Source organism: Schistocerca gregaria, chromosome 2 (genome assembly GCF_023897955.1).
Source record: "Schistocerca gregaria isolate iqSchGreg1 chromosome 2, iqSchGreg1.2, whole genome shotgun sequence".
NCBI lineage: Eukaryota > Metazoa > Arthropoda > Insecta > Orthoptera > Acrididae > Schistocerca > Schistocerca gregaria.
The window spans coordinates 933734510-934022867 of record NC_064921.1 but is presented as its reverse complement, the minus strand read 5'-3'; the positions used below and the strand labels follow the sequence as shown (position 1 = coordinate 934022867).

General features: G+C 43.6%; 1 protein-coding gene across 1 annotated transcript; it reads right to left on the bottom strand.

The window, feature by feature from the left end:
• Window positions 1-92127: 92127 nt before the first annotated feature.
• Window positions 92128-192949, bottom strand: LOC126335378 (mucin-7-like). The gene is made up of 2 exons (XM_049998596.1): window positions 192902-192949; window positions 92128-93000 (listed from the first exon to the last, which is right to left on the bottom strand). The coding sequence occupies exons 1-2, from the start codon at window positions 192924-192926 to the stop codon at window positions 92717-92719; spliced, it is 309 nt and encodes a 102-aa protein (XP_049854553.1). The 5' UTR covers window positions 192927-192949; the 3' UTR covers window positions 92128-92716.
• Between the last annotated feature and the right edge of the window lie 95409 nt (window positions 192950-288358).

Sequence of the window (288358 nt, the reverse complement as noted above, 5' to 3'; positions counted from 1 at the left end):
AGGACGGTCATGCACCGCATGGGTTTAGCCGAGCGGTCTCAGGCGCTGCTGTCATGGACTGTGCGGTTGGTCCCGGCGGAGGTTCGAGTCCTCCCTCGGGCATGGGTGTGTATGTTTGTCTTTAGGATAATTTAGGTCAAGTAGTGTGTAAGCTTAGGGACTGATGGCCTTAGCAGTTAAGTCCCATAAGATTTCACACACATTTGAACATTTTTTTCGGACGGTAATACGCCAGGAGGGCCATTGGGTTCGGCGCATGGCTCTGGCGCATCGCACATCATCTGCAGTAGCAATTTGAGCAGCAGTTGGTACCACGGTGACACAACGACCTGTTGCAGATCGGTTACTTCAAGGATAGCTCCGAGCCAGACGCTCTGTAGCGTGCATTCTACCGATAGCAAACCCCGCCGACTTCAGTGGTGTTAAGGGAGAGCTCATTGGGGGTAAGGTGGAGGTCTGTCGTGTCGTCTAATGAAAGCTGGCGCTACCACGGTGCCAGTGACGGCACTGCGTTGCTTAGAAGGAAGCAGCTGGTGACCGAGGACATGCAACCAACGTGTTTGAAAGCTAGACTCACTGGACGTACATCTGGAGTTACACGTCTGGGGTGTGATTTCGTATGACATCAGGTCGCGGTTATCGCAAGCACCCCAACTACAAAACTCTACATCAGTCTGATGATTCCACGTGTTGTCCTGCCATCCACGAACAGCATTCCTGGAGGTGTTTTCCAACAGAATAACGCTCGTCCACATACCGCTGTTGTAACTCAACGTGATCTACACTGTGTCGACGTGATGCCTTGGTCTGCTCGATCACCAGATCTGTTTCCAATCGAGCATATAAGGGACATCATCGGGCGGCAACTCCAGCTTCATCTACAAACAGCATTAACCGTAGCTGTTTTGACAGAACAAGTGCAACAGGCATGGAACTCCATCTCACAAACTGACATGCGGCATCTGTACAGCAACGCATACACGTTTGCTTGCGTGCCTTCAGCGTTCTCTCGGTGACACCGACTATTAACGTGACAGCATATCCCATTTGCAGTGCCTTATCTTGCGCTTACATTAACCTGTGACTTTGCGATGTTAATCACTTACATGTTTTACCTGTACAAATAGATTCCAGACATTTTCTTGGTCTACATTAATTATTTTTTGGTGTTGGGAGATTTTTCCATCCGTGTATTAGAGTGAATCGGGGGGAGGATGACAAATGGGGTATGGCACCTACTTGCTCGTCTTACATCACTGTGTCAAAAGTACGCAGCATCAGCGTTCCACTGCTTTGTTGAGTTCAAGTATCGAGCGGCAAGCGATAGCTGCAGTTGTAACTGATATTTTTCGTTCTTTTAAGCCAAAACTCTGTGGTAAATATTAAAATTTACGTTGTAAAATGATCCTTGATGTATTGTAAAACAATAATAATGATAACTACATATTTTGTTCCTATTTTGACTGTGCGTTTATCATGTAATCTACAATCTGAAGTATGGGTGGCTGTTATTAAACTGCTGCTATTCACAGACTTTCATTGTGTACTGTAATTACCGTCTGGCAGCAGAACTTCGTAGATACCCTAACGGGTTAGTGTAGAACCGATTTACTCTGAAAAGAAATACGAGGTGCGACAATAAAGTAATGAGACATATTTTCTTTGCAAGATGTGGCAACCCTGCCGGCTTGTGTAGGCACAATGTGTTTGACCTTGATGTATAAGCTGCTTCTAGTCCAAGCGGCACATCGATGCAACTGCTTAGTCGTCAATTATGCTCTAATAAGTTAACACGTGTTTGTGTCTCTCGTCACGTAAATGGAACCGCATAATTTTGCGCAGTGGTATGCCATTTCGTTTTGCGTTAAATTGGGTTAAAACGCGACGACAACTCACGATAAGCTTCAGAAGGCTTTTGGAGAGTAGATTATGTCAAGAGCTTCAAGAGCTCAAGTTTTTCGTTTGCATAAAATGTTTAGTGAAGGCAGAACGAATGTTGAAAATGAAGACCGCAGTGGACGACCATCAACCTCACAGACAGAAGTCAACTAGGCCAGAGTGCGTGAACTTGGACGATCTGATCGAATATTATCTGTGAAAATAATTGCAGAAGAACTGAACATCAATCGAGAAGCGGTTAGTCTAATAATAACTGAAGATTGAATTGGATTCTGCATCACGATAATGCGCCATCCCATACTGATCTGTCGGTACAGCAATTTTTAACCCCAAAACAAATTTCAGTACTACCACAGCCACCTTATTCAACAGATATCGCTCTGTGCGACTTTTTTCTATTGCCAAGAGACAAAACGGCGGTCAAGGTACACCCTTTTCAAACAACACAATATGTCCAAAAAGCTGTGACGAGGGTCTTGGAGGATATTACAGAAGATGAGTTCCAGAAATGTTACCATCAATGGCAAAAGCGCTAGAAAAAGTGTGTGCACTAAACTTGACTAAAACGGTAAGCAACATTATTTTTTCTCATCAGTCTCATTACTTTCTTGTCGCACCTCGTAGTTCCAACGTTGCCCACTAGGTTGCAAATAAGTCGCCTCGAACGTAAAAAAGAAGTATAGAAATGATTTCATGTGTAATGGACTATGGACAGGAAAGGTCCAACAGGTAAGAAAGTCATAATGTTGATTTTATTACAGTTCCACAATTTGTTCAATGTGAGCACCGGAGACGTCCATTCTAAAAACCACGTGATCAACAGTTGCTTGCTGGAATCAGAGCAACATGTTCCCGTGTACTGGCCTCCAGATCGGACAGAGACCGAACGTGTCCCTGATAAACGCATTCTTTTAGATATCCCAAGAGCCAAAAGTTACATGGCTTCAGATCAGATGACCTTGCGGGCAACGCATCTGGTTTCGATAATATGCAGACGTTACGGTACCTCTGATAGGTCCTCTGAGTGTATTCTCTTTAAAGAGGAACGGACTGGGATTAGAGGTGTCTGTGAATCCACACCATACAGTCACGTACTGAGGGTGCGATGGCTCTCCATGCATACACGCGGTTTACCAGTACCCAAAATTCGGCAGATCCGTGTTTTCACTTCACCCTGTAGTGTAAAATGTGCCTCGACTCTGTGTAGAATATTTCCCTACCACATGTCATAACTGGAGAGCAAACACAGAACGTTGCTACGAATCATGAGGTTTCAGTTACTGTACCAGTGTAAAACAGACCGCAAAGTTTTCCGTACTGTTGATTACAGGATGGGCGATTCTACTGATACTGCACGAACACTAACACTACCCGACGCATGTGTTTCATGGACACTTACAGCGTTCACATGGAACAGTTTCATTAGCAGCGCACGGTCTCTCTTGTCGATAGCTATACTGTTCTCTCACCTTATGGCTTCTCAAATGAGAGCGTGGATGTCATGGCTTCAACACAAGTTGAAGGACATGAAAAGGAAGTGATAGTTGTGAAAGGAGTGAGACTGGGTTCTAGTCTGACCACACGTTATTCAGTCTATAATGTGAATAAACAGTTTTGGGACCAAAGAGAAATTAGGAAAGGGAATTGAGGTTTAGAAATGAGAAATAAAAAATTCGAGGTTTGCTGATAACATGGTAATTCTCTCAGGGCCGACAAAAGACTAGGTAAAATAATAGAACGGAATGGATAGCGCCTTTAAAAGAGCTTTTATGATGAGCATCGGCAAAAGTAAACAATTAGAAAAGGTAACGCCAAGGGATTTAGATTACAAAATGACACACGAAAAGCAGTATATCAGTTTTGCTATTTGATCATCAAAGAAAGTGGTGATTACTGAACTAGAGATGATGTAAAATACGGACTGGTAACATCCTGAAAAGAATTTCTGAAAAAGAGGAATCTGTTAACATTTAATACAAATTTAAGTTTTTCTGAAGGTATTTCCCTGGAGTGCAGCCTTGTACGAAAGTGAAACGTGGAGGAGAAACAGCTTAGACAAGAAGAAAATAGAAGCTTCTGAAACTTGATCTGCGGAAGAATGCTGAAGATTAGATAAAGGTACTGAAAATTGGAAAAACTAGATAACTGTGGCATAGCTTGGCTAAAAGTAGTGAATGATCGATGCGAAACGTCCTGAGGCGTCCAGAAATTGTTTGGTAATGAGGGGCAGTGTAGACGGTAAGATCTCTAGAGTAAGACCAGGACTTCGTGACATTCAGCAGGTACTAACGTCTACAGGTTGCAGCAGTTACACAGTGTTGAGGAGGCGACACTGGGAGATTCCATTGTTCCTTACTCGCGAAATTTATTATGGACATCTTCGTAGTGTATAAGGTCCATATCTACGAGAAACTTCAATAGGTGAAAAAATTAATGAAATTGTATTGAAAATTAATGACAGATTTTCTGCATAGGGACAGTCACTGAACTCAGATAGTCACAGTATATGTCATTCTGTTCTGCGCAAAGCATGAGGGTAAATAAATAAATGTAACAGAATATTTTAAACTTTTAGGTGATTATATTTATAAGAATCTGATCTGGATGTAACATGTTACAGATCTTAAACTTTTAAGCTATTGAACTTTTGCGTTACGGATGATATCAGATTTTGGAGATTAAAATGGCAATAAGGTTACTTATTTTTTTCTATTTTCGTTCACTAACGTCTTACGGCGTCATATTCAGGGGTAGCTCTAGAACCTCTTCTTCACATCTGTTGGACATACTGACAACAGCTTCACAGTATATTTACTCCCATGTGAAGTTTGTTATTAACAATAAACCACAGTTAGAAAACAACTGCAACATTCATAGGTGTAACACCAGAAAAAGAAATGACGCACTTTAATCACTCAACCCGGTGTGGCACAGAAAGGGGTGAGATATTCACCGGTAAAAATGTGGAGTTTCTAGTGCGGTTTCAGGCTGTCGTCGATGCATGTGTTCGTCCAACTAAGTAACGTTTGGAAGCTGGAACGCTAATATCGTATGGAGTTAACAAATATTACCCTCTCATGTGGAAATGAGAAAGTATTTCTTTCCATGGTTAGAAAGTTAAATTATAACCACCCTGTACTTTTGAAAACACACACACACACTAACAAACGCCAAACAGAACTTCGCACAGCCGCCAAAATACAATCATCAACAGAAGAACACACTGCGGGTGTTGGCAACAATAAAGACAGTGAACACGCAGATACACAGAGGAAACAAACCGTGAAAAACGGCCTAGTATACGTCATGAAACGTGGGTAGAAATGAAAGAGAATAAGACATCGTGGACAGTACCGAACAGCGAAACAGAGTCACGCAGCGTCATATATGAGAAGAAAGAACCGTACAAAATCGTCAGTGGAACGAAAATTTTATAAAAATCATTGTGCACCAATAAGTTGTCCTTAAACTGAAAACGGCGAAAAATTGTAACGTGGAAACATGTTCAAAACTATTGCATCACATATCTAACAAATAAATATAGTAATAATCAACCTATGTTTTATAGGCCACTGAAGGTGCTTCGCCAAAAAGAAGAGAAACGCGTCTGACAACTATACAAACAATACTTTATGTCGTCATAGAGACGGAATTTATACCCTAAGATGACTTTTGTATGGATGAAAGGCGGGGTTCATATGTCTGCTTGGCAAGTTCTGTCAAGAGGAATTCCTAGATGGAGGCTCTGAAAAAGAATACAATCTATTTGCTACCACATGCTTGTCGGATTCGTAATTTTCCTCGCCTTTTGTGTCTGTCTCAAGTCGTCGTGTGAAGGAGCCTTTCTGTCGATATTTAATCGATAGTACAAAATTACAGATCACTTGAAAAGGAGCTGACAGACCTTGATGGACCCAGTGCGTCAATTCTGAGAAGAGTCGCCTTCTTCGCCACTGATAGCTTTCATTGTAGTAAGAGAACCACGTGCATTTGGTCTAGAAAGATGTGAGATATCATCGTCAGCACTGTAAGAGACTGATATGTACTGCTTCACATGTCCCGTAATTTGACTTTCTGCAAGTTTAATTCTTTTTTAAACAAAACCAGATAGTAATAACAATCAAATAATCCATACTATTGAGCCATGGTCGAATGATTTTATTGGTAAATCACAACGCTTCGTCTCCATTTGCGGAGGATACCTCCAAGGGCGGAGGGGGCGGTGGGAGGGAAAGTTGTAATAGCTTCTATAAAGGTCGGACCAGTTCACACCGTGACTCGTTTCTCAGTCAGAAAACCGAGTAGCATTGTGTGAAACCTCCCATTCAAGACGTCTTCCGGAAGTAGGGACCAAACACTGTTCACCAGGAAGTTCATTTCACCCTTGAACAGTAGCCCGGAATATTTTGATAACTGTCACATGTCCATCAGTGAAAGTTAAAATTTTACCGTCAATGCCCTGCACACCTCCGCTTTCATGACTGATATCTCGTCTCGCTTTGTATCACTTTGCCTAAAACACTATTGTGTCGAAAGGTTTACGTCGAAATATGTTGTAGGGACAGCGATTTCGATAATATGAGCCTTAGAAAAAAATCACTGTATTTTACCTCGTCCGTAATAAGCAATCACACAGCAAATAGTCTGTCGAAAATTCTGCGGCCTATGGACTTAATAAAGGATTGAAAATTTAGGCCCACAACCACTTATCGGTTCATTTCCCTGTTGTTGTTTTTGTCGTTGTTGTTACAGTTTCCAGTCTGGAGACTGGTTTGACGCAGTTCTCCATGCTACTCGATCCTGTGAAAACCTCTTCATCTCCAAATAACTACTGCGACTTATATCCTTCTGAATCTGGTTACCGTGTTCATCTCTCGGTCTACCTCTACAATTTTTATCCCTCGTCCTATCCCCATACTTCCCTTCTATACTAAATTGGTGATCCCTTGACGTCTCAGAACGCGTCCTATCAACCGATTCCTTCTTTTAGTGCCACATACCTTTTTCTCCACAATTCTGTTCAGTACCTCGTCATTACTTAAGTGATATACGCATCTAATGTTCGGCACTCTCTACAGCACCACATTTCAAAAGCTTTTATTCTGTTCTTGTCTGAACTTTGTGTCGTCCTCTTTTCATTTCCACACAATGCTACTTTCCAGACAAATACCTTCAGATAAAAATACCTTCAGATAAAAATACCTTCAGATAAAAACGCTTAAATCTACATTCGTTGTCAACAAATGTCTCTTCTTCAGAAACGCTTTTTTTGCAATTGCCGGACTACATTTTATATCCTCTCTACTTCGGCCATCGCCACTTACTTCACCGTCCAAATAGCAAAAACTCATTTACTACTTTCTGTGTTCCGTTTCCTAGCCTAATTCCCACAACACCGCCTTGTTTTGCTTTTGTTGATTTTGGTCTTATATACTCCTCTCAAGACAGTTTCCATTCCATTCAACTGCTTTTCCTTATCCTTTACAAATCCTAGCTTGCGTTCCATTTCTAATGACCTGAAAGTCGGCGGAACATTAGACCCTAACCTTCCTTCCTTCCTCACAGTAAAAGAAAATGAAGAAAATTTACGACTATCGCGCTGCGTTGGAAACATCGAAACCAAAAGCAGCACGAATATGGCTGAAAAGTCTTATACCACGTCAATTCGGACATTAGCCCGCCAGGGTTTGACTGAATTCCAGAATTGAAATGACCTACGCTTGAATGTTACAACTTCTCTCTGGAAAAGATTTCTGCCATCAGAATCGCAGACACTTGACAGGTGAACAGAGAATGTGTCTTGATTGGAATGGAACACTGTCACTGACAGACAGGGAGATTTTATCGAAGGATTATAAAGAAATTTCGTAAAATAAACTTATATCCAAACAAAATACTGTGTACATTATTTATAAATGACACTGCACGTAGTAATTAGATACGTGTAATGGATACATTTTGATAGCACACAATGACGCATACCAAAAAAAGAAGTCATCTAGGACGAACGCTCAGAGGATGCTCGACGGGGGCAGTTTAAGGTAAAGTTTGTAAATGCCGCATGACAGGCAAGGCTGGGATTGTGAGTAGGTACAGTCGCCTTTTGTAGTACACAATAGCTTAATAATCTGAGATACGAGTTAATACAGCCTCCACGATAATTACATTCCATAAAAAGGGAAGTCGGTATTTACCCTTTTTCTGAAGCTTGACAGCAATTTTAAGCCATTCCTATGCTGTTTACGTTATTAGTTTCTCACGGAGAAAAGAAAATTCGACAGCTCTTTTCATGAGACGGCGCAAACAATCTGCTTCCTGCATCAGACGCGTACATAAGAGTCACAGCAGAGCTTACTACGTTGTCGAGACTTAGAATTACTCAGGACAGGGGCCCTATGAGAACTTGTTTCACCAAATCCACGACAGGTGTTCAGAGTCGCACGGTCTATAGTTCCAGTAAATAAATACCGCAAAGAGGCGTTGATTAACCGTAAGAGGTCGGTTATAGATGTGATGGTCCGATTTCGTTCACTTTGATCATCCAGTGATTTTAATGTGGCACTGAGAGGCCCGAACTAGTAAATTTTCTGTAACGAACCAATTATCCACCTTGGGCCATTTCTTTTATTTTTATTTTGTAGATACTAGATGTATACATGTAGACTTTGTTATCTTGTGAGCTATTCCTGGCTGCCGTCTTTCGTTGACTATAAGACGAGACTAGACTTCCAGAATTCGTCATTCATAGCGCTGCAGAGTCGTCTTACATTCGCAAAAGAAGCTTTGGTAGTTGAGGTCAATGATAGTACTTTGTGAAATAGTTTGTAGAGGGTGCTAAAAATACTAGTCATTATCGTTTAGTTTTAGATTTAGGTACATGTTTTGTCAATATTAAGTAGGCGCCTGACATTGTGACTGTAAAATTCTTGAATGGAATTGCTGTATTCTGTTAGCTTTCGATGTCAAAGCTGTCAGGAGGGAATATAATAGTAACATAAGCAAATCATGACTTTGACACAGTTGACATACATGTATCTGCAGTTTTAGGTTTACAACGGTGTCACGCAAAAGTACGAAGCCGTGTGGCCGGAAAATGGAGAGTGAATTATTCAACGTAACGAGAAAATTGAAAGACTCAGTAATATTAATGGGGACCACATACAACACCGAAAAAAGGACGAGGAAAGATAGCCTAATAAAATTCTACACAATAATCACAATTACATCTATACTATTTGGCAGTGAGACTTGAACAATGACAGCCCGAAATGAAAGAATACAATTTGCGGCTATGAGGTTTTGAAGGCAAGCAGCTATTTGTGTATTACCCGATATGATAAAGGATACAAGATTTATACAAGAACTAGAGCTTGAAAGCATAACTGAATAACTCTTAGAGTGTGCAAACAAACTGAGAGATCATGCCTCAAGAATCAATGAAAACAATAATAATGATTTACGGAAAGCGCTGTTAGATATACCAAGACAGCGGTGGTGAGATCAAGTAAAAACTAACCACACACGTCGGAGGAAATGAAGAAGAGAACGTGGAAGGAAAATGCCTGAAGAAAAAGAGGAAGATGAAGATCAAAAAAAATAATTCTCCAAAAGTTCCTCAAAATGAAGGGTTGTCCCACTTTCTAAATTTCTGTGACGTCTGTAAGAGTTGAAAAGCTAGTTCCGGAAATCGACAACCCAACTCAGACACTCTTCATAGTGTAACTATGTGTTCAGTGTTGTTTGTCTGTTTAATTATTTATTTATTCTTACAATATTGTAATCTTCAATCGGTCTCACTTTTGTAAATAAATCATATCCGCAAATAATTACGTCTTGTATTTTTTTGTAGTGAATTCGACCCTCCTCTATTAAGAAATAATTAAGAAATAGTAAATAACTATACAAGGAACTAACAAACATCTTGGGAGTTCCTGTCGTATATACGGTTATCTTTTGTACTTGATGGATCGTTGCTTACAGTGTAGGACAAACAGAGACCTTGAGCTTGACAGCAAAGCTGACTGTGCAGTCAAACAAGTTAGTATTCTGTAATGTGAGTAGCGCGTAACGGCAAGTTCCATACCGGAATGACATAAACAAAAATTTTATATTTTACTACCCAAGATGGATTTAGCATGCTATGTTTTATTCAAACAGCCTGTCACCACCGGGGTACACACTATTTAAGACAGATGCCGTTACGTCAACTGCAAAAAATCCTAGTGAAGAAAGAGGATCAGAGATAACTGTAGTGATGTTGTCCTGACGGATATACGACTAAGGTTATGGACAACATAGGTTAATGCAGCTAATTGATCCTGTTGATTAGTTCCTAGGGACGAAGAAGTTTTTTCAGAGACAATGGCTGTTTTCTAATACTAATTCTGTTTCAGTCGTGGCAAGAGGAAAAGACGAACTAATAATGTATTTTTAAAGAACTGTAAAATAATACTGAGTGTTGGCCAACATCACTTGCAGAAGATAAAGAGCAGGTGTAAGATTGAAAATAGCAACTAAGTTTTAGCGACGACATCCCAGACTGACACATGTTCGTAGTTGGAAAAGTATTAGATATCACTAACGTAAAAAATACTAAATCAAGAAAGCATTATACGAAACAACTGTTGAAGTGTATGAGCCATGAATCATTTCTGACGCCCATATCTAACGCCCGCTGCAAAATGGTCGGTCAGAACTTGGCCCGCAGGTGGCGAGACAAGTAGTTCACGGGGCGGCCGCCTGTCGGAGCCAGCTGCCGCTGCGCCGGCGGCTGGCCGGGTTTTTGGTGCGGTGCACTTAGCACTCAATCAGGCGCGAGGCGAGGGCGCTATGCACGACCGCCGCTAAATTGATAATCTACACTGGAACCGGGCCGCTGAAATAAAAGAGTCGCCCGGCAGGAAATTATATTTTCAATCAGAAATGTAATTTTGTGTGTCGCTTTTTTCCTGCCCTTATTTCGCTCCTTCAATACCTACGTTAATAACAGTCGTGTCACTCGGCAGCAGGGGTGAACAAACTCGGAACACTGAGGACGAGAAGAAATTGCGTGTTCGTAGACAGTTTCCACCGAACATAACGGTATTATTACTACTATCATCATCAGATGACCTTCCTTCGTATCCAAACGATCAGCGCATCCGGGTCTTAGGCAGAGGACGCGAGTTCGATTCCCGGTATCCCCAGGAAGTTTTCTTGGCGGAAGCTTGGAATGGGGTGCACTCAGCCTTGTGACGCCAACTGAGGAGCCACGTGAATGAGAAGTAGCGGGTCCAAGATCTGAAACTTCGACAATGGCCGGGAAAGCGATGTGCTGACCACATGCTGTTGCATTATTATGCTTCCATATGACGCCATATGGATATATTGTACCACTGCTAGTAATTCCCTTTCCTGTTCCACTTCCAAAGGGAACGATGGAAAAATGACAAATAGTTGACTACACTATATGCTTCCGTACGAGCAGTGATTTCCCTTATCTACCCTTCGCGATCTATGCGCGCGATGTATGTTAATTGCAGTAAAATCGCTCTGCCGTCTCATAATCGATCCGCCTCCTTAGCTAATGCCGGCACGGTAGCTCACCGTGTTCGGTCGGAGGGTTAGCTGCCCTCTGCAATAAAATAATAATAACAATCTGCGTCTTATCCAGAACTACTCAACATTCAAGAGGGAACTCAAAACTTACATATTAGGGACGGTATAGCCACCATTGTTGTGCCCCTCCCATCTCTTTCTTTCTCCTCTCCATCACAGCTTCGAATTTTACCATTCTTTTTCTCTTCCTCTAACCTATCTACCTCTTATATATCTCTTTCACCCCATTCTATCGTCTTATGTCTCTGCTCGATGAGAATAACTCACAAGCTGCAAGAATATAACGAGAAAATTCCCAACTAACTGACATTCACAAAAGAAATGTATGTTTACTTTCATATACTTAGTCACTATTATTATTATTATTATTATTACTATTATCATTATTATTATCATTATTATTCTTGATTGTTATAATTATTTTTATTGTTATAACTATCATTGTACTACTGTTATAATTTCATTTTTTTTTGTTTAACATCAATACTGCATAATACGTTAAATGTCCTTAATGTTATTTAGAAACTGTAACTCGTTCAATCTGAGTATGCCTGGTTAGGTATAAGAGAGGGCCTGAAGGCCCTAATCTTGTCAGGTAAAATAAATGCATAAATAAATAAATAAAATAATAAACAGCTCAACAGTGATGCCAATCCTGTAGCAGTTATTTACAGAGATAGTACATTAATCTTTTATACTCTGAAAGCAACTTCATAAATAGAACTTAAAAATCGAATAATCCCAAAATGACGAAAATCTGACTCGATTCCCTAGTGGTCCGAACGCCTCATATGTTATTTTACTTTGTGAGTGTCGTAACGAGCAATGTTGTCCATCAGTTCACATTTTTTGTTTTATGACGTTTTCTTCTCGCAGGATGTGGTCAGACTTGTTTTCCTTTGGTTCACCCTTTGTTTATGTGAGTACTTCTCTTCGGTAGTATAGAGAGAGACTATTGACTTTGGACCGAGTGAATGAATCATCGATGAACTTGAACATGTGTCTTGCACGTCCGCCCCGAACAGATGGGACGAAAAATATCGAAAAAAATGAGAGCGAAAAAAAAAAGTCAGCGCGTCTGACTACCATGCATCGGACCCAGGTTCGATTACCGACCAGCTCGGAAATTTTTTCCGCTCGGGGACTGCGTGTTGTATTGTCCTCAGTGTAATTTCACCACCATCGACACGCATGTAGCCCAGTGTGGCGTCGACTGAAAAGACCTGCAATTTGGCGACCGGACTTCCCCGCGTAGCGAATTCAGTCCTTCAGTGCCAAACAGTCATTTCATTTCATTCTAATTCGCTAGATTTTTCTAATGTTACCACTTGTATATATACAACAGCAGCGTCAGCAAACGAACCCACGCAACTTTGGACGTTATCCAGCAGCTCATTAAAACATATTGTGAGCCGGAGTCTTGTAGCTCCTTCGGGTTCAGAGAGGGTAAAATACACTCCTGGAAATGGAAAAAAGAACACATTGACACCGGTGTGTCAGACCCACCATACTTGCTCCGAACACTGCGAGAGGGCTGTACAAGCAATGATCACACGCACGGCACAGCGGACACACCAGGAACCGCGGTGTTGGCCGTCGAATGGCGCTAGCTGCGCAGCATTTGTGCACCGCCGCCGTCAGGATCAGCCAGTTTGCCGTGGCATACGGAGCTCCATCGCAGTCTTTATCACTGGTAGCATGCCGCGACAGCGTGGACGTGAACCGTATGTGCAGTTGAAGGACTTTGAGCGAGGGCGTATAGTGGGCATGCGGGAGGCCGGGTGGACGTACCGCCGAATTGCTCAACACGTGGGGCGTGAGGTCTCCACAGTACATCGATGTTGTCGCCAGTGGTCGGCGGAAAGTGCACTTGCCCGTCGACCTGGGACCGGACCGCAGCGACGCACGGATGCACGCCAAGACCGTAGGATCCTACGCAGTGCCGTAGGGGACCGCACCGCCACTTCCCAGCAAATTAGGGACACTGTTGCTCCTGGGGTATCGGCGAGGACCATTCGCAACCGTCTCCATGAAGCTGGGCTACGGTCCCGCACACCGTTAGGACGTCTTTCGCTCACGCCCCAACATCGTGCAGCCCGCCTCCAGTGGTGTCGCGACAGGCGTGAATGGAGACGTGTCGTCTTCAGCGATGAGAGTCGCTTCTGTCTTGGTGCCAATGATGGTCGTATGCGTGTTTGGCGCCGTGCAGGTGAGCGCCACAATCAGGACTGCATACGACCGAGGCACACAGGGCCAACACCCGGCATCATGGTGTGGGGAGCGATCTCCTACACTGGCCGTACACCTCTGGTGATCGTCGAGGGGACACTGAATAGTGCACGGTACATCCAAACCGTCATCGAACCCATCGTTCTACCATTCCTAGACCGGCAAGGGAACTTGCTGTTCCAACAGGACAATGCACGTCCGCATGTATCCCGTGCCACCCAACGTACTCTAGAAGGTGTAAGTCAACTACCCTGGCCAGCAAGATCTCCGGATCTGTCCCCCATTGGGCATGTTTGGAACTGGATGAAGCGTCGTCTCACACGGTCTGCACGTCCAGCACGAACGCTGGTCCAACTGAGGCGCCAGGTGGAAATGGCATGGCAAGCCGTTCCTCAGGACTACATCCTCATCTCTACGATCGTCTCCATGGGAGAATAGCAGCCTGCATTGCTGCGAAAGGTGGATATACACTGTACTAGTGCCGACATTGTGCATGCTCTGTTGCCTGTGTCTATGTGCCTGTGGTTCTGTCAGTGTGATCATGTGATGTATCTAACCCCAGGAATGTGTCAATAAAGTTTCCCCTTCCTGGGACAATGAATTCACGGTGTTCTTATTTCAATTTTCAGGAGTGTAAAAAGAGATCCGGTAGGTTGTCTGGAGAAAGAATGGTAGGAATGAACAAGGAGGTGTTTTAGCGTCTGGGATATGACTTGCGACAGAATCGACTGGAATATATTGTTGAGGATTTTAAAAGATGTTGATTTGGATTGTAAGGACAGAAGGTTAATAAAGGAGATGCAAACAAAGCAAAAAGTGACATAGTAGGGCATGAGAAGACGGACGAGATAAGCATTACAATGGGTGTAAAGCAAGGATGCACACTGTTACCGAAGCTATTCATCATGTATCGAGAGGAAAGGATACGCAGGGCTGTAGAGGATGCAAGACGCATTGTAGTTGCAGGAGAAAGGATGAAGACTATAAAACACGTGGATCAACAAGCGGTGCTGGTGGAGGAGCAGCTACAGACGATGTTGAAGAGCACTGTAAAAAGAGGCGAAGAGTACGGAATCACGATAAATATGGGAAACGCAAAGAAGATACAGATACAGAAGAAGGAAGCTCCAGTTAACATATTCTTAGACAGAGAAAAAATAGAACAAGTAAAATCGTTTCTGTACTTGAGGTGTTTAACTAATAATAAATAAATAAATAAATAAATAATAGAACCTGTAGGAAGGTACAGCTGCAATACATTCAGTGCACAAAAGAATCAAATCCAAAACTTGGTTTTTCTCTTCAAGGTTGCGTATAATGACACTCAAATTTACCCTCATTCAGTAGGTGAATACTATACACAAAATACCTTCTAGCATTCAAATACCTTAAAACGGTGCAAATTTTTTCCTGTAATTAATTATTCAGCAAAAGCTTTACGCCCATTTTTTACAAAACTTTTTTATTGTGACTTCATTTCCTTGTGTACAGAGCACTCCAAATGTCGGGGGAGATTATGTGTCAGTCCCCTTATAACCTGCTCAGCAGTTTTACCTGAAAAAAATATTGTTCTCCTCCTACCACGTCTTTCCAAAGTATTGAAATACTTGTAGATATGTTTCCCCCTTCTTCCATTTTAATGAGCGATTAGGACAGCCTAGCAGACTCTGTAACTTTCTCAAGTACAACATTTAATGAGATTTTTGCTTACGCTGCTGACAAAAATTCAATGAAATTACATACATTCAAACACATATGATAAGCACATGATAAGGAGGAACCAGCCTTGCACCTATGGTGCGCAGAGCTACGATATCACTCTATGCAGTAAAAAGATAGCAATGGAAATGGAAGTGCTGTGTGTATAGGGCGTCCCGTCCGGTAGACCGTTCCCCTGGTGAAAGTCTTTCGAGTCGACGCCACTTCGGTGACTTGTATGTCGATGGCGATGAAATGATGATGATAAGGACAACACAACACCCAGTTCCTGAACGGAGAAAATCTCCGACCCAGCCGGGAATCGAGTCCGGGCCGCAGGCCTGGGTGGCCGAGCGGTTCTAGGCGCTACAGTCTGGAACCGCGCGACCGCTACGGTCGCAGGTTCGAATCGTGCCTCGGGCATGGATGTGTGTGACGTCCTTAGGTTAGTTAGGTTTAAGTAGTTCTAAGTCCAGGGGACTGATGACCTCAGAAGTTAAGTCCCATAGTGCTCAGAGCCATTTGAACCATTTTTGAGCTCGTCCACAATTGAAACAGTTCTTCGAGGTACAATTTAAACATATACAAACGTGTTTTAGTTTAACAAAAATATTGGAAAAACATTAAATTCAACAAAGTATAACACATTCTGTCTTCTTCTCTCTCTCTCTCTTTTTCGATGCATGAGAACGTGGATAAGGGAGTTGCATCATGGGACGGGTTCGCATCGCACATCCCAGCTTTGAGGGGCGTCAAGGAAGACGCTGCGGAGATAACCGGCAAAAGTTTGTCGGTAAGATGGTTTTCGGGTGAGGGTGCTATCCGCGGTCACAACTTTGTACCAGAAGTCGAGGACTGTGTGCGGATCACTTTCAAAGAGGTATTCTAAAGCCTGTCCTCGAAACCAGATCAGTGTATGGTGCTTAGCAAGAGAGTAGTGAAATGTCTGGGGCAACGACAAGAAATCTGGGGTTACCGTCGTGGACGGGGTACGGAGGTAAAACCCCACAATTCGTTGGATGAGGAGCCAAAGGTTTCGTTTTAGGGGGCACGTAAGACGGTGCTCGTCGGTGTCTTCGAGCTGACAGTCAGAGCAGAGTGGGGAGGTGGCCTGTCTTATGCGATAGAGTCAACTATTAGTCGGGAATTTGCCATAGACTAAAACATACCAGAGTGCAGACACAGAAGACGGTAAGAAGGGTGTATGCACACACCCCCAAACCGTTCGCCAGTTAATGTCAGGGTGCTGTAGCACCATGGGGTCGCAAAGGCTGGACAGCATAAACAAACGATAGTAGTCTTTTGTACGGAGAGGACAGGTGACTGGAAGATCTGCCCGAAGTAGCTGAGTTCTATGAAACAATTGGCGACTTGGTACAATAATGGAGAATAGGTGCCACATTGATTGGGGGATCGAGAAAGCTGGTCGGAGAATATCTCAGAGACTGCGTGTTAAGGACGGGAGCGGCCCCTCCACTCAGCTACCAGGGGCGGACAAGATAGCAATGAGAACGCCACAGTGTGCAGGATGGCAGGCGGCTGTCAAGCGAGGCGGCCACTCCTGCAGAGCAACTGGATGGACTCGTCCATCGCTTGTAATTTTTCCTCCTATCTACGTAATTATGTAGTTATGTAGTTCTCAATTCGTTCGAGCAATCAATCATTCATAATAGGAAACACAATCATAGCTCACTCACTCAAAATGATTCAGAAATTTTACTTGTTAGAATGAAATCTGGCGATGATTCTTCTTCTCTGCAGGCTCGTGCTTTGCGCCAGTCTGCTAATCTGTACAAATAAAATGCCTCGTATTTTTGGGAGCGTTGTATAATCAGTCGGGAAACCTCAGATCAAGCGGATGTTTGGCTTTGATGAAGTTTAACCTTCCGAAGAAGTAATGGAGCTCTTGGATTATTAAATGCAGGTTCGTATCCGGTCTTTCGGAAGTTCCCTTCTGATTAACAACTAAGCAATATATCGATGAATATCATTAATTCTCATCTGTCAAATAATGTAAATTATTACAGACCTTTTGTATGAAGGAGCAATATACCTTTTGTCATAAATCTCAATATTCAGATTACAATTCTTCAAACAATGCTCAGGCTAATCGGCACGAAGACCATATTGGAAGTTTTTGTTTTAACAACCACCAGAGAAAGTACTACAATGAATAATTATGAGCTCGTGGCATAGCTATTGTATGAAACTACTTTGCGCATGGATTCTGCGAGTATGAAGGTAGAAAATTAGTAAACGTCATTCAAGGGTAGAATTGTATCAGAAAAATTCATCGAATATAAAGAGATATTACACGGTCACATTGAGAATATGTTCCCGCGCCGGTGATAAGTATTTTGTGCGAGCCCTGCCTACTAAGAAACTCTAAAGAGAGTAGCGGTATGTGATAACGGACCATTCGAAAACAGAGAAGAAACGGGTTCATTCCGTTTGGTCCAGCGTTGTCTCATTTATTTTTGTAATCAAGGCTTCGGATGGAGGTTGATACTTTGAACAAACTGACAGATGCACTAGCGAATTACGACCGACTTTTTCAGGAGTTCCGAATGCTGTTGCACGTTACGGCACCGCTGAAGCGTTAAATTCCAAGCCGAGCAGATGAAAAAAAAGGGGAGGATATCGATTTGCTTCGAAAATGCATTCGCTCACCGAATAAATTCTAATGGCGCGGAAGTTCCTAGACTGTGAATTATGGGCGGAGAGAGAAAGCGAAGCGGCCGGCGAGCGATGCGCGGAGCGATCGCGCCTGACATACGTAATCGGACTGCGGAAGTGAAGGCACGGGGCGGACGGCGTAGTGTATGGCGACGCCGCCGGCTGCAGGGGCAGACACGCATCTGTCACGCATTGCAGCGTCACGGACGACGCGTGGAAAGCGCCGCGGAAAATAAATCAGGTATTGAGGAAACGAGCCCCGTCTCCATAACAAACCAGTGGCCGATCACTAGAGATCCGGTGCCTGGATGCAGCTGTACGTACAAAAAAAATAGCTGGGATGTATTACGTTCTACGATTTGCTCTTTCCCCTTGGGCACCTCTTGTACCATCATTTTTTTCTCTCTGTCTCGAGCCCTTCCTCATATATCGAGATGGCGCACTTCTTGTGTCTCACTGCAGCTGCGAGTGTTAGGTCTCCGCAGAAATAAAATAACATAACGTATCATCTATCTACTGGAAACGAATGAAAATGCGAGAGAATGTTGCCAGAAGTCTCCCAGTCCTGCTCAGAAAGACGAAAGTCACATGTCATGCGGTCAGCGTGACTATAGCTCCAACTTGCGCTGGCCACGTGACACGGTGCAGTACGTGTGAAGGCAGTTCGTTTCAGTTAGCGAGCAGTTACGCTCTACTGTGGTGGCGTTCTTCATCACAACATCGCCCGGAAACTACATTTGGATGACCACACGCGGGGAATAATCACCGGGAAACTCGGAGAAAGACGAGATGTGACCAATGTATCACAGGAGTTGGCAATTCTTCACATCATTGTTTCTCATGCACGGGGAGCGTTCCGAACCACAAGCTCTGCTCCGCGAAAGAGAGGAGGCGATTAGCCTCGGTCAGATGCAGCAGAGATGACCGATGCATTGTTCAGCAGGCAACAAGAGAACCATGTGAAACTGCGGTTGTATTTGCAACCACATTTAATACGACTCCTACGCATGGAACCTCACGCACCACTTTCCACGTGGCGACTGCATGATGTTGGTCTCTTTGCCCGACGACCTCAACGTTGTGTTCCGTTCAGCGACACCAGCCCGAGTACTGATTCTGCACGTACCCTCACATGGCTAGAGATGAGAATACGTTACACACCCAGGGATGTGGTCGAACATGATCATTTTTGTGGTCTAGGCGTTATGGTGTGGGTAGCCATGCTGCTGCATGGGCATGCTGACCTCCAAATCTTTTAGACGATAAACTCTCTGGTTAGCTTTATGGTGACACTGTACACTTTCCCAATGAGCATCTTTCCAGAAGTGCATTCGGCTTTGACATCATTTTTATGGATGACAATGCGCGACCGCATCGAACATTGCAGCTGGAGGAACTCCTGGAACGAGAGGAAGAAAATGGTTCAAATGGCTCTGAGCACCATGGGACTTAACATCTATTATCAGTCCCCTAGAACTTACAACTACTTAAACCTAACTAACCTAAGGGCATCACACACATCTACGCTCGAGGCAGGATTCGAACCTGCTACCGTAGTAGTCGCGCGGTTCCCGACTAAAGCGCCTTGAATCGCTCGGCCACCGCGGCCGGCGAACGAGAGGATATTCTGCAAATGGACTAGCCTGGCCGTTCCCTGACTGAAATCTCATCCGAGAACGTGGGGGCTGTGTTGGGGACCGTATTGCAGGACGTGAACGTGCACCACCAACAACCCAGCAGCTGCAAAGCGCGGTGGTGAAGGAAGGAAACGGCCAAACCGCAGCAACTGCATATAAACCTTGCGGGTAGCATCTGAGCACGTTTTAGGGTATGCATTCCTGTCCTTAGTGATCACAAAGCTATTAAGAAATATGTCCCTCCTTTAGGGATAATCATGGGGCCATCATAAATCGCGGTGACTTGAGGGTACCTATGTTTTTGAATAAAAGTGTATTTCTGTTTGTCTCATTGCGTATTTCTTTCAGTTACTTTCCTTGCTATGGTAATGTAATAGTTTTTTTTCATATGGTCCAACTTTCATCGAGTTATGATACTTGGCAGTGACGCATCGTGCGTAAGCTACTGTCGACCTTAAGTTTATATATATGAAGATAGTATCTGTTCTTTCGGACATCTCCGAAAGAACAGACACCATCTTCTAACTCAGCATGTTCGGTCAGAGGGTTAGCTGCCCTCTGTAAAAAAAATAACTGAATTAATGGATCAACGATGAACTGAGACGGGTGTCTTGTGACGTCCGCCTCGAGCAGATACAACGAAGGAAAACGAACAAAATTAGATTAAAAAGATGGGTAGAGCGCCTGTCAAGTAAGCAGGAGATCCCCGGTTCGAGCCTCGGTAGGGGCACACATTTTCAACTCTCTTCGTTGACTTACATCAACGCCTGTATGCAGCTAGGGGTATTCATTTCATCGTAACTTCGTTCTTAAGTTTTGCACACCAGTATAGTTTGCAGATAGTGCAGGATATGCGGAGGCGTTCACTGCGAGTGAGGAGGGATGAGAATTTGATGTGATGGTAGAGAATCCAACTGGGGGAAGTAGGGTGGAGATGCATGAGGTAGTATATCATCGGCTTATGACCATTATGTTCACCCGTTTTTAACAGACAGAAAGAGAGTTTCTTTCGTCTGAGATTGTTCAATGCCCGACTCGACAGGGGAAGAGCAAGGCTCCTTAGGAATCTCTGTCTTTATAAGGAAGCACGCATTACACTGACGTGACAAAAATCATGGGGCGGCATATGCACTTACCAGTATACATATAGGGGTAGTAACGCGTACACAAGGTATAAAAGGACAGTGCACCGACGGAGATGTCACTTGTAATCAGTTGATTAATGTGAACAGGTATCCGATGTGATTATGGCCGCATGGCGGGTATTAACACACTTTGAAACGGAATGGGAGTTGGAGGTAGACGCATGGAACATTCTACTTCGGACATTGTCAGGGAATTCAGTATTCTGAATCCGCGGCGTCAAGAGTGCGCCGAAAATACCAAATTTCGGGCATTGCCTCACAACAGGGACAACGCAGTGGTGGATGCCCTTCACTTAATGAAAATTGGAAATTGGTGGTAAGGATTGTTGGACCAAACTGCTGAGGTCATCAGTCCCTAGGCTTACACACTAATGAAACTAACTTACGCTAAAGACGACACACACACACCCATGCCCAAGGGAGGACTCGAACCTCCGATGGGGAGGAACCGCGCGAACCGTGACAAGACGCCTTAGACCGCCCGTCACTTAACGATCGAGAGCAGCGCGCAGAGTTGTCAGTGCTGACAGACAAGCAACACTGCTTGACACAACCACAGAAATCAATGTGGGACTTGCGATGAACGTATCCGTTGGGATAGAGCGGCGAAATTTTGCGCTAATGGGCTATGGCTGCAGACGATCTACGCGATTTGCCTTGCTAACGGAAGGACATGGCACGCAGCGCCTTGCCTGGGCTCGTGGCCATATCGGCTGAACACCAGATGACTGGAAAACAGTGACCTAGTCAAATGAGTTCCAATTTCAGTTCGTAGGTGCTGATGGTAGGGTTCGAGTGTGGCGCAGACCCCTCGAATCCATGGACCCAAGTTTTTATCGAGGCACTGTGTAAGCTGGTGATTGCTCTGTAATTGTCCGGGCTCTGATTGCATGGAATGGACGTGGTCCTGTGCTCCAACTGAAACGATAATTGACTGGAAATGGTTCTGTTCCGATACTTGGTGACAATTTGCAACCATTCACGGACTTCAAGTTCCCACAGAACGACGGAATTTTTATGGATGACAGTGCGTCATGCCATCGGACCACAGCTGTTCGCGAGTGGTTTGAAGAACATTCTTGAACAGTTCCGGAAAATGTTTCGGCCACCCAGATCGCCCGACAAGAATCCCATAGAACATTAATGGGACATAATCGAGAGCTCAGTTAGTGCACAAAACCCAGCACCGGCAACACATATACAATTATGGACAGCTGTAGAGGCGCGTCCCGAGGCCCACGAGAGAGACAGGCCCTGGCGCGTACGTCAAAGCACGTGACACCGAGGGCTCTTACGAGTGGCAGCAGCCGTCTCCGACGGGGAGCGCGTAGCTACACTCATGCTCATAAATTAAGGATAATGCTGAAAAATGGCGAAACAACGTTCTGGTGGGCGGTCTGCGGGTTTAAATCACTTCGGGGTATGACCATGTCGTGCATTTGACCTGCGGTCGTAGCACGGTGGCGCTGGCAGCAGTCCACATACGCAGAGGTGTGTTCGTGCATGTCAGAGTATGGTGCAGCGAGTAAGTGTGCAGACGTTTTCAGACGTGCTAATGATGACTGTGTGTTGAAAATGTCTCACAGAACCCAGACTGATGACGTTATGAGGGGTAGAATACTAGGGCGACTGGAGGCTGGCCAAACACAGCAGGTCGTAGCACGGACCCTCCGTGCGCCACAAAGTGTGATCTCAAGATTATGGCAACGATTCCAGCAGACAGGAAACGAGTCCAGGCGCTACATTACGGGACGTCCACAGTGTAAAACACCATAAAAAGACCGATATCTCACCATCAGAGCCCACAGACTGCCACGGAGTATTGCAGGTAGCCTTGCTCGGGTCCTTACCGCAGCCACTAAAACAGTTGTCTCCAGACACACAGTCTACATACGACTGAACAGACGTGGTTTATTCACCCGGAGAGCTGAAAGGTGCATTCCGCTGACCCTCGTCACAGGAGAGCCCGTAAAGCCTGGTGTCAAGAACGCAGTACATGGTCATTGGAAGAGTGGTCCCAGGTTATGTTCACGGACGAGTCCAGGTATAGTTTGAACAGTGATTCTCGCCAGGTTTCCATCTGAGGTGAGCCAGGAACCAGATACCAACCCCTTAATGTCCTTGAAGGGACGTGTATGGAGGTCGGGGTTTGATGGTGCGGGGTAAAATTATAATTGGTGACGTACACCCCTGCATGTCTTTGACAGAGGAACTGTAACAGGTCAGGCGTATCGGGACGTCATTTTGCACCAGTATGTCCGCCTTCTCAGGAGTGTAGTGGGTCGCACCTTCCTCCTGATGGATGATAACGCATGGCCCCACTGAGCTGCCATCGTGGAGGAGTACCTTGCAACAGAAGATATCAGGCGATAGAGTGGCCTGCCTGTTCTCCAGACCTAATCCCCATCGAACACGTCTGGGATGCTCTCGGTCGACGAGTCGCTGCACGTCTTCAAACCACTACGACACTTCAGGAGGTCCGACAGGCACTGTTTCAAGAATGGGCGGCTATAGCCCAGCAGCTGCTCGACCACCTGATCCAGAGCATGCCAACCCGTTGTGCGGCCTGCGTACGTGTGCATGGTGATATCTCATATTGATGTCGAGGTACATGCGCAGGAAACAGTGGCGTTTTGTAGCACATGTGTTTCGGGACGGTTTTCATAACTTATCACCAACACCGTGGAGTTACATATCTATGCCGTATGTGTTCCCTATGCGCCTATGCTATTAGCGCAAGTTTTGTGTAGTGCCACGTTCTGTGACACCACATTCTGCAATTATCCTTAATTTATGAGCATCAGTGTATTTCAGACGAGTTTAATAATTCTGGACTGCACGTTTAAACGCATGCAAGCTCTCGATAGCACATGATAAATTTAAGACCTTTCGTCGGTACCATTTCAGTTAAATGTTGATTTCCCGTGAGCCCTGCGTGGAGGCGAGCGTTCCCGAAGCACAGGTTCGTCGCAGGGCCCGTATATCTCACTGGCCCCGGCTTCACCCAAGCAAAAGCTTCAAGTGTAGGCTTCCAATAGCGCTGCTCCACATTAACTATTCCCCCACACGTCCTTAGCAGGTTTCTGGGAATATGTCACATCAGATGCCTCCGCACAAATCACGAAATTCCCGAAAATTACAGGCAGACATGTAGTACGCGGGGAGCTAGCATGCGATAGCATCCCGGATGTGCTCCATCAGGATCAGACCAAGCAGATTTGGTGGCCAGCGTGTGTTGAGTATCACGCACATCAAATCACTGTGGCGCAAATCTGGCCATGCGAGACTTTCCGGTGGCAAGTGTCATCGCCGCTGGGGAGTCATTAAGCATGAAGGAATGCAGGTGCTTCGCAACAATGTTCACATAAATTTTTATTTGCGGACACCCACAACTGCTCTACAAGTTGTTCATCGTAAACAAATCAACTACGTATTAACTGAATATATCCGACGACGTATGCGGTTGGATAGAAAGTTTTCTAACAGACAGGGAGCAGTATGTCATCCTGAACGGGGTGACTTCAACAGAAACAAGCGAGTCTTCAGGTGTGCCCCAGGGCAGCGTAATAGGTCCGCTGCTTTTTACGATTTACATAAACGATCTGGTTGATGATATTGACAGCGGCATTTGACTGTTTGCCGATGATGCTTTAGACTACAGGAAAGTAGTATCACAGAAAAGTTGTGAACAAATCAATGAGGATTTGCAGAAAATACATGCGTGGTGTAATGACTGGCAGTTATCTCTCAGTATTAGTAAGTGTAACCTACTTCGTATAACAAGGTGAAAATCCCCATTAATGTACGAGTACAAAATAAATGCCCAGTCTTTGGAAGCGGTAACATCCGTCAAGTATCCGGGTGTGACTATTGGAAATAATCTCAAATGGAATCATGAGGTAACACAAGGATAAGGCAAACTCTACATTCCGGTTTATTGGTAGAATCCTGAAGCGATGCAGTCCTTCAACAAAGGAAATAGCTTATAATACGTTAGTTCGTCCAGTCTTAGAATATTGTTCATCTGTATGGGATCCGTACCTGATTCAAGAGTTTGAGAAGGTCCAAAGAAGAGCGGCAAAATTTGTGAATGGCACATTTAGCCACGGCGAGAGCGTTACAACTCTCATAGAAAGTTTGAAGTGGGACACACTTGCAGATAGACGGCACGGTAAATGGAAGGGGCTGCTCACTAAATTCCGAAATCCGATCTTCACCGAGTATGTAGAGCATATATTATAACCACCAACTTTCAATTCGCTCAATGATCACCATTTAAAGATAAGGGAAATTAGAGACCGTACTGAGGCGTTCAGGCAGTCGTTTTTCCCTCGCGCGATCCGCGAGTGGAACAGAAGGGGGGAAATATGACTTTGGCGCGAATTGTGCCCTGTGCCTCACACCGCTTGGTGGCTAGTGGAATATATATGTAGATGTAGATGTAGAATCTTCCGTCAAAGCCACGCGGGATAGCAGCGCGGACTGAGGCGTCTTGTCCCGGTCCGTGCTCCCTGCGTCGGAGGTTCGTGTCCTTCCACGGGCATGGGTGTGTGTGTTGTCCTTAGCGTAAGTTAGTTTAAGTAGTGGGTAAACTTAACGACCTATGACCTCAACAGTTGGTCCCGTAAGACCTTGCCACATATTCCCAATTTTTCTTTCGTCGGTTCTTGGAAGAACAACATCATAATAAATGAAAAGCGCTAGTTTGCTATTGTTCTAAAGTATTCTAGCGCTCTTCATTTATTGTAAATAAACTGCAGCTGTGAAATATTTCTGCTGATCGAGGTCTCGCACGACAGAAGTCGCTATACTGTACCACGGTTTCGGAGACTTAGTCCCGTCATAGGTGTATCTGAAACTAGCAGTATTAAGACGTCATATCAGTACCCAAACAACTAGTAGGCAAACACCTACCGTAGGTGTTTGCAGCTGCAAACATTCCCAAGCCGCGTTTGGAAGTAGGGGTTGTTTGCGAAGTCAGCACTCAGTTGTGCTAGTCCATCTCGTATCTGATGGAGCAGTGTCCAAATCTCCCATGGAAGTTAAGTACCAACTAGCTCATCCTCTTGAGGTAGATTTCAGCTCATCCTCTTGAAGTAGATTTCAGCTTGCAAGTTCTGTGCTAAACTGTAAGATATGAGATTTCCTTGACATGTTGTGGTATACTGAATGCATCCTCTCCTCTGTACATGTAATACTTTTCATCAAAGGTCTGCTTGAATTTCTCATTGTATTCGCCAGGGAAATGCTGGTTTCCTTAAAAAATGTTACACTCTGAAGCGGAGTGTGGCTTGGTTTGAAACTCCTTGCCAGATTAAAACTCTGTGCCTGACCGGAAATCGAGCCAAAAGCTATCCTTTCGCGGGCAACGTTTCAGCAACTGAGCTAATCAGGACCAGTCAGGACGCGTCCTCACAGCTGGATAGAAGAGAGGTACTGGCAGGCGTAAACCTATGACAGGGGATGGTATAATTCATGCCTGGATAACTGAATTGATAGACCATTGCCCGGTAAAGGCGAAGTTTTTAATTCCAGTCGCAGTCAGACAAACGTTACTAATTTGCCAGGAGCTTTGTTTCTTTTTCATATGGAATGCAGTCACTTTAATACACTTAAAAGCTTTTTATTGTTTTACACGAACTATAAAATCCTGTCTCTGTGTAACCACAGTGATCAGTGCCTTTGTAAGTAGGCTGTTTAAGTTTTTATGTTGATAATGCCACGTAGTGCTGTGTATGAAAATCGCTGACTGTGCTGTGTGCAATCTGTGGTTGGTTGGACTCATTGCTGGAATATTCGCTAGTGTAGTGTTGGGCAGTTGGATGTGAACAGCGCGTAGCGTTGGGCAGTTAGAGGTGAACCGCCATCAGTGGTGGATGTGGGGGGAGAAATGCCAGAGTTTTGAGCGGACGATCTGGAAGTGTGTCCATCAGAAAAAGGAAATTTGTTTAATTGGATGTCACAAAATTATATATATTACGACTTTTGAACACTAGAAATTTGATGGGCTACGCAAATCCCGTATATCTAATAGTATACCCAAAACCAGCAAATAAGAAAAAAAAGGACGCTTCAAAAAGAAATCACCCGAATGGGACCATAATCGTTAGATGTGAATGAACATGTAAAGACAAATCATTTACACATGATTATAGTTTCAGAAAAATTGGATGATTATCCAGGAGAAAGAGCTGCACAAATTGAGGTATTCAATGACGCGTTGGTCCACCTATGGCCCTTATGCAAGCAGTTGTTCGGTTTTGCATTGATAGAGTTGTTCGATGTACGCCTGAGGGATACTGTGTCACATCCTGTCCAACTGGCGCCTTAGTTCGTCAGATCCTGAGCAGCTTGGAGGGCCCTCCCCAAAATGCTCCAAACGTTCTCAGTTGGGAAGAGATACGACGACCTCGCTGGCCAAAGTAGGGTTTGGCAATCACGAAGACAGGCAGCAGAAACTCTCGCGCTGAGCGGGCGGGCATTATCTTCCTGAAATATAAACTCAGGTTGGCTTGTCAAACCGGGCCGTAGAGTATCGTCGACGCACCGCTGTGGTGAGCTGTAAGCGTGCCGCCGATGGCAACCAAAGCGGTCATGCTGTAAAAAGGACCGGCATCGCAGACCGTCATTCCTGGTTGTCAGGCCGTATGGTGGACAACACTCAGGTTCGTAACCACCGTTGTCTGGGGCGTCTCCAGACACGTCTTCGCTGGTTCAAATGGCTCTGAACACTATGGGACTTAATATATCTGAGGTCAGCAGTCCCCTAGACTTAGAACTACTTAAACCTAACTAACCTAAGGACATCACACACATCCATGCCCGAGGCAGGATTCGAACCTGCGACTGTAGCAGTCTAGCGGTTCCGGACTGAGGAACCTAGAACCGCTCGACCACAGCGGCCGGATATTCGTTGGTCATCGGGACTCGATTCGGAATAGGACTCATCACTAAAGACAATTCTACTCCAGTCAATGAGATTCTCCTGTAATATCTAGCTTACATTATATTCAAAATGTCGTTCTCTGATTTGGCCTATCAAGTTGTGATAGTTCTTATGCAAATTTCATAATCGAGTTAAGGAAATAGTGCCCGGTTTCCCTTTACGCGTCAGATACCCAATATGCTAATAGTTACAGTAAGACAACACTCAGTACGGAGATTACACGACAGACGCAGCGACTACGGAGCCGAAGCTCTCTTCCCTTCCTTACACGCTTTTAGATTAAGGTAGCACTGCGCTTTCTGTAAGGAAGAAAATTAATCCGCGATGATCAAATGGTCACTACGTTCGGATTCCGAAGCGACAATAACGGTGTTACTTCCTGGCCATCTAAAACCTGGTCTGGAACTCCGGACCTTGCCTTTAACCTCAGTATGCTACTTAGGGACCACTTCAACATTACTCTAATTTTGTCAGTACTCCGGTAAGGCTCCGAGTTCGAGGTCTGGTCCAGCACGCAATTTAATTTGTCAGGAAATTTTAAACAAATCGCAGACTGCGCTAAAATGTGAATGTTTCATTCTGAAAGCGGCGAAATTGTTTAAATTTCGCGGGTGCATCAATGTACATTAATACTCATCTTTCTTCTAGAGAGACGTGGCGGAATGCTTAAGACATCTGATTTGTATTCTTGTTGATCGTGGACCGAGCTCCCTGTCTGCATACTGTAACGTAACAAATTTTTCCGAATCTTTACACCTTACAGTGAAGTCAGCGATCTTAGCGTGTGGCTTGGCGTGTAGCCTCAAGAGAGGAAGCAGTTTTCTGTGTATGTGTTTTCTCACATCAGCACAACCTGTCGCTGACCGCTGAGGCAACATGAGCTGACTTCACGTTCATACAATCCGTTATGCATACTCCCTGTGACTCTAAAGACGTACCATTAAATTTTATTTAAACTTTTTCATACTGCATATACAGGGTTGTACTGATTCTACAGAGGTATTGTAAACCTCTCAGTTCAGTATCTTCAACAGTTTCGGAGATACAAAATTTTAAATAAAAAGCACAATACCTTTTCTGGTACTACAAAACAGCTTGTAAGGTATTCACTTCTAATGTCACCTGAAACCATAAGCAAAAGATCAGTTCATACAACTTTTTGATTTTTTTTTTGCTTTCCTTGCAATATCTTGCCAACGTAATAATAACCATTTCCAGAATTATTATCTAAGTGTGTTTTGTTCTGTTAGTGTTATGGGGAGATTGAGAGACAGTCTGAAGGACATATATAAAGTGTTGATGTAAAATGTATGTTTGGGATAGTTTTGTGCAACCATGAATCGTGATGTACGTCCAAGTGTGCATGCTTTTGTGTAAAAAACAGCCTGAAATTTTTTTGGCAATTCTACTGAATGACTTAGGAATTACCACGAGAGTTTGAGGGCTGGACATTTTGTGATTGGCTGCCTAAACCACAGCCGATAGGAAATATGCATTTCTCACGCTTTGTATAGTGCTTAAAACTACAGTTCTGTCGCTCTAGAAGTTGCTCAACAAACGTTTTACTTTAAAGACAAATGTGGAACTGCACCACATAAATTTTTGCTCAGCAATCTCCTACGTATTATCGTTTGTTTTATCATGATTTTAAAGTAGCTACAGAATTAATCATTTTAGTGAAAGTTTCGATTTTTCAAGTAACTTAGTTTGGAAGTGGTTGGCGTGTGTGAACTTCCTGGTCGTACTTGAAACTCCATCCGCCATGTTTCGTGAACATCTAGAGACATTATGGCGAACACTTCTGTCTAAGAAACCCACTGAACGACTTGATATAGTAACTTTCGAGCAGCTGTGGGTGAGTGACTGTGTAAGACGTGAAAATCATTCGGTTTGGGATAGTGCAATTCTGGCTGCTTTCGTGCGAAAACGTGAAGTAAAAACAGTAAATAATTTGTACCACTGACAGTTTTGATAGTAAATACGGACCAGATAGCCATTTACAACTTGTTTTTGGTGACAATAAACCTTAATTAACGGAGCTTTAAATCTTGTTGTGCAAATTACTTAGAGTTCCGAATTTTCTGCAATGCTGCTTTTATATCAATATTTACCAAAGCAGACTGGAAAGGGCAGACATCAAGAAGCGCATGGAGCAAAGAATGAACCCACCCCGCCGCCACACGTAGACGAATATTTACGCTGCTATCACAGAACCATCTTAGATATCGTCATGAAGATCTCAGCAGAAGAGCAGTAGCCGATTTTCCTCCAGATAGTCGTCGAACTGGGATCGTACCTGGCGCTTATCACCACGACCTCGGCGGTAAGTATAGCTCGAACAGCCTTGTTCTCTTTTTAGATTAAACTGTACGAAATATTTGATAAATCTCAGTGTCGGTTAAGTCTCTGCATACAATGAAATTGTAACTGGCCTATGTCTGTACATAGGAGCTATGTAAGAAAATTTAATGTGAGGGGTCTTTATGACATCAATAGAAGCCGAAACAATTATTTTTAGAATTTTTGTTTGTATGTTTGTATGTGTGTATGCGCATCGCGCATGAACTACTGCACTGTATTGGTTGCGATTTTTACAGTTGTATTGTTGGAGGTGTAACTTGAAATGTTGTACATCTTGATACGTCACCTAGAAGCAGACTTACCTACACATACAAATCGTTTCCCTCAACTGCGTGACAGGGGGAATCGGAATCCATAGGAGCTACGGGGAAACTGTCTTAGGAATCTTTCGGTGCTTTTTTGTGAAAATAATTTTGCCATAACCAAATTCTTACTCAAGCTTGGGTTTCCACGAAAATGAGTAAAATTGGCATTATTTATGTGGATCGAATCACTTTCGCTTAACGATCGTTTCATTGTATAGGAAGGAAAAAATCGGGACAGCAGACGTTTTATAATACTAAACTTAATAAACGCAGAATAGAAATTATTGAGTCCGAAAAACGAGTAATTTGTAACGTTTTATCGTCATAATAATTATGTTAACAGTTTAATCCCGTTGTCCATAGACATTCATGAATTTATTCGTAAATCAATATAGCTACTATCGTTGATAAGTTTGTCAAGTTGTCACTACTACTACTGTTGACAATTTTGTCAGACTGACATTATAAATATATTATGGTTGATAAGTTTGCGGATTTGACACGAAAAATCACGTTCGTACTTTTCTGCAGAGGTTTTCATCGTATGTTATCGAAAGAATTTAAGTGATACAACTGTTGTGATTTCGTGTTAGGGTCTTCTTTCATTTAACTACTTTCTTGAATTCATTCTTTATTGGTTAACTATACGATTTATAAGTTTGTCGAGTTGTAATAACACATTCCGGAAAACGGCATAATCTTTTTTCTGTTTCTGTTCAATCCAAGAGACAACCATTAAGAAGATTCACAGTTTCATAGTTCTTTTAAATACAATAATAGGTTGTTCCTCTATCCAGATGTACTGGTACTTCATCTAAATCTACATACGTACTCCGCAATCCACCATACGGTGCGTGGCGGAGGGTACCTTGTACCACAACTAGCATGTTCTCTCCCTGTTTCACTCCCAAACAGAACGAGGGAAAAATGACTGCCTATTTGCCTCTGTACGAGTCCTAATCTCGGTTATCTTATCTTTGGGGTCTTTCTGCGAAATATAAGTTAGCGGCAGTAAAATTTTACTGCAGTCAGCCTCAAATGCTGGTTCTCTAAATTTCCTCAGTAGCGATTCACGAAAAGAACGCTTCCTTTCCTCCAGAGACTCCCACCCGAGTTCCTGAAGCATTTCCTTAAGGCTCGCGTGATGATCAAACCTGCCAGTAACAAATCTAGCAGTCCGCCTCTGAATTGCTTCTATGTCCTCCCTCAATCCTACCTGATAGGAATCCCAAACGCTCGAGCAGTACTCAAGAATAGGTCGTATTAGTGTTTTATAAGCGGTCTCCTTTACAGATGAACCACATCCTCCCAAAATTCTACCAACGAACCGAAGACGACTATCCGCCTTCCCCAGAACTGCCGTTATATGCTTGTCCCACTTCATATGGATCTGCAGTGTTACGCCCAAATATTTAATCGACGTGACTGTGTCAAACGCTATACTGGTAATGGAGTATTCAAACATTACAGGAGTCTTTTTCCTATTGATCTGCATTAATTTACATTTATCTATACTTAGAGTTACCTGCCATTCTTTACATGGTAGTTCATGGTGTTCCTGTGCTTAAACATCAATTCTTCACCGTTGCGCCTTTCTGACAGCTTCACCTTCAGATTTTTATATCCGTTTTTCACACCGACAATGAAGTTCAGTAATTTTCAAACTTCTTGCAGATTCGAGATCCACGCGGACAAAGTCGCGGGCAAGGGGTAGCAGTAGAATAAATCTACACCGTAATACTCTGAAACGATACTTCACATTTTCGAGGTCGTAACAGAGGACTTCGTTCATTGTGGAAAAGGTGGTAGGGGAGGGGGATTGTCTTTTCTGGTCGCGCCTCATTACGGAACGAGCGCGAGGAAAGCAGGAAGGTGTGGATGTAGCATTCAGACAGCAGCGGAGGCAGAGGCGGCAGCTGCTGCCTGCCTATGGAGGGCAGGCGGGGTGTGAGGTGTCGGGCTAAATGGGTGCTGGCAAAGCGCAGCGCGGCGCTCACAAATATGGATCTCGTTAGCGCCAGTGAAGCGTGCAAGACGGATTTACGCCCGCGGGACACGCAATTAGTGGCGCCAACATGTTCCGCTCCCTATATCAGCGGCTGCGCTGTTCCGCGCTGCGTTTAGTCTCATTTGCGGCTCTGTTTTTACCGCCGGGTCATCACCAGCTGCTGAGGGCCATCACTCCGCCCGCCCCTAACTGCCACATAATTATGGAAATCATATGCCCCGTCTACTTCACCGTAACAATAGGCCGATTTCACCAAACTGAAGGCATTACAATTACCAATATCTTTGTGCACGTACAGACACGTCTACATAAAATATGCTACTGGCCATTAAAATTGCTACACCACGAAGATAACGTGCTACAGACGCGAAATTTAACCGACAGGAATAAGATGCTGTGATATGCAAATGATTAGCTTTTCAGAGCATTCACTCAAGGTTGGCGCCGGTGGCGACAAGTACAAAGTGCTGACATGAGGGAAGTTTCCAACCGATTTCTCATACTGAAACAGAAGTTGACCGACGTTGCCTGGTGAAACGTTATTGTGATGCCTCGTGTAAGGAGGAGAATTGCGTACCGTTTCCGTCTTCGATAAAAGTATGATTGTAGCCTATCGCGATTGCGGTTTTCGTATAGCGACATCGCTGCTCGCGTTGGTCGAGATCCAATGACTGTTAGTAGAATATGGAATCGGTGGCTTCAGGAGGGTAACACGGAACTCCGTGCTGGATCCCAACGGCCTCGTATCACTAGCAGTCGAGATAACAGACATCTCATCCGCATGGCTGTAACGGATCGTGCAGCCACGACTCGATCCCTGAGTCAACAGATGGGGACGTTAGCAACACAACAACCATCTTCACGAATAGTTCGACGACGTTTGCAGCAGCATGGACTACCAGATCGGAGATCATGGCTGCGGTTACCCTTGACGCTGCATCATCGACAGGAGCACCTGTGATGGTGTACTCAACGACGAACCTGGGTGCACGAATGGCAAAACGTCATTTTTTCGGATGAATCCAGGTTCTGCTTACAGCATCATGATGGTCGCATCCGTGTTTGGCGACATCGCGGTGAACGCACATTGGAAGCGTGTATTCGTCTTCGTCATACTGGCGTATCACCTGGCCTGATGGTATGGGGTGCCATTAGCTACACGTGTCGGTCACCTCTTGTTCGCATTGACGGCACTTTGAACAGTGGACGTTACATTTCAGATGTGTTACGACGCGTGGCTCTACCCTTCATTCGATTCCTGCGAAATCCTACATGTTGCAGGTCCTGTACGGGCCTTTCTGGATACAGAAAATGTTCGACTGCTGCCCTGGACAGCACATTCTCCAAATCTCTCACCAATTGAAAACGTCTGGTCAATGGTGGCCGAGCAACTGGCTCGTCACAGTACGCCAGTCACTACTCTTGATGAACTGTGGTATCGTATTGAAGCTGCATGGGCAGCTGTACCTGTACACGCCATCCAAGCTCTGTTTGACTCAATGCCCAGGCGTATCAAGGCCGTTGTTACCGCCTACGTGGTTGTTTCTGGGTACTGATTTCTCAGGATCTATCTATCCAAATTGTGTGAAAATGTAATCACATGTCAGTTCTAGCATAACACATTTGCCCAATGAATACACGTTTATCATCTTCAGTTGTTCTTGGTGTAGCAATTTAATGGCCAGTAGTGTAGATACTCCGCAAGTCGCTGTACAGCGCATGCCGGAAAGTTCATCGTTCCAATGCTACAGATTTCATTTCCTATCCTATTTCCGTATTGAACAAGGGAATAATAACTGAGCATATCTCTTCTACCTTATTTTCTTCATATACAGATGGGTTTTCCAGAACGTTGTAGTGGCTATCAGTGGAGCCTAGCGGCCTTGCGATAGGGGAGTTGCGATTGTTTCAGAAAAATAAAAATTGACTTGTTTGCTTTCAGAGTAAAGGAACAACATGTGCACTAGTTGCGATATCTTCTGTGATTTGTATTTTTCTCTCAGTATGGACAAATTTTTAAACGTGAGGAGAAAACGTGATACTTCAAATGTATCGTACAATTCTAAGGACACGAATAGCGGTAAAACATGGGGTATTAGGATGGTGCATAAGTTCGTATCCTTCTCTCTTTTTGCATGTTGATATTCCGGTTGTTATGTGTTTACTTATCTACTGTCATTTTGTGTTTATAGTTTGCTGTTCCTATTTGAGTTTAAGCTGTGGGCACTAGAAAATGGACTCAAGTGAAGAATCCTGAACATTTACTACACATTATTCTGTTTGATTTCAGTAGAGGGCTGTCAGCAGCGGAGGCAGCCACAAACATTTGTTCCGTGTGTTGGTATAATGCCATTGAACAGAGCATCAAAGAAAATTGTTTTCTCGTTTTAATGAGGAAGAGCTTCGGGGTTTGATGAAGATAGTTTAAACGCATTAATCCACAATGACCCACGTCATTGTACTAGAGAAGTGGCACATATGGAGAACAGTGATCATTCCACCATCGTAAGACTTCGGTATGCTATGGGGAAGGGTCAAAATAACAAAAATCTGTACGTGGTCATATTGTAACACCATAGCTTAGACACTACGTACCTTTTGCTGATTCATTTTGCTTTCTGTTTTGTTCAACATTCCATCGTTGAATCTCAGTAATTATTCTATGATTAATTCGGCACTGTATAAAAATGTGTATTTTTTTCTTCGTAGAAACTTTGGTCTCGTGGTTTAATCATATGTAATGTGTTGTCTTTATTATTTAAATTCTTCGCCTCATTTGGAAGGGACAAAACTTACTACATATAATTGTAATTTCTGTGTGAATAATTACTTTGTAGAAATACCGATATGTGTAACTGGTCTATTTTATTTAATATATTTGGTTGCTGTTATGTAATTGCTGGTCTTCACTTATGGTTCTTAGTTATTTTGTATGTAAAAGGTGGTGTGGTTCCCCTCGGGAACGGAACTGTGTAGCGCGCGCAAAATGTGGTTGGCATGGATAGAAAGGTGGAAGAAAGATTCAGTCGGCGACGAGCTACTGAACCGCTGACAGCTCATGTAAAGGTCGTGATTTGTGCTGGTGCTGAGAGGGGCTTTTAGTGCCGTTTTAATGAGCATCAAAGCCTCGGTTAATGGAGTAATATGCTGGCAATACTCTGAAATTAATATCTATCTTCGCCACCAAGAAATGACAGAGTTGAGCTTGTGTATCTTCAACTCCATCCAACAACATGCGCTCGCCACCACATTTCGCAATTACTGAAAAGGGACCAGGAAATAGTAGAATTGTACAGTGAAGAATCAGCTCATTGGATTTTTCAGTGTGCTCAAATATAAGGTAAATTATACCTGAACTCTTATTCCTATCGTGATTTTTTTACCTTTAGTCACTTATCCAATCAGGGTCCTTCCCATGTTAGAGTGCTTACCGAGTATACTAATTGAAAGAATATCAAAGGCCAGTGTGTTATATTAAAAGGCCTCTTTAAAACATTAAAAGTTTCGGTTAAAATTAATGTGGATAAATAATTTGCCATGGTAACTGTTGGCTGAAGTAAATTTTGCTGTCAAGGTTGTTGCTTACAAATCTATGGGTTTTCAAAGAATTATCGAAAATATAGAAGCAGATAATTCAGTTAGGTCTTAAAACAATTTGCTATTATTTCAAAGCTAATAGAATACTTACTCATACTAAGGATACAAAATTTTGTTCAGTAAATGAATAATACAGCTTGTTGTTCACTGTACCAGGTGAGTAATTGCCTGATGTTTTATGTTAACTTGTGTCTTATTGTAATAACAGGTCATGGTTATGTTTGCTAAAATAAGGTGGTGGTGGTGGTGGTTGTCGACAACGAGATCATTAGAGACGGAGCGCAAGTTAGGGTTAGGGAAGGATTGGGAAGGAAATCGGCCGTGCCCTTTCAAAGGAACCATCCCGGCATTTGCCTGAAACGATTTAGGGAAATCACGGAAAACCTAAATCAGCATGGCTGGAGACGGGATTGAACCGTCGTCCTCCCGAATGCGAGTCCAGTGACTAAAATAAGGATCCCATGTGTACAGGAAAGTGCATATCATTAGTGTAATAGGACCTATAATTTGTTTATTGTGCTCACTAGTAGGAAACATCTGATAGATAAACCATTTGTTATGATTACAGTAACTGCTTTCAGTCATAGATCAGTGAGAAAGTGTTGGTCAGTGCATTTCATTTAAATTTTACTCTAAGTAGAAAGGTATTTAGCTGAGAGAGACTTAATCTATGCCCAATTCATAATTTTTTAGGGAACTATGTTTACTTTTTTTGTTAGATAGGAAAATGTTAGAAAAATTGGTCAACATAACAAAATTCCCTCCACAGGGTAACACTGCTCTGCTTCTTTATACTACAATTGCTTTGACTAATAATTACGTGATAAAATTTGCCTCCAGCTTTGAGGTTACGGTATAACAGTAGCGGACGAAGGTGTTATAATAAGAGACATCTCTGCTTCCTCTTCATCATGTGGCTCGTGTACAACACCGACCATTCCTATTCCGTACTTGTGATGAAAAATGGCGTCGTTAAACTAACATACGAAAAAAAAGAATGGTTGAGCCCAAACAAACGAGCAACTGCCCGTGCAAAGACCTGCGCTCATCCGTAAAAGATAATGTTATACATCTGACGATGCGGTGTACAACGAATTGCTTCCCGAGGTGTAACCATCGCTGCTGTCATTTATTGTCAACAACTGAGACGTCTCGCAGACGCAGTCCAAGAACAACGACCAGGAAGACGGCGTGAAGTGATGCTGTTCCACGATAACGCCCGCCCGCGTTCTGATAGACTCACAAGAAGCACTATAGGGGATTTAGGCTGGGAAGTCATTCCATATCCACCTTATTCACCTGATCTTGTGCCCTCAGATTTTCACCTTTCCCGCTCACTGTCGAACAACCTCAACGAACGTATCTTCTGGATGAAACAGTGCACCGAACATGGCTCGACGATTACTTCGCCTCAAAACCACGCGACTCCTACAGTAACGGAATCTAAAATTTACCCCAGCCCAGCGTTGGCAGACTGTTGTAAATAGCGAATTATGATGTATTTTTGACTACTAAAGTCTGTGTTAAGTGTGTCTGTTGTGTTTATTAAACTTGAGGAAAACCCTACGAACTTATGCACCAACTCAATATGACGGCAACTGAATTTTGATTTTACGAGTACTGTCGACGGAAATGAAGAACGATCGTAGTGCGTCATTTGCTTCGAAGTACTAGCTTCTGAAAGCATGCTTCCTAATATAATGAAACGATATTCGGAGTCAAATCACAGTAGTCTTGTGAAAAATATCCGTCCCACAAGTTAAAGGCAATGATAGTACAAAGAAAAACTTTCACTTCAAAATGCTGTTCTTTTACCTTACAAAGTTACCTAGTTTGTAGTAAACAGAAAGAAACTTCACACCCCTTGTTTCACCAATTGCTGTGGACACAGTATATATTATGAAAGGTGAGTCAGTTGCCAAGTGTGCATTTGTTAGACAACACTATTAGTCGACGAATACTCGATATGGCTGACGACATTACACATTGTTAGATTAAAAAAATTCGAAGGTAGTCGTAATTTAGCTATTTCCTTGGATGAAACTAATAACACCCACAATCTAATTTTTTATTTGCTGTTCATTCACTATAACAAATTTCAAGAAGACTTTTTTTCCGCAGGACGCCTTTGAAGTACTACATCCTTTTGCAGAAGACAGCAACATTAATTGGGAAAACTGTTAGGGCGTGTGCACAAATGGAGGTCGTGGTATGGCTGGCTGGTACGCCGGACTGCAAGATCTGATACTCATGCTACTTCGAAAATACTGGTGTGTTCATCGAGTAGAACTGGCATCAAAAAGCGTGTGACCTGTCCTCCATGAGGTTCTTCGGTCAGTGATCGAAGTGGTAAATTCGTTAGAAGTCGGCCACTTAAGTTTTGGTGCGTTCAACAGATGGGCATCGACACGGCGGCTGAACGCATTTCCGCAATTTGTGACAGTAACTCTCACTGGTCTCCACATGCGGATGCCTCGAAAAAACTGTATGAACTCTTACCTTATTCATGAGTAACATTTAAGTATTATGTCAACAGTTAATAAATAAATAACTATACTTGGTCATTTTCTTACCTGCCCTACAACAGGAACCGGATTTAATATGCGAAGGAACCGTTGGTGTTTGTGTTCAGTTCAAGAGAGCCGCGGAGAAAGCATGAAAACCATTGAAGTACAGGGTGGGCAAAATAACGTTGGCCCAGAAAAAAAAAATCTCATGCACCTTGAGACAGGCAACCCCACCTATGTCATCCAAAGCGCAGGGGGATGATGTAACTTGGCTTGCCTACATCATGGTGCATGAGATACTTTCCGGAGTCAACTTTATTCTGTCGATTCTGTACGATGTATGCATCATAATGGATCGCACAGTCGCACAGTTTGCTTCCAGTACAGGTCACTAAAGTCACGCAACAACGTCAAGCGCGAACTGCGCCGTCCTTCTCACAAGCATTCCCATTTAAGTTTCACTATCGTTTCTGCTACAGTTTCGTAAGCCCTTCACCTCTCTGTTGCGATCATAACAGCGTCTCTTGGAATTCGCGCGACGTCTACTCTCATGCTTACTTGATAAGGGTGCGAGACACTGCAACGGTACTCTAGAAGTTGTCGCACCTTGTCTGTGATTTCCTTTACAGGTGGAGTGTGCTTTCACAGACCCCTGAAACAACTTTAAGTCATACTTATCAGGACTCGATTCATGCTCTGATTCAGTTGGGAAGGGGACCATGAAGATGCTGTACCCTCTCCTGAGAGAAGCTGGCCCACAACTACTGTAACTGGTCCTTGATATCTTGGTCACGAGCACTAGGGTGGAGTTGACATCTGAGCTAGTCGTACATCCTCTCTATTGGGAACATATCTTGGAATCTTACTGGCCACTGGAGTACCTCAGCATCACGCAGGCAGGTCGTAGATACACGATCCACGTTCGGACGAGCACTGTCATGTTGAAAATTACCACCAAAATACCGTTGCATAAGAGGTGACACATGAGTCTGCACGATGTCCGTGACATACCTCTGTGCCGTCATAGTTCCCATAATCACTATCAGTCGTGACCAGAGGTCATACCCGTTGGCTCTCCACACCATGACGTCACCAGTAATATCGATGTGCCTTTTCAAAACATTGGGAAAATTGGTCCGGGCCGCCTCCATACTCACCATATACATCTACATCTACATTTATACTCCGCAAGCCACCCAACGGTGTGTGGCGGAGGGCACTTTACGGGCCACTATCATTACCTCCCTTTCCTGTTCCAGTCTCGTATGGTTCGCGGGAAGAACGACTGTCTGAAAGCCTCCGTGCGCGCTCGAATCTCTCTAATTTTACATTCGTGATCTCCTCGGGAGATATAAGTAGGGGGAAGCAATATATTCGATACCTCATCCAGAAACGCACCCTCTCGAAACCTGGCGAGCAAGCCAGCCGTCTGCATACTACACTATGCAGAGCGCCCCTCTTGCATAGTCTGCCACTTGAGTTTGTTAAACATCTCCGTAACGCTATCACGGTTACCAAATAACCCTCTGACGAAACGGGCCGCTCTTCTTTGCATCTTCTCTGTCTCCTCCGTCAACCCGAACTGGTACGGATCCCACACTGATGAGCAATACTGAAGTATAGGTCGAACGAGTGTTTTGTAAGCCACCTCCTTTGTTGATGGACTACATTTTCTAAGGACTCTCCCAATGAATCTCAACCTGGTACCAGCCTTACCAACAATTAATTTTATATGATCATTCCACTTCAAATCGTTCCGCACGCATACTCCCAGATATTTTACAGAAGTAACTGCTACCAGTGTTTGTTCCGCTATCATATAATAAATCAGTAAAGGATCCTTCTTTCTCTGTATTCGCAACACATTACATTAGTCTATGTTAAGGGTCAGTTGCCATTCCCGGCACCAAGTGCCTATCCGCTGCAGATCTTCCTGCATTTCGCTACAATTTTCTAATGCTGCAACTTCTCTGTATACTAGAGCATCATCCGCGAAAAGCCGTATGGAACTTCCGACACTATCTACTAGGTCATTTATATATATTGTGAAAAGCAATGGTCCCATAACACTCCTCTGTGGCATGCCAGAGGTTACTTTAACGTCTGTAGACATCTCTTCATTGATAACAACATGCTGTGTTCTGTTTGCTAAAAACTCTTCAATCCAGCCACACAGCTGGTCTGATATTCCGTAGCCTCTTACTTTGTTTATCAGGCGACAGTGCGGAACTGTGTCGAACGCCTTCCGGAAGTCAAGGAAAATAGCGTCTACCTGGGAGCCTGTATCTAATATTTTCTGGGTCTCATGAACAAATAAAGCGAGTTGGATCTCACACGATCGCTGTTTCCGGAATCCACGTTGATTCCTACAGAGTAGATTCTGGGTTTCCAAAAACGACATGATACTCGAGGAAGAAACATGTTCTAAAATTCTACAACAGATCGACGTCAGAGATATAAACTCCTGGAAATGGAAAAAAGAACACATTGACACCGGTGTGTCAGACCCACCATACTTGCTCCGGACACTGCGAGAGGGCTGTACAAGCAATGATCACACGCACGGCACAGCAGACACACCAGGAACCGCGGTGTTGGCCGTCGAATGGCGCTAGCTGCGCAGCATTTATGCACCGCCGCCGTCAGTGTCAGCCAGTTTGCCGTGGCATACGGAGCTCCATCGCAGTCTTTAACACTGGTAGCATGCCGCGACAGCGTGGACGTGAACCGTATGTGCAGTTGACGGACTTTGAGCGAGTGCGTATAGTGGGCATGCGGGTGGCCGGGTGGACGCACCGCCGAATTGCTCAACACGTGGGGCGTGAGGTCTTCACAGTACATCGATGTCGTCGCCAGTGGTCGGCGGAAGGTGCACGTGCCCGTCGACCTGGGACCGGACCGCAGCGACGCACGGATGCACGCCAAGACCGTAGGATCCCACGCAGTGCCGTAGGGGACCGCACCGCCACTTCCCAGCAAATTAGGGACACTGTTGCTCCTGGGGTATCGGCGAGGACCATTCGCAACCGTCTCCATGAAGCTGGGCTACGGTCCCGCTCACCGTTAGGCCGTCTTCCGCTCACGCCCCAACATCGTGCAGCCCGCCTCCAGTGGAGCCGCGACAGGCGTGAATGGAGGGACGAATGGAGACGTGTCGTCTTCAGCGATGAGAGTCGCTTCTGCCTTGGTGCCAATGATGGTCGTATGCGTGTTTGGCGCCGTGCAGGTGAGCGCCACAATCAGGACTGCATACGACCGAGGCACACAGGGCCAACACCCGGCATCATGGTGTGGGGAGCGATCTCCTACACTGGCCGTACACCTCTGGTGATCGTCGAGGGACACTGAATAGTGCGCGGTACATCCAAACCGTCATCGAACCCATCGTTCTACCATTCCTAGACCGGCAAGGGAACTTGCTGTTCCAACAGGACAATGCACGCCCGCATGTATCCCGTGCCACCCAACGTGCTCTAGAAGGTGTAAGTCAACTACCCTGGCCAGCAAGATCTCCGGATTTGTCCCCCATTGAGCATGTTTGGGACTGGATGAAGCGTCGTCTCATGCGGTCTGCACGTCCAGCTCGAACGCTGGTCCAACTGAGGCGCCAGGTGGAAATGGCATGGCAAGCCGTTCCACAGGACTACATCCAGCATCTCTACGATCGTCTCCATGGGAGAATAGCAGCCTGCATTGCTGCGAAAGGTGGATATACACTGTACTAGTGCCGACATTGTGCATGCTCTGTTGCCTGTGTCTATGTGCCTGTGGTTCTGTCAGTGTGATCATGTGATGTATCTGACCCCAGGAATGTGTCAATAAAGTTTCCCCTTCCTGGGACAATGAATTCACGGTGTTCTTATTTCAATTTCCAGGAGTGTAGGTCTATAGTTTTGCACATCAGCTCGACGACCCTTCTTGAAGACTGGGACTACCTGCGCTCTTTTCCAATCATTTGGAAACTTCCGTTCCTCTAGAGACTTGCGGTACACGGCTGTTAGAAGGGGGGCAAGTTCTTTCGCGTACTCTGTAGAATCGAATTGGTATCCCGTCAGGTCCAGTGGACTTTCCTCTGTTGAGTGATTCCAGTTGCTTTTCTATTCCTTGGACACTTATTTCGATGTCAGCCATTTTTTCGTTTGTGCGAGGATTTAGAGAAGGAACTGCAGTGTGGTTTGCCTCTGTGAAACAGCTTTGGAAAAAGGTGTTTAGTATTTCAGCTTTACACGTGTCATCCTCTGTTTCAATGCCATCATCATCCCGGAGTGTCTGGATATGCTGTTTCGAGCAACTTACTGATTTAACGTAAGACCAGAACTTCCTAGGATTTTCTGTTAAGTCGGTACATAGAATTTTACTTTCGAATTCACTGAACGCTTCACGTATAGCCCTCCTGACGGTAACTTTGACATCGTTTAGCTTCTGTTTGCCTGAGAGGCTTTGGCTGCGTTTAAACTTGGAGTGAAGCTCTCTTTGTTTTCGCAGTAGTTTCCTAACTTTGTTGTTGTACCACGTTGGGTTTTTCCCGTCCCTCACAGTTTTACTCGGCACATACCTGTTTAAAACGCATTTTACGATTGCCTCGAAATTTTTCCATAAACACTCAACATTGTCAGTGTCGGAACAGAAATTTTCGTTTTGATCTGTTAGGTAGTCTAAAATCTGCCTTCTATTACTCTTGCTAAACAGATAATCCTTCCTCCCTTTTTTTATATTCCTATTAACTTCCATATTCAGGGATGCTGCAACGGCCTTATGATCACTTATTTCCTCTTCTGCAGATACAGAGTCGAAAAGTTCGGGTCTGTTTGTTATCAGTAGGTCCAAGATGTTATCTCCACGAGTCGGTTCTCTGTTTAATTGCTCGAGGTAATTTCCGGATAGTGCACTCAGTATAATGTCACTCGATGCTCTGTCCCTAACACCCGTCCTAAACATCTGAGTGTCCCAGTCTATATCAGGTAAATTGAAATCTCCACCGAAGACTATAACATGCTGAGAAAATTTATGAGAAATGTATTCCAAATTTTCTCTCAGTTGTTCTGCCACTATGCTCCCCTGTGTTGGTGCAGAACCGCGATTCGTCACTGAATACAGTTCGAAGCCATTCATCAACAGTCCGTGTTTACCGGTCACGGCCCCACTCCACAGACAGCCGTTCGTGATGTGGTGCTAATGGCAGCCTGCACAAGCTGCTGCTGGTCTCCGACCAATGGTGCGGGGTGACACGTAATGTTGCTGGGAGGCCATTACTTCGTCTCGGATGGTAGGCGAAGATGTGCTTGGTGCACAATATATATTGTGATGGTCGCACGTAATCGCCTTGAAACTTGACGACAGGTATGCTTGGCCTGACGTACCCATACAGTCCAGCATAGGGCCACCGTTCTTCCGAATGCCCTATTAGTCTTGACATTGCTCAGTCCTACCAGATGGGCAAATGGAGACGAACAATGTGGTCCGTTCAAATTTGTCACATGCTGATAACACTGTCTGACACGAGTACACCGCATTTCCGTGTCTTTCTCAGCGATACCCAATAATGGTGTGTAAGCGTAGGAAGACCATAGACATCCGATCATGTATTCTGGAAGCGTAACCTTTTCTGCCATACACTGTATCTACTGCCGCTTGCAGAAAACACTATTTCAGTATTTCAAATCGTAATTGGTGGACTGGGTGTAGCGAGGTGATCATAAACGAATTACTGTTGTTTATTAATTTTATTTTATACGAATATGTTCTTTAGACGATTGTTAGTAGTATTAATATGTTTGCTGAGATGCATGATGAACAAAATGCTTTCCTGTAACTCAATTTATTCAAGATTGATTTCAGTCATAGGACCATTTTCTCTGTACTGTACACCTAAAGCGAAACCAACAGAAAATAGTGAACTTCGTAAACGAAATACAATTTACACATGAAATCCGAAACGGAAAGGTTAAATATTTACGAAAAATATCTTATCTTTTACAAAGGCAACATCACATCGCATTCATGCTTTTCAAACACGGCAAACCCAACAATGAATGACTTGCAAAACGTAAGAACCATAAATACTCTGCGTTATAGCACAGACTCAATCAACCATAAGTAGTCCAGGTTAAAAGTGCGATCTAAGAGGTCACAACGCTAAGTCAAAGATAATACGGCCGAAGATACACTAAGAATAATGTAAAGTACAACATGATATTATCACATAGAGGTATACAGTCGTTGGAAAATGAGCTGTTAATGGAACAAGGACTGCAATTCTAGACAGCGTTTACTAATTTTTTAAGACGAAGTAAAAGAAGAAGAATAAAAATACAGGTTTCTTGTTGCAACGACAATATGTCTTACCCAGTAAAGCACCTGGAAAGTAGCATCAGCCATAATAGAAAAAGCTCGATTCTGATTCCACATCTATGCACAGGTCTATTGGAAAGAAAAATTCTGGGTCATGTAAGCCAGCATCAAATTACATCGTATTAAAATCTTATCAAACATGTAATAAATATTAAAACCATTTAATAAATACAACCTTACATTATCGTTAAAGATACCTTTAATGAAGACTGGTGAACTTGTAAGTATATTTACAAGTTTCATAGTACAAGGAAATTAGCACTAATCGGACTGAGAAGTAATTAAAAATTTCGAGTTCTTCATGTACTGTTTTCGACCTTCGGTTGTTTTACACTCTCCAGTAAAGTAAGGCTGGATTTAATCTTCAACGCCAAAGTAAGCGCAGTTCGGAGAGGATCTTAACATTGACACGTATTTCGTTTTATTCATGGGGCTGAAACACTCGTCTTAAGCGTAAACAGAAAAGGAAGTAGTCAGAAAATTTTAAGGTCTAAATTATACTGAAGAAGGAACATGCAGTGGGCAAATAAGAATATTGAAAAGTATACCAAAATTTACTGGAATATTAAAGAGCGCAAGCTAAAATTCCGTGGGCATATTAAGAGAATGGAACTGACCAGATTGGCCACACAAGATGTGGATTTCTACGAAAGTCGCAGTGAAATTAACATTCAAACAATAAAACAATTATTATTATTATCATTATTATTCTTGATTGTTATAATTATTTTTATTGTTATAATTATCATTGTACTACTGTTATAATATCTATTTTTTCTTTAACATCAATACCGCATAATACGTTATACGTCCTTAATGTTATGTAGAAACTGTAACTCGTTCAATCGGAGTATGCCTAGTTAGGTGTAAGAGAGGGCCTGAAGGCCCTAATCTTGCCAGGTAAAATAAATGCATAAATAAATAAATAAAACCAATCGATCCAGCAAAAGAACTGAAGAAAGCAGGAATAACACAATTCGATATACCATATAGAAAATTTTTAGACAGAAATGTCTCGACTGTACAGTTGGCCAGACAGAAAAACCGTAGCAACTTGGTCTGACGACAGGAAAAGAGTCTATTCAGAGAGGACGTAGAAATATGTAAACAAGGAAAGGTTAAAACAAAACTCTGCAAACGGCCTTTGACGTGCATAGCGTAGTCCAGCCCAACCCAAACGTGAATCGTAATAACGACACAGAATATTTGTGTGACTGTTTTTCACTATCGTATCGAAGATTAAGTGCACCCCTATTTATCAACAGCCGTTCAAGTAAGTCAACAAACGAGTCACCCAGTGTCCTGAAAGTTTCGTGGGGCCCTTAAGGGCACGAAACGCCGTAGGGGCGAAACAGCGGCGCTGCAGATGCCACTTACACGTATTTCCGCGGCTCAGCGGCATTTATAAACCGAGTTTACATTGGGCTGTCGAGGCGGAACGGAGAAATGAAAGACTAATAGCGGCAGTAAGCAGGCGACAAAATGACCGTTATTGTAGCCGGCGGCAGGCCGCGATCAGCGCGATAGCAGACAAAGGAGTCTCCGGCAGACTTGGGAACGACTTCCTGATGGGCCATTTGCGCCGGCCCTCTTGGAGCAGCATTGGCGTCAGTAATGACCCGAAAATGTCTGTGTAAACATCGCAAAGGCTCGCTGTAAAACACTGCGCTGCCATGAAAGCGGGCGGCAGAAACATCCCGCTGGTAGTAGCCCCTTTCTCGAGCGTCATTTCTTTTTCTCTCCTCTGCAAGGGGGATTTATTCTTGCTTCTGCGTAACGTGAAGCAACTCTTAAGCTCTTTCGCTGTCTCATATTTTCGACAGATAGTCGTCGAATATCTGCCTCCACTTCAGCTACGTACGGGGTGAACTGAAACGCGGCCGACACAATTTACATAGTTGTTCAAGGATATTTTCTGAGGACTTTGACACAACGGAGCTCGTTACAGAGTAATAACGTAAATTTGGTTGATGATAAAATCTTCTTCTTCAAACTCCTTCAGTGCTCGACGGTTCGATCCCTCTGCTGGGATCCTCTTCAGGATTACACTGGTGTCCACGGACTGCTGAACAGTGTCACGTTCACTTATAAAATCTGTTTTTCTGCACTTTTATGGAGAATTGGAGTTACTGGATTAAAATCTTCTGACTGCTATCGGTAGGTCACCGCCATTGGGTAAATACTGAAAGCATATACTGAAAGAGGGGAGGAGTCCAAAATGTTAAACTTCCTGGCAGATTAAAACTGTATGCCCTACCGAGACTCGAACTGGGGATCTTCCAGTCTAAAATATTGTTGAGGCTGTGGTGCCTCCGTTGTTTCCCAGTAGTTTTCAAGTTCTGCGCTGAGTATTTATTTCCGCGACAGCGGGCAGCCACAAATACGGAGGCCTTTAGTCGTCTACTGAAATTGTATCTATTCTTCGATATTTCGACTGCTACATCGACTTTCCTCCTGTAAACAATAATATTTAGTTCAAATGGTTCAAATGGCTCTGAGCACTATGGGACTTAACATCTGAGGTCATCAGTCCCCTAGAATTAGAACTACTTAAACCTAACTAACCTAAGTACATCACACATCCATGCCCGAGGCAGGATTCGAACCTGCTACCGTAGCGATCTTGCGGTTCCAGACTGAAGCGCCTAGAGCCGCACGGCCACCACGACCGGCTAATATTTAGTATTCCCCCACTCTTTCAGTATCTGCTGTCAGTAGTTTTCCAATCCTTTTATAAGTGAAGGGAATACTGTCTTTTCACAATTTGACAATTCTTAGCCGTCCACGGACTCCAGTAAGTACTGAAGTAGATTCCACTACAGTGATCTAAATGTCGATAACTGAAGAAGTTTAAAGAAGAACAGCACACGGCATAACGACTAAGAAGATTTTACCAGCAAGAACAACCGACACGTGAGCCTGCAGGGCTATATAATGTAACTAGCCGAGTACATGGCATTGCTACAGTAAGTGTTTACTGCAGTCTCCTGTTAGTCCACATCCTCCTTCCCCCTTCTCTCTGTACATCTCCTCCTCCCCCCTCTCTATCCATCTCCACCTCAGTCCCCCATCCAGTCTCTGCCCATTATGCATCCCCAGTTACCCATCAGTGCCTTCTCTAAGACAATCTCCTCATCCCCCTCTATCTCCTCCTCAGCCCCTTAAGTCCATCTCTCCTCCGTCCTCCAGTTCTCTATCTCCTCCTATCTCCATTTCTCTGCCCATTTCCTCCTCCACTTCCACTATCCTATCTCCATTTCTCTGCCCATTTCCTCCTCCACTTCCACTATCCTACAACCCCCCCCCCCCCCAACCCTCCCACTTTCTGCCCATCTGTTACCCTTCCTTCTCTCTGTCGATTTCCTCCTCTTTCCTTTCCCTGTCCATCTTCTTCTCTCTCCTCTCTCTGTCCATATCCTCCTCTTCCCTTTCAGTTCATTTCCTCTTCCTCTTTTCTCTGTCCATCTCCTCTCTCTCTGCATTAGTGTCCAAATCCTCCTACCCCCTTCCCTCTCCACATTATCACCTGTACCCCAATGCAAGGTTGTTAGTTCTTACCCCCACGGTATTTCTATCCAGATAGTAAGTAGTACAATGATAAGCCAAAACATTATGACCACTGCCCACCGCGAGTTTGATGCCGCCTGGTGGCACTGCAGGCAAGTGATGCAATAACATGAAAAGCAGACACTGATGGGGGATCACCCTAGCGAAGATATGGGCTACGAATGAAGAAAGCCATTGATATAAGCGACTCCGACAAAGGGCTGATTATTATTACGCAGAGTCTGTGAACGAGTATCTCGAAAAAGGAGAGGCAAGTCGAATGTTCACGTGCTACTATCGTGAGCATGAACAGAACGAGGAAGAAAGACAGTGGATCTACCACTAGGCGCTAAATGGTTGGTCGTCTACGACTCCTCACAAGATGTGGTTTTCGGAGGCTTGTCTGCTCTGTAAAGTAGAATAGATGGCGATCTGTGGCATCTCTGCCGAAACAGCAATGTGTTTCGAAGCACGTTCATAGTACATGTTGAACATGGAGCTAGGAAGGATACCACCCCTATGTGTTCACATGTTGATCCAGTGGCCGTGCGTTTCTAGGCGCTACAGTGTGGAGCCTAGCGACCGCTCCGGTCGCAGGTTCGAATCCTGCCTCGGGATTGGATGTGTGTGATGTCCTTAGGTTAGTTAGGTGTAATTAGTTCTAAGTTCTAGGCGACTGGTGACCTCAGAAGTTAATTCCCATAGCGCTCAGAGCCATTTGAACCATTTGACCCAGTGACATCGTCAATTACGACTGCAGTGGGCGCGGAACCATCGGGATTCGACCTCCGATCGATGGAAACATGTCGGCTCTTCGGGTGAATCACACGTTTGCTACACTAAATCGACGGTCGTTTCCACAAACGCCGTCATCGAGGTAAACGGTGGCTCGAAACGTGCAGCGCACCATAGACGCAGGGCGGCGCGATCAGTATTGTGCTATGGAAGACATTCTCTTGTGCTTGCATGAGATTTGTGGTGGTAATCGAAGACACGCTAACAGCTGTAAACAACCTGCATCCCTTAATGCTTGATGTCTTCCTCGGCGGCGATGTCATCTTTCAACAGTATAACTGTCCGTGTCTCGGAGCCAGAACCGTACTACAGTTGTATGAGAGCATTATAGAGCTGATGTCTCGGTGACCAAATCGCCCAATGAAAACCCTATAGAAGTCATCTGGGTCTTTATCGCGCGCCGTCACCGCGTACGAAAACCATCGGCCCGTTATGTACGTGAATTACACGACCTGTGCCTAGACATCTAATGCCACATACGTCCATAAATTTACCGACAAACCGTCGGATCCCTGATACTCAGAACCAGTGATGAATTTCGTTCCAAAGAGAGACAAACAAGCTATTATGCAGGTGGTCATAATGTTTCGGCTCATCAGTATATGTGTAACAAGCCTTTGCTGAAATCGTTGCAGGAATTTAGGCAGAGCCTTTTACACGTGTCTTTTCCAGTGTACGCTATTGTCACATATATTTCACTTGTATTTAACATATTTCACACATATCTGTAAACATAGGTTGAGCTGTATCTCTAGCGAATTTCGCCGTGCCCGTTCGTTTTCACGCTCCTCGACGTTTATGATGACTTATTTCCTGAACTATGTGTCGCACAATGATACAATTTTGTAGGAACAATCAGCGGAATATCTGGATACTGTCTCCAAACTGTGTTGCGAATAGAATTACTAGCTACGAATAAATAAATTTAAACGTCATGCACGTTGTGGCAGTTTTTGATGCATCTCAGTTATTATGACGTCATTTCTCATGAACTGTGTTTCATACAATTATGTAATTTTGTAGGTACATTCAGCAGCATATGTGGTTACTGTTACAAAACGTGTTGCAAATAGAATTACTAGTTAAGAAAAAATAAATTTAAATGTAATGCATGATGCGGCAGTTTTTCACGCACCTGTGTTTTTATGATGTCATATCTTCCGCAATATGTATTGTAAAATGATATAATTTTGGTGGTAGATTTAATGGTATGTGTGTATACTGTTTCGAAATGTGTTGCGAATACATTGTGTGGTAAAGAAGTAATAAATTAAAACGACATGCCCGATGCGGCAGTTCTACTGGATGAACAGCGATAATATAGTCCGCGATAAACTTTTTTCATTACATCATTTTTTTGGTGCGTGTGGTTCCTGAAGAGGGGCAGCAGCCTTTTCAGTAGTTGCAGGGGCAACAGTCTGGATGATTGACTGATCTGGCCTTGCAGCATTAACCAAAACGGCCTTGCTGTGCTGGTACTGCGAACGGCTGAAACCAAGGGGAAACTACAGCCGTAATTTTTCCCGAGGACATGCAGCTTTACTGTATGATTAAATGATGATGGCATCCTCTTGGGTAAAATATTCCGGAGGTAAAATAGTCCCCCATTCGGATCTCCGGGCGGGGACTACTCAGGAGGATGTCGTTACCAGGAGAAAGAAAAATGGCGTTCTACGGATCGGAGCGTGGAACGTCAGATCCCTTAATCGGGCAGGTAGGTTAGAAAATTTAAAAAGGGAAATGGATAGGTTAAAGTTAGATATAGTGGGAATTAGTGAAGTTCGGTGGCAGGAGGAACAAGACTTCTGGTCAGGTGACTACAGGGTTATAAACACAAAATCAAATAGGGGTAATGCAGGAGTAGGTTTAATAATGAATAGGAAAATAGGAACGCGGGTAAGCTACTACAAACAGCATAGTGAACGCATTATTGTGGCCAAGATAGATACGAAGCCCACACCTACTACAGTAGTACAAGTTTATATGCCAACTAGCTCTGCAGATGATGAAGAAATTGAAGAAATGTACGATGAAATAAAAGAAATTATTCAGATAGTGAAGGGAGACGAAAATTTAATAGTAATGGGTGACTGGAATTCGAGTGTAGGAAAAGGGAGAGAAGGAAACATAGTAGGTGAATATGGATTGGGGCTAAGAAATGAAAGAGGAAGCCGCCTAGTAGAATTTTGCACAGAGCACAACTTAATCATAGCTAACACTTGGTTTAAGAATCATGAAAGAAGGTTGTATACGTGGAAGAACCCTGGAGATACTAAAAGGTATCAGATAGATTATATAATGGTAAGACAGAGATTTAGGAACCAGGTTTTAAGTTGTAAGACATTTCCAGGGGCAGATGTGGACTCTGACCACAATCTATTGGTTATGACCTGTAGATTAAAACTGAAGAAACTGCAAAAATGTGGGAAATTAAGGAGATGGGACCTGGATAAACTGAAAGAACCAGAGGTTGTACAGAGTTTCAGAGAGAGCATAAGGGAACAATTGACAGGAATAGGGGAAAGAAATACAGTAGAAGAAGAATGGTTAGCTCTGAGGGATGTAGTAGTGAAGGCAGCAGAGGATAAAGTAGGTACAAAGACGAGGGCTGCTAGAAGTCCTTGGGTAACAGAAGAAATATTGAATTTAATTGATGAAAGGAGAAAATATAAAAATGCAGTAAATGAAGCAGGCAAAAAGGAATACAAACGTCTCAAAAATGAGATTGACAGGAAGTGCAAAATGGCTAAACAGGGATGGCTAGAGGACAAATGTAAGGATGTAGAAGCTTATCTCACTAGGGGTAAGATAGATACTGCCTACAGGAAAATTAAAGAGACCTTTGGAGAGAAGAGAACCACGTGTATGAATATCAAGAGCTCAGATGGCATCCCAGTTCTAAGCAAAGAAGGGAGGGCAGAAAGGTGGAAGGAGTATATAGAAGGTTTATATAAGGGCGATGTACTTGAGGACAATATTATGGAAATAGAAGAGGCTGTAGATGAAGATGAAATGGGAGATACGATACTGCGTGAAGAGTTTGACAGAGCACTGAAAGACCTGAGTCGAAACAAGGCCCCGGGAGTAGACAACATTCCATTAGAACTACTAACGGCCTTGGGAGAGCCAGTCATGACAAAACTCTACCATCTGGTGAGCAAGATGTATGAGACAGGCGAAATACCCTCAGACTTCAAGAAGAATATAATAATTCCAATCCCAAAGAAAGCAGGTGCTGACAGATGTGAAAATTACCGAACTATCAGTTTAATAAGCCACGGCTGCAAAATACTAACGCGAATTCTTTACAGACGAATGGAAAAACTGGTAGATGCAGACCTCGGGGAGGATCAGTTTGGATTCCGTCGAAATGTTGGAACACGTGAGGCAATACTGACCTTACGACTTATCTTAGAAGAAAGATTAAGAAAAGACAAACCTACGTTTCTAGCATTTGTAGACTTAGAGAAAGCTTTTGACAATGTTGACTGGAATACTCTTTTTCAAATTCTAAAGGTGGCAGGGGTAAAATACAGGGAGCGAAAGGCTATTTAAAATTTGTACAGAAACCAGATGGCAGTCATAAGAGTCGAGGGGCATGAAAGGGAAGCAGTGGTTGGGAAAGGAGTGAGACAGGGTTGTAGCCTCTCCCCGATGTTATTCAATCTGTATATTGAGCAAGCAGTAAAGGAAACAAAACAAAAATTTGGAGTAGGTATTAAAATTCATGGAGACGAAGTAAAAACTTTGAGGTTCGCCGATGACATTGTAATTCTGTCAGAGACGGCAAAGGACTTGGAAGAGCAGTTGAACGGAATGGACAGTGTCTTGAAAGGAGGATATAAGATGAACATTAACAAAAGCAAAACGAGGATAATGGAATGTAGTCAAATTAAATCGGGTGATGCTGAGGAAATTAGATTAGGAAATGAGACACTAAAAGTAGTAAAGGAGTTTTGCTATTTAGGAAGTAAAATAACTGATGATGGTCGAAGTAGAGAGGATATAAAATGTAGACTGGCAATGGCAAGGAAAGCATTTCTGAAGAAGAGAAATTTGTTAACATCGAATATAGATTTATGTATCAGGAAGTCGTTTCTGAAAGTATTTGTTTGGAGTGTAGCCATGTATGGAAGTGAAACATGGACGATAACTAGTTTGGACAAGAAGAGAATAGAAGCTTTCGAAATGTGGTGCTACAGAAGAATACTGAAGATAAGGTGGATAGATCACGTAACTAATGAGGAGGTATTGAATAGGATTGGGGAGAAGAGAAGTTTGTGGCACAACTTGACTAGAAGAAGGGATCGGTTGGTAGGACATGTTTTGAGGCATCAAGGGATCACAAATTTAGCATTGGAGGGCAGCGTGGAGGGTAAAAATCGTAGAGGGAGACCGAGAGATGAGTACACTAAGCAGATTCAGAAGGATGTAGGTTGCAGTAGGTACTGGGAGATGAAGCAGCTTGCACAGGATAGAGTAGCATGGAGAGCTGCATCAAACCAGTCTCAGGACTGAAGACAACAACAACAACAATGAGAAAAAGTTTAGTAAAAGTTTGAAATTATGTTCAAAGTTTGTTGCAAATCACTACGTACTCTCAGTCTCAAATACTGGATGAATAAAATCTGGGTATTAGCACGTCGCGGGCTACACTTCTTTCCCAACCTCACCTCCACACCTCTCACAGATATTTGGTTATTACCCCAACAGCGATTCTTCCCAGGCTGCAACTGATATGTGTACCAAATGTAGTTCAAGTCGGGCCAGTTGTTTAGGAAGTGATGTGGAACATACATACATACCTAAAGACATTTTTATAATTTGTATACAGGTTTGTTACCTCAGTTTTGTTTCTGAGAAATTTGTTGCACAGCAGTGCAAAAGCCTGTCTTATGTCATCACCAAAACATAAAACACAAAAGGCAGAGTGTAGAGCCTGTCTTAAACAATCAAGAAACCCAATCAGTTTGGCGTAATGCTTCCGCCGCTGCGACAGTACTAACAACCAAGTTCGTGTGAGCATCGTCCGAAGTCTCGTATAGTAGGTTCTTCACTCGCCCCCGAACAAGAAGCCCTTTGGTGTCGGTGACCGAGCTGGCCGTGGAAAACGACCACCGCTATGAATTCATTTTTGTCCAAACTATTAATCAGTAAGGTTATAAAAGCGAGTGCGAACTAGGCCACTGCTCCGTCATGCTGAAACTACACTACTGGCCATTAAAATTGCTACACCACGAAGATGACGTGCTACAGACGCGAAATTTAACCGACATGTCGAAGATGCTGTGATATGCAAACGATTAGCTTTTCAGAGCATTCACACAAAGTCGGCGACGGTGGCGACACCTACAACGAGCTCACATGAGGGAAAAAATGGTTTCAAATGGCTCTGAGCACTATGGGACATAACATCTGTGGTCATCAGTCCCCTAGAACTACTTTAGCCTAACTAACCTAAGGACATCACACACATCCATGTCCGAGGCAGGATTCGAACCTGCGACCGTAGCGGTCATGTGGTTCCAAACTGAGACATGAGGAAAGTTTCCAACCGATTTGTCATACATAAACAGCAGTAGACCGGCGTTGCCTGGTGAAACGTTGTTGTGATGCCTCGCGTAAGGAGGAGAAATGGGTACCACCACGTTTCCGACTTTGATAAAGGTCACATTTAGCCTATCGCGATTGCGGTTTATCGTAATGCATGCATTACGAAATTTAACAGTTCGACGACGACGCTTGCAGTAGCATGGACTATCAGCTCGGAGACCATGGCTGCGGTTGCACCTGACGCTGCATCACAGACAGGAGCGCCTGTGATGATGTGCTCAGCGACGAACCTGCGGGCACGAACGGCAAAACGTCATTTTTTCGGATGAATCCAGGTTCTGTTTACACCATCATGATGGTCGCATCCGTGTTTGGCGACATCGCGGTGAACGCACAATGGAAGCGTGTATTCGTCATACTGGCGTATCACCCGGCGTGATGGTATGGGGTGCTATTGGTTACACGCCTCGGTCACCTCTTGTTCGCATTGACGGCACTTTCTCAACAGTGGACGTTATATTTCAGATGTGTTACGACCCGTGGCTATACCCTTCATTCGATCACTGCGAAACACTACATTTCAGCTGGATAATGCACCGCCGGCCGCGGTGGTCTCGCGGTTCTAGGCGCGCAGTCCGGAACCGTGCGACTGCTACGGTCGCAGGTTCGAATCCTGCCTCGGGCATGGATGTGTGTGATGTCCTTAGGTTAGTTAGGTTTAAGTAGTTCTAAGTTCTAGGGGTCTGATGACCACAGAAGTTGAGTCCCATAGTGCTCAGAGCCATTTGAACCATTTGATAATGCACGACCGCATGTTGCAGGTCCTGTACGGGCCTTTCTGAATACAGAAATTGTTCGACTGCTGCCCTGACCAGCACATTCTCCACATCTCTCACCAACTGAAAACGTCTGGTCAATGGTGGCCGAGCAACTCACTCGTCACAATACGCCAGTCACTACTCTTGATGAACTGTGGTATTGTGTTGAAGCTGTACCTGTACACGCCATCCAAGCTCTGTTTGACTTATTGCCCAGGCGTATCAAGGCCATTATTACGGCCAGAGGTGGTTGTTCTGAGTACTGGTTTCTCAGGATCTATGCACCCAAATTGCGTGAAAATATAATCACATGTCAGTTCTAGTATAATATATTTGTCCATTGAATACCCGTTTATCATCTGCATTGTTTTTTGGTGTAACAATTTTAATGGCCAGTAGTGTACATATTCGGACAAATTATCGGCGGCGTTTCTTCAAGGAACTGTGGGACGACATGATGAATGAGCATTTAGTACACGACTCCGTTCTGTTTATCAGAAAATGCAGTTTCTCCGTAACGAGCCACGAAATACAATGCCACCTTAAATCAAAGTACTCCGAAAAATTGCAGAATTATCTTCGAACGTCTGTTGATGGAGATGGGCTTCCCCCTCTGCAGTGTTTCAAACAGTTTTCTTTTAATAACCGCAGACACATAGAAGTGCGCGTAGAAAATTAAGTAGCAATTTCAAGCCATAAAGGGCAGACAAAACGGAACACAGTGCATAGAGCTTTCGGTGCTACTATTTAGTCCTGCTTAAACGTGACACAGAGCATGAGTCCAGTAATGGAGGCACATGAGTAGTCAAACAAACAAATAACTGAAACATGAAAGAAAGTGGAAGCTTCAACCAGATTATTGAAAATATTAGACATGGAATACACTGCTCCGCAAACTCAAGGACGAGATAGGTACAGTATCATAACATATTAACACATCGATGAAAATGAATTAAAGTGCGCAAGCATGTCGCCGGAGGTCTCCTAGTAGTGCACAGAAAGCTGGACGTCGCATGGCACGAGATCAGAGTGATTATAGCTCCAAATGAGCCAATTGAAGATCTACATCTACATCTACATCTACATGACTACTCTGCAATTCACATTTAAGTGCTTGGCAGAGGGTTCATCGAACCACAATCATACTATCTCTCTACTATTCCACTCCCGAACAGCGAGCGGGAAAAGCGAACACCTAAACCTTTCTGTTCGAGCTCTGATTTCTCTTATTTTATTTTGATGATCATTCCTACCTATGTAGGTTGGGCTCAACAAAATATTTTCGCATTCGGAAGAGAAAGTTGGTGACTGAAATTTCGTAAAAAGGTCTCGCCGCGACGAAAAACGTCTATGCTGCAATGACTTCCATCCCAACTCGTGTATCATATCTGCCACACTCTCTCCCCTATAACGCGATAATACAAAACGAGCTGCCCTTTTTTGCACCCTTTCGATGTCCTCCGTCAATCCCACCTGGTAAGGATCCCACACCGCGCAGCAATATTCTAACAGAGGACGAACGAGTGTAGTGTAAGCTGTCTCTTTAGTGGACTTGTTGCATCTTCTAAGTGTCCTGCCAATGAAACGCAACCTTTGGCTCGCCTTCCCGACAATATTATCTATGTGGTCCTTCCAACTGAAGTTGTTCGTAATTTTAACACCCAGGTACTTAGTTGAATTGACAGCCTTGAGAATTGTACTATTTATCGAGTAATCGAATTCCAACGGATTTCTTTTGGAACTCATGTGGATCATCTCACACTTTTCGTTATTTAGCGTCAACTGCCACCTGACACACCATACAGCAATCTTTTCTAAATCGCTTTGCAGCTGATACTGGTCTTCGGATGACCTTACTAGACGGTAAATTACAGCATCATCTGCGAACAGTCTAAGAGAACTGCTCAGATTGTCACCCAGGTCATTTATATAGATCAGGAACAGTAGAGGTCCCAGGACGCTTCCCTGGGGAACACCTGATATCACTTCAGTTTACGTGAAAAGACAATGTGTGTGACTCAGCAAGCAATTATGATGCGCTTTTGGGGTGTTCTTCAACTCTACATGGCCGGCAAATAACATATGGATGCTTCACGAGGGAAATGACCGTCGGAAAATTGAAAGAAGGACGAAGTGTGACGAGTGTAGATCATGAATTGGTACTGCTCACAGTATTGGTTCACTGGCGTAGGAAGCGTTCTTAACCAGAGGCACTGTTGCCTGAAGGAGAGGAGATATCGACCACTGCCATCTGTTTTCCGGTCGATAATAATTACGAAACATGGGATGTGCTGGCACGGAAATGTGTGTTTTCTGAATGGGCCTGGCCTAGAGTTTCAGAAAACCGCCGTTAGATGACAGTTAATGCTTCTTCTCAGTTTGCAGCCAGTCAGAAGTAAGATGGCGTCCGCCGTGCTGTTTTGCAAAGATTGAGTCAATGATTTCGGTCTAGCGCGCTTTTCGTGGGCATTTTGGCATTGATCCGCCTGGTATCGCCAATTTGAAGAGACGGGATGCTTGTGCAGGGGTAAGAGTACAGGTCGACCTCGTGTGTCTGATGACTTGGTGACTGGAATGAGCTGTCTTCAAATGCTGCAGAGCTGGCTTTTCCCACAACTTCAGGAGGACTCCGATGACTTCATTTTCCAACAGGATGGAGCTCCACCACACTGGCACAACAATGTACATCAGTTTGTCAATGACACACTGACTCAACGCTGGACAGGGCGCACGGTGTCTCGAGACACCGCCCTGCATTCTTGGCCTCCAAGATCACCATCATGACCCCATGTGATTTTGCTGATGGGGATACGTGAAAGATAGTATGTTCATCTGACTTTTAGCTCGTGGCGTAGAAGAAAGAACAGAATAACAGCTGTCATATCTTTTGTAAAAGCAGATATTCTACATTGTGTAAAGTTTGCACGAATTTAACTATCGTCTAAATGTTGTTCGTGCTTTTACTGGTGGACAGATAGAGAGTTTGTAAGCCTAGCTAAAATTTTAAGATTTTATGAGTATTTTGAAATTCATCACATTTTTGTACATGTTTTTATCACTAAATGTGAACATTTGAAATGGGACCATTAATTTTGAAACACGCTGTATTTGTCGTCCTTTGATGCTAGCATGCCAAAGGGACTAATCTGTATGCCCTCATGTTTCTGTTGCACATAATTGCCATGTAAATTTAATTTGTACCCTGTGTGTATGTCTTAGAATTTGTCAAGGAGATGGCCGAAATCGAGCCGTTACTGTTCAAATGGTTCAAATGGCTCAGAGCACTATGGAACTTAGCATCTGAGGTCATCAGTCCCCTAGAACTTAGAATTACCTAAACCTAACTAACCTAAGGACTTCACACACATCCATGCCCGAGGCAGGATTCGAACCTGCGACCGTAGCACTCGCGCGGTTCCGCCCTGAAGGGCCTAGAACCGCTTTGTTTCTTTCTTTACATTTTGTTCTATACAGTTCGTTGCGTTTGGTCTGGGCGGACGTCACAAGACATCCGTCCAAGATGATCGTTGATTCCTTCACTCAGTTTTTTTATTACAGAGAACACGCAGCCCTCTGACCGAACACGCTTAACTACCGTGCCGGCTTTCAGGCCCTTCGCATAACTAAGATTTGGTTGCTCTTAAAAGTACTTAGTAAATCTCTCAGTCTGCTTCCCAGATACGTACATGTTAAATTTTTCGCTTACTATGATTATGCATGTAGGGGAAATAGGCTGAATCACAGCCATGTGTGTAAAGTCAAAAATAAAAGTATGCTTCGCTGACATACACGTTATCCGGTTCTTTCACCGCTGAGTATGTAGTTATAATTATTGTCTGTTTGAGTTTTCTTAAATTCGGTTTTTTTATTGATGTTCGTTGGTGATAAAGTCTGCTTCACAGACGTGTACGTTATTTTATATGAATATCAGCGAAACATCATTTCCTCTGGGTTATTTCACAGCCGAATATGAAGAGTTTTAGGATTGAAATATTAATTTTTCTATCTGGGCATTGATTTTATTAGGTGCAAGAGTATGATTCTGATAATCTGATTTTCCTGATTGCCCAAACTAGTTAAATTTTATGCTTGCTTTTCCTGCTGTCAGTGTAATTTTTTTGAAATTTCTGCTATGTATTTATGCTTCCGTCTATTTTGTATCCTGCCTGCTTCACAGACGTATATACGAGTGTCATTTCATAAGTCGTGGCGTTTATGGTATATCGTGCGAACATTTGGTATCACTAAAATCGCAGTAAATACACTCGAAAGCCCGCAGAGAACAGGACCGAAATCAGCTGGCAGATTGAGACAGCACCGAGGATGGCTCGATACCAGCGTCTTAAACACTAAGCGTGAGCTTATCCGTCCTACAAGATGGACGTAAGTAGAGTGAAACAGCGAGCTCGCAGAAATGCTATTTAGTGTCACGGGGAACTACGAGCAGCTGTAGGTGATGGTTGAAACGTCCGGCTCTGCTGGGTAACGCAGCCCAACTCCACGATAGCGCAGCAGCCCACACTGCAGACGTAATCAAGGAGGGTGTGGCTGAGAAATTCTCCACCACCAATCCTGATTACCAGACCCCAATCCATTTGATTTTGACATCATTCCATAACCGAAGAAACCATTGCGTCGGAGGCGCTTTGCAAACAGGGCGAATATCCCCACGTTGAAGGGAATGCCAATGGCATTCAAAGCCTTCCCCTTCATTGGAAACATAGTCTGGGTCCACTGAGGGAATCTTTTGAAGGACACTAATTGATTTTGATTCATTTTAGTTTAATTTGTCCTCGTGTACAATAAATTTACAAAGAGTTCTAATGTGTGTGTTTCATTTCACCATCTACTGCGACCTCCTGTACTGGAATCCTAGTTTACGTTGGCATTAAGATACAGACTACCTTACCAAATCAACGCACACCCTGGAGTTCCCATGTCGTCGCATTATCGTAAGATATACTATAGTTGTCATGACTTGGGGAATGACTCTCGCATATGCATTATTTCCTGTGTCAGCTAATTTTGTTAATACCTACGATTTCTTTTCAAAGTTTTTGTGGCCAACTGATATCACTTGGTTTTCTACATGAAAAATCACTCACTGGGACAAAAAAATAAATAGTTTTACTTCTAATATTATTTTATTTTCGCTCAACACCTTACTACTACCAGATTCTAGCTCCCTACCACAATTAAAATATTGTTCTTTGACAAAATTGACTTACAGATTTACATAACTGAGTAACAGAACTACTTTTTTTAATTTCTGATGTAATCATTATTAACTTTCCAACTAAACGTTTTGTTTCATAAAGTGAAGTAATTTTTTAAATTACCGAAAATTTGGAATATGACTAAAAGATGTAAATTGTTTCACCGCTGATTTAGATATGATAGAGCCGCACATATTTGTCAGTTTTCAAAACTTGTTTGTTGATGATTGAAACCCCACGTCACGAAAATCGCAGAATGTACTAAGCGTTACGACGACGCGACAGTAGGAGGAAAGATCGATATGCACAGTGAAACTTGATTCCATGCGCCTGAGAACAATAGTCTCAGAAACAGAAACAGTCGTGGACTGTTTGATTTCAGTATAGAGTTCCGTGGTCTCGGTGTGGTGTCCCTGCCCCCTAAGAAAGAGCTCGAGCGTCTGAGTTCTGCATTTTAATGTCGTGAAACTGTGTACGTACTGTAAACACAGTAAAATGTAATTTATACAGCGAATTGCTCGAACTGTATGACTGCATCCCGTCAATATAGTGACAAAAAATAAAAACACCTACAGCTGTCCTTATGATTTGATTTTATCACTACCAGTTTCGAAGCTTCATTGCGTCGTCTTCAGGCTGTTTTGATGCGGTACAGGTTTATACGGTCCCCATGCATAAACCATCAGTTGCCAGCGTTACTGGATTCGCAGATAATGTGTCAGCACTCCAACTATCAACTCTCATGTTGACAGTTGATGGTTGGCCCCTCTACCCAATCCGTTCCCCCCGTCACCCTATTCGCACATACCCCGTGGGAAAATTGAGTTTGAAGTGTTACGTAAGAGGGGAATATCAACGACAGTGACAGGTTGTTTCAATCGTGAGGCGTTTTCAGGTTGCTTTGTTGGTTACTGGGACTGCCGCTATTTCGAAACCACATCTGGCACAAAATTTATCTCTGGAAACAGACGAACGATGAATGAAATCGACGCAGTTAAACGGAGCGCTAGCCCAGTTAAGCAACGATAGGACACGAAATAGGACGCGACTTTGTACGAGAATCCAAAATGGCTCAGAGAGTCGCCGCAACAACTAAGTCTTGTGCCAAGGAGGTGGTTGAAACACTGTCTTGCCAAACAGCAGAGACTTAACCACTGAACTGTAACGCCCGGACGGCAGAGTTCCCAGACTCACTTTCGAGAACAACCTTCAAAGTTGGCGCCTAACCATCCACCTCACGGTATCCGTAAATCATTTTAGTGGAATGCCGAGATGGTTCCTGTGGAAAAGGGATGGGCACAAACGCTGCTTTCTAATCGTGCCGTATGCCAAGGTGTTAAATGCCACTGAATGTGTGCCCTGTTTCTTTCCTTGCAAGTAACCACCAACGAAATCCAGGGCTGTTAAATGTTAGACAAGTCAGATTTATTCTTTGATCTGTTTAGGTTTAGCTGCAGTTTCTTAGTAGTCCTTCGTGTTACTTATGAACTGCATCATTAGGTAAGCTGAAGCAAGAAAAGTGCCATCGGGTGCTAGAACGGTACGATGTCCGTAGATTGTAAACGTCATTCTGTTTAAGTTGTGACGTCTGTTTAAGTGTGTAACTCTCGCTAGTTGGAGGCGGTTACTTGCTGCTTTTATTGAGGAAGAGACACAACATAAAGGTCCTAATTATAGTCCTTCGATAGTTTTCATTTCCCTTCCATTCCTTCCAATATTGCGTCAACCCTTTATTTATAAATATCTACACCACTCAACATCCTCGCGAGCACGTTTTACATACACCAGTCTTTGTCTGTTCTTCTGTTTGTCTCAGTTCTTCTGTGTATATTTGTACACAGTGTTAAAAATGTTTCGAATATTCTAAGAGCTAGTAGTACTCACCTAAACAAAGAAAACAACTTTCTGATATCGAAGCAGTTGTTCATAGGACTGAACAAGATGACTGTCCACGGCGTCATAGTACTCAAAGACAGGTCCGTCTATGGTAACGTATCATTCTGGCCCTTAAGCGTGAGGAACAGTGCACTTTTTTGAGCACAGCAATTATTCACGAACTGCCACTCAGAAAAGAGGATGACTCACGCTTGCCGCTGTTGCTATTCGTCGCACATCAGTTTCAGGATTTTCATCCACTAAATAGAGTGCATATTTCTCTATTTCAGGAATGTGGAGTGGGCGACTTCTGGTGTGTTAGAGAACTTGTGACCATAAGGCGCTAGAAATGTCGGCCAAATACCTCATCAGCTGATATTCTAGCACATGGGTACTTCTGAGTGTAGACCACAGAAAGGGTGTTAATTCATTCGCATACTAGCCGTCGGTATTTGTAGGTGTGTTAGTGGGGACATTGACATCTCGGACGCTAAAGTGCCGCAACACGACGTGGTATGGACTCGACTAGTGTCTGAAGTAGTGCTACAGAGAGCTGACACCATGAATCCTGTAGGGCTGGCCATAAATCCGAGTGGAAGAGATCTCTTCCGAACAGCGCCTTGCAAGGCACCCCAGATATGCTCAATAATGTTCATATCTAGGGAGTTTGATGGCCAGAGGAAGTGTTTAAACTCAGAAGAGTGTTCCTGGAGCCACTCTGTAACAATTCTGGACGATTGGATTGTAGCACTGTCCTGCTGGAATCGCCCAAGGACGTCGGAATGGTCAATGAACATGAATGGATGCAGGTGATCAGACAGGATGCTTACGTGTGTGTCACCCTTCAGAGTCGTATCTAGACGTATCAGCGGTCCCATATCATTCCAACTGATCTCTCCCCGCACCATTACAAATTCTCCACCAGCCTGAACGGTCCCGTGTTGTCATGCAGGGTCCACGGATTCATGAGGTTGTCTTCATACCCGTACACCTCCATCCGCTCAAAACAATCTGAAAGAGACTCGTCCGACCAGGCAACATGTTTCCTATCATCAACAGTCCAATGACGGTGTTGACGGCCCCAGACGAGGTGTAAGGCTTTGTATCGTGCACTCATCAAGGGCAAACAGGTGGGCCTTCGGCTTCAAAAGTCTGTATCGATGAAGTTTCGTTGAATGGTTCGCACGCTGACATTTGTTGACGATACAGCATAGAAATCCGCAGCAATTTGCGGAAGGATTGCACTTCTATCACGTTGAATGAATGTCTTTAGTCGTCGTTGGTCTCATTCTTGCAGAATCTTTTTCCGGCCACAGTGATGTCGGATAACTGATGTTTTACCAGATTCCTGATATTCACATTACACTCGTGAAATGATCTTAGTGGAAAATCCCCACTTCATCGCTACCTCGGAGGTGGCGTGTCCCATCGCGAACTATAACACCACGTTCGAACTCATTTAATCTTGATAATCTGCCACTGCAGCAGCAGTAATCGATTTAACAAATGCGTCAGACAGTTGTAGTCTTATGTAGGCGTTGCCTACTGCAGCCCCGAATTCTGCCTATTTTCATATCTCTGTATTTGAACACGCATACCTATATCTGTTTCCTGGCGCTTCAGTGTACAGTAAACCTATATTGTTGAGAACAGCGCCTGTACTACTGAAGGAACATTGTCACCAAAGGTGGTGTCGTGATATCCAAAGACATCAGTTACTTAGCATTCCAGAGTGGCAACAGCAGCTACCGAATACCGACATTCAACTTCCCGCATTGTTTTCAAGAATATGGTCTTAATTGTAGGCAGGTCCTGGTGGCATTCATTCCAAACAGGTGAGAAAGCACACTTTGTCGAAGCTCATTACATGGTGGCATTCCTCAATAGTCTTAATTTTATGGTCCTTCTACCGCTGCATCCTTCTTCGTGCACTGTTTTCGTTTATTGGATTTCGGACAGTAACATTTCTACAATAACCTCAATAGCATCTCTCCGTAGTTCCGTCACAATGTTTTCATTAAGACTGAGATACACATTATTATTTTATTTATTTGTTATTGGTAACTGGTGTACATACTGTGCAGTCAGTATTTTATTATATAAGCTGTACATATGATAATAAAAAATATATGGGTCACACAGAGCACAAGAAAGTTCATAAACAATCACCACAACACGTCATAGTAAGTGGCATCAAATACAGTTCTTTTACATGACTGAAGAAAAAAGATGAAGTATACTGTAACTGTTCTAATTTGTCCTGAAATGATACTGCAACATAGCTTTCTACTTACGTCATGGCTTCAATAAGGTGAAGTTTAAACGAAATTTAAATAAAGGTTACAATCACTTGAAACGTCCATGGTAAGTCTTGAGTTGCATTTTCTGATGAGATGATAATGTTGATCCCTATCTCTAAATTATTCCTACTTGCTTGATCTCCTGCAGAAAGTGAGTTGTTTCTGCCACGAAAGGAATAGGTGATTTATTTCACATTTTGATGTTGAATTGTCCAAAAAAGGTGGAGAGACCCATCCTGTGGACGTGATTACCGGATTTCCATGGTAAAATCGGGTCCCTACAGTGGAAACAAATTTAGCAGCCACTGTCGAAGTAATGTCCGCCTTAATAGAGATAACGATACTACCGACTGCGCTCGTCTCTATCGATTAATTTTTTTCGTCAACTGTTGTGTGTAGTAGATTAAGTTTTCCGATAGGCTCTGCATGTTGCCACGACACCAGAGTCACGAGTACAGTTGCTGAGGGGGGGGGGGGGGGGGGGGCACTGAAGATTTGTATCGGCGGACATGGCAGCAGGTTAATATATAAACACAGTGACTGTAGATGCAATTATGGCTCAGAATGCTTCCGGAAAAGCAAGATCAGAGTTTAATTCTCGTAGACTTTGGAGATGGGCAGTATCTGTGTCATAGGATCTATCATAGTATTTGCCTTAATAGATTTAGTGACACCTCGGAAACTCTACAGCGAGTGATCGGATGAGGTACCGAATGCGAGTCCTGTATTTTGCCACCCGTGCTACCTCACTTGCCATAACCCTTTCAGGAACCTACGTCTACATGACTAATCTGTAATTCACACTTAAGTGCCTGGCAGAGGGCTCATTGAAGCCCTTACACGCTGTTTCTCTACAGTTCCACTCTCGAACAGCGAGCTGCAGAAACGAACGCTTAAGTCTTTCCGTGAGAGCTCTCATTTCTCTTATTTTATTATTACGATCGTTTATCCCTCTGGCCTCCCAGAGTGGCCGAGCGGTTCTAGGCGCTACAGTCTGGAACTGCGCGACCGCTACGGTCGCGGGTTCGAATCCTGCCGTGGGCGTGGATGTGTGTGATGTCCTTAAGTTAGTTAGGTTTAAGTAGTTCTAAGTTCTAGGGGACTGATGACCTAAGCAGTTAAGCCCCATAGTGTTCAGAGCCATTTGAACCATTTGTTTATCCCTATGTATGTGCACGTCAACAAAATTTTTTCGTGTTCGCGGGAAGAAGTTTCAAATTTCATAAAAATATCTCGACGCAACGAAGAACGCCTTTGTTTTATTGATTGCCACCCCAACTCGCATACCACATCCGTAACTCCCTCACCCCTATCTCTCGACAATACAGAACGAGCTGCCCTTCTTTGAATTTTGTCGATTTCCTTCGTCAATCCTGTCTTGTAGGGAACCCATAACGCACAGCATTACTCTGGCAGAGGACGAACAAGCACAATCTAGGCAGTGTGTTTAGTACATTTCTAGCGTCTTCTTAGTGTTCTGAACATAAAACACAGTATTTGCTTTCCCTTCCCCACAACATTATCTATGTGATCGTTAGAGTTTAAGTTGTTCGTAATTGCTACCCCTAGGTATTTAGCTGAACTGTCAGGCTGAGTGATTTCTTGTGCAACCGAAATTTAAAGGATTTCTTTTCGTACTCATGTGGATGACCGCATACTTCTCCTTAGTCAGAGACAACTGCCACTTTTCGCACATACAGATATTTTGTCTAAATACTTTTGCACTTCGTTTTGATCTTGTAATAACTTTACTAGACGTTAAATGACAGCATCATCTGCAAACTATCTAAGATGTTGCTCAGGCTGTCTCTTAAATCACTGATATAGATCAGGGACATCAGAAGACCTAAAACACTTCCTTGGGGACCTGCAGATATCACTTTCGCTTTTCTCAATGATTCTCCCTCAATTATTAAGAACTGTGACCTTTGTGATAGAAAATCACAAATTTATTCGTACACATGGACTGATACTCCAAATGTATGCAATATGATTAGACGACACTTGTGAGCAACGGTATCAAAAGTCTTCTGAAATTCTAGAAATACGGAATGAATTTGAGGCCCTCTATGGATAGTACTCACTACTTCACGAGAATAAAGAGGTGGTTATGTTTTACAAGGACGATTATTATGAACACAAGATGATTGTGTGCCAATAGGTCGTTTTCTTGGAATTAATATTTGAATACATTATATACTGCAAAATCCTACTGCAAGTCGACATAAATAATATGGGTCTCTAAGTCAGCGGATTGCTCCTATGTCATTTCTTGAGTATTGGTGTGACCTGTGCAACTTTTCAGTCTTTAAGTAAGAAAATTTGGTCGAGCGAGCAATTGTATATGATTGCTAAATATGGAGCTATTGCATCAATATATTCTGAAAGGAACCTAATTGGTTTTCAATCTGGACCGGAATCCTTGCCTTTATTACGTGATTTAAGCTGCTACGCTACACCGAGAATATCTAAGTTTCTCATATCGGCTGTTGTTCTTGATTCGAATTATGGAATTTTTATTCCATCTTCTTTGGTGAAGGAATTCCGGGAAACCGCACCTGCATTAGTGACAGTCTCATCGGTAACACTATCTTGCTATCACACAATGGAGGTATTTAGTGTGTCTTGCATCGGTGTTCTTCACATACTACCAAAATGTCTTCGGACTTCCTGCCAGATTTCGAGAGAGAGTTTCGTTGTTGCAGCTATTAAAAGCATCTCGCACTGAAATGTGCGCTAAATTTCGAGCTTCTGTAAAACTTCGCCAATCTGGATGATTCTGCGTTCTTTTAAATTTGGCTGAAAATAAGATCCAGAGATGGGATGCTTACAGTTTTGAGTTCACATTATTTTCATCCATTACCAAAATGGATTTTTATCAACGATAAAATTTTTGTAAAACCGTTATCTGTCTCAATGAAGCTGACTAACAGAATAAAGCGAGGCGCGGTGCAATGAAACAGTTCTGCTCCGCCGCTTTGTAGACACAATTCGTGTATCATGAACATTTGAACAGAATGCTACTGACTTGAAGGCTATCTAGCAAACAATAACCACTGAGTAGCTCTTACAGATGTGGCATGGTCAGAAGTTAAGGTAGCATCCGGCGAACCTGGAGGCACAGTGACAGGTAATTTTAAAATTGGGGCAGCCACACGATTGCTTGATAATCCATACAGTACAACAAGTTTTTAAAAACAAATGTTAAAACTACTTATAAATTGCACCTTCTGGTGTATATGAATGCTATATGATAAGGTATAGGGAGTAATTGCAGAATGCTGTAGAGTAACAGTGTGGTTAGGCAAAGTTCTCACCCCTCCTCAACTGATAAAAACTGTCATCAATGTTGGATGTCATGCCTGTGTTAAATTCACAAACTGTCATCTATTTACCAATTAAAATACGTTCCTGTCGGCCTGTCTCAAGCAGCAGATCGCGCCCCTCGCAAATGTTATCCTAGGAAGAATTGGGTCCGAAAGCCGGCACGCTTATGTGTGTTGTCACCAACATAATAGTATCGTGGCAGCTGACAACACAAGCTGCTAGCGTGCGTTGTGTTGTCGGGGCGGGTGCAGTGGCTGTCGTTCGGGTGCCCATGCCGGCAGATAACACATTCACCAAACAGAAATCCTACAATCGGATAGCCACGGAGTACAGTGCTACTCATCACTCCAAATCACCTTCTTCCAGCCATCCATTGTAGAGTGGCGTCACTACGCGTCGCTTAACATTGACTACAGAATTATTATTATTTTTTTTAATTTGTGGTAAGGTGTTATGGGACCAAACTGCTGAGGTCATCCATCCCTAAGCCTACACGCTACTTAATCTAACTTAAACTAACTTATGCTATGGACAACACACATAACCATGCTCGAGGGAGGACGCGAAACTCCGAAGGGGCCAGCCCCGTGAACTGTGACAAAACGCATCAGACCGCGCAGCTACCCGCGCGGCTTTGAATGCATGAATGTGCGGTTTAGGAAGAGCCGATCGGCCAATTGTACCCCTTCTTTTTAACTGCCTGCTCACAGTCATTGTGTATGCTGGACTCCATGTAACACTTCGGCGCTCACGAGTGATTCGTTCTGATGATTTCATGCAATTTTTCACGACCACTCTCCGCAGTGCTCTACGGTTCCCGTCCATTCGTAAATGAGGTTTCACGGGTCCTTAGTTTAAGTGTAGTTCTTCCTTTGTGTTTCTGCTTCATATTCACATAACGAAGAGTCGAGAAGTTTTAGAAAGGTTCAAATGCCCCTGATTAACTTGATGCATTCGACGTCACAGGGCTGTTCTGACCAATTCATCTGGTTGTTATCGCTTCTCTACTGACAACAGGTCGCAGCAGCTGGAGTTTGAAGGAGTATTGGGGTTAGGTTGATTGGGGGAAGAGACCAAACAGAGAGGTCACCGGTCTCGGGTAGGATGGGGAAGTCGGCCGTGCCCTTTCAAAGGAACCATCCCGGAATTTCCCTGGAGCGATTTAGGCAAATGACGGAAAACCTAAATCAGGATGGCCGGATCGCGAGTGAAGCGTCGTCCTCCCGAATGGAAGCCCAGTGTGCTAACCACTGCGCCACCTCGCTCGGTCCTCAAGGAGTGTAAAACGTTTTCGATGGTGCTGGGCCACAGTCTTACAGTATTTTTTGAGACAATACACCGCCATCTGACTGTATTTTTACAATGTATTCGATAATGGCGTGGAAACCGAAATGTAGATTGCAGAAAAATACAGCAATATACAGTCAAATGGCGGTGTATTCTTTCAAAAAATCCTCGGAGGATCTTAACTCACCGAAGCTGGTGGAATTCGCAACGCTAAGTGTTTTACTTCAAATACACGTGATGAATGTGGTCTTCTGACTTGGATTGCCTTCACTATATTTTTTTTTTTTTTTTGTCAGGTGCGTGGTTCACTCTATCGAGGCTGCTTACGCAGCGAGAAGATGTCGGCCATGTTGTTGTGACGCTGCGGTCCATCTTTCAGCTTAGCGTCCATATCTTCATGCCCCTAGACAGTCCTGTCTTCGAACAAAAGGTACGAGCAATCGTTTGGAAACGGTGTTGCAGGTGTGGTGCTTCCGCGATATCGTGGAGGGTTGCGGATGGGAAGTATCTTGGTAAGTGTAGAGCTAGGCGGAGAGCGCGATTCTAGACAGACTGGTGTTCTTCACGCGTTCCTTGGTTGCCTTCCCCAAACGACGGTGGCGTACTCAGTGACAGGGCGGAGCAGCGCCTTGCACAATGTAATAGCCAAACGTATAGGAACACAGTACTCCCCTCTTGCTTTTATGCTGGCGGGTCGGCTCTCGTGACATGTGTCAGTCACTTCCGCATAACAGGGGCGACCAGGTACTTGTGAAGAGACACTGTATCTCATGTAATGATCACGGAACGAATGTTACAGAAATTCGGAAGTTTCTTGAGTATGTTTCTGTCATACCCTTCTCCGTATACCTTCCGCCAATGTAATAAGAAAGTGTGTGTTTATTCGTGTCTCCTGACCTAGCAGTCCCAGAAGAAGGCCACTGTAACGGATTATGCCATGGAATTATCTTTCTTCCATGCTATTTTCGATTTGAGACTCATCATGTTACACGTTTCAGTCAAGTACACTACTCGCCATTAAAATTACTACACCACGAAGATGACGTGCTACAGACGCGAAATTTAACCGACAGGAAGAAGATGCTGTGATATGCAATTGATTAGCTTTTCAGAGCATTCACACAAGGTTGGCGCCGGTGGCGACACCTACAACGTGCTGAAATGAGGAAACTTTCCAACCGATTTCTCATACGCAAACAGCAGTTGACCGGCGTTGCCTGGCAATGCGTTGTTGTGATGCCACGTGTAAGGAGGAAAAATGCATAACATCACGTTCCCGACTTTGGTAAAGGTCGTATTATAGCCTATCGCGATTGCGGCTTATAGTATCGCGTATCACTAGCAGTCGAGATGACAGGCATCTTATCCGCACGGCTGTAACGGATCGTGCAGCCACGTCTCGATCCCTGAGTCAACAAATGGGGACGTTTGCAAGAGAACAACCATCTGCACGAACAGTTCGACGACGTTTGCAGCAGCATGGACTATCAGCTCGGAGACCATGGCTGCGGTTACCCTTGACGCTGCATCACGGACTGGAGTCCCTGCGATGGTGTACTCAACGACGAACCTGGATACACGAATGGCAAAACATCATTTTTTCCGATGAATTCAGGTTCTGTTTACAGCATCATGATGGTCGCATCCGTGTTTGGCGACGTCGCGGTGAACGCACATTGTAGGCGTGTATTCATCATCGCCATACTGGCGTATCACCCGGCATGATGGTATGGGATGCGATTGGTTACACGTCTCGGCCACCTCTTGTTCGCATTGACGGCACTTTGAACAGTGGACGTCACATTTCTGATGTGTTACGACCCGTGGCTTTACCCTTCATTTGATCCCTGCGAAACCCTAGACTTCAGCAGGATAATGCACGACCGCATGTTGCAGGTCCTGTACGGGCCTTTTTGGATACGGAAAATGTTCGACTGCTGCCCTGGCCAGCACATTCTCCAGATCTCTCACCAATTGAAAACGTCTGGTCAATGGTGGCCGAGCAACTGACTCGTCACAATACGCCAGTTACTTCTCTTGATGAACTGTGGTATCGTGTTGAAGCTGCATGGGCAGCTGTATTTGTACACGCCACCCAAGATGTGTTTGACTCAATGCCCAGGCGTATCAAGGCCGTTATTACGGCCAGAGGTGGTTGTTCTGGGTATTGATTTCTCAGGATCTATGCACCCAAATAGCACGAAAATGTAATCACATGTCAGTTCTAGTATAATATATTTGTCCACTGAATACCCGTTTATCATCTGCATTTCTGCTTGGTGTAGCAATTTTAATGGCCAGTAGTGTATTATGCGTTAATTATCAGTAACTATAATGATCCATTCTTTCTTCTGTGACTTCACTTTTGTACATGTTCACTGCAATTACAACAAAATTTACACAGATTTCATTTTTCTTTCTGAATGAGGCTGCAGTCCTGTCTTTCCAGCTGACATTCTAGACCTGACCTTGCATGAAGGAAGTAGAATTAATTGTCGGGTGGCACTTGGGCCTGTGGATCACCCTGGTGGCATCGGCTGCGCGGCGGCCAGGTATTCCAGGGCCAGATATGAGGAATGCGGCTGAAATATTCAGCGGCGCACCATTCCATTCCATTGCAGTCCGCCCCATTCCAGCGCGGCGCGGCGGGGCCCGCGCTCCTTGGGCGAGCGAGCGAGCGGGCTGGCGAGGGACGGCGTCCGCCATTCGCGTGCTCGCCGCTCCCCCGCTGTATTGACTTTCTCGCACCACGCTGGTTGGTTATTGATTTGAGTAAATTCATCAGCGGTGACACGCCGCCATGGCGGCCGCCCGCCGCCGCCGCCTACAACCGGCACTCCGCGTCTCCACAGGCGCTGTGGCGCTCGACCGCCAGTAGCGACTCGCTCTACACGGCCTTAACATCGCGGCCCAGAGACTTCAGCGCCCAGTGTCGTGGTCCCCGTCTACCAGCGACAAAAGGCACGGAGCAGAAATGTGCAAACGTCTTGCCACTCAGTCACGGAGTACATCTCTGTATTCGTCTCTCTGGGCTATACCTACATCTGCATCTGTACTCAGAAAGCCAGCTCACGGTGTGTGACGGAGAGTATTTCACGTTCCACCGTCACTTCTCCCCTTTCCCGTTCTATTCGTGAATGGTTCGCAGAAAGAACGAATGCTGGTCAGCCTCCTTGCGAGCTCGATTCTCTCTAATCTTAGGAGGGGCGTTCGCTAACTAATGCAACACATTTTTTTCTCGGCCACTTTCGGCTGAAAAAATGCAAAATTTATTGTGGGACATAGTGTATGTAATATTCCCACTTCAGTCCCTATAGTTCCGATAGGTCGTGGCGCGAAACAAACCTTTCAAAATGGCGTCTGTAACGAATGTGTGTTCCGTGCAGAGTGAGGCCATCAAGTTTCTTTTGGTGAAAAACGAGAGCATCGCAGATATTCATAAGCGCTTGCAGAATGGCTACGGAGACCTGGCACTGAACAAAAGCACGGTGAGTCGTTGGGCGAGACGTCTGTTGTCATCGCAACAAGGTCGCGCACATAGCTGTGACACCTGCAGCGTTGAGCGATATGGACTCTCTGGCTCGAGGTGACCTACGGATCACCACCAGACACCTCGCTGCCCAACAGGACGTCTCTATTGATATACTGCACATTCGTCCACCAGTTCGGTACTCAAAGGTGTTTGCACACTTCCTCGCCGCCTAACAAAAGAGCATAAAGACCAACGGAGAACCTTCTGTGCTTCATTTCTTTTGCGTTAAGAGGATGATCGTGACCATTTTCTATCGAATATCGCCACAGACGATGGAACATGGGTTCATCAGAGTGAGATTTTCACTCTGCATTAGAGTGTGCGCTGATATGAAACTTCCTGGCAGATTAAAACTGTGTGCCAGACCTAGACTCCAACTCGGGACTTTCGCCTTTCGCGGACAATTGCTCTACCAAATGAGATACCAAACCACGACTCACAGCCCGTCCTCACAGCTTTAATTCCTCCAGTACCTCGTCTCCCATCTTCCAAACTTCACAGAAGCTCTCCTGCAAACCTTTCAGAATTAACACTCCTGTAAGAAAGGATATTGCAGAGATATGGCTTAGCTACAGCCTGGGGGACGTTTCCAGAATGATATTTTCACTCCGCAGCGTTGTGTGCGCTGATATGAAAGTTCCTGGCAGATTAAAACTGTGTGCCGGACCGTGACTCGAACTCGGGACCTTTGCCTTTCGCGGGCAAGTGCTGTACCGATTGAGCTACGACTCACGGCGGTCTTCACAGCTTTAATTCCGCCAGTACCTCGTCTCCTACCTTCCAAAATTTACAGAAGCTCTCTTGCGAACCTTGCAGCGCACACTCCGCTGCAGACTGAAAATCTCACTCTGGAAACGTCCCTCAGGCTGTGACTAAGCCACGTCTCCGCAGTATCCTTTCTTCCAGGAGTGCTAGATCTGCAAGGTTCGCAGGAGAGCTTCTGTAAAGTTTGGATGGTGGGAGACGAGGTACTGGCGGAATTAAAGCTGTGAGGACGGGTCGTGAGTAGTGCTTGGGTAGCTCAGTTGGTAGAGCAATTGCCCGCGAAATGCAAAGGTCCCGAGTTCCAGTCTCGGCCCGGCACACAGTTTTAATCTGCCAGGAAGTTTCGTGGGTTCATCACTTCGAACCGGAAACCAAATTGCAATCCGTGGAGTGGTGCCAGTTAAGTCACGGCGACCGTCTTCTAGGATTATGAAGGGGGGGGGGGGGGGGGGGAGTATTCTGTGTGATGCGCTCCATCAATGTGCAACGATAAATTCTGAAGCGTACAGTGCTACTCTGAGGAAATCGAAGAAACGATTGCAGCGTGTTCGTCGCCACAAAAGTGCAAACGAACTTCTCCATGACAATCCAAGGCCTCACAAAAGCCCGCTCATCCGGAAGGAGCTCACAGAACTTCACTGAATTGCTTCTCCTCATACATACTACAGCCTGAATCTCCCACTTCTGTCTGCCTGGCCCAATGAAGCAGTACTTGGATGACGGTTAGGTTACTGATGCAGCAAGCCACTGGCTCCGACGTCAACCAGCATATTGTCACCATGCGTGCTTTAGGCCCTCCCAGTAGATGTAAGACTGTTGCGTCGAACAGAGATTATGTTGAAAAACGGGATTTTGTAGCCAAAAGAGGGGAAATAATCTTGTCTGTTGCAATCTTGAATAAAAACAAAACAGCTTTCAGAAAAAAATATGATGCGTAGCTTATTAAACGGCCTTCGTATCTTCACCGTCTTTTCACGAGGCATACGTAGCAGGAAGCAATACGGTTGAGACTTGGCAGTAATTTCAACAGTTAACTACACAGTGATGCAGAACGTGTCTCTCACAGTGCCTGCCAATGGAATTTGTTGAAAAACCCTGTGAGTTCTAGCCCTTGCTGAGGTAATCTGTCACGAAATGCGCTCCTCTTCTTTGTATATTGTGTAATTCCTCCATCAATCCTTTCTGGTGTTGATCCCAGAGTGAGAAGCAACATTCAAATACTGGTGGAATGAGACTTTTGTAAGTTACCTGTAGAGGACATCGTTTTTCCTGCTTTATTAATCGCGATCTCCGGCTTACCCAGATATTTCATTTAGTACTTTTTAAAGCAGTTATAAACATTGCAAGATGGCTTTGAGGTTAATAACTTATATAACTGGCTGTAAAGTTTTAATGACGCTGACTACGGTATTATATATGATAACATCATTATGGACTTCATCCTCCGCAAACAATGACGGCAGTGATGATGGATTACCTGTGAAAGTTGGTGCTTAGTATGAATGCATTTTGACACGTATAGTGGCAATAAAACAGCAGCACAAAGTAATGGATTACTTGGAACTCGAGACAGAAATAACGGTTTCGAAGTAATGCTCGCCGGCCGGTGTGGCCGAGCGGTTCTAGGCGCTTCAGTCTGGAACCGCGCGACCGTTACGGTTGCAGGTTCGAATCCTGCCTCGGGCATGGATGTGTGTGATGTCCTTAGGTTAGTTAGGTTTAAGCAGTTTTATGTTCTAGGGGACTGATGACCTCAGATGTTAGGTCCCATAGTGCTCAGAGCCATTTGAACCATTTTAACTGATGCTCGCAAAACAGCTGCGAGATTATTCTGCGCATAAACGACGCACGAATCTGACTCAAAAGAAACCCACTGATTACTTCAGTGTATAAAACTCACTCTGTGTTTATATTCAGTGTCTGATCATGAATAATCTGAAAATAGTGCATGATTAGCTTGTTTACATGAAAATATAACACCCATATTTTTCACCCATTTTGTCCCAATTTTTTCGAATTTTCCGGTTATCTAGATTTTCGATAATCCAGGTTTACATCATACGCCGCAAGCCATCTAATTGTGTGTGAAGCAGTGTGCTTCTGGTGCCACTATCGCATCCCGGTCTACCTCTACATACATACTCCGCAAGCCACCAAACGGTACGTGGCGAACGGTACGCTGTACCACTGCTAGTATTTCCATCCCTGTTCCATTCGTATCAGACTAAGAGGAAAACGACTGTCTATATGCCTCCGCATGAGCCGTAATTTCTCGTACCTTACCTTCGTGGTCGTTACCCAAAATATATGTTGATGCTGTAATGTATGTTCTGCAACCAGGTTCAAATGTCGGTTCTCTAAATTTTCTCAGTAGCGTTTCTCGAAAAGGCCAACGGCCTTGGTGCAGTGATAACACCGGTTCCCACCAGATCAGTGAAGCTAAGCGATTCGGGCTTGGCTGACACTTGGATTGGTGATCGTCCGGTCTTCCAAACGCTGTGGGCAAGCGGGGTGCACTAAGCCCTTGTGACCCAATTGAGGAGCTACTTGATTGGGAAGTAGCGGCTCCGGTCACGAAAACTGACAACGGCCTGGAGAACGGTATGCTGACCACATGCCCCTCCATATCCGCATCCAGTGACGCCTGTGGACTGAGGATGATACGGAGGTCGGTCGGTACCATTTGACTTTCAAGGCCTGATCGGGAACTCAAATGGGACTCCCCACAGAAGAGGTGACGTTCTTTTAGAGGTGCAATATTGAGAAAATTTAGAGAACCAGAATTTGAGACTGACTGCAGAACGAGTCTACTGCCGCAATGTGCAATTCCCGAATGGATCACGAAGAGAAGATTAAAGAGATTAGGGATATAGACAGTCCTTTCTCCCTCGCTCTGGTTTCTAGTGTAACAGAAAAGAAAATGACTACTGGAGGTACAGGCTACCCTCCACCATGCACCATACAGTGGCTTGCGGAGTATGTATGTAGATGTAGATGTAGCAGGAATGATTTGCTACTTGGGCAGTAAAATATCGTGAAGATGACCGAAATAGCGAGAACATCAAATGCGGACTGGCAATAGAGAACATAATTTCTGAGAACGAGGAATTTGTTAGCAACGAATATAAATTTAAGTGGTAGAAAGTCTCTTCAGAAGGGATTGTCTACATTGCAGCCTTGTACGGAAATGAAACTTCTTCGTTAAGCACTTCAGGCATTATAGAGAAGAGAAACTTTCGAAATGTGTTGTTGCAGGAGAATGGGTAGATCGAATAATATTAATGGTGAGGTACTGAATGGAACTGGGCAGGAAAGAAATATGTGCCACAACGTGACTAAAAAAGAAATCGGTTGAGAGGGTATATCATGCGACATTAAGAAATCATTAGTTTGATGGAGGAGGGGAGTGTGTGAGTGGGGCGGGAAGGAGAGGGGGAGAGACGGGGTAACAGTTGTAGAGGGACACCTAGGCATGAGTATAGTACGCAGGTTGATACAGATGTAGAATTGCAGAGTAGTCATGTAGATGTAGATGTAGATGTAGATTGCAGTGGCTACTCAGAGATGAAGAGGCTTGCACAGTATGCAGAAGAGTGGATATCTGCATGAAATCAGGCTTCAGACTGAAGACCACAACAACAGCAACAGAACTGCAGCGTTGGCTCAGTTGAAGTAAAGAGAGTAGCACGAGTTATCAGCCGCGAACAAGACACAAGCATCTCCGTACCACAAACATGTAGGCCCAGGGCTCGTATTCGCGTGTCAAAACGAAGTCGCGCGGCAGCAGGCTGCTCCTTCCAAACTCCAGACAGACGTACTCGAACACCTCGCAGTACCAGCACCACTGAAAGAAATCATGGGTCGGAGAAAACGTTACCACGGCTTAAGAGTGGAGAACATAATTATTTTTTCACATGACATTATTCTTTATACTGTAACATTCTACGACAGAAATACTTCCCAGGCACACTGAATCTCCTAGTCAGACCTCGCTCATTAACTGGATTGCTCAGCGGATGAAAGAATTTTTCGTGAAGCCCAAGGGTCCAGGTTCCAGTTCCAGTTAGATACAGTATTTGAATCCGCCAAGAATTTTGGGCCATGCGGCTTTTCAACTGATTAGGCAGCAGAACATAAGGTCCGTTGCTAACATTCACACAAAAAAAGAAACTACTCTTTCAGCGCAACATCTCATCAATTACATTACAATGATGATTCTATTATGTTGTACTTCCTAAGGCTTTTTGCAATGTGCAGAAAATGACATTTCGAAAGCAATATTTTATTAAAAGATACATTTCTGAAAAACTGTACTTAGCAATACTGAAAACGCATTTCGTAGACTTTCCTTTCGAATCCAATTCAAAACAGATAAGATTCTTGAAATCTCAAGCACAGCTTCCCACAGAAGGAACTACACAAGGAATAGAATTAGACAAATAGGAAACAAAGTAAAGGAATAAATGAATACTGGAAGCAAAATTGAAACTAAGATTAACAATCTTTTGTGTCTGTGAAAAAATAAAAAGAACGAACTAGAGTGAAATGTGATCATTGAAGGAACTAAACTGAAATCTAGATAACAAAAAGAAAATTAATGTAATAATGCGAAACAATAGCTTCATTTTACAGGTATTTTATTACTGGAATGAAAATCCCAACCGGCCACAAGTACTCATTCAGATTATTTTGAGGAAACAGTAGCCTTGGCATTTCCGAACCTCAAAGTTTGAACCTCAAATAGTAGTACAAAATTTAAACTTGTTAAAGTTTATTTGAATGACGATTGGTTTCCATTGATTATCCTTTCACCATCAGTTAATGTATTGCTCGAAGACTGTAAATTTTATTGTCGAAGTGAATAACGTTCTGCTTCGGTATGTATCGTTTGCTCTGAAAAATTATCATGTCAGCAAAATATTACTCCAAAAGTGTCTTGTTTTTAATCATGAGAGTATTTCGTTCCGACAATACTCAGGAACTATGGATTTCTTTTTTCTTCTTTTTTTTTCAGGGTGTATTCTGCAGCTTATTCATTAACAGAAACATTTTTTTTTCTCTTTGTAGTGCTTACTTGTACCTTAAGCGGCATTCTGTGCCGTGCAGTCACTTCTCATCTATCTCATTTCGGTAGATGTAAAGCTAACACTGTCGGTGACTGTGAGCATACTGTGCTTGTTTATTACATTGAGGAGGAGGGGAGGGGATGAAGTATGGTAACGACCTTTTCCTATCAACGTTCTGAAAGAAGTTACCATTATAGGTCAATACCGTCTTACAATGTCATACGAGTTTCGCTTTATTTTAAAGGCTATTCAGTGGTCACTATAAGAAAACGATTTTTCTTACAGTTGTATGTGATATGACCATGAACAGTTAACTTACTGTCATTATTCACGATTTTTTTCTTACAATACTCTTAATGTTTTTCTACACAAGTATGTTACACAACACTTTCAATGACACGACATATATTTAAATATTATGTAGTGTAGGTCCATTGTCATCTCGCCATTTCGTATACTTTGTTTTGACATTGCGGGATTCGTTTCTCTTTCCGTGCGTGCACACGCGCGCCTTTGTTTGCGTGCGCGTGTTTGCAAGGCGGGTAATTTGTCCTATCTTCTGCGTGTATAAATCATTATTTCACTGCGGTACACTGATGTGATCTAGTGTGGTTACATTGCCTAATTTACGTGATAGTATTTTTGTAGTTCCTAGGGGCGTTATTATTTGTCTAGGTTTAGGAGATTTTTCTTGTTACTGAATTTGTTTTCATGTTCTATTGTGGTGTGGTAGTGGTTTTGCTATCAGATCTGTTCTGCAAATGTTGAATAGATGTTGCCATATTTTCATGCTCTTTCACATTTTTGTATTTTATTTCAAATGTTCTGCCCTAAGAATAGGGCATCAGAATATTATAATGACGTTGGTAAACGCCAGATTTTTTAAAATGTATGTCAGTGTGTTCGTCCTTCTACAGACATCACTGCATTGAGTTCATTGCTGTGGTAAGCTACCTTTTCTTCTTGTTTCTTAAGAACGTTACCAATTCTGTGTGTCAGTTTGTTTCTGGATGTGAGTGTGTACCAACTTGTCTGTTGAGACCCGGTGTTGTGTTCTTATTGTATAATGCTGGTTTCGTTTGTTGTTGGTGTTATGGGTACCTGAATATGTGCCGGCCGCGGTGGCCGTGCAGTTCTACGCGCTCAGTCCGGAACCGCGTGATTGCTACGGTCGCAGGTTCGAATCCTGCCTCTGGCATGGATGTGTGTGATGTCTTTAGGTTAGTTAGGTTTTAGTAGTTCTAAGTTCTAGGGGACTGATGACACAGATGTTAAGTCCCATAGTGCTCAGAGCCATTTGAACCTGAATATGTGCGGTGTTTCTTTTTTTTTATTTTTATGTCTTTCTGGATTTTCTTATTAAATTTTGTAACTGGAAACTATTGGTATCCATTATTTTTCGCTACTTGAATTATTATGTCTATCCCCGTATTGTAGTTGTGTTTCTCAAGCGGGAGTGTGTTTAGTCCGTGGATCACGGAGCTGAGAGATGATTGTTTTTGAGACTGTGGGTGGTTAGATGACAGGTACAGTATAGTACCTGTCGCGGTGATTTTTCTGCAAATGCTGAATGAGTCTTGGAAATTTTTCTGTTCGATGGACATATCTAGGAAGTTTATTTGTCCTGATAGTTCTTCCTCCAAAGTGTACTTTATGTTTTGTGTCGTGTGTTTATCTCTGCCCATAGTTATTCTGTCTCAGTCACTGATTCGTCTATCAAGCATAGGACGTCATCGATGTATCATCACCAGTATAATTTACAGCATTTTCCTGATACTTGTTTCTGGAATATGCTTTATTCTACTGTGTTCGTATACATACCTGCTAACTTTCCTGAAACAGGAGATCCGATTCGTAAACCTTCTTCTTATAAGAAAACTTTAAGGAATTCAAAGTAGTTTGGTTTGTAATGATGTGTGGCTGCGTGCTTATCTCTGCTATATGCTCATGTGGTAATCGTTTGTAAGTACCTAGATCATGTTCTATTATCTCGATTGTTTCTTTGGCTGGGATTGTGGAATACAGTTCTTCTGCCTCACAAGAGACCAACAAAAAATAGCTTTTCCTGGATTAAGTGTGCTCTTTTTTGGTTTATTGGTTCTACTGCATTTTTCGCTGTCCTCTCATTTTGTGCTGTGAACAAAAATCTGAAATGTATGTAAGTGCAGAAAAACGTTAAGAATGACGTAAAAACAAACAAGACGTGATTAACAATAATAAATTAATACTCTTTATAGTAGGAAGTTAAAGTACGTTCTTCATAACAGGAAACATAACTGTAACAAAAACCATGCTGTTACAGTTACCACTGAAGATGCTTTAAAATAAACAGAAACTTATGTGGTCTAAAAAATATTTTTATTACAGTCGCAACCTGTATAGCTTGTATAACTGGGAGTGCAGAAAAAGAGGCTGTAAAATAATGAAAACAGCGTGTTTGCAACAATTCACTTCCTAATTAGTACGCAACAGTCCTAGCTGTTGGTGGGGTCTACAATTCTATGAAATAGCTGAAATTTTAAAATTTAATCGGTGTCTTCTCCTTTGCAATCGGAGTGGAAAGTTTTTATTTCGGAAGAAGTTCTCTGCCAGGCACTTAACTGTGAATTGCAGAGTATCATGTAGATGTTGATAAAATAAATATCACTCCTACAGCTTTTTTAATACTTCTAAGATAACTTTGTTTATTTAACTGAGGAGATGGTGTTCAGCGAATAAAAGTTGCTGCAATTTCAGTAACGACTTACTTCATTCCAAGTGGCATTAACACTGGTCTATCAGCAACCTCATGAATGATAAACATTTTTTCATTTTCAGCAGCGGACGCTTCAGGTCAGACTGCCGTAAGAAATTTTTATTAGGTTCACTTCAGATCGGAAACGTGGCTATTACAAATGTTTTGCTTATTTTGATTCTAATTATCATTTAGAATGTGAAGCCGTAGCCTCAATCGCGATGAAAATGTGTAATTTGTTTTGATATATAAGTTATATTGCACTTTTCCGTCATATGACGGACGAGGTACCAGCTGAAAAGTGATACCTTATTTTACTTTCTGAGTTTGGATAATAACATAATACTCCTATTCGGGGTGTCGTTTCATCATCGACATAGTTTGTGACCACCTGACCGCTTTGATCACCCCTCCTGCCTTAACAAGAACTGAATGATAGTAGTATGTCAGAGGGTATCTTCTAATTGTTGAATTTAATAAGTAACAGTTGCGCATTCTTTGTACGTAGAACTGATCTGCATTTCATTTAGTCGTTTCTTTACAGATTTAATTTTTTACTCAATACCAGAATCTGCGCTGCTTTGGAACTGCCTAGAAGATTAACACAATGTGTCGCCCGGAATTCGAAACCAGAATCTTGCCTTATGCGGATGACGTCCTTACCATCTGAACTATCCAGGAACAGCTCACGATTCTCCCTTACAGCATAAGTTCTGCCAATACCTTTCTCTTGCTTTCCAAAATTCTGACCTGTTCCTCACATCTTGATGAACCAGCACTTCGGGAAGAAAATATATCGAGCTGAAGTGACCTAGCCAACGTCTAGACTATTTCCGGATTGCATCTTTCATTCAACAAACTATAGGTAAAGTCTGTGTCGCAAGCGTGTATCCGGATTATCGGTCTGTCTGCAGGCAGGAGCTGATTAAAACTTTGGTGGAGTTAAAAGGTTTACTTTTACTGGTAATGTTTGCATAGGAAATAGATATACAGTTCTAAATCTTTTTGCATCAGAAATAGTATGTGTGACAGAAAGCGTTAACTGTTGTGAAAACATCTTTGTTGACATTCACCTTTTGTTACACGACTTAGAGCTTTTTGCTTTCGTATTTTCCGTCTGACAGCGGCTAAATTTTTTCTTTTTGTAGCGAGGCCGTCGGGGTGTTCTGCTTCATTGATTCACAGTCAATTTACTGTTCAGCGGAGGATCGCTCGGTTTATTACCTCAAAGAAAAAAGTCGATTCCGAAGGACTTCCGAAATCCATTGTTTGTGATTGGCATAAAATCACACTCACTTTCTTCCCGTAACTAATGAAAAGCACGATAAAAAATAAACATGTGCTTACAGCAGATACTAAGGTGAAACATTTATTTAAACTATTCGGATGTTATGTCGATTTCTGGACGGCTTTTCTCTGTTGCGGATAGCAGTCTATGTAGTCGATATTACTCAGAGATGGGCATTCTACAACTGGTAGAACATACATGAATTTATAACCGTAAAAATATAGCAACAAGGCAAAGATGCCACTTTTTGTGTATCTTGAAACTTTTAATTTAAAAGCCACAGTTCAGCGGTTGTCCCTTTTTTCCCCAGTTGGGAATATTCAAAACAATTGGATTCATTACATCGCACACCAGGCCCAAGACATTAAACAAATCAAAGTTATTAAGTATGTCAAACCCATTTGATCGATTTTCCCTTCAAAAGATCATCAGATCGGAAACAATTTCCCATTTCGCATGTGTTTTTCAGGATATAGAATTTAATCCATTTCCTTGAAAAACCAGTTTCCTCAACAGAGTTCAGTCACTGTATCACTTCAACAAACCACTATGTCGAAAGTTTGATGAACGAGGAAAGTGGACTACCGGAAGTATTTTCTTCTGTCGTACCCAGTGACACAAGATCAAAGATTAAAAAGCTGTTGAAAACGTTTATTCTTTCTTCTCTTCATTGGAGTGATCAGAAACGGTGATTACTGGCAAACAATATAACAGTTCACAGTTAAATTCTTATTGTTGAAGGTGTCAGAATGGCATAAGTAATGTGTGTAGTCTCAATCCGTCAGTAAGAAATCAGTTTCTAAGCATTCTCCCATCATTAATTTACAAATAGACTTAAAAAAATTAAATAAACCTGAATGTGTTACATACATTAAAAATATAACTCATAGATTTAAGCTATTGCCAGATTTACATTACAGAAATAAAAGAGTCACATACACATCTAAAAGCATTCAGTAAATGACTTTTCTTTTCACGATGACAACTCGAAGAAAGCAGAGCAGCTGCTTTGATGTACTAGGGGAAGAAAATAAAGTATTTGTTATCTCTCAATGCTACGATAATCCTGTTAATTCAGATCGATATAGATTCTACACGACTGACCACTATTCCAGTCAGAAAGTATCTAAACCTTACTTCTAATATTATTTAAAATTTTCTACCGTCTATGCAGTGTCTACTGCATAATAAATAAGTAAAGGAGAGTTTAGGAACGTATAAGCGATTTGTAAGGACTCGTTCCATCTCTCACAGTGTAGTAAATATTTATGCCTTTTAAATTAAAGATATTCTCTTATTTGCTACTATCTACCGTTCTGTCTGTGCAGAAACCATATATTACGACAAAACATGTACAATCTAACAAAGCGAATGTGAATTAAAAATCGCTTATACGTTCCTAAACTCTCCTTTACTTATTTATTATGCAGTAGACACTGCATAGACGGTAGAAAATTTAAAATAATATTACAAGTAAGGTTTAGATACTTTCTGACCGGAATAGTGGTCAGTCGTGTAGAATCTAAAAAATGGCTCTGAGCACTATGGGACTCAACTGCTGTGGTCATCAGTCGCCTAGAACTTAGAACTACTTAAACCTAACTAACCTAAGGACATCACACACATCCATGCCCGAGGCAGGATTCGAACCTGCGACCGTAGCAGTCGCACGATTCCGGACTGTGCTCCTAGAACCGCGAGACCACCGCGGCCGGCCGTGTAGAATCTATATCGATCTGAATTAACAGGATTCATGTTCAGTGCATAACGGTTAGCATGAAAGAAGAAATCAAGTGTCTCACGAAAACCTGCTCACAAAATTCTGGGTATTTTTTTCTGCAGAATTTAATAATATCCTTCAGGTGTCTTTGCACTGTCGTCGTACTGACCACAATTAAAAATAAAATAGGCTGACAAACATCCGAACTGAATCCTACAAGCAATCATTCTTTCACGCTTCATTCGTATATCAGCGAAAAAACTTATACTTGTTAAAATAAAGAGCACACTTTGACCCGTACTTGACAATGAGCACTTGTACGACGATACAGTGTCAGATGCCCGTTTGTCCGTCAAATTTCGGATACAATACAGCAGGATAATGGTTTTCAAAAGAGGCGGTATTTCTTAACATATTTCTCCTCCGCGTATTTATTACGCACGAAGATTTGAATTCATCACAACATTTCTGTACAAATAGGTTCAAAACTTGTTCAGTGACGAAAAAGACTGCCACTGTCGGCATGATGTAATTTCAAAACCAAGTGTTGTATCTCCACCAATTAGTGTGTTGTAATGAACCATGTATACAGGTTTAAGTAATATATAATATAAATGTAGCCACGTTATATTGAACAGGTTGAGATCAGTGACTGTCTTAGAAATTTTATAAACAAGGCAGTCAGGTTTAATGGCAATTTTTAGTTTAGGACGACGCGTTTCGGCACCATTCTGCCATCTTCTTGTACACATCTGTTAATTATACAACATTTTATGTGACTAGTTTCGCCACAAGTTCGACGTTATTGTTGTAGTTTGCACCAATGATGCTAGGCGGCGCATTTCTGCCGAAATATTTACAATGGGTTATGATTCAATAATCTAATATAAGTAAACAAGGTATACAGGGTGTCCCATTTACAACATTTTGTCCAGAAGCAAATAAAAACATATATATCTCACAAATGTTGTTTATCTACCTGTGAGGCATTGATCAAGATAACTGCCTTTCTTGCAACATTGTTCGTTACGAAGATCTAAACAGCAATACTTTTTTTTTTAAATAGCATCCTATATTTTTTACTCTGTAAACAACTTCCTCTCCTCCAGCCAGATTTGAAACATATTGCACTGCACCACGTAAAAAGGACGTTATTAGAAACGTAACACAAAACTGACTTTGACTTTTCTACAATAGAATAATTACGGTGCAGGTAGCCGTGTTAATAAGGCTAGTCCACTTTATAGATTTGACGGTCAAGAAATGACAACACAAGGAATATGCAGGCCGGTCACACAGTCGACTGTCTCCAGTTGAAGGTTTGTGGAAGTACAATGTACATCACCAAAATGAAAGTGAAAATGCGAGTTATTGCGGGTGGCTGACAACTGATTTTGACCGACATACATTTTCCTCATGGTCCCATTTGTTTCAAGTCACCTCCAGCAAATGCACAGGTCTATCTGGTAGATAAGTAACATTTGCTTGATACATTTTTTTAAAATTTTGTTTCCGGTCGTAAAGTTATCTGGGAATGATATGATAAATGAGACACCAAGTGTTGACTGAAATAATCTATTACTTAATTAAAGTGTAATCTGTTACTATTTCCCAAAAACTGGAAATTTAAGCTATAATCCCTTCAATCAACATATGCTCTGTTTATGAAGGAGGATTGATCGTGCTCTACTGAAAATTTTTCAGCTGAAATGCGCCGCTTAATTTTACTGAACACAAAACAAACAAAAACATTGTACCTGTGGTATATGTAACCAAACAAAAAAATGCGTAATTAATAGATGTTCACATGAAGATGGCAGTGTGTTGCCGAGACGCCATGGGCAAAAGTAAATATTGCCGGTCAGTGAAACTGAATCAGGAAATTGCGTTGTTTTAATACACTTATGTGCCATGCTGGAATTCGGTCCCTTACTTTTCGCTTTCGCTGTATGCTACAGCTGTGGAAATAAAATCAGAGGAATACGAACTAAATAGAAATACGGAGTTGTTGAATATAAAATCGTTACTTGAGAGCGGCAAGCAAAATGCGTGGAGGAGTTGTCGAATGGTAGCAGACCCCGGCGGAGTCCGCGGGACGCGGGAGTTGCTTCCCGGCAGCCGACTGTCCGTTGCCCGGCAACGCGTCGCGGCTAAAGCCGCACTCCAGCGCCGCGCGCCTACAGCTTGCACAACCGTTTGTCCCGCTAAGTCAACAAACAGTAGCCAAATGTTTCTTCCGGAAGCGCGCTTAATTCAGAAAAGGTATGCTAAAAAAAACTGATCAGGGTAGCTGCAGCCTGCACTGTAGCGCACATGACAAAGGTTGGCGGCACTGAAAGCATTGTCGCTTACACCGGTCTCACCTTCCGGAATAAATATTACGATAACTTAAATACCAATAATCTTTCTACATGATAAAAGTTTTTAACAAGAGTTAAAACCTGAACTATGTAAAACAGGATGTGTAACTTATCAAACTTTTTACTGACATGTTATTAAAAAATTGTCATCTTGTGCCAAGACTATTGCAAACCTTTTCTTTTTCTCTATGTTAGGCTGCATTCGAGCCAACTTCGTTGCTTGTTTTGTGAATCAGCCTCACGTTTGGCCTTGACATTAACAAACTTCGTGGTAATACGTGAAAACATGAGATAAGAGCAAAAAAAAAAAAGTGTTATACACTGCAATTAATCCGGAAGTGGCAAGAACTATTTCTGTCCACACTGGTACATTTTACCACGCGCACGCTGTAAGTAAGCAACAATTTTTTTTAATTTACTCTACATAGTTTTCTTCTTTTTTCGTTCCCGAAAATAGTCACGTGAAAATTTTGAATTTTTTCGTTTCCGCTGGTGTCACACTGCAAGAACGTCGCTTTACTATTCCTACCTGTACTTCCACAACAACTTGGTTCTCATAAAGTAATACGTGCTTGAAATAAATAAGTAAATGAGTAATACAAACAGAGAATAATTTTAATTATTTTAAAAATGTTTTTCAATTGATGTACCTTAGACTCCGTTTTAAAACTGCTTGCACAGTACTTTGGAAATAAGCAAAAACTCAAATAAGCAACATTCACGAATGTGTATCACTGAATATTTTATTCAGCAGTTGAATGGTTTGCTCCACAATGATATAAATAATGAAATAGCTGTGTGATGCTAGAAAAAAAGTCCTGTCATTCTTTGCGTAGCGTCAAACAAATTATTCGGTACACAATTGTACATGGGTATATTCCTGCATTTTTGTGTAATGACTCCCGCCTCTTGATTCATTCGCATCTATAAGCAAAGTACGCTGCAGTTGGTAGGATAAAAAAGAGGAAATGGAAGAGACAGGGACAGAGCTAAATAAATGCGAAAAATAAATGGAACAATTATGAGTGGAAAGTCTGTCGCTACGTAAAAGGGCAATTGGTATTAAAACGTTAATTGAATATGCAAGCCGTCGCTGTTGTACTAACTCTCCAAACTGATGGTAACAGTCGCTTCCTGGGTACCAACTTTGCTTTTCTATAACAGAAAAGTTTCAGCTACAGGTATCTCACTGAGACCAGGAAATTTCTAACAACTCGAAAACTAACACCAACTTCTCTAAAGAATCACTCAACAGCAACTCAATACTGATAGCAAGATCATCTTCAATTTTCACAGACATCAGGAAACTTTTAGCCACATAAACTCTAACAGCAGTTTCTCTGTATATATAAAAAAAAAAACAACAGCAAAGCAATACAGACAGCAAGATCACCTTCAGTTTTGACAGACACACAAAGAACATTACACAAGTGAACGAGGAATACATATCGAACCAGAGGAGCATATTTTCGCGCACAATTTTAGATTCACCGGCCTTCAGTCGTAATATGTATTTAGACCGAAAAGCAAACGATAATAAATAAAGTCATAGTGTCACTGAAAGTAAAAAGTCACTACACAGAAATTTCTAACACGTAAACAATAGAAGAAAGATAGGAAGAAAAGAAGTTATCTGTTATTTTAAATTTTCAGTGTTCCTGTAGCATCATAATTCGAATGCAATATTATTATTCCATGGCAGGTCACCAACATAGGAATACGCAAACCTGATACTGACATACGGAAATAACTGTTTACAATATCATTCGCTGTTGCGAAAACGTTTACTTGCAACGTCGTGCAATTTCATATTAGTCTTGAAAGTACAAATGTAGAAAAGATATCGCGCGAAAGGTAGGCGACATTCTTTATTGAGGGTATTTCACTGAAATGTACTCCTTATCGAACACTATTTTGTCTCCAGCACAAAGAGTCAGCGGAAAGAATTTTCGCTCGCCATCTTCCGATAACGCTGCAGACAGCGGCAATGGAGACGCGCGACAGATCTGAGATGGCGCTGACAGCCCATTACCCCTGCAGGTCGTCTGCTTTTCAGTGGCTCGTACTCAACACCGACTATCGCGCCAAACACTTCGCATTCGAAATGCTGCCTGGAAGAAAGTTGCGGACATGCCGATAAACTAAAGTTCTGTTGCAACGGATCGTACCATTCCGCCTGCACGAGACGTAGTTCTTTTTCATACAGATTTTAGTGTAACATGTTACAAGTCAGATCGTTTTGCAAAGTATCTATTGTAGTATTAAGGTTTTTCACTGGATTGCCCGTAGAGAAGACAGCGAAATGCTGCAAGGTTTCAAAGTTGCTTGGTTGCACGATCATCGAGCCAAATGTCTGAACAAAAACGACAGAGCGAAAAGAAGGCGATGAGACAATCACAAGAAACACTGTGTCTGCATATTAAGAATGACCGAAACTTTTCATCTAATCCTTGTTATTGTTATAGTGGCGGAAAAAGCTATTATTTATTGAATTACGAGCACAGAACGGAGCCAGAAACCAAGGAATATAGTACCATTCCCATACTCCCTGACATTTATCGTTGGTCTTGTCCACAATGTCGAAGACGGAAGCTCGACATCAGCATCACCGTAAAAGAGAAAAGCCATATCAAAGACCTGGTGTTACATGAAAATATACAGTGAGTATTAACTCTGGTCTGTTGTTCACTAGAACACAGCAGTCTCATTACGCATTTGTGACTCTGCTGCCGACAATGTCTGATGAGCGCAGTAGGAAAAAGGTTTCGACCATCGCTGTAGCTGTATGTCTTGGAACATACTTTCTGAATAACAGAGCAGCGATTACGCTGATGACGCAGTACAACAACTGTAAGTACATAGTAAATCTCCAGAAACAATTTTATTTACCGTGTTTTTAGCTAACAATAACGTAAATGGCTTAGCACTATGCAAAACAACTGCTATGTCACGTTGGCGTTTGTTTGTACCTTACAAGTAGTAAACAGATTCACTAAGACGTGCCTGTACATAGCATCGTCCTCAAGCTCATGCACTTTATATTTTATTTTCTGTCCTGCAGGCTGCAAAACGTTTCTATCACATGATACGATAGAATTATTTTCGATTTTGTATCGCACATATTAACGCAGGCTTAATGACGAAGGTCAACTTTAACTTTCCACTACTTTATTGGGCATAGTTCGATGGAAGGCCATATTCCGTTTCGCTCTAGTGAACTGAAAGCCAGGCCAAACAGGAGAAACTACAGTCAATGCGGAATACACTCTACAGTGCAACTAGATTTACACACACACACACACACACACACACACACACACACACACACACACACACACAAAATACACATAATCGCTCAAATGCTGTTCGAAACCACTAGCGTTGGCTTTCCAATTTGAGATTAATGTGAAGTACACACTCTATTTGCTGGTACACATTACGGTAATCAAAATGCTGCGGAAACCTTCTGTAGGAAAACAGAGTGATCCGTATTATATCATAAGAAAATCTGTTTTAGAAGTGTGTGTGTGTGTGTGTGTGTGTGTGTGTGTGTGTGAAGTATGCCGAACCCTATCGGCGAGAAAGATATAAACAATGCGAAGCTTAACAGAGAACGAGTTCCATCCCAACTAACCCAAGCTTGCCAGTGGCTTACGCCTGCTTGGCATGCAACCAGCCATACTTCACCACTGTAGCAGATCCGCTAGTTTGCAATTCAGACTGCAGTTTTGGCCGCATTCACTGATGCAACTTACGTGATGCTACAGCTCGTGGCACTCTGAAATGGCACCTTGATTTACCATTCACACAGGACACCACGAGTTATACACTTTTCAGTATGGTGTCAGCTGGGAGGATTCCTGCATGAATTGCTACGAATAATGGTAGTTACGACATTAGAGGTGAGACACGCGTGGAGTACGAGAAAAAGAAAAATGGAAATTGCGAAAATGATATTTCCTGCACGAACCAAATGGGATCAGCAACCTCTCTTACAATCTAAATAACACTCGAACACGAAAAAGCTTTCTGCTGCGTCAAATCAAGCAATAGTTTCGCTGTTTTGAGGTTGAAGGCCAACCGAATGCTCCTAAGTTTTGCTTTCACAATTGTCGCATTATACTCGCTGGTTATTTTCAGTATGTCATACAAAATTTGTATTACTGCTTGCTCCACTAATTCACGATCTTTATAACGATCCGCTGTTTTGGTTACATAATCAAGGTCATTCTTCATATAGTTCCATAATCTGTTAAGTAGTACCTGCAGACTACATTTTTAGACATTTTACTCAGTAAGACAACGGATTAAAATCGAACGGACCGCGGCAGCAATTATTCCACAAAAACTGAGACAGAATTCTGGTGATTCGAAATACGGCCACCAGGTAGCAGTCGAATAGTGCTATAGGGAGAGAGAGGTTGGGGGGGGGGGGGTGCGCTATGACGTCACGGAATACAACCGACTGTAGCTTTCAGAAGCATAGTAAAAAGTAGCATTGCTGCCGTGACGTCGCCCAAAACAGTGTGTTCACACATGCAGCAGCAATGTCTCTACCGAATACCAACAGCAGTGACTTTTTGGTTGCGTGCGTGACCTCCCAGCGGCCAAGTAATGCAGCGATATCCTACTAGTCAGACAGCTAAGACACAGATGCACGTTTCTCTGCGTCAACGTGGTACCGCATCCATCAATAAATCTACAAGCAATGCTTGGCTTCCCAAAGCGCGATTTTATATGATTCGCTTTTTGACCTGTAACCAAGATTGCTCTTTATAAAGTTCCTGGTCTTCCTAACTTGTACGTCTAGACCACTTTCCTGGCGGTATTTTCAGTAAGAAATAGAAAATATGTTGAAGTCAAACGAACCGCTGCAGGAATTATTCCGCGGAAAAATGGGAAAGAATGCCGCTGTTTCGAGAAACAGCGACCAGGTAGCAGTCAAAAGGTGCTATTTAGTGGCAAGGAAAGGCTAGTGACGTCCACAGGTACAAGTGATCACTACTTTTTACTTTTTTTCGTAAGAAAAGGACAACTGTCACATTCGTGAAGAGAACACATAGTCTTGAAGTCTGGATATCTACGGAACCAGTTACGACTATTGGTGCCTTGTCTTTAGATGCACGAGTAGTACTTAGTGTTCTTCATGTGACAGGCCTGAAGATGACTTGATTGGAACGTCGACACTGGTTGCCTAATAAAACGATATCAAAATAACGGTTGTTGGTGCAGTGTTATTACACTTCACATTGAAATGCAACGGATCACAGCAGCAGTACTGCCACGAAAACTGGTAGAGAATGCTGGTGTTTCGAAACAGCAGGCAGCAATCTGAATGGTGCTGTCCAGTGGTGGAGGAAGCAAACTTCCGTAACAAAATACAGCCGCCTTTAACTTTTAGTGGCACGGCAGAAAATGGCAGCACTGCAGAGACGCCACGGAGAACTGGATGTTCACACAAGCAACTGCAACGTTCCTCGAGCGGAAATGTGACCCTGGTTGGGCGTCTGAACGCCGGTTAATGGCCAGGGAAACCTACTAGACAGGTAGCTAAGACACTGATGCACATTTCTCTTCGTCAGCGTGACACCGCATCGATCAACAAAGCAGGCTTCGTCGGTGGCGCGGAGACTCCCCGGGCGGTGACGTCACGGACCACGTGACGCGGCGCTGGAAAGCAGGTAAAACGCGGTGGCGGCGGTGTCGGTGTCGGGTCCAGGGGCGGCGGCGTCGCCCACGTGGCCGGCGGCAGGCGACTGCGGGCAGCGGAGCCGTGGGGCGGCGACAGCGCGGCGGAAGTCGGCGTGCGCGGGCCCGCATGTCCCCAGTGCGACTGAGAGCTAGACGCCGGGCGCCGCTCGCCTATATAGAAAAGACCTATAGAGACTCTCCTTTTACTGTAGTAATGGGTTATATCTCCGCATTTTTGTGTGTGTCAAGTACAAAAGCAGCAGGGGATAAAGGCGGCGCGGGAGAGAGGAGAGAGCGCTGCGATCCCCTCGCCCGTCGCTCCCCGCAAGCCTCATTCTTGCTCTCCTTCAATGCTATCTTCTCAATATAATCACGGCGCCATTGAGAGCTGACTGAATACCCCCGGGCCAGCCATCTCTCTCTCTCTCGCTCGCGCGCGCTCTATATATCTCTGGCTCTGTCCCTCTCGCTCCCGGACGCGCTCTCTCTGTCTGCAGCGGGAGAGAGAACTCTCTCTCTCTCTCTCTCCGTCGCTCCCTCTCCCGCGGGGGGGAGAGGGAGAGAGTAGCCGGGACGCCACGACGGTCTCGGAGTTGGTATAATAAGTGCGCCATAATGCGTCGTACGCTCGTAAACAGTCATTGACCACGGAGAAAAGCCCGCAGAGAAAGGAGGACGTGCTGAATGCGCCCGGGCGGTCCCCCCTCCGCGCAGGGCGGCTGCCGCGCAGACCTCCGAATACCCCTTCCCCTCCCCCCCCTCTCCCCACATCGATGCGCTGTCGGTGGGAGGGGGGGAGGGAATCTGAAGGGGGTGGGAAAGTGATCAACTCTCAATACTACTACAGCCGGCGCTAACATTCTGGGCGCCTGCGACGCATTGCCGTCTCGCGTTTTCGCATCACACACACACACACACACACACACACACATACATACACGCGCATACACTCTCAAGGTGGCTTCCTAGAATGCTCGGAATGCTTGCTTTATTCACAAATGATGACGAAGCACGAAATGCAACTTGCTTGCACCTCGTGGAGAGCGGTGTATTCTGGTAAGGGAAGTCTCTCGACTCGTACAGGAATTCGGTGTTCCAACTGTCTTCAGAAGCTTCAGGTACCACTATGATTAGGATGGTGAAGGAATTAGATTGTGTTAATCTTAGTCTGCCCCGCTGTCCGTCTTTACAATTGTAGATCAGGTTTCTCAACAAAACGAATGAAACAATGTGGAGAAACACAATAGGCACATCTGGCGAAAGCAATATCTGGGAAATCATCAGAATCACATTCTTCAGCTGCGATATCAAATTTCACGCGAATCGCACTCTTGAATTCAGCAGCACATGTGGGAGTATTGTACCCAGCCGCTTGCCAGAAATACTGAAGTTCACATGGTTCAAATGGCTCTGAGCACAATGGGACTTAACTTCTGAGGTCATCAGTCCCCTAGAACTTAGAACTACTTAAACCTAACTAACCTAAGGACATCACACACACCCGTGCCCGAGGCAGGATTTGAACCTGAGACCGTAGCGGTGGCGCGGTTCCAGACTGTAGCGACTAGAACCTCTCGGTCACTTCGGCTGGCAAATACTGAAGTAATCGCTGATATACTGGAGCAGACAGTTGGTTTCAATAACAGAATGCATTTTCATTATGAAAGTTCTATTCCCTAATTTAGTGTCAAAGTCACTGTGCAGAGTCTTTCTAGAGTCTGTTATCCTTCTTGCGTATATTTTATATTGTCAGATGAAATACACAGATGGCTCTAAACACTATGGGACTTAACATCTGAGGTCATCAGTCCCCTAGACTTAGATCTACTTAAACTGGACTAACCTAAGGACATCACACACACATCCATGCCCGAAGCAGGATTCGAACCCGCCACCATAGCAGCAGCGTGGTTCCGGACTGAAGCGCCTAGAACCGCTCGATCACAGCGGCCGGCTGAAATATACATCCGAAGGCTGTACATATTTATCGTTTTTGGAGGTATGATGATTCATTCAGTGTCTTTACCCTTTGTGAATCATTTACTATTGCTGTGTCCTTGTGAGCACTCCACAATCACAAAATATTATACACTTCTCGTTATTTGCTACATTTTCATTAACAACTTAAATGAAAGAAAAACTTTAATTTGTCTTCCCATATGTACGTTTAGTGAGAGAACGTCTTCAAGTAGCCCCTTTAACTTTCAAGCCGGAAGTTGTTTTGTTAGTTGTCCACTCATTGAAAGCCCAACATCTATTGCATGACTATGAGTCATATTGTGTGCAGACTGCACCAAGGCAACTGTTGATTTTCTTCTTTCTTAGACAGTGTCGCACTAGAAGTTTGCTCATGTTTAAAATTCACTTGGATCAGCGTTCCACATGCACTGTGGCACTATCTGGAAACTTAGAGTTTTCTGGTTTATTTCTTCGACACAAAAGAGCCTAGACTGTCGAATTTCTTGGTATTTCCATACATATGCAGCTGTCATGAAAGCAGTGATGTATCTCCAACACATTGTGTATTCTTTCTTGAGATGTACTATGAAAGCCACAGATCATTTAAATTGCGCGTGCCCAATTCTCTTCCTTTTTGTAGAGTTCAGAATTTCAGGTGCCAGTAATAGACACATTTTCCTTCATTCTTTGCTACGTCAGATTGGGTTGGAACGTATTGTTTCATACCCAGTTCTTTGGAAGCTTTGTTTTCTCGAAAAGGGTGTTTATTACATCTACCTTTCTATACATACCTTTATAGATGGACAGCTCTTTAGTACAGAGCTGGAGGTCGCAACTTTACTCGGAGGTATATGATAAATTCGTTCAAGACGTTCTCCCGAAAATTTTGTTGAAACATTGAAAGTACTAGATTTTGTTTCTGGTGAAGGTTCATAGCCACCGGAACTTTTACCTTTTCTTTGAGGTGTACTGTTTCCGCCTTCGCCATTAGCACTGCGATATTGAGCACGAGTTATCGCGTTATCGTCTAAAAATTCGTTTTCTTCATCCAGTATCCTATCCAGTGTAACTGCAGTTGGGCAGTCAAACGAATATTCATGGTTTTGAATAATCAGATCCACCGAAACATTGTGAAAGTGTTATCATTCTGTTCTATGCCGTCTTCCATTGGTTAGCGCCCTCTTAACTTGGATGCCACAATATTTAAAACGTTCCGAAAATTAATGGTTTCGCTCATTTTTATATGTATGTATGACTATACTGACATTCGTATGCTGAACACGTCAACTACTTGCTGAGGTAACTGATTAACTGGTGTGTTAACCCACATCCTCCAAGACTGCAAGTACTGTTGTGTACAAGCCAAGAGCAATACTATCACACGCCATCGCACGCGTCACTATAAATGTGAGATGAATCTGTGTATAAATTTTTTAATACAAATTCCTGATCGAGTCGAGGGATGTCCCTTGTGACCAGAGCTGTAAAACTACAGTATGCTACTGTAGACTACAGTAAGTAAGAGTAGAATACTGTAGTTTTCTAGCAGATATTGTCAGTTACCATCGTAACGTTACCTGTATGTTAAGTGTGAGCATACCTATCAGGCGTTACCTAATTTCTATCGCTTTGCATGTATACGTGATCAGTGTCCTTTTGGATTCCCCTAAAAACCGGAAGTGGCGAACCATCTAGAAACAGAGTGTCGATATATATATGGTTGGAACATTTTTGTTCTTCATAGTTATTCTTCTGTCTGTTGCTTAAAAATAAACAGTATTTACAGCAGAATTGAAACTGTCATTGTTTAAATCGGTTTTTATCCGAAAATTATTGATTTGTAACTTAAAACAGTGAGATTTTGTAGTAAAGACAAAAAAAAGAAACCAAAAACAAAGCAGATTTATCACATAGCGCAAGAAAACGCAATTTTACCAAAAAAGATTAAATTTTAAGGAATTAAATCAAAGAAATATCAAACATTGCTTCAGTACTTTGTCGAGCTTATTTAAAACGTGTTTCATTTATTGCTAAACAAATTCGCACTTATCAATTATAGCAAGAAACAGTAAGCGCAGAAGATACGCGAGCAGTTAATTGTTTTTTACTTATGAAAAGCAAGTTACATTTTGCAAGGAAATAACATACACAATGGACTAACACTGAACAACGTATGGTTCTACTTACGTGCAAAACAAACAAATTCCTCTCTCACACATTCATTTATGTTTCTCTCGTCACCAGTACTACCAATATTGCCAGTAATCCTACCATTTACTACGTCATTTATGTGCTGTAACAAAACTACCGAACCGTAGAGAGCTCAACAGTGTATCACAAAACTACCCGTATTCCCAGTGTATTGCACAGTGTAGTGTCTGAGAGTAAAATGCAGTTCAGGAGATCTTTCTTCTGACATTGTGTTTATTCCAGACAAGGTACTGACTACGAGTATATCTAATAGGAAGGTTCTCGCAACTTACCATGAAGGTAGAGGTAACACTAGTCATCGGTGATTTTAACGCAGATATACGGACTGGTGGTGAAAATAATACTGCAGACTATTATGGTCTTGGTAAAAGAAATCCGAGAGGAAAAAGGCTGGCACTGTTCTCTGTGGAGCAAGATTTGATGCTTTCTTCATACTCTGTCGTAGGTGGCCGCTACCCGCCGACAGTGGTAAAAGTATTGTGAAGAACCAGAATGATTTCTATCTCGTTCGTCAACATCCGAAAAGACATCTGACATCCGTGAAAATGTACCCTGGTGCCAACGTTAATTGTATTTATAATCCAGTCTTTTTGTCTTTTAGGTGCCTCTCTTTAGTAAACTGGGAAGAGTACTTTACCATTCAGACAAATAGTTATTTAAAGACTACCGTATCCAGAGGTAAGAACTGTAGTGAAAAATGCTCTTGAAGAAGACATGAAAATAACAGAAACCCTACGGACCAGCAGAAGTAGAGCCCATCCCGAACACCAACAAAGACAGTATGATTGAAATTCGGGAAATTTATATCGAATGCAGCACCAACAAAAGCCACTACTGGATGACAGATGAAATTTTGGAACCTGTAAATGAAAGAAGGAAATGTAAAACAAAAGATTACACTGTCTATAAAGTATTGCACAAGAGCGTACGAATAAAATGCAAACAAGCACGAGTGGCTATTGGAAAAATGAAAAGAAATTGAGCTCTTTCAAGAGAAACACGATTTTTTTGAATGTGCTTAAAATTGTAAAATATTACAGTCGTCAAAAACGAGATGGTCAAATTCTGAGAAATGACAATAACGTTATCGTCTTAGTGGAGAACACAAGCTCATACGATACAAATAACATATTAAAATGCTCTTTAAAGATGGATAAGTGTTTCTACTTCTCCTGATGAGATGATGGATATACTGTGAAAATTCGAAAGAATGATAAAGCGACGTGTCTACGAGTTTATGCTGAAGTTCTTAAAATAATGATAGTACGGGTATCTACTGGCCTCCGAATCTGAATCTACATCGACATACCTACTCCGGAAGGTACTATATGGTACACGACAGAGAGTACGCTGTGTCACTGTTAGTTATTGCCTTTTTCACTCTACTTGAAAACACAGCGACACAATAAAGGTCCTTACTCGAGATATATTTTGGTTGGCAGTAGCATTTTTTTACGGTCTGTCGCAAACACCATTTCTCTAAGCTTTCTCAACAGTGTTTCGTAAAAAGAATGTCTTCTTCCCTCCAGGGATTCCAATTTGAATTCAGGGAGTATTTGTGGAACACTCTCGTGTTGATCGAACCTACCGGTGTCAAATCTACAGCCATCACGCCTCTGAATTGCTTCGACGTCTTCCTTCAATCTTAAAATAATGATAGTACGGGTATCTACTGGCCTCTGAATCTGAAACTACATCGACATACCTACTCCGGAAGGTTCTATATGGTACACGACAGAGAGTACGCTGTGTCACTGTTAGTCATTGCCTTTTCCAATCTACTCGAAAACACAGCGACAGAATAAAGGTCCTTACTCGAGATATATGTTGGTTGGCAGTAGCATTTTTTTACGGTCTGTCGCAAACACCATTTCTCTAAGCTTTCTCAACAGTGTTTCGTAAAAAGAATGTCTTCTTCCCTCCAGGGATTCCAATTTGAATTCACGGAGTATTTGTGGAACACTCTCGTGTTGATCGAACCTACCAGTGTCAAATCTACAGCCATCACGCCTCTGAATTGCTTCGACGTCTTCCTTCAATCCACCCTGGTGTGGACACTCGAGTAGTATTCAACAACGGGTCGCACAAGTGTTATACAAGCGGTCTCTAGCTACACTTTAGTATATTTCCCTCAATAAAACGAGGTCGACCTCTCGCCTTCCCTCCAACCGCATTTACGTGCTCATTACATTTACCTAAAGATGACGAGTAGGCAACTTGACGAAACGCTGCCGCATCAAGACGGCTTGGCTCGGCTGGCAATCCGATAAAACCGCATTATTACAAGATTGTTGTTCGTACTCACTCGCGTCATCTTACATTTTTCCATAATTACAGTAAACTGCGATTCATCATACAACAGCAATTCTAGTCAACACATCCAGCACCTTTCTGCGGTCACTGAATGACAAGACTGTCCCGTACACTAAAGCAGCATCGGCAAACACTCGCAGATTCTGCTTATCCTATCCGTTAGATCTTTTATGTATTTGTAGAACAAGAGCGTACTGGCTTCAAGCCACTCACATATCTGAGAACCTACTCCGTATAATCAGTGTGACACCGTGTCAAACGATTTCGGGAAATCTCGGGAACAGAATCTGCCCGTTGTCCTCCATCCATGATTCGTAGGATAACATGCAAGAAAAGAGCAAGCTGAATTTCATACGAGTGATGCTTTCTAAATTCGTGTTTATTGTAAACAGAAACTTTTCTCCCACAAGGACTTTTATTATATTCGAACTCAGAATATGCTCACAACTTCTGCAAAAATAAATAAATAAATAAAAGTAAAGAGCGAGAGAGAGAGAGAAAGAAAAAACTTTAAGGATATTGGCGTGTAATTTTGCAAGTTCGTTCTTTTACTCTAATTATATACTGTAAAGATTATTACTTGGAGGTGCATTTAAATGAACTCTCCTTTGAGTGGTTGCTATATAGCTTAACAGTTGTTTCCTTCATAAGATAACAGGTACGGAACAACAGACTGCCAACAGAGTGAACAACAAGCACAGGGCGCAAAAGTGCACTACTGCACATACAATAGGAAATCAATAGATGAAACGTATTCGCATTTACAAATATGGACAACTTTCATTTGTATGATGGAATGACGACACTGAAAATTTGTACCGGAATACGACTGGAACCCGAAATTCCCGCTTATCGCGAGCGGTTGTCGTACCATTTTTTGTTGTTTTTGTTTTTTGTTTTTCCGACATGTTTTTTTTAATGTGAAGCAGGAAGCCAGGTTAAACAAAATATATTTATTCGTACAGCTGTGCCCTTCTAGCGATAAAGCAACTAAACAACAGAAACAAAATTGTGCATTTGCAACTTCTCGCGGCTTTTCACAGAGCCGAGTAAAGCTGCACTCTTCGTGGGGGTGGGGGGGGGGGGGGGGCGGAAGATCACCTAGACAGTGCGTTTCTCAAGAATACGGCCTATCTTCGAGGAAAAACGCACTAGAGCTGAAGGAATTACTATCTTCTTCCCCATTACATACCTGCATTCTAGGTTTTGAATTTAGTACTCTACGAATTTGTTGCAGGGAATATCCATTCAATTTATACGGCCTTAATATGCCTGGGCATTGAGTCAAACAGAGCTTGGATGGCGTGTACAGGTACTGCTGTCCATGCAGCTTCAACACGATACCACAGTTCATCAAGAGTAGTGACTGGCGTATTGTGACGAGACAGTTGCTCGGCCACCATGGACCAGACGTTTTCAGTTCGTGAGAGATCTGGGGAATGTGCTGGCTAGGGCAGCATTCGAACATTTTCGGTATCCAGAAAGGCCCGTACAGGACCTGCAACATGCGGTCGTGCATTATCCTGCTGAAATGTAGGGTTTCGCAGGGTTCGAATGAAGGGTAGAGCCACGGGTCGTAACACATCTGAAATGTAACGTCCACTGTTCAAAGTGCCGTCAATGCGAACAAGAGCTGACCGAGACGTGTAACTGATTGCACCCCATACCACCACGCCGGGTGATACGCCAGTATGGCGATGACGAATACACGCTTCCAATGTGCGTTCACCGCGATGTTGCCAAACATGATGCTGTAAACAGAACCTGGATTCATCCGAACGTTTTGCCATTCGCGCACCCAGGTTCGCGTTGAGTAAACCATCGCAGGCGCTCCTGTCTGTGATGCAGCGTCAAGGCTAAACGCAGCTACGGTCTGCGAGCTGATAGTCCATGCTGCTGCAAACGTCGTCGAACTGTTCGTGCAGATGGTTGTTGTCTTGCAAACGTCCCCATTTGTTGACTCAGGGATCGAGAAGTGGCTGCACGATCCGTTACAGCCATGCGGATAAGATGCCTGTCATCTAGACTGCTAGTGATACGAGGACGTTGGGATCCATCACGGCGTTCCGTATTAGCCTCCTGAACCCACCGATCCCATATTCTGCTAACAATCATTGGATCTCGACCAACGCGAGCAGCAGTGTCGCGATATGATAAACCGCAATTGCAATAGGCTACAATCCGACCTTTATCGAAGTCGGAAACGTGATGGTACGGATTTCTCCTCCTTACACGACGCATCAAAACAACGTTTCACCAGGCAACGCCGGTCAACTGCTGTATGTGTAAACTTTCGCCATGTCAGCACGTTGTAGGTGTCGCCACCGGCGCCACCCTTGTGTGAATGCTCTGAAAAGCTAATAATTTGCATATCACAGCATCTTCGTCCTGTCGGTAAAATTTCGCGTTTGTAGCACGTCATCTTCGTGGTGTAGCAATTTTAATAGCCAGTAGTATATAATGAGCATGCACGTAAGGTTAACTTCTGATACCCAGCACACCCTAGCTGCGGGGAGGTCCAAGAAGACACTACCCACATAAGTAGCGAAGTATCGGCGGTAGCGTAGGTTGCGTCTGAAACGGGTGAATCGTTCCGATAGGAAGCTTCAAAAATAGAGAAACTATTTGTCACCATCCTGGTAAAGATACTATATGGTCAAACCCTCATTACATATTATTGCATGCATATTAGTAGGTGGATAAAACGTCATATTCCGAATCAGAAGGGAAGGCGGAGGCGCGGCTATTAGGGTCGTTCGCCGAATGAGGGCCGACAACCATAAGGCTATCCGACTGCGACTCACAGACACAGACTTCCATATGTCGTCAACCGGTATGGCGATCGCTGGCGATAAGCGGGAAATCCGGGTTCGATCCGGTCCGGCACAAATTTTCATTGTTTTAATTCCATTATTCAGCTAATGGCTGTCCATATTCGCTTCTGTAACTTACTTCAAAATGACACCCTCTGACTGACTGAAATCTACATTCATACCACAGATGTCATCTCAATGTTATGACTAAGGTATTCTCAAAATTTTTCCTTGGATCGAACACACCGAATACATGACAAATATGTTAGGTTGGTGCATAAGTTCGTAGCGTATTTGTTTTGCATGTTGGTATCAAGTTGCTATGGGTTTATTTATCGACTGTCACTTTCTTTATAGTTTTCTGTTGCTATTTAAGTTTACATGTGGTTGTTTTGTCATTTGGAGGTAGTGAGAGGAGCAGCGGAGGCTAGAAAATGGATTAGCAAGTGGACAAACCGGCACATTTCCGACGTATTCTTGTGTTTGAGTTCAGTAGAGGGGTGACAGCAGCGGAGACAGGCAGAAATATTTGCGCCGTGTATGGGGATAATCCCACTGGACAGAGCCCGGCAAGAAAATGGTTTTCCTGTTGTAAGGAGGATCGTTATGACGTTAATGATTCTCCACATTGAGGAAGAACTTCGGGGTTTGATGAAGATCGTTTAAACTCATTAATCCACGGTGATCCACCTCAGTGTATTCGAGAATTGGCAAATGTGATGACCTGTCGCCATTCCACCATCGCGCGACTTCTGCACGCAATAGGGAAGGTTCACAACTCGGGTGTATTGGTACCCCATGTTCTAAACCAAAATAGCAAAAATCAGTGGGTGGTCACATGGGCATCCCTGCTTGTACGTCATCAATTGGTTCGTGAACAGCTCTGATCATTCCTATTCTTTATCGTTACTGGTGACGAGAAATTGTTCAAATCGTTCAAATGGCTGTGAGCACTATGGGACTTAACATCTGAGGTCATCAGTGCCCTAGACTTAGAACTAATTAAACCTAACGAAATCACACACATCCATGCTCGAGGCAGGATTCGACCCTACGACCGTAGCAGCAGCGCGGTACCGGTCTGAAGTGCCTAGAACCGCTCGGCCACACCGGCCGACGAGAAATTGTGCCTTTATGCTAATATAAGGGAGAGAAAGTATTTGCTGAGCCCAGACAACGCAGCAACTCTCAGTACAAAAACGTGCGCGCATCTGCAAAAGAAAATGCTACGCATCTGGTGGAACAGCGACGGTATGATGCACTGGTGTAACCATCACTAGCGACCCTTATTTGCAAGAACTGAGACCTCTTGCAGACGCAATCCAAGAACAAAGACCAGGAAGTCTGCGTGAAGTGATGATAACCCACGATAACACCAGCCCGCATTTTATTTGGCTGACAAAAAACACTCTAGAGGAGTTGCCTCGCAATATATATATTCACTTATGAAATTTGTTATTAACAATCCGAACGAATTCAAAAGTAATAGCACTCTACATGGCTACAACACTAGCAGAAAGGATGATCTTCAATACTCAAGGTTAAATCTAACTCTGGCTCTGAAGGGGGTAAATTATGCTGCTATAAAAGTCTTTGGTCACGTACCTAATAGCATCAAAAGTCTGACAGATATAACATTTAAAAGTAAATTTAAAAAAAATTCTTAATGGCAACTCCTTCTACTCATTAGATGAAATTTTGGATATAGTAAGTGGGTAATTTCCCCAACCCCCCCCCCCAAAAAAAAAAATTAAAAATATCAAGTGTCATGTAATATTTTGTGTAATGTAATATCTTGTATAAACACCTTTTATTAACCTGACACGTTCCACTTCATTGCGAGGTGTCGTATTCATGATATCATTGATCAAGTACTAATCTAATCTAAGTGTTTCCGCCCCCACATCATTACCACATCCTGCGCCCTCGGATTTTCACCTTTCCCTCTCATGACGAACAACATTTGAGAAAATACCTTTCCGTATGAGAAGGCGCTGCGAACGTGGCCCGACGAGTTCTTCGCCTCAAAACCATGTGATTTCTACTGTCGCAGAATCCGAAAGCCTTGGCAGACTGTTGTAAATAGTGAACGAGAATGTATTATTGACGCCTAAATTCTCTGTACATGTTTCTTTTGAAACTTACGGAAAAACTCCAGGAGCTTACCCACAACCTAATAAATCTAACATGAGAAGGGCCCTTTCGGTTTCAAAATGGTATTGGTGCACTTGAAACTTTTTATTTTTGAATGTGGACCTACATGTACAGTGGCGCAAAGATATGTGTGAATATCTTTGCCTGTTTTACAGTTTACCAAAAGAAAACTGTGTCTCGGGCATAAAACCTGATAGACACTGACACTGACACTACACTGACTGATGGAAAAAATCGCAACTCTTAAAAATAATTATTGTAGAGTAATAAAAATTTCGGGAACACACTTCTCTAGGTAACAAATGTAAGTGATTAACACTGCAAGATCACAGGTTAATGTAAGCGCGAGATAACCCACTGCAAATGTGAAACGATGGTATATTAATAGCCGCCAGAATGTTGAATGCCAGTATGCAAACATGCATGCGTTGTGTTATGCAGGTGCCGTTGTCCGTTTGTGGGATAAAGTTTCATGCCTGTTGCACTTGGTCGGTCCATATAGGCACGGTTGATGCTGTTTATGGATGACACTGGAGTTGTCTAATGATGTCCCAGAAGTGCTACACTGGTGATAGATCTGGCGATTGAGAAGGTCAAGGCAACATGTCGACACCCAGTAGAGCACGTCTTGTTACAGCAGTAGTATGTGGGCGAGAGTCATCCTGTTGGAAAACACACCATAGAAATCTGTTCATGAATTGGAGCACAACAATTCGAATTAGCAGACTGAATTACGTTTTCGGAGCCAGGGTGATTGGGAAAAGCACGAGAATGTTCCTACTGCCTTACGAAAATAGATCCCAGACACAACTCCAGGTGTAGGTGGAGTGTCTCTAGCTCCCAGGCGGATTGGTTGCAGGTCTTCGGCTAGTCTCCTTCTAACGAAAACACAGTCGTTATTGGCACGAACGCAGAACCAGCTTTCTTTAGGAAACACAACAGACTTCCACCCTGCCCTCCAATGATCCCTCGCTTAACACCACTGAAGTCAAAAACGGTGCTGGTTTGCGGTCAATTCAATGCACGATAGAAGGCGTCTGGCTCGGAGCTGAGCTTCAAGTAACCGATGTATAGCAGTTTTTTGTTGTGCCTCTGCGGTGCCAACTGCTGTTCAAATTGCTGTCGGAGATGCGTTACGATGTAACGGAACCACACAACATTCACCATGGCCTTTCCTCTTAGTTAATGCCATGCGGCTGTCCGGAGCGCAGTCTTCTCGCGACCGCGCATTTTCTTGCCAACCGCTGCCAGCAGTCATGCGGAGTAGCTAAATTCCTGCCAAGTCTTTCTGCAGTATCACAGAAGGAACGCCCGACTTCTCGTAGCGCAATCACATTACCTCGTTCAAACAAAATGAGGTGTCGATAATGGCGTCTTTGTCGTCTTAAAACATTCTTGACTAACATCAACTCGACACGGCCAATTTCAAACGTATCTAATGCTCACGATAGTTAGATCATGTATTTAAAGCAAACCTGATTTGCATCCTCATACAGGCGCTACTAACACCACTCTTATGCGACAGGCGCGAAATTTGAACAGACATGACTTTTAGCTGTAGGAACAGCCCTACCATCTTTCACGTATCATACGAGGTACCTGGCATTCAATTCACGACATACCGCACAGTTCAGCGCTGTGGAGAGTTCTACCAGTCTGACGGCACTTCGGAGACGAAAATAGCGCTATTTCCTAATAGGGAAATCCGAACACATATCACAATAAAATACCGTTGAACAAGTGTCCTCCTTCAAATACTTCGGCAGCATTTTAGACCACTAAAGAAACTCCAAACGAGGAATAAAATCTGAAACTGAAGAGGCTAGGAAATGTTTATAAACATGAGAAAATCTTTCGTGGGTTAAGACCTTAGTTTATGAATCTGATTTCGAGTCCCAGTCTGGCACAGATTTTCAACTTTCGCGATTGCATTATTAAAATGTCCTGTGTGGCTGGAGGTCGTGAATTCCCACCTAACCGTTCCCTTTCTTTCCTCGTTCTCTGTTTCAAATAAATGTGTGCACCAGCCGCGTCATCATGTCCGACAGAACAGTTGTTGTTGTTGTGGTCTTCACTTCTGAGACTGGTTTGATGCAGCTCTCCATGCTACTCTATCCTGTGCAAGTTTCTTCCTCCCAGTAGTTACTGCAACCTACATCCTTCTGAATCAGCTTAGTGTATTCATCTCGTGGTCTCCCTCTACTATTTTTACCCTCCACGCTGCCCTCCAATGCTAAATTTGTGATCCCCTGATGCCTCAGACCATGTCCTACCAACCGGTCTCTTCTTCTTGTCAAGTTGTACCACAAACTCCTCTTCTCCCCAATTCTAATCAATACCTCCTCATTAGTTATATGATCTACCCATCTAACATTCAGCATTCTTCTGTAGCACAAACGGTTCTGGGCGCTTCAGTCCGGAACCGCGCTGCTGCTACGGTCGCAGGTTCGAATCCTGCTTCGGGCATGGATGTGTGTGATGTCCTTAGGTTAGTTAGGTTTAAGTAGTTTCTAAGTCTAGGGGACTGATGACCTCAGATGTTAAGTCCCATAGTGCTTAGAGCCATTTTTTTGTAGCACAAAATTTCGAAAGCTTCTATTCTCTTCTTGTCCAAACTATTTATCGTCCATGTTTCACTTCCATACATGGCTACACTCCATATAAATACTTTCAGAAACGACTTCCTGACATTTAAATCTATACTCAATGTTAACAAATTTCTCTTCTTCAAAAATGCTTTCCTTGCCATTGCCAGTCTACATTTTATATCCTCTCTACTTCGACCATCATCAGTTATTTTGCTCCCCAAATAGCAAAACTCCTTTAGTACTTAAAGTGTCTCATTTCCCAATCTAATTCCCTCAGCATGCCCTGACTTAATTCGACTACATACCATTATAATCGTTTTACTTTTGTTGATGTTCATCTTATATCCTCCTTTCAAGACACTGTCCATTCCGTTCAACTGCTCTTCCAAATGCTTTGCTGTCTCTGACAGAATTACAATGTCATCGGCCAACCTCAAAGTTTTTATTTCCTCTTCATGGATTTTTATACCTCCGCCGAATTTTTCTTTTGTTTCCTTTACTGCTTGCTCAATATACAGATTGAATAACGTCGGGGAGAGGCTACAACCCTGTCTCACTCCTTTCCCAACCACTGCTTCCCTTTCGTGCCCCTCGACTCGTATAACTGCCATCTGGTTCCTGTACAAATTGTAAATAGCCTTTCGCTCCCTGTATTTTACCCCTGCCACCTTCAGAATAAACACCATTCAAATAGACAAATTCCTGTAAAAACGCGACGGTCCTTGGCGCTTGTTTCAGTGCTGATGCACAAATATTATCCGAACTCCTACGAGATCAATAATGTGCAGGTAGCGTGCTAATGGACGAGCGATAAGTTGGAAATTTCAGTCGGTCAGTGACCGTGTCCGGGTGGCCGAAGCAGTTAAGGTAACCGCTCATGAGAAACGGTAAATCAGGGTCCGGCACAGACATTCAACTTTCGCCACTGCATTGCCACAATGCCCTGTGCGGCTGGAAGTCACGAATTCCCATCTACCCCTTCCCTTTGTTTCCTCTTTCTCTATTTCACACAGGTCTTATTTTGTAATTGAAGAGCACCATGATTTGGTGTTTGATATTATTTGTTCTCCATTACGGATGTCAAAGTTAGATGTTGGGGCCAAATACTGAAAACGTATTGAAATGTATTTGCATCGTAGTCTGGACGGTGAAAACAGTCAATGTCGAGGTCCTTCATAAGATGAGAAAACAGAAAGAGCTATTACATGCTATTGAACGAAGAAAAACACAATATGTGGGACATACCATAAGAGGCGAAAGATTACAGTTATTAAAACTTATTATTGAAGAAAGGATACGTTGCAGAAGATCTGCGAGTGGGTTTCGTTGGGTATCGGTGTTGTTTTGTAAGAATTTCCTACCGCGTTAACGCGTTGCGAAATTAAAATATGCGTGGTTCTGCTGTACGTTCATTAATGCCCAAACAGAGCACGACGCAGTTTATATCAGTCATGCACTTTTCGATAGTACATGGGCTGCAATCATTCACTGTAAATGCAGCCATATGTTGTATTAGAAAGTGTAAACTGGGTGGGTAGCAACGCGAGTTTCGAATTACGTTGTACAATCTCAGAAATACCTTCGCCTACATATTGAAAAACCTTCGATGAAATAACGAAATGCATTGCCCTTTTGAAAACGGTTAACTACACGTGTGTAGTAAGGAATAATTCATCATCGTTCGTTACTGGACGAGAAAATTTAGGATACACTCTGAGAAAAGAAAAAAAAAAGCGGGAAACAACGCACCACGAAGGAATTAATTGTATGCGACGGAAATCAGCAGATGTAATGTACATGTACAGCCAAACAGATGTTTACAGTTTCAGAAAGGCTGAATGATTTGCTCAAGAGACAGAGCTTCACAAACTGAGCAAGCCGATAATGCGTTGGTCCACCGCTGGCCCTTATGCAAGCAGTTATTCGGCTTGTAAGCGTAGTGTCATATCGCTGGCTTGGTTGCGTATAATCTTTGAGCCCAGCTGCGTCTGCAGAGTCGAGCACGGGACGCGGAACTCGTATGTTGTGTTGTAGATGGCTCTGCATGTAAGAGGCATTGTTAGTAAGGAAGTTGAAGTGTTGCTACATGTGCTATTACAGTAAAGTGATGAAATATAGAAGTGACTCAGAGGAAAGCGCGTCAAGATGTAATTAAAAATTAGCAGAGCCGCCGATAACGTTTTTGTGTATCCTCTCGTTGCGTGTCGTACCGTACAGTATCAATCTTCCGCACAGTGTTCGGTCTCCCAGAATGAACTAATGTAATCAGTAAAAATTAGTTACTACAAAAGAGTGCAATCATGTACCAGTGTCTTGTAGCGAGCTTGAGAAAGTGCTTTCGGTGATCGAATTTCCGCATCATCAACAATCAACCGCGTCGCGACGGTTGTGCGCACGCTCTTACAAGTGAGAACTGAATAATTAACTCTATAAACAGTGTTATATCATCACTGGTGTCAAGGAGGAGTGGTACCAAAAGAAATCGTGTGTATGCGTGGCGAACGTGAGAGCTCTCGTTCGATTATTCGGCTTCTGCATCATCAACAATCATCCGCGCCGTGTTCGGTTGCACGTACGCTCGTCGGAGTGATAGTGTGGACTGGTAAACATCCATCAATAAACACTTATGAATTAAAGTGTAAACAGTGCGACCTGCGATTTTCTTTTATCGTCTTAGAATATAGTTGTTCATACCAGGCGTAGGACAGTGTTGTGTTTCAACGTTGAGTAGCACCCCTAAACTCGCTTGCGTATTTTGATAGACAATTTCGGGTAAGCCAGCAGCAATGTGGAGCAGAACAGTACGACCGCGACGGGATTATCAGGTACGTGGTGTGGACAGCGCGCACAGTAAAGAAACGTGAATCGCGAACCAATTAAGGGACCCCTCCTGCCATTTGTACCCCCGGGCGTGTTACAGGCTTGGCATTGTGTGATAGAGTTGTTGGATATTTTCCTGAGAGATGACGTGCCAAATTCTGTCCAAATGGCGAGTTACATCGTCAAAATCCCACGCTCATTGGAGGACCCGGCCCATAATGCTCCAAATGCTCTCAGTTGTTTAGACATCTGGCGACCATGCCGAGCAAGGTAGGGTTTGGCAAGCACGAAGGCAAGTATTAGTAATTCTCTCTAAGGATGTCAGATCATTCTGGTCTGACATTTCAGCGAGGTAATGTCCGCCCGCACACGGCGGGAGTTTCTACTGCTTATGTTCGCGCTTGCCAAACCCTACCTTTGCCAGAAAGTTCGCCAGATCTCTCCCCAGCGGAGAACATTTAAAGCATTATGGGCAAGACCAACCAGCGTAGATTTTTGATTATCTAACTCGCCAATTTGATAGAATTTGTCACGATATCCCTCAGGAGGACACCCAACAACTGTACTAGTCAACGTCAAACCAAAAAATTGCTTGCATAAGCGCCAGACGTGAATCAATGCGTTACTGACTTGCTCAGTTTGTAAAGCTCACTCTCTTGAACAAATCATCCAGTTTTTCTGAAACTGTAATCATTTCTTAGTCTATAAAGTACATCACAGCTACTGATTTTGTCCCTTTATGATAATTTCTTGGTCCGTAATTTCTTTTGTTAGTGTAGTACCACCACGAGATTTGCTATCAGGTAAACATCCTAGTTTGTCCTCAGTGGCGAGCTACGTTGCATTGTAGAAAGTGCTTGGTGTAGAGTGAAACGCACGGCTATCCGTGATGAGGGCGCCCGCAGAGCGAGCGACTGTGCTGGAGGTGTAGTGGGTGCCCCCCTCCCTGCCACACGGACACGCCTGGTCTGCGCCACGGCGCGCCGAATCGATGCTGTGACCGCGCCTCGCCACGCCAGCCCACACTTTTCTTGCACTCATCCGTCTACTGTTAAGGTTGCCCGGCGGCTAAAGCCAAGGAACTCCGCGTGGCCGTGTGGACAGCGACACTCGTCCGTAACGAGAGGCTGCTCCACCATAGCTCGATATGGCAAGATCGGTGTTCTTACCTGGGGTGATATCCAAGAGGTTATGGCTGTGATTTATAAGGATGGCATACACTGTCTGATAAAAAGGTGAAGCACCCAGAAGAGGACGTGGAACGAAATGAACCTTCATAATTTGAGAGTGTATTTCATGATACTTCATTGATGACAAAATCTGTTGAAATTTACAAAGGGCTTGGAAATATGAACCTACTTACTAGTACGACGTTCCCTCCATCTGGCCTGGATGCATGCATTGATTCAGTTGGGAAGAGTGTAATAAAACCTGAGACTAGAGACACGACCAAGTGTGAACATCCATTCTCCTGCTCAAAAGTGGCACCACAGTGTTGTCACATGGGACGTAATACATGAAGAAGCAGTCAGCGTTCTCCCAATGACTACCACCCTTGACCTCAAGTCGTACTCAATGGTTTTCCAATGGGATTTTTCCCCCTGTACTCACTGACGATGTTCATCTGGACATTAGAGGACCATGTTTCAGAGCTGAATGCAGTGTGACTTGATACCTCAGCAGCTTCCCAGTCACGACACCACTCCAAATGCAGACATCTGTCTTGTGTTGTTAACGGCAGCCTGTTAATGGAACAGTAGTTGCCTACTCCGTTTGGTGGCGCTCTCGACCCACATGTCCAGGATAATAAAGCATGTTACAAGGAGTCCATTACTTGTTCTGAGATGGCAGGCACAGACGTGAATGGGTGACACTGTGCTTGGTGACAACACAGCGATCCCTTATGGTGATGTGACGTGATCTACTAAAGACTTGACAATGAGTATGCCTGCCCTCCCATTCTCATGCAGTCCAACACTGGGCCACTCTCACATCCGAATGTCCCACAAATCTCGATACCATACTATTCGACCAGTAAACCAATTGAAGACCCACAATGAGGTCCATTTTAAAGTCGTCAGTTACTGACAAAGCAGTCTCAAACCAGTATGTGGCATCTCTAAGTCCTTCACAGTGATCAGATCGCTCAGAATCTCACGCTGTTCGTGCCCATTATATCGCTACCGGTCCTGCTACAGACGAAAAACGCTAATTCACTCTGGTAGCCGCTCTGCCTGTCACAGAGAATTGCAGTTCCAGTTTTTTAAATACCCACATATGACGTACATGTACTAAGCTACAACGACATCCAAAGACTTCAGCGTGCATCACTTTTTCTGTCAGGCAATGTACTTCAGACATACGTAAACCTTCACTACGGTGCCTATAGACTTCAGCTTCATCTAATGAACGCTGATACCTCGTTCATATGAATGGATAGGTAAACAAAAACCTGCAGCCGTGTAGGGTGGCCATTTCGCTGCCCAGACTTAAATGCGACTGGACAGGAATGAGTCGATGGACTGAAGGCGCATCATCGGCGCCACACTTCTTCATTGACCTCTAGTTAGCGCTAGTCCAGCAATGGCAGGCGTCACTGCAAGTCGCGCTTGGTAGTCTGTACCATATAATGGGAAGCAGTTGCGCCATGCAAGAGCATAGCAGCAATGACAGAAGGACGTTAATTCACTTACCCCTTTTTGGTATATTAAATATTCCCAGCTTATGATCCGTCATCTACATCTATACACTAGAAGGAGACTCCAACAGACCGCTCAGCCTCACACTGGTGCTTAGTTAGGCATATGAATCAATTCTCTCCCAACAGACCCATTGACATTAAACCTACACACGCCTCCAACCATGAGCCAGAGTGATTTAATTGCCATCTTTGGAGACCAACTCCTTTACCTCACTCACTTCAGTTTAATAATAAAAAGTCTGCCATTTTCGTGTCCTCTGAAATCGATCAAGTCTATCTGTGTATGGTATTACGGTTTACAAACTCCTGGTAAACGCATTACCATTTAATTACGTCTACCTTATTTCACAAGTTCTATTGAGTCACTCATACTTTGTCACCATCACCAACACTAATTACCGAATCTTCTACCCCTGCTTGATGTCCTCTCTGCTTTCTTGAATGTCTCCTACTTCACCACTGCTGATATGCCTAAAGCGTACCCTCCTGTTCATCTCCTACAGTACGTCGAGGACATCACTTCCTCGTCCTTCGCCGTACGCTTCAGCAAGCCAAGCAGTCCCTCGACTTTAGCAGTTTACGTCTTGGTCCCAATAGTGGCTACTCAAGGCAAACCCTTCCAAAAGCTCAGGCAATAATTATGGAGCGAACAACGTGCAGCTCCCTTTACTATGACTTCTACGTAACCACTGATGACTGCGCCACGTAATTAACTAGAGAACTAAAATACCTTGACCAACTGACTCTAACCCAACACAGAAACATCATCTATTAACCATCCAACGGAAAAACCATAAAAGACAAAAACTACCAACTGTCTGCATATACGAACTAAATCCCTCCACCAAAGTTCACATCTACAAAGGGTTAAACTAAATCCTCCTCTCCCATGCCAATATTGATTGTATATTCGTTACAAACACGTTGTATACGTTCCTACAAATTGTTGAATGCCTTACATGCTGTTCTGTCCGCTACATCCAGTTACTTTTCCCTACTCGAAAGTTTATCACCTTGAAAAGTTTTCCTTGCAGCTTTCCCACATCGAATATCTCCATATACCCTATACATCCAAAACAAAAAAAACTCCCCATAGTTCCCTCTCTAGTCATCAACTCTGACATACTGCCAAGCGAACACTAATACCTCCGACCGGTCCTATCTCCAAACCTTCCGTGTCACCTTCCAATGGTGGTGGTGGTGGTTAGTGTTTAACGTCCCGTCGACAACGAGGTCATTAGAGACGGAGCACAAGCTCAGGTTAGGGAAGGATTGGGAAGGAAATCGGCCGTGCCCTTTCAAAGGAACCATCCCGGCATTTGCCACAAGCGATTTAGGGAAATCACGGAAAACCTAAATCAGGATGGCCGGAGACGGGATTGAACCGTCGTCCTCCCGAATGCGAGTAAAGTGTGTTAACCACTGAGCCACCTCGTCACCTTCCAATGCTCCGTATCATCTCTCAATGCCACTTAAACAGTCTCCCGCTCTCGTACAATGATGTCCGCCTGTCTCATATCCTACATATCAGATCTAACCCATTTTTTCTCCACATCTTTTCAATACCAACCCACACCAAACTACCAACCTCATTGTCAGAAGACTTCTCACAACACCACGTAGCTCTTCCATTCCAAATTTATTATCTCTCACCGTACATTCTATGGATTTTAGTGAAAAGCACTGGCGTGCATCATTCTCTTTGTAAGGTCTTCTATCAACGTATGATTCCAAAGTAGGAGTCTTATGCCAGCATCAGATGGCAGTAGGAAAAGAATTACTAAGAAGGATACTTTTTTATATATACATTTAATTATTACAATTTATCTACGAAATGTGTTCGGCACGAGGTTTAATTTTCGGTACCATTATTTAGGACACCATTCATCACAAACTGTGGGAGGCTCTCTAAATATCAATATAAATATTTTATGCCTCACGTTTCCTAGTTGGGAGTATATCTGGGTAAGTAAGAAACAGTGGTTAATTTAATCAGTTTGTTTAAGACGTACTACCAGTATTATGTGTAGTACGATCACATCAGCACGTTACTAGGACGTATTAGACATAATACAAAGATACCATCATATTTTTCTTTAGGGAAAAAAGCAGGTGATTAGAACTGAAACCATGAGTTATTTGTCGTCAGTACTACAAGATAGTTTCGAGAAAATGAGGAAAGAAAAGATCTGTGGATTTTACACAACACGTGGCTATTTTAGTACATTCCACCCCGCGTGTTCTTGTTCACTAGTTGCTTATTTATTATCTGCATTCTTTTTAAAGAGTGTCTTTTTTCTTGCGAACTCCTTGGTAGTGGCTGCAGCAGCTCTGTCTGTTTTGGCCATGTATTAACATTCCATAACGGTCAAGGCAATAGCCACGGTAATCCCGGGGTGGAAGCCTAAATTATAAGTTACTTTGGCCTTGCTAATCCTGAAACTTATAATATTGCATCCATCGCAGTTATTTTCAGAACCTTGCAACAAAAACTGTTTTCCGTACTCGATGCCATACGCAGCTGTCGAAACTTTCGTAACAATCTTATACACGGGCATATAGATATTCAGCAAGCAGTTATGGATCTGCAAGATCCCTGTATAGTGGCCTTATTGCTACCATAACAGTGGCACACAACAAATGTGTATAGTTACATTCCTTGCTTTTAACACCACACACCCAATAGCTACACGAAGCAACCCTTGTCGGTCTCAGTCCATGCTGTGTGTTCTGTCTGTAAAACTTTAAAGGTACCGATCTGCCTACACTGCTTTTCTAATGTTCTGTTAATCCCGCAAACACCATTTTTCTATTGCTGGCCCATAACACTGAGTCAAGATGGTTATTTCTCTCCTTTTTAAACGACTACTGTCACCTGTAACCTTCTCTTCTGTAATTTCTGTATAGGTACTCAGCAAGCCACTGTGCCGCGCTTGGCGGAGGATACCCTGCACCTCTACCAGTTGTAAGTAGGCTGTCTAGTTTTTTATATTGGTAACGCCACATAGCGCTCTGAAAATCACTGGCTGTGCTGTGTGCAGTCTGTGGCTAGTTTGCATTGTTGTCTGCCATTGTAGTGTTGGGCAGTTGGCTATTAACAGCGCGTAGCGTTGCGCAGTTGGAGGTGAGCCGCCAGCAGTGGTGGATGTGGGGAGAGAGATGGCGGAGTTTTGAAATTTGTAAGACTGGATGTCATGAACTGCTATATACATTATGACTTTTGAACACTAGTGAAGTAAATACATTGTTTGTTCTCTATCAAAATCTTTCATTTGCTAACTATGCCTATCAGTAATTAGTGCCTTCAGTAGTTGGAATATTTTATTTAGCTGGCAGTAGTGGCGCTCGCTGTATTGCAGTAGTTCAAGTAACGAAGATTTTTGTGAGGTAAGTGATTTGTAAAAGGTATAGGTTAATGTTAGTCAGGGCTATTCTTTTGTAGGGATTATTGAAAGTCAGATTGCGTTGTGTTAAAAATATTGTGTGTCAGTTTAAGAACAGTCATGTATAATCTTTCTAAGGGGACGTTTCACAGTCATTTCCTTTCCTATTCACTCGCAAATAAATCGAGGGAAAAACGACTGTTTATATGCCGTCGTATAAGCCTTAAGTTCTCATATCTTATCTTGATACTCCTTACGGGTAATGTATGCAGAAGGCAGTAAAATCGTTCCGCAATTAACTTCAAATGCCGGTTCGTAGGACAATGCAACATCCTAAACGTCCACAATTGCTACAGACTGGCTCCAGGAACACTCTTCTGAGTTTAAACACTTCCGTTGGCCACCAAACTCCTCAGACATGAACGTTATTGAGCATGTCTGGGATGGCTTGCAACGCGCTGTTCAGAAGAGATCTCCACTCCCTCGTACTCTTATGGACTTATGGACAGCACTGCAGGATTCATAGAATTAGTTTCTTCCAGCGCTACTTGAGACATTAGTCGAGTCCATGCCACATCTTGTTCCGGCACTCCAGGGCGGCGCCAGGGGCCCTACACGATATTACGCAGGTGTACCAGTTTCTTTGGCCCCCTCAGTGTATATCGCAATATACGTTTTTCGCGGTACACAGTGAACGAAAACGCACATCATATTAAGACACGAACCTCGAATTTTCAAATAATCAGTACAAAAATTAAGTTTAAAGTTTACTTTATGTTTTTGCTTTCGGGACGAATCGATCTGACACACCCGATTTTATTCGAGTACAATGGAAGTAGCAGAAGTTGGCTTACATGTAAAAATATAAGTAAATAATCGTGTGATCTGCTTGGTCTTAGCTGGTTTTGTGACAGCTTTTATACCAGAGTGTCAAAACTTAATATTAAAGATTGGGGCTACTGACAATGCATACGGTCTGTCATTAAGTACGCTTACATGGCCGTTTTAGTCTGCATATATAGAATGAAGTTTGTGTTTGGAAACACTAGCAACGATTTTCTTTTGCTGTATACACAAGTTTTCTGTTAAGTCACTAGTAACTGCAGCAGTTCTCAAATGTTGATATGAAAATCAGGTTTAGTATTAAGGTTCTTAACTCTTGCCATTCTGAACATCACAAACAGAAAAATAAAACTGCAAAAGTGAAATCACACTCGCCAGATAAATACAACAAAATCTTAAACAGCGAGAACAAAGAATAAAGTGCTACATTGTGTATTGTGTGTGTGTGTGTGTGTGTGTGTGTGTGTGTGTGTGTGTGTGTGTGTGTGTGTGTGTGGACCTAGAAACGACGGAGAGGCTTCGTTCCACCGTAGACCTCAGTGGTTCACAATCCCAAACAGCCCACACACCGCATCGCCGTGCGGTACGGTACGGCCCCCAGTGTAACCGCAAAGTTTGCGTGGCAGAGTAATTATGGTGTACGCGTACGCGGATACAGTGTTTACGCAACAATCGCCGACATCCACAGGCTGACCGGCACACCAGACGTCAACACGAATCCGCCAGGCGGATTACTGGCGAGGATCGGCCCGCCTTCCCGCTCGAGAAGCAGCGCGTTAGACGACGCGGCTAGCCGGGCGCGCTAAGTGTCACATACGTAAGTTGTGTCACTGTTTACCGCCGTCTTGAACTCGTCTGTGGAAACGTTGTAACTATGTAACGGGCACAAATAAAGAGAAATATTTATTCCCGCTTTCCGTTCACCGTCGCTGAAATGAAAGAGGGTTTCGGCCAATGCACATTGCTTGATTCAAATCTCTTTCAACAAATAAATATTGCAAATGTTAGAAAAGTATAGAATTTTAAATCGGAAAAATACCTCTTCTCAGGGTACATGAACAAAAAATTCGATATTGTTATCACTTTCATGCGCAGATCTAAGACCATTAACAGTTTTAACGTCATGGATGTACAGAGTCAATTTTAATAATCAAAAAATGTAAATATATCCATAAATATTACAAAAAAGTGTGTGTTTTTTTGCATGTTCCACGTCTTCTAGCAGACCACTGGAGCATTTCAACCAAACTTGGTCCACATATTCTTTACTGTCAGGCAGCAATCGCTGTGAGAGTAAGAACCACGTACCTGTAAAAGTTCAGGAGAAATGAGATCATAAACGGCGCGATTCGTGAAAAACTGCTGCATAATGCATGCAGTTTAAATGTATTACTTCTGTGCTACTAATTGTATTCGCAATAAATTTCGCCGACTGTATTCACATACGCCGCTAAACGCAGCTACACAAACAGATCACTGTACAACACGTAGTCCTAGACACATGACGCCATAAACTCTGGCACGCATAAAACATTGGCGCATCATGCCCGGAGTTTTAATACATTTACTCCTCACTATTAAGAGACTCGTACTCTCGAGTAAAATTACGGGAATCCCTGACACCGCGCTGCACTGTTGACAGCTTTCAAGTGCGAAGCACGAACGGCTGTAGGCGGAAACAGTAGCCGTCTATAGAGGTACGAAGAGACGTTACCACAGAGATGATTACAAAATCGCGTTGTAGACACGCGAAGATGCTGCGCCCAGCGTACATCAACTGTCCGGAATACTGTACTTACACATGTGTTCAGTATGCATATTTCTTTGTACGACTAAACCATAATTTCGAAGGTGTTTTCGTGAATACATGGGAATTAAATTTTTTCAGTATTACACTGCAAACACAGTCAATTTCTTTAGTTTCCAATAGAAAACTGTCTAAATATGTATCCGAGAAATGCCGGGTTTGTCAGCTAGTTGTCAATAAAATATTTTAAGGCTGGCTTTAATACATTTAGTCCGCCCCTATAACTGTGTGACCAGCGCGGCAGTCTGTCACGCCAGGACCCCAAGTTCGATTCCCGGCTTGGTCGGAAATTTTCTCCGCTCAGAGACTGGGTGTTGTGTTGTCCTCATTATCATTTCATCATCATCAGTGGAAGGCAACGGGAAACCACCACTGGAATCACTTCCCTAGACGCTCATACGGTGGACCTCTCTGAAGAGGCTTCTCCCACGACCAGACCTGCCGTAAGGCAGAACACAAAGTTAAGTAATACCTTTAAATCTTCTTGAGGAGAAAATGAAATCAGAATAATAGTACAAACCGAAGAAGACGTTGGTGTTATCTCCACACAGTACACTGATAGATCATTAGCCGCGTTGCGTTTGGCTTTAGCTATCTCACTTGTCTAATTGCTACTTCGTCCGTCTCCGTGGCTGAACGCCCAGCATACACGGCTGTTACGCGGAGGACCACGTTTGCCTCAGCTCAATGAAGGCCACTGCAGAGCTACTTGAACGCGAAGTAGCTGCTCGACGCTCTGGAAAGCCGGCAAACGGCCGGGCAGCGGTGTGACGACCACATCGCCCTCCACAGCGCATTCGCAGGACGCCGCCAGGCACAAGATGACATGGCGGCCGGCCCGCGTCAAAAATGGTTCAAATGGCTCTGAGCAATATGGGACTTAACATCTGAGGTCATCAGTCCCCTAGAACTGAGAACTTCTTAAACCTAACTAACCTAAAGACATCACACGCATCCATGCCCGAAGCAGGATTCCAACCTGCGACCGTAGCGATGGCGCGGTTCCAGACTGAAGCGCCTAGAACCTCACGGTCACTCCGGTCGGCCGGCCCGCGTCCCTCGGACCTTCAGGCCTCGACGAGGTGCCCCTTTCTCTCTTTCTTTTTGGTTTTTTAAATTGCTACTCTAAATTCCTAAAGAGTGTGTTCAAAGTTATTTTCGTATTGCTTTAAACACATTAATCAGCGCATTCTTCCGGACAACTGCCACTTATTTTGTTAATATTCCACTTACCTACTACTTTAATAACATCAGATCACCACTATCATATTTCTGACATTGTGCCTGGAGACATTACAACATAAAACTACACTAACTTACAATTTTCTGCATACGTCATCAATGTAGCTAAAGTACTAGACTACATCAGATCAGGGGGTTCCATTACACATAAAAATGAAATTATGTAAGAGTAGTAAAATTTCCTAATGTTGGTAAGCGAACCATCTCAAGACATTTTTAATCAGCCACTAGCATCCACGGACAGCGGCATGAACAGTGAGATGACCATATAATGACGACAGCTCAGGACAAGGAAATCAGCGACCGCTCAGCAATGGTATATGTTATTAAAAAAAACTTTTTAAATAATAACTCTACAGTGTTTCATTTTGTACAAAATAAAAAATTGCGAGTGTATAACATCGTGACTGTGCTTCTATCACATCACTCGGCCTCATCGGTTGATATTAGCACGTTCTGATTATGTGCTTTTTATTTGCACTGCGACATACACTGAAGGGCAAAAGAAACTGGTACACCTGCCGAATATCGTGTAGTATCCCTGCGAGCGCGCAGAAGTGCCGAAAACCGACGTGGCAAAGATTAGGCTAACGTCTCAAGTAGTGCTGGAGGGAACTGACTCTACGAATCCTTCAAGGCTGTAAGAGTACGAGGGAGAGTGGAGATCTCTTCTGAACAGCGCGTTGCAAGCCATTCCAGATATGCCCACTGATCTTCATGTCTGGAGAGTCTGTTGGCCTGCAGAAGTGTTTAAGCTCAGAAAAGTGCTATTGGAGTCACTCCGTAGCAATTCTGGAAGTGTAGTGTGCCGCACTGTCCTTCTGGAATTGCCCAAGTCCGTCGCATTGCACAATGGACATGACTCGATGCAGACGATCAGACAGGATGCTTATGTACGTGTCACTTGTAAGAGTCGTATCTAGGCGTCTCAGGGGTCCCATATCACTCCAACGGCACACGCCCCACACTATTAAAGAGCCTCCACCAGCTTGAACAGTCCTCTGCTGAAATGCAGCGTCCATGGATTCGTGAGGTTGTCTCCATACCCGTACACGTCCATCCGTTCGATACTATTTGAAACGAGACTCGTCCAACCAGGCAACATGTTTCCTGTCATCAACAGTCCAATGTCGCTGTTGACGAGTCCAGGCGAAGCCTAAAGCTTTGTGTCGTGCAGTCATCAAGGGTAGACTAGTCGGCTTTCGGCTCCGAAAAACCACATCTATGATATTTCGTTGCATGGTTCGCACGCTGACACTTGCTGATGGCCCAGCATTGAAATGTGCACCAATTTGCGGAAGCGTTGCACTTCTGTCGCTTTGAACAATTCTCTTCAGTCGTCGTTGGCCCCGTGCTTGCAGGATCTTTTCCCAGCCGCAGCGATGTCCGAAATTTGATGTCTTTACCGGGTTCCTGATATTCACTGTACACTTGGGACATGGTCGTACAGGAAAATCACCACTTTACTGCTACCTCGAAGATACTGTGTCCCATCGCTCGTGCGCAGACTATAACACCTCGTTTAAACTCACTCACATCTTGATAACCTGCCATTGTAGCACCAGTAACCGATCTAACAACTGCACCAGACACTTGTCTTATATAGGCGTTTTCGACTACAGCGCCATATTCTGCCTGTTTACATACCTCTGTATTTCAAAAATGGTTGTAATGGCTCTGAGCACTAAGGGATTTAACTTCTGAGGTCATCAGTCCCGTAGAACTTAGAAGTACTTAAACCTAACTAACCTAAGGACATGACACACATCCATGCCCGAGGCAGGATTCGAACCTGCGACCGTAGCGGTCGCGCGGTTCCAGACTATAGCGCCTAGAACCGCTAGGCCACTCCGGCCGGCCTCTGTATTTCAAATGTGTGTGAATTCCTAAGGGACCAAACTGCTTAGGTCATCGGTCCCTAGACTTACACACTACTTAAAATAACCAACACTAAGAACAACTCACGCATCGATGACCGAGGGAAGACTCGAACCTCCGGCGGGAGGGGCCGCGCAATCCGTGACAAGACGCCTGAAACCACACGCCTATTCCGCGCGGCCTCTGTATTTCAATACGCATGCCTATACCACTTTCTTTGGTGGTTCACTGTATGTCAGTTTTATTGACTACTTTTTTTGTATTTGACTGTTTTATTCAAGTATACCGCTGTAGTGCTGTAGGTATGCTGTTATTATTTTATATTGTTATTTTCATCATCCCTTTATTTCTGGACGAATATTTTCTGTTTATATATCCATCAGTTTATTCTAGATCTGAAGCTATATCCTCACTGATGACAGAAACGGTTTTTCTTTTCCGGAATGCAAAATGGAACAAATCACATTTGTCTGCTTTCCAGACTTAAATATCAAAGTATTCTACCAAGAACTGATGGAAGAACCTATTAATACAGAACGGATCCGTCTACGTATCAGTCCATGAACCCTAAACCGAACTCATTTCAAGAAACTTATAGTACGCTGTAGCGATATCTTTTACTGGTACTGTAAGTAGGCTGTTTAGGTTTTCACATTGGTAACGCCACGTAGCGCTCTGTATGAAAATCACTGGCTGTGCTGTGTGCAGTCTGTGGCTAGTTTGCATTGTTGTCTGCCATTGTAGTGTTGGGCAGCTGTATGTTAACAGCGAGTAGCGTTGCGCAGTTTGAGGTGAGCCACCAGCAGTGGTGGATGTGGGGAGAGAGATGGCGGAATTTTGAAACTTGTAAGACTGGATGTCATGAACTGCTATATACATTATGACTTTTGAACACTAGTGAGGTAAATACATTGTTTGTTCTCTATCAAAAACTTTCATTTGCTAACTATGCCTATCAGTAGTTAGTGCCTTCAGTAGTTGGAATCTTTTATTTAGCTGGCAGTAGTGGCGCTCGCTGTATTGCAGTAGTTCGAGTAACGAAGATTTTTGTGAGGTAAGTGATTTGTAAAAGGTATAGGTTAATGTTAGTCAGGGCCATTCTTTTGTAGGGATTATTGAAAGTCAGATTGCGTTGCGCTAAAAATTATTGTGTGTCAGTTTAAACACACTCCTGTATAGTTTTTATAAGGGAACGTTTCACTACAACAGCACAGTCGTGTAAAGGTATTTGTTGCATCACTTCGTTTGTAAATGAAGTAGGAAGAAAATGGTGCGGAGCACCTTACACGAAGAGCGCTGTATTGGCTTCTGTACTACGTATGTGCATGCAGGTGTACTAAAATCCTTGACAGTAGCAAAAACCTGTGTGACAAATTGCGCGACTCTGTACTAAATTTCGAATCAGCTCACCTCCGAAGGATTGTTAACCTCTGTAAGTTTTACTGTCCTCTTGGTAAACAACAGGTACTTCACACTTTTCCATGCAAATAAATCAGAGTTCATCCAGGCTGTCAGCTTATTTCACGAGATTACTGAAATTCACAATTGGAAAATCTGTCATTGCTTCTAGCGACAATTTAAATCCGGCTGAAAATGGCAAACGCCTTTAAGAGAGTTTTACCTAGACACCAATTTACTAGTCCCGCGATCGTGCGTCGGCGGGGGAGGGTGGAAAGCCCGAATCTCTCTGCACCCAGAGGGCCGGACTTTTTTGCACTCGTCCCGAGAAGAAAAAGCCTCCCACTTTGTGCTCCGCTGAACATCTTCCCGTATAATGAGTAGTAATTATAATACTTGGCGGCGATTCCCTACTTTGCGGAACGCCGGCTAATTACGGCGAACTGGCGCCGCATGACGTAATTAGCGACAAAGCCGGCGAGTGGAATGTCTCCTGGGGCAAAGAGCGTAATGTGCCCGATGCCTGCCAAGTAACATTAACTTCTTTCAGCGACTCGACTAATAATTAATTAGACCCATATCGTCGTAAAAGCTTTTCTTTCCGTGAATAGACTTTGCTTAAGACTCTGCGGTTGGCCTGGTACCAAAGAAAATATTCCTACACTTCCGCTCGAGATGGCACCCTGTCATACACTGTATTCGGGAAACTTATTTTTTTCTTATTTCCTTTCTCCGTCGTCATCAACTCCTTCTCCTTCTTCGCCGCCTCATCTTGGTCCTCTTCTCCCTCCTCCTGCCCACTTTTTCGGCCAGTAAGGAATTAATTATCGCGTCGCGTTGGGACACGAAATTGTATGGCTGCTGGCCGAAACCTGTGCCAATAAAGTCTGCGGCAGTGGTGCCCCCCCCCCCCCCTCCCTCTGGGCGAAGAGATGGGGGTGGGGGGAGGAGGAGAGGGAGGGGAGTGTCGAGGAGGCGGGGCTCGCTTATCGCGAAACTTCCTCTCATCAGTAGCAGAAAAGTTGGCCTCCTCACGGAGTTACTTTACATCACCGACAAAGTGAGAAGAACGAGTTAGCTAAAAAAGAAATGAAACTACGCGATACTGCTAAAATTTGCTGATACAAGGCGGTGATACTGGAGTACGATAGTACGTCGCAAGTTGCACATCGCGTTGCATTCGCCTCTGCTTCCGCTGCAAGCGACGACAACTTGCAGGTGTTTCAACGAGTGTAATGTCCCTCTACACCATAAAAGTGTGTGCGTTTGGCCAGGTTATGCACTTGCAGTAGACGTTACATCACAGCTACTGAGGTCGTTGGGAGAAATAACTGTGACAAAAATATTCCACCTCGTATGTAAGTATATGGGACAGGCGAAATACCTTAATAGTTCAAGAAGAATGCAATAATTCCAGTTGCAAAGAAGGTAAATGCTGACGTGAATGCTACCGAAGCTTCACTTTAATAAGTTATGGGTCCTAAATAGCAAGACGATTTATATAAAGAAGAATGGAAGTCTGGTAGAAGCCGACTTCGGGGAATACCAGTTCTAGTGTCCAGAGGTATGTGAGTATCAGAACACGGGAAGCAATAGAATTCCCTTACAAGATAGACTGAAGAAACGCACACCTACGTTGAACAGCATTTGTAGATTCAGACAAAGTTGTTGGTATGTTGAATGGAATACAGTCTTCGAAATTCTTAAGTCTCCATGCTGAAGGTTCGAACAGTAATCTCGAAAGATGCAAAAAAAAAAAAAAAGTAATGTTCGATAAGATGGCTCAGTCTGCAAATAACCTTTAAAGAATTACGAGCAAAAATAGTATCCGCCAGCCAGCGGAAGTTCACAACGTCTCCCCCACCAACCAATCCTGGACATGTTAGGCGAAGTTTAGTGCCGCTAAGTACAAAGTCAGTGTTTCATACATCATGTGTACAAGATGCACTTAAATCGAAGCTAAATATGACGTAATCTCCGTTTTAATACTAGTAACAAGTATGGATGGGAAAAACGGCCTGGTTAAAACTGATACCTGTGTTTTAGTTCTGAATAATCGATATTTTTCTGTATTGGTTTGGCCTCGCTTATAACAGGTGTTTTTATTGTTTACTAATAACAGAGTAAAAAAATCAAAGTTTTAATTAGCCATAGTAGCAGTGCTAAAATTTTTGGCTTTTGGAATATTGCATCATAATAGAAAATGGGATAAGCGATCAGTGCTATTTTAGTAATAATGCCGACAGAAGTGAACAACGAACACATGGCATGAGCATTGGTATAGGGTTGCTGAGACAGTACTGTGGACTAACTGTTCCCACGTGGCGTGTCCTATTAGGTGGTAGGGGGGCTTATGAGTGTACTTGCAGTGTGCAAGGCCTACCCCATCTGGGCTATATGGCAGTTTTTCGCTGTCATTACCGGATATCAGTTGTACTACAGAGTGACACCATCCCTTCTGGAGCTATTTTACGGAGTGAAAATCAGTGATGTACAGTGCGCCTTTTACTTTAAAAGAAGTGGATCATCAGATGAGAAGCAAACCTAAAACCTAAAGATTCATTCATAGTTGACGATAAAAACAAAACGTAGCTTATCTGCTACCTGTGTCTGCATAATATGCCTTTATTTCCTTCCGGCCCTTGAAACCAGACAAATTAACACGGTAAATAGAGTTCTTCAACCTTATTTTTCACCGCTTTCGCACTGAGTTTTCGTAATGCCCAAATAGAGGTATTTATCCCAATGCAACATGATTTTGAACAGAATTTCAAACAATGAGAATCAATGATGATTTTTTTCTAGTATTCAACCACCTATCACTTTTCCAGTAAAGCACCAAACGGTAGAGGGACCAAGTTATCTTTTATTTGCCTTTTTACTGTAATATTTTGGGACTATGTGTCTCGAAACTGAAGAAGACAAATTTTTCAATCTTTGTCCGATTTCTGCATTTATTACAGGAAATAAAGGGGAAAAGTACCGAATATCGTTTATTTCGAAAACTAGATATTTTGACTAGTTTTAAAACTGAGGTTAAACTAACTTTGAAAAAAAAAAAAAAAACACGATATAACCGATAACCAATTGCTTCAGTGATAACCGTCATCACAAGTAACAATTACACCCCTCCTCCCTCCCCCCCCCCCCCCCACCCCCACCCCTCAATCCGATTCTTTAAAGAATCGAATTTCTGTGTATAAAATGTCATCTCTCCTGAAGTACTTGTCGGCAACGATGTAATTTTGCAGGTACCTGCAGTGGTATATATGGATACTGTCTGCAAAATTGCGATTAGAGCTATTAGCAAAGGAATAATAAATTAAAACGTCATGCGAGATGCTGAAGTTTTACTAAACGAACAAGGAAATTTAGTAACCAACCTTTCCCCTTTCAATATTTCGTGAGAGGAGTCAAGGAGAAAAAGTTAAGAAAAGGTCTGGAATTATGTGTACATTTTATTGGAAGCCAATAAGTGGTCTCATTCTCAAATACTAGATGAATATAGTCTGCGTAATTTATGCGCTGCTAGTTAAGGTGCCTCAAACTTGCACACAGTTTTTAAATTTAAAGCTTGACCTATCCTTTTAAAGCCTTAACACTACACTTCTCAATTGGTAGATTATGATAGTATTTCAAATCATCAAATTTGGTCATTAATTATGTGAAATACTGAAAATCAAATCGTAGCTCCTGTATCCGCTCGGACAGCCACGTGTGTTAGTACTCCACTCTCGCGATTGAGACGGACGGATTGATGACAAGGACCAATGCGCAAACAGATGGGGTACACAGCGCCCCGTCCCGTATTGGGCGCCAGGGTAGGGGTGGGGGTAAAGGGTGACAGGAAGGCCATCCGGCCACCCTGTACCACTAATGCTCCCTAATACAGATTATCATGGCGACCCCGTGAAGATACTGGATAAGGGCGAGTAAAAGAATAAAAGAATTTATTTTACCCTGGAAGCCTTAGACAGGCAACCTGCACTGGCAATGTGATCCGTTTTTGTTTATGGAAATATACAGAATGTTCCAGGAGAAGTGACCAGCATTCATTTATACGACAGGAACGGTCATTTGAAACAAAAACGTCTAGTAATAATTGGTTGTAAAATGTATACTGTATATTAAGAGTTGTGAGCACTTCTTCGTCTTCGATACAGTGAAGTGAATTTCTTCTGCTGCATGCCGGAGGTGGTAGTTCATACTACCACATGCAGTGCTTGCTGTTAGCTATGAAGAGCTGCGCCCTTCATAGTTCGACCACCACAATTCCGTCTATGTTTACCGAGCCAGATACGGCGCATGCATCACTTATGAAATGGACGAGGCAAGGCATTGTATACAGTTGAGTGGTCAGTAGCCGACGCAGCAGCGTCCTGGGACGTCAGCTTCCTCACTAAGTGGCATGTGAGTCGCAGCACGCAGCACTGCGATCGGTGGACACATTTTACATCCGCGCGGTCACGCGCTGACGTGATACCGTGCAGTATCCTTCTGCAGGCGGCTACATAGGTCAGCGCTCCGCCCAAAGGAGACAACACACGTACCGGACTCCGACGGAAAAATAACCGCTTCAGGTCTCCGCAACGTACCCCGACAGCTGTGACCGCTGCCACCGAGTTGCAGTGCCGTCTTCCCCGTGAGCCACATCTGCTGCTGAGTTTCCAACAGCCCCTCATGAGGCACCGCTTGATCGTCGTTAACAGTGGCTGCCTATGAGTGCCTCGCCTCGTAGGATCTTGCGGAAATCTCTTCTCTGTCCCTTGAGATATTGGACAATTTTCTGTTATCAAGTTTTGATGATATACTCTCTCAAAAAAAAAAAAAAAAAAAAAAAAAATCAAATGGCTCTGAGCACTATGGGACTTAACACCTGAGGTCATCAGTCCCCTAGACCTTAGAACTACTTAAACCTAACTAACCTAAGGAAATCACACACATCCATGCCCGAGGCAGGATTCGAACCTGCGACCGTAGCGGTCGCGCGTTTCCAAACTGAAGCGCCTAGAACCGCTCGGTCACACCGGCCGGCTATTCTCTCTCAGAAATAAACTTTATTTAGTTATGGTAATAAACAGTTGTGTTGTGGAAGTGTGTTTTATCACTTCTGAGCAGAGGACAGTGCACTTTCTCTCCAAATTAGTTGCTTTCGAATCACAGATAATCGTATTCAGTACTCAGTGGCACCCTTTATCATCACACGTTGTACTCAGCCCGCGTGAGGATGGAGAATGCAATTCAGCCCCCACACGGATTAAGTCCATCATGACCTTGTACGTTGAACTGGGACTGTTTTAGGCGCTGCAGTCTGGAACGGCGCTGCTGCTACGGTCGCATTTCTGCGCATTATTCATTATGAACCAAAGCAAGAAAAAATGTCCGGTAAACATGAGCTTAGATACTGTGAAACACAATTCTCCTGCTGAACAAGTGCTCATAGCTCTTAAGGCATGCACTGTACAGCACGTGTTTACTGGCCATTTCTTTCTAGTTTTAGTGCACACTCCTACCTCGCAAATTACAGAAAGCGAAGAGCTTGCAGTATAAGAGATTTGTTTCACAGTATCGAAGATGAAGAAGTTGGTTCAAATGGCTCTGAGCACTATGCGACTTAACTTCTGAGGTCATCAGTCGCCTAGATCTTAGAATGAATTAAACGTAACTAACCTACGGACATCACACACATCCATGCCCAAGGTAGGATTCGAACCTGCGGCCGTAGCGGTCGCTCGGCTCCAGACTGTAGCGCCTAGAACCGCACGGCCACTCCGGCCGGCGATGAAGAACTGCTCGTACCTCTGAAGATACCGTATGCATTTTAGTAGCCATGTTGACAACACATTTTTGCTTCAAATGATCGTTCCTGCCATATAACTGAATACTGACCGTTCCTCCTGGGTCACCCTGCAGATTATGTGTGAAGCGAAATATGTCCCTTAGTCTCGATACGTATCAGACGGCCGGCCGCTGTGGCCGAGCGGTTCTAAGCGCTTTTGTCCGGAACCGCGTTACTGCTACGGTGACAGGTTCGAGTCCTTCCTCGGGCATGGGTGTGTGTGATGTCCTTAGGTTAGTTAGGTTTAAGTAGTTCTAAGTTCTAAGGGGACTAATGACCTTAACTCTGACACAGAGGAAAACTAGCGAGGAAAGTTGTACTGTATCTGGCCTACGAGCTTAGCCCAGATAGGTTAGAGCCACTTTTTACTGCTAAAGCTGTATGCACTACATTTTACATCTTGTAAACCATCCACTTCACCTACAAATTTAATCATAAATATTTTTTCTAGTACGCGGTGGTACTAATAATACTGGTCCAGAAATATTTCGTACGCCTTAAGATGGACATCCTGAACTGCGTCCACGTTACTTGGGGCAGCTGGTTAAGTTGGGTGCCTATCTTAAGGTGCATGAAACATTTTCCAGGACAGTTTTATTTTCCCAGCGCTGTATATTTGATACACACTTTGTTATCAAATATTGATACAACCCCACAGGTGTCATGGCAACAGAATTGCAAGCTTCCATCTTACGTCAACAGCAGTTTACAGGATCTGGCAGCCCCAATGGTTTATTCCCATTGAACCATGCCTACAGTGGCTCCGTACCACAAGCGCTCTCTCTCTGTCGTCACGACATGGGATTGCCGGCTGTAGCTACTCAGCCCACTTGCACTTGGAACTCCATTACTAGAACACCATCGTTGACACTTAGTACAGCGAGCGTCATCCTAGTTGCTACTGTATAAGCTGAACGCTATCTCTTAATACATTATTTGTAATGAATCTTTGTATGCTCGGAGAAATACAAATTAAATAAATTTTCTGTTTGTTGTGTCAACTTGTTTGCTAATCATATACGAGGTGCGACAATAAAGTAAAGAGACTGATTTTCTTTTCAATATGTGGTAACCCTGTAGGCTTGCGTAAGCACAATATCTTTGACCTTGGTCTATAAGCTGCTTCTAGTCCAAGCGGCACATCGATGCAACTGCTCAGTCATGAGCTATGCCGTAATAAGTTAACACGTGTTTGTGTCTCTCGTCACGGAAATGGAACCGCGTAATATTGCGAACTGTATGCCATTTCTTTTTTCGTTAAATTGGGTGCAAATGCGACGACAACTTACGGTAAACTTCAGAAGGCTTTAGGAGGTTATGTCAAGAGCACATAGTTTTCGTTGGCATAAAATGTTTAGTGAAGGCAGAACGAATGTTGAAGATGAAGACCGCAGTGGACGACCATCAACCTAACGGACGGATGTCAGCTTGGCCAGGGTGCATGAACTCGTACGATCTGATCAAAGATTATCTGTGAAAATGATTGCAGAAGAACTCAGCATCAATCGAGAAACGGTTCATCTAATAATAACAGAAGTTCTTGGTATGAGAAAGATTTGTGCAAAAATGGTCCAAAAAAATCTCACACCTCAACAGCGAGAAACACGGACAAATGTGGCAGCCCATATGTTAGAGCAAACGGAAATCAATCCAGAATTGTCGACCCGTGTTATCACTGATGATGAAAGTTGTTTTTCCAGTACGATCCAGAGACAAAACGCTAAAGTTCGCAATGGTGCTCAAAGGGATCACCGAGACCCAACAAAGTTCGCATGTCGAAGTCAAAAGTGAAATGCGTGCTAGTCTGCTTCTTTGATTCCAAGGGAATTGTTCATAAAGAGTAGGCGCCTCCTAGACAAACAGTTAACCAACATTACTGCAAAGAAATTTTTTGACTTCGTAAAAGAGTTCTTCGTGTCCGTGCCAACAATGCTGATAATTGGATTCTGCATCACGACAATGCTCCATCCCATACTCTTCTATCAGCATAGCAATTTTTAAGCTCAAAACAAATTTCAGTACTATCACAGCCACCTTACTCACCAGATATCGCTGCGTGCGATTTTTTTCTATTCCCAAGAGTCAAAACGGCGGTCAAAGGACACCATTTTCAAACAACACAGTATGTCCAAAAAGCTATGACGAGGGTATTGGAGGATATTACAGAAGATGAGTTCCTGAAATGTTACCACCAATGGCAGAAGCACTGGAAAAAGTGTGTGCAATCAGAAGGGAACTTCTTTGAAGGAGACAACACTAAACTTGACTGAAACGGTAAACAACATTTTTTTTCCACATCAGTCTCATTACTTCATTGTCGCACCTCGTATACTCCTGTCCACCTATCCTACGACGACAGTTTCTGCACCACTCTGTAGCCCACCTCTCCATACCATTGTGTACAAATTCGTACACAACATGCACAAAAAGTAAATAACAATTTGTCCATTTTATTTGGACAATTGAGCTCCGTGGCCGTGGATAATGATATTTCACTGTAAAAATAAAGCAACTAGCCACTTTTTAATGCGTTTTATTTATGCCAATATGCATTTCGGGTTTGCACCCATCTTCAGCTGGCAAATTACATGTATCTTCAGTTTATACAGTGGTACAATCTCGACAGCAGTTTGGATGCTGCAGCTGGCCTGTGCAAAAGCAACGATTCCAATCATGTATTTCAATTTCGCGAGTTTAAAGTTACGCACTATCAGTTATTCATTTTTACTTACATTCTCCTCTCCTTGTTTTTTCTTGGCTTTTCTTCTTTTTTGCAACAACACAAACAATTTTTGTCACGTATTTTACACAGGCTTACTGCGTTATCCGCCATGTTGTCGACTGACAGTCTTTTTTTTTCATACAAGCGGTTTATCTATGAACAGAGTTATATTTTACGAAAGTTTTGAGGTTCTAAGATAAGCTACTGTTTTCTAAACATTGACTTGGGTGATAGAAGTATACTAAGTACGATGTACATAATTTCTTTTTTGGCCGTATTCAAGATAATAAACTAACATAACACATTTACACAAAGCAGTAATTCATAGAATTACAATATAACAAAGATAGAATTAAGTTTTTTTATGTTGTAAATTATTACATGCATTTACTGGGTTTACACTCTACTTACCAAACCACTTACTAACCACAATCAAGAAATAACATAATCTAATATAAACCCAACAAATGCATGTAATAATATACAACATAAAAATCTTAATTCTAAAATCTTAATTCTATCTTTGATATATTGTAAATCTATGAATTACTGCTTTGTGTAAATGTGTGATGTTAGTTTATTATCTTGAATACGGCCAAAAAAGAAATTGTATACATCGTACTTAGTATACTTCTATCACCAAAGTCAATGTTTAGAAAACAGTAGCTTATCTTAGAACCTCAAAACTTTCGTAAAATATAACTCTGTCCATAGATAAACCGCTTGTATGGAAAAAAAACTGTCAGTCGACAACATGGCGGATAACGCAGTAAGCCTGTGTAAAATACGTGACAAAAAGTGTTAGTGTTGTTGCAAAAAAGAAGAAAAGCGAAGAAAAAACAAGGAGAGGAGAATGTAAGTAAAATGAACAACTGATAGTGCGTAACTTTAAACTCGCGAGAAGTAAATGATTGGAATCGTTGCTTTTGCACAGGCCATCTGCAGCATCCAAACTGCTGTCGCGATTGTACCACTGTATAAACTGAAGATACATGTAATTTGCCAGCTGAAGATGGGTGTAAACCCGAAATGCATATTGGCATAAATAAAACGCATTAAAAAGTGGCTGGTTGCTGTATTTTTATAGTGAAATATCATTAACAAAAAGTAAAATTTCGTAATTGGCCATCTTTCTGAGATTGCTATTTCAGTGACCACTAGTGCAGAATTGAGTTTCATTTCGTGTCCTATTCGAGTTCAGACGTGTTTTAAGCGGCAGATTGGGAACAACCTCCGATGATGTGTGCAGTGGAGGTCTGCTGCGATGAGTGTGGCCTGGGGCGCTGTTGGTCGGTGGTCCTCCGCTGACATACCTGGGGAACAATGGCGTCGCGTCCGACAAAAACGCGAGAGGCGCCGTGGGAGGGAGTGCGCCAGCGGTGTGTGTCGCCGGTGTGCTTACCAGAATTCAATTAACTTCTTAGCGGCGGTCGCCCGCTTCTTCTGCGCCGGGGCGCCACGCCGGCCGTGCGTCGAATCGGCGCCCACTGCTCCACAAAAATCGCGGCCCTAAAGTCAGCAGCTAAAGTGTGCCGAATTACCTCAAAGCTGCTGTTAGACACGCGCTTTAACACAGAAGCCACCTAAAAAAACTCGTCCAAATTAAGAACACAACCGATGGCCTGTTGTGACAAATACTTGACATCTGAGTAAGCAACAAGAGTCGAGGCAAAACATCTCAGCTAAATCTTGCACGATGCTAAAGATCAATGAAAGATTAAAATCATTAATAAAAGATTTCCACCTCAGTTTTATTAATTTGATTTGAATTAGGTGTTGTAGCGGTCTTCGGTCCTGAGACTGGTCTGTTGCAACTCTCCATGCTACCCTATCCTGTGCAAGCCTCTTCATCTCCCAGTAGTTACTGCAACCTACATCTTTCTGAATCTGCTTAGTATATTCATCTCTTGGTCTCCCTCTACGATTTTTACCCTCCACGCTGCCCTCCAATGCTAAATTTGTGACACCTTGATGCCTCAGAACATGTCCTCCCAACCGGTCCCTTCTTCTTGTCAAGTTGTGCCACAAACTCCTCTTCTCCTCAATTCTATTCAATACCTCCTCATTAGTTATGTGATCTACCCATCTAATCTTCAGCATTCTTCTGTAGCACCACGTTTCGAAAGCTTCTATTCTCTTCTTGTCCAAACTATTTATCGTCCATGTTTCACTTCCATTCATGGCTACACTACATACAAATACTTTCATAAACGACTTCCTGACACTTAAATATATACTCGAGGTTAACAAATTTCTCTTCTTCTGAAACGCTTTCCTTGTCATTGCCAGTCTATATTTGATATCCTCTCTACTTCGACCATCATCAGTTATTTTGCTCCCCAAATAGCAAAACCTCAATTCGACTGCATTCCATTACCCTCGTTTTGTTTTTGTTCATGTTCATCTTATATACTCCTTTCAAGACACTGTGCATTCCGTTCAACTGCTCTTCCAAGTCCATTGCTGTCTCTCAGAGAATTACAATGTGATCGGTGATTCTCAAAGTTTTTATTTCTTCTCCATGGATTTTAATACCTACTCCGAATTTTTCCTTTGTTTCCTTTAGCGCTTGCTCATTATACAGGTTGAATAACATTGGGGAGAGGCTACAGCCCTCTCTCACTCCCTTCCCAACCACCGCTTCCCTTTCATGCCCCTCGACTCTTATAACTGCCATGTGGTTTCTGTAAAAATTGTAAATAGCCTTTCGCTTCCTGTATTTTACCCCTGGTTTGAATTAGATACCACTGGCAAAAAAAATGAAACACCCCGAAGAATAGGAGAAACCAAATGAAACCTCACGGTTTGGAAGAATACGTGATGTGGATTTTAACTTCTCGTGGCTTAATGAATAATCCATTAAATTTCGAGCATGCAGCCGCGCAGTTACTGCATGTTCAACTGATATTTCGTCGTAAAAGGAAGAGGTGGACATTAAAAGGGTGCATACAGGTGGCGCTAGATGGACGAGTGGATCAACCGTGAGGCGCGTAGAGATAGTCCGTGCAGTTGCGATGACGGTGTGTCCCGGATAGCGCAGTGGTTGTCGCTACTGCCTACAGGAGGTCCCGGGTTCGAATCCCTGTCCGGTACACATTTTAGCTCGTCGCCGCCGATTCTGCGTATTGTCCCGATGCAGCTGACAGCATTGATCGATCACCTTTCCTTTCCTTTATACTGCTCTACACCTTCAATTTACGTAAAATCTTCATGTCGCTGTAGGTCATCGAATGTTATGTCACAGACAGCTTCTCTCGCTGTAGTAAGCATGTCTACTTCGACGTTTCATGTATCTCTCATGAGCGGTGGTTGTTGTCTGACCAATATTGAATTATCACAATTTCCACAAGGAATCTGATACATACCTGCCTTACGAAGCAATAAATCATCCTTCAAAGTACGGAGTAAGGTTCCAATCTTCGTAGAAGGCCCAAAGATCGCCTAAACACGGTGTTTCTCGAGAACAGTGCTTATCTTCGAGGACAGAGCACTCACATATGGCAAAAACGCTGTTGATCTGGAGGTATTACTTTCTTCTTCCAGATCACGTCGTTGCATTCTGGGATTCACATTGAATGCTCTGCCAGTTTATTTCTGGGAATCTATTCGCTTTGAAAGTGCTCTTGAGGCGTGTATGGCTTCTTCTTGCAAATTACCGTTATCGGATATACAGTGTGCTCCGTGCACTACTATCTAGAGGACACCTGCAGTTTGTGAAGGGTGGTGGCAGCTACTAGCAAGTAACTATAGACTCGGATGCGTTGGCTCTTTGCCGCAACCAGCATCTGCCACCAGCATGCGCAGTACCACCGCGGTGAGCACTTAGGGTCGTGTTAGTGTAGAAACTCGCTCTGAGGACGGCCGAACGATACGCGGCTGAAATACCAGTGAAGAAGTAGTATTTGTGCGACTGCATGCCCGAAATTTAATGGATTGGCATGTGATGTTTTTTCAGTGACTGCAATAATGAGAAAAGTTTACAAAGTACTTGTCAGGAAGGTGCACTTCTCAGTATGAGGTTGTCCTTTAACGCAGATGCAAGTAAGTTTTGAAGTGACTGGTTCTCTGTTTTCCTGAAAAGCATCAAATACAGTAGTCAACTCGCGTGTATCACTGGTTCCTCAACAGACATACAGTATAATGCTGCCTCACCGGAAAAAATTGACTCCCTTCATGATTCCCTTCGTTTCGATGTCGACGTTTTCTCGGATTCCTCTTGTTGCCACATACTTGTTCCCATGTATAAATTGTTCGGAGAGAACCAGAAGACACGCAAGTACTTCCTCAATTTCCCCGCATTTCGGTGTATATCTGGTCAATTTATACCTAGTCCCTCTTCATCCATTTTATGTCAGATCTATCCATGCGATCATGACATAACCTCTCGTTCTACGTTCTAAAATTGCTTATAAATGTAGCACAGCTGCCAACACCTAGCCCAAATGCACTGATCGGCCGGCCGGGGTGGCCGAGCGGTTCTAGGCGCTACAGTCCGGAACCACGCAACCGCTACGGTTGCAAAATGGTTCAAATGGCTCTGAGCACTATAGGACTTAACTGCTGTGGTCATTAGTCCCCTAGAACTTAGAACTACTTAAACCTAACTAACCTAAGGACATCACACACAGCCATGCCCGAGGCAGGATTCGAACCTGCGACCATAGCAGTCTCACGGTTCCGGACTGCGCGCCTAGAACCGCGAGACCACCGCGGCCGGCGCTACGGTCGCAGGTTCGAATCCTGCCTCACGCATGGATGTGTGTGGTGTCCTTAGGTTAGTTAGGTTTAACTGGTTCTAAGTTCTAGGGGACTAATGACCTCAGAAGTTGAGTCCCATAGTGCTCAGAGCCATTTTTTTGTACTAATCGGGAGGCGTAATGTAGCACTGTACTCGACTGTATCCAGTCATCTCCACATTTGGAGAGCGTTTGCTCTCTGTTTTCTGTATGTCTGTGTATATGCATGCCGCGCAGACGGCTCCCAGGACCCAGTCCCCTCCGCTGGTGTACCAAACTTTAAACATAGAATACGTATCTGAATGTAATGCATGGATGGTCCACCAGCAAACCCTATCGCCTCCAAACATAGGTCCTGATATACAGTCCGCAGCAGATCCACACACTTACACTAACTCGGATGTGGTATATTGTGGATCTGCAACCCAACACTGCTCCATACATCGCGCGTTGCGGATCCAACTTAAAACCCTATCCCGAGTGTGGCATATTGTGGATCCATACCTCGACATCGCTCCGGATATAATGTGTGGCAGATCCACATTTGAACACTAACTTGGGCCTACTGCAGTTCCTGCTGGACAGGGGGCAGCGGATGGTGTCTGTGTACGTTGTTTGCGTGTCTGTTGCATTATTTTGCAAGCACGTGTGTAGAAAGCGCTGTGCGTTATTTGAACATTTGACGAGTACTGAAGTGTCTACACATATGTGTACTGCAATATTAGAAGATGTCTCCATATCTGTACTGAAATTATTTCGGTAAATTAGGAGTTGTCTGCAGAGTGTTATTTAGGAGGAATTTACAGGTCTGTGGGCTGTGTGGCGTGACCCAAGCAGGTGTTTTGTATCAGTGTGATAAATATTCTCCATCCCTAAATAAATTGTTCCAAAATAAATAAAGTAGACTCCTTCCTTACTCTCACCAGAAGCCCAGCGCAGGCTGAGTCATTTCGCACCATTTCCCCCCCTCCAGACTATCATCTTGGATTACATCACAGGAGGGATGACAGCACCATCTGGTGGCAGTATTGTGTACTAGGTCAATTGGAGTCTAGATCTTGTGGTAGGGACACTGCATGCAAAATAAAAACTTGTGGTTTGCTTGTCTGTAGGTGGTACATTGCGTTATTTTGACAGTTTACAATTAGCAGGGGCATGTGTAGAGCATTGTACATGCGTTATTTAGGAGTAGTTTGCAGGTCTGTATGCTGTGTGGCATGTCAGAGAGTGCGTTCTGTATCACTTTCATAAATATACTCCATACCTAAATAAATTGTTCCAAAATAAATAAAGTACAGTCAACACGCCGCCATCTTCGATGACGTCATCGCTGCCATCTTGGATACATCTGGCAACAATGTTGAGTGGGGTGATGCCCCCCTTGCTGCAATAGTGACGGCAACTGAGAGATATATGCACCACAGTAACTAATAAGAGGTGGGACTGATCCACCATGGTACACAAATGGATCAAAACGTTTCAGAACCAATGAGAAAAGTGTGCCAAATTTAAAACAACGCAAAATCCCCAAGATTGGCGAAGTTTTACAGAAGCTCGACATTTTGCACACATTTCAATGCAAACTGCTTTTAACAGTTTCCATGAGGAAACTCTATCTCGAAATCAGGTCTAAAAGCCAAAGAGGTTCTGGCCTTATGTAAAGTACACCAGCGCAAAGACACAACCAATACCTTTACTGTGCGATAACTAAGGTAACGTTATTTATGACATTGCCACTGAAGCAGAGTTACTACACACGGTTTCCAGAAATTCCTTCACGAATGAAGACCAAGTAAATATTCCAGAATTCGAATCAAGAATAAATGCCAACTTGAATAACTTGGAAGTAGATATCTTCAGCGTAGCGAAGCAGCTTGAAACAATTAAGAAAGGCAAGGCCCCCGGTCCAGGCTGTATACCAGTCAGGTCCCTTTCAGAGTATGCTGGTGAAATAGATCTGCGCTTAGCAATCATATACAGCCACTCACTCGTCGAAAGATCAGTACCTAAAGATTGGAAAGTTGTACAAGTCACACCAATATCCAAGCAAGGGAATAGGAGTAATCCGGCGAATTACAGACATATGTCATTGATGTCGGTCTGCATTAGGATTTTGAACATGTACTGTGTTCGAACATTATGAGTTACTTGGAAGAAAACGATTTATTGACAAATAGTCAGTACGGCTTCAGAAAATATCGTTCTTGTGACACACAACTAGCTCTTTATTCTCACGAAGTATTCGACAGGGGATGTCAAATTGATTCCAAATTTTTAGATCTCGAGACGGTTTTCGACATCTTTCCTCACAAGCGTCATCTAATCAAATTGCGTGCGTATGGAATATCGCCTCAGTTATGCGACTGGAGTCGTCAGTCCCTGTTAGAAAGGTCACAGTTCGTAGTCATTGACGGAAAGTTATCGAGTAAAACGGAAGTAATATCTGGCGTTCCCCAAGGAAGTGTTATACGCTCTCTGCTGTGCCTGATCTACATAATCGTCATAGGAAACAATCTGAGTAGTGCTGTTAGATTCTTTGCAGATTATGCAGTAATTTACCGTCTTGTGAGGTTATCAGATGATCAGAACCAACTGCAAAGTGATTTAGACAAGGTATCTGTATGGTGAGAAATGTGGCAACTGACTCCAAATAATGAAAAGTGCAAAGTCACCGGCCCGAGTACTAAAAGAAATCCGCTAAATCTCGGTTACGCGAATGTAAACTCAATTAAATACTTAGGGAGTAAAATTACAAATAACGTAATTTGGAACTATCACATACGTCGTGAATAAACCAAACTAAAGAATGCGATTTATTATCAGAACACTTATAAAATGCAACAGGTCTATTAAAGAGACAGGTTACACCACGCTTATCCGCTCTCTTCTCGAGTACTGCTGTGCGGTGTGGGATTCGCATCAGGTGGGACTGACGTATGACATCCAAAAAGTACAAAGAAGGACGGCGCGTTTTGTATTATCGCGAAATAGGGGAAATAGTGCCACAACATGACTTGTGAACTGGAGTGGCAGTCATTAGAACAAAGGTAGTTTTAATTGCGGCAGGATCTTCTCGGGACATTTCAGTCACTAAATTTCTCATCCTATTGCGAAAATATTATGTAGGCGCCCACCCATATAGAGAGAAATGACCATCATGATAAAATAAGAGAAATCACAGCTCGTACAGAAAGATTTAAGTGCTCGTTTTTCCCGCGCACCCTTAGATAGTGCAACAGTAGAGAAAAAGCTTGAAGGTGGTTCGATGAACTCTCTGCCGGGCACTTAATTATGAATTGCAGAGTAATCATGTAGGAGTAGGTGTAGATGTGATATGTTTTACTCCATGTGTGACTCTGTAGGCCTACGTTTATTACAACTTCTGTAATGAATTCATGGCTTTCTCTGATGTACGTACTATTAAAAAACCATTATCGTTCCAGTAAACTGTAGATTTTTCACTTAGTAGGTCAGTGAGTTTTAACCATTTCGTTAGGAACAGTCTCACAGTTTCAACTCAAGAACTGGGGCTAGGTGCTACTTCCGCGTAGGGACTAAAACATCAATTGAAGACGACAGTTTGGTGGACACATTCAGAAACTTAGAGCTCTGCTTTGATGCGGTAGAGCACAAACAGGCCCCTCACAAGTGCTGGTACTCCAGTACGAAAAAATTGTACAAATCTGTTTGAATTACTAAGGGAACAAACTGCTGAGGTCATCGGTCCCTACACTTACACACTATTTAAACTAAATTATGCTAAGAAGAACACGCACACACCCGTGCGCTAGGGAGGACTCGAGCCTCCGACGGAAGAGGGGGTGAAATCCGTGACATGGCGCCCCAGACCGCGCGGCCACTCCAAACGGCTCAGTACGCAAGGAGACAATTAAGTGCACTCTGTGGTAACACCGAGGAGGTACCTGTAGAGCGAATTTGCGCAGGAAACTGACTGACGTCACATTCAGTAACGAGCATTGCGGTGTGTTGAGCGATAAGATCGCCGTAATCGTTACAGAAATAATATGATAAATCGTCAAGAGGTAATAGCTTCGACATGAAATTGCACCGGGTACGGACGTAGTTACATGATAGGGGATGCTGATGTGTAGGATACATTGTGGCTATTCCGCTCTTTTCGAGTGTGAGTCCTATATAACATGCCATGAAACATTTTTAAAAAAACCATCAATGTGATACAGTACTCGTTTGTTACTTGTGAATACGTTCCAGTCATGCAAAAGGTCGGCATTCCTTTGCACGATCGAAGTTTAAACAAAGATCTGAAGAAGGCAGAAATCACAATATATATATATATATATATATATATATATATATATATATATATATATATATATATATATATAAAAGTGGGGCTCTTCCACCCAGTCAAGAGGCTATTCCACCCAATTTATTTCAGTGTCAAAATCACAAGCATATACCGCAAGTTAACATTTTTGCTCTTTTGCACACAAACACACTCACACACACACACACACACACACACACATACGCTTCGTAAAACCATACAGTAAACTGCTGCTACTTCATTCAGAGGAGCTGCTTATAACACGTGTTCCTGCTTGTTTCATATCTTCCTCGAACCATGAAGTACTTGACTGTTTCCTTTTGAATTTACAGACCATCTGAAAGGAAACCAAGAAAACATGTTCTCTAGATCTGCGCACTAAATCATCAATTAAACTGATAATTTGACTGAACGGAACAGCTTTACGCGCAGGGGCGAAATAGTCCCATGTGCAGACATTTCGGAAGACGCGGCAGATCAGACCTTTGTAGAAAAAGCCAACAATATTTGTTGATACACTCACTACACAACCTGTGTTCTTATCCAGTAAGAATTTAAAACAACACGTTATTGTGCCTTAATTTGTTAGGACGAATTCTCCAGCTATGCTTATAATCCATCACAATACGCTTTCCTCTAGCCGTTTGTTCTTGTGTCCTGTCGATAACCGAACAGAAACACCCTTACTACAACCACACACGGTGACACACAGCAGGGCCAGGAGATATATGGGCTGTGCAACAACCTTGTGACGTCGCGCTAGTCAGCTTGTCCGCCACACTTCGTGAACTCTCGGCTCTGCGGTGGGCCGCAAGGAAAAACAAAATTTCATTGAAAAGGTACGCACGAAAGGTATTAATTTTGTCGTGCGCTATCGAAAGCTTGCATGCATTTAAACACGCAGTCAAGAATTATTAAACTCGTGTGAAATACGAGTAGTTACTCTCTCCCCGTCGGAGACGTCTGCTGGCAATCATGGTTGTGGCACAGTTTTTTGCGCCGCGCGAGCACTTCGGAAGAGCTGAGGCGGGGGATGGTAAAGCACTCCTACCGTATGCTCACTTCGGCATGGCACATATGGGCTTTGGAAGTATTGACTTTCGGAAAAGCATCATCCACACAATTCCGAAGACGGCAAGAGCTGACAAGTGCGAGAATTATCGCACAATCAGCTTAACAGCTCATGCATCGAAGCTGCTTACAAGAGTAATATACAGAAGAATGGAAAAGAAAATTGAGAATGCGCTAGGTGACGATCAGTTTGGCTTTAGGAAAAGTAAAGGCACGAGAGAGGCAATTCTGACGTTACGGTTGATAATGGAAGCAAGGCTCAAGAAAAATCAAGACACGTTCATAGGATTTGTCGACCTGGGAAAAGCGTTCGACAATATAAAATGGTGCAAGCTGTTCGAGATTCTGAAAAAAGTAGGGGTAAGCTATAGGGAGAGACGGGTCATATGCAATATGTACAACAACCAAGAGGGAATAATAAGAGTGGACGATCAAGAACGAAGTGCTCGTATTAAGAAGGGTGTAAGACAAGGCTGTAGCCTTTCGTCCCTACTCTTCAATCTGTACATCGAGGAAGCAATGATGGAAATAAAAGAAAGGTTCAGGAGTGGAATTAAAATACAAGGTGAAAGGATATCAATGATACGATTCGCTGATGGCATTCCTATCCTGAGTGAAAGTGAAGAAGAATTAAATGATCTGCTGAACGGAATGAACAGTCTAATGAGTACACAGTATGGTTTGAGAGTAAATCGGAGAAAGACGAAGGTAATGAGAAGTAGTAGAAATGAGAACAGCTAGAAACTTAACATCAGGATTGATGTTCACGAAGTCAATGAAGTTAAGGAATTCTGCTACCTCGGCAGTAAAATAACCAATGACGGACGGAGCAAGGAGGACATCAAAAGCAGACTCGCTATGGAAAAAAAGGCATTTATGGCCAAGAGAAGTGTACTAATATCAAATACCGGCCTTAATTTGAGGAAGAAATTTCTGAGGATGTACGTCTGGAGTACAGCATTGTATGGTAGTGAAACATGGACTGTGGGAAAAACGGAACAGAAGAGAATAGAAGCATTTGAGATGTGGTGCTATAGACGAATGTTGAAAATTAGATGGACTGAGAAGATAAGGAATGAGGAGGTTCTACACAGAATCGGAGAGGAAAGAAATGCGTGGAAAACACTGATAAGGAGAAGGGACAGGATGATAGGACATCTGCTAAGACATGAGGGAATGACTACCATGGTACTAGAGGGAGCTGTAGAGGGCAAAAACTGTAGAGGAGGACAGAGATTGGAATACGTCAAGCAAATAATTGAGGACGTAGGTTGCAAGTGCTACTCTGAGATGAAGAGGTGAGCACAGGAAACGAATTCGTGGCGGGCCGCATCAAACCAGTCAGTAGACTGATGAAAAAAAAAAATAAAAAAATAAAAAAAATAAAAAAAGTATTGCCCATCCCGAAAAATATAGCCTTACAGGATACTGAGTTTTATTGTCACCGAGCAGTGTTTCGTTTCACGCCGCTTAAGCGCTCCATCTCTTTCTGTTAGTACATTACAGTTTTCAGTTAATTATATCTGTACAGTTTTTTCTTTTGTTCGTTCTTTTGTCAAGAACAATGCACAGTTCAGCAACTGATGTGCCACCAGCCATTGGGGTTATATCTCCTGCCTCCACAATAATCGTAAGAAGGGACTGAGATTCATTGTGAGGGTAGAGAATAAGGAGGTACGGAATATCATAAAATTATTTGATCAAAAAGCAAGGCAGGAAGTAAACCGAGGTTATCTACTTGTTGCCTATTGTGCTCGGGTATGTGTGAGGAATATTACAAAAAGTCGAAAAGGGGTAATTTCCAGAGGTGTGACCCCTTCGTGCACCCAGCAAAAAGCGTCCAAGATTTGAAGTACATAAGTTTCACTCTCATTACTTGGATATGGATGTAATAAGACACATTATCCTACGTACATGTGAACGTCATATTTCCACTGCAGGCTAGAAACAGTCAAGAAACCCTCATGAATGACGACAATGTTTTAATTTTCCCGTCGTGACGAGAGAAACCAGTTCAGTGGTTACATACACACTAGTAGCATTAATATACTAATTACACAAGAAGCTACACTAATGAAGAAGTGGTCGGTATTATTCCGAGAGTATGAGTATCCTGAAAGTGTTTGCTGATTTGATATATTCAGTTTGTTGAAATGTATTGCTAACACAGAAAGATCTATTTTCATGACAATGTTTCTCGAATGACCTGAACTCTTCCACTTACAAGGCACACCTGCCTAGCTTCCTGATTCTCGTCGCACGCATTATTCTCAGATGCTGACGATACACTGATCATTGTGTTGCGCGACGGATCAATTGTTTAATTTTCTCAGTACCAGCTATTTTATTGGCGAATCACACGCTGCCAGTTTGTCGAGCTGTAGGTGAGTAACCAGCATCTGGAGTGCGCACCTCATTCCGCCTGAAGGGTACGGTCGACATTATTTTATTACTGCTCAGAGGAAGAAAAGGAGTAAAATCCTTTGTTAAGTTTCCAGTCCAGTTGTTCACTGTTAATACTACTGTGGGACACTGGGATTCCACCAAAATTACAACAGAATTGGAGATTTATTTTGTCTGAATTGTCTACTTTTCCTCATTGCAAGAAGTATCATCATTCATAACGGCGACATTTCTCTTATTGGCAGGTTTAATTTTGCCTCTTTTGTCAAAACACAGTATAATTTGCACAAACGCATCGTGTAGCAGCTATTGCGATATAATTCTGAAACAGAGTGTGTCATAAAACAAGTAACTGGCGACCAGAGAGGTCAATAGATTATGCAAAACCTCATTGTGTCGGTTTGCGATAATTTAGGAAAAGAAACTTCATGTTTATTTTCATACTAGGAAATGATCGTTTCACTAGCTGTCAAAGACTCTTAAAAAATTACAGTCACTGGAGTGAAAAAATAAAATAGAAAATGTAGCTTGTGATACATCTCCAGAGGTAAAAAAAGTTGCATATGTTCACGAATTGGCAAAATACTCTCATCCTTGTGCGCTATCATTCGCCAGAATCTCAAATAGTTCAAATGGCTCTAAGCCCTAAGGGACTTAACATCTGAGGTCATCAGTCCCCTAGACTTACAACTATTAAAATTAACTAACCTAAGGACATGACACTCAACCATGCCAGAGGCAGGATTCGAACCTGCGACCGTTGTAGCATCTCGGTTCCGGACTTAAGTGCCTAGAACCACTCGGCCACAGCGGCCGGCTGCCAAAATGTCGTTTCGATGTCGGCAGCATTTAGGAGATATGAAGGTTGTTGTGAATATTTCATTCCCGCGGATGTGAGGTCGGGAGTGAACGCGCTACATGCGATCCATCTTCTCGATACCGGAGACAAATAGAGACCTCCTCCCAAGTCTAAAGAAAAATTCAATATGTTAGATAAATTTCATACACAGAATCATCTGGTGTTATGTGCACCAAACGCAAAATCATGGCGATCCCTACTTTTCATTGCAAACTTTGAATTTTGAGCAGTGTCTTAGTAAAATGTGTATATCACAGTAAATATGACAATTAGAGAGATGGTGGGCTCTTCACCACGAAGCTGACATAAAACGCCACAAGTATCGTAAAAATCAAATATTTCTACCAAATAGTTTCTCGAAAATCGTTTGAAGATGCGCGCTACGACTCTGTCGGTACAGTGCGTCGCCTACCGGCGCGAGCAAGGGATGTGTACGCCTCTCATTTTGCGCAGCACCTGCGCGGCACGTGCGGATGTGCGCTCCTCGCCGTATTGTCGTGTCACTTCACACGTGCTATACGCGTGTCAATTTGCGCTCAGCCTTGACCTGCAGTGTCACGTCTTGCGACGCACGCGCCACCGCCTGTCGTTCTCATGAGCCTCGACACGCAGATACTGACACGCACTGAAGGCAAAACGACCTCGTCTCTCTGAGGAACTAGCACACCGTTGCAACATTTCTTACTTCAGGCGGATTAGCACACTGTTGCAACATTTCTTACTTCAGGCGGATTAGCCCCGTGAGCGGAATAGCCCCGCTGTGCCCTATGTTGTTCTGCGGAGACGGCGTGCGCACGCAGAATACAGACCTGCAGGACCCATGCCCAGACAGCAATCTGGGGCGGCTGACAGGCCAGTTTTAATCCGCAGAGGGACTCGCGGGTTAATTAGCCGCTCCACGGAAGCCCGCCTGTTCCCGCCCCCGGACCACTGAGAGCTGTCCTCTCACATGCGAGGGGTATGCGCCTTTTTCTCAGCACGAATAACATTTCCTGTACTCTGCCGCAATACAGTGGCAGTTTCAAAACGCTGACACGACAGCGGTATATCAACTACAAATTATCATTTACCGTTTTGATGAGTTTTAGACTGTTAGTGATATTCCTACGCATGTCTCTTTAAGCATTTTCCTGTCCTGATTTCATTCGTCCCAGCTGCCACCGCCGGCCAAGGTGGCCGAGCGGTTCTAGGCGCTTGAGTCTGGAACCGCGCGACCGATACGGTCGCAGGTTCAAATCCTGCCTCGGACATGGGTGTGTGTGATGTCCTTAGGTTAGTTAGGTTTAAATAGTTCTAAGTTCTAGGGGACCGATGAACTCAGAAGTTAAGTCCCATAGTGCTCAGAGCCATTTGAATCATTTGAACCAGCTGCCTCGTGTCGTACCACGTACTATCATGTTCACAACCATTGCTCGTTTCCCAGAACCCTTCCAACAAATCTAAGTCTTCCATTCGCCTTCTCTGTTGCTGACATCACTTAATCACTCAGTTTCATATCCCTTCTTAGATGCTGATGATGCTGTGGTGTACCGATAGGTGTCGTCGTTGAGTGACTGTAGGAGGATACAAGATGACTTGGACAGGATCTGTGATTTGTGTAAGGAATGGCAGCTAACTCTAAATACAGATAAATGTAAATTAATGCAGATGAATAGGAAAAAGAATCCCGTAATGTTGTATACTTCATTAGTACTGTAGCCCTTGACACAAGTTAGTCGATTAAATATTTGGGCTTAACACGGCAGAGCGATATGAAGTGGGACAAGCATGTAATGGCAGTTGTGGGGAAGGCGGATTCTCGTCTTCCGTACATTGGTAGAATTTTGGGGAGATGTGGTTCATCTGCAAAGGAGACCGCTTATAAAACACTAATACGACCTATTCTTGAGTACTGCTCAAGCGTTTGGGACCCATTTCAGGTCGGATTGAGGGAGGACATAGAAGCAATTCAAAGGCGGGCTGCTGAATTTGTTACTGGTTGGTTTGATCATCACGTGAGTGTTATGGAAATGCGCTAGGAACTCTGGTGGGAGTCTCCGGAGGAAAGGAGGCGTTCTTTTCGTGAATCGCTACTGAGGAAACTTAGAGAACTAGTATTTGAGGCTGACTGCAGTACAATTTTACTGCCGCCAACTTATATTTCGCGGAAAGACCACAAAGATAAGAGAGATTAGGGCTCGAACAGAGGCATATAGGCAGTCAGTTTTCCCTCGTTCTGTTTGGGAGTGGAACAGGGAGAGAAGATACTAGTTGTGGTACGAGGTACCCTCCCCCATGCACCGTATGGTGCATTGCGGGGTATGTATGTAGATGTGGATGTAGATGTATTAGCACTGCAAAATTACACGATGTGATGTGCTCAAGACGCTCAAGTTGGTCTGTAAGTTGCTAGTATTTTGTTTTGTAAGTTGGTATTCCTGTTGCTATGGGTTTATTTATCGATTGTCACTTTCATTTGTAGCTCACTGTTACTATGTGAGTTTACGTACTGCCGTTTCGCCATTTGGAGATAGTGAGTGGAGCTGGAGTATCAAAAGGAGAAATCAGAACATTTCTGACATCTATTTGAGTTCAGTAGAGGGGTGGCAGCAGCAGAGACAGCCATAAACATTTACTCCTGTATGGGGATAATGCCGTTGGACAGAGCACGGCGAGAAAATGGTTTTCTCGTTTTAAGGAGGATGGTTTTGACATTAATGACTCTCCACACTCAGGAAGACGTTCAGAGTTTGACGAAGGCCGTTTAAACGCATTAACCCACAATAATCCACGTCAGTATACTCGAGAACTGGCAAATGTGATGAACTGCGATCACTTCACAATCGTGCGACGCTCGCATGCAGTGTTGAAGGTTAAGAAATAGTGTGTACTGGTACCGCTTCCTCCATGCTAATATTACAGAAATCAGCGGATGGTCATACGTGCATCCCTGCTCATCACCGACCTTTCCTAACCTGTATCGTTACTGGTGACAGTAAATGGTGTCTTTATGTTAACATATGGAAAAGAAAGGATTGGTCAACCCCAAATAATGCAGCAATTCCCTGTACAAAGATTTGCGAGCATCAACAAAAAATAATGTTTCACATGTGGTGGAACAGCGCAGGTACGGTGTACAGCGAATTCCTTCCCCAGAGTGTAACTATCATTGCTAACATTCATTGTCAACAAGTGACACGTCTTACAGACGTAATTCAGGAACAACGGCCAGGAAGACAGCGTCAAATGACGTTACTCCACGAAAATGACCGCTTGCATTCTACTAGTCTTACAAAAAACTTTGCAAAGGAGTTCGGTTGGGAAGTCATTCCGCAATCATCTTATTCACTTCATCTTATGCCCTCAGAATTTCATTTTTCCCTTTGTCTATCGAACAACCTTCAAGGAACTTCCTCTCCGGATGAAAATGCACCCAGAACATGGATCAAGTTCTTCGCTCCAAAACCACATGATTTCTACAGTCGTGGAATCGGGAAGTCACCCCCTCGTTGGCACACTGTTAAAAATAGAGAAGATGATATTGATGACTGAAGACTGTTATGTGTACCGGTTATGTTTATTAAATATATGTAAAACTTTTGGCCATTAAAATTGCTACACCACGAAGATGACGTGCTACAGACGCGAAATTTAACCGACAGGAAGACGATGCTGATATGCAAATTATTAGCTTTTCAGAAGATTCACACATGAGGAAAGTTTCCAACCGATTTCTCATACACAAACAGCAGTTGACCGGCGTTGCCTGGTGAAACGTTGTTGTGTATGGAGGAGAAATGCTACCATCACGTTTCCGACTTCGATAAAGGTCGGATTGTAGCCTACCGCGACTGCGGTTTATCGTGTCGCGACATTGCTGTTCACGTTGGTCGAGATCCAATGACTGTTAGCATAATATACAATCGGTGGGTGTAGGAGTGTAATACGGAACGCCGTGCTGGATCCCAACGGCCTCCTATCACTAGCAGTCGGATGACAGGCATCGTATCCTCATGGCTGTAACGGACCGTGCAGCCACGTCTCGATCCCTGAGTAACCAGATGAGGACGTTTGCAAGAGAACAACCATCTGCGCGAACAGTTCGACGACGTTTGCAGCATCATGCACTATAAGCTCGTAGACCATGGCTGCGGTTACCCTTGACGCTGCATCACAGACAGGAGCGCCTGCGATGGTGTACTCAATGACTAACGTGGGTGCATGAATGGCAAAACGTCATTTTTTCGGGTGAATCCTGGTTCTGTTTTCAGCATCATGATAGTCGCTTCCGTGTTTGGCGACATCCCGGTGAACGCACATTGGAAGCGTGTATTCGTCATCGCCATACTGGCGTATCACCCGGCGTGATGGTATGGGGTGCCATTTGTTACACGTTTCCGTCACCTCTTGTTCCCACTGACGGCACTTTGAACACAGAACGTTACATTTCAGATGTGTTACGACCCGTGGCTCTACCCTTCATTCGATCCCTGTGAAACCGTACATTTCAGCAGGATAATGCACGACCACATGTTCCAGCTCCTGTACGGGCCTTTCTGGATACAGAAAATGTTCTAGTGCTGCCCTAGCCAGCAGATTCTTCAGATCTCTCACCAATTGAAAACGTCTGGTCAATGGTGGTCGAGCAAGTGGCTCGTCACAATACACCAGTCACTACTCTTGATGAACTGTGGTATGGTGTTGAAGCTGCATGGGCAGCTAGCTGTATCTGTACACGCCATCCAAGTTCTGTTTGAGTCAAGGGCCAGGCGTATCAAGGCTGTTATTACGGTCAGAGGTGGTTGTTCTGGGTAGTGATTTCTCAGGATCTATGCCCCCAAATTGTGTGAAAATGTAATCACTTGACAGTTCTAGTATAATAAATTTTTCCAATGAATACTCGTTTATCATCTGCATTTCTTCTTGGTGTAGCAATTTTAATGGCCAGTAGTATATATCTACATGGATATTCCGCTAGCCAGCATACAGTGCATGATGCAGGCTGTCTCGTACCAATGCTAGCTGTTCCTCTCCTGAGCTATCCCTTTCCTGTTATTATCAAAAATGGTGATAGGGAAATGAGTTTTCTGAACATTTGTGTACGAATCTTTGTTTTCGCCATCCTTACTATAAATATGTCCTGGCCGCAGTAGGGTCGTTCTCTAGTATGTCGAAGTTTCCAGTTCTCTAAGGTGTCTCGCAAAAAGAAAGTCTTTGTTCCTTCAGGGATTCCTAATTGAGTTCGCAAAGCGTTTCTATAATACTCCCTTGTTGATCGAACCTGCCACGGCAAAAATTACGTCGCTGTCTTCCTTTAATCCAACAAGCTGGGCGTCCCAGACACTCGAGCAGTATGCAAGAATGGGTGGCACTAGTGTTCCATTCGCGACTCCTTTATAAATGATCTGTACTTTTCTAAAATTCTCCAAATAAACTTAAGTCGACTATTCGCCTTCCCCACAACTGACCTCATGTGCTCTTTCTATTTCATACCGCTTCGTAAAAGTTCGTCTACATATCTAACTGCCGTGACTGTGTCTGCTAATACTGTTCTCGAATACTAAGAGATTTTTTTTTCTGCTAATCTCGATTATCTTACATTTTTCCACATTTAGAGCATCATCATTCCAAATAGAAAGTCATCGTGCAACATCCTAAAACCATCCATGCGATGTCACCTTCCCGAGTACTAGATCCTCATCAGTAAACAGTCGCATAATGCTCCTCACATTATTCGTCATTTCATTTGTGTATAATGGCGTCCCAGAAATATTGCGAAAAACGTCGAGGGGCTGTACAGGATGTCATGAGGAACAATACGAGGATAGCAACCATTGTCATCCAACGAAGCTTCAGAGCGTCGAACTTAGAGGCGCCGGCCGCTACCACTAGGTCACGCCTTCGGCACCAAACGTGACTTTATGCGCAGACAGACTGCAGGCGGAACGGATCGCAATGTTGTTTTTTATTCCGTGATCGCAGCTGATCACCGCGTTCTCCAGTGGAGAAGATGCATCTAGCTTTTGCAAAGACAGGCCATGTCTCCTACAAATATAATGCTCTGTTGCCTTCGTGGATGACCGCTTCAGACACGGGTTTCAATCTCCATTTTATTGTTCTCCTGTATACCGAAAAACATTGAAGATTTTAGAGGGTTCTAGGAGAAAAAGAAACTGCAGATGGAAAACTATGTCTGAAATCTTCATCCGCCAAGGCAACAGAGCACCGCATTCATATGGGATAAGGCCCGTCTACGCAGCATGTAGCTCCACCTTCTCTACAGCCCATCGTGGTGGTCAGTCGCTATCACTAAATAACGAACACCATTGTGAGACACTCTGCCTACCGTCCGTCAGCGAACAGCCACGTTCGCTGCCGAAGTGGTGAGCTATAGTCTGTCTGTAAACAGCGAGCAGCGCTTTTGGTGGGGGAAGCGACCTTTCCCGGAAGAACGCTGCCACCGACCTGCAGGGGCACCCAGAATGTGTTGCCCGTTACCTGTCTAGCGGTGCAGATCGGCGTGCAGTGATGTACGTCGTTTCTGTTCGTGGGATCTTAGTTGCCATTTTCAGTGAACTTTGTATACTTACTAATATATTTCTATTCTGGAAGTGTTGGGTAATCGTCTAGCATTGCAAGAAAATGTGCAGAATACTAGGGAGAGGAGGTATTTGCGGAGTAACGAGCGTTAGATCGTCTCTAATGTTATTACAGCGTGTATTAAAGAGGCGGCCCAAAAGGAACTGTTGGCTATTATTACCAGTCCAAACCAGACGGCTGCAATTTATGGAAACGTCAGCCTCGTCCAATAGGACGCATAAGGAACGAACGCGAAAATAAGCCGCATGATTTAGTGGAATCGCCACGAAGGAAAACTAATAATCTTGGGAGGAAACCGATCGTTATAGACAGTTTGAAAATCACGTAAAATCTTTGATGCTAATGGAACAATAAATCTCTATCTCTCTATCTCTGTAATCTGCTTTTATACAAAACAAGTAATCATTGATGCTACCAAAATACATGTACCCTTTTTGACAGCTGGCAATATGCATAACATTGTACACATACTTTTGAGACATGTTTACGAAGGCAGTGACAAAAAAATAGTGCAAATCGAACTAATACAGCACACAAAATTATAAATTTCTGCTTACCTTTTAAAACTCTTCGTGTTGCAAGACCTTCAAAGAAAACTTGTACCTTTTAGTAGAAACACAAAGTAAGAACAAGCCTTAAATTCTACAGGCTGATTGCATTATATGGGGTTCGTATAACGAACAGCAATAGAGGAACATACAATACATTCACATAAACAGGCATTCGGTTCTATGTTTGTAGTATAATACGGACTTCCATTCTTATCCTAAGATTATTTATTCTATAATGTTGTGTTTCGGAAGAAGCTATAGTTTTTTGTATTCCTTATGGTCTTAATGCATTTGCCTAAAAATGAACGCAGCCGAGACGTATCTGTAGACGGCGTCGCCACAGATTCAAAGCGCGCGCCGCAGCAGGGCCGGTACTATGTCGTGAAATAGCCTGTAGAAGTGCCTTGTGGCGTAGCTGGGTAGGCAGAGGGAGGACTCGCTCTCTCGCTCTTCAATCTACCGACAGACTATAGTGGCAGCCGCCGGTACCTATAACGCTGACGCTCTGTAGCATAGTTGGGTGACACAGGTTCCTATTCTCGATTTGTTCCTCAGGACACCCTCTACAACTTTTCGAAATCTGTAGCATCATTTCTTGGACACCCTGTACAGATAGAAAGAGCGGCACTACCCCAAATCAGAAACAATAGTGTTCTTCCTCCTTCTTATATAGGTTGTCCTAATTTATCCAAATTTAAAGACACCTCCCATGGACTACACGAAGCGGAAATTTCGTCCAAGACTTTCTGCAGTTACTGCGGTTGTCCACCGAGGACCGGCCTATGTGGCCGAAAGGTTCTAGGCTACGGTCGCAGGTTCGAATCCTGCCTCGGGCATGGATGTGTGCGTTGTCCTTAGGTTAGTTGGGTTTAAGTAGTTGTAAGTCTACGGGACTGATGACCTCAGACGTTAAGTCCCATAGTGCTTAGAGCCATTTGAACCATTTTGTCCACCGAAGACACTAGCGTGTAGACAACAGTATTGTCACCGAAGAATGTCATAACTCTGCTATTCCTGTCTGATAAATCATTTATGTATACTGAGGACCTTAGTCATATTACAAGTCTTTCGGACACAGCCGATGTTGTTTTCGTTTCTGTCCAGTATAATGCACTGGGTTCTTTTAGTCAAATGTTCAGAGAGTCAATCACATATCTGTAAAGATACTCCGTAAGACCGTATCTTGGTTAGGGTGGTGTCGGGCAGTGTCGAGGTACTTACTACGAAGACGTGGACAGCGGTAGTGCATGCTCTCTGCGGCGAGGTGTGACGGCGCCAGTGACCTCGTAATTAGCAGGTGGAGAGCGTCTGACGGAGACCTGGTCCGCGGAAGTCGAGAGTCCAATTAGAGGCCACATTCCTCACAATTAGCCCGTCACCAGCACACGCGGCTGCGGCCGGCTGTTTAGCACAGCCGTCTCGCCCCCCCCCCCCCCCCCCCCCCCCCCAGGCGACACAACGACACCGAGAATTGTCTGTCAGTCTCCTAAGAATGGAGTGGAACGTTCTGATTATTGATGCACAGGATGCGTAACCGTAACTGCCAGTAAAATTCTCGGACCCAGACGCTAACAACACTGTAACGTCGCTCACAGGCAAATATCATACACTTTCACGAAATTCTTGTGCTCTATATGAACCAAAAAAATGTAAAAGACGTGACCATTTGATTCATAATCTATTCTGGGACTCTGTTATCAAGCGTCTTTCTTGTGGTCTTCAGTTCGAAGACTGGTTTCATGCAGTTCTTCAACTTAGTGTACCCTCTGCAAACCCCTTCATCTCTGCAGTAGCTCTACAACTTCACCAATTTCAGTTTGCTTACTATATTCAGTTCTTGGTCCCCCTCTACAATTTTTATCCGTTGCATTATTACCAAACTGACTACTCCTTGGTGCCTCAGCATGTGTCCTATACTGATTTCGTCTTTTAGTCACGTTGTGCCACACATTTCTTTTGTCGCCAATTCATTCAATACCTCTCCATTTGTTACGTGAACTTCCTAAGTAATCCTAACAATTCTTCTGTAGCATCAAATTTCAAAAGCGTTTATTCTTCTTGTTTCTAATGTTCACCCCATGATTCGAGTCCTTCCTCGGACACGGATGTGTGTGTTGTCCTTAGCGTAAGTTAGTTTAAGGTAGGTTAAGTGGTGTGTTAGCCTATGGACCGATGACCTCAGCAGTTTGCTCCTATAGGAACTTACGACAAATTTCCAATTTCACCGCCTGCGTCAGTGGAAAGACAACTTGTTGGGCTATGACTTTGTGAACGAATCAGTCGGCCCTAAAGAGAGCAAAGACTACCTTGGTTTTGCTTATGAGGACACTTGAAGGGATTAATCTACGCCACCCCAATCAAAGACGTGCGGACACTAAAGGGTCGCGTCTTCAGTGCGCATCAGCAGATACAACAGCAGCCGGTCATACTTCAAAGGGTGCGTCATTCCTCACGCCGAGGCGCTGAGGGGTATATTGTCACGAATGGACGCCTCGTTGAACACCTCCTGTAAACTCGTATTTATCACGAGAAGTATGTATTTCCAGACCCATGTCTACTGGACTTATCTCAGAAAGTATTCATTTATGGACCCATGTTTATTGGACTTATTTTTCTTGTTTCGATGAGTACTACCACCTCTCAGAGTATTCGACAGATTTCTTAACAACCTGCATATGCGTAAAAGCGAGGGTAAGGCTGTCAGTATTCTGTTCTACATTTCGCAAACCACTGTATGATGAACACCGGAGAGTGCACAGGGCACTGGAATCATGTTCCTCCTTACTGTTCCATTCGCAGATGGTTCGTAGTAAGAATGATTGTCGGTATCAGTTCGTATAAGTCCGAATTTCTCGAGTGTTAGCATCGTACACAGTATTTCAGTTCATTGCACTGCGCGGAAATTATGACGAGCTACAGAAGTCGTTTCACCAGATGAATCAAATCTGAAGAGAGATCTGCGAGATGTAGATCAAGAGAAGCAAAACAAAAATTATGAAGAAAGTGAGAGATGGGATACAGACTGCGATCTTGCACCTTGAAGGTGAAAAGCTGGCTCAAGTGTCTAGCTTCTGGTACCTTGGAAGTTGTGACACGGCAAATTGTCTGTTTATTGCTCCAACATAAATCAAAACATATATGGATTTCCACCATGCTGGATTAATTGCAGGACAGCAACTTGTGTTAATCAGTTAGATATAGAAATAGCCAAAATTGCATGATTTGCTTTTTCATTTAATTGACGAGAAGTGTCGGATAATCTGAACCCCGTTTCTGATCACCCAGAAAGAAAAAAAAACAGTATTTTCAGAAACGGCATATAAACCACGTCAGTATTATACATACACGTAAAACGAATGAAGTTTTACATGAACAGTGACAGACAAAAGATGATTGTGTAACATATATGTATAATCTTGACATGGCTTATGTGCTATTTCGGAAAATACTGTCTGTTTGGATGATTTGAAAATGTGTTCACGTGTCCCAAAACTAGTCACTAGTTAAGTAAAGAAGTGAATCTTGCAATTTTGTTTATTTCCATATCGAACGCAAAACACGTATGTACTGCACTCGAATATGGCCATCATGATTGTTAGCATTACACTATTAGTTACGAGTGAATGTACAGTACCATTTTAAGTGGGGTACAGCTACCATCACTTTGTTAGTAACACCTTCAACTGAGCCAGGTTCCTTTATTACGGTGCTTGTGACTTAATTGTTGTGGCGTTAATGAAACCATATATCTGACTTATAAAATGTCTTTTGTACCGAATTATCCCTCATACAATTACTAAATACGCTGAAGACACTTTCTAAGGAAAATTTAGTGCATCAAAATAAAACTGGCGACCCTCAAAGACTGGCAGGTCTGTTCGCATGGTATTTATAATATATCAAATGAACGGGGCTGATATGGGGTTAGGAGAGTTAAAAACATACAAAAACTGCCAAAATAAAATTTAATGCAGTGTGGTTTATATGTATATCAAAATATTGCATTTGATTTGTAAAGTACAAAATTGGAATTGGACATTGTCAAGGAAAAATGTGTTGAAAGTTATCGATATTTTAATTAACTGGTATCAATTAAAACATAGTTATTAAGATGAAACCATCTAACTGGTCGAGTTACTTTCACCTTTCACTGAGATACCTCATATGCTGCAAAATGCATTTTAAAGAGAGTGTCCTATATTTTGGGAGTTCTGTCGTATATGGTGGGATTAGTTGATGAAAACTGCTCCCCCCCCCCTCCCCCAAACAAAAAGAACAGCTGTTAAGTCACAGTAAATAAGAGGAGGTGTGCTGGCTTGTAGTGTCGGTAATGGTGGGCATAATTTATAAAAAGAAAGCTGAACGTAGGAACTTGAATTGCACGACGTGAGCCGGCGAAAAAAATACGACTAAAGGGCCTAAAGTGAAAAGCGGCTGATCGTTTCAACCAATTTTATGCTCTATCTGCTAGGTCTCTAACTTTACATCAAAACCAACTTTTATTACGTGACCCTTTAGATGATGGTGAATAAAAGCCGTCCGCCCGAAGTAATCGATTAAGTACAGCCTCAGTAGCTGCAGCTGGACCTAGATCAGAACACAAGAAGAAAATTTAGTAAAACTGTATCACAACAACTCTAGTTCAACTTCAGAACGTTTGGACAAGCAGTGCGCGGTGGGGTTCCGAGACAAACCATCCTACATCCTCCTGAAGTGACACAGACCACCATCCCCAAGGGGATTTTAAGCCTCTTCCTCTCTGGCTACAGTGTCTTAAGCCCCTCTCTCGCTTGGTGCTGTAACATGAAGTAGCAGGGCTCCTTGGTAAGTCAAAAGAGTGAACACAGTTTGTACGAATAAGATGTGGTACTTTCGGAATCCCAGGGTTGAAATAACACAAAACTTTTACAAGATATTTGATCAAGTGAACATCCGCAACTGAGGAACATGTTTTCAGAAAAAAAACCTGCTTCATTTGCCAACAATTTCATAATTTATTCCGCGACCGGTTTCGTAGCATAAAGCTTTATCTTCAGGTGCCACCAAACAATAATGGGAACATAAATGTGTGGCGGTCGGGCAAGTCACTCATGGGGAGGGGGAGAAGGACGGGGTCACACCAACGTCAAACAACGCACTGGAGCGTAGGACCAGCAACAGCAGCGGCCGCTTGGACAGCACGACATGAATTTTTGTTTGATGTGGGTGTGATCCCCTACCCCTCTCCCTGCCCATGACTGACTGGCCCGACCGCCACACATTTATGTTTCCATAATTATTTGGTGGCACCTGAAGATGAAGTTTTATCGTTCGGAACCGATCGTGGAATAAATTAAGAAATGTCTGACAACTGAAGCGGATTTTTATTTTATAAACAGAACGTTTAACATCGTCATGCAATGAATTACCAATCCCAAACAGGAGGAATAGAGATGCCGACGAGCGATTTTAAGCGCTTCAGTCGGGGACCGCGCGACTGCTACGGTCGCAGGTTCGAATCCTGCCTCGGGCATTGATGTGTGTGATGTCCTTAGGTTAGTTAGGTTTTAAGTAGTGCTAAGTTCTAGGGGACTGATGACGTCTGATGTTGAGTCCCATAGTGCTCAGAGCCATTTGAATCATTTTTTAGAGATGCTGAAAATCAACCCAAAGAGATGAAAATAAATGAGTCGCTAGGTACAGGTAGAATGCCAGTTCGGTTTTATAGAGAGTATCCTTCGGCAATAGCTACTTGCGTAGCTTGCATCTACCACGAATCTCTCGCCCAGCGGTAAGTCCCGAGCGGCCGGAAAGAAGAGCAGATGACTCCCATGTAGAAGAAGGATAAAAGAACGGACTCGCAAAATTACAGAGCAATATTTTTAACGTTACATTGTTGCAGAATTCTTGAGAATATTCACAGTTCAGATATAATAAATTTTCTTGAGAGAGAAAAGCTTTTATCCGCAAATCAGAATGGAATTAGAAAGCAACGTTCGTGCAAAACTCAACTTTCCCTCCTCGAACGATATCCTGCGAAGTAAAAGACAAATCCATATTCTTGTATTTATGGAAAATGTCTTAGGCAGTGCCACGCTGTAGATTGTTAACGAAGATCCTATCATACGGAATAAGATCTCAGATATATGACTGTTTGCTGATGACGTTGCAGCGCCCGGCTCACTGTAGGACGCTGCAGGACAACCTGAAGAAATTTTGTTTAATGTGACGAGTGGCAGCTTGCTCTGAATGTGGAAAAATGTAAGTTAATGCAGATAAATAGCGAACACAATCATGAGACACTGTCGTGTCTATTAAACGTGTAGCAGTAACGTTGCAAAGCGACATGAAACGGAACGAGCAACTAAGATTGATTGAAGGACAGCCAAATAGTCGATTTCGCTTTAATAGAAACATTGTAGGATAGTGTGTCTCATTTATAAGGGAATCCACATACACACAATAGTTACGAGTGCTTCTAGAATGTTTAGGATCCCCATCAGGTAAATTCAAAGCCATGCTGCTCAGTTTGCTGTCGGTGGGATTGATTAACATGTGAGTATTACAAAAAGGCCCGTGAGCTCAGATGGAAATCCCTGGAGGTAAGCATGCGGTCCTTTCACGAAACACTAATGAGAAAGTTTACAGAACCGGCATCTGCGACGGACTGCAGAACAATTCTACTGCCGCCAGAGTACGTTTCGCGTAAGGAACACGAAGACAAGACGTGAGACATTGTGACCTCCCCTCTCCCTTTTTCTCTCTCTTGCTCTATCGTCGTCATTTTTTTCTTTTCTCCTCGGCTGTCCAAACAGTCTTCCTTCTTCCTTCGTTGTACCGCGGCTATATCTCAGAGTTTTCGACAAAAGGGAGGGAGAAGGGGGCACATATATGGTTGATCACGATGACGTAGTGCTATGTGTAAGTGTCACTTTTATCTCCGTTTTGGGAAGACTGATGACTAAAGCTGAAACATTTCTCTAAACGGTAAGTGCTCTTTTTTTCAAAAGGTGAAAGTTGTAGTGTAAACTATAATTTTTATCGACATACTAAATTGGAGGAACACGACACACTTCAGATGAAGTTTATTGATCCCAAGGAGCTAAAACAAAACTCATCCGTTCCAAATGACATTCACAACGAGAGTAGTTAGTTTTCTGGTGTGCATGTACTCGTCGACAATGATTAAAATTATCGTTCCGTTAATTCCATTACAATCTGTTTATTGGTAGCTAACCAACGTATCAATCAATCGACTATTCCGTGGTTAATATATGTCGTATTCAAAGGGTAAATACATGTCGTATTCAAACAGTAAATCAAACCCCATTTACTGTAAGCACCAAGAACGATTACTATAATCTCCAATAATTCTTTAATAATTATTCCCAAGTTAATGTCAAGAAATTACGGGGAGTATCAATTAATTCTCCACGCAACTATAACGCACGATAGCCTAGCGCGTATCTAAATTGGTTCAAATGGCTCGGAGCACTATGGGACTTAACATCTGAGGTCATCAGTCCCCTAGAACTTAGAACTACTTAAACCTAACTAACGTAAGGACATCAAACGCATCCATGCCCGAGGCAAGATTCGAACCCGCGACCGTAGCAGTCACGCGAATCCGGACTGAAGCGCCTAGAACAGCTCGACCACAACGGCCGGCGCGTATCTCAAACTTCGCGCCGGTATTTCAAAGTCCGCGCGCGATCTGTTTATAACAAAGTTTGGCCGCGGCTCTCCATAATGTTTCGAAACCAACTCCGGATTATGGATTGTCAGTTTTAGGTCAATTATTTACAATTAAAGAGGACCGGCACTCGATTACAATTTGTCCGCGCACTTGAGCAACTCAGAAGTTGTTATCTTTTTCAAAGGAAAAAAAATCACGCATAACTCAGCATTGTGATCTGCTTTGTCAAAAAAATTCATAAACTTTCGATTCTTATACAGTGTCAATCGCTCATCAAAGATTGCACTACAAAGAAATCTCGAATTGAGATGACGTCACGCCTTACTGCCGTTTTGACTCTCCTACTCTCACGTGACACGAAGTATATCTGACTTTAATGGACACCCCGACAAGATTATTGCTTAAAGATTTCGTGGGCTACTCAGACGATTAGCCATGTAATGCTACAACACCAGGGCTCGAACAGAAGAACACAGATGGTCCCTTGTTCCATTTGGGAGTGTAACAGGAAAGGAAATGGTTGGTAATAATAAAAGGTACACTCTGCCATCCATACACTGTGTGGTACTTCGCGGGGTGTATATGTAGATGTAGAAATAAATATAGCATACCTGCAGGGTAACTCTGGTCACGCATACTGTGAACAGACCCAACTCAAGGCAGCTCTGTTATGCGTGGGAGAGGGAAAAAGAATCCCTTGTCGTACCGTCGATCCTTGGCTATTTCCAGCGAACAGCTCCGTAAACACGAAGCGCAGAAGAGTGATATTACAGTGGCCGTTATGGCGCCGTTTGTGGCCGGAGCTTGGCATGAAGTATTTATGCACTTGTCGTAAATAACTACGCGTCAGGTTATCAACGGAAAATTATGGCCGCTCTAAATTTGGACGTCAATGGAGATGACATCGCACACACGTTCAATACAGTTCTCGCATATTTATGTACTTTCGCCAGATATGTATCATCACACTGCGGATATTTGCTTGACGCACCGAAATTATGTTTCCGGATGTTCCGGTAATTTAAAGCGTGAAAATCGCACGTCGGAAAATTGTGACGAATAAATAAGGGCGGGAGTATAATGTGCAAATGAGTACGCAGTTTCACCGCATATTCATCACACGCGCATATATTATGTGAACGATTAAGTGAAGCAAGCGTCTGTGACCATTTAATTTTGATTCGGACCAGAGTCAGTACCGAAAAAAATAATATATTTCCAGATTCCTGTTCCCATAATCACTCACATTTTCCCCCGAGGATTAAAATTTAATGACTTTAGCCTCAAATTCAGAGCTTTTTTAGCAGTTTTAATCTCGTAAAATGAGTAACTGCTGTCGTTGGAGTGATACAAGTAGTTTAGTCGTTTACTTTTATTTTTGAAACAAGAGGAATCACATTAAATGGTCTTGAGCTCATTGGTGGGTTGTACCACTAGAATATGAGGCTCAAATCTTAAATGAAACAATTCAGAGTAGATGACATGGAAAATTGCGTGTAATGTCATTCTGTGTTGTTGATAACTATGGTGGGTGAGAAAGAGGGTGGAGCTAGCGGCAAAATTACCCACTCATCACAAACGGCACTGATGACGCATTCCTGCATAACTATTTACCGGAATGTTCTTGCGCTCGCTCGGTTCACGCTGCTGAGACCACTAGTGGTTAACCTAGAACAGTGAGTCTGATAATTAGAACACAATAGTCTCTCTTTCACATCCAGAAAAAAATTCGTAGCCATCCAGTCGATCCTTTTCTTCTGCTAGCAGCAGGCGATCCATATGCGATACTGTTTCGCACACGTTTAGGGACCTCATATACGAACCTCTGGAGAAAATATTGTGTTGTTTTCCAGAAACGCTCTTGGGTAATGTGTAAAGAAGCGATATTACAGAAAGGCTGGTAAATTTTACTACTGTCTCCATCCTGTATGTTGTGAATACGAGTGGCGTCAGTAAGTAATGCAACACATTTTTCTTCTGCTAGCAGCAGGCGATCCATATGCGATACTGTTTCGCACACGTTTAGGGACCTCATATACGAACCTCTGGAGAAAATATTGTGTTGTTTTCCAGAAACGCTCTTGGGTAATGTGTAAAGAAGCGATATTACAGAAAGGCTGGTAAATTTTACTACTGTCTCCATCCTGTATGTTGTGAATACGAGTGGCGTCAGTAAGTAATGCAACACATTTTTTTCTGAAAGCAGGCTGGGTTTGTGCAGGGTTACAGAAGACCATATTATTTCCCGCTATTTCTACTACAAAACCATATTTAGTGTTACTTCCCTCTGTCTTTACAAACGGAATCCTTATAGGATCGTTTTGCTGCCCTTCCGTTTGCTTGTCTGCCTTTTTCTCAGAACGACTAGACGTATCAAGTTCAAGTTGATATCACATACTGAGGCCTTTGGTTCCTTGGCGATGTAAAACATTGAACCTTCTAAGTCAATGCATTCCAAAGATACGGCCCTTTACGTCACACAGATTAACACTCGCGAACTCACTCATCAAAACCTATAGGGTACTTCCCAGTGAGCTAGAATCACGAAAGATTCACAGTGCAGCCAAAGGGGAAAATGTGACAAATTAGTGATTATATCACACGATTTTTTTTCGTCCTTCTGTTAAAGCCCCTTTCTCTCAGGAACGTATAGATGGGTCAACTGAAATTTATGTCACATACTAAGGCCTGTAGGCTCTTGACTGTGTAATAAATGAAAGTTTCTAAGTCAATGCAACCAAAAGGTACGGCCAGTTAAGTTACACATTTTGATATCCGAAAAGTCACTTTTCAAAATCTATAACATACTTCCCGTTGGCCTAGAATCATGAAATTTGCGAAGAAGCAAGATTTCACAGTACAGCCAAAGGAAAACAACTCCAGTATACTTATCCATTTATCCTTTCATCCTGATCTTAACTACATTAATAAGTAATTTGAAGGCATATAATACCGCTGATAGTGTTCTATAATTGGTGCTTTTAATTGCCTTTTCTATTTTAGTTATGGCATTGGTACTGCACTATGTCCCTACATCAATCTTTCATCAACACTGGTTGCTTTTCCCTATTTAAGACTTCAAACGGCTCGTTCAGATTCGTGACTTATGAGTGGAAGAGCTTACATTTCTCTTTCACACATGATTTCATGTTTGCAGTTTATTTATTTCTATTCCTGAAGACATTATCGTACAGTTCTTCTATGTGTTCTTTCCAATGAGCAAATATGTCATCACTGTCTATTAGTAGTTCCCCCTCTTTATTTTTAGTTACTAGGTTTGTACTGAAGGGTTATGATTTTTCTTATAATCTTGCTCCTGTTATCCATTTTCATGATCTTATTTTATAACTTCAGTCTGTGTATTTCTTTGGGGTGTAATATTTTCTTATTTTGTAGTCATCCACATTATTTTCCTTTCTTAGTTTATTCTTTTCTTGATTCAGGTTCAGTATTTCTTCTGTCATCCAAGTTTTACTGGGATCCATTTTCATTTTTCCTAAAACCTCATTTGTTTCTTCCGTTATCGCCATCTTCATGTTATTCCATTGCAGGTAGATCACTTCCACTAGCTGTTTTACTCGCTCTTTCTTGAAAATCCATATTTGTTGCTTCTTCTTTCAAACCTTCTACCCTCTATTTATTTTTGGCAGATCTCTTGGACCTTTAAAATGTAATGTTGCACTTTACTAATCCAAGTGTACCGTATCTACATGTCTGGATTTGAATAGCTGTGTCATGATTTTATTTTATTCTGTTCCTTTGCTTCATTTGTTTACAGAAATGTACAAAATTTTCTCTTTTTTCCTCCAAGTCAAAATGTCATACTGTTTTGCTGCCTGCATGGGATACCACTGTGACATTAACATCGCCAGTTGCTGCGACGTTATCTTTTCTTTAGAACTTTTATAGTTCTCCAACATATTCATACACAGCCTCCACTTCTTCATAGTCATGAACCGATGTTGCGAAATATTCTGAATTATAAGCAAGTCCTTAGATGTTCCATTTATTTTTAGTATAATTTACTGGTCGCTGACATGGTAGGTACTGCAGACATTATTTGAGAATTTTCCTCTTATTATAAGTGCCACTTCATGTTTTCCTCACTTCTCACCACCACTATTAACTACTCTAAGTTTATGGCTGTAGAAGTCTCCATTCCCATCCAGTCTTGTCTCACACAGACCTAACATATCTATTTCATCCTTCGTCATTTGGTCTTTCACTTCATCCAGTTTTCCCGCCTTCGATAGCGTTCGGGGTTCCGAGATCCACGATCTGTAGATAATTCCTCACGTCAATTTCCATGGTTGTATTCTACTTGGCATACCTTTAAGACCTTTAATGGAATGGTTTATCGATGCTTTTTCCTTCCGTGCCGTCGATCAAGATGCGTTGGTTCATCTGCCTTTAGGGGCGATTGAACACCTCAAGAACAAAAGTTCCCTTTTAGGCATCTTTTTCGACAGAGTTTACTGTGTTGAATTCTAACCCACAACATAGACGAATTAAAACGGATACAGGAATACGAAAAATTGGATAGTATTGACAATATTGACTGCTGGATAAAAGGAGATAGCTGGGATATGCCGGATGCAAACTACGTCGATGATAAAGATACCGCTTCAATCAGACTAAGCTTGTCCGTTACAGATGTTTTAGAAAGTGTGACTGATTATTCAATGTAAACACATAAAACTACAAGCAGTCGCTTTTTTAAACAGTTACTTATTATACAGTGAACAGGTTTTCGAACCTCTTCATGCTCATCTTCATATAGTTTTCCAGACATTGCATTTCTATTTCAAGCATAATGCCGGGTGCCAGGTCTGTGACAAGAAGATGGAACATGCTTTAATGCACCGCCATGAGTATTGTTTATCTGCCGATTTGGATCCAAAATTTAGTTTCGTACTTACTGCGACAATACAAAATTAAATTTTGGATCCAAATCCACAGATAAACAATATTCATGTCGATGCATTAAAGCATGTTCCTCTTTCTTGTCTCAGAGCCATTATGCTTGAAATGGATATGTAACTTTCGGAAAACTGTCTGATGATGAGACTGAAAAGGTTCGAAAAGTGGTCCATGGAATGATAAATAACTATTTCAAAAAATGTGACCACTTGCAGTTTTGTGTATTTACAAACTTGAATCGGTTTTCGAATTCAGGGTGGTTTTGGCTAAGAGGCACGTAACAGAGTACTTTGTTCCAGAGTCGCGTGACCGAGATAGAGAAAGATTTAACGTTATCAGAGGTAGGACCAACATACTGGGTCTCTCCCATCCGGTATTTCAGTTACGGTACGTATTTTGATGAGTGAGTACCAGTGACTAAGGAACAGACCGAAACCAAAACGTCGTATGAGAATCACGTCCCCTAATTAGTCCTATCTATCCAAACCGAGCAGTGTCGCGTTACATACAGCATAGCACACGTAGGACCAGCAGTGAGTGACCGGAAGAAAGGGCTACAGAGTGGGTTATTAACGGAAACATTACAGAAGCTCATTTACCAAAATCACTTGGCCTATCCGAGTACATCCACCGTAACTGAATGTAGGAAATTTAAGTGTGGCGTAGAAGAACCAGCAGTGAATGACAGGCGATCCAGTTGTATAGATCAGCTTTCAAGCGAATCTAAAATTGTTTTCATGCTTTTAGCTTTTATCTTACTTAATATATTGTGTTGTCTTATCACTGTAAATGGCGCTGATTTATTTAACTTTTACGTATATTTAATTTGGTATCATTTTAGGATTCTGTACCTAAGTCGGCAGAAACGGAACCCTAATGGGTCACTATCTTGTCCACCTGTCTCTCTGTCTGTCTGATCCTTAAAAATCCCCCCCCCCTTTTTTTTAAGAAACGGGCAGACATATCAAATTGATATTTATGTCACATACTTAGTCTATACTAAATTATACAATCAGAAGATACGGCCACTTATGTCGTAGATTTTGACAGAGATTCACCCATCACAACCTGTAAGCCTATTCCCGTTGAGCTATAACCATGAAAACGGAAAGGAAAAAGATTTAGAGGTACAATTAAAGGAAAAATCAGAGAAGTGTTAATCTGTAGTTATATGGGAATTTTTCCGACCATCTGTGTGTCCGTCTGTTAAGATTCCCTTTTCTCAGAAACGAGTGGTAGATTTTTCAAACTGAAGTTTATGTCACATCTAAGACCTATAGTCCCTTGGTGGCGTAAAATAGTTAAGCTTGTCAGCCAATTCAGTTAGAAGATACGATCATTTATGTCACATTTTCGATACTCCCAAACTCGCTCATTAAAAACTATAGCGTACCTCCCGTTGACCTATAATTATAGAATCTTGGAAGTAGCATGGTTTCACAGTACAAGTACAGGGAAAAAAACAGAAACTTTTTGATTTATAATTATATCATACGGAAAACAGATTTCTTTTCTCATTTGTTATCCGACATCAAACTTAAAATTAAAACATTCTCTGAAGTCTCGAAATTTCCGAGACAGCTATCAGGAAAAAATCATCGATATTCCCGGTTTCCGGGATGGAAAAACTTTTAACACATAATTAAATCTGTACGGAACCCTCAGAGCGCGAGTGCTTCTCGCAATTGGCAATTTTTTTTTTAAATATACAAAGTATGCCAATTTTAGGAATGTTTAAGAAGTATCCCATTCCACATCTTTGCCCACAACAAATGGTTCCAATGGCTCTGAGCACTATGGGACTTAACATCTGAGGTCATCAGTCCCCTAGACTTAGAACTACTTAAACCTAACTAACCTAAGGACATCACACACATCCTTGCCCGAGGCAGGATTTGAGCCTGCGACCGTAGCAGCCGCGTGGTTCCGGACTGAAGCGCCCAGAACCGCTGGGCCACTGCGGCCGGATGTACACATTTTCATACTTTATATACTTATACTATCAATGGTCTACACTTGATATATTAGTAAAGTCAGTAGAGCCGAACACTATAATAATTTATTTTATATATATATATATATATATATATATATATATATATATATATATATATATATGTGTGTGTGTGTGTGTGTGTGTGTACCCTACGCTCTTGTTCATTTATTTACTGACTACGCCGCTACGAGCCGCCAATAAAACTTTCAGGTAATTTTATTTGCCCCCTGCTGGTTTTTTTTTTTTGTATATCTATTGATACGATTTTGTTCAAATATTCTCATTTTTAGATCTGATGATGGCTGCAGAGCTGAAATCGGTAATCAATTGTAATGAAATGTTGTGTGAGCAAGACGCTGCCTTTATAATCTGATTCGATGCAAAGGTGACCAGTCTGCTTAGAAGGTATAAATCGTTTCATTTCGCGAAAGAATTACAGGGTAGGGATACTGACAGACACATTTAGAGACACATATTTACGAAAATCGGGTGGCTTGTCCTGTCGCATCCACCTTAACTGAGCGCAGGAGGGTTAGGTATACCATACGTAGAACTAGTAGTGAAAGACGGGAAGAAAGAGTTGCGGAGGTGGATCTTAACCGAAACATTTGGAGACATACATTTACGAAATTACTGTGTTGAAAATAGAAGGCTACCTGTTGGATACGAGGGAGGCTGCTTTTGTCGACGAATTGTCAGTTACTTCTTCTGTTTTAGGAATGTACTTACAGGTTTTTAGATGTACATCTTAACGCTAAGTGTATCATTGCGGTGGTATACGCACCGACACAACAACTGATGGAAAAGGATTTTAAAAAAAATGCTGCGTGGGATATAAATGTGGGGTAGAGCCTAGGAAGAAAGGCAGGAGGGACGGAAGGCGACACATTGGCGCTGACGGAGTTACAGAGCAGGAGGACTAACACTCTTAAAGCTAGCATCTCTGTTACCCTGCGACAACTGCTCGCAGGAACACAGAGATTCATTTAGTTAATATTTTTAGTAAAAACATATTAAAATCTTAGTAGCAGAGTCCCGTACAGAAGACTAGAGCAATAAAAATTTTCTGCCGCGACGCCACTGGAAATTGCTCGTCCACACTGGGACCGAGACGAATTGTCACTTCGAGACAGCTACGTGGCATCCCCCCTGGTGCGCAACTCCATGTTAATGAAGCCTCGAAATTAAGTTATTCGTCATTTGCGAAACGCTCCCCACAGAGAAACACATTCTCTTTAAACGGTCCGTTTCTTACGGGGAGTGACGCCGTGGGCTCGCCGGCTCAAGCGCAGAGAAACTCGGCGCCGCCGCGGTGAGCCCCTCCGCCAGCGCGGTGTGTCTGTCGGGTGCTGCGGAAGCGTGCAATGCAATCAACGTCGCGTCTTGACGCGCGAGCGCTGGCGGGCACGGCTGCGGCCGTGCCGGGGCGCCGTCGTCATTAGTGTTATTCGCGCCGAGCCGCGCCGGGCGCGATCACGCAACGCGCGCTCCTCCGTGCAGGCCATTGTTCGCCGGGCGCGCCAGCAGCGGGCCAAGAATGCGCCGCGTGTTTTTACAGAAATGGGAGATGCACTCCGTCGTAATTACTGGCAAGTCGCTCTCCCGCCTATTACTGCGGGCTCGCCGCCGCACTCGCTCGCCATTCGAAGGCGGCATTTAGCAGAAGTGGTTTTTTTCCGCCTGCGCGTTTTTAGGCGGTGCTTCGCAGTAATGGCTTATCCGAGGAAGACGCGCCGAGACGGCGCAGCCGCCGCCCCCGCGGCCGTATCCCCCCCTTTCGCCGCGCGTTTTCTGAACGGCTGCGCTGGAAAAACCTGCTCGAGGTACTCTGTCTTTCGGTGCGCGATTCTGCATTCCGCACGGCGCGTCCCATTGTTGCCAGGGACGCCTTTCCTCCAATTTGGATATTACACGTTGCGTGTCCGTTCTGCGCCGTGCTCTAGCGATGGAAGTAGTGCCATTGTCAGAGAGCCTAGGTGCGGCAGCCATGCGGATACGATGCTCAACTTTCAGCCACACAGCACACTCACGAAGGTTACCAGAAAATAGATAAAAATATAAATCACTGGGCGTGTGAGGTGTTTTCAAGAAACAACGGGAAATTGTGGTTTTGAAAAGAATTTTTTTATTTGTTGTTGTTGTGGTCTTCAGTCCGAAGACTGGTTTTATGCGGCTCTCCATGCTACTTTTACGCCCCAAGACAGTACCCCTGGTGGACACTAAAAGTTCGTCCAAGTTCTTCCTTGGCAACTGTCGGAAGGCCAGTCTCCTGTGTCTGTGACCAGCACACTGCCAGCTAGAGGGAAATGCTTGGGTTGGGTTGTTTGGGGAAGGAGGCCAGACAGCGAGGTCATCGGTCTCATCGGATTAGGGAAGGAAATCGGCCGTGCCCTTTCAAAGGAACCATCCCGGCATTTACCTGGAGCGATTTAGGGAAATCACAGAAAACCTAAATCAGGATGGCCGGACGCGGGATTGAACCGTCGTCCTCTAGAATGCGAGTCCAGTGTGCTAACCACTGCGCCACCTCGCTCGGTGAGAGGGAAATGCTGAGAGAGTTGCGGCAAACAGGGAAGCTCTGGCGGTACAGGGGAACGACCGAGAGCCCAGGTCTGCAAGCGAAGGATAATGACTTCCTGCAATCCGAGAGACACCGTCATTTACATCTACATTCATACTCCGCAAGCCACCTGACGGTGTGTGACGGAGGGTACTTTGAGTACCGCTGTCGGTTCTCCCTCCTATTCCAGTCTCATATTGATCGTGGAAAGAAAGATTGTCGCTATGTCTCTGTGTGGGCTCTAATCTCCCTGATTTTATCCTCATGGTCTCTGCGCGAGGTATACGTAGGAGGGAGCAATATACTGCTTGACTCCTCGGTGGAGGTATGTTCTCGAAACTTTAACAAAAGCCCGTAGCGAGCTACTGAGCGTCTCTCTTGCAGACTCTCCCACTGGAGTTTATCTACCATCTCCGTAATGCTTCCGCTATTACTAAATGATCCTGTAGCGAAGCGCGCTGCTCTCCGTTGGATCTTTTCTATCACTTCTATCAACCCTATCCGGTACGGATCCCACACTGGTGAGCATTATTCAAGCAGTGGGCGAACAAGTGTACTGTAACCTACTTCCTTTGTTTTCGGATTGCATTTCCTTAGGATTCTTGCAATGAATATCAGTCTGGCATCTGCTTTACCAACGATCAACTTTATATGATCATTCCATTTTAAATCACTCCTAATGCCTATTCGCAGATAATTTATGGAATTAACTGCTTCCAGTTGCTGACCTGGTATATTGTAGCTAAATGATAACGGATCTTTATTTCTATGTATTCGCAGCCCATTACATTTGTCTACATTGAGATTCAATTGCCATTCCCTGCACCATGCGTCAATTCGCTAAAGATCCTCCTGCATTTCAGTACAATTTTCCATTGTTACAACTTCTCGATATACCACAGCATCATCCGCAAAAACCCTCAGTGAACTTCCGATGTTATCCACTATGTCATTTATGTATATTGTGGATAGCAACGGTCCTACGACACTCCCCTGCGGCACACCTGAAATCTCTCTTACTTCGGAAGACTTCTCTCCATTGAGAATGACATGCTGCGTTCTGTTATCTAGGAACCCTTCAATCCAATCACGCAATTGGTCTGATAGTCCATATGCTCTTACTTTGTTCATTAAACGACTGTGGGGAACTGTATCGAACGCCTTGCGTAACTCAAGAAACTCGGTATCTACCTGGGAACCCGCGTCAATGGCCCTCTGAGTCTCGCGGACGAATAGAGCAAGCTGGGTTCCACATGATCGTCTTTTTCGATATCCATGCTGATTCCTACATAGTAGATTTCTAGTCTCCAGGAAAGTCATTATACTCGAACATAATACGTGTTCCAAAATTCTACAACTGATCAACGTTAGAGATATAGGTCTATAGTTCTGCAGATCTGTTCGACGTCCCTTCTTGAAAATGGGGATGACCTATGCCCTTTTTCAATCCTTTAGAACGCTACGCTCTTTTAGAGACCTGCGGTACATCGGTTCAAGAAGGGGGGCAAGTTCCTTCGCGTACTCTGAGTAAAATGAAAATGGTATCCCATCAGGCCCAGTGGCCTTCCCTCTTTTGAGCGATTTTAATTGTTCCTACACCCCTCTGTCGTCTATATCGATATCTACCATTTTGTCATCTGTGCGACAAACTAGAGAAGGAACTAGTATAAAAGCAGAGTTCCGTAAGGAATGCTGGGTACAACGCAACTTAAAGTGTTGAGGTGTAGATCCAGCAGAAATGAGTCTCTGAAAGGTGAAGCTGCGAAGATTTGAAGTCATTACGAGAGATGACACGGAGATAAAATCAGGACACACGATTCCACTGCCATCCCCACCACCACAGAGTGCACGGGAAGCTCCAACATAAATACCCCACTCTTCGAAGCAAATAACTTATTGCTGAATGCCAGTTGCCCACTGGCCAGTGCGTAGTCTCAGGTCTTGTGTCAGTTGCAGGTATCGAGCGAGAGGGGAGGCTCTGGAGATCGACCTCGGCAGGCCTAGCTGTCTTCGATCGCCTGTGTAGCCACGAGTCTGTCTGGAAAGACGCTGCTGCTATCAGCTCCACTGCCAACTTCTGATGGGGCGCGGAGGCCGCTGTCATTCTGCAGGGCTGATGGAGACTTCACCTGCGTCACCTGCACGCTTTCCGTCCTCTGCCTTTGTCAAGGTTAGTACTGCAGCTGCTCCTCCAGTTCCTGCGGCAGACATCGATGCTGCTGGCTCCTGTTTTCTGCCCCCTGTTAGTCTGTGAATACTTCAGCTGGACCTGGGTCAAGACTTCTGAGTGCAAATCTCCGACGTTCACGAAATCACTGTGGAGGTCGATACACGGGGCTAGAGGCCACCAGATTCTGCGGTCGACGGCCGTTCGTGACGTAACAGCCGCCACCCGTTGCTTTCCTGTGCTGGCGGTACTGCAAGACAGTCCCTCGTATCTCTCTCTGCGATATTAACGCTCTTGTCTGAACAACACACAACAAACATTCGTTCATATTGGAGCAAAATCTTTTCTGTCCCAGTACGTTATCCAACCGCATCCTCTACGTTGTTTTCAGTAACAAGAAATAAACTCACTTTGCCACCAGTACTGCTAATTACGTATCTACTAAAACAATAAAAAGTTTCTATTGACTCTGTACGCAACCCTTACACCATTACTGTTGTTTTCGTTGTTGTTGTTGTTGTTGATGTGGTCTTCAGTCCGGAGACTGGTTTGATGTTCAAATGTGTGTGGATTCCTAAGGGACCAAACTGCTTAGGTCATCGGTCCCTAGACTTACACACTACTGAAACTAACCTATGCCTGGGGGACGACTCGAACCTCTGGTGGGAGGGGCCGCGCAGTCCGTGACATGACGCCTCAAACCGCGCGGCCACTCCGACTGGTTTGATGCTGATCTATCCTGTGCATGTCTCTTCATCCCCGAATTACTACTGCATCCTACATCCTTCCGAATCTGCTTACTGTATTCATCTCTTGGTCTCCTCTACAATTTTTACCCTTCACACTTCCTTCCAGTACTAAACTGATAATCCCTTCATGTCTGAGAACGTATCCTATCAATTAATCGCTTCTTTTCGTCAAGGTGTGCCATAAATTTCTTTCCTTACCAACTCTATTCAGTACCTCCTCGTTAGTTGCATGATCTACCCATTTAATCTTCAGTATTCTCTTCTTGTCTGAACTCTGTATTGTCCAGGTTTGATCTCCATACGTGGCTACATCCCAGACAAATATTTTCAGATAAGGCAGCTAAGACTTAAATCTATATTCGTTAATAGATTTCTCTTTTTCAGAAACGGTTTTTGGGCATTGGCAGCCTACTTTTTAAATTCTCTCTACTTCGACCATCATCAGTTATTTTGCTGCTCAAATAACAGTGTAGTTGGGCTCACCACCTATTTCACGTAAGTGAACGAGAGCAGACCGACCTCCCTGGAGGCTTCTGAGTGCCGTTTTCTTTATTGTTCTTCTCATCGGTGTTTAATTGTCTGTTTATAATCTATCATAGCCAATGATTTAAAAAATTCTAGCTTTTACTGGATTTCATGTATTTTTGAATTTTGGAAAATCAATTGGGAGCCACCTGCCACTTAAACCCAACTCTTAAAAAAAATGCGGCCTTCCGCCTTTCAAAGGTTATGGTAATTTATTTTAAAATCTTGATATTTTTTTGTGGGCCTTCAGCCATTTGTATTGCATCTTGTTTATGTTTGTCTATTCACCCTTGCCTTGAGGCTCTCAGCCTCGCTGTGTATATATGTTAATTATTGTATTTGCAATTTTAACTGGAAGGTTTTACCACTTGCGATTTATCTTGTTGCTTTAAGATTTCTTGTTTGGAGGCCTTCAACCGTGAAATAATTGCCTTTTTTTAAACTTGTAGTTCTAAAGGTTCAGTTATGTGCCGTTTTGGTTTAAAGGTGTTATTAAATTACAATAAATTGCAATTTTGAGTGAACCTGACCGACACCTTTCTTGGCCCTTTCCACAATCCTAATCACCTGTTCTGCCCAGCGGGTTTAGCGGGAGTTTCAATCTCCCTCAAAACAGACATCGAGGGCGCTTTGTGTTCAAAATGTTCAAATGTGTGTCAAATCTTATGGGACTTAACTGCAAAGGTCATCAGTCCCTAAGCTTACACACTACGTAACCTAAATTATCCTAAGGACAAACACACACACCCATGCCTGAGGGAGGACTCGAACCTCCGCCGGGACCAGCCGCACGGCGCTTTGTGCCAGATGGAAAATGAAACTTCTGCTTTATTTGAATTGTAAGCGTCATTTACGGAAACATTGCATTAACATGTCTCGATCAGAAGTTACGATTTCTTCAGTTATTTCAAAGGTTTTGTGTTGGGTGTCTATTGCCCAGTCGTCTGCATAGCCAAACTCTCTCGACTCATTCGCAACCAACAATCGGAACTCCAGGTATGAATATTAAAAATGCAGTAAAAGTTAGATTACTACTTACCGTAAAGATAAAATGTGAAACTGCAGACAGGCACAATTCTGGTCCTTGCTGCCAGAGTTGGCGGTCATGTGTGCGTGAGGTGTGCTTGGTTGTGTAAATGAATGGCGTGTGTTTCTCTTTTTACGATAAAGGCTGTGACCGAAAGCATATGTGCCTCTTTTAATTGTGCCTACGATAGGTAGCAATCTATTTTTTCCTACATTGTAAGTCTATATAAATTAAACAAGAGGAGGAAGTACGGAACCCTGTGGTAAGCCATTATTCAACACTTATGGACAGCTAGTGTCTTTTTCTGTAGTTCCTCTAAATGTCCCTCCACCTAACATCTCGTCAGTTAGTTTTGTTGTCCGTCTGCATGGGACAAGTTGCAATAATTTATAAAGCAGTCACTTCCGGGAAGCAGAGGCAGCCAGGTGCCGTCAAAGCTTACCTAGCTAAAATAAATTCGTCACAAGACATGACAACGAGTACCTCAATTCTTGAAGTGTTCGTATACGATAATCGTAGGTAAGCAGAGAATTAATATGAAAATGGCTTATTTAATCCAGAACAAAATAACGTACTGCGATAGTTCCCATTACCCAGCGTCACGGCTCAACAAGATTACTCTGTTCCTCGAGTTCCACACGACGTGCACTTTACGTAGGGGCTTAATTAAAAAGAATAATGAATAATTGCAATAACTTTAGTAGCTATGTGACCGGTTACGAAGTCTCGTAATAGTTCTGTGTGTGGTAGTGTGACTCAACGTACAAGTATCTAGCTCGGTTCTTCCTCAATACGACAAGATATTTTAAACATCATTTACCAAGAACTAATTGAAAAATCAGAAATACTATAATTGCACTCAGAAACCAGAATTACAAGTCTAATACATGAACACGAGCCAGATGCTTTGTTGACTGTACCTGTGACCAAGAGGCATTGTCATTAAAGAAATCTGTAATATCTTTTTTTTTACCTCAACATATATTGACGAAAAATACACTGTGATAATTGCAACTATCTTCCATCTATACATTACACCAACCGAACAGCATCTACTCTCTCGCCCTACAGAAAAACAACTGCACTCGACATCCTCTGAACTACTACTGCCCTCGACATCCTCTCAACAACTACTGCACCAGAGGAGGCGGCGGAATAATAATCTTTGACGCAATCTCTGGCGCTGTGACTCAGTGTAGCCACCTTTCAACTTGTTTACGAGAACTGGCCTCGAAGTCGGCAGTAGCCGGCTGAGTGAATGACAAGTTCCCACGCGACCGCAGGCTGTGAAAAACAAGACATTTCGCACTTGCGGCCTCGCACTGCTCTCGAGTTCCCAATTTAAATACGCACCCGGAAATCCGAGAAGGAGGCGGTGGAACTGAAAGCGGCCGCTGTCGACCGCCAATCAGACGGCGGCGGCATTGACGGCGGCGGTCCGGCCCGGCTTAGCGGCCACAATGGCCGGCCATTTCGTCCGCCAATCTCGCAGGGCGCGCCCTTCTGGCCCTGAAAGGGCGGCGCGGCGAGGCGCGGTGCGCTGTCAGCGCCGGCCGCGGCGGCGGACAAAGCGGGATTACCTGCGCTTATAATCCGGGCCGTGGCCTCGCCGGCCGGCGGCCTTCTTTATCTTACCAGCGCCGCTCAAGCGCGCCGCGCTCGCATCTGCCGGCTGCGGTCGGTCCTCGAGGTGACAATCTCGCCAGGCCTGGACGCTCCAGAGCCGCACACCCTAAAGCAGCCGCACTCTCGCTGACAGCCGCGACTGAAGGATGCCAGTCTCCCTGCTTATTTTGGTTCCAGCTCGTCGGCAATGTCACATCTCCACAAGGCCATCGACGCCGGAAATCTTTTCCTAAACTTGGAGACTTTACAAAATACGTCTGTATCTAAAATCTACAGTCCGGCTTACGGCGTGTCGTGAAGGGTACCTCTGATAACACTGTCTTCCGCCTCCCCCCCCCCCCCCCCCCCGCCCCTCTCGACAAGCGCGCGGGAAAAACGAACACCTAAACCTTTCTGTTCGAGCTCTGATTTCTCTTATTTTATTTTGATGACCATTACTACCTATGTAGGTTGGACTCAACAAAATATTTTCCCGTTCGGAAGAGAAAGTTGGTGACTGAAATTTCGTAAATAGATCTCGTCGCGACGAAAAACGTCTTTGCTTTAATGACTTCCATCCCAACTCGCGTATCGTATCTGCCACACTCTCTCCCCTATTACGTGATAATACAAAACGAGCTGCCCTTTTTGCAACCTTTAGATGTCCTCCGTCAATCCCACCTGGTAAGGATCCCACACCGCGCAGAAATATTCTAACAGAGGTCGAACGAGTGTAGTGTAAGCTGTCTCTTTAGTGGACTTGTTACATCTCCTAAGTGTCCTGCCAATGAAACGCAACCTTTGGCCCGTCTTCCACACAATACTATCTATGTGGTATTTACAACTGAAGTTGTTCGTAATTTTAACACCCAGGTACTTAGTTGAATTGACAGCCTTGAGAATTGTTCTATTTATCGAGTAATCGAATTCCAACGGATTTCATTTGGAACTCATGTGGATCACCTCACACTTTTCGTTATTTAGCGTCAACTGCCACCTGCCACACCACGCAGCAATCTTTTCTAAATCGCAATTGATACTGGTCTTCGGATGACCTTACTAGACGGTAAATTACTGCATCATCTGCGAACAACCTAAGAGAACTGCTCAGATTGTCACCCAGGTCATTTATATAGATCAGGAACAGCAGAGGTCCCAGGACGCTTCCCTGGGGAACACCTGATATATCACTTCACTTTTACTCGATGATTTGCCGTCTATTACTACGAACTGCGACCTTCCTGACTGGAAATCACGAATCCAGTCGCACAACTGAGACGATACCCGATACCCATTTTGAAGTAATAGGCTTAACATCAGAAGAGGCACCAATGTTAGCACTGAGTGGGGGAACATGGAGGAATTTTATAAGGGGGACTATGCTCCAGAGTGAACGCTGAAAGGCATAATCAGTCTTAAATGGCGATGATGATGATGATGCCTCTACCAGTTTCTTCGGCGCTTCAGTGAATATGGAAAGGGGGGGGGGAGGGGCTTCCACAACATGCATCTTACCATTTCCATTTCCCGAATTTCGCTGCCGCCTTGGCATATCTCGAGCAGGAGTGATTACCAGTTCCAATTTCTCGAATTTCGCTGCCGCCTTGGCATATGTCGAGTAGCAGTCATCACAAAAAAGAACATGAGAGCACGTACACAGATGCAGACAGTCATTATTCCCTCCCTTAGTTCACGAGTGGAATAGGACAGAAAGTCGATAATATAGGAATTATGTGTCCTCTGTCGTGCATTTTTTTCCGGAATATACACTGAAGCGCCAAAGAAACTGGTAGAGGCATCGTCATCATCATCATCATCATCATTTAACACTGATTATGCCTTTCAGCGTTCGGTCTGGAGCATAGCCCCCTTATAAAATTCCTCCATGGTCCCCTACTCAGTGCTAACATTGGTGCCTCTTCTGATGTTAAGCCTACTACTTCAAAATGGGTATCGGGTATCGTCTCAGTTGTGCGACTGGATTCGTCATTTCCTGTCAGCAAGATCGCAGTTCGTAGGAATAGACGGCAAATCATCGAGTAAAACTGAAGTGATGTCAGGGAAGCGTCCTGGGATCTCTGCTGTGCCGGCCGCTGTGGTCTAGCGCTTCTAGGCGCTCAGTCCGGAACCGCGCGACTGCTACGGTCGCAGGTTAGAATCCTGCCTCAGGCATGGATGTGTGTGATGTCCTTAGGTTAGTTAGGTTTAAGTAGTTCTAAGTTCTAGGGGACTGATGACCTCAGAAGTTAAGTCCCATAGTGCTCAGAGCCATTTGAACCATTTTTTGAACCTCTCCTGTTCCTAATCTATATAAATGATCTGGGTGACAATCAGTGCAGTTCTCTTAGGTTGTTCGCAGATGATGCTGTAATTTACCGTCTAGTAAGGTCATCCGAAGACCAGTATCAGTTGCAAAGTGATTTAGAAAAGATTGCTGTATGTTGTGGCAAGCGGCAGTTGACGCTAAATAACGAAAAGTGTGAGGTGATCTACATGAGCTCTAAAAGAAAACCGTTGGAATTCGATTACTCGATAAATAGTACAATTCTCAAGGCTGTCAATTCAACTAAGTACCTTGGTGTTAAAATTACGAACAACTTCAGTTGGGAAGACCACATACACTCCTGGAAATGGAAAACAGAACACATTGACACCGGTGTGTCAGACCCACCATACTTGCTCCGGACACTGCGAGAGGGCTGTACAAGCAATGATCACACGCACGGCACAGCGGACACACCAGGAACCGCGGTGTTGGCCGCCGAATGGCGCTAGCTGCGCAGCATTTGTGCACCGCCGCCGTCAGTGTCAGCCAGTTTGCCGTGGCATACGGAGCTCCATCGCAGTCTTTAACACTGGTAGCATGCCGCGACAGCGTGGACGTGAACCGTATGTGCAGTTGACGGACTTTGAGCGTGGGCGTATAGTGGGCATGCGGGAGGCCGGGTGGACGTACCGCCGAATTGCTCAACACGTGGGGCGTGAGGTCTCCACAGTACATCGACGTTGTCGCCAGTGGTCGGCGGAAGGTGCACGTGCCCGTCGACCAGGTACCGGACCGCAGCGACGCACGGATGCACGCCAAGACCGTAGGATCCTACGCAGTGCCGTAGGGGACCGCACCGCCATTTCCCAGCAAATTAGGGACACTGTTGCTCTGGGGTATCGGCGAGGACCATTCGCAACCGTCTCCATGAAGCTGGGCTACGGTCCCGCACACCGTTAGGCCGTCTTCCGCTCACGCCCCAACATCGTGCAGCCCGCCTCCAGTGATGTCGCGACAGGCGTGAATGGAGGGACGAATGGAGACGTGTCGTCTTCAGCGATGAGAGTCGCTTCTGCCTTGGTGCCAATGATGGTCGTATGCGTGTTTGGCGCCGTGCAGGTGAGCGCCACAATCAGGACTGCATACGACCGAGGCACACAGGGCCAACACCCAGCATCATGGTGTGGGGAGCGATCTCCTACACTGGCCGTACACCTCTGGTGATCGTCGAGGGGACACTGAATAGTGCACGGTACATCCAAACCGTCATCGAACCCATCGTTCTACCATTCCTAGACCGGCAAGGGAACTTGCTGTTCCAACGGGACAATGCACGTCCGCATGTATCCCGTGCCACCCAACGTGCTCTAGAAGGTGTAAGTCAACTACCCTGGCCAGCAAGATCTCCGGATCTATCCCCCATTGAGCATGTTTGGGACTGGATGAAGCGTCGTCTCACGCGGTCTGTACGTCCAGCACGAACGCTGGTCCAACTGAGGCGCCAGGTGGAAATGGCATGGCAAGCCGTTCCACAGGACTCCATCCAGCATCTCTACGATCGTCTCCATGGGAGAATAGCAGCCTGCATTGCTGCGAAAGGTGGATATACACTGTACTAGTGCCGACATTGTGCATGCTCTGTTGCCTGTGTCTATGTGCCTGTGGTTCTGTCAGTGTGATCATGTGATGTATCTGACCCCAGGAATGTGTCAATAAAGTTTCCCCTTCCTGGGACAATGAATTCACGGTGTTCTTATTTCAATTTCCAGGAGTGTAGTTAATATTGTGGGGAAGGCGAGCCAAAGGTTGCGTTCATTGGCAGAACACTTAGAAGATGCAACAAGTCCACTTAAGAGACAGCTTACTCTACACTCGTTCGACCCCTGTTAGAATATTGCTGCGCGGTGTGGGACCCTTACCAGGTGGGATTGACGGAGGACATCGAAAGGGTGCAAAAAAGGGCAGCTCGTTATGTATTATCACGTAATAGGGGAGAGAGTGAGGCAGATATGATACGCGAGTTGGGATGGAAGTCATTAAAGCAAAGACGTTTTTCGTCGCGACGAGATCTATTTACGAAATTTCAGTCACCATCTTTCTCTTCCGAATGGGAAAATATTTTGTTGAGTTCAACCTACATAGGTAGTAATGGTCATCGAAATAAAATAAGAGAAATCAGAGCTCGAACAGAAATGTTTAGTTGTTCGTTTTTCCCGTGCGCTTTTCGGGAGTGGAATGGTAGAGAGATAGTATGATTGTGGTTCGATGAACACTCTGCCAAGCACTTAAATGTAAATTGCAAAGTAATCATGTAGATGTAGATGAAAATCATTCTTAACATCCATGTACTTTCTCCTTGCATCTCGTGGTCGTTGCGGTAGCGTTCTCGCTTCCCGTGCCCAGGTTCCCGGCTTCGATTCCCGGCGGGGTCAGGGATTTTCTCTGCCTCGTGATGGCTGGGTGTTGTGTGATGTCCTTAGGTTAGTTAGATTTGGGTAGTTCTAAGTTCTAGGGGACTGATGACCATAGATGTTAAGTCCCATAGTACTCAGAGCCATTTGGACCATTTTTTTCCTTGGTCTGCCCCGACTCCTCCTACCCTTTACTGCTGAACCCATGAGTCTCTTGGGTAACCTTCCTTCTCCCATGCGTCTAACATGATCCCACTATCTAAGCCTCTTCGCCCTGACTGCTACATCTATAGAGTTCAATCCCAGTTTTTCTTTGATTTCCTCATTGTATACACCCTCCTGCCATTGTTCCCATCTACTGGTACCTGCAATCATCCTAGTTACTTTCATATGCGTAACCTCAACCTTATTTATAAGGTAACTTCAATCCACCCAGCTTTCGCTCCCATACAACAAAGTTGGTCGAAAGGTTGAACGGTGCGCAGATAACTTAGTCTTGGTACTGACTTACTTCATGCAGAAGAGAGTAGATGGTAGCTGAGCGCTCACTGCATTAGCTTTGCTACACCTCGTTTCCAGTTCATTCACTATGTTGCCATCCTGTGAGAATATGCATCCTAAGTATTTGAAACCGTCCACCTGTTCTAAGTTTGTTCCTCCTATCTGGCGCTCAATCCGTTTATATCTCTTACCCCTGAAACTACTCTGAACCATGAACGCAATTTACCGTCAACTCTAACTGCTGCTTGACTATCTATGTAAAGACTTTTAATTGCTTGCAAAAGTTTGCCTCATATCCATAATCTCTTAGAACAGACAATAACGCGCTCATATGCCTTTTCTAGATGTATAAAGCATAGATACAATTCTCTGTTCCACTCGTCATGGGTATTCAAATACTGGATTAAGCAGGCGGTATACGGCGCTGTGGTCGGCAAACGCCTATATATGAAAAGTGTTTGGCGCAGCTGTTAGATCGGTTAAAGCTGCTACAATGGCAGGTTATCAAGATTTAAGGTATATTGAACGTGGTGATACAGTCAGCGCACGAACGATGGGACACAGCATCTCCGAGGTAACGATGAAGTGGGGATTTTCCCGTACGACCATTTCACGAGTGTACCGTGAAAATCATCAGTTCGTTAATACATCAGATCTCTGACATTGCTGCTGCGGAAAAATATCTTGCAAGAACGGGACCAACGACGACTGCAAAGAATCGCTCAGTGTGACAGAAGTGCAACCTTTCCGCAAACTGGTGCAGATTTCAATGCTGGGCCGTCAACAGGTGTTAGCGTGCGAACTTCATAGATTCTGCACCGTTAATGACTGCACGACAAAAGCTTAACGCCTCGCCTGGGCCTGCCAACACCGTATTAGACTGTTGATGACTGGAAACATGTTGTCTGGTAGGACGAGCCTCGTTTCAAATTGTATCGATCGGATTGACTTGTACGGGTATAGAGACAACCTCATGAATCCATAGACCCTGCATGTCAGCAGGGGACTGTTTAAGGTGGTGGTGGCTCTGTGATGGTGTGGGGCATGTGCATTTGGAGTGATATGGAACCCCTAATACTTCTACATACGACTGTAATAGGTGTCACGTACGTAAGCATCCTGTCTGATCACCTGGATCCATTCATGTCCACTGTGCATTCCAACGGACTTGGGAAAATCCAGCAGGACAATGCGACACACCACACGTCCAAAATTGCTACAGAATGGCTCTTCTGAGCTTAAACACATCCGCTGGCCACCAAATTCCCCAGACTTGAACATTATTGAGTAAATCTGGGACGCCTTACAAAGTGCAGCTCGGATGAGACCACAACCCCCTACTACTCTTACGAAGTTGTGGACAGCCCTGCAGAATTAATGGTGTCAATGCCCTCCAGCACTACTTCTGACGTTAGTCGTCCAGGACAAGTCGTGTTGCGGCACTTCTGCGTGCTCGTAGGGGCCTTACACGATAATAGGAAGATGTACCAGTTTCTTTGGCTCTTCGGTGTATTTGCTGCCCTCTTCAGAATAGCGACTAACATGGCGGTGTGTAATGTAACTATATTGGTGCGTGAGGAACAGCGATCTGTAATCGAGTTCCGTATTCGAAGAGTTCGTCCACACATGGTGCACCCTCTCCTTCAGCCAGACCACACACGAGCGCTGACACATCTGCAACAGCCCGACCCGTTTAGTTCACTGTCATCGATCATCCTCCACGCGGTCTCGACTTGGCCCCGTCCGATTTTGATCTGTTTCCAAAACATGAAGAACACCTCAGAGCACTTCACTATGATAGTGTTGAAGCCCTGTAACCTGAGGTGAGGTTGTGGCTCCGTCAACACAATCTAACGTTCTTCTCTGACGGTATCAATAAACTGGTCTATCGTGGGGATAAATATGTTCATTGTTAGGGTGTCTATATTAAGAAATAAATATGAAGACATGAATAATAAAGATGTACAATGCTAATTACTTTTGTTTTATTTCTCATAAAAATTTCGGAGGCATTACTTTTCAGCACGATCTCATACTGGTTCCCATACTAACAGTTTCTCATCCCGAAGTTTGAAAACTGAAATACAATTTTTTTAAGGAGTTCATTATGCCATACTGGTTGTTCTGAAGAAATTATTTATTTTTAGCTGTGATGGACTGTTTGACATTTAAGCTATTTTCACGCGTCTGGCATGCTTGCCAAGGATAACACAGACGAAATCACAGACGAGATCATTGTCTCTCCCATTCTTCAACTTGACATACAGCCTGGTGATTATTAAACTTTCACGACTTGAGAGGGCCCACATGGGTGGTCGTAAGTTAATGAAACTGTGCGGAGGAGAAATAACGAATAAACGAATTAAGGATAAACATTTTGATTTGTACACGAGGTGGTATCATTTGTTTATTGCGTACCATGTTCACGTTCCAGGTTCCTAACGTCGCTCAATGTGACGACCATCTGCATTCACAACAGCGTGGGACCACACTACAGATGAAATTTCACAGTTGGTGGCAGCATTCTTCGAACAGTGGACCATGGAATGTTCAGATGTCGCGACACAGTTCGTGCACTACTTGAAGATCACACTCTGCTTCGAGCATTCTCAGCCGTGGCAACAGTAACCTCTGCAACAATTTGTTGCTCAATTGGCCGTCGGCTTTCCCCAGTACCATTTACCATAGGACCAGTTAATTCGAACTTCCAAATCCCGCTCTTCGATCCCCGTGCGGGAAGAGGACGTCTCCGCATTCCATTAATGCGTCGATATTCGAGAAGAGCAGCAGCGCTACTGTTGTTGTTTTGATAAAACAACAGTAAAGCCCTACTCGCCTAGTCCAGATCCATGTTGACTGTCTGCAGCTGCAACGCACACTGATGCTTGTATATGAAACCTACGTCGCCGTACCAGTACCGGCACCTAAAGGCACGTCATGACAAACTACTACTAACGACACAAACATCGTTTCTTTGAAGTTGAGTGTCCATACGATTAACAGTTCTCCGTCTACACTGGCGCAAGTAGCAACAACTTCATTATAACAACCCTATACATCAAAAAAGGAATACAAACGTCTCAAAAATGAGATCGACAGGAAGTGCAAAATGGCTAAGCAGGGATGGCTAGAGGACAAATGTAACGATGTAGAGGCTTATCTCACTAGGGGTAAGATAGATACTGCCTACAGGAAAATTAAAGATACCTTTGGAGATAAGAGAACCACTTGCATGAACACCAAGAGCACAGATGGAAACCCAGTTCTAAGCAAAGAAGGGAAAGCAGAAAGGTAGAAGGAGTATATAGAGGGTCTATACAAGGGCGATGAACTTGAGCACAATATTATGGAAATGGAAGAGGATGTAGATGAAGATGAAATGGGAGATACGATACTGCGTGAAGAGTTTGACAGAGCACTGAAAGACCTGAGTCGAAACAAGACCCCCGGAGTAGACAACATTCCATAAGAACTACTGACGGCCTTGGGAGAGCCAGTCCTGACAAAACTCTACAATCTGGTGATCAAGATGTATGAGACAGGTGAAATACCCTCAGACTTCAAGAAGAATATAATAATTCCAATCCCAAAGAAAGCAGATGTTCACAGATGTGAAAATTACCGAACAATCAGTTTAATAAGTCACGGCTGCAAAATACTAACGCGAATTCTTTACAGACGGATGGAAAAACCAGTAGAAGCCGACCCCGGGGAAGATCAGTTTGGATTCCGTAGAAATACTGGAACACGTGAGGCAATACTGACCTTACGACTTATCTTAGAAGAAAGATTAAGGAAAGGCAAACCTACGTTTCTAGCATTTGTAGACTTAGAGAAAGCTTTTGACAATGTTGACTGGAATACTCTCTTTCAAATTCTTAAGGTGGCAGGGGTAAAATACAGGGAGCGAAAGACTATTTACAATTTCTACAGAAACCAGATGGCAGTTATAAGAGTCGAGGGGCATGAAACGGAAGCAGTGGTTGGGAAGGGAGTAAGACAGGATTGTAGCCTCTCCCGATGTTATTCAATCTCTATATTGAGCAAGCAATGAAGTAAACAAAAGAAAAATTCGGAGTAGGTATTAAAATCCATGGAGAAGAAATAAAAACTTTGAGGTTCGCCGATGACATTGTGATTCTGTCAGAGACGGCAAAGGACTTGGAAGAGCAGTTGAACGGAATGGACAGTGTCTTGAAAGGAGAATATAAGATGAACATCAACAAAAGCAAAACGAGGATAATGGAATGTAGTCGAATTAAGTCGGGTGATGCTGAGGGAATTAGATTAGGAAACGAGACACTTGAAGTAGTAAAGGAGTTTTGCTATTTGGGGAGCAAAATAACTGACGATGATCGAAGTAGAGAGGATATAAAAAGTAGACTGGCAATGGCAAGGAATGCGTTTCTGAAGAAGAGAAATTTGTTAACATCGAGTATAGATTTAAGTGTCAGGAAGTCATTTCTGAAAGTATTTGTATGGAGTGTAGCCATGTATGGAAGTGAAACATGGACGATAAAGAGTTTGGACAAGAAGAGAATAGAAGCTTTCGAAATGTGGTGCTACAGAAGAATGCTGAAGATTAGATGGGTAGATCACATAACTAATGAGGAAGTATTGAATAGGATTGGGAAGAAGAGGAGCTTGTGGCACAACTTGACCAGAAGAAGGGATCGGTTGGTAGGACATGTTCTAAGGCATCAAGGGATCACCAATTTAGAATTGGAGGGCAGCGTGGGGGGTAAAAATCGTAGAGGGAGACCAAGAGCCAAATACACTAAGCAGATTCAGAAGGATGTAGGTTGCAGTAAGTACTGAGAAGAAGCTTGCACAGGATAGAGTAGCATGGAGAGATGCATCAAATTAGTCTCAGGACTGAAGACCACAACCAACCAACCAACTATACATCAAATTAACGTAAAAAAGAGAATTTTTCTGTTATTGTACAAATGATCAGACGTATATCACATATTCTTCATCTGGTTTCGAAGCTCGACCAATAGCCCAGTTCACAGACAAAAATTGCTGGATTGCAAGTCCGCTTATTACGCAAACAACTGCCTTCTTTTTATAAATGCTCAAATAAGTTTGAGGACATTCGCGCCCTATCAGGAGGTACTTTTACTCGCTGCTTAATTTTTGTAGCTATTCGTTTCTGTAGGACTCTTTTTACTTTAATGAGTATTGGTAGCTGGTTTTAATAAGTTTTGAAAAAGGATAAATTAAATAAAGTAGGCGGTGGTGTGTTTGTGTCTGTTATACTAGTTTATCTTGTACTGAAGTTGAAATAGATAGTTCCTGCGAATTACTATGGGTAGAGGTTATACTCAACATACTCAACAGCCGTACCAAAAAAAAAAAAAAAAAAAAAATTGGCTCCTTCTACCGATCTCCCGACTCAGATGATATAAAAGCTGAACGCTTCAAAGAAAACTTGAACCTCATTACAAATTAGTACCCCACTCATACAGTTATAATTGGTGGAGACTTCAGTCTACCTTCTATTTGTTGGCAAAAATACATGTTCAAAGCCGGTGGTAGACAGAAAACATCTTAAGAAATTGTACTAAATGCTTTCTCTGAGGACTACTTTGAACAATTAATTCATGAGCCCACACAAATTGTAAATGGTTGCGAAAACACACTTGACCTCTTAGCCACAAATAATCCTGATCTAATAGAGAGCGTCATAACGGATACAGGGATTAGTCGCGAGATGCTTTTAATGGTTTCCACAATGAAGTGTTGTCTCAAAATATGGTAGAAAACCCGAAGAGATTCTGATCGTATGTAAAGTACACCAGTGGCAAAAAAACAGTCAATAACGTCACTGCGCGATACCGATGGAAATGTTACCGATGATGGTGCCACTAAAGCGGGGTTACTAAATACAGTTTTCCGTAATTCCTTCATGAAAGAAGACGAAGTAAATGTTCCAGAATTCTAAACCAGAACAGCTGTTAGCATGAGTGATACAAAAATAGATATCTTAGGTATTGCGAAACAACTCAAATCGCTTAAGAAACCCAAGTCTTCCGGTCCAGATGGTGTACCAGTCGGGTTCCTGTCAGAGTATGCAGACACAATAGCGACTTCCTTAGCAATCATATACAACCGCTCACATGACCAAGAGTCTGTTCCTGAAGACTGGAAAGTAGCACAGGTCACACCAATATTCAAGAAGGGAAATCGGTGTAACCCATTGAGATACAGACCCATATCACTGACCTCAATTTGCAGTAGGATTTTGGAGCATATACTGTATTCGAACATTATGAATCACCTTGAAGAAAATGACTTATTGATATATAACCAACATGGATTCAGGACATATCGTTCTAGTGCAACACAGCTAGCTCTTTATTCCCATGAAGTAATGAGTGCTGTCGACAAGGGATCTCAGAGCGATCGATTCAAAATTCTTACATTTCCAGAAGGCTTTTGATACCGTTCCTCAAAAGCGGCTATTAATCAAATTGCGTGCACGTGGAGCATCGTGTCTCAGTTGTGTATATGGATTCGTTATTTCCTCTCAGAGAGTTCACAACTCGTAGTGATAGACGGTAAATCATCGAGCAGAACAGAAGTGATATCTGGCGTTCCGTACGTTAGTGTCATAGGCCCACTGTTGTTCCTGATTTATATAAATGATCTAGGTGACAATCTGAGCAGGTCCCTTAAATTGTTTGCAGATGATGCTGTAAATTACCGTCTAGTAAAATCATCAGACGGCCAATTCCAATTACGAAATGATCTATAGAGAATTTCTGTATGGTGCGAAAAGTGGCAATTGGAACTAAAAAAACAAAAGTGCTAGGTCATCCACATGCGTACTAAAAGAAATCCGATAAATTATGAGTATACGATAAATCACACAAATCTAAGGGCTGTCAATTTGACTAAATACCTAGAAATTACAATTACGAGCAACTTAAATTGGTAAGACCACATAGATAATATTGTGGGGAAGGCGAAACAAAGACTGCGCTTTGTTGGCAGAACACTTAGAAGACGCGTCAAACCAACTAAAGAGACAGCCTACATTACACTTGTCCGTCCTCTGCTGGAATATTGCTGGGCGGTATGGGATCCTTACCAGGTAGGATTCACGGAGGACATTGAAAAGTGCAAAGAAGGGCAGCTCGTTTCGTGTTATCGCGCAATAGGGGTGAGAGTCTCACAGTTACCATGTAGCTATAGATGTAGATGTAGACGTTGATCCGTTCTCATCTCAGTTCTCATTTGTTGAGGCAAAAATACAGTACACATTTTTTTGCGGAACATTAGTCAGAAGTTACACCTTTTCACTTTACAAGTGTCTATGTTGCTGTGTATGTCCTGTCTCTGCAGATGTTCCCTTGTTTGAAGAAGAAACAAGCTAACATCAAGAGGGGCTGGAAACGCAGCAGTAACATAAACACCTGCAATCTAAAAGGTGTAGCTTGTGACTGAATTCACCAAAAAATATGTACTGTATTTCAGAGTGAACTTTCTCAACAGATGAGAACACAGGTGAGAACAGGTATTTCTATGACAAGCTACCAGTGAACCGTAATGTAAGGGGAGTTCTTCAAAACCCAACAATATATAAAAATGGAGAAGCGAATCAAAGTACTCACTGATTATGGCGCAAATATGCTGAAACATGTTTGAGCATGTCTAAAAAATGGTTATTTGCATAACATGCGGACCTGACATACGGTAATTTCATATGTCATCTGTAGCGAAGACGGACTAATATCGCATTAGACTTGTGAGTTTGATATACCACGTCGCAGAAAAGGAGAGATAACGGTAGGTGCGCACTTAATGTCGTTTGTACTTCAACCTTCGTATGCATACAACCTGCCTGAAAATAACTTAAATGCCGAAATTGACAGTCAAAAACCGTGCTTTCTTTTTTGCAATTTTACGTACGCAATTGGGAAACGAAAGCCAAATATTATGTTGCAGTTCTTGTCAACATGAGTACCATGACAGCCACAGACGATATGACCATCCAGAAGATACACTGACTTCACGTACACTAATCAACATGCATTGCTCACCATACACTCTCACAGGACTACTGATCATGCACTCTCACAGGAGAAAAAAAAACTGGAAAGAAAGCTAAACTCTGAACAATAATGTACAGTTACAAAACCCGACAAAACGTCAGCGGTAAGGATTTTATCACCCTCCGAATGAGCTATACTACCTGTGACGGGACATGCCGTAAAGAGAGCACAGGCGCATTTTCTGATTTATTTGCGCATTAGCGCTGTTGCTGGTACTGCACGAACAGCATAACAGGTGAGACGTGGTTGACCCACACGGCGAGACTGGTATCATGCACAATTCAGCTGTCCATGGATGACATTATGTCCTCCCGACATCACTTACAAAGAACATATCTGCTCATGGGCAGCGCAAACCACAGTACTTACAGTAAAGTGCAGCACACCATCTTAAAGAGGCGAAGGAACCGATTCAGCAGATATGTACACTATGCAAATGATGTGTATGATTAGTTACAGAACCAAGTATGTTTATCTAACGGATTTTCAGTAAATAATTCAGAACCATGGACGCTTATGTAACGGGTTTTCAGTAAATAGTTAGTAACAATGGTAATTTCTTATCCACGAAATAGGTCGACCCATCAGTCTATAGCTCTCATCGACACACATCAGCTTAGGTAAACACACATTTGACTGCACACGTAATTAGCCAGTGAAAGGCAATTTAATTGAACACCTCGCGAAAGGCAGTTTAATTAATAAACCAAAACAGTTCCACGATCAGTATGGCAGCATGTTAGCCAATGTCTGCATGATTCGTCTAAAATCCTTATATTATAGTAACTGTATGTTTAATTGTCAGTTCTGATAGTTGTTCAATATTTTGCATAGTTTTGCCCATAATTTAAATGTGGTTCTAGGTACATGAATTCTCATCGCAGCAATGAAAATATCAGGTCATATACTGTAAGCAATAGGTGTCATACATGGTTGTACAATACCTATTATTCAAGGTAGGTCACATCAGTTAAAATATGTACGAGTATTTCTTCAACTTTGATTTGTGGACTAACTACTTAAAACAGACTCAGGTGTAATACATCATTTAATTCTGTTTCTGTTCGATTTTGTGAAGACAAATCTCGTTTTAAGACCGAATTGCTGTATAAAAGGTTATAAACGACGTTGGTGATCGCTCAGAGTCGTTAAGTGACGCAGATGCTACAGATTTTCGCGTAGGGTTGACCGAACTTACAAAAAGGTAGCAGCCTTACAGTTCGTTGACACTTGCTTCAGCAGACCTGAAGAGTGCTGGTCTGAGCGGTGATCGAGCCACACGGTCCCGACCATGCAGTAGCTCAAACAATTTTGAGCTTGAAACACATGCTGTGCTACCGCTCATTTTAATTATATACTGAGCTTAAAAGTAGGTAAAAGTTCCACCTTCGTGTCCTAGACGGGCCAGTTGGGACCAACTGACTGCGATGCCATCTTCTGGTAATGGCGACATCTTATGCGGAGAGAAGGGACATGTGGTCAGCACACCACTCGCCCAGCCGTCGTTCGGTTTCTTGACCTTTGAACCCCTACTATTCAGTCGAATAACTCTGCAGTCGATCTCAGGAGGCTGAGTGCACCTCGTTCCAGTCCTCCCACCAACAAACAATCCCTGGCAGTACTGGGAATCGAACCTGGGCTTTCCACATGGCAGTCAGCTCGCTGCCCAACAACGGAGGTGGTCGTATACTGACTTTCGTATCTACCATACTGTGGTCTCGAGTTATTTAAATCTACTTAATTCGCTGATGAAGTTAACCACCGGTCTGCCTTCAGTGAGTCACAAAACAGAATAAACTATTATTTTTGAACTTTAAAAACTGTAGTTGGATTGGAAAATATTGTTTAGATTACTGTATGTATATTCGACACAGCATTCTTTAATGTGATTCATACGTCGAGAACAATTTATTATTTTATTTAGGAGAAGTGCACATGCATGTCTGATAGCATTCCCTAAGACAACGTAGAGACATAGCCAAACAACTTTTATTTCAAAATATTTAACTGTACGTCCCTCAGAGCTTCATTTATTTTGGCTATTTTTCAAAAGGCTGGCCAGACTTTTGTAGGCATTTGTGGTCTCATTCCTCATTCAATGCGATCTTTAGGTACTGAAAAGCCAGAGATGATGTCACCCCCAATGAATAATTCTCTTGTTTGCTTACTCCTGACCTTTGAGACCACCGAATATCCAATCTACTCTTCTCCCAACATGACTTCACTCTCAAATATCTCAACAACTGAGGCAGTTCCATGTAAACAGATATTCTCCTCCATGATACCTAAGGCACTGATGCACTTAGAGGTTCAGCATATCTATACAGTACTCTAACATTGCTCCATGACTAATGCTCCTGCGAGGAGTTTACATAGCTGTGGCCTTGTTGTTGTTGTTGTGGTCTTCAGTCCTGAGACTGGTCTGATGCAGCTCTCCATGCTACTCTATCCTGTGCAAGCCTCTTCATCTCTCAGTACCTACTGCAGCCTACATGTTTCTGAATCTGCTTAGTGTATTCATCACTTGGTCTCCCTCTACGATTTTTACCCTCCTCGCTGCCATCCAGCACTAAATTGGTGATCCCTTGATGCCTCAGAACATGTCCTACCTTACATTTATCATATTCCCAGTTCATGAGTCCAAGTCGACTATCCAGAATAACTCATTCATTACTCGACATTTTTGTGACTGTATCTATAAAATTATCTTCTGTTAGTCCCAGTATCGATGTCCAATATATTTATCCAGTACACGTTTGCAACGAACCAGAGTACTCGATGAGGCCCTACGGATGCTGTCGTGCAAGCATCTCTGGGAAATACGCGTAGATGACAAGTAAAGTCTGAACCTGTTTATGCTGGACCAATAGCATGTTCTTTTCTCATTTCCATGTTTAGGGGCTAACCAATACTTACATCTAACCAAGCAACCCTATATTATGTCCTGTTTACAAGCGACAGCTACTCTTAATATAAAGGGCGAAACATACCAGTAATAATAATGCCACTACTATTCCTATCACTACTGCTACAAACATAAATTTCCCTCCAAAGCTAAAGAATCTACGCATAATAATAATGCAAAACCAATACTGGGTTGATCACATAGGTACAGTTTCAAAGAAGAAATCAGCATCTCTAAGTACCCTACAAAAATATGACATGCTTATCCCTTTTGACCAGAAAAAAAAACTTGTACAAACGTTAGTACTTTCAATTTTTTGTTACAGCGTTGTTACTTTGTAGGATCTATCTCAAGATAGCTCCCGGTGATGTGATCTAGTAATGAACGCCTGCATACGACGTATATGTGACGTTCGACTTATTTATCATATTTCACCATTTCATACACGGCTATCCGAAGTACGTGAGGAAAAGGAGAGAAATTTCCACGTGTTTTGTCTTCTTCACCGTCTTATCAATTTATACAGTCTCTCATATCTCTCCTCGACCTTACCATTCTTGCCTGTACTACACAGCACGAACATTCGTTCACACGAGAGCGAAATCTTTTCTTTTCCAATCAATTATCCAACCGCCCTCTCTAAGTTGTTTCCAGTGACAACAAAACGACTCATTTTGTCACTAAAACAGGTGATGGTACATCTGCTAAAATGATAATAATGTTTGTATTTGATGCGTAAGAAACCGTACCCCTTTACAATTGCGTTCCCTTATTTCCAACGTAACCTTCCTCATTTCCCAAAGGCCTCGTCGATGCAATCTATCTGCTCTCCTCTCCCTGAAAACTAACTATGTCATAAACCTCATTTTTTACAACTAGAAGTACATTTTGTGTATTCTGCTGTAGCTCTTGTTATTGTTATGAGCTACAGTAGCAATGTCATTAGTATTATTCTATACCATTAGTAACACTGTTGTTAATTCTTAGTAGTGTCGCTGCAAATTACATGAGACTCTTTCAAATCTTGTTTTAAAACCATATTTATTAGCCCCCTTTTATTACTGTGTACGAATATTGTATTAAAATTGCAGATGAAGAGATGAACAAAAAATAAATATATTAATAATAATATCGTTATTAATAATAATTCACCCAATATTCTCCAGCACTAGCGCAACGGTTATCATCAGACAATCCGCTTTTAGCAAGAGATTTTGAAAATTTCTTGAAATGTTTACTGCAATCTTACTTGACTCAAAGCTTTAAATATTCGGGGAAATAGTTTCGCAATAAGCATACCCGGCCATAGTTCTTGCAGAAGTAGATGGATCCTTAGGTGTAGTAAATGCAGGATATCGCTTGTTTGTAATGAGCTATAAACTGACACTTAGTCCAAGAGAAACAACAGATATATATGTGTAAATACGAAGAACCACGCAACAGAATTATCTGAAATACCTAACAGCAGCCAGCAGAGATAACAAGGTGAGCCAGGATGCACAACAAAAGGCAAGCATGTGCCGTACCTTCTGACGTGTGGCTGGATGACATCCATTCCAGTCAACCAGATGGCTGGAACAAAAAAAGAAAACAGAAATTAAATAGTGATTTCCTCCTTATTTATGGGTATCATTACGAACTGAAACAGACAGCTATTCGACTCGTAGTAAAAAAGTCTCTGCAAACCGAAGTTACTTCTCAATCTACATCAATATACATATTTTGCATTTCTGCAAGGCATTGTACGTTCCATAGCGGAGTGGGTACCCTCCCTCTCCCCCTCCAGTTTACCAACCGACGCTATTAGTTTGATGAAAGAAAGAACATGTAATAGATATTGACTATTAGTGGGTGTAAATTATACCGATAGCCACTCTGTCATTCCCCTTGATTGATATGAGTTGCATCCTCCCCTCTCCCCCCCCCCCCTCCCCCCATCCCCGCCTATCCTTGCCTCCTAGCTCACGTCCTGGGTATAATATAGCACAAGGGCTTCTTTTCTGAGCCAATAATACATGTTACACAGTTCCGACACATATTCACTCTGAACAATTCTTCTCCTTCCCTTTGAATGACCACTTTATTGGAAAGCTTCAAGGACACAAGTAACATTTGGCTAATGCTTAGCCTACACTACAGTCTTCATATTCAGTAATGAAAGACTAACTGATTCTGCTGTTGCTGTTGGTTAACCACCCAAGTACCGGCCACGCCTAGCGCATTTAACTTCGGCGATCTCATGAGAACCTATGAATTTCAACGAGGCAAGGTCTCTTTTTATAACAGTTTGACACAACATCACAATGTTGACATTGTGATGTCAAGTGATTAGTGTATGCTCGGACATCAATACAAGATATATGTTTTAACTGTGACGTGCAGATGTTCCCTGCTACTTTTTATTACAATTTGAAGTAATATCATTAAGTGACTTTCAGTGTTATAACAAGCACGTACATGTTACAATATTGAAAGATCCTAGGATAACAGCATAGATCTGTCGAAAGCCGTAATAGTAATAAGAAAAGATTTACTAGGGATGTTGGCAAACTTGGCTCTTCCAAAATAATATAACTTTCAGATCGCCCCCTACGGTTGGCGCAATGTCAGATATATATGAAATTAATTATTGAAATGGTAAAGGACTGGTAAATGTATAGCTTCTGAATGCAAACCATGTAAATAGGTAAGTTTCCTTAATCACGTCTGTTTTCCAAACACATTATAAATTACGCGCAAATGAACAGTGTAACAAGAAAAGTACCCACAAATCTTCATGTCTCAAATTAATCTTTACCAAAACATATTTCCAAAATTCCACATCCTTCACATTTTTATCTCAGTGATCTACAAGTTCCAGACCGCTCAGTAGCATGATCAACGCCAAAAATTCCTCACTGCCTTCTCTTTGAATACTCCTCTGTTTGAAAGATATTCAATAAACAGGTACAAAGTGTGGCACATCGAATGAAAACAGAGCTTACATCACTTTTGTTGAATAACGAAAGTAAGCCAGAAACATTGCATGCTGCAGTTCGCTCTTCAAAAATAAAAAAATAAAAATTCTGAGCAACTATCGGTCATCATGCTGACAACAAACTACCACCTAAACTAAATGCTGCCACTGTGGAGGTCATCCATTCCGATCCTTTACAATCTCATTTCGCAGGAGAAATCTGGTTTCATGACCTACTGTAGGGGCATTGCTAAACACGCTCTGTTTTGTTTGTTTAAGTCAGATTTAACGGCTAGTGAGCTTGGAGTGGTCATTAGCCCGGACAGCTGAAACAGTGAGTTGTCGACAACAAGGAACTGCTCTTTCCGCTGAACAGGAATTGTTTATGCTGAACGTCCGAAAGTAAGGGCAATGTCGGTTGTCGGCTAGTAAGCAAATTGTACTATCGCAGCCCCTCCCACGCGTATATCGATAGTCGCTCCCTGGAGAGCGCAGGGCGCGATTAAAGAGAGTCGTAGCCTAGCTTCTGTGGTGTGTGCGTGTATGTGTGTGTGTGTGTGTGTGTGTGTGTGTGTGTGTGTGTGTGTATGTGTGTGTATGCGTGCGTCAGTAACAGTAATTAATATTCATGCCACTGGCATCGAGCATGTATACTTCATGTCACATGCGACGCTCGAAATTCGATGATATATTTGAGAATCATAATTACGAAATAATGTCTCGCGTCGGGAAAACAACCAACGAAACGCGTGGGGTCGGTTACGGGACAAGCAATGTGTACTAGACAGCCACCCACGTGAACATCAGAAGAGGGAAAGAGACATACGATCGGCGTGACTGAATGTTACGAGAAAGGTACTCTGGTTCGGATATCGTACCACCAAATAATCGAAAACGCGCGTCGCGATCGGTCGCGTGTACCATCGTGAGAATAACTAATTATTCCACTAGAACAGATTAACGAAACTTGCAAGGACTGTGTCGGTCATGTAAACCTACAACAGCCTGTGTGAACAAAAAATTTCATGTGCTTATGCTACAGACATTTGTACCGTATGAAAAAGTTTTCGACAGTAAAGTTTTCGACATTGACAATCCAACGGACTAAGACGCAGAAGTGTCAATGAATGATTACAGCGATTATTTGATATATTAATTGTGAAGAGTGGAGCCCAAAACTTAAAGTGCTTGATTAGCAGAACGTATTTTCGATCTTATCAGATAAACTTGGATCGCACTGCGCGAGTGTCTCCCCAGGCTGTTATACGATAATCATTACAGATTCCGCTTCTAGCTGGCAGTGGGAGAAGCAACAAGGACAGCCGCGGGGAAAGAAGGTAAGTGCGGTTTAGTAACGCGGTCGTAAAATAGCCCTGTGTTTATGAGACTTATGCAGTACTGAGCCGGTACCTTAGATGTTTTATCCCCGGGCGTCTTACAGGCTACTGATACCGAGACGGTGCTTCTGTTACCGTACAGTACTGAAAGTAAGTTGCTGGCATCCTACATTTAAATCGTTGAGAAACTGACTGGCAGTTCCCCGTCGATAGCGCCGTGTGGCTCTGCAGGGGAGACGTGGCGTCCGTTCGTTGTCTGTAAGTACTGCAACTCTTCACCAATAAACCTACTCATACTGCTGCATCTCACAACTAACAACACCGGGAAAACAAAACCAATACACAACCGAGCCATACTGTATGTCCTCTTGAGGGCAAAGACTAAATTCAACATTGCAGTTATTAATAGCAAATACCTTGAGTACAGGTAACGCGTTTCTTCCCTAACAAGTCACACACCTCAAACAGTCGCCACATGCACTGTTGTACAGGTATATTCTCTGGAATACACATACAAAGACTGATTGTGGGTAAGAAATCAAACAAGATGTCATTGATCTGTAAAGAGCCACCACCGCGGGTCTCTTACACCAAAAATACTCAGAATCATCCCCAAAACACTTCCAAAAGTTCGTTGTTGGAACTCGGGTTCACCCGGTAGGAAAGCTGTCCCCAGCGCCGAACATGCCCCAAGCGTCAGATATGGTTCAGACACTTGGGTGCTACAAGCTGACTAATCTGCAGTCTTAGAGGAAAGTGCTTGCGTGTTGATTCTCACGCCACTTTCTCTTTGTCCTCGTCAGTGGTGAGAAAAAAAAAAGGTTCAAATGGCTCTGAGCACTATGGGACTTAACATCTATGGTCATCAGTCCCCTAGAACTTAGAACCACTTAAACCTAACTAACCTAAGGACAGCACACAACACCCAGTCATCACGAGGCAGAGAAAGTCCCTGACCCCGCCGGGAATCGAACACGGGAACCCGGGCGTGGGAAGCGAGAACGCTACCGCACGACCACGAGATGCGGACAGTGGTGAGAAATCCGGCTACGTAAGCATACACTGTTGCTAGTGCTACGGAGATGATTTTGTAGGAATTCTGGACAGTCTTCTGGCAAGTTTAACGAAATGGGCACTAATTAAAAATAAGACAGAATTCCTCTGTTAGCGAAACTTACCTATATTTCAACAGCAGTAAGTCCTTTTGAGTCTATCTTGTTGACCTCTGTCTCAGACACCGCGCCTGTGTCCAGCTCCAGACAGATAATCAATCGCTACTTCAGATTAACATACATATATGTCTTTCATTTTCAAGTGATTATTGTCAGAATTGCAGTTTCAAAGAAATCAGAATGGGATGAGGTGGCAATTGAAAACCTACATATGGCTTATTAAATGGAAAATTTACCGCTAGGGTATTAAGCGGAAAATTTACCGCCAGGGAAGGAACTGGCTACTTCTGTGTCCCCAACGGCTCATTAGGAGAAAGTGTTACTGTAAAAAAAGGAAAAGTGCGGCAATGATATTATCATAGGACAAATTTGAAAGCACTTTCAGTGATCGACTAAAAAATCAGTTAATCAAATATGTTACATGTTTAGGCAACTGTTTTTGGCTCCTAAAAAGCATATTTAAAATAAGTTAATTGTTTAGAGGAACATTTGAAGTTGTCACATTATTTCAACAAGGACAAGGAAACACCAGCAATATATATATATATATATATATATATATATATATATATATATATATATATATATATATGGGGGGGGTTTCATAAAGATGCATTCCAAATTTCCTACACATACACCAGCTTTCATGGAGGTCAATGAACGTTTAATACTTACGGCTTTTAACTACATTGATATTACTGTTCTAAACTTTATTTTTATGTCCATGTTTTGGTTCTCATACTGTGTGTCCAGTGTTGGGACCAGTTAGTTGAAGCGTATCATTTTAAACACTTTTTCAAATGTAATCGATGATATGATATTAAAGAGGTAGATACATACTGTGATTCAGCTGCCCCTACCTCCAGTGCCTTCAAATACCACGTGTAAAATTTTCATATTCTCACGCTCGCTGCGCGCAAACTGTTACGCCTACAGAAAAAATGGACAGGGCCTTTTCATAGGAAATTTAATATGATTAAATTCTGTGCTGGGATACGTTTTCACTAGAAGCCATAGTTTTCAAATAATTCAAGAAAAACGCATTTGAAGGTCACTTTTGTGAGCTTTTATTGAATAATTCCAGTTATTCAAGAAATACGCATTTGAAGCTCACTTTTGTGCGTTTTTCTTGAATAATTCGAAAACCATGGCCTCTAGGAAAGTACACCCAAGTACAAAATCTAACCAAATTAAATTTCCTGTAAAAAGATCCTTCTTATTTTTCTGTAGGGCTAATAATTTGCTCATAGCGAGTGAGATATTATGAAAATTTTGGGCATGGTATTTGAAGGTGTTGTAGGTTGCATAAAATTCAGCAGTAGGGGCAGCATATTAGTTTCACTCTTTAAGGACCATGTGGAACCAATACTTAGCACTGGTTTTCTTCTTCTTCTTGTTCTTCCTCTTATCTGTCCAAAACTACCTCGTCCTTTCCCTTTGCTGTCTTCATTCTTATTTCTTGCGTCCATGCCTTTTTAAGTTTGAAATTCCTTCCTGCTGGATTCTTGGATATGAAGTTAGGTGTGTTGATTTTCTCTCTGTATATAGTACGTTTGGTTGCCATAGCGCCTACCGACTTCTGTGAGATCATTCTGAGTGTCTACCAGCCGACTTATTTCAAATTTTCGGGTTCCGTTGGTGAGGTGGAAGTTTTTTTTTTTTGTTAAGTTAGAGTCCTCCATTTGTGGTATATGACCGTATGCTTTCATACGTCTCCTCCGTGCAAGTGAGTGGGCCGCTCAGTCAGCGATAACAGTTCTGAGCTTTTCCGCATCCATATGCCATCCTGAATTTTCGCTCCAAATGCTTTTCTTAAGATCTGTCGTTCTGTTTTCTCAATGTCTTTGACACTGCATAGGGTGCTTACATAAGAACGGCCCTACGGTAGTGATGAAGTTTGCCTTCGATGGATAGCGATTTCTCATTGTTAATATTCCACGTCATTGTGTAAGCTTTATGCAATTTTTCTGCATGTGCATCCAGTAGTTTCACTAAATACTTGAAGTGCTTCGCTTGTGTGATCATCCCACACTTGGTTACTAGGGATAGCAGGTTTGAGCTCTTGGAGTCTGTGATTTGTATTTTTCGTAAGATATTTGCATTCCGGTCTTGATAGCGCTGTCATGAGCCTTCTCATTGTCGTGGCTGGCTACCTCGGGAGCCTAGGCAATTGTTGCTAGGTCGGCGACAAAAGCAAGCCACTTAATGTTGAATCGTTATTTTATTTTACTTTATTTTTGTTCTAATACTTATTCCGGGTATTTCCAGCTCCCAAGTTTTGATGAACTCATCCAGTATTTGGCTGAACGGGAGTGGGGATAGTCCATCCTCCCGTGTCACTCCAGTTATAATTTGAGAAGATTCGGCGATTTCGCACAAGAATTTTACTTCGAGAATAGGTCTGTCAGGGTTTGTTCGATTAGCGTAGTTGTTTTATTATCCTCAACGTATTCATGAAGTATATTAAACGGATGGCACTGTCGATGGAGTCGTGGGCTTCTTTGAAGTCTCCGAAAGTGACAACTGTGCGGTTTAACGTTCGGTGTTGCAATATCATCTCGAGGTTCGAGATCTATTCTGCACACGATCGACCTGGTCGGAAGCCAGCCTCGCATTCAGGTATCAAATGTTCTGTCTGTTGTTCAAGTCTGGGAAGCAGGGTAGATGAAAATCTTTGTAGGCAATGTGTACAAGCGAAATACATTGATAATTGTTTGTATCTGTCTTGTCCCCCTTTTGTGGAGTGGGAGGATTAGAAATGTTTTCCAATCTACTAGCGTCATGCCTTTTTCTCATATATTGGCAACAACGGCTTGTATTCTGTCGAACAAGAGTTCACTTCTGATCTGGAGCATTTCTGCGATTATACCATCTTCCCCTGGAGCTTTGCTGGTTTTTGTGGTGTGAAACGATGTTTCATATTTCCTCATATGTAGGTGCAACAGAGCTTTGGCTTGGTGCAATTAAATGAAATTCGGGACTATCTGCAGTGGTACATAGTTGTGTAGTGTGTCGAAGTACTGCTTCGGGATTTCTCAGTTGTTCTGCGTATTCGTGCGACGTGTTGCATCCGGGCGACGAAAGTAAAGACTAGGTGGCTTGTAGTTCACTAGTTCTTCCCAAATGTCCTGTAAAAAATGGTGTGTTCTTCTTTTCGGAATCATTATGAATTTCCTCCAATTTTCTGAGGTGGTGTACCCGTCTAATACGTCTGCTTGTAATAGATGTTTTTCTCTGCATTTCTAAAAAGTTATGCCAACTCTCTGGATTTTTGTGGCGATGCCGAGACTTCCAGTCTCGGGTACGCGATTCTAGGACTCTGCAGCAGATCTTAAGGTGCACCATCTGCGTTCCCTTTCCTGTGGTGGTTAAACAAGCTTACTCGCTGATCGTTGGATGGTTCTATTAAATTCATTCCATGTTTTATTTTATTAATTTTGTGATTTTTTACTATCAACTTTTTTTATTTACACCGCGAAATTCTTATGTTGTAATTCGTTTCTGTGCTTCTTATAAAAATGAGAAAAGTCTCATGTTTCGGCCACTGTAACAACTTTCTCTGAACCTCTCCTGCAAAGATCGTAGCGGTGACTCGAACAAGAAACTGCACACAGTTGATTAGCAGTCACTCCCACCTTTGAAGGGGGGAAAATGGATACGCAACACCCAGAACACAAAGAAGAAACCACTGCCACTCATATAAAAGTGATATGTCATGTTATTAAATAACATCGTGATCAGGTTAATCAGTAGAAAACTGTATTTGACAACAACCTTACTCATATACGAAGAGAAATAAAATGCAATTACAGTTATTAATAATTCTAGTCGATAACTGCTTGGAATCTCCGAGGCATGCTTGAAACCAAATTTTCCGCATATTCATGTTGAAGAGACCTCCACATGCGCCGAATTTGCGTTGACTGCTGTTTCAAAGTGAAGATGTTTCTTCCTTGCAACTTCCTTTTACTGTAAGATCCTACATTTTCAATAGGAAGTGTGTGCAGCGACTGTGAGGTCCAATCCAGTACCTGCACACCTTTTTCCTTATTCCAGTCGTTTCGAAGTCTGCTGCGATGTTTCAGATCATTGTCCTCCTGGAGTATCCAACCTTCATTTTTGCCGATAAAAGAACGTATGACAATCGGCATCAGACATCTTTCATAAATTTGTAACACCATCTGTGTATTTAAATTGTTGGTAAACACGTGCAAATAGCCAACAGCTAATTTTTAGAAACACCCTAAAGACGCTTTATGGACTTTGCATGGACAAAGGTTCTCTCTGTTGGATTGTGAAAGAATAACGACGATATATTTTATGACCCGTGTGCAGCGTCGACCACGTTCTTTCTTAACAGACTATATATGTGACAAAGAACGTCAGCAGAACATATTCACGAAGCTGAAGTCTAACTAGATGATTCTAATTCTGCCGGATGAAAGTGAAGAAAACTTTTTTACGATGTAAGTAGGCTGACGATGTGTTAAGACTGGCGCGGAACCGATAATTTTGGAACCGGGTTCAGACGGACAAAAACCCGAAATGCGCGAAAATTCCACGAGGGCGCCGATATTTCTGGCCGCTGCCGAAACAAATTTCAAGTCCCAGCGGCCATAAATTGGCCGAGATAATTCCAATTCAGTGCATCGGCAACTGGAATTAAATACTGTGCAGCATCGCAGGCGGGCAGCGGCACAATAGCGCCGGGCAATCCCATGGCCCCGTCCTTTCTGTTATTCTGAGCACATTTATTAGCGAAAGCTCCGCCCGGCGAGGGCTCCGCATTCTATTTCAGATAATTCATCGTCCCGGCGTTTTTGTTGTGACTTATTCCTCCTTATATACGCTGTTTACTACATGTACTCATTAATTAGGCGGTAATTACATAAATTCTGGTAAAATTTATACCGACCGGATTTTCGGGTTCTTTTTTTTTTGCGAAAGGGGGATGGAGGCAGGGAATTAAAAAAAAAAGTGTGCCCGTAGAGGATAACTGGCACCCAGCGGCCAGACGCACGCCCTGTTTTGTTCGCTCGGACGCTCTGTAAATGGCAAATGAAGCCCGTGTTCTGAACACATAAATCAGGGACGAGTATAAGTCATTATCCGAACACGCGCTCGGCTCGACCGCACAACTGCGAGAGGCATTTTGCGCTGCCGCGACCGCGCGCGCATGCGCACAACTCATACCGCGCGCCGGCGCCTGATCCGCGCGGTTTAAAGCGCGGGGATTCCCCATTGCCTGCCGCGACGCGCGCGGGCGCGTGTAAAGTGTTTTAAAAATTGGAGTTCATTTCTGCGCCGGCCGCGGGGGAAGAATTATTGTTATGTGTTGGAAAACTATTATCCATTTGTCGAGCGCGGCTTGCGGCCTAGCGCGCTGCGGCCTCGGCGGCCGTGTAAGGGCTGTAATGTATGGCCGAGGGTAAATCACGGCAGCAGCAGCGGCGGCGGCGGCGGCGGCAGAGCCTGCATTGCTGCCAATGGAGCGCGTGGGCGGCGGGACGGCGGGGGGCGGCGGGGGCGGCGCCGGGGCAGCTGGTGGGCGCCCGCGGCCGCGCTGAGTTATGGCGCGCCCGCTGGCTACCGCGCGCAATTAATAACGCCATCGACAGATAAATAAATAGCCGGGTGGCCCCCGGCGATACTGTGCCTGCCGCGCCAATCAATCACCCGGCGACAAGTTTTTGAGTTATTGGCCGGCGATCGGGCGGCGCCGACCTCTGCCCACTTTCTCTCTCACCTCCCGTGTCGCAGTCATCAATTGCGCGGGTTGACGTCCGGAAGCGACGCTACGACATCGGGCCCTCTAGAATTCGCTGCTGAGTAATGCGCATTTCTATGCGGCATCAGCAGGCTGGTCCGTTTTTGGAAGCAGCTAACGCTGGCACAATTCCCTTATAAAGGTGTCATTATCGATACACTTATTAAAATGTCGATATCAGAGTCTCGGTTACGGAGGCTACAATATCGCCGGTGTTATAGAAGATGTGGAAGTTAAAGGTACGTAACAATGGCTAGTGGTTCCCGGGACACTGTGCGCGCTTTCGAGTCCTCATAGAGGTCAAGGTTCTTTTTTGGGATGGGGCTCACACAAGCGAACAAAACTTTAATTGTCAAGTCTGTTTAGTCTAATAGTGGAAAGGGAAAATACATGGTGTTCTGATGACCACTCGCGTGTAGTTGATGACGGGCAGCGAGCGCGCTGTTGCCTGACGAATCAGATGCCGCGTCGCCTGTCTACTGCCGCAGTACTAAATTAAAAATACGTACAAATAAATTTTGTTCCCGCCCATGTCATGCAAGGAGATGCTCGAACTATCTGCTAGTGTTTTCCACGCGTTTCTGACATAAATTCATTATTCAACACACGATGTAATTCTCTCTGAATTAACCGACTCGCGTATATTATCCCTGAATTTCTCCAACCTGTGGGAACTTGTAGTGCAAACTTTATCCTTCAGTGCTCCCCAGAAACAGAAGTCTCACGGGCTTTCATCACGACTTCTAGTGGGCGAGATATTGTTGCTAATGACTGTGTCATGGAGCATATCAAGAAATGCGTGCCAAGAAACACTGGCCGTATGAGCCCTTGCTGAATCCTGCTCAAAAAACGTGAATTTTAGTTCTGTTTCACTCATATCATTCAAAATGGATGCATAATGTTTTGCACAAATCTTTCACTATTAACTGTGTCATTAAAAACAATTTGAGCCTATTATTCTGTCATCACCAACTGCGCTACACACACTTATTTTCTGATAGTGCAGGGGTTCCTCATGACGCAGAATAGGCTCCAGTATCGACGTTTTGGCAATTAACATACCCGTTTAAATGGAACCAATCCTCTTCTGAAAAAAGAAAGAGGCAAGGATCCGTGCCTCTGTCATGCACTTGTTTCAGAACGCATTTGCAAAACCTAACTTTGTGCGCGAGATCACCGGGTTTAAGTTTTCCCACTATTGTTACTTTATGGGGCCTACGACCAGGTAACTTACAGCTCTTTGTACAGAGGTGCAATGAACTTGCGTCTTGCTGTGAAAGCCGGCCGCAGTGGTCTCGCGGTTCTAGGCGCGCAGTCCGGAACCGTGCGACTGCTACGGTCGCAGGTTCGAATCCTGCCTCGGGCATGGATGCGTGTGATGTCCTTAGGTTAGTTAGGTTTAAGTAGTTCTAAGTCTAGGGGACTTGATGACCACAGCGTTGAGTCCCATAGTGCTCAGAGCCATTTGAACCATTTTTTTCTTGCTTTGAAAGACGTCTGACTTTTTAGGGGGATTTCCCAGGCGGTATGCAGTGTCAGCGAGACGAGCTTCTGTGAGCATTGTACGTCGTCGGTTACGCTTCGTGTCATGAAAACTTCTCATTTCACGAAATTTATTTACTAATGTGTTGAACTGAACCACGAGTCGGAATTCGAACACGTGGAAACTTCTGTTCAATCTCCCGGCAGTATGAGTGGACTTTGTAAGCACATAACAAACGTAAATAAATGCTCGTTGCAGAATGGAATAATTCGTTATTGCCATTCTTGTAGACTTTACTGTTGCAATCGTGATGTTTGTTTCACTATTCGAATGAGACTGACCGAAAAGCCGTGTAGCGCGGCGTTAATAGGGAGACGAGGGAACCATTCGACGGGTTGAAAGGTGGCTACACTGAGTCACAACGCCAGAGATTGCGCCAAACATTATTATCCCGCCGACTCCACTGGGCGCAGTAGTCGTTCAGAGGATGTCGAGAGCAGTTGTTGCTCTGTTGGGCGAGAGAGTAGACGATCTGAGTGTTGACTGAAATGTTGTACTGTTCGGATGGTGTAATGTATAGATGGAAGAAGATGCAATTGTCAGACTAGATTTGAGAAATGAGATGGGCTTTTGATTTATTATGCTGGTATAATGGAATATTTTCGTCAATATACAGTGTGATTCAAAAAGAATACCACAACTTTAGGAATTTAAAACTCTGCAACGACAAAAGGCAGAGCTAAGCACTATCTGTCGGCGAATTAAGGGAGCTATAAAGTTTCATTTAATTGTACATTTGTTCGCTTGAGGCGCTGTTGACTAGGCGTCCGCGTCAGTTGATGCTAAGATGGCGACCGCTCAGCAGAAAGCTTTTTGTGTTATTGAGTACGGCAGAAGTGAATCGACGACGGTTGTTCAGCGTGCATTTCGAACGAAGTATGGTGTTAAACCTCCTGATAGGTGGTGTATTAAACGTTGGTATAAACAGTTTACAGAGAATGGGTGTTTGTGCAAAGGGAAAAGTTCTGGACGGCTGAGAACGAGTGATGAAAATGTAGCACACATCCAGCAAGCATTTGTTCGCAACCCAGGAAAATCGACTCGCAGAGCTAGCAGAGAGCTGCAAATTCCACAATCAACTGTATGGAGAGTCCTAAGAAAAAGGTTAGTTATGAAACCTTATCGTCTGAAATTGGTTCAAGCACTGTCTGCAGCTGATAAGATTAAAAGAATCGATTTCTGTGATTTTATCCTTGCTCAAATGGAAACAGATGAATCTTTCGTTTCAAAGATTGTGTTTAGTGATGAAGCAACTTTCCACACTAACGGGAAAGTCAACCGTCACAATGTCTGTATATGGGGCACTGAGAATCCGCGGGAAACAACTCAGTATTAACGAGACTCGCCTAAGGTGAACGTTTTCTGTGCCATTTCAGCCAATAAAGTTTTTGGTCCCTTTTTCTTCGAAGGTGCTACTGTAACTGGACTACAGTATCTGGAGATGTTAGAGAATTGGCTGTTCCCTCAGCTCGAACAAGAAGCACAACAATTCATATTTCAGCAGGATGGAGCGCCACCACATTGGCACTTATCTGTCCGTAACTACCTCAACGTCAACTACCCGAGGCGATGGATCGGCCGCCAGGCAGCCCGTGACAGAGAACTTCATCGCTGGCCTCCAAGAAGCCCTGATCTTACCCCCCTGCGATTTTTTCTTATGGGGGTATGTTAAGGATATGATGTTTCGGCCACCTCTCCCAGCCACCATTGATGATTTGAGACGAGAAATAACAGCAGCTATTCAAACTGTTACGCCTGATATGCTACAGAGAGTGTGGAACGAGTTGGAGTATGGGGTTGATATTGCTCGAGTGTCTGGAGGGGGCCATATTGAACATCTCGGAACTTGTTTTTGAGTAAAAAAAAACTTTTCAAATACTCTTTGTAATTATGTATAACAGAAGGTTATATTATGTTTCTTTCATTAAATACACATTTTTAAAGTTGTGGTATTCTTTTTGAATCACCCTGTATAATGAGGTAAAAAGGTATTACAGTTTTCTTTAACAACAATCCCTCTTGCTCAGAGGTACAGTCAGCAAAGCATCTGTCTCGTGTTCATTTATTAGACTTGTAATTCTGGTTTCTATGTGCAATTATAGTATTTCTGGTTTTTCAATTAGTTCATTGTAAATGGTGTTTAAAATATTTTGTCGTATTGAGATAGAAGTGAGCCAGATACATGTACGTTGAGTCACACTACCACACACAGAACATTACACTTGTGCTTTGTTGTTTCGTAGCTTTAATAGTTGCAGGGGACTTAATTAATCAATTGGAAATTAATCAAATGGAAATTTCTTGTCATTCTTTATTTTTGATTTATGCAGTCAAATTGCGTGCTAATACTAGACAGGGCGAACAGGTTACGAGACTTCGTAGCTGGTCACACAGCTAGTAAAATTATTGCATGTATTCTTTAATATTAGTCTTTTCTTTTTTATTAAGTACCCTTGCATGGTCTGCGCAGCTCGTGTGACCGACAAACACAACTCGAGCGTGCGCTCATCAGATAAATTGAACACACTGTATATGAGTGGCGTTCGTGAAGTTCAGAGGAAGCAATTCTGTGTTAGTGAAGCGAAAGTGTGTAGAATCGCGAGTTTTGAGCATTTTCGGTCACGGAGTGATACGTGAATATCAGCACATGGCAGCCAAATTTCATAAGCGACCGAGTATAAATGTTCAATACATGGCGCAGTAAATAAATAATTCAATTATCCATAACGGGAAATATTTGAGAGTAATCGAAATATGTGGCTACGAGAGCTGAGTGCTGTTCGACTGAGAGAATCTCATGAAGGACTATAAACTGACTACGAGTATAGAAAAAAACGTTGTGTTTGATTTTGAGAGACTGATGTTGTTTCAAGAAAATCATTAATTCTAATTTCCTACTCGTAGGTGGGACAATACGTGTGTTCGTCTACACACATTGGTCAATCACATGATCAGTGACACTAGTGTGATCTCTGCCTATGTTTGACATCAACTTTGTGCCGGTTGGCAGTCTTCGCCTATCGGTAGGTTTTTGGCGGTGTCGTGTATCGCTGAGAGCACGGCGGCGACAACCAAGACGATTATTACACGGCGAGGCCCGTGAGAGAGACAGGCGGTGGCGCGTACGTCACAGCACGTGACACTGCAGGTCTTACAAGTGCCAGCAGCCGGCTCCGGCAGCGAGCGAGTAACTGTTTCACACGAGTTTAATAATTATTAACTACGCGTTTAAATGCATGTAATTTCTCGACAGCACACGACAAAAGACCTACAGAGGGTACGTTTTCAATTAAATATTGATTTCCCGTGGACCATGCACGCAGTCGAGCTTTCGCGAAGTGTGGCCAACAAGCGTACAAGTGTGACGTCACACGTTCGTTGCAGGGCCCGTATATCATGTAGGCCCCGTTCCATGGGAAGCCGCGGAGCCAAAACAAGCATCATTGAGGCTTCTGACAGGACGTCACATTAATTTGACTGGAGAGTCTAATAGACGCTTGCATAACTGTTGTAGAGAACTCCTTCAACTCTTCAAATAGCCATAAAGTTTAAAGAACTGTACAATTAAATGCACAGCAGAAAATAGCTGGGACAGTTACATCCTCTAAGCGAAGATGTATATTACGGATGGGAGAGTGCCAATAAAAGGGAATGAGGCCAATTAAATCCATTCAGCGTTTTGTCTCTTCCAAATTTGAAACATGACAAACCCCTTAACTAAGTGTCTTTGGTACACTAACATGTTTCGCGAGACTAAAGCATTTTTTGTTATTTGTTTCGATTTGAAGCTATAATTCTTTTTTTACGTAGAGGAAAACTAAGCAACAACCCAGAAAAATTTAAGCGAACATTTAGTATGGGAACCGTATCATGTCCTATGATAACAAGCTTTGTATTATTACGAAGGAAGACGAGGGATTCCATAGCAGTCAATGAAGGTCTAACGTCCAGCTGCAGCCTGTCATCTTTATGGTTTCACTTATCCATTAACAATTATTTGCAGTAATGACAAGAAACTATCGCACACGGTACGCGACGTTTCAGAAAGATTCAGTCTATTTCTTAGCACTATATTTTCTACATGAATGAAGATGGAAACCAATAGTAATTTTAAGTACGCTTCGCAAAATGAAAGTTCAGCATGGCGTCAGTTGTACGCTTTTGGTTCATATCATTGCCTCTGGGTGCCTTTCTGGTGCTGCTAGTTTGCTCTCTCGTTCATTAACACTCTGTCAATTCGGCATGGCGGTAACACAGCGATAAAACGCGTTTCGCATTATCTGTTTCAACAGGTATGAGACAGTTACAACGGTGCAATGTGACTTGCGCCCGGCATTCCAAGTGATTGTGAGCTTGTTTTGTGAGGGTTTGTGAAAGATTCCGCCTATAGTATGTACCTCTGCTTCCAGCAACTTTCAGTAAACTGCGACGCGTCATAGCAGCAGCAAATACAGTAACTCCAGACATATTCATGTATGGGACAAGTCTGACTCTTTTCTGGCTGTTTATGGTGCGTCTTATGGTGAGAAAATTGAACGTTTGCGAAATTTAAATAAAAACTTTGGTCTTAAAGGTAGCTGCAAAAAGTATTCCATGATTGCAAGTGCATGTGTTCACAAAGAGACGACAACAGTCATGGCATAAGCACTAATATCGTGTCGGACCTGCTCCTGCCCGGCGTAGAGCAGCAACTCGACGTGGCATGCACTCAACAAGTCGCTGGAAGTCTCCTGAAGAAATACTGAGCCATACTACCTCTGCAGCTGCTCGTAGCTGCGGAAGTATTGCCAGTGCACGACTTTGTGCTCGAACCGACCTCTCGATTACGTCACATAAATATTCGATGGGATTCGTGTCGGGCGCTCTGCATGGCCAAATAATTCGCTCGAATTGTCCAGAAAGTTCTTCGAACCAGTCCCAAACAACTGTGGCTCGGTGACATAGCACATTGTCATCCACAAAATTTCCTTGGTTGTTTTGGAATATGAAGTTCATTTATGACTGCAAATGGCCTCCAAATAGGCGAAAATAAGCATTTCCAGTCAATGATCAGTTCAGTTGGACCAGAGGACCCAGTACATTCCACGTAAACAGCCCACAGCATTAAGGAGCCAGTACCAGCTTGCACAGTGGATTGTTGATAACATGGGTCCATGGGTTCGTAGGGTCTGCGCAACACCCAAATTCTACCAGCAACTCTTATCATCTGAAATCGGTGCTCATCTCACCAGACCACACTTTCCTAGTCGTGTAGCGTCCAACTGATATGGTCACGATCTGAGAGATGTGCTACGGGCGATGCCGTCCTGTTACCAAAGGCACTCGCGTTGGTCGCCTGCTGCCATAGCCCATAAGCGCCAAATTTCGCCTCACTGTCCTAACAGATACGTTCGTCGTACGTTCCACGTTGATTTTTGTGGTTATTTCATGTAGTGTTGCTTGTCTGTTAGCACTGAGAACTTTACGCAAACTCAGTCCGGAGCCACGCAACTGCTGTGGTCGCAGGTTCGAATCCTGCCTCGGGCATGGACGTGTGTGATGTCCTTAGGTTCATCAGGTAGAGATGGGAGATTTGAAGCACAACTGAAAAAGAATCTTAGGAATGTACAACTTAATATGCATCATGTAATCAAAAATATTCGGACACATATTTGTGTCCACCCTTCTTTCTTACGACTGCTTGGACTGTGCTGGGAAGATTTTCAGTGAGGTGTCTGAATGTCTGTAGGTAGTCCATCGTTTCTCAAGAGCCGAAACCAAAATAGGTAGGTATGTTGGATGGTGGGGTCTGGAGCGAACTCGACATTCCGGCGAACTCGACATTCCGACTCATCGACAGGTATTTCATTGCGTGCAGGTCGGGACTCCCGTCAGGCCAGCGCATTTCAGGAACGTTATTATTCACAAAGCATTGTCTCACAGATGAGGCTTTGTGACAGATGCATTGTCATGTAGTCCAATCATTAACTCCAAACTGTTCCTGTACTTTACGGGCTAAACAATTCTGTAAGACCTGTCCATATCGTTCCGCATTTAGCATTTCCTTAAGCGCAATAACGGTAACGCAACGGAAAGGCGACAGAACCCCCATACCGCAAAACGAACTCCTCCGAAATTCATTGTTGGCAATACGCCTGATGCTAGGTAAGCTTCTCCGGCGATTCGCCAAACCCAACCCCTTCCATCAGATTGCCACAGGGTACACCAGTTGCTTCAAGTCATCTACTGCCCAATGGTATCACTCTTTACACTATCTCAAACATCGGTTAACAATGACTATGTACATGTGTGGCCTATGAGTACCTGCTCGAGCACCATGGCCCTTCTTTTTAACTTCCTGCGCACAGCCACTGTGCTGCCTCGAATTCTGGAAGCACTTTGAACATCACATGTGGCTCATTCCGATGATCTCATGCGACTTTTTACAGCCACCCTCAGCCTCACTCGATAGTTCCTCTCCGTCAGTACGTGTGCTCTATCTGCTCTTGGTTTGGCGGCGCTAGTCCCTTCGGGTTCCCATCACAATCATATCACCAGCAGCTGACATAGGCATCTTTAGATGGCTTAAAATGTCCCTTATTTGTTGTTCATGTGATGTAGAATGACAGTCCACGTCCGAGGTCACTGAGCTCTCCTGACCTACTCATTCTGCTATTACTACTTCTCTCCAGACAACACAACACCACACCTCTCCTTTTATACTGGAGGGGCCGCCCCTTGTGACATCTAGCGGTTAATTCCGCATTACATAACGGTGTCCGGATACTATCGATCAGAGAGTATACGTTCAAGAAATCGTAAACATAAACATTTGCTGCGTAAGGAAAATGCATGAGCATTGGTAATATAGTGGTGTTGAAGAAGCCGGTGGTCTTTTTATGTCTGAGCGGTACTATATCCTTCAGCGTATTTAATATTTTTTTTTCTTTTGGATTAGGTTTGTTGAATCATACTACCAACATCTTGATAGAAATACAAAAGCATCTATACAGAAAAATCACAACATATAAATGACCTGTGACTAGGACCTCCCGTCGCGTAGACCTTTCGCCGGGTACAAATCTGACGCCACTTTGGTGACTTGCGCGTCGATGGGGATGAAATGATGATGATAAGGACATTTATTTATTTATTTCATTAAGAGTACAGAGTAAATCACCACCTTGAAACGTAAAGTGGATCGGATGCTTCTGAATCTAATGGCAAAGACTCCTCATTGTCACAATTTTATTGGTATACATTTGTTAATACTTTTTTAATAATATAAAGAACACAATATATAAAGATTTCTCTGAGGTTACAGCGAACTGAACGCTTAACAATTGTTAAAATGGTTCCATATAGTTTGCTACTACCTAGTTGATGAAAATATAATTTATGTAATGCAAATGTCAAAGGAAAATAAAAAAAGAGAAAATGTAACACAATTAGCGTGGTGAAAATAATTTGTAGTACGTAGAGGGAAGTGATGTGCTGTATTTGAATGTGTAATAGGCCTACAGCCTAAGTAGCATGTTGGTTGATAATGGCCTTTTTCTACCTATTTCAGATGAGAAGGCATCGGTATAACCTCGAGGTATTCTCATCTGAAATGGTTTGTGCTAATGTATGTTTACACAGATTATACAGATTAAATTCTGATTGAGCACTTCATACATGGAATACATGAATTTTAGCTTTACATGAGAAATACGCTTATGTTTGTAACTTGTTAGTAGAAATGGAATATAGTTCATTGCTACTTGAATGCATTATTCCTTAAAAAACTTAATTCATTTTTTATATACAACATCATTGATTATAGCTTTGAATGGAGAAGAAAATATACTTCTGTCTGCACACAATAAGACGAGCAATATATTACTGCTTGTGTGCAGCATACTTTAAATTCTATACAGGATGTCACTGAGGAGGAGGAGCCCTGGAATAAGGACAACACAACACCTAGTCCCTGAGCGGAGAATACCTCCGTCCCAGCCGGGAATCGAATCCGGGCCGTTAGGCATTGACATTCCGTCACGCTGACGTCTCAGCTACCAGGGTTGGACACTTAATGAATGTATTAACAGGAAGTTTGGTTGATATGTGAACAATGATCTTAAAATAGTAATATCGTAATTTTGTACTGCATGGAATTTGAACGTCGACGTTGAGGTAGTAAGATAAATGCAGAACAGAAACATGAAAGATAAGATTTTAGCGATATACTCCGATGACTGACTCAGAGATGAAATTAAAAATGACGATAGCCGAGACAAAGTAAAAACTGATGACCATCCCGGCATTTAGAGAAATCACAGAAAAAGTAAATATGGATGGCAGGGCAGCAACTGCACAACGCTGGTACAGAGTCTTAGCGACTACTGCACCTAGCCCTGTAACATTACACAAACGAATCTCGTATTTAAAATGAATGAAGCGCGACCATCACCTTCTAAAGTTCATTCATATCAGCCCAAAGAAGAAAATTATTTGGCCCACCCCAGGAAACATTTCATTGAGTTTCTATACGATAATTGCCTGAGTCTTGTTGGTAAAATGAAAAGTCTTGGAAATGGCTTTGTTGTAAAAGAGTAGCTTGTGTTGGCTGTTGGATACATTTCAAAAACTGAATGGGCCTTTCATCATAACAAAGGTAATGTAGTTGATGTTTGTCTGATTTCAGGCTCTCATTGCGTATGACATAAATACAGTTACCAAAGACAACGGCTGTTGGTGCACCGCCTACGGATGCTGACAAAAATATTGCACCATCTGGACGAAGCCACTCTGCTAAACATTGTAGAACCGTTCTCGGAAATCTCATACAGCTTAGCTATCAACGGTTCGTGGTGTTTTTTTGCAGTCTTTCATTACGAATATAAGAAATCTGGTGCTTATTTGAGAGAAAATGTGTGTAAAATCATCTGAAAATTACATCCTCCGTATGAATGCTTTCAGTCACAAATTAACGATATTCGGATTATGAATTATGACTGTTCGGATTCTTTGTATTCATTGTTCACGCTCTGGCTGTCACAGCCCTACACAGGTATTTTAAAGTATCTTTTGTACTAGCTTTAATAAAACAGGTATAATATAGAAAACATATGACATGTAATATGACGTAAATATGTTACTGTTACAGCCAGAGTTATTTCCTACCAGTGTAGCAACGCGAATCAGCCCTAGAAATATAACAAAAGACATAGTGTAAAAGAGTACAATCTTAACGTAAGGACGCTACACGATATCAATAATAAACTAAAGGTAACCGTTTGTGTACAGATATATTATCATAAGACCGCTTGTTATATCTAGAGCCAAAAATTTACACAGAATGATAACTGTTACAAATTCCTGATAATATGAGTGACCAGGTCCTTGAATATATTTAATTATCAGCTTTGCTTTTTATTCCAAAATGGTTACGCTTTTAATTGAAGTGCATCTGCTAAATATTTCGAAACACATCGGCCTCGTCATGAAGCAAATATATTGAATGCTCGAATTTATGCAAACAAATTTCCAGCTCTTCAAGCAAATCAAGCGTTTTGCTCTTAACTGTGATACGGAGGATATTGACTTTTTTGCGTGTTTTGTGATCAGTGTCTCACATGTGTATGGCTATGAATGACATGTTGAAACGGTCCAGTGTAAATGCATAGAGTGTCACTGAAAGCGTTTCTTAAACGTTCTTGCAGTCTGGCCCATGTTGTTGAACAATTGTCACTTCAGATTTCGTGTAGTGATGCCTATTTTTTTCTTCTTTTCGTCCGTGTTTGCTCTTTGCTGGGTTATCCCAGTAGTCACTGACGTACAACGTTATCTAGATACTGAATTTTTCTAAATAGCTGGCAGTTTCTGAAGATTTTACGTAACATTGCTGCATCTTTGTAAATAATTTGTTGAGAAGGGTAACGCAACATCCTCTGACTTTTTGCTATAGTTTCAGTTCTCTGTAGGCTCGGTGGTAGAGGTCCAAGGCTATCGACCTAACGGTTCTGATTCGATACCCGCTCTGTTTTAAGATTTTTATGTTTCACTTATCATTTATTTCCCCTCTGGCAATGTTTGTTGTTAAAAATGCCAAGTTGCACGATTGTTCGTAGACCACTTTAAACTGTACGTTATCGTCTGACTGGTAAGTCAGTTCAGAGGTCGGAGAAAGTCAACAGCATACCGCCTCCAACAGAACCATGCCTAGTAAAGCACTGTCGTGTTCAAAACAATATTCGTGTTGAAGACAGCACTTCCTTTTTAACTTTTTTGCGTTTGTGGGTAATTTGATGCGGTGTGTGTGACAATTTAAGCACTCAACCCCGAACGACTCCTACTTCGGCATGTGGAGTCGATGCAAACTTAGGTCATCTCCCTGTCTCGTAATCCGACTTTCTTCGTGTTGAGTATAGGAATAATTCTACAAATAAAACAGCAAAAAACGAGAGATAACAGTTGCTAGCAAAAGAAAACCTGCTATGACAGAGTGATCGTATGCAGCGTGATTAATTAACTGTGTTCCAGTCTGCCTCACAACTGATTACTGAGCTCGATCTGTACACCAGGTCATCTAGAATGAGATGATTTTGAAGGCATCGGTGTGGGTAAATCTGCAACTACAGACATCCGGTGGTTTGTCGGTGAGGAGGTGGCGCCGAATAGCGGGCTAAAAGCGCTCTACAGGGTCCACACCAGGTGAATGTTGTGGCCGAGGCAACAGCGTAAGTGAACTACCATGCTCTTCACTGCACACGATTCTGGCTTTGTGATTTGAACAGCCATTCTGTGGAAGAGGCCATCCTCCGCGTTCTGTGTAGATTCTTGCGCATTGACCAACTTGTCACCTGTTCGCGGTTTCACCAGCCTTTAGTGACTTTCAATACATGCTTCCGACAGCAGCACGCGAACAGCAGAACACGTTTGCCCAGACTTTCGTTTCCAGGCACTCGGCCACAAAAATCTGCCCTTAATTAAAATCGCTTATGTCTGTGCATTTCTCCGTTTGAGACCCTTACTGTAATAGCAATGATTTCACATTTGCTTCTGCTCCGCTTATATAGACTTCTCTGCGTAACTTAAGGATGCGATAGATAAAGTAACATTTCATGTTAACGACGCGGCGGAAATGAATGAAACTGTGGAAGCATACTGCCAGAGGTCTCCCAATCGCGTACAGAAAGCTGGACGACACATGGCGCGAGGACAGCTTGACTATAGCGTCAAACGGAGCGCAGCAACACGGGGCAGTTGAGGAACGGAAAAGATTTTGTCAATCAGCTAGGTGAAAATGGTTAAAATGGCTCTGAGCACTATGGCACATAACATATGACGTCATCAGTCCCCTAGAACTTAGAACTACTTAAACTTAACTAACCTAAGGACATCACACACATCCATGGTCGAGACAGGAATCGAACCTGCGACCGTAGCGGTCGCGCGGTTCCAGACTGAAGCGCCTAGAACCGCTCGGTCAAAGTGGCCGGCTCAGCTAGCTGCCACGGGAGCACTGTGATGGTGTCCTTCATTACAACACGGTCAGGAGACAACGTTTTGATGACTTCAAATGAGGAAGAAACATCGAGGAACTGGAAGAAGAACGAAGTGCTACGCTTGTAGCACAAGAGTTTGATGTTACTCACAGTATTGTTTCACGTGTGGAGGGAGAGTATCGCGAGCCACAGCTACTGCTTCCCGAAGGAGAGGATGTGGTCGACCACCTTCAACTATAGCACCAGATGACCGTTACATTGTGTAACAAACAGGAAGGACTCGCGTCAAACAGAGGGTGCAACTGCAACCACATTTAACTGGAATGTAAGACACGCAGTCTCACGCTCTAAGGTAGCGCAGCGACTGCATGGGAGCAGTCTCTTTGTCCGACGACCAGTACGTTGTGTTACGTTGACACCCCGCACACTGGGCGTCGCCGTTTGCGCTGAGGCCAAGAGCGTAGGGTCTGTACAAACGAGGAGTGGGGTGGAATGCACTTCTCGGACGAGAGCAGGCTCAATCTGAGTGGTCCTGGATGTACCCTCATATGGCGGGAGGTGGCAACACGTAGTACATCCAGGAACATTGTGGAACACGATCGTTTTGGCGGTCGAGGAGTTATGGTGTGGGGAGGCATTATGTTGCGTGGACGAACTGACCTCCAAACCTTTGAACACGGTACAATCACCTGTCAACATCATCGTGACACTGTTCTCCTTTTCCACATGCGTCTTTTGAGATGCGCATTCGACCCTGATTTCACGTACATAGACAATGCGCAGCCGCATCGAACAGCGCAAATGGAGGACCTCCTGGAAGGAGAGAATATTCAGCTTATGGACTAGGGTGCCCATTCCTCCGACGCAAATCGCATCGTAAACTTACGGGTGGGGTTGGGGAGAGGTACTGTAGGACGTCCACGTTCACCAACGAACGCCCATCAGTCGTTAACCGCGCTAGTGGACGAATGAAACGCCCTATCGCATAATTCCCTACCAACGTTGTGACCAGGATGTGAGCACATTACAGAGGGTGCACTGCTGTCCGTGAGGTGCCCACTCTCTATTAAGAAGTATGCCCCACCGTTTGTAATGTCCAGGGGACCATCATAACTCGCGGTGAATTCAGTATAATCATTGTGTTTGTGTACAAGTGTCATTTCTGTTCGTCTCATTGTGTATTTCTGTCCTTCGGCACCATACTATAGCTATTCTTTCTCTATGTGGTCCTAGTTTCATTGAGCTATGTTACAAAAGAAAAATTCGGAGCAGGTATTAAAATCCATGGACAAGAAATAAAAACATTGTGGTTCGCCGATGATATTGTAATTCTGTCAGAGACAGCAAAGGGCTTGGAAGAGCAGTTGAACGGAATGGACAGTGTCTTAAAAGGAGGATATAAGATGAACATCAGCAAAAGCAAAACGAGGATAATGGAATGTAGTCAGATTAAATCGGGTGATGCTGAGGGAATTAGATTAGGAAATGGGACACTTACAGTAGTAAACGAGCAAAATAACTGATGATGGTCGAAGTAGAGAGGATATAAAATGTAGGCTGGCAATGGCAAGGAAAGCGTTTCTGAAGAAGAGAAATTTGTTAACATCGAGTATAGATTTAAGTGTCAGGAAGTCGTTTCTGAAAGTATTTGTATGGAGTGTAGCCATGTAAGGAAGTGAAACATGAACGATAAATAGTTCGGACAAGAAGAGAATAGAAGCTTTCGAAATGTGGTGCTACAGAAGAATACTGAAGATTAGATGGGTAGATCACATAACCAGTGCGTAGGTATTGAACAGAATTGGGGAGAAGAGGAGTTTCTGGCACAACTTGACAAGAAGAAGGGACCGGTTGGTATGACATGTTCTGAGGCATCGTTGTTGTTGTTGTGGTCTTCAGTCCTGAGGCTGGTTTGATGCGGCTCTCCATGCTACTCTATCCTGTGCAAGCTTCTTCATCTCCCAGTACCTACTGCACCCTACATCCTTCTGTATCTGTTTAGTGTATTCATCTCTTGGTCTCCCTCTACGATTTTTACCCTCCACGCTGCCCTCCAGTACTAAACTGATGATCCCTTAATGCCTCAGAACATGTCATACCCACCGATCCCTTCTTTTAGTCAAGTTGGGCCACAAACTTCTCTTCTCCTCAATCCTATTCAATAACTCCTCATTAGTTATATGATCTACCCATCTAATCTTCAGCATTCTTCTGTAGCACCACATAGCTTCTACTCTATCATTCATCAGTTATTTTGCTCCCCGAATAGAAAAACTCCTTTACTACTTTAAGTGTCTCATTCCCTAATCTAATTCCCTCAGCATCACCAGCTTTAACTCGACTACACACTGGGGCATCAAGGGATCACAAATTTAGCATTGGAGGGCAGCGTGGAGGGTAAAAATCGTAGAGGGAGACCAAGAGATGAATACACTAAACAGATACAGAAGGATGTAGGGTGCAGTAGGTACTGGGAGATGAAGAAGCTTGCACAGGATAGAGTAGCATGGAGTGCTGCATCAAACCAGTCTCAGGACTGAAGACCACAACAACAACAACATGTTACTTGGAGTGACACGTTATACGGAAGCTATTTTGCTGCTTACTTTTTGCACACCAGTATACTTTCCCTACCACTCCACGTGCCCATAACGCCACCAATGTAGCATTCAGACTCGCGGTGGCCAATGTGCCACATGGCCCCGACGCATCACTACGCCTTCGCTACACAGCAAGTGGACCAGTCCCTTTCGATAGAGCCAGTGCCGCCCTCTCGCAACTGGAGCCTCTGTCGGCTGCAGCACAGCATCGGATGCCACATATCAGAGACAACCGCGACAAACCGCACCGTGGCACGCAGCCGATATATATTGGCGCGTCCATCACGGTGCGGATAATTAAGTATTCCGCGTCGGCGCCTGGCGCCGTGTTATAAATCACGCGCCGTATCGGCTCCTCGCTTTTGTAGCACCGGCAGGCGCACAGCTGTCCACCACCTATCCTGCCGCAAAATTAGCCACCTATGTCGCTGCATTTTCACGCTCTCGGACCGCAGTAATCCTTTTGCCCCACAGATCCCAATTCAGCCTCTGTTGACGTCTTGTACGCGTGTAATATTCACATCGCAAGAGACGTTTTGTCAGAGCGTTCTGGTAGACGAGGATGGAATAAAAAATCGGAGGAGTTAAACTGAGTAAAATATGTTAAATTTGATTAGCGGTCCTGAATCGCGAGTGAAAACATGAAACATTATTGTTTGATCGTCTTTTTATGCAGATCGAAACAAAGCAGCTCCATGGAAAGAAAAACTTTAAAAATCGGAGCAAAATTTATTCATATGCCATTTTGTCATATGATGCCATGATGGAGATTGTGGCTGTTGTTTGAAGATAAAAGTTGATGGTGTTAGAACAGCAACCAGCCACAAATTTACTTTCAGTTCCTTTATTCAAAGGGTACCGTTACCGGTTTCGAATCGTTGTGGTTCATCTTCAGACGGTTTGCACACGTTCCTTATAACATGTGGTGTGTTTTTTACAGATTAATTGTCCTAAAATATAAATAATACATAATTATAAGCACGGCACACACAGATGGTTGCGTTACAGATTTTGTTGCATGTGATTTACGTGAGATGTCGGTTTGGAGTGTTTGTTTTCATACCATTCGTCCAACAGATGTGAATACATTCCCACTGCATTCTTATTGTTGCACTCGTAAATTTTTCTCTCTGAACTGTTTACATTTGTCACAGAGAAGATATCTACCACGCACCACATGTTTAGATACATACAAAGAGCTTACAAACATATGAGTATCAAAGATGCTATGATATATCGAAATATTTGCAGCCCATATTGCTGAATAAAACCATTCAGTGGGAAACATTGAGGACAACTTAAAAACTTTGCATCTAGCAGAAAAAGGAGCCACTATGAATATATTAGAAGAATTAGAAATACACACACACAAAAACAGCACCCCAAACTATATCCTTAACGAACAGAGTTAGCTAACACCCCTTTCCTGAAAAATTTCCAAAAATTACTTTCCAGCCTCCAAAGCAAATAATATTAGTACACCTATCTGTAGATCAAGTATGAAATTTATATGTTACTATAACTCTCATGATGCTAAATGTAATTAAATAATATACTACTTTAACAACATCAACTCAAAAATTCAATGTCTGTGCACTAGTGTAAAAGGCATTACATTTGCGTAAATGAACATATGATCCTTTCCAAACATAGGACATCATCGTCAAATATTTCGATATGTCATAGTATCTGTGACACTCATATGTTTGTAAGTTCTTTATATGTATCAAAACATGTGTTGCATGTTCGAAATCTTCTCAGTGACAAATCTTAAGTGTTCAGTGAGAAAAATTTACGTGTGCAACAATAAGAATGCAGTGGGAATGCATTTACATCTGTTGGACGAGTGCTATGAAAACAAACACTCCAAACCGACGTTTCACGTAACTCACATGCAACGAAAATCTGTAACGTAACCATCTGTGTGTCAGTGTTTATAATTATGTACTATTTATATTTTAGAACAATTAATCTGTAAAAAACACACCACATGTCATAAAGAAAGCGTGCAAAACCGTCTGAGGATGAATCACAACGATTCGAAACCGGTAACAGTACCCTCTGAATAAAGGAACTGAAAGTAAATTTGTGGCTGGTTGCTGTCCTAACACCATCAACATTTCAACATTTATGCATATTGTCTTGAATGAGAATTTTGACTCTGCAGAGGAGTGTGAGCTGATATGAAACTCGGGACCTTTGCCTTTCGGGGGCAAGTGCTCTACCATGTCTTTTTTTTTTCTCTCATCGTTGTGTTGGCCGTTGTGGACGTCACATGACATTCCTTTCAGTTCGTTTGTTGATCCTTCCACTCATTTTTTTTTTTTATTGCAGAGTCCAACCAGCTCTCTGACTGAACACACTGAGCTACCGTTCCGGCAGCCACCTGGGATACCCAGACACGACTCACTACCGCTCCTCACAGCTTCAACTCTGCAATACCTCGTCTCCTACCTTCCAAACTTCACAGAAGCTCTTCTGTCTCTTTTGTTTTTAGCCGTCCTTTTTCTGCAGTTGCAGTAATACAAGTAATATAGGTTATGTTCCGCCTTATGCGACTGCAATAACAAACTTTGTTTGATTACACGCGTTTAGCTTTATTTCAAAGCATCTCCAGTGGTCACTGTAAACAGTTCTCATGTTTTATATTACTGATATTAAACAGTAGTAAACTACAATGATTACGTTTGATTCTAGACTTGGGACAAACCAGAAGAAAATTTTAAACAAGATTTAAAGAGCATAAATGAGCGTGGAAATATGGCAGCAGCCACCCAACATTTGCAGAACACTTCCGTAATAGAAACATACACACTCATGTACAGAAAAGAAACAGAATAGCTTGAACCACTAGAGATAGAACGTTCATATTGACAGGACATCTATATTACAACGTCCTGAATTAATGATTAGCATTTCACCATGTAGGCCTGCGGGTACAAGGTCAACATCGATATCGCGGCGCAGCACCACCTACCGGTAAAACGTGGCTGTGGCTCTCGTTGTCGCTATAAATCGAAGGCAATGGTGCAGTATGACTTGGGAGCAGACGTGCAGGATGCCTCGCAGACATATGCGCGAACCGTACCGTCAAATCAGTGAGTCTGAAAGAGGACGCATAGTTGGCATGAGAGAATATAATGTACCCACCCGGGAAATTGCTGCTCCAGTGGGACGAAGTGTTTCGGCAGTGCAACGGGTGTGTGTAGAATGGTTCACGGATGGCCGTAGAACACGACGAGATGGGTTAGGTCACACCGCTCAGACCATCCTCCGAGAAGATCGACACCTCATACGAATGGCATTGTAGGACTTGCGTCCACCTCGGCTCTGGCGCAACAGTTGAACGGTACAACACATCGTACACCATCAGGGGTGTCAGTCCGACTCCGTTTGTTAGGTGCACGTCTTCCACTTCCCCTCCTACTTTTGACGAATGTGCAGAAACATGCTGGACTGCAATGGGGTGTAGAACGACGTCACTGGGGACAGGATTGATATCGGATGGTGTTTCCGGACGAATCCAGGTTCTGTTTGTTTCAAAATGATGGCCGCATTTTGGTTCACCACAGACAGGGAGCGGCATCATAGCGACTGCATTCGCACAAGACTTAAAGCGCCAACTCAAGGTCTTGTGGTGTAGGGTGCTATTGGGTACAACTAAAAATCACAGTTGTTGCGTGTCCAGGGCACTGCGACCTAAGTAAATGACATCCTGCGACTCGTAGCCACAGGGCTATCCTTTCTGCGCAGCACGCCAGACACCATTTTTCAGCAAGGCAATGTACGACCACATATTGCTGCACGAATACGAGCCTTCTTGGTGTCACAGGATGTCAGCCTTTTGCTCTGCGCCTTTGCACCACCAGGCATGCCTCCAGTCGAAAATTTGTGGGATATGGCAAAACGACGGGTGCAGCGTCGTGTTCCAATGCCAACCACCACAGATGAACTTCGGAAACAAATGAACGTAGCATAGATGGCTGTACTACAGGACGCCATTTGTGGCTTATACGCATCGTTGCTATCACGCATGGAACAAGTTATCAGGGCCTACGGCGGACCCGGTGGCTACTAGCAACATGCTGAACCGAGGTGAGTGAAATGTTAATCATTTCTGCACAACGTGCTAATGTACATGTACTATGAATATGAACGCCTACCTCTAGTCATTCAAGGTGTTCTACATTTTCTGAACATGAGTGTAAGAAAGTGATCAGACTGAGCAGTAAAAAAATATCCCGTAACTCTACAAGAAAACTTCCATATTCAAAGAGCAGGCACAGAAAAGCAACACGCAATAAACTACCAAACAAGCATCATCAGCCAAACATTATTTAAACTAATAAAACATAAAGTAGATAAATAGCAATTCCTTTAGCCACCATAAAAATAGTATCACAGAAAACAGCAACACACGCACTCAGGATCACTCGTCGCAGTACCATAGTAAAGTAACTTTAAGAGGAATGATGTATAGACAGAGAGAGAGAGAGAGAGAGAGAGAGAGAGAGAGAGAGAGAGAGAGAAACGGGAGATGTTTCCGCATCCACTAATAACAAAACAAACGACAATCACATCTCGCAGTATCAACACAACGAGGTGTATATGCATCTACACAACAACAACAAATTGTTTAGATATCCAATGTGTGTTTATTGAAATGTTCTATAATTCGTGGAAGAACATTAAGAATGCAGTAGGAAGCTAAAAATCGTGAGTAATAGCTCTAATTTAATATTGTTTGACAATCGTAAAGTAAAACATGAGAACTGTTCCGATCTCGACGCACAGATGAGGAAGAAAAACTTTTCTTACTGTGATCACTGAAGATGCTTTGAAATAGAACGAAACGTGACAAGACTTCTACTACAGGTGAAAGAGAAGGAGTTTACCTCCATTACTTGTCAAATTTATGCTGCAAATACGCCGAACTTGTTGCTCAGCAAGACAAATTCAATGTAGCCCTACGCATTAGTCAGTCACGTACAAACAAAGTTACCTCTGCAGCCTACGTACACTGTAGTGAGCCTTGATGTTCCTCTACAACTTTTACTTGCCACACTTCCCTCCATTCCAAATTAACAGTCTTGATAGATTAGGATATTTTCTATCAAACTAGCACTTAGTTTACTCGATGATGATGATGATGATGATGATGTTTGGTTTGTGGGGCGATGAACTGCGCGGTTACCAGCGCCGAAACAAATTCCCAATTTACACAGTTCAATCTCGCCACTTTCATGGATGATGATAAAATGATGAGGACAACACAAACACCCCGGGCGTAGAAAATCCCCAAGCAGGCCGGGAATCAAACCCAGGACCCCGTGATCCAGACGCATCAACACTAACCACTAGACCACGAGCTGGGGACTTATTTTACGCTAATTGTGCCATAAAGCTCTTATCTGCCCACTTGGATTCAGTATCTCTTTACTAAGTGCTCGACCTACACATGCAATTCTTAGCTTTCTCTTGTAACACCACACTTCAAAAGCTGTGTAATGTTTACCGTCCATGTTTCTCTTCCACGCCAAAACGCAAAATACTTCCTAACACTTAAATTACATTAATATAAATTATGTTAACATATCTCTCTTTTCTACATCTACATTTACATCCATACTCCGCAAGCCACCTGACGGTGTGTAGCGGTGGGTACCCTGAGTGCCTCTATCAGTTCTCCCTTCTATTCCAGTCTCGTATTGTTCGTGGAAAGAAGGATTGTCGGTATGCTTCTGTGTGGGCTCTAATCTCTCTGATTTTATCCTCATGGTCTCTTCGCGAGATATACGTAGGAGGGAGCAATATACTGCTTGACTCTTAGGTGAAGGTATGTTCTCGAAACTTTAACAAAAGCCCGTACCGAGCTACTGAGCGTCTCTCCTGCAGAGTCTTCCACTGGAGACTCAGAATAGATTTTCTTGCTACTGTCAGTCTATACTTTCAATCTTTTTTTAGTCATGTCATCGTCAGTGATTTTGCTGCCTAAATAGCTAAATTTATCTCTTTCTTTCAGCATCTCATTCGCAAACTAACCTTCTTAGTGCCACCAGATTTAGTTGGATTGCAGTACTTTACCCTTGCTTTACCTCGTATTCGGGAGGACGGCAGTTCAATCCCGAGTCCAGCCATTCTGATTTAGATTTTCCGTGATTTCTCTAAATCACTAGAGGCAAATTCTGGGATAGTTCCTTTGAAAGGGCACAGCCGACTTCCTTGCCCGTCCTTCCCTAATCATATGAGACCGATAACCTAGCTAGCTATCTGGTCTCCTCCCCCAACCCTTGCTTCACTTTTATTGTTATTCATCTTATAACCTGTCATCGATTAGACTATCCGTTCCATTTAACTGATCTAACAACACCTTTTTCGTTTCTAATAGAGCTCTCACAGTGCACTTTATGCAAATGTTGTGGATAACGAGTATCCTTCCGTGTAGCAACAGGACTACAGAAAAATAGTACTTGTGGTACGAAGATTTCTGAGGAGAAAATTGAGACATTGAAGTAAAGGAGACTCTCAAACAGGGAAAGTGAGATCCAAGAACTGTACATCCACATGGAGAGGATCTCAGGTGCCATTAAGAAGAAACAGCTAATTGGGGTGCAGTGAGGAAGGTTGGTATATCAGATAATGATGTTTCTAGTTATCTAGCCCGCATCTCGTGGTCGTGCGGTAGCGTTCTCGCTTCCCACGCCCGGGTTCCCGGGTTCGATTCCCGGCGGGGTCAGGGATTTTCTCTGCCTCGTGATGGCTGGGTGTTGTGTGATGTCCTTAGGTTAGTTATGTTTAAGTAGTTCTAAATTCTAGGGGACTGATGACCTAAGATGGTAAGTCCCATAGTGCTCAGAGGCATTTGAACCATTTGAATCTAGTTATCTAAAGAGCAAGAGTACTCAGAATGAAAGAAGCAGAAAGACATTCAAGAGAAACAGGAATATTAAAAACAGATTTACAAAAGTGTTCTAATCATACAACGAAGGCTTCCATGGACCACGGCCATATAACCCGGAAGAATTATCAACAACAGATTTACAAAAGGCTGCTATAAGGCAGAGATGAACCACCCTTGTGAACGTGTGAATGAAAGAAAAATTGGCGAGTGCGAATAGGACGCGTACAGACATATTTAAAAGAATACATAGTTTATCCGTACCAGGAATCCTGCATGTTGACGACTTTCACCTGTTATCGATATCGATGTTGGCCAGATATCGCTCCCAGGAATTTCCAAGAACGTATCAAAATATCTACACTAGTTCCTCGAACTAGACTGGAATAGACATACAAAAAGAAGTGAGCAAAAGACTTCAGATTATACATCTAGAGGGACAAGATTTTAAAAAATTGTTTTTTATTTACCTACTAAAATATGTCAACAACTCACATTTTATAGTTCCTTTAATAAAAGTTTTCTATTTTGCTTTTGACAGATAATGAATGCAATGTAAGTCCTAATGGTAAAACATATCTTTACGTGATATAATTACAAGTGATCTACCTGCGGGTTTTTCCCTTTCCATCTAATGCGGAACCTCGCTTCTTGCCAAATTTCATGATTCTAGGTTAATTAGAAATACTCCACATGTTTTGATGGGTGAATTTGCTAGTATCAGTAAACATCCAGAATGAGATTTTCTTTCTGCAGCGGAGTGTGCGCTGATATGAAAGTTCCTGGTAGATTAAAACTGTGTGCCGGACCGAGACTCGAACTCGGGAAAGTAGGAGACGAGGTACTGGCAGAATTGAAGCTGTGAGGACGGGTCGTGAGTCGTGCTTGGGTAGCTCAGATGGTAGAGCACTTGCCTGCGAAAGGCAAAGGTCCCGAGTTCGAGTCTCGGTCCGGCACACAGTTTTAATCTGCCAGGAAGTTTCATCAATATATATGATATAAATATATGGTATATTAACTGAATTGACTTCGAAATTTAAATTTTCTCGCACCGCCAAGAGACACTGATATAACCAAAAATTAACGATTTTCAGATTTTGTTTTTCTTTCCTTGTACTGTGAAACCTTGCTTTTCTCCAAATTTCATGATTCTAGGTCATAGGGAAGTACTACATAGGCTGTGATGAGTGAATTTTGGAGTATGAAAACACGACTAAATGGTTGTATCTTTTGATTTCTTGACTTAGAAGCTTCAATGTTTCACACCGCCAAGGTACCGTAGACTTTAGTATGTGAGATAAATTTCAGTTTCATACGTTTAATCGTTCCTGAGAAAAATGGTCTTTAGCAGTCGGACAGACAGACAGGCAGGGAGGCAGAATCATCCCATAAGGGTTCCATTTTTACAAATTAGGGTAAGAAACCCTAAAACGAAGGAGGATCAGTTTTCGGTCTGCGGCTCGTGGTCTTGCGGTAGCGTTCTCGCTTCCCGCACACGCGGTCCCGAGTTCGTTTCCCGGCGGGGTCTGAGATTTTCTCTGCCTCGAGATGGCTGGGTGTTGTGTGTCTTTCATCATCACTTCATCCTCATTCACTCACAAGTCGCCGTAGTGGCGTTAAAGAACTTGGGGACGCCATACGCTCATTATTATTATCACTTTTGTAGATAATATATTTCCGCTATCAGTCGACCTTCGGAATTTTTATTGGAATATCTAGATTTCAGCTAGAAACTAGCCATTCTCAATGCACTATCATTTTTGGTCAATGCATTGAACGAATTCATTGAACGAACTGTGGATGAAGCCCGACCAACAGGCATGCATTGACCAAAAATGATAGAGCACTGAGAATGGATAGTTTCTAGCTGAAATAGTCATGTATTCAATGAACTGTGGATGAAGCCCGACCAAAAATGATAGTGCATTGAGAATGGCTAGTTTCTAGCTGAAATCTAGATCTGCCAATACAAATTCCTAAGGACGATTGATAGCTGAAATCCATTATTTACCAGTCAAAATAACATTCGCTGCGTGCAACAGCCTCTGAATGGAGGGTAACCTGAAGAAGATCAGTGTTACAGTGTCCCGATGTCAACGAGGCCGTTAGAGACGGAACACAAGTTCGGACTGAGGAAAGATGGGAAAAGGAATCGGTCGTGCCCTTTCAAAGGAACCATCCCGGCATTTACCTTAAGCGATTCAGGAAAATCACGGAAAACCAAAATGAGTACGCCTGGACGCGAATTTGAACTGTCGTTCTCCTGAGTGCGAGTCCAATATGCTCAATACCTCTCTACCTCTTTCGGTATGTGTGAATAGCAGTGCCTGAAGATGAGCGGCGGTCGGTGCAAGAAGCAGCCTGCTATAACCTCTCAAATAGATGGTACAGCTTTGAGCGGGGGGGAGGGGGGGGGGGGGAAGGCGCCATTTGTCACCCGGAGACGTACTGGAGCAGCAGGACAGCGCGCCAGTGCTTCGTTACGCCAGCGTCCGGAGGCTGCAAGTGTGGGGGGTGGGAGGCATGGATGAGGGGGTGGGGGTGGGGGGTGGAGAAATCCGCAGCGCGGAGCTGGCCGAGAGGCCGCGGGTGACATACGAGCCACTTCCGGGGCGGCCCAGCGTCCTCATTCACGGTCGCGCAGGAATGCGCCATTCAGCCGGCAGGCCGCTCCAAGGACACGCCAGATATTTTCCGCCCCCGCGGCCGCGCCGGCCCCACAAAGCTCGCGCCGCCCTTTGTGCGAGGTGTTTTCCATTCAGGTATTTCTGTGCGTGTCCATCTGGCGAGGGAGAGGGCCCTACCTGCTGACCGCCATCCCTTGCCGGTGCGCGACCAGGGACACCGCGCCAGCCCGCTGCCGTTAACCGTGACGTCCTGTCGCGTACAAAGAATGAAAACGAGAGTTTCGTCACCGCTAGTGACACGCTGCGCCCTTCTCGTGCCACGGCGCCTGCCTATTCTGCTGTCAAATGCGCCGGGAGCTGAGGGCGAAAGTGTTACTCACGCCTTATTGAAAAGTGGAACAGTCAGGGCGCAACTGTCTCGTAGTGTAGGCGAGCTGCTTTGCCATAAAGCAGAAGCCAATACTATAGACGGAACGCAGGATCTGTGATCTGGTAAGGTGCGAGAAGAAGAGCTCCGCAGTGTTACAGCGTATATTGCATTCCTATACAGCAGGAGGTGTCGTTTAAGCTTACCTTTAGAGAGTCACAAATTTATGGGATTAATTCGAAGAGAGCTACGTTGTTTAGAGACAAACCTGTATTACTTAACCTCTTTGCTTCTGAGATTTAAAAAATAAAAAGTAGGAAATGTTCTCATATTTTCCAGCAAACTAATACCCGCCAGGGAAGCCGAGAGCGCTGACGCGCTGTTTCCTGCACTCGGGTAGGCGCGCCGTCCCGGATCAAATCCGCCCGGCGGATTAACGACGAGGACCGATGTGCCGGCCAGCCTGCATGTGGTTTTTAGGCGGTTTTCCACATCCCGCTAGGTGAATACCGGGCTGGTCCCCATGTTCCGCCTCAGTTACACGGCTCGCAGACAACTGAATACTTTCGCACTCTTTCACGGATTACACTCGACGCAGACCGTTGGGGTACACTAATTCCGTCCCGGGGGGGTGGGGGGGGGGGGGGGGTAAGAGGTGGCGGCAGGAAGGGCATATTAACGATGGCTGACCCTGTGTCACTGCGGGACAACTAATAAATAAGCATGACACAGCAGCAAACTAAATTTGATGATTCACTACGGCATAAATTGAGGTCCACTTGTCGTGACAATGTACTAGTCTTTGCTTTAAATAAATCTTATGAGAAGCTTCGAACAATTATGTTTCATAACACGTAAATGCGTTCTACATTTGGTACACATGTCTCTTTATCTTCGAACTGAAGTCAGATTTCTGTCATTTTAAGGCTTTTATTACCTCAACATATATTTAGTTGGCAAACATTTTAAAACTAAATTCTGAAATTATTTGCAGCACAGCTCTTCACGGCTTTTTTTTTTTTTTTTTTTTTTCTACCTGATGTTTATCTTCTCTGTCAGAGGAATTCACTGCTCAAGGTTCAAAAAGGCTCTGAGCGCTATGGGACTTAACCACTGAGGTCATCACTCCCCTAGAACTTAGAACTACTTAAACCTAACTAACCTAGGGACATCACACACATCCATGCCCGAGGCAGGATTCGAACCTGCGACCGTAGCGGTCGCGTGGTTCCAGACCGTAGCGCCTAGAACCGCTCAAGGGCATCTACTTCTTCTAGCTACGGGAATGACATCTTAACGTTCTTATTGTTTACCAGTCAGCTTCGTCAAATTCAGCGGTACAATGTTCAGTCAAAAACAAGAAGTCGTTATTTTACCATTCAGGTAATCCAGAGTTGCTGTCATGAAGAAGGGCTTCTAATTCCTCATCAGTTAGTATTTCATGTATTGCTGTGGCATGTAGAAATAACAGTTATTTCAGTATTTCATTATCAAAGATCAAATTGAAATCAGCAAATGTGCATTATGACGTGAGATCCACGTTCGAGGACTTCAGCAAGTGGATTTTTCATAGTAGCGAACAAAAGTTAGACAAAACTGAACTAATTCTCAGCATCTAGAATATTTCGCAAACGTCAGGAAAAGAAACAGAAACAAAAACACGCACATTCCTAGTCTAATGTTCAGGCACAATCATTAATTACATACTTTTTCGATTTGTAGAAGTAACCATTTTCGATATACGGCCAGCAGTAAACCAACACACGAATAGCACTTTGCAAGGTGCTGTACCCTGATTTTAAAACTAAGAACTAAAAGCCCCACAGTTGCGCACCATCTGTCTATGGGCGAAAAAACACGTATTTACGGGGAAAAAAATAATGAAGGAAGATCCAAATGTGTGGACCCTGGGCAGAAGAGCTTAATGGTCATCCGGTATCAGCTGCAGGTTGCCTATCTAACAGCTTCTAGGGCCAATAAAAAATTTGATTTTGTGTGTTTCACATAACTGTCGATCGACGTTAAAAATTTAAAATGCTGTCTTTGAGACGTATAATCTCATGTTAAATGTCTAACACATAAAGTCAAATATTTATGTTAGAAACTGTGTATATGTATTGAGGGAGAGTAACTGACAGCGCGGAAATACCCAGACCACTTTCTTGCAGTATTTGAGAACGGGAGCACTTAGAGATTTTCAACAATCTTTACGTATAATTTCAAACCTTTCCGAAGCTTTTCCTCCCTGGCACCCTCACAAAATAATGAAAGGAAAAAAATTATCGCTTTCTATATTTTTTCTGTTCATGCACTGAAGCTTCAGCATCAGGTATGATGTTTTAATTTATCCCTTCCTTACTATTAATTCTATCCTCAACACATTTTGCAGATAATATTCACATATATCACTGACTGTATTTGCAAGATTATATCGGTGTGTGACATGCAATTCTGGAGGTATGACATCGTAAACACTGACAAGCGTGGAAAGCTAGCTTTTCTTAAAACGGAGTATAAATAACCCAGACTATATTCATGCAATGTCATAAATTAAACAGACTCTTGAAGTCGTTTTATGCAAGGGAGTTGGATTCTTTAAACAAACGGGGCTGGGGTGTAACTGTTAGTTAACGTAAATAAAAAAAAATTCATTACATTCACAGAGAAAAAAATCTTTCTATATTTTAAAACTAACATGAGAAGTTGCTGTTGATCTTGGATGTCTGTAAATTAGCTCTTATTGAATACACACTCCGTTAAAAAAAATAAACATAAAAATAAAAATTAAAAAAAAATTACTTACAATAGAGATAATAGCACTTCGCCACTCTGTTGTATTCCTAGAAGTGGGCATTTAGGCAACCATTTTTTCCAATTCCTATTTTTGGCGTCTTAAATAAAAGTAATTTATGTAATATTCATTTTGATAAACTACCCTGTTGCTTATAGTCTCTTTGTTTCTACAATATTAAAAGCCAAGAAGAAGCCATATGCTCCTTTCTAAACTTACTTATACTATACTTTTACTATAAGTTTTTCCTTCAGTTACGTCGATTTGGTTTACTTTATTTGAGAAACAACAGTAACCACTATGGCTACTGTCACGTCAAGAAGGCGTTTCATAATACTTGTCTTCAACTTTGACAATGTTATTTGACACAAAGGACACATTAATTTATTATTTCTTTATGCCAAAATGAATTCTACTTCTCACTCCTTGTTAAACGCTTCAAGTTCTTCTTCATTTTTATACTTTCAGAACTGTTGGAGCACCATCAATAATCACAATTTTGCCTAAACAATGTTCCACCTGCAATAGCATAATCATGTAAGTGAACGTGAACAGCGTTATCAAGGCAGTAATAAGTTTGCGCTTGTTCAGCATTTCCAAGTGGACAAGGGCCGCACTAGACTGAGGCAACAGCAGCATGCTGTCCGAGAGCAACGTTGTGGCCACCCCTGTCGTGTAACGATACTGTCATCAGTCATTAAGGTTGGTTTGGACACTACTGTGCTTTACTACTAGACTTGGTTCCTATCGGAAGAGGAGAGCCCTTTTCCTTCCTCCGACCGTTGAGGTGCCGTACACTGTCTGTTACACAGGGACATACAGTTTAACATAGACGCAGAATTACGGTGTAGCTTGATACTTCTTACACTAACAAATGAATACCAGAGGCGGAAGACGTGATAAGTGATAGAAAAGTCCTTAAAAAGGAGATCCAACTTCCATCCTTTATATTTGTAATGTGCCACGTAGACACTTTTCTTCTACTTTTTAAGGAATTTTATTCAACAAATTATAGCATATTGTATCACCAGAAAAAAACTCTCTTTAAAATAATTGTGAGACATTTACACTTTGGTACTCAATATGGAAACTGTGGGAGTAGGCAATCTATTACCACGTGATTATATTCGTTCTGCAAATAGTTTTTCTCTTCTGTGAGATCGGAGTCTATAAAACGGTTCGTTAGCAGCATTTGTATGTTTATTTGTATTGACTTCTTATCTACTGTAGTTATGGTTTCGTTTATTCCATTGAGCGAAACATTTGTTCACAGTTCAGCAACATTCTACAGCATAATTATTATTAATAATCTTGCAAAATTTTCACTATATTTTTGATTGTTCTGCCTCCTCTTATGTCCCTTGTAGTACCACTAATTTATCAGAATTGTCCCATTTTTCCTCGATATTGCGTATTATGTATAGTAGGTCACTAACCAACAGCACGCGTTCTTTTTTGTTTACGGATACGGCGTCTTATCCTCTATGATTATTTTGTGAGGCGATACCCTTAGTACAAAACCCAATTTTCCTTTCGTCCATTTCCATACCGCCAGTGTTTATCAGCGCCACTTAACAGACGTAACGGTAGCTGCTATATATCGATATTATCATTTCTGTATCATCGCTATCGTTACTACCCATTTATTAATCGCTTTGTATAGCCTGGGAGCCCTAGTGATTCTGCGGGATCCTTTTTAAGCTCGAGCGGAAAAAGTTTTATGTGGTTCTGATCGTCATGGAGATATATTGACGCTTTCTTAAAGACTCATTCTAAGTGATCGTCCAGAGTTATCACCACGTTCTGTCAAAGGGAGAAACGATACTTTCTGTGCAGTTTAGGATTAAGAGTGGAAGTGATTATTTGAATTGAAGGAGAATAGGTATTTTTTGAGCGACTAAAATTGCCTACGTTTTAAATGAACTAGCTTCACCCCGATATTCTGTGCCCACTATAAGGCAAGTAAGTCAGCGTTTATTTGCTGGCTGGGTTTGCACAGGTTTACTGGATTTGCACGTAGATATAACTGAAGATCTTCAGCATAAACATGATTCGGACACTGAGTTACAGTCGTTCACATATCAGTAACACACAGTGAAAAAAGTAGTGAAAGCTGTACAGCTACTACACTCTCAATTATGACCTTTCTCTTCCGATTTGTAAGAAATGAAGGGAACCAACGTACAGCACTTTCGAAAGTTCTGTCGAAGACCAAAACGCGCATAAATGGTGTATCTTGTTTGCTCACAGCTAATTTCAATTCGTCTGTTACTTTTACAGTAGCAGTAACCGTTCTCCGGCTTTTACGGAAACGTAATTGGTATTTGTCTACGAGAAGTTAATAAATTATTAAGCTGATTGTGAACTACGTAATATAAAGCCTAAAGTAATAACGAAAGGATGCAAGCGGACTGTTAGTCGGAGGGTTCTCTGACAGATTTGAATTTGGTAATGGTTTTACAAATCCTTGCTTTCAGGCTGTGGGAGGTCGGAGAGTAATTTAAGGTGTCAGCTATTTGCAGCCATTTGTGCAGTAGAGGATCGACAACATATCTGATCATTCTGATCATTTGTATTGTAAATCGTCATATCCGGTACGTTCCGAAGAAATTCTTACGTTTGATCTCTAGATAATATTAAGGGCTACAACCTTGAGAAAAAATTTTCTGTTTCTGTGTGTGTATGCAGGATCTTGATTTCGACCCTCAAAAGGAACTAGAGGTTCAGCTTTAGATTTAAATTTGCCTATACCTAAAGCCCATCCGACCAGATGGCAGGCCTGGTAACATCCTCCGCCAATGAGTGAGCACACCTGAGTTTAGCATTTCTCACAGACTCACTACGACGACTGCTTGTACGCGAATTGGTTCTCACAAATCTGGTGCCGTTTATGTATCTTGCGAGCTGTGTCTCGGGCACTTCCAACGGCTTTAAAGTGATCAGTGAACCATGATGGGTATTCTCCTTACTGTCATGGTTTTTACACGTATCGTATGAATTACTGAATCTCACAGTCAAATTATAAACTTTATAATACACTCCTGGAAATGGAAAAAAGAACACATTGAACCGGTGTGTCAGACCCACCATACTTGCTCCGGACACTGCGAGAGGGCTGTACAAGCAATGATCACACGCACGGCACAGCGGACACACCAGGAACCGCTGTGTTGGCCGTCGAATGGCGCTAGCTGCGCAGCATTTGTGCACCGCCGCCGTCAGTGTCAGCCAGTTTGCCGTGGCATACAGAGCTCCATCGCAGTCTTTAACACTGGTAGCATGCCGCGACAGCGTGGACGTGAACCGCATGTGCAGTTGACGGACTTTGAGCGAGGGCGTATAGTGGGCATGCGGGAGGCCGGGTGGACGTACCGCCGAATTGCTCAACACGTGGGGCGTGAGGTCTCCACAGTACATCGATATTGTCGCCAGTGGTCGGCGGAAGGTGCACGTGCCCGTCGGCCTGGGACCGGACCGCAGCGACGCACGGATGCACGCCAAGACCCTAGGATCCTACGCAGTGCCGTAGGGGACCGCAGCGCCACTTCCCAGCAAATTAGGGACACTGTTGCTCCTGGGGTATCGGCGAGGACCATTCGCAACCGTCTCCATGAACCTGGGCTACGGTCCCGCACACCGTTAGGCCGTCTTCCGCTCACGCCCCAACATCGTCCAGCCCGCCTCCAGTGGTGTCGCAACAGGCGTGAATGGAGGGACGAATGGAGACGTGTCGTCTTCAGCGATGAGGGTCGCTCCTGCCTTGGTGCCAATGATGGTCGTATGCGTGTTTGGCACCGTGCAGGTGAGCGCCACAATCAGGACTGCATACGACCGAGGCACACAGGGCCAACACCCGGCATCATGGTGTGGGGAGCGATCTCCTACACTGGCCGTACACCTCTGGTGATTGTCGAGGGGCACTGAATAGTGCACGGTACATCCAAACCGTCATCGAACCCATCGTTCTACCATTCCTAGACCGGCAAGGGAACTTGCTGTTCCAACAGGACAATGCACGTCCGCATGTATCCTGTGCCACCCAACGTGCTCTAGAAGGTTTAAGTCAACTACCCTGGCCAGCAAGATCTCCGGATCTGTCCCCCATTGAGCATGTTTGGGACTGGATGAAGCGTCGTCTCACGCGGTCTGCACGTCCAGCACGAACGCTGGTCCAACTGAGGCGCCAGGTGGAAATGGCATGGCAAGCCGTTCTACAGGACTACATCCAGCATCTCTACGATCGTCTCCATGGGAGAATAGCATCTTGCAATGCTGTGAAAGGTGGATATACACTGTACTAGTGCCGACATTGTGCATGCTCTGTTGCCTGTGTCTATGTGCCTGTGGTTCTGTCAGTGTGATCATGTGATGTATCTGACCCCAGGAATGTGTCAATAAAGTTTCCCCTTCCTGGGACAATGAATTCACGGTGTTCTTATTTCAATTTCCAGGAGTGTATCTGTCGACGGTTTCTCCGGCCGCTGCCTCTCAAAAAATTTCATAGAATTCAGCTGAAAGTGCAGACGTACTCATATGGTTAAAATCTTTCAAAATCGCCACATGTGGTTTCTTCTTTAGGCCCCTCCCTCCCCATGCTGATACGTCCATATCATTTAAACAACAGCATGTTTTTTTAGCAGCGTTTAACAAGCTGTTGGATGTAAGAAAAATATACGCATAACTGTCTTTCTCACTTCCACACAAAGCTCCGTTGCGAGATGAATGTTCTAACAAACTCCTAACAAAAAAGTGTTTGAATGAAAGCTGACACTAAGCTACCTTGTTTCAAAATTTTTTATTAAAATTGTACTAATAACAATAACTGAATATACCCTGACGAAAAAAATCGTAACACCAAAAAATAATTAACATGGAATAATGAAATTTCAGGAATACATTCTGCTAGTAACACGTTTAAGTGTTAAGCGCGGGATAAGCCACTGCTAATGTGAAATGTTAGTACCTTAATAACCTGTGTAATCGCCATAATGTGGAATGCAAGCATACAAACGTGCATGCATTGTGTTGTACAGGTACCGGACGTCAGTTTGTGGGATGGGGTACCATGCCTTTTTCACTGACAATAGGTTGGTCAATACAGGTGCAGTTATTACTGTTTGTGAATGACGCTGGAGTTGTCGTCCCATGGTGTTCCAAATATGCTCGATTGGAGACAGATCTGGTGATCAAGCAGGCCAAGCCAACATGTTGACACTCCGTAGAGCATGTTTGGTTACGACAGCGGTATGTGGGCGAGCATTATCCTGCTGGAAATCACCCCTCGGAATGCTGTCCATGAACCTCGAAGAAAACGATCTATTGACACACAAACAGCTTGGATTCAGAAAATATTGTTCTTGTCAGGCATAAGAGGTTTTCTATACACAAGAATTAATGAGTGGTGTTAACAGGAAATATGAAGTTGTTTCCATATTTCTGTATTTTCAGAAGGCTTTTGACACCGTTCCTGACAATCGTCTTCTTATCAACTATGTTCGTGATTTCCTGTCATAAAAGTGAGAATTGGAGTAATTGACTAGAACTTACGCAGTGAAACAGAAGTTATATCAGGCGATCGTAATCAGTATTAGCGGTTTAGAAGACAATATCAACAACCGTGTTAGTTGGTTGCACGTGGTACCGTCATTAAACGTCTAATAACGTCATCTGAAGATTAAAAAGGCATTAAAAAAAGTGGCATTTAACCCTGAACAATGAAATGTGTGAAGTTCCCCACATCAGCAATACAAAAATTCCGTAACATTTTGATTACATGATTAGTCGCGCAGATTTATGAGTTGCCAATTCAACTAAATATCATAATAATGACGGAAAGTTTAAACTGGAACCGTCATACAGAAAATGTTGTGACTTAACTTGAATCAAAGGCTGCGTTTCCTTGGCAAAATGTGGTTCTAGGCGCGTCAGTCTGGAACCGCGAGACCGCTACGGTCGCAGCTTCGAATCCTGCTTCGGGCATGGATGTGTGTGATGTCCTTAGTTAGGTTTAACTAGTTCTAAGTTCTAGGGGACTGATGACCTCAGCTGTTAAGTCCCATAGTGCTCAGAGCCATTTGAACCATTTTGAACCTTGGCAAAACATTTTAAATGTGGGACAAATTTACTAGGCGGACTGCCTGAAGTACGCTTGTCTTCTTCCTGTTGCGAAATCTTTTCTGTTTCATTCTAATACGTTCACATACTTGAGCTGCATGCCTCAGGATTTGGACTGGATTTTGTAATAATATTTACACAATTTATGTCCTGTTCAAAGTGTCTGTAGGTCGCTTATGAATATTTCTTTCTCTCTACTATAATGATGTTTCATTGATGGCTTTTTACCTGCATTTGGAGCAACCTTGTAACGGATATCTCTACCAGCGCCATCAGTCGCTTCTGATTCTATCAATACGGTGTACACACTGAGAGAGCGCGAATCGACCACCAGCTATTTGCTCTGGGACCACGTGTACAGTTTTTGAGCGTGGCCTTACTCTGCACTGCTATGACTCCTCACCCACATTGCACGAGGTAAACCACGGATGCACTTTTAACTATTCCTGTATGGGTTTATTCTTTGTGGTTTCCATTCCATCTCTTACGGTGTTTTTCACGTTCGTTTACCGGCTATTTTAGGCATATTTGACGAATGCTCTTTGGCCATAACTATAATATTTTTTACATGATTTTCTATCCTTTACGTCGTATATATTTATGTTTTTTTGTTTTCGCTGCTTCGAGTAGTAGCGCAGGATAGGATCACGACCGGTTATTTATGATGTCCATATTTCACTGTACTTCCAAATAACCTGATGATGCCCTACCCGGATGAAACACGTCGTTTTTGACCCTGTAAAGACGTTTCTGCAACCTACGACTGCTTTGTAATATTAATTTTACTGCCCTGCATGGGATTCTTACCACATGACATAGAATTAATGGAGAACGTCGAAAAAGTTGAACGAAAGACAGGTCATTTTGTATTATTAAGAAATAGGGGAGAGAGTGTTACGGATTTGCTAAGCAAGGTGGGGTAGCAACCATTAAAACAAAGGAGCTGCAGCGAAAACTTTTAACAAAGTTTTAAGCACCAATGTTCTTCTTCAAATGCCAAAATATTTCGTTGACTCCCACCAACATAGGTAGAAATGACCATTGTGTTAAAATAAGAGACAGCAAAGCTTGCACGAAAAAAAAAGGAAGCCTTCACTTCTTCTACACGCTATTTGAGTGAGGTTCTACGGGTCTTCTACCAAATAAATTTAAGTGTGAACTGCATAGCAGTCATGTATATGGCATTCACGGCTAAAGTCCTCCGTAGGTGAGTGGTCAGCAGAGCTGACTGCAAGGTGGAGGACACTGGTTCGATTCTCTGCACTATCAGGGATTTTCCCTTGGCGGAGGAAATGCTACGGGGTGCACTCAGCCTCGTGATGCTGAACGAGGAGCTACGGGATCCAAGATCGAGAAACCCGACAACGGCTGTGAGAGCAGTGTGCTGACCATATTCCCCTTCATACTGCATCCAGTGGCGCCACTGGCGGAGGATAACACGGCTGTCTGCAGGGCCCGATTGTCCGTCTAGGGCCAGAATGCGGAACTTCGCCTTTATTTGTCACATAATATCCCGTCATATATTAGTTCGGTGGCTAAGCGGTTGAGAGCCAGACTGTGCAACGAAAGGTCTCAGTTACGATCCCAGCTAGTCCTAACATATTCTTTTGTAACTTATTTCGTTCAACCTCCGGCAGTGTTTGTTAATGTGTGAAACGCAGAGCTGCACCGTGATTCGGAGCCCACGTTAGCCTGTGGGTCCTGCTGCAGCTGTCTGGGTAAATCAGTTCGAAGGTCGGGAGAAGACAACGACATACCAACTCCAACAAGACCGAGACTAGTGAAGTTCTGTGATGTACAAGCTTACTTACAACTTTACTCCATCAATTCTGTTTAGCTGATGCTGTGACGGATAGCCTGGTGCTCCCGTCAACATTTATTTTAATCCTCAAATACAGTGTAGCATTTTTGGCCAGTCATCGCTGCCGAGTGGGGAAGCTTGCTATGAGAGCGGGGAATGTACCTGTATTTGTATTTAACGGCGCGTTGCGTGTGTATAACGCTTTCAGAACATTATAGGTAGTTCGTATAAGTATTTGTACTTATATGAATGGCGGATTTGTACTTCGTGGAAGTGAAGGTTTTTGAGTGACGATTTCTTGAGGCTTTATAGGCTGAACGGTATTACTTGACAGAGTGACTAATAATTACCGTACGTGATTTTGTGGAGCAGTAAGTATTCCATGGTAGTACTACAATCTCCATGTACTGAACTTCCATGAATTGTGAACTTTAACGTAAAATCCAGACAGGCGAATATTTTAACAGGGCTATTCTATACTAAGAATTAATTCTTGCCCTTTGGCAGCGGCTTAGTATCTTCCCTTAGCTGTCACTAAACCTGGATCAGGTTTTAAAATCTTTGCGGGTTCTGATTCGGGAAGATCGGAAGTGAACTGACCACTAACACCGATTGTACGTATATCAACAAAAGTGATGCACCACCCCGATATGCCATGCAAGTTTATTGCTGTTGTGATCGGGAGGTCGCCCGTGACGACGTTTATGAACATGCACACAGTAACCATGAGAGCTAATTTTGGTTTGGACGGCGGTCTCGAATAGATTGCATGATTTCATTTAAAAGTAAAGTACCAGTAAGGAAGCATTAGAGGCGTCTGTCGAACAGCAGGGTGAACGTCCATCATGCCACAGAGGAAAATTGCGGCCAGTGATTGGATCTGCACCATTGCGTTACACGCAGAAGGCTTGCCACTAGGGGAATTACTCGGTGTATGCATGCACCGAAGTCAATGTGATGTCGGCGGAAGTGGAATCTGTTCCAGCTGATAGGTAGTGTTGAAGATTTACAGCGCACAAACTTTCCACATTCCACAGGTGCACGAGATAATACAAAAATAAATAAATAATTAAAATTAAATTAAATTAAAAATTAAACTTTAAAAAATGTAAGTAGGCTGTTTAGGTTTTTACGTTGGTAACGCCACGTAGCGCTCTGTATGAAAAACACTGACTGTGCTGTGTGCAGTCTGTGGCTGGTTGGACTCATTGTTGGAATATTCGCTCGTGTATGTTGGCAGATGGATGTGAGCAGCGCTTAGCGTTGTGCAGTTGGAGGTGAGCGGCCAGCAGTGGTGGATCTGGTGAGAGGGACGTGAGACCACCAGAAAAAGGAAATTTGTAAAGATGGATGTCATGAATTGATAGATATATATATGATGACTTTTGAACACTATTAAGGTAAATACATTGTTTGTTCTCTATCAAAATCTTTCATTTGCTAACTATGCCTATCAGTAGTTAGTGTCTTCAGTAGTTAGAATCTTTTATTTAGCTGGCAGTATTGGATCTCGCTGTATTGCAGTAGTTCGAGTAACGAAGATTTTTGTGAGGTAAGTGGTTCATGAAAGTTATAGGTTATTGTTAGCCAGGGCCATTCTTTTGTGGGGATTGTTGAAAGTCAGATTGCGCTGCGCCAAAAATATTGTGCGTCAGTTTAGTGATGATCAGAATAAGTAAAGAGAGAAATGTCTGAGTACGTTCAGTTTTGCTCAGTTGTTTGAAAAACAAGTAACGTAAGAGGTTTATCAACACAGTAATTTATAATTTTTCTAAGGGGACGCTACATTAACGCGTAGGCTGGATGCTCCAGAACGGAATTTGGCGCTCGAAGAGGCTGCAGGACGTTACGTATTGCATCAAACTATTAGGAGAGGAGTGTATGACGCGAATCTCCATACCCGACGACCATGGCGAGCACGAATTCGTACATCACAAAGCCGCGGACTCCGTTACAAACTAGCAAAAGGCCATGCGGAATGGATGCATGATTGACGTCGGATTCTGTTTACGGAGAAAACTCGGACCTGTTAGTACCCCTTTTCGAACCAAGCCGGTAATACCAAATGCCTTCTAAGTGTGTCCAACATGTAGTGGTAGTGGTGGTGTATGTTCTGGTGTGGCCCCCATGGCATAAGTCCAATAGAACGAAACAAGCTGTTTTTGGACGTTAACGGCTACCACGTAGTCTGCACGATTTACTAATAATCGGACCTGGCGAATAGGGCAATTTGGATCTCATTGATAATACACCACGACGTGTATTGACGTTGCTCAGGAGTGTTATGAAAAATCCCCTACGAAAAACAGGAGGTTTTGACGATACGCAAGTACCGGTTTTTTATGATCTGGACACATTGCAATTTTTTTTTTTTTTAATCATAAGTCTTCTGGCTGGTTTGATGCGGCCAGCCATGAATTCCTCTCCTCCTGTTCCAATCTGTTCATCTCAGAGTAGCACTTGCAACCTACGTCCTCAATTATTTGGTGGATGTATTCCAGTCTGTGCCTTCCTCTAAAGATTTTGTCCTCTACAGCTCCCTCTAGTACCATGGAAGTCATTCCCTCATCTCTTAACAGATGTCCTATCATGCTGTCCCTTCTCCTTGTCAGCGTTTTCAAAATATTCCTTTTCTCTCCGATTATCTACAGGACTTCCTCATTCCTTATCTTTTCAGACCACCCAGTTTTCAACACTTGTCTATAACACCACATCTCAAATGCTTCGATTCTCTGCTGCTCCATTCGCGCGGGGTGGCCGCGCGGTCAAAGGCGCCTTGCAGGGTCCGTGCGGTTCTCCCCATCGGAGGTTCGACTCCTCCCTCGAGCATGGGTGTGTGTGTGGGTGTGTGTGTGTATTGTCCACAGCGTAAGTTAGTTTAAGCTAGATTAAGTATTGTGTGAGCTTAAGGACCGATGACCTCAGCAGCATAGTTCCATAAAACCTTACAATAAATTTCCAATTTTTCTCTTCTGTTCCGTTTTCCCATAGTCCATGTTTCACTACCATACAATGCTGCGCTCCAAACGTACATTCTCAGAAACTTCTTCCTCAAAATAAGGCCTATGTTTAATACTAATAGACTTCTCTTGGTCAGAAATGCCCTTTTTGCCAGTGCTAGTCTGCTTTTGATGTCCTCCTTGCTCCGTCCATCATTGGTTATCTTGCTCCCTAGGTAGTAGAACTCCTTAACCTCATCTACTTCGTGACCATCAATCCTGATGTTTAAGTTTCTCGCTGTTTTTATTCTGCTCATTACTTTCGTCTTTCTTCGATTTATCTCAATCCATATTCTGTTCATTCCATTCAGCAGATCATGTAATTCTTCTTAACTTTCACTCAGTATGACAATGTCATTAGCGAATCGTATCATCAGTTAATATGTATGGATCCTAAAGAGCCAATTTTTTATTTCTGTGCCATTAATACCGAAATATAGGTAGGAGTGATGCAAAACTTTTTTGTTGATGTGTGTTATTAAAAACCTGAATAAAGAGTATTACTGTTGCACAATATATTTGTTTAATAGTTCGTTATGAACCGGCCGTCAGCTTCTTATGCCATCGTCAGACAACTTAATATTAAACAGGTAGCCCACACAGCTTCAGTGTGTACAGATTGTTGTACAAAGAACGTGACATTTTACGACTGCATCGATCAAAACACAAGCATAATGAAATACCTAAAGAGACTCTGAACAAATATATTACAGTATATTCAGACATTAAAACTACATGAATGTATAAGGCAAAAATGTTCTGCAAGTGAGTAATGACACAGACTACTATGTCATAGGGACAAACTGGTGAAAGTGACAAACAGATCGGGAAAGGAGTCTATGGAATGTGTGTGTATGGAACAGTTATAACAAGCTTATTTCCTAATGGTGACAGAAATAATGAGCTTGTTATAACTATTCCACACTCACATTCCACAGACTTCTTCCACCTCTCTCTCCCCTTTTTTATTGGCCAGTTCATCACATTCACCAGTTTGTCCATATAACACAGTAGCCTGTGCCGTTAATTATTTGGACAACATATTTGGCTTATACATTCATAAGGTTTTAATATTTCAATATACGGTAATATAACGTTTATTTTTTCGGAGTCTGTTTAGGTATTACACTACTGCCATTAAACTTGCTACACCACGAACATGAAGTGCTACAGACAAGTAATTTAACCGACAGGAAGAAGATGCTGGGTATCCAAGTGATTAGCTTTTCAGAGCATTCACACAAGGTTGGCGCCGGTTGCGACACCTACAGCGTGCTGACATGAGGAACGTTTCCAACCGATTTCTCATACACAAACAGCAGCTGACCGGCGTTGCCTGGTGAAACGTTGTTGTGATGCCTCGTGTAAGGAGGAGAAATGCGTACCGTCACGTTTCCGACTTTGATAAAGGTCGGATTGTAGCCTATGGCGATTGCGGTTTATCGTATCGCAACATTGCTGTTCGCCTTGGTCGAGATCCAATGACTGTTGGCAGAATATGGAATCAGTGGGTTCAGGAGGGTAATAAGGAACGCCGTGCTGGATCCCAACGGCCTCGTTTCACTAGCAGCCGAAATGACAGGCATCTTATCTGCACCAGCCACGTCTCGATCCCTGAGTCAACAGATGGGGACGTTTGCAAGACAACAACCACCTGCACGAACAGTTCGACGACGTTTGCAGCAGCATGGACTATTACCTCGGAGACCATGGCTGCGACGAACCTAGGTGCACGAATGGCAAAACCTCATTTTCTCGGATGAATCCAGATTCTGTTTACAGCATCACGATGGTCGCATGCGTGTTTGGCGACATCGCGGTGAACGCACATTGGAAGCGTGTATTCGTCATAGCCATAACGGCGTATCACCCGGCGTGATGGTTTGGGGTGGCATTGGTTACACGTCTCGGTCACCTCTTGTTCGCATTGACGGCACTTTGGACAGTGGACGTTACATTTCAGATGTGTTACGACCCGAAGTTCTATCTTTCATTTGATCCCTGCGAAACCCTACATTTCAGCAGGATAGTGCATGACCGCATGTTGCAGGTCCTGTACGGGCCTTTCTGGATACAGAAAATGTTCGATTGCTGCCCTGGCCAGCACATTCTCCAGATCTCTCACCAATTGAAAACGTTTGGTCAATGGTGGCCCAGCAACTAGTTCGACACGATACGCCAGTCGCTACTCTTGATGAACGTGGTATCGTGTTGAAGCTGCATGGGCAGCTGTACCTGTACACGCCATCCGAGCTCTGTTTGACTCAATGCCCAGGCGTATCAAGGTCGTTATTACGGCCAAAGGTGGTTGTTCTGGGTAATGATTTCTCAAGATCTATGCACCAAAATCGTGCGAAAATGTAATCACATGTCAGTTCTGGTATAATATATTTGTACAATGAATACCCGTTTATCATCTACATTTCTTCTTGGTGTAGCAATTTTAATGGCCAGTAGGGTACGGTATGGTTGAGTTTTGTATCGATATGGTCATGAAATCTCACATATCTTTCTACAACAATCTTTGTACAACTATAAACTCTCATTGAAGGTGTGCGGACAGTCTGTTTAGTATTAATCTATCTGACGATGGCCTAAGAACCCGAAAATCGGTTTATAACGAACTCTTAAATAAATATTATCATGGAACATTAATACAGTGTATTCAGGTTTTTAATGTGTCTATATTTCTCCAAGAACCGACGCAGTATTCCGCAAATGTGTAGATTCGTGAAATATTCACCTCCTGATAACCAAACGGCCACAGTCTTCCAGATACTCTGCTGTATCTGGCAGAATTAGGAATTCATCATCAAACCTCAAAGTTTTTGTTTATAGGGATATCCGTAGAGATAATCATGTTTCTAAGTTCATCTACATCTACAGCCATACTCCGCAAGCCAGCTGACGGTGTGTGGCGGAGTTAATGTGAAATAGTTTATAAAAACCAGCTGCAGTATACAGGGCCGTCGAGGGACATTCTGGAGGGCCTAGGTATGAATGGAGACTCGTGAGTGTCTTTTATGGAGCCGACGTTTTTGGGAAACCGCAGCCGAGCCTCGTCCACGTGACCGAGGGCGGCAGAAACAAATGAAGAGGCGTCACGACTGGTGACGAGCGCGTACCGCACAAAGGCGTGGGCGGCGAGGGTGCCCGGGGGTGGGGTCGGTAAGGGGAGGGGGAGAGGCCGGGCAGCCACCTGGCCGCACAAAGCTCGCAGCCCGCCTGTAAATCACACTGAGGCCGCCCGCGGTCCATTCATGAGCGCGCCCGATCCTCAATGGGGTACCTGGCGCGGCCGCCCCGCCAGCTCATCAAACTTCTCGAGGGACGTAAAATTCGGCACTTCGCACGGCCGACTTCCCCCGGTGGTCAGCCACCTCCTTCCGCAGTCGGACTTCTGGGAAAGCTAGATCGTGCTACGACACCACAAAGGAGCCTAAATACTGCGTCTGCGGCAGCCACATACATTACGCTGTCGGGTCGGAGTGTTACGGCCACCTGCTAGCATCCAGGGATACCGCCATCCGGAGTCCACCGAACACCTCTACGAACTGGAAGTCATTCATTCAGAGGCCTATAGGCTCTCCACGAGGGCTGGAGCCAAACTGTCTGGGAGTGATTCCCAGAACATCGAAGGGTGCATTCCAGAGATTCCACTCTGCGAACGTCACAATCGAGATGGTCTCACAGAAGAAGGAAGCAACTTGCTATTTCCTCTCACATAAATGTTAAAAAAAAAACGACCATGGCGGTATAATCAGGGCATTGCCGTCATCTTACCACGAGCTTTCCGTGAATGGAACAGAGAAGAGTGATAATTACATGACACACAGAGACGTCTGTCAGATGAAATACATTCATAACTCAAGACGAATGTAATAATCCCAATTCCGTAAAAAGCAGGTGCTAATAGATGTGATATAACCAAACTATCAGTTTAATAAATCGTCGTTGCAAAATACTAACAAGAATTGTTCACAATTAACGAAAAGTCTAGGACAAGCAAGTCTAGCAGAAGACCAGTTTGAGTGCCTGGGAAATTTACGAACATGCGAGGCAGTACTGACCTAACAGCTTATATTAAAATGAGTAAAGGCCAATACTACACTTGTATGACAAAATATTTCACAATGTTGATTGGAACCCACCATTTGAAATTTCGGAGGTAGCAGGTATAAATACACGGAGTGATAGGTTATTAAGAATGTGCGCAGAAGCCAGACAGCTGTTATGAACGTCGATGGAATGTGGACGCGATCGAACCACGGTGCTGATGGTGTAGACATGGTTGAACTACAGACAACTCGAGCCTTGTACCTCCTTCCTGGTGGAATGACTGAAACTGATTGGCTGTCGGACCCCCTCCGATTAATAAGCGCTGCTCATGCGTGGTTGTTTCCATCTTTGGGCGGGTTTAATGACATCTCTGAACAATCAAAGGGACTGTGTCTGTGATACAATATACACAATCAAATTATACGTTCAGAAATTCTGGGAACCTGGGTCGTGCAAAACCTTTTTTGATATGGATGTGAAAGATGTCGAATGCACGGGGCTGCGAGGGATTAGCCGAGCGGTCTGGGGCGCTGCAGTCATGGACTGTGCCGCTGGTCCCGGCGGAGGTTCGAGTCCTCCCTCGGGCATGGGTCTTTGTGTTTGTCATTAGGATAGTTTATGTTAAGTAGTGTGTAAGCTTCGGGACTGATGACCTTAGCAGTTAAATCCCATAAGATTTCAAACACAATTGAACACATTTTTTGAAGAGACGGGACACTGCGCGTTATGGAAACTCTAGCAGACAGGTGTCCTTGTCAACTGTTTTTTTTTTTTTTTTTTTTTTTTTTTTTTTTTTTTTTTTTTGTTAAGGCTAGTATACGCAGTGCACAGCAGATGGCACATGTAGGCGATGGGGTGCTATAGTTATTAGGTTTCCAGTTATAATTACAAAGAGAAACATGACAAACGGTAAAATTACGACCACAAAAGTTTCCTGCTGGGACATTTGCATGCGCAGCATTATATGTGCTTAACATCATGTTTTGCCAGTAAGTTGTTTCATTTTTTCTTTCTAGTCCAATTTTGCTAAATCGGGGTAACGCCATTTGTACGAAAAATTGCATTTTTTTTTGCTCTTAGGCCAATCTGAAGATGGCTTGTATAAGGCGAAACGTGTCACTGGAGGATAAATGAAATAAAATAAAAAATCCAGTTTTGCAATCAAAACTGTTTCTTCTTTCATACCATATCAGTGTGTTAGTTGCTTTTTCTGTGTGCCTTCTTGCAAACACATCACGTAGTTTACTCCCTGATGTCTTCTGCACGGTCACAGCTCCCCACTCAGTAGACTATGCCTATCTGTATAGTCTGTCCATTTTGCTTCCAAGCATACACACATCAGTATTTGATCCGCTGCCCGGGGGAAAATAAGAATTAATGGCTGGCTTGTGCCACATATACTTCGAGGTGCTAACCAACCAAAAAAACATACTACTCGTAATAGGTATAATAATTAGTCAGCAAATACAGTAAATGCTGATGTAATGTTGTTCAGTACACATATCTCAGTCATCAATATACCGGGTGATCAAAAAGTCAGTATAAATTTGAAAACTGAATAAATCACGGAATATCGTAGATACAAAGCTACAAATTGACACACGTGCTTGGAATGACATGGGGTTTTATTAGAACCAAAAAAATACAAAAGTTCAAAAAATGTCCGACAGATGGCGCTTCATCTGATCAGAATAGCAATAATTAGCATAACAAAGTAAGACAAAGCAAAGATGATGTTCTTTACAGAAAATGCTCAAAATGTCCAGCATCATTCCTCAACAAAAGCTGTAGTCGAGGAATAATGTTGTGAAGGGTCCTGTAAAGCATGTCCGGAGTTATGGTGAGGCATTGGCGTCGGATGTTGTCTTTCAGCATCCCTAGAGATGTCGGTCGATCACGATACACTTGTGACTTCAGGTAACCCCAAAGCCAATAATCGCACGGACTGGGGACGTGGGAGGCCAAGCATGACGAAAGTGGCGGCTGAACATACGATCATCACCAAACGACGCGCGCAAGAGATCTTTCACGCATCTAGCAATATGGAGTGTTTTTTTTTTTTTTTGTTCTAATAAAACGCCATGTCATTCCAAGCATGTGTGTTAATTTTTACCTCTCTATCTACATTATTCCGTGGTTTATAAAGTTTTCAAATTTATACTGACTTTTTGATCACCCGGTAAAAAACTGCACTTAACGAGTAGCACACGGTATATGAAACAAAATGCCAGTTTATGTTAGCGTCGGTGTTTGAATTTGGCAGCGTGCCCTGCGAGTTAGTAAGGTTGTTATCGGCGGAGGCAAGCAGCGGGTTGAGCGACAGGCCTCCAAGGTGTGACCATCGCGACAGCAGGCAGGCGCAGGTGTGTCCAGCACAAATAGCCAATCAGTGGGCCGGGGTCGCACCTGCGCTCCGCCGGGCCTCGTCGTTACGCTGTGAGGGGCGACTTTCCACGTCAAAGCGCCGCCTCCCAAACTCTGTTTCCCTTCTCACAAAGAGCGCTCTTCAACAACTTGGGAAAGTTGGCCACCTGACTGATGTAGCTGACTTTTCCAGAGGCAGTCTTCGAGCGTTGTGTCGGATGTGCGATTGGAATCCTCGAGTCAGTGGCCTAAATACCTAGGGTTGTAGATTATGGTCCACAAACTGAAGGAAAATTCGCAATCTTTATCTACGAAAGATCTATTACAGGAGAAATACACCGAGCCTTCAAGAAGAATGTAATAATTCCATTTCCAAAAAAGGCAAGTGCTGACTGGTGTGAATATTACACGAACATCCGTTTAATAAGTCACGGTTACAAAATATTGACACGAATAATTTATAGAATAATGGAAAGACAAATCGAAAGACTATTTCGGGGAAGAGGAGTTTGCGTTCCGGAGAAACATGCGAACATGTTAGGAAATATTGTCCCTGGAATTTGCATCTACATGTAAATCTGCATAGAAACTCCACAAGCCACCATACGGTGCTTGGCGGAGGGTGCCTTGTACCACTGCTACTCACTTTCTGTCCTATTCCGTTCGCAAATGAATCGAGGGACAAACAGCTGTCTACATGTTTCTGTGCGAACCCTGATATATCACTGATCTTGCAAAACGGACTAGGACAAGCAAGCTTACGGTTATAGGATTTGTAGATTACGTGAAAAGTTTCGACAACGTTGTCTGTAAGACAGCTTTTAAAATCATGAATGTAAGCTGTGGTTAAAGTACAGGAACTGATGGGATATCTAAAATCTCCACATGAACCAGATTGCGATTGTAAGAGTGGGTAGTCCAATACCAGAGAAAGACTGTGTATTTAGTTCTGCTTCGGTTCACAACGATAGCAAGATGAGACAGACGCACAAAATCAATGCATTTGATAGCGGTCAGGTGACAGGTGCCGGAGTCTGACATGTTCGAAGTCGTGGAACCAATAGGATTCTCAAACGTGTACAATGGGCACTTTGCTTCCGAACAAACTACTTCCACCAGCGTTAATTTGAGCAGGAGTTAAGACACTTTTGATGACAGAAGTTGTCGTGTACTGCAGCGCATTCAGAAAGCGGATAGACGTACCACAACGTAGGCAATCGCTCAGCATTTTAACGCTGAAAAGCAACGCGTGGTCTGCGGTAATAACGTTCGAAACTGCGAGTTTACTACAGAGTACAGAGGTCACCAGCTACACATGTCACCATTTTAAGACACGGAGATCGATATGGGCGTCGTAACACTATCATTGGAAGATCGAAGCACACACTGTCTGCCATTGTATTAGCAACACCATGACAGCGGCATGCAACAACGTCAAATTCGCATGATGTGTGCTACGTGCTCGGATTCGCAAATGATTAGCTTCATAGTTCTTGGGGAATAAATCGAAGATAAGAACCCACCTTCGGAAACGTCGTCCAACGACGTTACAAGGCGTCCAGGTTGTAGGAGCTGGCACCTGCCACTAGTCTACCTCTTGAGCAGCAAATATGACTTTGTAAGCAGAGGGAGTGTAGGCAGAACGCCTCTCAGTGTTATTTGTTAGTCAATGATCGAGACTGATTGATATGTCCAAAAGACCAGAAACCACACATTTAAATAATTGATGGGAAATGAATCCATCACCTTCAGTGCGGATGCACAGTTACGTCCGACGTCCTGTGGGAATCTCAAAGTAACGAGCTGGGGGGGGGGGGGGGGGGCATGAACAGGGACTATGGATGGATAGCGCTAGGTGTGAATGTGGTTTGGCCAAGAGGCGTGTTGAAATAGTCTGTGCACGTGCGACAAACAATGTGTGCGAGTGGCACAGTGGTTAACGCAGCTGCCTACTCAGCAGCAGGATCTGAGTTCGAAACCCAGTGCGGGGAACATTTTCACTCTTATCTGCTGATTCTGCATAATGTCCAGATGCAGCTGACATCAATAGTCTCTCCCCTTTCCTTTCCTTTCTCCCCCTCCACCTTCAGTTTACATAACTTGTCTCATATGGATGTAAAGCTCTGTTTCCTCAGTGGATGACGGTTTCAGACATAGGTTTCCATCTGCAGGTTGTTCTTCTACTGTATACCCAATAACGATGGAACTTTTAGAGGTTTCCAGGAGAAAAATAAACTGCAGATGGAAACCTGTGTCTGAAGCTGTCATCCACCGAGGCAGCAGAGCATTACATGCACAGGAAACAAGGTTGTCTATTCACCAGCTAGCTCCATCTTCTCACAGTTAGCTTTATCTTCTCCACTGGCGATCGTTGCAGTCAGTGGTGATCACTCAACAACAACAACATTGCAAGACTTTTCACCTTTGGTCTCTCAGCACACAAAGTCACTTTTGCTGCAAAAGGGGTAGCCTAGTGGCAGGCTCCAGCACCTATAAATTCGACGCTCTGTAGCGTCGTTGGATGACGTTTCTGGACAAGACTTCCTATCCTCAATTTGTTCCTCAAGATACTCTCTAAAAACCCACGAAGATGGTCACAGCGTATTTGGGAGACTCTGTATAAGGATGAATTCAGTTCTGAATGTTGTTCGTCTCTGAGAAGTATTAGGCCTCATGCAAGAAGGAGAAACTTTCACCGCCATGGGACAGAATTCGAGTGCGGATCATGGCCTCTTGAGACTGTGGTTAATCATTCTGCGATATTGAGATTCCTGTTGGTCAGGCTCCAACCACTGTTATGCAAAGATGGAGTCGATGGAACCAGAAGGGCAAGACTAAATGTCATGCAGCATCTCATTGGTCCCACACGCCTAGCGCCTAAGAGATAAGACATATTACGTGCTAGACCATGCTGAATCTAAAGGCCACGTTATATAACTTGAGTCTGGAAATGGGTTTGCTGCCGCAAGACAAACAGTATTACAGACAGTGCGATGACACCTGGAGCATCACAGGCTGTCAGCACCGTGGCCACTGATACACCATTCCTTGACGTAAGAGAAGAGAGAGACATGCTGAGAGTAATACGCCTAATGGCAGCAATGGTCACAGGAGCGGCACCACATCGCCTTTACAGATGAGTCCACGTTTTGTATGCACCATCACAATGGACATTTCTGTATGTTAAGGCTCAGAGGAGAATGGACGTTGGCAGATTCCATTCGTTATCATCAAAAGAGCCCAGCACCTAGCTACATGTTGTAGTTCCAATGACCCATCTCCCAGAAAAATCAAATAACCCACAATTAGGACCTGATGATTGTAGTTTCGTCAGGTCAGAACAGTATCTATCACCCAAGCTAAGTTCGACTCGACGCACAGTCGAGTTACAGTCGTTCTTTCTGCCACATGCGACAATTCTATGTATTAAATTTTTTCCCTATATAGATCTACCACAAAATTACTTACAAATTTAGTTACGTTTGTCTCTTAGGATGTTCTTTACATGCGGTACGTAACATTTTATGATTTTGCTTCTTTGTTGGTGCTGCAATTTTAGTGGACAGCAGAGTAGATCTCCTACAGTGACGAAACGCAGTAGATGTTAGAAGGAGGTACGAGTATATTGAAATTCATATGCGTCATTGCATCCTACTTGCTAGAGGAGTATCATTTGGGCAGATTTTGGTGGTAATCTCGTGTGGCTGATGTATACACGGTGTTTCTTCACTTCAGACAACTAAATATCTAAAAAGCGACACATTATACGAAAAAAAATATTCTAGGTGAAAAGTTGATATAAGAAAAGGGGCCGGCCAGAGTGGCCGTGCGGTTCTAGGCGCTACAGTCTGGAGCCGAGCGACCGCTACGATCGCAGGTTCGAATCCTGCCGCGGGCATGGATGTGTGTGATGTCCTTATGTTAGTTAGGTTTAAGTAGTTCTAAGTTCTATGCGACTGATGACCTCAGAAGTTAAGTCGCATAGTGCTCAGAGCCATTTGAACCATTTTTTAAGAAAAGGGGGCATCCATCTGTCTATGCTACAACTAGTCACCTCCTTCCCATTCATCCAGCCCATTCAAATGGGAACCTCCATTTCTATTTCATATTCTGATTCTACGCCAAAAAATACATACTGATTACTCGAAACATTGTTTTCAGTTCGTGGAGGATGATGCTGTAATCGACAGATATCATGTATACCTGTTTTTGCAATTAAGAACCAATACATTTAATTCTACATTTCATTTATGGTGTAAATCTAATCCTTTATGGTCTACAGGTTAATACTGATGTTCGAAAGTTACTTGAGTGCCACGAATGTTACTGTATAGCACAAATATAATAGCTAGACATCGACATTTCTGCAAATGAGCTACTTGTATGATAACGTTATTTTCTGTTCCCTACAGGGATGATAGTGGTGAGTCTCCAACCTGTCAGGATGCTTATGCTTGATCTCGGTGGCCACCCTCGAACCCCGCCATTAGGGTCTCACTAATTTCGGTGTGTTGCCATCTAATCGCCGTAACTCTCCCGCTGTCCGCTACCGGTGGAATACAAACTACAGCCGTTGTAATCAGGTAAAATGTACATGAAGCAAAAGTGACAGGTGCACCTGGGATGAATGCACACATATCGTGTAAACACTCATACGCTCGCTCCATCGCTCAGCGACCTACGTCGCGACCTCACTACAGCGTCGGTGCCTTCATAAGCACGATACTACCCACATCAAAAAAAGTTTTGCATCAGACCGGTTCCCAGAACTCCTGAAGATAGACGTTGACTGTCGATATTGTATTACAGACTGTTCAGAGATGTCACTAAACCCACCCAAAGATGTGAACAACTACGCATGAGCAGCGCCTGTTAGACGGAGGGGGTCCGACAGCCGATCAGTTCCAGTTATTCCACCAGGAAGGACGTACACGGCTCGTGTTGTCTGCAGTTCATCCATGCGGTCAACACCGCTGTTCGATCGCGTCCGCATTGTTACTTTGTGCCAGGAAGGGCTCTCAACAAGGTAAGTGTCAGTGCCTCTAGGACTGAACCAAACCGACGTTGTACGGACATGGAGGAGACAGGTACTGTCGATGACATGCCTCGCTCAAGCCACCCAAGGGCTGCTACTGCAGTGGATGACCGCTACCTACGGATTATGGCTCGGAGGAACCCTGACAGCAACGCCACCGTGTTGAATAATGCTCTTCGTGCAGCCACACGACGCCGTGTGCGCAACAGCCTACATGATGCGCAACTTCACTCCCGACGTCCGTGGCGAGGTCCATCTTAGCAACGATGTCACCATGCAGTGCAGTAGAGATGGGCCTAACATGCCGAACGGACCACTCAGGATTGGCGTCACGTTCTCTTCACCGATGAGTGTCCTGTATGCCTACAACCAGACAATCGTTGGAGACGTGTTTGAAGGCAACCCGGTCAGTCTGAACGCCTTAGACACACTGTTCAGTGTGGGAGTGCAGCAAGGTGGAGGTTCCCTGCTGTTTTGGGGTGGCATTATGTGGGGGCGACGTACGCCGCTGGTGGTCATGGAAGGCGCCGTGACGGCTGTACGACACGTGAATGCCATCCTTCGACCAATAGTGTAACCATATTGGCAGCGTATTTGCGAGGCATTCGTCTTCATGGACGACATTTCGCGCCCCCATCGTGCACATCTTATGAATGACTTCCTTCAGGAAAGTGACATCGATCGACTAGAGTGGCCAGCATGTTCTCCAGACATGAAACCTATCGAACACGCCTGGGATAGATTGAAAAGGGCTGTTTAAGGACGACGTGACCCACCAACCACTCTGAGGGATCTACGTCGAATCGTTGTAGAGTGGGACAATATGGACCAACAGTACCTTGATGAACTTGTGGATAGTATGTCACGACGAATACTGGCATGCATCAATGCAAGAGGACGTGCTACTGGGTATGAGAGGTACTGGTGTGTACAGCAATCTGGACCACCACCTCTGAAGGTCTCGCTGTATTGTGATACAGCATGCCATGTTTGGTTTTCATGAGCAATAAAAAGGACGGAAATGATGTTTATGTTGATCTCTATTCCAATTTTCTGTACACGTTCGGAACTCTCGGAACAGAGGTGATGCAAAACTTATTTTGATGTTTCTATATCGAAATTTAAATATCAGCCGTTAGAGCACAAAGATTTACATTTTCATTTTAATGATTTCTAGAAACAAATGCGTCTTTTCTTAATTGCAAAAACAGGCACATTTGATATTCGTCTGTTACAGCGCCTTCTACCTCGTATGGAAAACAATGTTTTAGTAAACCATACGTATTTTTGGCTTAGAATTCTAATATGCATTAAAAATAAGGGGTTTTCATTTGAAAATACAAAGTTTCCCCGACCCACGCAAGAGACTTTCATTTACTCCTGATAAACGCAACTAACCACAGATCTTTGCATAACTGCAGTTCACTCAAATGAGTATCACATTGTTTATATTGAAGTCTTCAATTACGAAACATAAACAAATGCACTGGCTGACAATAAGTCGGAGAAAGAGCCCGAGTTGTTCATCATAGACACAGAACAGATCCGGCACTTACTGCTTTCTTAATAGCAGAATACAAATCACCATAGATAAAGGAAGACACTAGATTAGTCAAGCTAGAGAGGTGTCATTTAACATACAGTGGCAGTAGAATATTTTACTTCATCCCAGCTGTGGAAAGTATGACCTGATCGTTCGGTAACGTTGGAGCTATCATCGTTATAGCGACGAAAGAGCAATAAGATGATTAAAGTAACCTCTCGTTGAAAACCGGTATTATTCTTCAGCTTCTAAAGCTTGAGCAATCTCGTAAACTTTTGCGGATATGGAATGTAAACCGTGTGGTCTGGAGGATGGCTATAGCCATCACAGAAGCGTGTGTTGTTTTCTCGACGAGCAGCTTCACAGTGAGGGTAACTACTCTCGTGGGATCCTATTTAAGATATCGCTTCAGCATAGTGGCATTACTTTTTATGACCAAACTAATTGAGTCTTTGTAGCAAGTTCAGAAAGGACCACTTTAGAATGTTAGGTTGCAATGCTCTGGCGACTTTCACCTTGCAGCGGAATCCTCAAGTGTGAAGGCAAACTTTTATGCCACAAAGACTTTGCTTAAAAGCTAAATTGTAACTTATTGCTGAAATTTTATATCGACTAACAAAGGTCAAGGAAACATTCTGTTACGCGTGGACCGTCATTATATTATTACCGTTTTTTAACCGCACCCGAAACATGCTTAATTTAACATTCACATTATTTTTGCTCATAATTAATAAATATTTTTCATTAAATTTTACTTGATTCTATGTGATTATAGAATGTTAATATCGGTACCACGACTCCTTGTGGCATCACAAATCACTTGTCCGTTCATATGCATCCATTCGTTCGTCTAAAGTAATCAGCAAGCGAACTGGACCTTCAAAAGACAGTGCACCACCCCATCAGTCACGCATTGTGCCAGCACTGTTTGAGAAATATTCTAAGAACGTAATTGTACTTATGGCGTTATCCAGATCAAGTTACCTCAGTTGTGCTTTGTTTCACGAGGCAGTAGTGTTTAAGTGAGACCTTGTAAGCTGTCGAATATATGGATCATTCTGCTTTGGGTCGCCACACGCGTGTATATTCAAATACAGGCAAGGATACCAACTTCACAAACAAATGTCAGTTTTTAGCGTGATGCCCACATGCATGTTACTACACAAGACTTTCCAGTCGCATTTCTACATCTGGTCTCAGATATTCACAGGATTATTATCTCCAAACAGTAGTTTCAGTAAGTCAGCTGTTCAAGAAGAACCTCCCCCACCCCCTCTTACTCTCTGAAGCACTCTCCCAGTGCATTAACATTATTTATGTGCTACCCTGCGTATTGCTGGTAACTTTGCAGCACAGTCCTGTGGCGCAAACGGCTGCCCCTCAGCTTCAATTATAAACCGACAAAATGTGGCTGGCGTAGCGTGGCGATGGGAGAGGCGGTGACATTCCACCAGCAGGTGGACTCTGCCGTCGTGCTCTGAACCCAGCGCCTGGTTTTAGATTGCTACCGCAATTGTTAATTTCCGGGAGACGGGCTTCGTGCTTTTTCGCCTAGCGGACAAGCTGGCCACGTGGAACAAAGTTCCGGTTCACTCATTCCATTAAACGTATTCCGTTGTCGGCGCAACACGTGCAGCACTCAGGATATCTGAGCGTGAAAACTGTTCCAAGCTGTGTCCGATGTTCTCCAGCGTGAATGTTCCTGTAGTCAGGGCCGGCTATACGAAATAGCTGAACAAGGCAGCAGCGGGAATTTACGGGGTGTCAGATTTTCGTCAAAAAGCCAGAAAAAGCTCAGTAATTCAGGATTTCTGTCCGTTTACGCTGTCAGTGGTTTTGCCTCACAGTATAAAAGCATTGCCCTAGTAGCCAAACGAACGCCAGCCAGCAAAGTGATATTTCACTCAGAAACGCTTCGAAATTAACAGTACAACATACTACAAGACAATCCTTCTTATTCCTAAGAGTTCATTGACATATCAAAATACGTTGTTACTATATTTAGTCATAAATACCTCGAAGTTTGATTAGTAATTACGTGATTGTTATTATTATCGCCAGTGGCTGTGGAATAGGATGACGAAAAAAGAATCGAAGACATGCAATGGCCTGTTCGTGCCGAACTTCAAGGCATCAGTCCACTTTAGATGACTTTTTTTCCTTTTTCTTAACTCAAAACTCCTACATCCTCCACATGTGTCGTATAAGAATTGAACAACTAGTACCATGAAGTATAATTATATTACCCTAGCCAAAATTTAAACCTGAGATTGTTTTGTCCAAATTGTTACTATGCAAAGAAATTCAGCTAAGATATTTCCGGAACCTTTTAAGGTATCATAAGCGTGTACGCACCAAGATGAATTGTGAGGTACCCCTCATTAATCTCTTCATAACCATATTAATTACAGAGATATATGGACCAATCACACTTGCATTTCTAACTGACAAACTCGACACTGCCCTGCTATTTGTTTTGCCAATTTTTTGCTAGAAACGGAAACAAAAAATGAAAATTATGAAGTAGTCATACAAAGAAGTATGTATAATGTGCAAACGTTTAAGTACACTGCTTCGTGTGTGTACAAGGCGATTTATGTAAGCGTCTCTATGACAACGCCTCTTCGCAGTTCTGTAGACGGCTATTGTTTTCGCCTCCATCCGTTTGCGCTTCACGGTTAAAACTGTTAAAAGCCCTGAAAGGTGAGAGGAATTTCTTTAAGCTGACTCAACAGTGGGAGTATCTTAACAGTAAAGAATAAATGTATTAAAACTTCATGTATGATGGGGCATTTTTTCACGCATCTCAGTCTTTATAACGTCTTATCTCCTGCACTGTGATGTGCAGGTTTTCTTACACCGACAAAGATTTTTGCCTGACAGTGAGGTTTATGTGCATCCAGTTTGGTTGAAATTAGTCCAGTGGTATAGGAGGAGACTTGGAACATACAAGTAAACACACACACACACACACACACACACACACACACAGATCATACGTACTTACCATACGTACATATTTATAATATGTGTGGATAGCCTTACAGTTTATAGTAGTCATTTCAGCTGTGTTGGTAAGAATGAGAGACAAGCAGAGGGAGGGTAGTAAATAGGACACTGGCCTCTCGTACTGAAACCACTACGGCTTGCCGTAGAGGACACTTGACTTGTGGAGCCCAGTTTACTGAACTGCCGCTGAAAAGTGACTACCTCGCTCAGACTACGAAGCGTAATGGAAGTATTGGACTGCCCGGTTGGCTGAGATACCACCGTTCTGATTAAAGATGAAAACGCCGTTGCAAGTGGGAGTTAAGCCTTCAGTCCTCAAATACATTTTGGTAGGCATGCACGTGTTGTCCACATTGTTGCCTTCATTAGCTTACACATATGAGGACTATTTCAAATTAACTAAAATGGCTCTGAGCACTATGGGACTTAACTTCTGAGGTCATCAGTCCCCTAGAACTTTGAACTACTTAAACCTAACTAACCTAAGGACATCACACCCATCAATGCCCGAGGCAGGTTCAAATGGCTCTGAGCACTATGGGACTTAACACTTGAGGTCATCAGTCCCCTAGGACTCAGAACTACTTAAACTTAACTAACCTAAGGACATCACACACATCCATGACCGAGGCGACTGTAGCGGTCACGCGGTTCCAGACTGTAGCGCCTAGGACCGCTCGGCCACTTCGGCCGGCTCAAATTAACTGTGTGGTCTGTGTGCCGCCTATGCAAAAATACAAGCACTTGCGTTATTCACCTTCAAAAAAGTTAAAACCATGGTTTCCGTTTCCACTTTACTAGAAATGGAAAGGAGTACAGAAAGTAGTAACACTTACTATGAATGTAGATTACTGAAAATTGAGACTGCGCAACAATTAAGGTAAGTAGTGTGGTGGATCGCCGTCCAGCTTGCTCTGTTGGGGGCTTCATCCTACCCGCTACATAGAAGGATATCACTACTGGACTGGGCCGTCGTTACGCAGACACAGCTTCGGCTGTGGAAGAGAGTGGTTCGGCATTCTTCCCGCCACCTACGACGGACTGACCCAGGTTGGATGAGACACCAGCCTTCCAATTAAAGATGAAATGCAGAGGAGGTATCGTGTCAATTCAGTGGACGTGAGCTTGCCCCTGCACGCTGCAGCGCACAGAGGGGACGCAGGAGGTCCACTGGTCTCCCACGCCAAAACCTCGATCAGCGCAGCGGGCGAAGTTTCTGTTTCACTCGCAACGACGACTGTCTACTGACCCAGGGCCGCCAAGGACAACACTTCATCGGACAGCACGCCACCTGCGACAAGCGCTGCCAGCTCAGTAGCGGCATAGAAATGCCTTGCCCGACAGCTAGCCCTCATACCAGTGGCAAAACCGGCAGCTGAGACGATGGAAGTGGAGCACATCTCGTAAAAGCACCCAGCTGACGTGAATGAGGCCACGAAGCACACTGCCACAGGCGCCACACATCATCATCATCATCATCAGCCAATTTAATCACTAAACGATGTGGTCTCTTCGAGTTGTGGATTCAGGTAGACTTTCAGCAGTCGTCTCCAAGTGGAATGGTCTTGGGCAGTTCTCTGCCAGGTGCTACCAGCGATCTTCTTGATATCGTTTTCCCAGCTGTCCGGTAGTCTTCCTCTGGCCTCCGATGCTCTCTCGGACTCCACTGCAGTACTATCTTCGTCCATCTGCTGTCTCTTCTTCTCGCGACGCCATTTCAAGGAGCCTTCTATCTCTGAGATGTCCTTAACCTTCGTCACAGACTGGATGTCATGTGCCCTTTTCCTATCCTTTCTTGCTTAGCCTAGTAGTGATCTTCCCATGGCCCTCTGTGTCGTCCTAAGTTTCTCTTTTGTAAATGAGTTCAGTGTCCATGTCTCGCAACCATACGTCAGCACAGGAAGAATGCATTGATCAAGTACTATTTTCTTCAGATTTACTAGCATTTTTTATCTGAATGCTGTTGAATTCCTCCCAAATGCTTACCAGCCAAGCTTGATGTGTCGATAGATTTCTGGCCTCACATCTCCCTTCATATTTATAATCTGGCCAACGTAGATATATTCACTGACCTCTTCTAATGTACTGTCCTTGACTTTCAGGTCTCCAGCTGTGACCCATTTGTTGGGCATTACTTTTGTTTTGGAAAGGTTCATGTTAAAGCCCACCAACTGGCATTCCGATTCAAGGTCTGCAACTAAGTTTTGGAGCTCTGCGAAGTCGTTGGCCACTAAGGCAATATCATCAGCAAATCTCAAGCTGGTAAGCCTTCTTCCATTAATTCTAATTCTCTTACCTTCCCACCTCAACTCTGACATATCCCTTTACAGTACAGCCGAGAACAGTTTTGAGGAGATGGGATCGCCTTGTTTGACACCCCTAGCGATGAGGAATTCTTGAGTTGAGTGGCCGATATTAACATCAGCTGAAGAAGACTCGTAGATATTGTGATCACTTCAATGTATGTTACTCCCACTCCTTGCTCACTCAAAGCTGGGAGGGCAGCTATATGGCTAACGGAGTGAAATGCCTTTTCAAAATCAACAAAGGCAATGCAGAGAGGCAGTTGGTATTCATTTGCTCTGCTTCTCACTTCACTAACCGTCATAATGTGGTCAATAGTGCTAAAATTGATTCGAAATCCTGCTTGTTCTGTAGGTTGCGCTGCGTCTGGCGTGGAAGTAATTCGATTTAACGGGATCTTTGTGAAAATTTTATACAAAATTGAGAGCAAGCTGATAGGACGATAGTTTTGGTATTGTGAATATTTCCTTTCTTGTGTCAATATAATCTTTGCCTTGTTCCACGATAGTGAGACTGAAGCATAGTGCAGGCACCAAGTAAATACCTTTGCAAATGATTTATTGTTACCTTTAATGCCAGTTTTAGGATGTCAACACTGAGCTCATCATCACCCGGCACCGTAACCTTCTTCATGCTATCTAGAGCACACTTGGTTTGCTATACAAATTGGTATAACAATCTCTGATGAACTTAAAAACCTCCTCCTTTTCAGGGATTCGACAGTCATTTCCTTCAAGTGCAATAATCTGCTTCTTACCCATTGCGAGTTCGCAGTTGGCTGAATTTAAACTTGTCTTGTTCTCTAAGCTTGCTCGTAAGACGTCTTCACTGAATTTCTGTGTCAGTTTTCATTTCTCTTTGCACTGCCTTACATACACTCCTGGAAATGGAAAAAAGAACACATTGACACCGGTGTGTCAGACCCACCATACTTGCTCCGGACACTGCGAGAGAGCTGTACAAGCAATGATCACACGCACGGCACAGCGGACACACCTGGAACCGCGGTGTTGGCCGTCGAATGGCGCTAGCTGCGCAGCATTTGTGCACCGCCGCCGTCAGTGTCAGCCAGTTTGCCGTGGCATACGGAGCTCCATCGCAGTCTTTAACACTGGTAGCATGCCGCGACAGCGTGGACGTGAACCGTATGTGCAGTTGACGGACTTTGAGCGAGAGCGTATAGTGGGCATGCGGGAGGCCGGGTGGACGTACCGCCAAATTGCTCAACACGTGGGGCGTGAGGTCTCCACAGTACATCGATGTTGTCGCCAGTGGTCGGCGGAAGGTGCACGTGCCCGTCGACCTGGGACCGGACCGCAGCGACGCACGGATGCACGCCAAGACCGTAGGATCCTACACAGTGCCGTAGGGGACCGCAAATTAGGGACACTGTTGCTCCAGGGGTATCGGCGAGGACCATTCACAAACGTCTCCATGAAGCTGGGCTACGGTCCCGCACACCGTTAGGCCGTCTTCCGCTCACGCCCCAAAATCGTGCAGCCCGCCTCCAGTGGTGTCGCGACAGGCGTGAATGGAGGGACGAATGGAGACGTGTCGTCTTCAGCGATGAGAGTCGCTTCTGCCTTGGTGCCAATGATGGTCGTATGCGTGTTTGGCGCCGTGCAGGTGAGCGCCACAATCAGGACTGCATACGACCGAGGCACACAGGGCCAACACCCGGCATCATGGTGTGGGGAGCGATCTCCTACACTGGCCGTACACCTCTGGTGATCGTCGAGGGGACACTGAATAGTGCACGGTACATCCAAACCGTCATCGAACCCATCGTTCTACCATTCCTAGACCGGCAAGGGAACTTGCTGTTCCAACAGGACAATGCACGTCCGCATGTATCCCGTGCCACCCAACGTGCTCTAGAAGGTGTAAGTCAACTACCCTGGCCAGCAAGATCTCCGGATCTGTCCCCCATTGAGCATGTTTGGGACTGGATGAAGCGTCGTCTCACGCGGTCTGCACGTCCAGCACGAACGCTGGTCCAACTGAGGCGCCAGGTGGAAATGGCATGGCAAGCCGTTCCACAGGACTACATCCAGCATCTCTACGATCGTCTCCATGGAAGAATAGCAATCTGCATTGCTGCGAAAGGTGGATATACACTGTACTAGTGCCGACATTGTGCATGCTCTGTTGCCTGTGTCTATGTGCCTGTGGTTCTGTCAGTGTGATCATGTGATGTATCTGACCCCAGGAATGTGTCAATAAAGTTTCCCCTTCCTGGGACAATGAATTCACGGTGTTCTTATTTCAATTTCCAGGAGTGTAGTTCGAAATACGCTACCATGCCAGGATCGGTCTGGATTTTCATTTCTCTCCTCTGTTGTAAAAGGTTTCCAGTTTTGGTGCTGAATTTTTTTGGTTGTTTATTCTTTTGGCATAGGCCACCAACTTCTTGTGCACTAGAAACAATCATTTCCGCCAAATATCGATCTTTAGTTATGTGGAACTTGCTTTGGAGGACTTATTGAAATTTCGACGAATGTTCTGCCAGGTTTTTGAGGTTGATTACACTTCTCTTCCCTTTCGTAAGTTTATCCCTTTCATCTCTTACATTGAGTTCGACCCTTGCTGTCACAAGACGGTGATCACTGCTAGTGTAGATTTAGCATCGATACGTCTATTACAATGTGCGGAATGTTTGACAGAATAACGTCTATCTCATTTTTGACTCTGAAATTTGGGCTCCCCGAAGTCGATTTTCTGTCAGGATCGATCGTTTCGGTCATCAATCCCATAGTTTCCCACCACTGTGTCACCTTGTTTCTTGGTTCCAACTTTTGCACTAAGATCGCCAATAACAATCTGGAAGTGACAATCGCTACATCTTTTACATGTGCTCTCTAGGACAAAAGTAGAACAAGTTGACAGAGCGCAAACGGAGACAGTCTTCCCCTTTTCGGCGTACTTCGCTTAAACCAACAATACTCCAGTTGATTTTTGTAAGCTCTTTCTCGATCTCTTCTAGTCTGTCGTTGCCTCTTAGGGGCAACATTTATATGTACAGACGAAAAATCTGCATCTTCTCAGCACATCTTGGTATTTGGGACATCAAAGTTGTTTCCACCCGGAGATTCGACTGTGGGGCTATTACTCAGGAAAATTTAACATTACTGTCACACATCATGACTGAAAGGTGAGAAGTATAATCGCCATGCTTGCTTCAGAACGGATTGGCGATGTAATTTCCGGGCCGCCCCTGACATGGGCTGCAGACGCCTTTGGTAGGCCGCTCCACTAGAGTACAGACGCCACCACGTTGCTAGTTTTGGTCCACCCCGGGTATTTCATTGCCCCGGTGCCACCCATATCTGAGAGGCTTTGCCCTATGACCTGCCTGAGGACGCGCCTCATTGGGGACTAGCAACTCCTCACAGAAGGATACCAGGGCTCCACAGATACCAGGTGAAGATCGCTTCATGAAGCCGAAACACAAGCACACCAGCAGGGTGGTGACGCTCACCACAGCAGACAACATCAGAACCACCAACCGATTGACCAACCTCACTTATGAAGGTGAATCAACAGCAGAAGAAGGTGCACCGCTACCGTCTGTTGCCATCCAGTTGGTGGGTGCCTTCAAAATGTTCAAAGTGAAGTCGATCGTGAAGGACAACTACACAACTCCAGCGACACGACGCAAACTGTATAAAGTCGTCATACACACGGCTAATGACTACAAACGGGTCATGGAGCTTGTGGAAAAGGTGAACTTGCTCTGCTTCACCTACTTGTCGGAGCTGGTAAAGACGATGAGGATTGTCTTCCGAAAGCTCCCAGTTACAATGGACTGAGGATAGCTAAAAGAGCCGCTGCTAGAAATGGACCATAACAATCGTGCTACATCGCCATGAGGTCGCCCAGGGACAACTTCGACTCTCTATTGTGGCTGGCCGTCCTGGACGACAGCGTGGAAAACAGGAAGATTTTCCAGGTTAAGGGAATAGTGATGTCGGAGTTACGGTAGAAAAAGTTCGCAGAAGAAGAGGCCAGAACTGTGCTTCAACCGCCAGGGCCTTAACCACATCGCGAATTACTGCCAGATGCCCCCACACTGTGTGGCGTGTGTGAGCACGCACCTCAGCCAGGGCTGCACTACCGGGAAGGCAGACCTGCCACAATGCTACAGCTGCCAGAAGAAGCATCTGGCAAACATCTGGGGTTGAAACTCCTTCAAGCGCGCAGCCGCAAACCAGAGAGGGCGTCCGGCGCTGACCAAGCCAGTGCAGCAGGGAAAGAGCTACGCCGCCACGACAGCAACGTGACCAACGCCAGCCGGGACAGCCCAGCAACGTCCAGTCGCCGCCACAGACTTCCAGGTGCGCGGACGTTAGACAGAGCATCCGTCTATCGCGGCAGTCGCGATCGCGTGCGGACCATACACGGAGCAACCGACACCACCCAGAGTGGGCTAGGGGCGCGATAGGTGGGGCAGCACCACACGTAGCCACCGACTCGCAAACCGCCGATCACGCCCAGTAGAAGACACCACACCTGGAGAAATCTGAAGCTGTGGAGCTCAGGGCGATGCTAAACGAGTTCGGACAGCTCGTCATGGAGATTCCGCAGCTGATCGTAGCTGCAGTGTAGGCGGCCACTCAGACCAACACTTCACCAGTATCCACAAAGCCCAGCCGTGGCTAATACGTCAGTCCAGGACCTCTATGTGCGTGTGGATCCCGAAGAGCGTAAGAACACGTTAGGGCGAGTTTCGGCAGTTCCTGTGCGACGAGGCTGTGGAGATCTGCCTCGTCACCGAAACCTGGATAAAACTTAGTGTCAACGTGCTTGCGAACCTCTGGTGTTACAGAGAAACGGCGGGCGAGGGGACGGCGTTGTACGCGAAAACGTCGCTGCGCCAGCACCATATACAGCTTCCTTAGATATCTACACTGAAAGCAACAGACCAGAGAGCACCTCGGCACTGCCGCGCACCGTCAGTCAAAACATCTTAAGCAACCCAGGGACTTTTAACGCTCTGCTGTCGACGAAGGCCACGTATTTACTAGCATCTACTTCAACGCCAAAAATTCGGAATGGCACTCGCGATTGACCATTACAGTTGCTCGGAATCGCTAACAACCGCAATGCCATAGCTCTGGGGCCCTGACACCACACTAACCACGTCGCGGCCGTCTCGATTACTTGGACACTGCAGTCATCAAAGGGGTAAGCCCGCCCGTTTGGCCGTGCGGTCTAACGCGCGGCTCTCCGAGCGGGAAGATGCGCCGGTCCCCGGCACGAATCCGCCCGGCGGATTTATGTCGAGGTCCGGTGAACCGGCCATCCTGTGGATGGTTTTTAGGCGGTTTTCCATCTGCCTCGGCGAATGAGGGCTGGTTCCCATTATTCCGCCTGAGGTACACTATGTCGGCGATTGCTGCGCAAACAAGTTCTCCACGTACGGGTACACCACCATTACTCTACCACGCAAACATAGGGGTTACACTCGTCTGGTGTAAGACGTTGGGGGGTCCACCGGGGGCTGAACCGTCCAATAACCCTGGGTTCGGCGTGAGGCGACGGAGGGGTGAAGTGGACTGCGGTAGTCGTCGTGGGGTTGTGGACCACTGCGGCTGCGGCGGGGACGGATCTTCTCCGTCGTTTCTAGGTCTCCGGTTAACGTAACATAACATAACATAACATCAAGGGGGTCGCAGAGGACGCCGACGCCGGCGTTGCTGACCACAGCGCCATATTCTGCCTGTTTACATATCTGTGCATTTGAAAACGCAAACCTATAGCAGTTTGTTTGACGCTTCAGCGTACAATCCTCCTGGTAACGGCATAACACGTTATATGAGCACAACACTGAAAACAGCACCGTGAGTAATAGCCGCAGGTGATCACAACACTAAACACCCTGACTGAAACTCATGAATACGAAACGTGAACGGCAGCAAACCATATGACCATTCACTACGTCCTAAATTTCACTAGCAGTGGGGCAACAAGGACATCAGCACAATTCGTTTGTGCAGGTTTCCTACATTCAGGGCAAGCAAACATACAGGGGCAGCACCTTCCAGAAGCGCCGACTGGAACACTTAAATGTCAAATAATGTCCCATAATTGAACAGAATCGAGACACCTAGTGGTGATATCATACTTTTTTCGGATCCTGTACACATATAAACAATATCTGCACTGCTTGACTGAAATGTGTGTATGTTGCAGTGTAAAGTTACGATGACTTATGCTCTGCTTTGTGCCGAGAAAATGGCTTTTTCCAGTCATAAGGGAGGATCCTGTACACATATAAACAATATCTGCACTGCTTGACTGAAATGTGTGTATGTTGCAGTGTAAAGTTACGATGACTTATGCTCTGCTTTGTGCCGAGAAAATGGCTTTTTCCAGTCATAAGGGAGGTATAGCTGTAAGGGTATGAGAGAGATTTTCTGTGGAAAATTATGTGTACTTTAGACACTGAGATTCCTTCCAGAACCACAGCCGTCAAGAGGAGACATTTCCAGTGCATCACTTGGTGTGAAATGTAGCAGTAATCGTAATATTTAATTGCAATTACACATATATGTGCATGGTTCCCAATATTCTTGTGAGTCTGGAGATTACCAGACAAATCACAGCAGCAAGAAGCAGGTTGGGGCCGCAAATTGTCTCTCAGGAGATACCTTTTTTCCAGCTTGGGGCTTGCCCACTCTTTGTACCCCAGTCTGGAGAGTCCAAGAAAGATCTCGGCATGTGACGATTAGGCTCATGGGTGGATGGATGTATAGTGAACTAACATTAAGTTTGCATTGAGCCGCATTTGGGACCACATAAGTTGCGTCCATACTCCATAGAAATTTGAGAAGATCCAATATGATGAGTGTTTGTGCTGCGGGTATTGAAAGTGTTCGATCTCGTACCATCTGAGGTGGGGATTCTCATGGCCAGTGGGCCTCTCTCTGACTGACATGCACTACCGTGGTTGCAATCATGGCTCACGTTTATGGCGGTAGTTTTCTGCAGTCTCAAAGTGCTGGCACTGTATTGCAACATTGGTGCGCTGCATGTGGACGTCTGGAAGGTGAGTACACGGGATGTAAGAATGTTACCAGCGATTTCAGTAATCTAGCCATCAAAGGACTGTGTCTCTCAATACATTGAGGTGGTATTTGTCGTTGTTACTGCCCTATCACGATGTAGCCCGTTTGCTCGCTCTTTCTTCATCCTGATGTAGTGTAGATAACCTGGCAACTTAATACTTTTAAAGAAGAAGACACTTTGCAGACCTGTAGTGGTCGTGAACTCTGTAACTGTGATGGAATAAATTTACATCAAAATTTGAATATCTCACTATCATTTCATACCTCACCGGTTCCAATCTTAACATCATAATTATAATAATAATAAGTTTGGATTATTTAATGAATTTTTTTTTCAAAAACATAACTATTGTTTATGCGTCTACTGTGCAGTGCTGGTCTCTTTTTTAGTTCAAGTATTTTTAGACTGTATGAAGCAAATTGATTAAATGATTATATTAACGATTTAATTAATATTTCCTGTGGTACATCTTCTGAAGCATCATTTGTGATATCTTCAAACCGTGATATTCCACACCAGATTTAATAACTTCTGAAGCAGTTCCTGAAGTGTACTGCAAGCCAAGTGTACCATCAAAGCTAGGTCAGTTTAGAGTCCATGATGGAATGAAATATTTCGTACTAGTTCCTATGTCGTCTGCAAAGCAAACTAAAGCTCTCTCTGTCTTTTTGTGTGCAACAATATTTTTTTAAAAGTGTATTTCGAGTTAGTGACAACATCAATTTGTGTGTGTGAAATAGCTACCGTGTCCACCTTACATACCCTACATCACTATCATGTGACTGCAAATTAATTATTTATTAACTTCAGCAGTATTTCTGGATCGATTCATAATCAGGCATTTGCTTTGGAAGGAAAGCGTATCATATGTGCCAGTATCTGACAAGCTGGTTCATGCATACAGACCACTTGAGATGGCAGTGGATGCCATCAAGAAGTATGTACTTTTTTGTGGAGGACCTAGTCCAGTGATACTTGTAGTGGTCAGCATGGATACCAGTGGTTCCAAGTCCCCCACGCATAAACCAGAGTGCGCTGCTGCATGGGCGTGCATGGTGAAGCAGCGGACAGCCATTGTGGGCCCTGGGGTGCATGGCTCGGACAGGCTGTATGGGTAGTGGGACACAAGAAAGTTTGTCAGATATGTTCGAGAGATCTGTGATGGTGTAATTACGTGTTTCCTTACACAATTTGTATGAAAAAGGCGTTGTAATTTCCTGACAAATTTTTTACATAAAGTATATTCCATACACCACCTTGTACCGAATAAATTGCTTTAATGAACAATATTTCACACATTATCTAAATTTTTTAAACAATACTCCATACATGTAATCGGTACCAAGGTGAGGTGTTAATTAATTGATATATTTAATTAATTAGTCAAACAAATCGATATCAAAAGTGTGCTTGTATCAGAAAGGGGAGTTTGGAGAAGGGTGGAGAAGGATAAGGGGGAGGAGGAGCAGGAGGGGGAGGGGAGGGGTGGGGTTTTCCTGGGAAACCTCTTAACAAAACACTAGGCTAAGCACTTGTCAATCAAAAGGATGGATTATCTTCAGGTGGCCATAATCCGTTTAGCAGAACAATAGGTTAAGGACCTGTCAATCAGAAGAGAAGAACAGGTTTGCTCCTGAATGTATGCTTGCCCCTGAATGTAGGTAACCTGCACTAACAAACTGCGCTGATGTCCTTTTTGCAACACTATTTACTCTGTCTCTGGCCACCTGCACTCGTACTCTGGCAGAATGAACATAGGCTAGACATGATAGACATGGCCCTAATCAAGGGCATTAGAGTTACATTCAATCTACATCTACATCTACATCTACATTCATACTCCGCAAGCCACCCAACGGTGTGTGGCGGAGGGCACTTTACATGCCACTGTCATTACCTCCCTTTTCTGTTCCAGTCACATATGGTTCGCGGGAAGAACGACTGTCTGAAATCCTCCGTGCGCGCTCGAATCTCTCTAATTTTACATTCGTGATCTCCATGGGAGGTATAAGTAGGGGGAAACAGTATATTCGATACCTCATCCAGAAACGCACCCTCTCGAAACCTGGCGAGCAAGCTACACCGCGATTCCGAACGCCTCTCTTGCAGAGTCTGCCACTTGAGTTTGCTAAACATCTCCGTACCGCTATCACGGTTACCAAATAACCCTGTGACGAAACGCGCCGCTCTTCTTTGGATCTTCTCTATCTCCTCCGTCAACCCGATCTGGTACAGATCCCACACAGATGAACAATACTCAAGTATAGGTCGAACGAGTGTTTTGTAAGCCACCTCCTTTGTTGATGGACTACATTTTCTAAGGACTCTCCCAATGAATCTCAACCTGGTACCCGCCTTACCAACAATTAATTTTATATTATCACTCCATTTCAAATCGTTCCGCATCCATACTTCCAGATATTTAACAGAAGTAACTGCTACCAGTGTTTGTTACGCTATCATATAATCATACAATAAAGGATCCTTCTTTCTATGTATTCGCAATACATTACATTTGTCTATGCTAAGGGTCAGTTGCCACTCCCTACACCAACTGCCTATCCGCTGCAGATCTTCCTGCATTTCGCTACAATTTTCTAATGCTGCAACTTCTCTGTATACTACAGCATCATCCGCGAAAAGCCCCATGGAACTTCCGACACTATCTACTAGGTCATTTATATATATTGTGAAAAGCAATGGTCCCATAACACTCCCCTGTGGCACGCCAGAGGTTACTTTAACGTCTGTAGACGTCTCTCCATTGATTACAACATGCTGTATTCTGTTTGCTAAAAACTCTTCAATCCAGCCACACAGCTGGTCTGATATTCCGTAGGCTCTTACTTTGTTGATCAGGCGACAGTGCGGAACTGTATCGAACGCCTTCCGGAAGTCTAGGAAAATAGCATCTACCTGGGAGCCTGTATCTAATAATTTCTGGGTCTCATGAACAAATAAAGCGAGTTGGGTCTCACACGATCGCTGTTTTCGGAATACATGCTGAAGTTGTAAACTCACTGCCCTCATACCACGCCCCTGTTATACTTCATGCAGAAGAAACATTGCATTGCAATGAACCATGCAGAATACTGAACTACAAGTTCGCAAACTGTGCATTGTTCAAGGAAACGCTTGATAGTCGTATCCTAGAGACTCACGAAATTTCGAAAATCGCACAGATTGATAAAACCGTTGAAACTCTCACCGTCGCGGTTCAGGGCGCAATAGGCGACACCATTCTAGCAATCACACAACACCAACCCTCAGCGGCCCTACCAGGCTGAAACCAATGAGAGGTCGTCTCAGGAGATATTAGCAGTGCACCACGCCCTGCTGTACAAACAGCACATAAACAGGCTCCAGAGTATCACATAGGGAAAGATATAAACATTTAAAGCCACGCAGTGGGGCAACACACTCGCAGGGCTAGATCCCATGCAACGTGGTGTGTGTAAACTAGCACATCACTTCATTAAGAAGAAACACTACATACCAACTCTACAAGGATTTGACGGACTAGCATATTCTGCGGTGGAGAATGCTGACCTGTTGGCCGAAACAGTAGCAGCGTCTTTCACTCCAAAACTGGGTACCTCCGAACCAGCTTTCACACTTGAAACGAAACATAAGTGGCCAACATTTATTAACTGTTTTCGCAAACTAAACTCCTGGAAATTGAAATAAGAACACCGTGAATTCATTGTCCCAGGAAGGGGAACTTTATTGACACATTCCTGGGGTCAGATACATCACATGATCACACTGACAGAACCACAGGCACATAGACACAGGCAACAGAGCATGCACAATGTCGGCACTAGTACAGTGTATATCCACCTTTCGCAGCAATGCAGGCTGCTGTTCTCCCATGGAGACGATCGTAGAGATGCTGGATGTAGTCCTGTGGAACGGCTTGCCATGCCATTTCCACCTGGCGCCTCAGTTGGACCAGCGTTCGTGCTGGACGTGCAGACCGCGTGAGACGACGCTTCATCCAGTCCCAAACATGCTCAATGGGGGACAGATCCGGAGATCTTGCTGGCCAGCGTACTTGACTTACACCTTCTAGAGCACGTTGGGTGGCACGGGATACATGCGGACGTGCATTGTCCTGTTGGAACAGCAAGTTCCCTTGCCAGTCTAGGAATGGTAGAACGATGAGTTCGATGACGGTTTGGATGTACCGTGCACTATTCAGTGTCCTCTCGACGATCACCAGAGGTGTACGGCCAGTGTAGGAGATCGCTCCCCACACCATGATGCCGGGTGTTGGCCCTGTGTGCCTCGGTCGTATGCAGTCCTGATTGTGGCGCTCACCTGCACGGCGCAAACACGCATACGACCATCATTGGCACCAAGGCAGAAGCGACTCTCATCGCTGAAGACGACACGTCTCCATTCGTCCCTCCATTCACGCCTGTCGCGACACCACTGGAGGCGGGCTGCACGATGTTGGGACGTGAGCGGAAGACGGCGTAACGGTGTGCGGGACCGTAGCCCAGCTTCATGGAGACGGTTGCGAATGGTCCTCGCCGATACCCCAGGAGCAACAGTGTCCCTAATTTGCTGGGAAGTGGCGCTGCGGTCCCCTACGGCACTGCGTAGGATCCTACGGTCTTGGCGTGCATCCGTGCGTCGCTACGGTCCGGTCCCAGGTCGACGGGCACGTGCACCTTCCGCCGACCATTGGCGACAACATCGATGTACTGTGGAGACCTCACGCCCCACGTGTTGAGCAGTTCGGCGGTACGTCCACCCGGCCTCCCGCATGCCCACTATACGCCCTCGCTCAAAGTCCGTCAAATGCACATACGGTTCACGTCCACGCTGTCGCGGCATGCTACCAGTGTTAAAGACTGCGATGGAGCTCCGTATGCCACTGCAAACTGGCTGACACTGACGGCGGCGGTGCACAAATGCTGCGCAGCTAGCGCCATTCGACGGCCAACACCGCGGTTCCTGGTGTGTCCGCTGTGCCGTGCGTGTGATCATTGCTTGTACAGCCCTCTCGCAGTGTCCGGAGCAAGTATGGTGGGTCTGACACACCGGTGTCAATGTGTTCTTTTTTCCATTTCCAGGAGTGTACCTGTAACAACGATGTTCTGTCTCACACCATCAACTTACATCATCGTTGTTACAGGTACACTACTGGTCATTAAAATTGCTACACCACGAAGATGACGTGCTACAGACGCGGAATTTAACCGACAGGAAGAAGATGCTATGATATGCAAATTATTAGCTTTTCAGAGCATTCACACAAGGTTGACGCCGGTGGCGACACCTACAACGTGCTGACATGACAAAAGTTTCCAACCTTGGTCCCGTGAGTTTCAAATTATCCAGAAGCCACTACATTATATTCCCCGATTCCTCGCTTAATACTGGTTCTCTGCAAATAGGAATTGGGGGATACCTGGCATCTCTCCTCAATCATCTGCCATATCAGGTTTTCCAGCAACCTCGTGACATTCTCCCGTCTGTCAAACAAATTTGTCACCATTCGTGATGCCCTTCTTAAGCTTACTACCCTCTGACAATCCTATATGGTATTGGCTCCACACATATGAGCAATATTTTAAGATGGATCGTTGACGCAGGTGAGTATTCTGTAAGGAATATCCCGTGTAGGTTCACTGAGTTCCTACCAATGAAGCTACGTCTGCCACATCCTTTACCTACGATTGGGCGTTATGAACCATGTAAGTTCATATCCTCACAAGTTGCTACATCAAGGTATCCGTGTAAGTTGTCTGACTACAACTGTAACACATTGAAGTTGTAGTTGTAAGATATTTAGATTTTACGTTTTGGTAAGTGCACCATTTTACATTTCCCAACATTTGAAGGAAAATGCCAATCTTTGTACCACTTTGAAATCTAATCAATATCTGACTGAATCATTGTGCAGCTTTTTATAGACTTAATTTCACTATAGATAACTGCATCATCTTCACAAAGTCTCAGGTTACTGTTAATGTTGCCTGCAAGGTTTTTATATACAACATGAGCACTTTCCTGGGACATTGTGAAGTTATTTCAACATCTGTCGATGACTCCCTATTCAAGATAACATGCTGAATTCCTCCTACGAAGAAATTCTGAATCAAGTCACATATTTCGTTTGATACTCGATATGATCACACTCCCTTTAGTAAGTCTTCTTGTGGTACTGATTTTGAGCATAATGCTTTTATGAAATAATGCATTGATTAGTACGACATACTTCAGGGTTACTGATAAGTTTCTACAGTCTTTCAGAAGATGACTGTGCAAAAACTGCAAGATATATAGAACAATGACATATATCAGAGCCTAGAGTCTCTCTCCAGGTTTCTATCTGTAGTGCACACTGTGGGGTATTTTCAGGGCTCTAGAGGGCTAGCGTGTTAGAACGTGAAGTATAACGGGGCAATGTGTGTGTTACGTGTCCTTTAATTCGCTAAATGTGAGTCAGTCGTGACGATTCAGCCATTTCGTACCAAGTATCAAGTAACACTCAAATGTCAAGTAAAACACAAAACAGTGCATGGGTGGTACAATTCATTCTGCGAGACTGGCTTCTTAGAGGTGTGTGGTGTGAAGAAAACAGACCGTCAACAGAGAAGATGGATTATGTGCAGGAATAATTTCTTAGGATCTCTAAGAAATCGTATTATGAATCGAAAGTTGTAGAGATGCCCCATCCACTGACATGTCTCTACCTTCTGTATGACTTGTAGTTTTCACACAGCAGCCTTGTGAAATCACAAAGTACTTGCGAATAAGCTGTATTGTAGTCAACATCTGTGAAATACAATACCTTCATCTGCTTCATCTTGTATGTTTATCGTTTAGCTGTTCTTTAGGGTACTCTGTATTGCTTTCACATGATTTGCAACTTCACAGTAATGTATGCTATATCTCCCAGTGTGCTCCTGTAGTTTATGATGCCGGTACTTTGTGTGGTACAGCACACACAGATACATATGTACCTCTCACACTTAGGAAGCGAGAGTTCCACGAAGAAAAACGAATACAAGAAATCACTGACTAACAAATCAATAAAATTCTCTTACCAAAATGAATATTTATTTTTTGATTTGGGAAAAACGCAGTTAATTCATCAGTGGTAATAGTGGCCACTAATTTTAACAACATACTTCTTGTCAGTTGTTAGGGTATTAGAAGTTTCACTATCATAGTTGGAACAAACAATAAATCTCTCTTATGAAACAAAAGGGGCCATCAAAAAACCTACAGACGAAAATGATTATGTTTTGGTTTTTTTTCTTTTTTTTTTTTAACTGTCTGAGTCGTCAAAGAAGGAATTACGAGCCCACATTCAGTTACAGTTTGATGCCCAGTAACAGCCTCTGGTACCTGTGATTAAATGATTTTCATCTAAATGTCATCCATGTTAACGGTAAAAACAAGTTCTTTTAAAGACTTTCTGACGCAGCGGTTAACACCAGGAAGCGTAAGTGGTGCGGGTAAGAGTCGTTTGTGACGTAGCAGAAGGTAAATTTCTTATTACACTTCTCTTAGAAGTTATTGATCGTTTCACATCTTGATTATGAGATATCCTCAAGGTGAAGCGAAATTGAGCACTACTAAAGTCATCAGAAGTCGTGAATTAACTTCAAATAACATAAAGAATTATTTGAAACATCAGTACATTACAAAAAGTTATAAAATTTAGAACTTATGAATTGATTTATTTGGAAATGCACTATGAATGGTAAGTGTCAGCCTTTGATATGCCAATGTTCAAATCGTTCTATCTTTTTGTGATACTTTCGCCTAATTACCTCTACTTTACACGGCATTATTGTCATGTAACAACCTATTCCGTGAGTGATAAGCAGAGAGATCACTTTATATTCTCATTACGGTGACTTCCATCATCGTTACTCTCGTATTCGTTTTTGTTACTTGCCGTTATACAAGCAAACAGAACAAGGCAGATGTCCGAAATACGGAGCTGACACAACATATAGAACCAAAAACAACGATTAGATTCGTCGTCTCCATGCAAAATATATACACAGCATTCCATGCACATTATTAGTTACATGAAATTAATGTCTTATGCATATACACATTATTATTATTATTATTATTATTATTATTATCATTACTCGTTACTGGATTAAATTATTATTTATTTCACTTAGTCACATGTCCCATGATCATTCGATACTTTTAAAGTTATCCATTAAAGTTGAAAGTATAATAAGTAAATAAGTAAATTTCTTTTACGATATTTGCACGCATATGCTGCATGCCCATAATGTAGATAACCACCTCTATTATAAGAAGTCATATGACACCCAAATTAATAAATTTCAAAACATATTCCTGCAGACAGACGAATTAACAAAACGAAGCTGTTTAATTAATCAACTGTTACACACAAACAATAATACACATTGCTTTCGCAGTCCTAAATACCAGTAAATTTCAACATTGACACAGGTTTCCTGTTTCCGACAACAAAGCTGAAGTATCGTTTTCTTAAAAGCGCATTCAGATAATCTAAGATGTAGGCCCATGGGCCAGAATGTGTTTTATATCTGGTATACGTCTCTGAATATCTGGAACAGAAGTAATTATCGAAGGACAAGTGCAAGCAACGACATTCACACGAGAATTTGTAATGTAATGTACCTATGCTGCCAAAGAGTCTCCGTACATTCTTCTTTAAGAGTTAGTAAAACGAAAGGGATTGGCTTTGGATTAGTAGCATTTTAAATGAAAATTACAGGCATATATGTTTTTGACGGCCAATAAACCGTTTTAAAAACAAATTTATCGGTCACTAACGTTTCCATACGGATGAATTGATTTTTATTCCAAAAAGTGAATTCATAAATAGAAATGTTCTATTAAAACAGCGATCTTATAAGCACACTTTTTTCCATCTTACCATCCTCTGGACCACTCACTAAGTTACACTTGGAATGCTAATCACATGTAACGTAGAATTACAGAAATAAACAAAGCTTACCGGTCTTAAATGGCAGTAAAAATCTTAGTACTGACCGAATATCGAACCCCCTTCTTTTGCTGTATATATTCGCACTGAAGCAGCGAGCCATCAAGCCACTCAGTTATCGAAAATATAGTCACGAAAAATGTGAGTAGGTAAATCACATGTGCATGCTGCCTAGAACATGTCCCCTTTACGCATGTCACTTATAGGTGTTTTTCTTAAGTAACCACGCCTGATTTAGAACTGTACAAATAAACAAAGAGTAACATATAGAAAAGGGATGGTAAGCACAGTAATAATTTTAACTCCTAACTCCGATCGATAACAGAAATCATTACCTTTGCTCTATATTTTCATACTGAAGCGCCCAGCAACCAAGGTACAGGGTTTTCGAAAAATTACGTCAAAAAACTAAAATACATGTGACACTGCCTACAATATGATTAGTTCACGTGTATGACTAGTATCTGTGCTTAAAATATCTTTATTTCCTAGGTAACATTTGTAACATAGAATTATGGAAATAAAAAAAAACTGATAGACGTAAATGACACGGTAAGCAGCAGTAAAAATCTTTATACCGACCGAACATCGAACGGGTACCCCTTGGGGATGGCCTCAGACTGAAGCTCTCAGCTACTAAGCCAAATTGTTTTTGAAAAATTACATCCGAAGGAAATACTGAAATCCAAATGGGATATTCACAATGTCTACAATATGTTTTCTTGGTAGCAGGTATGTTTAAGAAATTTTTAATTCCTGCGCAGCCACGTGAAACTTGGGAATGTACGAACAAGCAAAGACTACCAGAGACACTGTACATTGCATCAGATATCAAAATTCTTAGTAACGATCGGGGATCGAAATTCCAACCTTTGCGCTAGATTTTCACATTGACGCACTAGTTTCAAAAACGAGGTAAAAAATCAGTAGGTAAACCACCTCTGCACAATGTGTATAATATACTTCTTCTACGCATGTCACTAGTGGGTATGCACAAATTTATTTACGTCAGCTGTGCGTATCTAAGAATTGCCTGAGGTAAAAGGTATGGTAAAGGACAGTAAGAAATCTTAGTTCTCATCGACGACCGAACCTTTCTTCTGACACTTAAACGTTTATCACAAAGCCACACTGTTTCTGGAAAGTTCTGTCAACAACGTCTGTAAGAAAATCAGTTGAGTATGTTGCCTACAGCAGTCCCTACCGCACAACAGTGGACATTCCCTCTTTTATGGTGGACGGCAGGCGATAGGGGTCTTAAAAACATTTTCATCAGATTTTCATAAATACTTTATATAATAAATTCATATTTTGAAATAAAGTGATTACTAAAAAATGGTTCAAATAGCTCTGAGCACTATGGGACTGAACTTCTGAGATCATCAGTCCCCTAGAAGTTAGAACTACTTAAACCTAACTAACCTAAGGACATCACACACATCCATGCCCGAGGCAGGATTCGAACCTGCGAGCGTAGCGGTCGCGCTGTTCCAGACTGTAGCGCCTAAACCGCTCGGCCCTAGACAATTATTATTAAATGGTTTGACTTGCTCAAACTCTGCTTTATAAATTATACAAAGTGAAGTTGCTTCCCTACTTTATAAATCACCGTGGTGGAACGGTGGTCGGTTAGAAAATTTTACTACTAACAGAAACACAAAAGTGGACGGTATGTGACTACCTCTGGTCTACAACATGTTTGCTTTACACGTAACGTTAGCAGGTCTGCTTCAGTAATTTTTCGTTCATAGGCAACCACGTCTAACTTAAAATTATAAACCCCAAACTTGTTTGCACAAGATAAAATGCACCTTAAGAGTCAATAAAGACATTAGTACGAACTGAGATTATTATAAAGCCCAAACTTGTTTGCACGAGATAAAATGCACCTTAAGAGTCAATAAAGACATTAGTACGAACTGAGATCGTTATAAACCGCACACTTGTTTGCACGAGATAAAATGCACCTTAAGAGTCAATAAAGACATTAGTACGAACTGAGATTCGAACCCCCAAACTTGTTTCTGTATTCTGGCACTGAACCACTCAGCCATCAAGAAACATTGTTTCTGAAAACAAAATGCAGAAAAAAACAGTAGGTACCATAAATCACATGTGCACATTGACACACATCTTTGGTAGGTGTGCTTCGTAATTTCGATTTCCTAGGTCGCTCCGCGGACCGTCACGGGCGCGTGGGAAGCCCATTGTTCGCAGTCGGCTCACCTTGGTGCGGGTCGGAACAGGGCCACCTGCGAGCAGTCACGTGACCCGCGCCGCCGGCCAATGGACACGCGCGGCAGGTGCGTCGCGCTGCGCCGTGCGCCGATGCCCGAGGAGCGACGCCACGGACACGTGAGCGCAAGGCGGCGGCAGTGCAGCGAGACGCGCGGCCCGGCGCGGCGGCGGCTCGGCTCCGCACTTGCCCGGCGCACGGGCCCGGTAAAACTAAAGTGGCGGCGCGGGCGCCACGGCCCGGCCCGGCCGGCGCCAAGGCAAAATCTGCTGCCGCTGCTGCGCCGGCTCCCGACAACAATAGCCTATCTGAAAATGTCAGTCAACTATTGTGCACGCGCCGCGGCGTTTGCTCAAATGAAGTATATTTTGTTCCCAAACCCCCACTATATGCTATAATACTAAAACCACCGGCACCGCCGGCCACACACACACAAACGAGCAGACGGCCTCACACGAGCGCAGACAGGCCCGAATGGGCGCGCACGCACACACAGGCGCGCTCGCCGTGCATGCATTACGGCAGGCTGCAGGGAGCGGGGCGAGGCGAGGGTGCTGGATATTCAAGTTTAATGTGCAGCTACAAGAAGTTGCGAGAATAGCGCCAGATACAACAACACAATGGCCGCCATTGTTTCCCATTGTGGGACCGATGATGGCCATTGTGCGGCGTTGGCTCGCTCGCGTGTGAGTGAGAGGGAGTGTGTGTGTGTGTGTGTGTGTGTGGGTGTGAGTGTGGACAGACCTGCAACCGGCGCGCGAGCTGGCAAAGTGGCTGTGCGGGGGAGGGGCTCCGAGGAAGAGGCGGCGACGCCTGCGCATCTCTCTGTAGACACCGCCTCGCCGCCTCATCTTACGGCGCCTATCGGATGTTGACACCTGTCACATAGCATTAGTGCAAACCACTTACCATTTTTCTATACGAATCGCCTACTCTGGGGCATAGTTTGAACCTTCCTGTGCAAATTAAAATTACACGCCCACACTACGTCACGAACCCCGAACGTTTTCCTTTAGTGGGGAGCGGTGATACGGACTGAGCTATTCGGGCACATCTCAAGTGTCACCCTCACAACTTCGCTTCCGGCTTGTAAGATTCTAGGCGGCTGGAGTGGCCGAGCGGTTTTAGGCGCTACAGTCTGGAACTGCGCGATCGCTACGGTCGCAGGTTCGAATCCTGCCTCGGGCATGGATGTGTGTGATGTACTTAGGTTAGTTACGTTTAATCAGTTCTAAGTTCTAGGGGACTGATGTCCTTAGAAGTTAAGCCCCATAGTGCTTAGAGCCATTTTTTTTTGTAAGGTTCTACCGTGTCTAGCTATATTTAGATGGTAATTAGCGGAAGCAAATTTAATTAATGGTAATCTCATTTTATCTGATTAAGGAGGAAGTGATAAAGGGCTCATCCACCGATATACAAGGGAAGATCATGTATTGTGACTGCGTGTCTAGTACACATCCCAGGTCACTGTTTCATTGTTAATACTTATTACACTGCAGTTATGTAATGATACGATGCACATGACTTATATGCAATAATTCTGATGAACAAGACTTGTTGCTGTTTATTAGACAACAACTTCAAATTAACACACACCACCACTCCTCAGAGTCTTTCACAGTAGTCTTTCTCTCGGTTCGTACCATTCTGCAAATTTCTGCAGGAAAATTACAAAAATCAAAATGGAAACACAGTCCACCTCTGTAGCTGAGTGACAGTCAGTCTTCGGCGGCGCAGCGGTTCGGACGGTGTTTACGTCCCTGCCGCACGTCTGCGCGAGAGGTGTTTACATTAAGTGTGTAGCGGTGTGTCGCGGTATACATGGCCTTGTCGTTCCGTAAATCGACACTGAAATTTAGTTTTGTTAACGAATATGCTCGACCGAAGTCTTACGACATCGGACGTTATTTACGGGACGAGGTGAAAATCGAACCTGACGTTCTAGTTGGAATACACTTATCTATAGTCAGCAGCGTGGTCTATGTCAAGCTCATTAATGAAGTGACATGTGACGAACTACTACTTCGACACCGACAAGGACTTCGTTTCTGTCATTCGGACGGGAATGTTGGATCGGTAACAGTTGAACACGCCGGCATGGGACTCAGAGCGATCCGCGTCTTTGAGCTTCCATTCGAAGTGCCAGAAGAATTGGTGACAGACGCCCTGCGTCCTTACGGAACGGTCCTATCCCACGTGGCTGAAAAGTGGGCGAGTTTCAAGACGTATCCTGTCCTCAGTGGCGTCAGACAAATACGGATCGAACTCCGAAAACACGTTCCGTCATACCTGTACATCGCCGGGTGTAGGGCGATTGTCTTTTACGACGGACAACCAAGGACGTGCTCTGGATGTGGGAAGGAGGGACACATACTTTCTGAGTGTGCTCAACGAAGGTTATTACAGCTGCCACGGGATGATCCACCCCTCACGCCGCATCCGACTGTGCTCCCCATGACTTACGTCGCCGCATTACGCGATGACGTGGGCCGCGAGACAGGCGCGTACCAGAACACACAGACAGCGGCGGATCGTGGCGAGCCACAGAAAGACGATGTTGCGCTGGACCGCATGCAGCAGACACAGGACGCCCTCTCTTCGGTTCCGCCTGCGGCCCCTTCAGATAAGGCACTTGGGGACGTCGATAACACGACAGCGCACGATTCCGACGTCCCCCACGAACAACTGGAGACCATGCTGACCTCTGATTCCGAGGCCCGGCAACGCAAACAGCGATCACCAAAACGCCGGAAGATGCGCCGACTCACGGTGGAGAACGACCACTCTGATCTAGCAGGCAATTCTGAGAAGTTTACGGTTACAGAACAGACGACCACGGATACAGAAGAACTGCCTAGCGTGGATGCAACGGGGTCCAGCGGGACGGCGGCACGACCTACCGCTGACGATGTTCCAGACACAGCGAAGGAGCTCGATAGACGGCAACAGGCTACTGAGGAGGCTACGGCGCCTGCACCGCACGACAACGATGGACCACTAGGGGACTGGTCAGAAGAGCCACCCCCGTGGGGAACAGATGATGCCGGAGGAATTGCTCCCACGCACTCTCCCGGTGTAAGACCGGCAGAGTGTACGGAATAATGGCAGACCATGTGAGGGGACGGCGGGGGATGTTAGTCCGACAGCAGCCTATGTATGGCAAAATTAGCGACCGTACGGTACCCTGTCTACGTTGACCGCCGTGCAACAAGCTTATCGGATAGGGTCTGTTAACATCAGTATCATTGGGACGCCGGTAAAAATCAAGATGCTCAGTGACATGATAAAGGCTGCGGATTTAGACGTAGCACTATTACAAGAAGCTCGGGTACTTCCTCCCTCGGACTTTTACGGTTACGACATTTACTGTTCCCCCTTTGACGAGAGAGGCTTTTGTACAGCTACACTATTAAAGGAAGGGATACGTGCAGACGAAGTAGAGTATTTGCCTTCTGCCCGTGGTACGGCCCTGACCATAGGTTGGATACGTTTGATCAACATATACGCACCGTCAGGCTCGGATAAGAGAAGGGACAGAGCAGATTTTCATGCCCATGAGGTTACACCGTTGTTCCAGGGACGATACGATGGTTGCATACTCGGCGGAGATTTTAATTGTGTGCTCGACAGACAGGACCAACAACCTAACTATACTACTAGCCAAGAACTTAGGGAGCTGGTCAACGGGATGGAATTAGTCGATACATGGGACCTGAAGTATCGCAACCAACCAGGATATACATTTTTTACTAGCGACTCCGCGGGCCGTTTGGACCGGATCTACGTTTCAAGGGCGTTAGCAATGTCGACGGTGGACGCAGAAATATGGCCGACCACGAGGCATATATTTGTACGGTTAACCTCGATAGACAGCAGGTATGGAGACGGAGGGGTAATTGGAAGGTGAACGTCTCCCACCTGCGAGATGCAGAATGCCGACGCATGGTGGAGGACGCGTGGCATGGCTGCCTCCGTCGACGAAATTCTTTCGGTTCTGTCCTACAGTGGTGGATCGAGTGCGCGAAGCCAGCTTTACGGGAAGGAGGTTTCTCAATGGCAGCGCACGGCCACTGAGTTTTACTTTACGACTCTCCGGGAACTGTTAGCTCAGCCACCTACACCAGAACGCCAGACGGCCGTCCACCGAGTTAAGGCGAAGCTCGTACAACTTGCGACGCTGAGGATGGCAGGTACGATGATACGCGCAAGGTCGCAGGATTTCCTGCCCAACGAGGTTCCCTCGATGCATTATGTGATAAAGGAAAGACGAAGAAGACGCAGGAATTTAACACATGAGATCGATCTCGGCGATGGCCGTCGTTTTACAACACAAAGGGGCATAGAACAGGCGTTCACGGATCATTTTAGTAGATTATATGCGAGCAACGGGGAGGGTCAGAGGGAGCTGGGGAACGTCTTGGAAGAGATACCAGACGCGACGAGTGTGACCGGGGAAGCGGACGGGTTATCTGAAATTACGTGTGAAGAGCTGGAGGAAGCAATTACACGAGGTGCTTGCAACAAGTCCCCAGGTCCAGACGGATTCCCGTTGGAATTTTACCGTGCCTTTGTGACCATTATGACACCGATGTGGCTATGTTTGTTTGATGAGCTTCTGCGGCAAGAAGTACAGGTTCACATTCAATACGCGGAAGGGCTCATGATACTGATACCAAAGCCCCGTGGTGGCAAACGGCCTTGTGATTATCGCCCCTTGACCCTCCTTAATAGTGATTACAAGATCTTCATGCGCATCCTGGGAAGTCGTATCAAAAAGTCGCTGGAGAATCGAATACATGCCGATCAGACTTGTCTTGGCGGCATTAGTAATATCCACACAGCCTTGGGAGACTGTCGTGACGTCGTCGCCCTCGCGGCTGCATGCCGCCTCCGGGGGGCGATGGTTGCAGTAGATTTCGATCATGCTTTTGATCGCGTGGATCATGTGTACCTCGTGGCGGTGATGAACAGGATGGGTGTCTCGCCATTATTGACCAATGCTGTGATGGGGCTGTTGCACGGCGCCAGATCAGCGATGGTGGTCAACGGAGGGAGAACTGAGTATTTTAAGATCTTAAGATCAGTGAGACAGGGTAGCCCCTCGTCGATCCTCCTTTATGCGATCGCCTTAGAACCGTGCCTCGCAGGCCTTCGCCGCCGTCTCACCGGGATCTCCCTACGGCATTTATCATTCAAATGCAGAGCATACGCGGATGATATTTGAAACGTCCCTTTGAAAAATTATGTAAGTAGGCTGTTAAGGTTTTTTTATTGGTTACGCCACATAGCGCTCTGTATGAAAATCACTGGCTGTGCCGTGTGCAGTCTGTGGCTGGTTGGCATTGTTGTAATACTCGCCATTGTAGTGTTGAGCAGCGGCAGCTGGATGCTAACAGCGCGTAGCGTTGCGCAGTTGGAGGTGAGCCGCCAGCAGTGGAGGACGTGGGGAGAGAGATGGCGGAGTTTTGAAATTTGTAAGACTGGATGTCATGAACTATCATATATATTTTGACTATTAAGGTAAATACACTGTTTGTTCTCTATTAAAATCTTTCATTTGCTAACTATACCTATCAGTAGTTATTGCCTTCCGTAGTTAGAATCTTTCATTTAGCTGGCAGTAGTGGCGCTTGCTGTATTGCAGTAGTTCGAGTAACGAAGATTTTTGGTGAGGTAAGTGATTTGTGAAAGGTATAGCTTAATGTTAGTCAGGGCCATTCTTTTGTAGGGATTTTTGATAGTCAGACTGCGTTGCGCTAAAAAAAAATACTGTGTGTCAGCTTAAGCAGTCATGTACAATTTTTCAAAGGGGACGTTTCATATTGTGTTCCTCGTACGGAATGAGAGGGAGACTCAAACAGCACTAGATTGGCTACAGACGAATGGGATGGCAGCTGGAAGTGTGGTCAACTACCGAAAATCACAATTCATGCATGTGGGGCGTGGACTACAACCAGGAACGGAAGGACCCTTACCTGCGGTGGAAACCCTCCGCTGTTTGGGTATCACCTTTCATAAAGAGACAGCGGGAACGGCTGCGGACAACTACCGAAGACTGTTACTCAGAGTCCGCACGGCAGTACGACTAAACGCCCTACTGTCGATGGATATGCTGCAGCGAGTGCCACGATGTGCCACCTGACACACCTTCTCCCCTTGCCGCGCACGATGGCTATGATGGATTCAGGCGGCTTTTGGGTACTCTGTGTGCCCGGGACAACTCTTTAAGGTACAGTACAACACTCTTACCCTCCCAGCGCGAGAGGGGGGCGTTGGTTTAGAGAACGTGCACGAGAAGGCGCGTGCCATGTATATTAATACTATGCTCAAACGGTGGCGAAACAGGAATCACTCGCTTACGGGGACGATCATCGAAGAACTCGTACCAACATCGCATATTCCTCCGGTCAGTGTTGGCCATATATCGCGCCCTTTAACGTATGTGCGCACGTTCATCGTGGAACGCAGTTACGTTCGAGAGCGTTTACCGACGACCCGACAGTCGACTTCGAAGGACGTGTACCATCTGCTTCTTCGACAGATCGTCCGGAATAGGGTGGAACGCAAACATCCAGCTGTTAATTGGCACGTGGTGTGGCGCACGGTCCACCACCCCCACCTACCTACATCCGTCAGATCAACATGGTACATTGTCGTCAACCGAAAATACCCTACAAATGATAGAAAGTACGCAATACATTTGGCGGATTCTCCCTTGTGTCAGCAATGCGGCGTGCTGGATACGGACGACCATCGGCTGGTCTACGGCGAGGCACTGGCTGTCTGGACTCTGGCAAGACAAATAATAGCGTTCATGCGGCGCACTATATATACGGCAGTCTGTTCTGACATAGTATTTTTTCAAGAGGAAACGTATTTTCCGCTTCATAAGACGAACGCAGTGGCGTGGATCACAGGTATGACGGTCCATTACATCTATAGAGACACACGTACGAACTTACTGCACGTGCTGGATTACTGGCAATACTTGCAAGATGGACACAAAACTATTACGGCTACAAAAGTACAAGGATTGGTATGCCAGTTTCCTAGTAACTGTTTTTGCGGACCCGCCATATACTTGGGGTGTGCCGCGTGCTTTCGTTGTAAAACCGACCAAGTAATGTGATCGACCAAGAACACTATGCGAGTATGCGACCTACGAAAAACTCACGCTTGAACAGTTAGCAAATGGATGTAGTTCAAATTTTGTTTTCATATCCATAAATACTTTTCTTTAGGGTGCCGGAGGTGGCCCCACTTTAAATTTTTTGTTATTTCATGCTGCATGGTAGGACGGCAGCGAGGTTCCTTCCAGGTCAGTTATCATGTGACAGGACGTACTATGTTTATTTTGTGAATAATAAAGGTTTATGTTTCTCCTACCTTCCTTCATGTAAAATAAATAAATAAATAAATAAAACCTCACTCAAAAAAAGGGAAAAAAATAAAGGAAAAAAAGCGTGTTCGGTCAGAGGGTCAGCTGCCCTCTATAACAAAAAAACTGAGTTAATGGATAAAAAAAGATGGATAGAGCGTCTGCCATGTAGGCAGGAGATCCCGGGTTCGAGTCCCAGCCGGGGTGCACATTTTCAGCTGTCCACATCGAGGGAAAAAAAAACAACATAAAAGTGATCAGCGTGTCTGATTTCCGTGCGAAGGATCCGGGTTCGATTCCCGGTAGTGCCTTGGATTTTTCCTTGGTGGGAGGACTGGAACGGAGTGCATTCAGCCTCGTGATAGCAATTGAGGAACTACTTGCACCAACAGTAGCGGTTCCAGGTCACGAAAACTGACAACGCTCGGAGGAGAGATATGCTGAAGACACACTCCTCCATGCTGCGTACAAAGACGCCATTGGCGAAGGATGACACGGCGGTCGGTCGTAACCCACGAGCCCGCAGAAAATGTGAAGTTTACGTTTTACAAAGGGAACCACCCGAAAGACAGTTACTGTTCCTCATTGTGTACTCGCGATTGTTAAACACTAAAGCCGACACATAGTGTTATTTTTACTATGTTTGTCTCAACACATACTACAAAGCATGGCCCGCCTGCTTAGCTGGGTGGTAACGTTCTTGACTCCCATGCACTGGGCCCGGATTCGATTCCCGACCGGGAATCTCCGCTCTTTGACTGGGTGTTGTGTTGTCCCCATCATCATTTCGTTGTTGTCATGAGCCGCAAGTCGTTCACTGTGGCTCCGAATGAAATAAGGCTTGCACGTGGCGGCCGAACCCGAATGGGACATCCCGGACAACAATGCCACACGATCATTTTATTTCATTTTTCCAAAAAGCATGGAGACTCCAACCAAATGCAGCCGAAACAGAAGTCTGCGTATACCACTTAAACAACAGAATCGCAAACTAACAGCTCAATGTGAACTTCCGTCAACAGGGGATTAAACACAATTTCTATCCTAAATACCTTGATGTCACACTCGATCGCTCTATAACATGTGAAAGAAACATGGGAAAAAAATAGCTTAAAGCTAATACTGTGCCCCAGTATGGTAACATTATGCTGATATATGGAAACTAGACGTTCATCTGAATGAATCAATGAGAATTATTACGGATACACCAAAATCCACTCCGATCCCTTGGCTACACACCATCAGTAACAATCCACCATCTGAATTGCGACGCCGAGAAGCAATTCATCGAGAACGGAGGAAGCTGCAGCACCCTGATTATCCCCCAAAACCTTCCAGTTCATACATTCTTAAATGATCCTCTTCCATACCTCTTGACAACACCCACTTCACAGTGGCGTAATGGAAGAAACAACAAGAAGTTTAACGCTAAAGAAGAGAGGTGCAGGAGATGGAATGCTACAACAGTAATACATCAAGGTGTTCAAGATCCGCCTGTCAGTCTACCAGTATCTGAAGAGAAGTGAGTGGAGACGTCTGAACCGGATGAGAACTGGTCTCGCCAGGTGCAATGCTCTGATGCACAAGTGGGAACTCCGCGACGCTCCATCTTGCCATTTTGTTGCCCAAGAACTAACCGTGTAGCATATTGTCAAAACACATACATTCACTCCATCACAAATCACCACCATCGCTCACACCACACCAGCAAGCACCTTCAATGTTAGTGAAACATGTCAAAGCAAAAAGCATTGAAGAAGTGTGTGACAAAATGAAGTGTAACCGTGTGACATTTCAAAGAGGTTTTAAAATGTATCCCAGTTAGAGACCAACACCAAACCACAACCCATCTAGCACCACCGCAGAAACCGCAACAGAAACCAGAAACCAGCACCAACAAGAAGCCAGCTATACCTAATTATGATAATTTAGAATTTAACTTACTTTTAAGTAGGCTAGAGAAAAAAAAGAGATACTGCAGACAGCGCAGCAGACGTTACTTAGATTGTGCCATCCGAAGGTTGATTCTCTCTGTTTTCTAATCAATGAGCAGACAGACAGAATCGTCTTAAAGGCAAGGAATATTCGTACGTGAGCAGAGCAGCTGCCCGACCTTATGCTCAAGGTCTGCCTAAGTAGGTCAGAATCATTCGACTTGGACAAAATAGATATAGATCATATAAGACCACACGGACGAAGATGTTTCGATTACTCACAGACAGGCAGTAAATGGTTTGCACACGTCAAACACCCAGAACACGCAGACAAGAAATGAATATCTCACAACGTAATACAAAAAACAGTACGACAGCTAGCGCAGAAATCCTTAAAATACCAAAAGACTTTCAAGCAGATATCATGTGCTTACAAGAATCCTATAAAGAAATGGTCAACTAATATGTTCACCAAAACATGTTACCATAACAAAAGAAAGCAATGACTGTATGGCGGCAATAGTAATTTTAAATAGAACTTATAATTAAGGTGATGATGATGATGAAGTCCCATACTCCGTGACGGAGCGCAGAGGACGATGCGAGAGACCCGCACCGGTGTACTAGGCAAGG

What these genes read in the sequence shown, in the direction of transcription:
- LOC126335378 (XM_049998596.1), bottom strand. Translation starts at nt 192,926, where the DNA reads ATGTCATCCAGCCACACGTCAGAAG. An exon ending in ATCCAGCCACACGTCAGAAG is followed by an intron (nt 93,001 to 192,901) that starts GTACGGCACATG and finishes TTTTCTATATAG; the next exon opens with GCGAGCGGCGCCCGGCGTCT.